This window comes from Mobula birostris, chromosome 2 (genome assembly GCF_030028105.1).
Source record: "Mobula birostris isolate sMobBir1 chromosome 2, sMobBir1.hap1, whole genome shotgun sequence".
NCBI classification, from domain to species: domain Eukaryota; kingdom Metazoa; phylum Chordata; class Chondrichthyes; order Myliobatiformes; family Myliobatidae; genus Mobula; species Mobula birostris.
The window spans coordinates 128,977,816-129,266,173 of record NC_092371.1 but is presented as its reverse complement, the minus strand read 5'-3'; the positions used below and the strand labels follow the sequence as shown (position 1 = coordinate 129,266,173).

Sequence of the window (288,358 nt, the reverse complement as noted above, 5' to 3'; positions counted from 1 at the left end):
GTGATGGTGGGGAGGAGGTTTGAGAGGTGATGGTGGGGAGGAGGTTTGAGAGGTGATGGTGGGGGGGAGGTTCGAGAGGTGATGATGGGGAGGAGGTTTGAGAGGAGACGGGGGGAGGTTTGAGAGGTGACGGGGACCAGGAGAGGTTTCAGAGGTGACTGGGGGGGGGGTAGTTTTGAGAGGAGACGGGGACCAGAAGAGGTTTCAGAGGTGACTGGGGGGGGGGTGGGAGGTTTGAGAGGTGATGGTGGGGGGGATGTTTGAGAGGTGATGGTGGGGAGGAGGTTTGAGAGGTGATGGTGGGGAGGAGGTTTGAGAGGAGACGGGGACCAGGAGAGGTTTGAGAGGTGATGGTGGGGAGGAGGTTTGAGAGGAGACGGGGACCAGGGGAGGTTTCAGAGGTGACTGGGGGGGGGAGGTTTGAGAGGTGACAGTGGGTGGGGGGGGGGAGAGGTTTCAGAGGTTTTGGACACACAGAGGTTTCAGCTCGTGATTCCAGTCTCAGATCTGTCACTGATGCCTCATGGCACATCAAATTGTGTTTATTACCATGTGCATATTTGCAGTGAAGATCTTGCAGCAACGTCCGAGGCAGAGAACATCAGCTACACAACATTCAAAAGGACATTATACAACATAATTAAAGCAAGGTTGACTGCAGTGTGAAATGCTTTGTGTGACTGTACTGAAGTAGTGTTGTAGTGGCTCCCCCACGGTGTCGCTGTGCCCGTCCCCCGTGGGGTCACCGTATCTAGCCGACAAGGCCCTGTATCCCTGCACAGTTGAAGAAAGCCTCCTGTTGAATTTATTGTGTCAGACCAGCACCCAGATTCCCCAGTCCTGTGAGTTTCAACCAATGAGAAGAGTGACTTGAAATTAAACCACCATTTTCTCTATCAATCTGTGAACCCGACGTTCACAGTGAGGTGCTGGAGGTGAATGTTTTGTAGCGGGAGGGGTTGTTGGACTGGGTCCTTACCTCCGTGTACTTGTGATTCCCTGCAGGATTAGGGCAGGCCGCAGCCGGGCGTACTACAGCAGGATGCTGCAGAACTCTGGCGAGAGCATCTCCATCAACCCCAAGCCCTGTGGACACTTTTGCTGCTGCAGCTTCCCAGGATGTGAGCAGGTGTGGAGGAAGCTGCGGAGTTGGAGGTGTGAGAGTGGTTGGGTTGAGGGTGATCCAGTTATGACTGAACAGACCCAAGCAGCAGCTATTCCTGTGTTGGCGAGGGGAGTGGGGTCTGCAAACCCACTTGTCCAGGTAGACCCTTTGTCTCAGCTTCTCCCGCCCCACTGAACTCATATCAGCTTACCTCAACCCTGTTTTAAACCCCCTCGTTCAGTCCCTAACTACCTACATCCATGATACCTCACATGCTCTGGATTTTTGCAATGATTTCTAGTTCCCTGGCCCCCATCATCTTATTTTCACCTCCATCCCCACCAGGAAGGCCTCAAAGCCTCTGTTTCTTTCTGGACACCAGACCCATCCAGTTCCCCTCCACCACCACTCTCCTCTGCTTAGCAGAACTTGTCCACACTCTTAATAATTTTTCCTTTGGCTTCTCCCAAATTCCTTCAAACAAAAGGTGTAGCCACGGGCACTCGCATGGGCCCCAGCTGTGCCTGCCTTTTTGTTGGCTAGTGGAACGGTCTATGTTCCAAGCCTACACTGGTGTCTGTCCCGTACTTTTCCTGCGCTACATCGACGACTGCATTGGTGCTGCTTCCTGCACCCATGCAGAGCTCATTGACTTCACCAACTTCCACTCTGCCCTCAAATTTACCTGATCCATTTCCGACACCTCCCTCCCCTTTCTCGATCTCTGTATCTCTATCTCTGAAGACAGCTTATCTATTGATGTCTACTATAAGCCCATGGACTCTCACAGCTACCTGGACTATACCTCTTCCCACCCTAGTAAAAACACCATCCCCTTCTCTCAATTCCTCCATTTCTGCCACACCTGCTCCCAGGATAAGGCTTTTCATTCTAGAATGAAGGAGGTGTCCTCCTTTTTCAAAGAAAGGGGCTTCCCTTCCTCCACCATCAATGCTGTCCTCAGCCACATCTCTTCCATTCACGTAAGTCTGTTTTTACCCCATCCTCTTGACACCCTACCAAGGATAGGGTTCTCTTGTTCTCACCTACCACCCCACCAGCCTCTGTGTCCAGCACATAATTCTTTGAAACTTCCGCCACCTCCAACATCTTTCCCTCCCCCAACTTCCTGCTTTCCACAGACTCCCTTATCCATTCATCCCTCCCCACTGATCTCCCTCCTGGCACTTATCCTTGCAAGTGGAACAAGTGATACACCTGCCCCTACACCTCCTCCCTCACTACCATTCATGGCCCCAAACAGTCCTTCCAGGTGAGGTGACACTTCACCTGTGAGTCTGTTGGGGTTATATACTATGTTCGGTGCTCCCAGTGTGGCCTCCTGTATATTGGTCAGACTCGATGTAGATTTGGAGACTGTTTCACTGAGCAACTACACTCTGTCTACCAGAAGAAGGAAGATCTCCCAGTGGTAACCCATTTTAATTCCACTTCCCATTCCCATTCCGTTATGTCAATCCATGGCCTCCTCTATTGTCCTGATGAGGAACAACACCTTATATTCCATCTGGGTAACCTCCAACCTGATGGCATGAACATTGACTTCTCTAACTTCCGGTAATGGTTCTCCCCCCCACCCGCCCCCCCCGACCCCCTCACCATTCCCCAGCCCCTTTTCCCTCTCTCACCTTATCTCCTTGCCTGCCCATCGCTTCCCTCTGGAGCTCCTCCCCCTTTTCTTTCTTCCACGGCCTTCTGTTTTCTCCTATCAAACTCCCCCTTCTCCAGCCCTGTGTCTCTTTCACCAATCAACTTCCCAGCTCTGTACTTCATCACTCCCCCTCCTAGTTTCATCTTTCACCTTGTGTTTCTCTCCCCTCCCTCCACCTTTAAAATCTGCTCCTCATCTTTTTTCTCCAGTCCTGCCGAAGGGTCTCGTCCTGAAAAGTCAGTTGTACTTTTTCTATTGATGTTGCCTGGCCTGCTGAGTTCCTCCAGGACATTGTGTGTGTATGTTGCTTGGATTTCCAGCATCTGCAGATTTTCTCTTGTTTGGAAGTCCAGTCAAGTTGAGTTTATTGTCATATGGACAAGTACACCTTCAGGACTTGTACAGCTGTGGTTCAGTGACATCTCGAGTATTGTATTCATTTCCGGGCGCCCCATTACCGGAAGAATGTGAAGGCTTTGGAGAGAGAGGGTGCTGACTGTATTACAGTATATTTTATAAAGTATGGACAAATTTGGACATGACCCACTCCTGCTGTTGTTACCTGTTCCTTTGTATTACCTCAATGTCCTGATGTTTTGAAATGATTTGTAAGGATGATATGCAAAACAAAGTTTTTCACTCTGTATAATCTCAGTGGGTATTATCCTCTCCGTGTGATGTCTCTGAGAGAACTGTGGCCATTGTTGGCTTTGCATGTGGGTGGAAGCTCAGTGGCCTGGAGCTAAATTTCACTGAGCAGTCACCAACTTTGCATCATGGTGATCAGTTTTAACTGATTTACACAAGGAAGCCATTCCTTTGTGAATGTTTTTTCCTTGTGTAATTTTTTTTTTTACAACAATTATAACCATATAACCATGTAACAATTACAGCACGGAAACAGGCCATCTCGGCCCTTCTAGTCCGTGCCAAACTCTTACTCTCACCTAGTCCCACCAACCTGCACTCAGCCCATAACCCTCCATTCCTTTCCTGTCCATATAGCTGTCCAATTTAACTTTAAATCACAACATCCTCAATCATTTCTGCTGGAAGCTCATTCCACACAGCTACCACTCTCTGAGTAAAGAAGTTCCCCCTCATGTTACCCCTAAACTTTTGCCCTAATTGGGTAACTTTCATGCACTGAGGTTCAGTGACAAACTTTGTTTTGCACGAATTCCATACCGATCAATTCAAACCATCAACTAATCGAGGTAGTGAAAAGGGAAAGGCAGTAACAGAATGCAGAATGGAGTGTTACACAAGAACACAGGGAACGGGAGCAGGCTGCTTGGCCCCTCAATCCTATCCCACCATTTAATTTGATCATGCTATTGGAGAATTGGAGGATAGCTAATGTTGTTCTGCTGTTTAAGAAAGGCTCTAAAAATAAACCAAGAAATTATATACTGGTGAGCTGACAACAGTAGCGGAAAAGTTATTGGAAGGTACTTTAAGAGACTTGTTATATGAGTATTTGGATAGACATGGACTGATTAGGGATAGTCAACATGGCTTTGCGATGTCCAAACCAATTTTATAGAGTTTTATTGAGGAAGTTACCAGGAAAGTTGATGAAGGGAAGGCAGTGGATGTTGTCTACATAGACTTCAGTAAGGCATTTGACAAGGTCCTGCATAGGAGGTTGGTCAAGAAGGTTCAGTTGCTCGGCATTCAAAATTTGAAGTACATTTATGAGATAGTAAATTGGATTAGACATTGGCTTTGTGGGAGAAGCCAGAGAGAGGTAGTAGATGTTGCCTCTCTGAGTGGAGGCCTGAGGCTAGTGGTGTGCCACAGGGATCAGTACTGGCTGCTTAGTTGTTTGTCATCTATATCAATGATCTGGATGATAATGTGGTAACTGGAATATCCTTTTATTCCTCAACCCGAAAAGTATTTAACAACTCCGCATTTTAAATGCTGCTAACAATCCAGCTTCCACTACTGCCTTGGCAGCAAATCTGGGAGATACGCCACCAGCTGCCAGAGGAAATTTCTACCTAACTTGGTTTTAAATGACTGGCCACTTCTCTCCTCTTTAAAATTCATCCAGCAATGTGGGCTTTGCTGGCTGAACCAGCACTCTGTTGCCCATCTCTTGTTGGCCTTGAGAAGGTGGAGATGAGTTGCCTTCTCCATCCGCTGCATTCCTTGTGTTGAAGGTGCTTGCACGTTGTTGTGTGGAGGGAATTCCAAGATTTTGACCCAGAGAAGGTGAAGGAACAGCAGTAGATTTCCGGGTGTGGATGGTGTGGGGCTCGGAAGGCAAATTCCAGGGCTGACGTTCCATGCGTTTGCTGTCTAATTGATAAAGGTTGTGGGTTTGGAAGGTTCTCTCTAAGGGGTCTTGCGGAGTTGGTGCAGTGTATCATGTAGGTGGTACTGAAGTGCTGCTACTGTGAGCTGCTGGTGGAGACAGTGGTTGGTTTTGGAGGGGTACCTAGCAAGTGGGCTGCTATGTGCTGTATGGTGTTGAGCGGCTCGCGTGTCGTTGAAGCTGTACTCCTCCAGGCAAGTAGAATGTGTTTCATGATACTCCTGACTCGTGCCATGTAGGTGGTGAGGGACATTAGGGAATTAAGAGGTGGATTACCACAGGATTCCCAGCCGGCTCTTAAAAAGCATTGTATATGTGCTACTCCAGTTCTGTTTCTCGTAGTCATGCCTCCCCTTGTTGAGACTTTCCCATTAGTTGTTGTTATTTTGTATGGCATGGCCTGGGAGGGACAGGCGTGAATCTGCCCTGTTCAAGAGCCGGGGTTGGATTGATCTTTGGCATCTCGTCCGCAGCTGTTCTAACATGGATGGCCCTGAGTTGGCATTGCCCGATGGAGTCCTTGTAGCATGCAAGTCTTCACGTGACATCAATGTATCGATCAGGTCGTGGAGGCCTCCCACTAGTGAAAGCATCTCAATGTTTACCCTGTCAAGCCCTTTTAGTATCTTACATATTTAAATGAAATCATTCTTCTAATCACCAAGGGATACAGACTAAACTGGTTTCTTTTGGTAGGGCAACACTCTCATCCCATAGAACACAGAACAGTACAGCTCAGGAATAGTCTCGTAGGACCATCGTGTTGTGCCAAACTAACACAACCTGGTAATTAAATGCCTGACTAAACTTATCCCTTCTACCCAGACATTTGGCCATTCTCTGCATGTTGATTGCCTGTTTAAGAAACTCTTAAACGCCTTTATAATACCTGCCTTCACTGCCACCGTGGTTTTCCAGTCACCCACCACTCTGTGCAAGTAAACAGTGCCCAATACATTCCCTTTGAACTTAACCCCTCTCACCCCAAGTGCATGCTCTCTAGTATTAGATATTTCAACCCTGGGAAATAATACTGGTTGAATACTCTCTCTTTGCCTCTCATAGTTTTATAAATCTCTATCAGGTACCCCTTCAGCCTCCGCTGGTCCAGCGATAATGATCCAAGTTTGTCCAACCTCTTCGTATAGCACATACCCTCTAATGCATGCAGCATCCTTATAAACCTCACAATGCGCTGGAGGAACTCAGCAGGTCAGTCAGCATCAGTTGAAAAGATTAGTCGATGTTTCGGGCCGAAACCCTTCGTCAGGACGGAAGGAAGAACTTTGGGGAGGGTTTGAAGAATGCTGGTAGTTGAAAAAAACAGTAATTTTAAAGACAAAGGGGTGGGGGGGGGAGCAGGGAGGTGATTGGCAGGAGAACAATGCGAAGTAGTAGAAGGAGGCGGAACTATGAGGGAGGTGATGTAAAATAGGGATAGAGGAAGGGAGGGGGAGGGAATTACCGGAAGTTGGAGAATTCTATGTACATACCAAGGGGCTGGAGACTACTATACGGTATATGAGGTGGAGGAGCAACACCTCACTGAACAGTTCACTGAACCCCGTTCTTAACCAGCTGCTGAGGTGTATAAAGCTTGTAAGAGTGTATACAATCATGAGCGGCAGAGAAGGTGAATACAAACAGTATTTTTTTCTCCAGGGAAGAGGAATGAAAAACTAGAGGGTTAAGGTGAGAGGGCAGGGATTTAAAAGGGGACCCAAGAAGCAGCTTTTTCACGAAGAGGGTGGTCCTTGTCTAGAACAAACTGCTAAAGGAAGTGGCTAGGGCAGCTACATTAACAACTTTTAAAAAACATTGGGACAGGCACTTGGATAAGAAAGGTTTAGAGGGATATGGATGATTGGGCAGCATTGTGATGGGAGTGGATGAGTTAGGCTGAAGGTCCTGTTTCTGTGTATTGCTGAGTGAATCTGTGATCAGTTCAACACAATCAGGGGTCTGTTCATTTGTACAAGTTGGTACTCACCTGAGCTATTACTCAGTGCTTATCAGGTCGGGAATGTTTATTGACTCTCCTTGCCCTTTTGACAGATAGACGCAGTGGAGTATTACACAAAACTGGAGAGAGAATTACATGACAAATTCATCCAGGAGAGAGATGAGGTGGGAAGAAAACCGCTCGGACTGGCCTTTGTCACCTTCCAGGATGAAACCATGGCAACGCTGTGAGTCTGGGACCGAAACTGAGGGATCTAGTAAACAGCTGGCTGATGTATTGGGAGCTAATTTGTTAATTATTTTCTGAAACTGCCTTACTGAACAGAAAGGGGCAGTGAGAATCTCTGTGTTGGGTTTAGCACAAACATCTGGACTGGCAGTCCAGAGATGGACAGAGCACGCTGCCCTCTCAGAGGTCCTGCCTTTCAGACGGGACCTTGGCTGCCCTCTCGCACTTGGAGTATCGTGTACAGGTCTGGTTGCCCCGTTACAGTAGGGATGTGGAGGCTTTGGACAGGAAGCAGAACAGGTTCACCAGGATGCTGCCTGGAATAGAGAGTATACACCACCTGGAGAAGCAGGACAAACTTGGGGAGACCTCACAGGAGTTTATACAATTATGAGAGGCATAGATAGGGTTGTCAGTTACAAGTATTAAATACTGCAGGATATGTGTTTAGGTGAGGATGGAAATGTTTAGTACAAGCATTTTACACAGGGAGTTGTGGGTGTCTGGAACAGGCTGCTGGGATGGTGATGGAATTAGATATGATAGTGGCATTTAAGAGGCTTTTAGACACATTTAAAATGCAGAGAATTGAAGGTATAGATGATGTGTAGGCAGAAGAGATTTAGTTTAATTTGGCACTGATGTGGGCTGAAGGACCTGTCCCTGTACTGTACTGTGAGGTGGTTCATTTTGGTAGGTCAAATGTGATGGCAGAATATAGTATTAATGGTAAGAATCTTGGCAGTGTGGAGGATCAGAGGGATCTTGGGGTCCGAGTCCATAGGACACTCAAAGCTGCTGCGCAGGTTGACTCTGTGGTTAAGAAAACATATGGTGCATTGGCCTTCATCAACCATGGGATTGAGTTTAAGAGCCGAGAGGTAATGTTGCAGCTATATAGGACCCTGGTCAGACCCCACTTGGAGTACTGTGCTCAGTTCTGGTCACCTCACTACAGGAAAGATGTGGAAGCTATAGAAAGGGTGCAGAGGAGATTTACAAGGATGTTGCCTGGATTGGGGAGCATGCCTTAGGAGAATAGGTTGAGTGAACTCCGCCTTTTTTTCTTGGAGCGACGGAGGATGAGAGGTGACCTGATAGAGGTGTATAAGATGATGAGAGGCATTGATCATGTGGATAGTTAAGAGGTTTTTTCCCCAGGGCTGAAATGTCTAGCACGAGAGGGCACAGTTGTAAGGTGCTTGGAAGTATGTACAGAGGAGATATCAGGGGTAAGCTTTTTACGCAGAGTGGTGAGTGCGTCGAATGGGCTGCCGGCGATAGTGGTAGAGGTGGATGCGATAGGGTCTTTTAAGAGACTCCTGGATAGGTACATGGAGCTTAGAAAAATAGAGGGCTCTGGGTAACCCTAGGTAATTTCTCAGGTAAGGACATGTTCGGCACAGCTTTGTGGGCTGAGGGGCCTGTATTGTGCTGTAGGTTTTATTTGCTTCACATTCTGTGTATGTGAATGTCCCACCGCAGAGAGAGTTGAGGCAGCACAGGCTGGTTGGGCTGAGTGGCTTGTTTGGGCGTACAAGACACTACTCCTTTCTCTCTCTGCAGAGTCCTGAGGGACTTCAACAACTTCCGGTGTCATGGCTGCAGCTGCTGGGCAGAGAGCCAGCCATCGCTTTACAGTAGAACCCTTGCAGTTTCCGAGTGGAACGTCACCTACGCACCAGCTCCCCAGAACATCTACTGGTAAGGATGTGGAGGGTGCGGAAACGATTCACAAGGATGTTACCGGGAATGGACTCCCTGTGTGATGGGGAGTATCTGGATAGTTTGGGGCTATTTTCACTGGAGCGAAGGAGGCTGAGCGGGTGACCTTGTGGAATTTCAAAAAATCATGAGGGGTGTAAATAAGATGACTGGTCCCAGGGTAGGGTATAAAACTAGAGAGTATGGATTTGAGGTGAAAGGGGAAAGAGTTAAAAAGGGAGCTAAGGGGCAAGAGGGTGGTGGGTGTATGGTAGAGGCTGCCGAAGTGGCTGAGCTAGGTACAATACAGTTAAAAGGCATTTGGACACGGATAGGACAGGTTTTGGAGGTTAGGTGGGATCTTGTTTGTCGTAGGATGGCTGGGCTGAAGGAGCTTTTCCTGCACTGCGTGAACGTATGACTCTGTGGTAAATGCCTTCAGAACCTTTCACAAAGATATGCCGTCTGACATCTCAAGGAATGAGCGCAGAAAAAGGTTGTGTTTACTTATGCATTTCCTTTACCTGTAAGTTCCATGGGAGAAGGGAAACTCTGATTTTAAACCTCCGCTGCCTTGCAGCCATACCCACCCAAGGGAAAGGCTTTGGGAGTAAACCCCAAGGAAAAAATCCGGAGCCGGGGTCCCTAAGGCAGTTTAATGTTGTTTACAACTCCGCTCTGCAAACCTCTGTGACGACACTGGTACCAACTGTATCAGTGCTTGCCCTTCCCTTGGGCTACATCAGTGACGTGGAGAGGGGGAACCCATGACATGGCCACCAGCCGGTTCTTCAAAACTTCCCACCCAGGCTTGTGCCCTGGAGAGGACACAGTCCACCAGAGGCGCAAACCCAAGATCCCCTGGGATCGACAGCTGCCTACTTCTACTAAATTCCATGAGAGACAATATTTTAAATATTTGGAGAGCAATTCGTGAATTCCGTGAGGGTGAATTTCTGTGACCTGAATGGACGTAAAACAGGCTCACCTACATTATTATTTTGTTACACCATTGATTTCATGAACATGAAGTAGAATTTGCTCTCAGGGATCCTGTATGGATAGTGGTTTACAGAGAGGATACCATTGATGCGGGGAGGTGGGCTGTTAATGGAGGAGGGTGATCTCCCATTCAATATCACGCTCTTGGCTCTCCAAGTCTCCTGCATTCTGTGGTCACCATTGACCGGAGAAGAGACTGGATCAACCAGTGTGAATGGGAAGGGGCAGGTGGCATTTACTTGGATGGGATGCTTGACCAAGGGTATTGGTATTGGCATTCTCCTGTTGCACGTACTGAAATACCATCAAAATATTATTTGCATGCCACCCGGACAGACCATTCCATACATAAGTGCACTGAGGTAGCAAAGGTAAAACGGAATGCAGAATCTAGTGTCCCAGTTACAGAGAAAGTCAGTGCAAGTAGACAAATAAAGTGCAAGGGTGGTGTCAAGGTAGATTGGGAGATGAAGAGTTGATTCTTGAGTGGGTGTGAGGTCCACTCGGGAGTCTGATTACAGCATCTCTGAGCCCGTGGTCCATGCTCTCAGGTTCTTGTATCGTCTGATTGGGGTGGGAGAGATGACCATATTGGCTGCTTTCCTGAGAGAGTGGGGAAGTGCTCACAGACTCAATGGAGGCGAGGCTGGAGGCCAAGTCACTGGGGCTACTTAAAGCAGAGGTGAATATCTTCTTGATTAGTAAGGGGGTTAAGGGTTATGGAGAGAAGGTGGTAGAATGGTGTTGAGAGAAAAAAAGACAGTTGTGGTTTAATGACAGAGCAGTCTCCATGAGCCTAATTCCTGTACTCCTATATCATGGCCTTATTGATGTCCCTTGTTTCCAACAGGGAAAACCTCTCTGTCCAGGGTATTCACTGGTGGCTCCGTTACTTCTTCATCAACTTCCTGGTCTTCATCTTGCTCTTCTTTCTCACCACTCCATCCATTATGCTCTCTACCATAGACCAGTTCAACATCACCCGGCCCCTCTATTACCTCAATGTAAGTAAATCTGATTCCGCCGGTTGCTGTTCCTGCACCCCTCTGCAATTTATCCTGCTGTACAGTCACCAGTCTGCGTTCAGTTATCAGCAGAATGATCGGTGTAATGGGGCGGACCTTCCCCGTTGGGTGCGATTGGGACCTTCCCCGTCGGGTGTGATCAGGCAGACCATCCCTATTGGGTGTGATCGGGCGGACCTTCCCTGTTGGGTGTGATTGGGACCTTCCCCGTCGGGTGTGATCGGGTGGACCATCCCCGTCGGGTGTGATCGGGTGGACCATCCCCGGCAGGGGTGATCGGGTGGACCATCCCCGGCGGGGGTGATCGGGACCATCCCCGTCGGGTGTGATCGGGACCTTCCCTGTTTGTGTAATCGGGCGGACCATCCCCGTCGGGTGTGATCGGGACCTTCCCCGTTTGTGTAATCGGGCGGACCTTCCCCAGTGGGGGTGATCGGGACCTTCCCCGTTGGGGGATGATTGGGTGGACCATCCCCGTTGGGTGCGACCGGGCGGACCGTCCCCATCGGGTGTGATTGGGACCTTCCCCGTCGGGTGTGATCGGGCGGACCATCCCCGTTGGGTGTGATTGGGACCTTCCCCGTCGGGTGTGATCGGGCGGACCATCCCCGTCGGGTGTGATCGGGCGGACCATCCCCGTCGGGTGTGATCGGGTGGACCATCCCCGTCGGGTGTGATCGGGTGGACCATCCCCGTTGGGTGTGATCGGGACCTTCCCTGTTTGTGTAATCGGGCGGACCATCCCCGTCGGGTGTGATCGGGACCGTTCCCGTTTGTGTAATAGGGCGGACCTTCCCCAGTGGGGGTGATCGGGACCGTCCCCGTCGGGTGCGACCGGGCGGACCGTCCCCATCGGGTGCGACCGGGCGGACCGTCCCCGGCGGGTGCGACCGGGCGGACCGTCCCCGGCGGGTGCGACCGGGCGGACCGTCCCCGGCGGGTGCGACCGGGCGGACCGTCCCCGGCGGGTGCGACCGGGCGGACCGTCCCCGGCGGGTGCGACCGGGACCTGCCCCGTCGGGTGCGATCGGGCGGACCATCCGCGTCGGGTGTGATCGGGGGGACCTTCCCTGTCGGGTGTGATCGGGACCTTCCCCGTCGGGTGTAATCGGGGGGACCTTCCCCTTCGGGTGTGATTGGGACCTTCCCCGTCGGGTGTGACCGGGCGGACCTTCCCCGTCGGTGTGATCGGGCGGACCTTCCCCGTCGGTGTGATCGGGCGGACCTTCCCCGTCGGGTGTGATCGGGCGGACCATCCCCGTCGGGTGTGATCGGGACCTTCCCCGTCGGGTGTGATCGGGCGGACCTTCCCCGTCGGGTGTGATCGGGCGGACCTTCCCCGTCGGGTGTGATCGGGCGTACCTTCCCCAGCGGGGGTGATCGGGACCTTCCCCGTCGGGTGTGATCGGGCAGACCTTCCCCACGAATACCCTGCCCATTGATGCCCAGTTTCAGTTTCACCAGGACTTCTTTGCTCCAGACCTCATCAGACTCTTGACCAAAGATCTGAACTCCAGAGGTGATGTGGGAGTGGCTGCCCCTGACATTGAGACAGACTTTGACCAAGTGTGGCATCAAGGAGTCCTGGTAAAACCAAAGTCAATGGGAAAACACTCCAGCATAATCAAAGACCTCACCTGCTTTGAACATTCTGTCTTCTCCCCCAACCGATTGGGCAGATGATATAAAAGCCTGGAAGTACATACCGCCAGGCTCAAGGACAGCAATTATCTCACAGTTATACGAGTATTCAACAGTCCCCTAGTTCTCTTCACCTATAAGATGGACTCCTTAAAGCAAAGAAGGGTAACTTTACTTGTCACGTCTACATAGAAACATTGAAACATACAGTGAAGTGCATTTTTTTTTTGCATCAAAGACCAACACAGCCCAAGGGGGTAGCCTGTAAGTGTCACCATGCTCTCAGCATCAACATTACACATTACATGCCCACAAACTTACTAACCCTAACCTGTCCATCTGTGGAACGAGGAGACCGGATACACGAAGAATATACAAACTCCCTGCTCCTGGGGCAGGAGTTGAACCCCTAATCACTGGCACTTGTGCTATGTTTCAGATTTATTTATTCACTCATTCATGTATTTATCTTTATAACCGCTATGCCACCATTGAGGCCACACCAAGCTGTGATGCATCCAGATCGGTTACTTTTGATGGTGCATCGATAAGGATTGGTGAGGGTCAACGGGGACGTGCTAGATTTCTTTAGCTTCCTGAGGCAGTAGAGGCTTTGATGCACTTTCTTGGCAGTGGGTCAGTTGTGGTTGTTGGAGGTTCGTCACCCCTCTCCCAGGAGTTCACAGGAGAAGTTCCTCAGGACAGTGTCCTAGACCCAACCATCTTCAGCTGCTTCATCAATGTCTCTCCTTCCAATGTAGGGCCAGAAGTGAGGACATTCACTCATGATTTCACAATGCTCAATTCTGTTTGCAAATGGAGAAGCCCATCTCTCTGTGGAGCAAGTCCTGGACAACATTCATCCAAGGGCTGGTTAAATGACAAATAATATTAGTGCCAGCAAAGTGCCAGACAATGACCATCTCCAACTAACAACAGTATACCGCCTACCCTTGATATATAATAATATTACCATTGACCACAGCCTCAATCAAACCAGACACACACATACTGTGTCCACAACAGCACGTCAAGCTGATAACCCATGGTGAGTGACATGTTCTGGCAACCCAAAGCCTTTCCACCATCGATTAGTAAGGAAAGGGGTGGATAATGCTCCACCTGCTGTTTAACTGGTACCTCGTCCCCGCCCGAAACGCTTATTCCCTCCACACACGGTGACTGCAATGAACCGTCGACAACACACTGCCTCTTGCTCAGGCCAATCCGACAGCAGCCGCCAAGCCCACCACCTCCAGGCTGCACACCATCGTCACGTGGAAACCTATCACTCTTCCTTCACTGTTGCTGGGTCGTAATCCTGGAACTTCTTCCCCAACAGACACCTCAGGAAATGGTCACTCCTTCACAAGGCTTGTCAGGGTTGCGAAGGGAATGTAGGTTGTGTCAGTAACTCATCCTGATGAGTGAATAGTAAACTGGTACTGCCTCCTGGAGTGTGCCGGTGACTCTCTGGAGATTTCAATGGCGCTCTGGACAGCCCTTGGTGTGATGGAGATGGAAGCAATCGTGGGAAACTCTAGTGATCTTGACTTTATTGTAACCTTGATGACTATGTGGAGATTTAACCCAGGTCGCTGGATCTGTGCAACAGTGGCACGACCTATTGTACCATCCTGTTGCCTGATGTTACCTCCTTGGCCCCTTGCTGAATCTCTCCGACTCTTACCCGTCCAGGGACTGACCCTGAGAACTAACTGTTCCAAAGGGTCAAAGAGTATTCCCTTCCCCTCTTCTGTGGGCCCTCACATTTACCCCTTCACCTGACCCTTCACTCCCCTTCCCTCTCCCATCCTGTCTCTTCACTTTCCTCACCACTTTCTACTTCTCCTTTCATTCTCTGTTCTCTCCTTTCCCTTCTCTGCCTCTCCCCTTCCTTCCCTTCAACTACTCTCTTAAACAACTCTCTCCATTCTCCCCCCTTTAACCCTCCAGTGCTCCCTGCCCACCCCACAAGTTCTGACACATTCTCACTTGCCTCCTCTCACTTCAATCCCCAACCCTCACCCCCTCCATTCCCCTCCTTGCCTCACTCTCCCCTCCCTCTGACGGATTAGGCCTGCACCTTTATCTCTCTCTCAGACATTCATAGCTTTCTGTAGTCAACACAAACATCAGTGCTTTTCAAACAACCTGACTCAGCCAACTTCCACACAGAAGGTGGGGTCTCTGTTCCTGGAATGGGCTGCCGGAAGAAGCGGTAGAGGCAGGTACATTAACAACATTTAGAAGACATTTGGATTGGAATTGTTCAGAAGGGTATGGGCCAGATGTGAGCGAATGGGACGAGTGGAGAAGGATATGTCAGTGAGTATGGATGAGTTGTGTTGAAATGTAATCATGAACCTGTTAATGGATTGCTACTGTGCTCTGTTTAACAGATTTATGAATTAGTTGTTGAGTTATAAATTATTTATTTTGGGATGGCGTAGTGATTAGTGCAATGCTTTACAGCATGCCTGCTGTAAAATCTGGGTTCAATTCCTGTCACTGTCTGTAAGGAGTTTGTCTGTTCTGTCTCTGACCATGTGAGTTTCCTATGGGTGCTCCAGTCTTCTTTCACATTCCAAAGGCGTACATGTTGGAATCAGTGGAGTGGGCCATGTTCCAAAGACGTACACATTGGGGTCAGTGGGTTGTGGGCATGCTATGTTGGTACGGATTCATAACGGCTCTTGCAAACTACCCCCGTCACATCCTTGATGCAAACAATGCATTTCGGTGTATGTTTTGATGTACGTGTGATAAATTTAATCTTTGATACCGGCTCTAATCCTCTCTCACCCACTACCTTTAAACACAGGACCCTGTCATCAACAAGTTCCTCCCCACCCTGCTGCTCTGGACCTTCTCGGCTCTGCTGCCCATCATTGTCCATTACTCGTCCATTTTTGGGGGCCACTGGACAAGGTAAGGGGAATAGCTCCCTCCTTCAATTCAACTCTCCTGCACGTTGATTTTAGAGACTTGCCTCATTCCTCACTGCCTGGTTCCCCCAGGAATGGCGATATATTTTTTTGGGTTAGCCTTCTACGAGTACCACCTGACCCGTTGGGTATGTCCTACAGCCCGGTTGTCAGCAACACATAATACAATCAGTGAAAGGCAGTCTTAGAATCTGGTTTTGAAGGTTATGGATCAGGTGAGTGGGTATATATGAAGGCCTACATAAGGAAATGGCATTAGTGCAAGGCATTGGCTGAAGTCATGTTAGTCAGAAAGCACTGGGAAGTGGAGGAAGTGAATGAGCGCAACAAAGTTGGATCAGAGAGAGGAAAGTTGACACACACGATCATTTTAATGTGGGAAAAGATAGCTCTCGCGTAAATAGGTGAGCATGAGGATTTTACCTATCTAAGTGAAAATAGAATTGATATAGGAACTGTCTGGCTTACTTTGTGAACACAGTGGGGAATAAAATTGGTTTCCCAGGGAATATACTGTGGTGGCAATAACGGAAGCTTCACTCACAATGGGGCATGACTGGCCCTTAACCATCTCCCAATGAAATTAATAACTTAATCAATTCATTTATTTCACAATGCAGTGTGCAGCAGGCCCTCCTGGTCTTTCGAGCCATGTTACCCCAGCAACCCTGACAAAGCTGATTAACATTAACCTAATCACAGGACAATTTACAATGACCGATTAACCGACCTGGTACGCCTTTGGACTGTGGGAGGAAACCGGAGCACCCGGGGAAAACCCTTGCATTCCACTGGGAGGGTGTACAGACCCTCCTTGCAGATGGTGCCGGAATGAACTCTTGACACCCTGAGCTTCAAAGGCATCATGCTAATCGCTACGCTGCCGTGGCACCCATGGCATTCAGCAAGGGTAGGGAAGAGAATGAAGTATTATTACTTAAGGAAAATATTACATTGATAAAAACATAGAAGTCATATGGATCATATATCTGGTTACAGGTATGGGTCAGAGAAAACAGACCCATAACAGAACTGGTCGTGTTCTATGAGTTACTAATGAGTGAGGGATATAGAGGAGTTGATGACAATGAGGGATCTTTAATTATTCAATTATAAAGTGACATAGTTGTAAGGGCAGAGTGGGTGAATTATTTTGTAAATAGTCCAGATAATTTTCTTGAGCAGTGTGTTTCTGGTTGGAGGAAGAAGGCATTGGTGGACCCGTCTCTGATCAATGAGGTGGGTGAAGGACACCAAGAATTAGGAGATCACAATGTGATTAGATTTAGGTTAACTTTGGAAAAACAAAAGGAGCAAACCCAACTAAAGATGACTAGGAAAGGGAAGTCTGATTTCAATAAAAGTAATAGTGAATTCAGAAGTGAGAAAGAACAATGGGCAGGTCGAAAGGAAGAGATGGTTCAGGTACAGTTGAGGCACATTTCTGTAAGGGACAAATCTAGAGCTCCCTAGATTAGTGGTTCCCAATCTGGGGTTCACGGACCCTTTGGTTAATGGTAACGCTCCATGCATAAAAACGGTTGTGAACTAGTGTCCTAGTTGATGAAAATGGTGGACAGAGTGATAATTCTAAAAATGCAGACATCCCACCTCTCCTGGAAGTTCTGGGAGTCTCCTGCAAATTAATAGTGGCTCCCTGATGCCCGCAAATTATATACAATGTCCCTGATAATTCTAAAAATGCAGACATCCCACCTCTCCTGGAAGTTCTGGGAGTCTCCTGCAAATTAATAGTGGCTCCCTGATGCCCGCAAATTATATACAATGTCCCTGATTTTTTTGAGAGCGAGCCTGACAGAATGCGCGAGAGAGAGTGAGAAAGCAAGTGCAACAGCAAGAAAGCAAGCGTGAGAGAGAGTGAGAGTGAGAGCAAGCGTGAGAGAGAGAGAGAGCAAGAGCGAGAAAGCAAGCGCGAGAGAGCGAGCGCGAGTGAGAGCGACCATGAGCGAGAGAGCGCGTGTGATAGAGAAAGAGCAAGAGAGTTCCAAAAAAAGTCAGAGTGACAGAGTGTTCCAAAAGAAAATATAAAACGTATGTCACCCCAGACTACACTAAAGTGTACCCCTGCCTAATAGGGGTCAAAATAATGACAGTGTTGCTCGCTGCGCTGTTTGCAACAGTGACTTTTCTATTGCCCACGGTGCGTTAAGACTGTAAAAGACGTGTTGAGGTGGGTTTAACAGGTGTCATTCGTTCATTAGCGTAGCTAACGTTATTTAAACTAGCTGGCTGGCTGCTAAGGAGCTACTCTATTGCAGACATCCCACCTCTCCCGGGAGTCTCCCGCAAATTGATGGTGTTACTTCCCTGAAATGAGTTTTTGCAGGGTGGGATGTCTGAAAGTGGCTGTGGACAATGAGAGTTGGGTTTCAACTATTAGAAAGAGCTAGGGTCATTACAAAAGAACATCATGTAAATTGTACCAAACAGGCCATAATCTCTTCTTGCTGCTGCCATTAGGAAGAAAGTACAGGAGCCTTGAGTTCCACACCACCAGGTTCAGGAACAGTTATTACCCTTCAACCATCAGGCTCCTGAACCATGGGGGATAACTTCACTTGCCTCAATGTTGAACTATTCCACAAATGATGGACTCACTTTCAAGGACTCTACAGCTCATTACTTATTTATCATTATTATTGTTATTATTAGTTATTTTTGTAATTGCACAATGTTTGCACATTGCTTGTTTGTCCATGTTTTTTGTTTGTAGTTTTCATTGTTTCTATTGTGTTTCTTTGTATCTACTGTGAATGCTCACAAGAAAATGAATCTCAGGGTAGTATATGGTAAGATAAAAATATTTAACAGTAGATTTACTTTGAATGAGAGAGGTAAAGAGAGTGTATGAGGAACGATGAGCTATCAGCATGAAATGAATCCAAGGGTGTACTATGACTATAAAAATAATGAAGGTTGTAGGTGGGAGAGTGGTGTCTGTTCAGGACAAAACAAGGGAACTCGCAGATGGATGCTCACAGACTGTTTGGGGACTCGTGAGCATCATCAGGGAGAGAGAGGCATATTCTATAACCTTGCCATTAACTCATTACATAGACATAGACATAGAATAGTACAGCACAGTACAGGCCCTTCGGCCCACAATGTTGTGCCGACCCTCAAACCCTGCCTCCCATATAAGCCCCCAACTTAAATTCCTCCATATACCTGTCCAGTAGTCTCTTAAACTTCACTAGTGTATCTGCCTCCACCACTGACTCAGGCATTGCATTCCACGCACCAACCACTCTCTGAGTAAAAAACCTTCCTCTAGTATCCCCCTTGAACTTCCCACCCTTACCTTAAAGCCATGTCCTTTTGTATTGAGCAGTGGTGCCCTGGGGAAGAGGTGCTGGCTATCCACTCTATCTATTCCTCTTATTATCTTGTACACCTCTATCATGTCTCCTCTCATCCTCCTCCTCTCCAAAGAGTAAAGCCCTAGCTCCCTTAATCTCTGATCATAATCCGTACCTCTAAACCAGGCAGCATCCTGGTAAATCTCCTCTGTACCCTTTCCAGTTCTTCCACATCCTTCCTATAGTGAAGTGACCAGAACTGAACACAGTACTCCAAGTGTGGCCTAACCAGAGTTTTACAGAGCTGCATCATTACATCACGACTCTTAAACTCTATCCCTCGACTTATGAAAACTAACACCCCATAAGCTTTCTTAACTACCCTATCCACCTGTGAGGCAACTGTCAGGGATCTGTGGACATGTACCCCGAGATCCCTCTGCTCCTCCACACTACCAAGTATCCTGCCATTTACTTTGTACTCTGCCTTGGAGTTTGTCCTTCCAAAGTGTACCACCTCACACTTCTCCGGGTTGAACTCCATCTGCCACTTCTCAGCCCACTTCTGCATCCTATCAATGTCTCTCTGCAATCTTCGACAATCCTCTACACTATCTACAACACCACCAACCTTTGTGTCGTCTGCAAACTTGCCAACCCACCCTTCTACCCCCACATCCAGGTCGTTAATAAAAATCATGAAAAGTAGAGGTCTCAGAACAGATCCTAAGGAGATACGCATACTAAGGAGATTAATGTGCTGGAAATTACCTCCATTAAACCATTTTGATTTACCCTATCACAGACATTCTCTTCATTCGACACATCCCTCCCACACCTTCACTCCTACTAAAAACTCTCTAGGATTTCTTTCTTTCCCAGTTCTAATGAAGGATCTTGGATCTAAAATGGTGACAATATCAGCATCCATGGATATTGCCTGCATTTTCTATTTCTATTTCAGATTTCCAGAACCTGCAGTTTAAAAAAATTCATTCTTGGGCAAATGACCAACAGTTGCAAGGATAGATGAGGTAGACTGAAACAGTTTTCTTTGCATTAGAGAATACTGAGGAGGACATTTGATAACATTTATAAAATATTGAGAGTTGTAGACTCAAGTGGAGAGTGGTGGAGGGATTGAGGACTAGAAGACACAGATCTAATGTAAAAGGAAGAAGAATCAATAGTGACAGAATGATAATTTATGCAGAGTTTGGTTGGAGTCTGGAATGCATTGGCTGTACATATGGTAGAGACAGGTTCCATTAAGGCCTCTTAGTAGGTAAATGTATGGTGGAGAAAAGTCTGGTGGGAGAAACTAATGAATTGCTTCATTAGAGAGGCAACACTGATACTTTGGACCAATTACCTCCTCTTGTGATGTGACCATTCTATAATTCTATTCTTGGAGAAAATGCCATACAAGAAGTTAAAGGATATCTGTCCTGCCATAGTACAAATTGTAGTATGGCACAATCCTTCATTTAATCTTAAGGGAAAAGGCTATTAAGCTCCTTGGGTCCGTGATAGCTCCCAGGGGAGTAATCGAATTAACACTATTCCCTGCTCCTTATTTCCACTTCTTCTCCCACCTGATTTGGTGGTGGGAGCAGTAAGATTGCTTCATGTTTTAGTAACAAAGGTTTGTTTATACTCTCTGTCTCTCTCTCTCCCACTGTCTCTCTGCCTAATTAACTAACTTCTCTCTTTATCTGTGATGAAGCCCAATTCCTTTTTCTGGGCGGATAATTGAAAGCTGGCTGGAAAGTAACAAAGCATTGGGGGGAATTAAGCTGTTGTTTTTGTATCTACTTATTTGGTATAGATTTTGAGGTTCTTTTGATTTCTGGATTTGTATACAGTATTTAAAATGAGATCATCTCAGCTCACAGACCAATGGGAAGACTAAGCCCACAAATGCTATGTTGAGGGAAGCAGAAGGTTGAGCAGAAACTTTTCAGTTCAGTGCAGAACTTGCACTCAAATGTCTGTGCCTAGGTTCGTGAAAGCAGTTAGTCAAGCCATCCGGTTTATTGGCGTGTGCACAAGTACAGCGAAATACAATGAAAAACCTGGCTTGCAGAAGGGTCACAGGCAGGTAGGTCACTCTGTGTGTTGTCCGTACTTGTCTGCTTGCCCTGTACTGCTAATTAAATTGGTAATCGTATGTTGTTTGGGCTCTTATTTTGAAATATCGCCCTGCCAACTTCGATTCTGATTGCGCTACCGACTTTAAATTTGAAATTCAGTGGGACCATGTGAGGACTGCAGCCATTTTGTTTCAGTGGGTTTTTTCAGTCAGACTGAAGCACATTTACACTAGACTGTTGTCTTCCTTTTGTTTGCACCATTGTAAATCATCATCTTTTTACTCTAACTCGATTGTATGTGTGTATGCTGCACAAATAAAGCACCAGGAGTTTGGATGCCATATCCTGACTCCCACATTCAGATGAGTGGGTTTGGTGGCTGCTTCACACACAAAGAAAGCAGTACACGAGGTTCAGTGAAAATTTTTGTTCCATGCACCATCCATACAGATAATTTCATCACAGTTATTTGTGTTTCTTTGTACCTACTGATGAAGGGTCTTGGGCCAAAATGTTGACTCCCTATTCCTCTCCAAGGATGTTGCCTGACCTGCTGTGTTTCTCCAGCATTTTGTGTGTGTGTGTGTGTGTGTTTGTGTGTCTTACTTAACACAAATCCTATTTAATCAGTAAATGAAAACTAAAAAAAAATGCTGATGTTGGAAATCTAAAATAAAAATGCAAGATCAGCATTTTCTATTTTCATTTCAGCTTTAACTATTTCAATAGGAGTTTTTGCTGAGGTAGTGGAGAGAGTTAACTAGGGTAAAGCAGTTGATGTGTTGTACATGAACTCCCAGCAGACTTTTGATAGGTGCATCATACCTGGCTTATCAGTGAAGTTGAAGCATATAACGTACAAGGCATGTTGATAGCATAGAACATTAGAAAGTTTTTGACAAGAACAGGCCATTTGACCCAATAAAGCTTGTCAAATTCATATTTACATAGTGTGTTGAAATAGCATTCGAGTTTAAATTTTAAAGTCCCTAAAGTACTATTTTCGACTACACGACTAGGTAGTTTGTTCCATGTGTCCACAACTCACTGTGTAAAGAAATGCTTCCTGATGTTTGTCTGAAATCTCCCCTTAACCAGTCTCCACCTAAGGCCCTGTGTCCTCATTGATGGATTAATTCTAAAGTAGCAGCTGCCATCCACTTTACTTATACCCTTAATGATTTTGAACACTTCTATCATGTCTCCTCTCATTCTTAGTCTACTTAGGCTAAAAAAACTTAATTCTTTCAACCTTTCTTCATGGCTCATTCCCTGAAGACCTGGAATGAGTCTAGTTGCCCTTCTCTGTATTCTCCCCAGTGTCTTCACATCCCTCACACGATATGGGGACCGGAATTGTACACAGTACTCAAGGTGTGGTCTCACAGTGCATTATACAGCTTAAGGAGAATGTCTCCAGGCTTGCACTCCACTGAGCACATTGTATAGCCCAACATTCTATTAGCCTTCCTAATCGCTTCTCTACATTGTCTAGTGATGATTCCACCAGGAAGCCCAAGTCCTTCTCATACAGTGCAGAGCCCTACTGTATATATACAGTATTTCCAAATTCACATATGTAATATTTTACATTTGCTTACATTAAATTTCACCTGCCATTTATCTCCCCACATCTGGATTTTGTTAAGATCTAACTGTATTGATTCTGCTGCCTGAATGTTATCAGCTCGTTCCCCTAATTTTGTGTTATTGGCAAACTTGACTAGTTTCCTTCAACTACTGCACAGAGTCTTGCCATCTTTAGAAGTTTTCTGATGACTCTGCCATAGTTGGATGCATCAGCAAGGGAGATGAGGCTGAGTACAGGGCTACGGTAGGAAACTTTGTCACATGGTGTGAGCAGAATTATCTGCAGCTTAATGTGAAAAAGACTAAGGAGCTGGTGGTAGACCTGAGGAGAGCTAAGGCACCGGTGACCCTTGTTTCCATCCAGGGGGTCAGTGTGGACATGGTGGATGATTACAGATACCTGGGGATACGAATTGACAATAAACTGGACTGGTCAAAGAACACTGAGGCTGTCTACAAGAAGGGTCAGAGCCGTCTCTATTTCCTGAGGAGACTGAGGTCCTTTAACAACTGCCGGACGATGCTGAGGATGTTCTACGAGTTTGTGGTGGCCAGTGCGATCATGTTTGCTGTTGTGTGCTGGGGCAGCAGGCTGAGAGTAGCAGGCACCAACAGAATCAACAAACTCATTCGTAAGGCCAGTGATGTTGTGGGGATGGAACTGGACTCTCTGACGGTGGTGTCTGAAAAGAGGATGCTGTCTAAGTTGCATGCCATCTTGGACAATGTCTCCCATCCACTACATAATGTACTGATTGGGCACAGGAGCACATTCAGCCAGAGACTCATTCCACCGAGATGCAACACAGAGCGTCATAGGAAGTCATTCCTGCCTGTGGCTATCAAACTTTACAACTCCTCCCTTGGAGGGTCAGATACCCTGAGCCAATAGGCTGGTCCCGGACTTATTTCATAATTTACTGGCATAATTTACATATTACTATTTAACTATTTATGGTTCTATTACTATTTATTATTTATGGTGCAACTGTAATGAAAACCAATTTCCCCCGGGATCAATAAAGTATGACTATGACTATGACTTACTACCTGTCGGCGATCTGACAGGAAGTCCGGGATCCAGCTACACAAGGCAGGGTGAAGCCTGAGGTTTCTGAGCTTCTTGTCAAGCCTGGAGGAAATTATGGTGTTGAATGCTGAGCTGTTGTCCAAGAACAGCATTCTCACATAAGCATCCTTCTTCTCCAGGTGTGTAAGGACAGTGTGAAGAGCTGTGGCTATTGTGTCATCTGTCGATCGCTTGTGTTGGTAGACGAATTGTAGGGGGTCCATTGTGGGTGGTAGCAAGCTGCAGATGTAATCCTTGACCAGCCTCTCAAAGCATTTGCTTATTATTGAGGTGACAGCGACAGGACGCCAGTCGTTCAGACATGTTACCTTGGCCTTTTTTAGCTACAGGGACAATGGTGGATGTTTTGAAGCAGGAGGGCACTCTACACTGGGACAGGGAGAGATTAAAAATGTCAACACTGCCACGCTTTCTTTATTTTGGCACTTGTGTACTGGGCCCAGGACAGATCCTCTGAAATGACAACACCTGGGAATTTAAAGTTGCTGACCCTCTCCACTTCTGATTCCCTGATGAGGACTGGCTTGTGGACCTCTGGTTTCCTCCTCCTGAGGTCAATCATCAATTTCTGCTTCCAAGGTCAATAATCAACCCAGATACGTGTGAGGTGGTTCATTTTGGTAGGTCAGATATAATGACAGAATATAGTATTAATGGTAAGACTCTTGGCAGTGTGGAGGGTCAGAGGGATCTTGGGGTCTGAGTCCATAGGACATGCAAAGCTGCTGCGCAGGTTGACTCTGTGGTTAAGAAAGCATACGGTGCATTGGCCTTCATCAACTGTGGGATTGAGTTTAAAGCCGAGAGGTAATGTTGCAGCTATATAGGACCCTGGTCAGACCCCACTTGGACTACTGTTCTCAGTTCTGGTCACCTCACTACAGGAAGGATGTGAAAACCATAGAAACGGTGCGGAGGAGATTTACAAGGAAGTTGCCTGGATTGGGGAACGTGCCTTATGAGAATAGGTTGAGTGAACTTGGCCTTTTCTCCTTGGAGCGATGGAGGATGAGAGGTGATCTGATAGAGGTGTACAAGATAATGAGAGGCATTGATAGTGTGGATAGTCTGAGGCTTTTTCCCGGGGCTGAAATGGCTAGCACGAGAGGGCATAGTTTTAAGGTGCTTGGAAGTAGGTACAGAGGAGATGTCAAGGGTAAGTTTTTTATACAGAGAGTGGTGAGTGCATGGAATGGGCTGCCAGCGACGGTGGTGGAGGCAGATATGATAGGGTCTTTTAAGAGACTCCTGGATAGGTACATGAAGCTTAGAAAAATAGAGGGCTATGGGTAAGCCTAGGTAATTTCTAAGGTAAGGACATGTTCGGCACAGCTTTGTGGGCTGAAGGGCCTGTATTGTGCTGTAGGTTTTCTATGTTTCTAATCGATTCCTGCTCCTGAGGTCAATAATCAACTCCTCCACCCGAGGTCACCGATCAGCTCCTCCACTTGAGGTCAATAATATTTAGAGGGGATTTGAGTGAAGAGTACCAGGAACACATTTGCCAACAAGAGTGCCGTAAGTAGTCACTGACAGTATTTAGTAAGTGTGTAAACAAACACTTAAATTACCTAGTCACGGGAGGCTGTGAACCAAATGCTGAGAGATGGAATTAATGTAGGTCCTGAGGCATGGTTTTGGCCCAAAGTATCAACAATGCCTTTCCTGTCACAGATGCTGCTCAGCCCACTGAGTTCCTCTGAATCTGATAGAACTCCGTACGTTTCTCTAAGACCTGTTGAACTATTCCAGTCTCTCCTTGTACATCACTCCTGCCATCTCAGGAATAAACCTTCACTGCATACGCTCCATTGCCAAGGTCATCTTTCATTGTATATCAATCCTGCCATCTCAGGAATAAACCTTCACTGCATACATTCCATGCCAAGGTCATCTTTCATTACAAGATGGTGATAATTGGACTTGGTCTATTATTACTACGTGCACAAAGATACACTGAAAAATATTTCATTTCCTTTGCATCCAGGCAGATCATACCATACAGAAGTATACTGAGGTAGGAAAAAAGATGACAATGGAGAATATAGCGTAACAGATATGGAGAAAGTATAGATAAACAAATAAAGTTCAAGGGCTCTGATTAAGAAGATTGTGAGATTAATAATTCATCTTCAGTGTATGCAAGGACCATTCAAGAGTTTGATAACAGTGAGATAGAAGCTCTCCTTGAATTTGGTGCTTGTTGCTCTCAGGCCTCTGTCCCATGACCTGACAACTGCAGTAAGACATGCATGCTCCTGTGTTCACGTTTTCTCGAGGTGAGATACAACATTGCATCAACTTCCCAGAGCTTGATGAATTCTGTTGCTTGCTGTCAGTGATTAGTGTACAAGAACGTTGCATCCTAAGACCAAACCTCACATGCAACAATGTAACTTCAGTGACACCATTCCCACAAGCACCATCAGTGATGTTATTTTGAATTAGAGTAGATTTACTTCTGGTTTTGTTTAAACTCGACTTTCATTCTCCTGTCCCATCAGAATCCTTCTTCTTTAGCACCTTATCTCTTCCACCTATCACCCCAAACTTTTCATTTCTTATCCTCCCCTAGCCACTGACTTTCCCCCTCATCTGGTTTCATCTATCACTTCCCATCATGTACTGTTCTTTTTCCCCTTATTCCACCTTTTTATTCTGGCTTCTTCCTCCTTCCTTTCCAGCCTTGAAGACAGGTCTCAGCTACAAAAGTCAGCAGTTTATTCCTCTCTATAGATACTGCCTGATCTGCTGAATTCCTCCAGCATTTTGTGTTTGTTGCTTTGTTTAAATCATTCTGTTACTGGCTCTTCCTCATTTGCACTTTTCCTGATAATTGCTTTCCTTCTGCTTTTTTTTAAGATGCTAATGAGTGAACCATTTTTTGCTCTTTTCAGTTGAAATGGTGCAGTTTCAGTGCTTTCTGAATTTCTTTCATTTCCCATTTTTGAGTTTTGCTGATTCCTGTTAAATATTACAACAGTTTGTGCCAGGAGGGCCCTGAATATTTATTACTGAAAATAAGAACACAGGGAGAGAGCTCTGATATCCAAGTGACAGCACGGACAGTGAGATGCTTTGAGGTGCTGGCACTGACGTAACATGGGAAATGCGGCAGCCTGTCTGTGCACACAGCTTCCCCACAAACTGCATAACCTAGAATCAGAGGGATGTTGCTGCGGACCAGGTCATTCAGCCTCTTGCTTGTGCTCTCATGTCCAGTGACTTGTGGATTATCTCCATCTGTACATCTGGTTTGTTGCCTTAGCCGTGTAGATGGTGATAATCATCTGTGATAATTCATTGTTGGAGTGGGGTTGTGTTAGAATGGGGCGACTTTTGGCTTTGGTGCAACAGGCGTGGATGAGGTAAGTATCTGGTAAGCTTTTTCTTGCCCATTTTTCATCTGTAAGGGCAGTAAGATTGGCTCCAGAGGCTGTGTTTTGTTCTTTGTGTGAGGTGTAGGAATTCTGGGAGACCTTTAGCTTCTGCACTGAGCTGCAGCTCCTCAGAGAATGTGTTAAAGAAATGGAGCTGCAACTTGTTGAGCTTTGGCTCATATGGGAAACTGAGGAGGTGATAGATAGGAGCTACAGGGAGACAGTCACCCCTAGGTTGCAGGAGGCAGGTGCATGGGCGACTGTCAGGAAAGGGAAGGGAAATAGGCAGCCGGTACAGAGTAACCCTGTGGCCATTTCCCTCAATAACAAATATACAGTTTGGATACTGTTGGGGTGGGGTCGACATACCAGGGGGAGCCACAGCGACTGGGTCTTTGGCGCTTTGGCCTAGAAGAGAAGGGGGCAAAGAAGAAATGCAGTGTTAATAGGATATTCCGTTGTTGGAAGAGTGGAGGTCCTAAAGAGAGAATTTAGAGAGCTAGGTTGAAATGCAGGACATGTGTGAAGTGTTGCATTTTGACTTGGTACAGTTAATCACAGGACTCGTAGCAGTCAGGGCCATATAGGTCCAAGACCCATAGCTCCCTGAAAGTGATCGATGGGATGATAAAAATGGCATACAACATATTTGCCTTTATTATTTGTATTGAGTTCAAGATCAAGAAATTATGTTGCAGTTGTACAAAACTCTCACAGGGCTGTATCTGAAGTATTACATTTAATTTTGATTACTCCATAATAGGAAGGATGTGGAGGCTGTGCAGAGGCTGCAGAAGGAGTTAATCAGGATGCTGTCATTATTAGAGGCATGAGCTACAAAGGAGAGGTTGGACAAATGTGGGGCAGGGGCTGAGGAGAGACCTGATTCTATGAGCCATAGTGAGACTGGACAGCTGGTATCTTCTCCCCACTGTGGAAATGTCTAATATTAGAGGGCATGCATTTAGGGTGAGAGGGGGAGATGTCCAGGACAATTTTTTTTAGGCAGAGATTGGTGGGTGACTAAAATGGACTGGCATGGTAAACTTTTCTCAAGGACAAGTATAGGCTTTAACTGCCCCACTGAATGCCCTCTTGCTAAACTGAGAAGAGTGGGATAATCATTGCTTTTTCAGGGATTTAGACTACTGTCTGAAATTTACTCCTCACATGTCTAAATTCATCACCCCAACAGGTCTGCTGAAAACCGGCTCACTATGCACAAACTCTACGCCTTCCTCATTATAATGGTGCTGATATTGCCATCACTGGGTCTAACAAGGTAAGGCCTCCATTAACAGCAAGTAGCTCCTAACACCAAGGATTTTAAATTTTAATCTGGGCATGTGGTCAGTGCAAAGCCCAGATCATCCATTCCTAGTTGAAGTGTGAGGTTCCCTTCGACCATTCAGTTCTTGAACCTGCAGTCGTAATTGCTGCCCATCGCCAACCATCACTATGACCATGTCACACTGCAATGGACTTTTTAAAAGTTCTAATTTGTGCTTATGTTTCCTCTTGTGAATGCTGCTTATAATGTGCTATGTACCTGTGATGCTGCTGCAAGTTAAGTTTTTTTATTGTACAGTACCTGTTCACATGTCAGTAAACATCACTTTGAGGTTACCAGATGGCAGTATTTGTCTTTATTGAAGAAAGGGGCACAGGTAGGTTAGACTCCTCCATTAATGAAACAGCTGCTTTTATGAAGAATTTGACAGATTTGTGGAGGAGTTTTAAATGCACAGTTTTGGAAACTCAATTCCTCTGTCTGTCTCCCTGATAATTAAGTAGTTCATGAGTCATAAACAGCATGAAAGCAGGTTTTTTGATCCACTAACTGCATTGCAACCATCAACCACCCATTTACACCAATCCCATGCTAAATCCCATTTTAACCTCTTAGCTGCTGTTAACCTACAAACCTGCATGCTTTTTGGCATCTGGGACTTAACTGGAGCACAGGGGTCACAGGGAGAATATGCAAACTCCACACCTGAGGTCAGCATCAAACTGGGGTCTCTGAGGTTGTGAGGCAGTGGTTTCACCCACTGTGCTAAAGTATAAATTAAGAGCTTAACTAAATTATTCACAATTTCTCTCATTCAATTCTATAACCATTCAGACATCAGACATCAGGCATATTGCCACATTAGGGATGGAATATTTGGGTGAGTGGTGGAGTTGATGGGAACTTGGGGAGAATACAATACAATGAGTGCTTGATGGTAAGCATAAACTCAGTGGGCTGAAGGGCCTGCTTTGGTGCTGTAACTTTACCCAGTTACACCAAAGAGCACATCATACCAGTTCACTTACTGCTGCAGCAGTTCACTACATTTCCCATAATCCAGCAGTGGCTGCAATCCCAACCTTTCTTCTTTGCAGTGTGAACTGTGTGGAACATATTGAGGTCATGAAAAGCATTGCAGAAAGGTGATTTTTTTTCCTCTCAGGATTTCAACTCTTTTTGGTCATCTGCGGACAGCCAGCATTTATTGCCAATCGCTAACTGCCTTTGAGAATATGGGCTGGGTGGGTTGGGTGGGGTGGGTTAGTGCTGCACTCTTTCTGGTGGAGGTGCTCCAAACAGTGCTGTGGTGGAGGGAGGTCTAGGATTTAGACTCAGCAATGGCGAAAGATCGACAATATATTTCCAAGGAAGGATGGTTTGTGAATTGGAAGGAACCTGTAGAGGCAGTGTTCCTATCTTGGTGGTAGAAGTTGCTGGTGTGGTTGGCAGAAAAGGCTTGAAGGACCTTTGACCTTTCCCCATTCCATGTGTGATATCAAGAAATGGTCAAGAAGAGTGGATCCAGTAAACTATTCTCTGGCTGAAACAGATCTTCCTCCATTCCCCCTAAATCTCCCCTGTAATCTAAACCTATCTGGACTACCCTATGATAATATTAACCATCATTCAAAGTTCCTCCCTACCCCCTCCAAGCTTCCTACCTTCCAGGCAAAAGAAACGCAGCCAGTCTGTTTTCCCCTCCATAATTTAAATGCTCCAGTCTAAGTAATATCCTGGTGAACCTCCTCTGCAGCCTCTTCAGTACGATCTGATCCTTCCTATCGTTTGCTGACTGGGTACAGTAACAATTCTGGTACCATCAGGTAGTTCCCTGACAATTCAGGGGAACCTCAGAGTCCACACCCACCTAGAACCAGCTCTGAAGATCTATGTGGAACATATGGAACATAACTCCACCCCCCCTCCCCCACCAAACCCTTCAACCAATTTGACTTCAGGAAACAATCTGCTGGAGGCATTTAGCAGGTTGGGCAGCATCTGCAGGGGGGAGGAATTATCATTGGGGGTCAAAACCTGGATTAGGAAGTGTCAGCCCAAAATATCAACAATTCCTTTCCCACCGCAAATGTTACATTGAGTTCCTTCAGCAGATTGTTGTTTCAGATTCCAGCATCTGCTGTCTTTCTCCAACTACTTCGACCTGTTCCTTTTCTCTGTAATATGATGTCTTATTGCAATGACCTGATTTTTCTGGAATGAAACAATTCATTATTTTCTGACCTTCAGCAGGACTCATTGGCCTGTGCTGACTGATCCATTTAAAAATATTTCTCTCTTTATTCGATCTTCTTGATGCTTACCATAACACAAGGTAACTAACTCACGGTCTTTTTTTTGTTGCAGTCTGGACGTCTTCTTTCGCTGGCTATTTGACAAACATTTTCTGGAGGAAGGCAAGATCAGATTTGAGTGAGTAACCAGTCTGCAAGTTCAAGTTTATTTGTCATTTGATAAACAACAGCATTACTTGGGGATCAAGGTACAAAACACAATACCAACAGTCACACACAGTACAAGGCATATAAGGTAGCAAGCACATTTGAGATATCAGTAAAATATATTCACACAGAAAATATAGTCCAAGACCCTGAGTGGATGAAAGTTGCGGCAGTCTGTCTGCCATAGAAGACAATATGGCCTGTCTTCTACTGAGTGAACACTGGGGAGCTGCATCACCTCCACCTTGGACACCATCCCTGGCACACTGACTCCAACGCCTCTCCCCTGGGCAGCTGTAAACATGGCATGAGGCCTTATCCTCACTACGACCAAACCTGCTGTCCGCCCATAAATCAGTGAATGGGACTTGCAGCATTCCACACTAACAATGTCCAACGGGGTCTTGCGATCACAAGAAAAGTTACGATGGTGATCACTTGCTGTTAGACTGCACACCACCTTCACACACTGACTCCTCTGACACCTCCCTGTCACAGGCGGCTGCACAGTCCGCACCAAGTTCAGCTCCTTCAGGTTGCCTGCCAACGAGCAACTTGATCATGGGGTAGACCCTCAGTACTTTCAGTTCTTAATGCCCAGCATGGTCTTGTGATGATGAAAATACATTTAAAAAAAGACAATAACAACTTTTGTTGATCCCGTAGAAGCCACTATGGCCAATCGTGCTGCTGTCTTACTGGAATTAAGGATGACATCCACCAGTTGTAGGATTTGGAGCCTACATTGAAGAGAATACATTCAGGGGTCATGCTTGTGTTTAATGGGATGGAGTAGGACAGAGTGTACTTGAGGGCTGGGTAATTAGGTAAGAGTCATTGAGTTACACAGTGGGGAGTCATAGAGTTACCCAACTCATCCATGCTGACCAAGTTGTCTACTTGAGCTAGTCCCATTGCCCAAATGTGGGCCATCTCCCTCCAACCTTTCCCGTCCATATACCTGCCCAAATGTCTTTTAAATATTGTGGGACAAAATGTTTTTTTTCCCCAGACCATCAGAGACTGACAGGAAAACTAATGGAACTTTTAAAAATTATTAGAGAGATAAATAGGGTAAACAGTCAGAATCTTTTTCTCAGGTAGAAATGCTAAATACTATAGGGCATAACTTTAAGTTGGGGGGGGGGGCGGATTTAAAGGAGATATGCCTGCAGTGCACTTGTTTTGAAACGTAGTGGTGGATGTCAGGAACATGCTGCTAAGAATGGTGGTGGAGTCAGATACAACAGAGGCATTCAAGAGGCTTTGACAGACACATGTATTTAGATAGACACATGAATATGCAGAGAATGGAGGGATATGGATCATGTGCAAGTAGATAGGATTTAGTTTAATTTGGCGTTGTGTTCAACACAGACATGATGGACTGAAGGGCCTGTTCTTATGCTGTACTGTTCTAGTTTCTACACAAACCAACCCATTCATGGAACAGTCCAGCACACGAAGAGGCCTTTCAGCCGGCAATGTCAGTGTTGATTATGCTGTCAATTTATGTGTGCTCTATCTATCCCCCTCCATTCCCTGCTTTCCCTGTCTTAAAATGGAGGTGTGTGTAAAATAGAGCTTGCAAGATGGGTTGCTGGCGGAACATACACATGGATTTATGATGGAGGAATGGAGTAAGAGGTGTTCCGTTGCTGCTGTAGGGTTATGGTTGTGCAGGTCGGTTCAAGAACCTGATGGCTGTAGGAAGGCAGCTGTTCCTGAACCTGGTGATGTGGGACTCGGGCTTCTGTACGTCCCGCAGAGAAAAGATAGCAGAGCAGGATGCTGGACATCCTTGCTGATAGATGCTGCCTTCTTGAGCTGGTGACTCCCTCACATCCTGTCCAACCCCATAAAATGCAGCAGTGGAATTACACCATTCGGGCCATCAAGTCTATTGTGCCATTCAGTCATGGCTGAATTTTCTATTCAGGCTCATTCTCCAACCGCCTCCCCAAAACCTTTAATTGCCTTATCAATCAATCTCTGCCTTAAATACACTGACTGACTTGTCCTCCGCAGCCCTCTGTGGCAATTCATTCCACAGTTTCACCATCCACTGGCTGAAGGACTTCCCTCTCACCTTGTTCTAAAGGGGGCTCCCTTTCTGCCAAGGCTGTGACAGAGTAGGGCTGAATCCTGAGGTGCCTGACGCTGGGTTTGAGCAGAGTACATCTACCAGAGCTGTTTCCCCTGTGATGATGGGGAGGGCGCCACATGAAAACAGGAGCAGGTGTGGACTACTCAGGCCCTCTGACCTGCTCCCCTCTTGGCTGATTTCTGACTTCTCTTCTGTGGCAGTTCCCCATTGCCCTCAGTTCTCTGTGGAACCACTGTTGGGTGTGGAGCTTGGACGCAGGGTTGCTGATGCAAGCACTTTCCTTGTTCCCAGGTGTGTATTCCTCCCTGATCAGGGTGCCTTCTTTGTGAACTATGTCATCGCGGCAGCCTTCATTGGGAACTCAATGGAACTCCTGCGCCTGCCCGGGCTCCTCCTCTACACCTTCAGGATGCTGATGGCCAAATCAGCAGCTGACAGGAAAGTTGTTAAACAGGTCAGTACTGGTTCTGTGTTTGCCTCAGGTTTTTGATCAAGCTGCTGAGGGAAAGGAGAGGTGGGAAAGCATTCAGAGCCCCTGGTTTTGTAAAACGGGAACACCGGGGCTGGTGTTCATCTCCCACAAGGGGTACAGCTGATGCTGAATGGAGCCCACCAGCAACATGACACCTGTGGAATCAGGAGCCAATGCACTTGATCACTGCTGGACTGCGATCAAGTCCACACTTTCACGAGACCAATCACTTAGCTGTACTTCTACTCCTGGTATTTAGGGAGAGACTAAGAACTGCACTACCAGTGGTGAGGTACAGGAGCGCTTACAGGACTGCTTTGAATCAGTGGTCTGATCCATATTCAGGGGGATTGATCTGAATGAATACACCACAATTGTCACAGATTTTTATCAAGACCTGTGTGGAGGAGTGTGTGCCTTCAAAAACATACTGAGTGTACCCAAAACAGAACTTGTGGGCGAACAGGAGATTCACAGACTGCTGATGGCTAGGTCCATGGCATTTGAGATCAGTGATCCAGAGTCGTACAAGAAGAAGGTACAATCTACAGAAGGCCATCATGAGAGGCAATTCCATGTACAGTCAGAGACAAAAACAGATGCAAGACTGTTGTGGCAGGGTTTGCAGGCCATTACTTCAAACCCAGTCAGAGAAAAGTACAACACAGAAACAGGACCTTCGGCCCTTCTAGTCCATGTTGAAACCATTTAAACTACCTACTCCCATTGACTGGCACTGGGCCCATAGCCCTCCATACCCTTAACATCCATATACCTATCCAAACTTTGCTTAAATGTTGAAATCGAGCTCGAATGCGCCATTTGTGCTGGCACCTGGATCATGAGAGTTCCACACTCTCATGATCCTCTGGTGAAGAAGCTTCCCCTCATGTTCCCCTTAACCTTTACACCTTTCCCCATGACCTCTGGTTGTAGTCCCACCCATCCTCAGTGGAAAAAGCCTGCTTGCATTTACCCTATCTATACCCCTCATAATTTTGTATACCTCTATCAAATCTCCCCTTAATCTTCTTCATTCTAAGTAATAAAGTACCTGAAGTAGTAGTTATCTGTATTATATGTCCTTAAATTACCTTGCTGCATGGAATTGCAGGCACAAAGTCATTACAAGAGTTAATATTATTAAAGTGTATAGGCTTCATTATTGCCAAGAATTGTATCTTTTTGTTTTAAAGTATAAGGCAAAGCCTAACAGCATAAATAGCAATGATGCTTCTCTCCCCGATGAGCTTAATACTTTTTATGCATGCTTTGAAAGGGAGAATAAAACTACAGGGTCGTTCGTCACTGTGAATCCTCACAGCAACTAACGACTCTGTGATCTGTCTTGGAGACTGATTTCAGAACATCTTTCAAGAGGGTGAATCCTTGCAATGCCTCAAATGGTTGGGTACTGAAAAGCTGGGCCAACTAGTTGGCTGGAGTGTTCGCGGAGATTTTCAGTCTCTCACCGCTGCAGTTGAAATTCCCACCTGTTTCAAAAGGGCATCAGCTATACTAGTGCCCAAGAAGAGCGTTGTGAGCTTCCTCAGTGATTATCACCTGGTGGCACTCACATTTACTGTGATGAAGTGCTTTGAGAGGTTGTTGGGCAGAATTAACTTTTTCCTCAGCTAGGAACTGGACCCACTGCAATTTGTCTACTGTCACACCAGATCTATAGCAGACACAATCTCACAAGCTCTCCACTGGGCTTTGGAACACCTGGACAACAGTGGTATCTCCCTCCTGTTTATCAGTTACAGTTTTCACTGTCAACCCCTCAGTGTTAGTCAACAAATCTCAAAACCTGGCCCTCTTTACCTCCCTCTGCAACTAGGTCCTTGACTTCCTCATCAGAAGTCTACAGTCACTATGGTTTGGTGATAATAACTCCTCCTTGCTGACAGTCAACACAGGCGCATTTCAAAGATGTGTGCTTGGCCCACTGCTTATTCTCTCTACATTCATGACTGTGGCTAGGCACAGCTCAGACATCATTTATAAATTAGTCTATGACACCACTATTGTTGGCAGAATCTCAGATGGTGATGAGGCATCAAACAAGAGTGAAATGTCTCAGCTGGTCAAGGTGTCACAGCAACAACCTTGCACTCAATGTCGGCAAAACAAGAGAATTGATTGTGGACTTCAGGAAGGGGAAGTCGGGAGAACACACACAATGTTGGTTGTGGAAAGGGTAAGCAGTTTCAAGATCTGGGTGTCAACATCTCTGATCTATCCTGGGCATATTGAAGAAAATACGAAGAAGGCATGGCAGCAGCTATATTTCATTAGGAATTTGAGGGGATTCTGTATGTCATCAAAGACTCTCACAAATTTATACAGATGTACTACGAAGGCAGAGGAGGATGACAGGGCTGGAGAATCTCAGTTACGAGGAGAGCCTGGGTTTGTCTACCTTGTAGTGGAGAAGGTAGAGGGCTGACCTGGCCAGTATATATAAAATAAGGACTGGTACAAATAGGGTAGATAGTTTCTCCATAAACAAAGTTGTCAGAAACTAGAGAACACGGGTTTAGGGTAAGGAGGAGAGTTATTAGGGAACTGAGGAAGATCTCAGATGGTGTTTGGAATCCATAGTGAGTCAGTAGTGGAGACAGAAGCAACATGACAGAAGTAGTTGCATCGCCAAGACACAGATGATCATGGACCAAGCTCTGGTAAATAGAATTAGTGCAGATGGGTACTTGAGTATTGGACATGGAGTTCAAGTTTGTAGGTATTAAATGCTTTCAGGACTTGTTTGTAGAGGAAGGTCTTTTTTCGTTGGAACAATTGTCAACTAAATATAGTTTACCCAAAACTCATTTTTTTCGATATCTACAAATGAGATTTTTTTACGGTCTCAAATAAGTACATTTCCTAAAAGTCCTGATAAGAATCTACTAGATGTAATCTTTAATCTGAAACCTTTTTATAATGGATCTATATGTAATATTTATAATATGCTGTTGGGAATGAGAAGTGTTCCTTTAGATAAAATTAAAAATCTTTGGGAACAAGACTTACAGACTTCAATTTCTGAGGAAACTTGGAATCAGATTTTTAAATTGGTCGACACTTTATCGTTACGTGCCTGTCATTCTCTCCTTCAATTTAAAGTGGTCCTTGGGGCCCATATGACTAGGGATAAGTTGTCTCGTTTTTATTTAGATATATCTCTGTATTGTGATAAATATAATGAGAAGCTTCACTCATTCATATGTTTTGGACATGTCCGAGTCTTGGAAAATATTGGAAATAAGTATTTCAAACCTTCTCGATAGTTTTTAAAGTAAACTTCAAGCCTAATCCTTTGACTGCTTTATTTGGTATTTGTGGAGGAAAGGATATTATTTTGGAGCCATCTGATTTGCACATTTTGGTTTTTATGTCTGTTATGGCCAGAAGGACACTTTTGCTTAAATGGAAAGATGTGGCCCCTCCTATTCACACCCAATGGTTACGTGATGTGATGTCATGTTTAAATTGAGAAGATTCGATGTTCAATCTTTGAATCTAATCAAGACTTTCTAACATTGTGGGGACCCTTTCTGAATTATTTTCAAAACCTTTGATTTGCTATTAAAGCACAGATGATGACTAACAATTTTTTTTCTATTAATCAGCTTCGGTCTTGGTAGTGGGTTAGATTTTTTTTATATGTAAGGGATTTCTTCTTTTATGTTACTGCATAGGCTAATTAAAATGGTTTCTTTGTAATGTGAAATGCTGAGAAAGTTCTCTCGCTCACAGCTTGTTTGGGTTATATTGTTGATAAGAGAGCAAATGAACCAATGGGTGTCCATGTTATTCTTTCTAGTGTGTCTGTAAGTTATTGTGATGCGCAGGTTTTTGGGCAGAAGGCGCGATGGACAGAGAGAGAATGGACAAGGTGCTGTGAGCTGGCTAATGGGGTCGGACCCCGAACGGGAGTCCGAGGTCCAGGGTCTTCGGTGGGGAAAGTGGAGACAGAGACAGATTCGTGTGGAGCGTCTGGTCGACCACCGTGGTTGGTCCCAGGCGGCAGGTCGAGATGGTCAGAGGGGATCTAATGGTGAAGAGAGGATCGTTACTAGAGCTCCAATTGTTGTGCACGAAGAGATTGAACTTTGTTAAGTGTGGCGCCTTTTACTTTTCTTTTATATTTTATCTCTATTAAAGTTGAGTGACCCTGAGGCTTGCCGGGGGGGGGGGGGGGGCTACATTTCCCAGACGAGCCTCCAAATGTAGCCCCCCTGGCAAGCCTCAGAGTCGCTCAACTCGCTGTTGTCTAGGGAAACAGCCCTCGGCCCCGCCAAACTGGGTAATTAGTTTGTGTGGATGCTGTGTGATGTACCCCACCCCGCCCAAATAACAGACAATACACCATATGCAATTAAATGAATTACAGTTTATAGATATTACTGGAACTATATAATTAATGGAGATAAAATATAAAAGGAAAATAAAAGGGACCACACTTATCAAAGTTCAATCTCTTCGTGCACAACAATTGGAGCTCTAGAAACGATCCTCTCTTCACCATTCGATCCCCTCTGACCACCTTGACCTGCTGCCTGGGACCAAACATGGTGGTCGACCAGACGCTCCACACGAATCTGTCTCTGTCTCCTCTCCTTGCCGAAGACCCTGGACCTTGGACTCCTGCTCGGGGTCCGACCCCGTTAGCCAGCTCACAGCACCTTGCCATTCTCTCTCTGTCCATCGCGCCTTCTGCCCAAAAACCTGCGCATCACAATAACTTACAGACACACTAGAAAGAATAACATGGACACCCATTGGTTCATTTGCTCTCTTATCAACAATATAACCCAAACAAGCTGTGAGCGAGAGAACTTTCTCAGCATTTCACATTACAAAGAAACCATTTTAATTCGCCTACGCAGTAACATAAAAGAAGAAACCCCATATATATATATATATATAAAATTATTATGTTTCAATGTTACGAACTAATTGATTTGTACAAATATAGAGTAAGGATCTTTATATGCGATTTAGTTTAACATATTGACATTTTTTTCCTGTACTCTATTCTTATATATAAATTAATAAAAATATTGGAAAAGAAAAGTTTGTCATGGGCATATATACTCAAGTATAAATGCCATGGAAGTTAGCCTTCTGCAGTAGCAACACAACACATTATAAACATGATAAACAATCTTAAATCTGCATAAATATAAGTATGTCTATGCTGGGCTGAAAGGTGACTATGATGGTGACTGCAGTTTTTTCTAATCTTTGATCTATATTTCATTATCCCGTAGCACCAGGCGTGTCCGTTTGAGTTTGGACTGAACTATGCGTGGATACTGTGCATCTTCACGGTGGTGACTGCATACAGCATTACCTGCCCTATCATCGTTCCTTTTGGTAAGGACACAATGCTACCTCTGCTTGTCTTGGACTCTCTGATAGAAAATTCAGACTTGCATTGGTTCACAGTTTCGGCACACCCTGGAGTGTGTTACAGCCAGTGATGCACTCTTGGGGCATTGTTGCTGCTGTGGTATGAGAGGCCTTACTGCTTTTCCTTGAAGCTGTTTCCAGTCCCCAGTCAGAGCTCATGAAGCCCCCCTTGAAGGATATCCACATTACTGTTGCTCTCTTCCTTCAAGGGATCGAGTGTCAGGTCAAGGAACTGGAGCTGGATGTACTCAGGACCATCAGAGTGGCTGAAATCCTCAAAGATGAGACTTTTACTGAGGTGATCACACCCAGCGTGCAGGCTTCAGATAGTCGATGGGCGACCACTAGGAGGAGTAAGGGGAATAAGGGTTTCCCTGTGGCCATTCTTCTCAGCAACAAGTATACCACTTTGGATACTGCTGAGGGAGATGACCTGTCAGCGCATGGCAGCAGCAGTCAAGTCATTGGCTCTGTGGCTCAGCAGGGGAAGGTAAAGACAGGTAGATCGATAATGATAGGAGACTTGATAGGGGGGCAAACAGGAAATTCTGCAGCTGTGAAAGAGATGTCAGGGTGGTGTGTTGCCTCCCAAGGTCAAGGATGTCTCAGAGTGGCTGCAGAATATTCTCAAGTGGGAAGGTGAGCAGCCAGAAGTCTTGGTGCACATTGACACCAATGGCATTGGTAGAAAAGGGGGAAGAGGTCCTGAGCAGAGAGAATAGGGAGTTAGGGAAGAGGCTGAAGAGCAGGATCACCAAGGTAGTAAATATCTGGATCATTCCCAGTACCAAATGCTAGACAGGACAGGAGTAGGCTGATAGTACAAATGAATAAGTGGCTGAAGGATTGGTACATGGGGAACAGTGTTTCAGATTTCTGGATCATTGGGATCTCTTCTGGGGAAAGTATGACCTGTACGAAAAGGACCTTGCGGGTAGGTTTGCGAGAGCTGTTGTGGAGGGTTTAATTTGGCAGGGGATGGGAACCGGAGTGATAGGGCTGAGGATGGGGCAAATGATATACAAGTAGATGCAGTGTGTAGTGAGACTGTGAGGAAGGACAGGCAGATGAGAGGGCAAAAGTGCAGTCAGTGGGTTCAGTTGAAGTGTAACATGGGAGCAGAATCAAAAGTGATGAATACAGGACTGAAGGTGTTATATTTGAATGCACACAATATAAGGAATAAGGGAAATGATCTTGTAGCACTGTTAGAGATTGGCAGGTATGACGTTGGGGGTGTTACTGAATCATGGCTGAAAGAATATCATAGTTGGGAGCTTAACATCCAAGGATACACATTGTTTCAAAAGGACAGGCAGGTTGGCAGAGGGGACGGGGTGGCTATGTTAGTAAAAAAAAAAAATGAAATCAAATCCTTAGAAAGGGGCAATATAGGATTGGAAGATGTAGAATCCTTGTAGGTAGAGTTAAGAAACTGCAAGAGTAAAAAGACCTTGATGGGAGTTGTGTACAGGCCTCAGACCAATGGCCAGGATGCGAGATATAAATTACTACAGGAGATAGAAAAAGCATGTTAAAAAGGCAATGTTAAGACAGTCATGGGGGAATTCAATATGCAGGTAGATTGGGAAAGTCAGGTTGGTGCTGGATCCCAAGAGATGGAATTTGTAGAATGCCTATGAGATGCTTTTTAGAACAGCTCGTGGTTGAGCCCATTAGGTGAAAAGTCAACTCTGGATTCAGTGTTGTGTAATGACCCTGATTTGATTAGAGAGTTTAAGGTAAAGTAACCCATCAGAGGCAGTGATCATAATATGGTAGAATTCACCCTGCAATTTGAGAGGGAGAAATTAGATGTATCAATATTACAGTGGAATAAGGGGAATTCCAGAGGCACGAGAGAGGATTTGGCAAAAGTTGATTGGAAGGGGATACTATCAGGGATAACAGCAGAACAGCAAATGGCTGGAGTTCCTGTGGGCAATTCAGTAGGCACAGGATAGATACATCCCGAAGAATTTGTAGCATCCGAAAGGGAGGATGAGACAACTGTGACTGACAAGGGAAATCAAAGGTAGTGTCAAAGGAAAAGAGAGGACATATAATATAGCAAAAAATAGAGGGAAATTGGAGGATTTTAAAACCAAAGGTTTTAAAACCAAAGAGAGAAAATAAGAAATATGAAGGTAAGCTAACCATTGATATAAAAGAAGTTTTTTCAGATGTATAAAATGTGTAAGAGAGGTGACATTGTATATCAGACTGCTGGAAAATGACACTGGAAAGGTAGTAGAAAGGAGTCCTTATACAGACTCCTGTGAACACCACTAGCACTGGCAGCCAACCAGAAAAGGCCCCCTTTATTCCCACTCTTTGCTTCCTGCTAGTCAGCTAATCTTCTATCCATGTCATATCTTTCCTGTAGGACCATGGGCCACGGTCAGCAATCTTGGTAAGCAATCTCATGTGCGGCAACTTGCCAAAGAAATGGCAGAAGGACTTGAGTGTTCTGTGTCAGTCTTCACTGGAAGATATTGGCAGTATACCAGAAACTTGAGAGTTGGGGGCAGAAGTGAGCATAGTTGCTCTTACTAAGGAGAAAGTGCTTGGGAAGCTGAATGGTCTGAGGGTAGATGAGTCACATGGACTAGATGGATCACACCCCAAGGTTCTGAAAGAGACATCTGAAGAGATTTTGGAGGCATTAGTCATTCATTATCTGCTGTGTCATAGGATGTGGGTGATCATGGTCTTCTCTTCCATCTGTCCTTAATCTGAGAAGTTCTAATAGCTCTTCAAAACTGTTGCCTGTCCATTTCTTGATGTATCTCATGAATGTCATGTACTGTTGACCACGACAGTGAAGATTTTTAAAGAATGACTAGATTCTGGAATGGTTCATAGGACTGGAAAATTGCAAATGCACTCTTGAAGAAGGAGAGAGGCAGAGGAAGGGAAATTATAGGCTAGTTAGCCTGACTTCAGTGGTTTGGAAGATGTCGGAGTCCATCATAAGGATGAGATTTTGGGGTGTTTGGAGGCACATAATAAAGTAGGCCAAAGTTAGCATGGTTTCTTTAAGGGGAAAATCTTGCCTGACAAATCTGTTGGAATTCTTTGAGGAAAATAACAGGCATGATAGACACAGGAGAGTTAGTGGATGTTGTTTACTTGGATTTCCTTCAGGCCTTTGGCAAGTTGCTGCACATGAGATTGCTTACCAAAATAAGAACCCATGGTATTACAGGAAAGATACTGTCTGGCAGGAAGCAAAGAGTGGGAATAAAGGGGTCCTTTTCTGGTTGGCTGCCAGTGCTAGTGGTGTTCACAGGAGTCGGTATTAGGACTCCTTTTTGTTACATATCAATGATTTGGATGATGGGATTTATGGCCTAGTGGCCGAGTTTGCAGATGATACCAAGATGGGTGAAGGGGCAAGAATTGTTGAGGAAGCAGGGAGTTTGCAGAAGGCTAGACAGATTGGGACAACGGGTGAATAAGTGGCTGATGGAATATATTGTACAGAAGTGTATATTCATGCACTTTGGTAGAAGAAATGAAGGTGTAGACTATTTTCTAAGTGGGGAGAAAATTCATAAATCAGAGGTGTAAAGATACTTGGGAGTCCTTATGCAGGATTCCCTAAAGGTTAACTTGCAAGTTGAGTTGGTGGTAAAGAAGTCAAATGCAATGTTAGCATTCATTTCTAGAGGACTAGAATACAAAAACAAGGACTTAATGCTGAGGCTTTTTAAGGTATTGGTCAGACAGTACTTGGAATATTGTGAGCAGTTCTGAGCCCCTGATCGAAGGAAAAATGTGCTGGTATTGGAGAGAGGCCAGAGGAGGTTCCTGAGAATGATTCCAGGAATGAAAGGGTTAACTTACAAGGAGAGTTTGACGACTCTGGGCCTGTACTCACTGCAGTTTAGGAGAATGAGAGGGGATCTCATTGAAACCTATTGAATATTGAAAGGCCTAGATAGAGTGGATGTGGAGATGATGTTTCCTATAGTAGGTGAGTCTGGGACTCAAGGGCACAACCTCAGAATAGAGGGATGTCCTTTTTGAACAGAGATGAGGAGGAATTTCTTTAGCCAGAGGGTTGCGAATTGTATGGAATTCATTGCCACAGATGGCTGTGGAGGCCAAGTCATTGAATATATTTAAAGTGAAAGTTGATAGGTTCTTGATTAGTCAGGGCTCAAAAGGTTACATGGAGAAGGAAGAAAATATTGTTGACAGGGATAGTAAATCTCCATGATGGCATGGTGGAGTAGACTCAATGGGCCAAATGGCCTAATTCTATTCGTATGCCTTATGGTCAGTGTCAGACTGAGACTCAGTATGACGTGCCCAAGCCCACAGCCAAGTGAGTACTTCTACCTTTTCACGTAGGCAGGAGGTGGAAGAATCTGCACTTTTCCCTAGTGGTCACTCATGGGAAAGTAGAAGCAAGTGGGGGAGTGATTTTCTGACATGTTATACATGGGTCTACAGTGAAGAAACCCAGCTCTCCTTGACCCTATCACCCACATTGCTGTGTGCTGATCACAGGATGAACCCCAGTGCACAGCTACAGAACTCCTGGAGCTCAAATGAGCTGGATTAGGGGATGGTGGGAATGGAAATGCATGTGCTCTTGCTTACAGTAATCCCTTGGGACAGTGTGTGCACATCTGTCTCTTTATGCTTAAAAGAGAATGAGTGGTGACCTTGTTCAAACATACAAATTCCTGCGAGAGCCTGAGAGGGCAGATGTTGAAATGTTTTTACTCATGGGAGAATCTTGAACAAGGGGACATGGATATAATATCAGGAACCATTCCCTTCTGAGGTGTGCAAAATTTGTTCACCTAGAGGGTGGTGAATCCCTGGAATTCTCTTCCGTTGATGCTGGTGAAGGTCATATCATTAGATATATTTAAGGTGAAGGTAATCAATATTTAGAAAATTGAGGAATTGGGGAACTGACACAGAAAAGACCAACATGGATCAGCCATGATCATATTGTATGGGCGGGGGTGGCACAGGGGGGTAGGTTTGAGGGGCTGAGAGGCCCACTCCAGCAACTTCCTTTTGAGGTGTGTGGCATGAATTTGTGCATGTATGAAGAGAGAGTGTGGTGTATACACAAGTGTACCACACAAGCAGTGTGTGGATTGGGATGGGGATATTCCAAAATAGTTTTGGATGCCAATGCTGCTGTCATGCGTTTGAACCTCACTAGGATTGATCTACATAATGCTGCGGTATCTGGTGGACAGGTACAACCTCTACTACACATACCTGCCTGCCAAGCTCAGCCAGAGACTGCACACCGCTGTGGTGAAACAGGCTGCTACGGCCCCCATCATCTGCCTCTTCTGGCTTTTCTTCTTCTCCATTCTCCGAGGTGGTAAGTCCATTTCTGCCTGGTTGTGCTTCACCAGTAATTACAGTAAACTGCCTGGAGCAGAGACTTTCACAACACTTGGACAGTGTTAAGGGAGTGACAGAAAAGTTGGTAAGAGTTACTGCCTCATAGCTCCAGCGACCCAGGTTTGATCCTGACCTGCGGTGCTGTTTGGAGTTTGCACCTTCTCCCCATGACTGTGCAGACCCCTTTGGATGCTCTGGTTTCCACTCAACATGTAGGTTGGTAGGTTAATCGTCCCCAGTGTGTAGGCGAGTGGTAGATTCGGTGGAGGTGGAGAGGTGCGAAAGAGGAGAACAGGTTTAGTATAAATGAGTGTTTGATGCTTGATGTGGACAATCTGGGCAAAAGAGATTTTCTTCTGTGCAGTGTAAAGAATGCTGAAAAGGGGGATTAATATGGACAAGAACACTGGTAGAGGAGATTTAGGAGGATGTTGCTAGATCTCAAGGGACTGGGCAGGTTGGAAGTGTTTTCACTGTTGCACTGGAGAATGTGGAGTGATCTTAATAGAATTGTATAAAATCATGAGGGGTGTAGATACAGGAATGCACATAATCTTTTTTATCTCATGGTTGGGGAATCAAGAACTAGAGCAGTGATTCCCAAACCACATCCCCAGTAACCCCTCTCCTTTTCTGGCCATTACATAAAAACTATAAAGAATTTTGATTTATGATGCAAATAGGAACTGCAAATTCAAATCAGTGGCAAAATATTCAAATCTATTTAAAGCTACATATAAAATTATTTTTTAATTACAGTAAAACAATTTTCATCAACAATTTTAGAGCATACATCAGTAGTTCAACTATTCACTACACCGCCTTTTTGTAAGATGGATGGGCTTAGTGTAGTGATATATCAGCTTCTCACCATCAGGCTGAATGCCACTCAGGAGTGTCAGATCCGCCCCGCACGCCCCCCCCCCATTCAGTAATTTGCAGTGTATTTCATTGCTTTGAAAGAAGGTGGGTGACTGCATTGAAACTGCTCCACTAAATAAGATACAGAGTGCAGGATGGCATTGAGAGATTCCTTTCTGCAACCAAAAGTCTTGATATGATTTTTTTGAACTTCAGCTTTAGCTCAAAGTCTTTTTGTAGTGAGATCAGTTTCTCCTCCATCCTTCCTGTTAATAACTCCTTACAGTGTTCAGGAATGGATTTATTACCCACTCTTGAACTTGGATTGACAGAAGATTTCTTCAGTTCAGATTTCACATGATATGCTAAATACAGAAATGTATATTGCTTTTCGATAAATATAATGCACTTCAGGCAAAATCGAAGAGAATGGAGGATTAGCAAGAGATGAGGTGATGTTGTGACCGTTGTAATCAATTGAGGTACTGAAGATCAAATGCTTATAATTTCTTAAATTAAGCCTGTAATCCCTCAGCTGCCCCCTTGCAACTGAGCAGCCCCACCTCCCCCTTTATCTTGTATTGCCCGCCCCACAGAAACTCCCACTGGCCCCGGGGTTGGTGGAACATTATTACCCATTTTGAGAATCACTTAACTAGGGGGCACGATTTAAGGTGAAAGGGGAGAGATCCAATAGAAACTGGAGAGGTAATATCTTCCACCCAGAGGGTGATCAGTATATTGATTGAGCTGCCAACGGATGTCATTGAGTCAGTTACATTAACAGTATTTAAAAGGTACTTGTATAGGTACATGGATAGGAAAGGTTTAGAGGGATATGGGTAAATACAAGCAAATAGGACTAGCTTATATGTGAATTATGGTTGGCAAGGACCAGTTGGTCTGTAGGACCTGCTTCCATGCTCTATGCTTGCTCTCTCTCAGAGCTGATGATCATTTTTATGTCACTCCACCAACCTGGATCAAGACCAGATACAATGAGACCACAAGGTGGAAGGTGCAGAATTAGATGAGTTAGTGCATCATTACTGTTTTTTTTAAAAATTTCAACCCCATCCTCCCACCTTCTCCCTGAAACCTTTCACCCCTCAAGAATCTATCAATCTCTGCCTTCAGTACACCCAATGACTTTATCTCCACAGCCCTCTTCTGTGTAATGAATTCCACAGCTTTACCACCTTCTGGCTAAAGAAATTCCTCCTTAGTTCTGAAAGGGATGTCCCTTTAATCTGAGGCTGTGCCCTCAGATCCTGGACTCTCCCACTACTGGATATTTCTCTACATAATAGGCATCCATTAGTCTCGTGAGACCATGGATTTGCGCCTTGGAAGGTTTCCAGGGCGCAGGCCTGGGCAGGGTTGTATGGAAGACTGGCAGTTGCCTATGCTGCAAGTCTCCCCTCTCCACGCCACCGATGTTGTCCAAGGGAAGGGAACTAGGGTGAATATAGCTTGGCACTGGTGTCATCACAGAGCAATGTGTGGTTAAGTGTCTTGCTTAAGGACACAACATGCTGCCTCAGCTGAGGCTCGAACTAGCAACCTTCAGATCACTAGACCAACGCCTTAACCACTTGGCCACGTGCCAACACTTCTCTACATATACTCAATCCAATCCTTTCAGTATCTGGTAGGTTTCAATAGGACCACTCGTCATCCTTCTGAACTCCAACAAGTATAGGTCCAAAGACTTCCAACACCCCTCAATTTAAGCCTTTCATTCCTGGGATCATTCTCAAATATCTCCTCTGTACCCTCTTTAGTGCCAGCACTTCCCTTAGATATGGGCCCAAAAATTGTTAAGAATATTCCAAAACTGGTCTGACCAATGCCTTACAATAGCAAAGCAGTATGTGCTTGCTTTTGTGTTCCAGTCCTCTCAAAATGAGGGGACACTCCTTGAGGAAGGAAGGCTGTGTTGATCCAACAACCTGCCCTCCAAACAATGGGATCAGATCTGCCCCTCACAGGGTGGTTGAGGGAAATTTCCTATCCACACCCTTGGATTGGAGCCTGCATTGAATTGAACAGGTTAACTCCCACCACCTCTGTTTGTATATCATTTTAAACTAGAAAGAGTCCAGATATTGCAAGGAGTAGAGGGCCTAAGGTTTAGGGGAGGATGACCAGGTTTGGTCTTTATTTCTTGAAACACACAAGATTGAGGGGCAGTTTTTTTTAAAAAAGTGTTTAAAACTATGAGAGCATAGATAAAGTGGATGATGGCATCTTTTTCCCAAGGTAGGAGAGCCCATAACTGGGGGGAATACTATAGGTTTAGGACAAAAGATTTAAAAGGGACCTAAGGGGCAACTTTTTCACTAGTATCTAAAGTGAGTATATGGAATGAGCTGTCAGAAGAAGTGATTGAATCAGGTACAATAGTATCATTTAAGAAGCATTTGGATAGGTACATGGAGGGGTGGGACTTAGAGGGATATGGACCAATGCAGGAAACTGGGATTAACTGGATGGACACAATGGTTGGTGTGGACTGGTTATGGCAAAGGGCCTATATCTGTGATGTGTTGTTCTATGACTACCTTCACAGACTTGAATGGTTGGTGTGACTGGTCAAAAAATGTTATTTCTATGGAACTTCAGTCCCTGACTAAGCCCCCTCTCTCTTGCTCCCCCAGGACTGACTGCACCAACATCTATCTTCACCTTCACCGTGGTGCTCCTCACCATTGCTATCTGCATCATTCTGAGCTGCACAGACTACTTTAAGTACTTCACCATTAACGTGATGGTAAGCTGATGGGTCTCTGGGTGAGAAGGCAGCAGAGGTGCTGTGCTCCATGGGGCACTCTGACTATGGTGGTGGGGGTAGGGTCAACTATCTTGGTCAGACACACACATAACAGGATATTTAACCTCACACATAAAAGTCGCTGGTGAATGCAGCAGGCCAGGCAGCAACTCCAGGAAGAGGTACAGTCGACGTTTCGGGCCGAGACCCTTCGTCAGGACTAACTGAAAGAAGAGCTAGTAAGAGATTTGAAAGTGGGCCCCTCCCTCTTCCACTTTCAAATCTCTTACTAACTCTTCTTTCAGTTAGTCCTGACGAAGGGTCTCGGCCCGAAACGTCCACTGTACCTCTTCCTGGAGATGCTGCCTGGCCTGCTGCATTCACCAGCAACTTTGATGCGTGTTGCTTGAAATTCCAGCATCTGCAGATTTCCTCGTGTTTGCGAGGATATTTAACATATTTCTTTCTCAGTCAGCCTGGACGTATTGAGCTAAAAAGGCCCCATCACGTAAACACTACAGAAACTCATCAAATACTATTGCTAATTTGATACGATCAAAGTCACCTAAAATTACAGGTGCACCATAAAGCCTCTCTAATTTCCTGTTTATTTCAACACTTAAATCACTGGGACTTTTTGGGGTCCTGAAGACAAGTCCAAGGCTTGTAGGCCATGGAGTTGGAGACTAATACAGAGCGAATACAAGCCCTTATCTTCCCCTCTGACCAGCATCTAGCTAGTCTTGTCACAAACAAGGGAAAATCTGCAGGTGCTGGAATACTGGATTAATTACTACCTTTGAAGTCCTACCTTTTGATCTCCCTCCTCATATTTCAGTTTGCAGATCTCAATTACTTTTTCTTTTCACAGGTACTACAACCATAAACTGTTCACCTGTTTCCACCAGAAAGTCTAGCAGCTGCACTGAGACATCCTTGACTCTAGCGTCAGGGAGGCAACATGCCACTCAAGAGACCTTTGTGGCAGCACAAAACCCTATCTCTTCTCTCTCTCGATTCCTTTTCTTTCCTGTACAGCAAAACCATCCCTGCACTACACACATGCCTACTACTACCTTTTCCTGAGAAGCTATCTTTCCCTCAGTATCCAGAGGCGAATGATCACAGTGGATTCCTGCACTACCTGCCTTTTCAACTGTGTCTACCTCTTTCTGCCAAGACAGACTATCTACAGTTTGACCACCTCACTGAAAAAATATCCATGGAAATCTCAGCCTTGGATGTTCACCAGTGAATCTGTCCATAATTCCAGTTGTGATATGGTTAACCAGCTGCTTGCACTTCCAGTGTCCATTGTGTAACATATGGACACTGGGAGAAGCATCACTGGGAAAGGAAAGTGGGGTGGACAGAGTCGTGGGACCTGAAAACAGTCCCACTCTCATTAGGGTGTTGTTGCAGGATGCTCATAACCAGCATGTCCTTTTCCAGGCAATGAAGCTGCTGACTGAGGAGACGGAAACAGAAGGAACAGCACGTGCCTGGCAATCTAGAGTAAGTAACAGGTCAGCGATAGAGAGCAGGCAGGTGACCAATGGGCACTAACAGACTACTGAGATCCTTTGTAATAACCTGGGAGGAGTTTCACCATTTTGATGAAAAATGGTTAGTACAATTGACAAATGCAAGGTGTGTGTCATTAAGAAGATATTGGTGAAGATAATCATGGCTATAAACAGCAACACTGAGTTGGGCCAACATTCAAGTATTGAAGTGGTGATTGGAAAGTACCCAACTGTGATACTGACAGGGTTTACTGAACTTCACGACTTTGATTTTTGGCACAGCTATTTGTGTGTCTTCTTGCCCTTCAATACACCTAGAACAAAATTGCGAGAGTTAGTCTACTGGGAGAGAATTTGGAACCAATTATAACATACTGCAAAAAGCTAAAAAGCCTGTGGACCAAGAGATGCATTCATGTTGAATGGCCTCCCACACTATAAGCACCAATGATTCTATGACATTAAAATACTTAACTGGGTATAGGATGGTCCATTTAATTAGTGCAAAAAAAAACAAAACCATTCTCAATATCAAGCAGCAGTGCATAAAGGTAATAACTAGACTAAGCACTGGTGACCAAGTTCTACTAAACTGTTGTCAAACTCTGGTTGAAATAGAACTCAGAACAGTATAGCACAGGAACAGGTCTTTCTGCCCTGATTGTGCCGACACAATACCAAATTAAACAATCTGTGATCTATATCCCTTCATATTCAAAGCAAAAAGGAATTGGAGAATGTCCAAAAAATATCAGGGATGATCACAAAATCTGGAAGGCACTTTTATGTGGAAGTGCAAGCTGGTTTTCTTTCTGTTTAAGCATGGTCTAATGGCGTGTTTAAGATTATGAAAGTTTTCATGAGACCGAATGCTTCCATTTGTGAGACCATCAATACAAGGCAGTTAGCAAAAAATCCAATAGTGAATTCAGGAAGAACTTCTCCACAGGGCACATTGAAAGGTTGGAACTCAGTGGCGTGAAAAACAGCTGAGGTGACCAGTGTTAGGAGCTTTTTTTTGAAAATGGAGAAGCTAGATGAAAATAGAAGATTGTGCTGACTGATTGAGCTCAGGATGAGAGAATGCTCACACAGAGCATAAATAATGTTTCTTTGATTCATGAGACTGCACGTTAGCATCTGGTGCAACAATATGCAGGAGCTGCTCAGTGGATCGAGAATCTTTTGTTTGGGGTGTGGGGGAAGGACTGATGCAAGGCTTCGATCTGCAACATTGATAATTCTGCCCCCACAACCCCACACACACAGATGCTGCTTGACCCAAGTTACTCTAGAAGATGGATTATTAATCTCTTTCTATGCGCTACATTGCAAAGCTTAACAGGATTTTGGAATGGGGTTTCTGTAATGTTCCCAGTCAAGAACTAGATTAGTTACAATTGTGAACTCTTCTCCAAATCAATACTCCAGCCTCCAGTTGCTAGTCAAGTCACCATCAATGCCAGAATAGCTCCTTTACAGGGAATGTGCAAGATGTAGTCTACTTGGTGTACTTACAGAGGACGAATGCGGTATTGGTTGAGTTGGTTTATGTGTGGACAGAAGTTTGGAAAATGGGCAAATGGATGGGGCGAGATAGAGATTAACAATCCAAATCATTTATAAGGGCCATTAAATATGTTGCTTGAAGGCACCGGCACCTTTGAAGATGGTGCTAAAATTTAACAACATTGTTTCTGTTCTGATCACTTCTATGGCAAACCAATCCAAAGATAAAAAGCAGAGAACTCCTTTTATCATCAATAACAGAACTCTTAGCCACGTTCCCTTATTGCCCACTCATACTAAGGATAGACTTTCTGTCATCTCACCTTCAACTCCAACAGACTCCAAAGTCAGTTACACAGCATGGGGGGGAAGAAAAGGTCCTTAAGGACATTCACATTCGTGCTGACCAAGATGTATATTCCAGCTAATGTATTTCTGAGAACTTGACCCATATCCCTCTAAACTCGTCATCAGTATACCTGTCCACATAATTAAATGTTCTAATTTTCCCACCTCAACCATTTCCTCTACACGTAGTTCCATATATTTACCACCTGCCGTATATATAAAAAAAAAGTGCCCCCTAGGTTCTTATCAAGCCTTTCGTCTCCAATCTTAATAACTCTATGCTGTAGTTTGCGATTCCCCTACACTGGAAAAAGGCTGCTTACTCTTTCTGTGCCCCTTACAAGTTTATCTACTTCTGAAATTGCCCCTCAGTCTGTCATGCTCCAAGGAGTAAATACCCAATCTATCTAAACTCTCCCTATAACTCAGTCCCTCAAGTCCCAGCAAAATCTTTGCAAACTGATATTCAAAGTTACCTGATTATCCTTAATTCTTAACTGGATTCAGACATTCTTCCCCAACCACCTTCTAGAAGGTCAAAGGGGCACACAATATAGCAGTAGTTCAGGCCACCACCTCAAAGCTGTCATGGTCCGGGTTCAATCCTGACTTCTGGTGCTGTTAGGAGTTTGGACATTCTCCCTGGGTTTGCAACCAGTTGCTTCCATTTCCTCCCACATTTGCTGGGAGGTTAACAGCCCACTGTAAATTGCCTCTAGTCCAGATGTGCAGAAGGAGAGTCTAGCAGTTAAGACAGAATATTTCACAGGGAACTAATTGGGGCATAGGTTTGATAGGTGTGCAGTGACTCTATGGGCCTGTGTTGTAAATAAATATATACGTGCACGTATTTCCACTGCAACTCTCTCATTACTCTTCCATCTCTAACAACCAGTCCTCTTCTCTCTGCACATTCCCATGGAATTACAACTTCTCACAGACTGATATAACATGGAAACAGGCTCTTCAAACTAACTTGTCTATTTCAATATGTATTTATTTTGGGGGTGGCATGGTGGTGAAATAGTTAGCATAATACCATTACAGCACCAGCGAGTTCAATCCTGCCACTGTCCATAACAAATTTGTATGCTTGCCCTGTGACTGTCTGGGTTTCCTCCCACACTCCAGACTTGTGTTCATAGGATAATTGGTCACACAGATGAAATTGGGCAGAAGGGCCTGATAATGTACTGTATCTCTAAAATTGTCCTTTTGATCGAGGTCCCTACCTCAGAAGTCCCATCTGCCTGTATTTGCCCTAGGTCTCTTTCTACCCATGTAATTATCCAAATGTTTTCCTTAAATGTTATACCTACCTCAAACACTAGCCCTGGCAGCTCATTCAAAAAGTATGTGGAATTACCTTGTCAATGCCCTTCATGACTTTATACACCTCTGTAAGGTCACTTCTTAGTATTTTACATCCCAAGAGATAAAGTCCTGGTCTATTCAACCTCTCCCTGTAACTCATCCTCACATTCTGTCAACATTCACCTAAATCTCTTCTGCACTCTGCCCAACGTAATGACACCTTTCTACTTTTCCCTTCCCTTCACAACCAGCCAGGGATGGCTGCCTTTGCCCAGTCTCCATCAGCTGTGGTTGACTGTCCTGCCCTGTTCCTGTGGGCTTCTCTTGGAGTTTGTGAAGTAATGTGAACTTCTGCAGGCCTCCCAGCCAGGAAATCTGCCTAGGCTGGGTTAAATCTGATGCATGCTTGTCAACCCACATGCAAAGACAGGGAGACATTGGCTCCCAGGATAATTTATCCCCATATCCTGGAACATGGGCGTCACTTGACAAGGCCAGTATTTATTGCTTGCCCTAGAAGTCAGCCTCTGCAGTCGTTATATTGACGGAGCTCCCACAGTGTTACCCAAAACAGTAACTATGTAACCACTATAAGTTCAATTACTTTATATACTGACAATCTACAATACATATTTAAAGCTATAAGCCAAAGATGGAAAATTGCTGGAGTAGACCTTACAACTTTCAAGCCTGTTCCCACTTTAAATAATAAGATCATCTAAATTCAGTCCTGGTTACAGCATTCTCTCCCTTTCCCATGATCCCTCCAAGCCCGAAGGGGGAAGGATTTAAAAAGGAACCCGTGGGGCAACTTTTTACTCCACCCCCTGCACACCCCAAGGGTGATGGTAATATGGAATGAGCCGCCAGGAGAAAGTGGTAGAGGCAGATACAATCATGATATTTAAAATACATTTAGACAAGTACAGTACATGGATGGCAAAGGCTTAGAGAGACATGGGCCAAATGCAGGGAAATGCAACTAGCTCAAGGAGACTTGATCACCTTGGACGAATTGGGCTGAAGGACCTGTTTCTGTGTTCAACTTTATGACTCCATGAACAGTAAGTATTTTCAAGACACTTAAATAATAACTTGGCTTCAGTTGCTTTGCTGTATAATTGTGAATGTCACAGATGTTCACAAGCATTCAGTGGCTACCCTCACACTGACAACTGTGACTGCCCAGATCAAGCAAAGGGCCTCATTGGATGCCAAAGCCATTCGAAGACAGCCCTTGTGTTGGAGCCATAGCAGGATCAGGCTGGAACAAATGCCAGATCAATTACAGGACTGTGGATGACCCAGCTCACTGACTCAATAATAGCATTTACTCCTTGCTTTGCCTCTTGCTCAGTGGATCATCTGGGGGTGGGGGTCATTGGCAGCCCAAAGCATCCCAGTGCTGATCACAGGAGAAGCAGAAATGAAGGGGTTTTGTTGATCTTATACACTTAGGAGGTGTTGGAATTTGTCTACATTCTACAGAGGCTAAAGGACAAGACTGGGTGCATTTATCATGAGCAACACTTGCAGCTGGAGAAAGGGCAATGCACTTTGTAATGACCAACATTTAAGCTTTGATCTTCTTTCTCCCCATTCTGTTCCATGACAGGCCTACGTCCCAAAAGTCCTGCGAGCAACCAAGACAGAGCAGAGCCACCTCAACCCAGAAATCCATCCAACATATGGTACCATTGGGGATGGCGGTCAGGAAGAGGCCCAACCCCCATCTCCAGATGACGTTACTCCTTTGGACAGTGTTGATAATGATCAAATATATCTAGTAGATAGTGGAAATAGAGAAAGATAAAAAATACAGCTCTGTTTTGGAAATGGACTAAATCCAACTTCAACTGCCCACCTACAATACTGTTCTTTTGGTTTTGGCACAAGAGGTACTGATGTATTAGACTGCTCATTTACTTGAACAACAATACCACAAGCAGCCAATGCCAATGGAGATTTTGTTGCTATGTTTTTCTCAACATACACATAATTTCCATGTTATTTAAAAAAAGGTAATTCAACTCTTATTTCATGGCTGCCTTGAGGATTAGCATTAATGACTGTTAATGTATGCAGTTAATCCATTTGGGAAGGATCCTTAAGGTGGTTTCAGAATTTTGCACATTTTCTGATTGTTGTGCAATGTATGTGAGTCAAGGATGGCAACTAAATGCATGGGCAAATGGTGCGCCTCTCAGCTTGCAGAGTCAAGTTAAAATTGTATTGTTAAGGCGGGATTGTGATGTCAGCCCTGGTGTGTTCCCCTTAAAGTTAATGTAAAACCCCAAATATGTTCAATTTTGGGCACTAACTTTGAAAATAAAAGAGCGTAATCCTGGGGAACCTGTGGTAGAAGACAAGTGCTGCTTGAGTTCATTTAGTGCTGAGTGCAAGGGAGAGGGGAGAATCAACAGTAGCATAACAATTTTTGTCACTGATCATGAGTGGTTAACATAAAGGTTGGACTGTTTAAATCTTGTCTTCCAAAGGAGTAGTCAAAATATGAGAGTAAATTTTATTCTGATGATGTTGATATTTATCTGGGACAATTTTGGTTTGATGCCCACTTACCTGTTATTCCCTGGGTTACGTTCAGCTGTCCACTAGTTGTGTAACGTGTCATAATTCCAGGCCATTGCTGACTGACACTGCGGCAGAAACAAATGCAGGTTAGTAGAGATCCACGAATGAAGCCTTCATGGAGTTCTGGAAATTGAACTGTTTGCTATATCCAACAAGTTAACAAAAATGTTCATAGTACAACAAACCATATCTGAAGTGTGGTTTGCTTCATGGCACTGAAGTAAATACTCCCATTTGTTTTTGTATGGAGTAACTAAATATATCTTTTGGTATCCAACTGAGTTTCATTCAACAGGAATCTTAACACATGGAAGACCGGAGGGGCAAATTTTTCCACACAGATGGTGGTGGGTATATGGAACAAGTTGCCAGAGGTGTGTACAATAACAACTTTTAAAAGATCTGTGGATAGGAAATATTCAGAGATATGGGCCAAATAGAGGTAAGTGGGACTAGCTGGAGGAGGCACCATGCTCTGCATGAATGAATGAGGAAACTGGAGCATATGGGGAAATTCCCTGGATGGGTCACAGGGATAAAGTATAAACTTCCCCCAGACAGTGCCGCGTCACTGAAGCTGTGAGGCAGCAATTCTGCCTCTGTGATACCAAGTGGTTTGGAGGGCCTACAAAAGACGTTGACACCACTAAATTGTGAACATTAGTAATAGCAAAAGTGCAAAATGGCTTTGAATTCTCTTATGCATACTCACCATTAAAGGAGTGGACATCATCATTGGATTTCGATGGACAACTGAAGAAGAAGATACTCCTGGGTGCTAACTGCAATTAAAGCACTGAGATCACATGGTCATTGCAGTGGTATTAGTACAGGAGAGTTGTGTTCATAACATTTGTGCCCAGGTGAGCTCAGATGCACAAAAGGCAGCTCCTTCAATACTTAGTGAATGAGAACTCTTTGGGGCTGGCAGAAATCAGGAGGGCAGATTATTAAATTTAGCTTTGATACCCATCTGTCAGGTTCTACATGTTTTTATTAAGATTATTCTTTTGCAGAGAACTGGGTAGCTGTATATGCTCATATCACATCAATTTTGTGACACAAAGTGACTGCAACCAATTACCTTGATATTTAACATTGCCCTACTTGGTCACATCCCTCAGCTCAGAACCACAGCAATGAAAATGGTTCCCTCTCAGCCATGACTTCAGATTTGGAGGGAGGTGGTCTTTTACCATTCTCCAGTATTTGACAGGCAACTGAGTGGAGATCATGGCGCAGAAGCTAAATCAATCTCTCACTGTTGTACAGAAGGGAGTTTATAATCTCATCACACAGTTAAAATCAGACCTCATTCTAATTGGCATGGCAATTCTTCATTGCAACTTGGGTGCATGGTTAGCAATAGAGGCTCTGACAATCAATTAAGGAGAGTAGAATAGGACAGGATTTCTTTTGTTTTCCCTGGAATGTAGGAGGCTGAGGGGTGACTTTATAGATGGTGGTGCATATATGGAACGTTGTCAGAGGAAATGGCAGAGGTGTGATGTTTAAAAGACATTGAGACGGATAAGTGGATAGGAAAGGCTTAGAGGAAAACGTGACAAATGGAACTACACCACTTTGGCAATTTGGTTGACATGGAAGATTTGAACTGAGTAGCCTGCTTCTGTGCTGTATAACTCCTATAATTCAAGATTAAGGATTGCTGACCTACCTTAAAAATCAGTCATGATCTGTGGGCAGACCCAGGCATAGAAATCAAATGTTTAGTCCATGATTGTACAATGTTGTTTATTGAACATCTTTAAACATTTTGCAAATTCCACAGATGATTAAGCAGCAGTGAGCCAGTGCCAAAATTGGAAATCTGATACACCAGAAAAAATTTGATCAATGTAGAGGCTAAGTTTAACTGTCCCCTGATTGTAATTCTTTGAAATTCATACTTTAATTCTTTTGCAGTGCATATCTGTTATATATGGAGAAAGGTCCAACACATCTGTTATACTCCATGTGCAAGTTGATAAAAATCATAAACACTGGTCCTAATCTGATAAGCTGAATTTACAAGCTGGTACAAATCTCAAATTTTCAAGTAGCTAAAAACTGCAAGGAATTTATTATAATTGGCAACTCTTTCAAGAAGACAGAGCAAGTCAGTAGCTTATCATCAAAACTGCCATCCTAAAATTATCCTTGAGGAACAACATATGAAAATTCTAAAACTAGTAAATTTGAGAGAAGTGGAAAATGTAACAGTATAACACTACAAGAACTGATTGGTACACATTGCTCAATATACTAAATTATGTTATAAACATTAAGCTATAGACTATTGCTCTAGTATAGTTACAGCTTGAATTGTAAATGCAAAGAGCTGACTGTTGTGGACTGTTAGAATGAATATTATTTGACAATGGCAATAGGCAAACAAAAGATGCTCTTTACCACTAACTTACATTGCTAGCAGTTTAGACTGCAACCAATATTCATTCCATTTGGTGTGTCTCGGCCACAGACCAAGCCAACTGATTTATCAATAATTCAGTTATTGTAACACACAAGGAGTTGGAAGGATGTTCATTTTTTTTCACCTTGACAATGCACCCCAATGGTAGGATTTAGTTACTTCCTCTTGTGGTCCTCTCTGCAATACTGAATTCCAATCATCCTGTGATAACAGTCTGCAGCTCATACAACAGTGTGATATATACAGTGAGAAATAGTTTCTGGGGGCACAGAAAAATCAGTGGATGATCATTAGTCATCTGTCAACCAGCCCTGAACCAAATGCAGAGATATTGCACATCATCTACCCTGGAGTTGGTAGCCCATCCAACACACAAAGAACTTACAAGCCTTGGAGAAGAGGCACAATGACAGGTAGGCCAAGCAAACAGATAACATACCTCAAACTAGCAATGCAAAGCAAGTGCACATGCAACACAAGGGGAAAGCTTGCAGATCCATGGGTCAGTACACATACACAATTTGGGAATATTGATGGAGACCTTGGAATAGGCATGATGGTATACTTTTCCTCTTGTGCCTGGAGACCACCCAAGGAATCTCCTTGGCATAGCTCATAATGAATATGAGCAGGTGTATCAACCACACATCTTATATTTGCCGCTATGGTACAGTGAGTGTAAATGCAAGCAGGCTTTTTCCACTTTGGTTGGGTGAGACTACAACTAGAGTCATGGGGTAAGGTTGAAAGGTGAAATATTTATGGGGAGTACGAGGGGAAACTGCTTCACTTAGAGGGTGGTGAGAGTCTGAAATAAGCCACCAGTGCAAGCAGTGGATGCAGGCTTGATTTCAACATTTAGGAGGAATTTAGATAGATAAGTGGATGGGAGGGGTACGGAGGACTATGGTCCAGATGCAGGTCAATGGAACTAGGTAGATTAATGGTTCGGCAGACTAGACGGGCTGGAGGGCCTGTTTGTGTGCTGAGCTAGGATAGTCTAGCCCGATGAACTAGTTGTTTTCCCAATGAGTCCTTGTGCAAGTGGAAATAACAAACCACACCTCCTTCCACAACTCTCTCCAACATCCAACTCTACAGACTGGTTGTAGTTGGTAACTGTGAGCAACAATCTGCTAATCTGCAAATATTTATAAAGCCACACGAATGTAACCCAGTATTACAACATTGAGATGACAGCACGAAAAAAGCGATGCTACTCAGCTAAAGCACAAGGAGTCAGCAATCATTAGATCTGTAAAGTGACACAACCAAATCTAAAGACACTGCATTACGCAATGAAAGCACAACTGTGTCTGCTATAGTTCAGATTTACTGCATCAGATTCTCCAAAACCCTGGTTAAAAAGAACAGGTAATATATATTGACAACTGCTAGTAGGATATGTACACACTTACACATACATCCACATTATAAAGAATACAGCAGGGATAGAAGGGGAATATCAAATTCATATTTTCTCTCTTCCATGTTTCAGGAAGACATGCAACAAGATACAGAGTTAGTCCTTTTATTAGAAACCATCTCTGGCAAATAATTTACATGCAATTACAGAAAATATTATGTAAACTTGCCTTAACAGTGACTCTGATAGGAAATGCTGATGATTTACTTTCATCTTTACATAACAGTAATTCAAAGGGAGTTGGTCAAAAATTGGTATGTTTTGCATTCTAAACCATCTGAATATCAAGATTTCACAATCAGTGGTATCTTGGATAAAGATTTAACGTGCAAATTTTCACTGCTTCTTGAGAAAAATGCAATTTAATCACATTAGCCACATTTTATACACTTGATCATACTAATTTCCTACACAATCACTGGTTTCTGTCACTTGATTTCACATTGCTGTTGCAAGATTCCATATTAATATATTTTGTTACTGTCTTTTCCTACCTGACAGCAACCTCCTTCAAAATAATCAACTAATCAAAGAGTAACTTGACAGGGATGAGTGGGAAGGAAATGCTTGAACTAATGAGATCAGAGTTGGGAGTTCCTTAGTCCATTAGGACGTCCATCTCCAAAATGGACATTCAGCTGTTTGAGGTTGTATCTCCAATGGGTACGAGGCAACAAAAATACAACAATCAAATCTACTAATATGATACATACATAATAAATTACAAGTTAAATGCTATTCATCAGCCTTTCGGAATTCTAGCCATAATGGCTGGTCGCTAATGATTTATTTGTAACCAACACCTTAAAGCTATGGTTTTAAAGAGGAGGCTGATACACAACTACTTCCTTGTCTTGACTACAACTGGAGCCTTGATATGACAACTAGTCACTTGGTGCTAACTGCAGCAAGTGTAGTCATTCAGGAACAGCCCCCCCCCCTCAAATCCAGCCACTATTCATAGATCAAATAGTTTAGAATGATGACCAGCTATTTTTTGAAATAATCTAATTAGTACATTATATGGGCTGGCTTTGTTCTTTGTTCAAGAGACTTGAAACATTGCCTTGTTACCAGCCCAAGTTGGATTCACCAGATAGATGAAAAACACATGGCAAGTGTGAAATTGCCCCATGGTGCTCTAAGTGACTGTAACTGGATAACCCTTGCTACAACATTTCCACTATTCTGCCCTAATACTCAATTTCTGCACTGCTTAAGATTTCTTTTAAGTATCCAATTTAATCTCAGTGCCTAAAATTATTTACCTAGATTTTATTAACAGCACAGGGAGAGATACTGGTAAACAATGAGAGAGAGAGGGGGTGGGGTAGAGAGACAGAGAGACAAGCATGGCGGGACAGTTTAGGTAACAAACAAATGGCCTTTAATCACTGACACTTTGTCCCATTAACTACTATATGAACAGCACCAGCTTAACATATTCTGGATTTGGCTGCCTGGAGGATCTCTTTTGACAGGTTATCAAAGCTGAGCTTGAAAGCTGGTGTTGTCTCACTTTGAGTATTGTGAACAGTTTTGGATCCCTTGAACCAAAGGAAGGACGTGCTGACATTGGACAAGCCTCAGAGGAGGTTCACGAGAATGATTCTGGGAATGAGAGGGTTACCATATGAGGACCGATTGATGGATATGGGCCTCTACTCACTGGAATTCAGAAGAATGAGAGGTGACCTCATTGAAACCTATTGAATGTTGAAAGGCCTCGATAGAGCGGATGTGGAGAGGATGCTTCCTACAGTGGGAGAACTTAAGACCAGAGGACACAGCCTCAGTAGAAGGGTATCCTTTTAGAATGAAAATGAGGAAGAATTTCTTTAGCTGGAGAGCGGTGAGTGTATGGACTTCATTGCCACAGTTGGCTATAGGGGACAAGTTATTGGGTACATTAAGGCAGAGGCTGATAGATTCCTGATTAGTCAGGCCATGAAGGGGTATGGGGAGAAGGCAGGAGATTGGGGCTGACCAGGAAATGGATCAGCATGATGAAATGCCAGAGAATCTTGATCAGCCAAATCGCCTAATTCTGCTCCTATGTCTTATGGTCAATGCACCTTTGCTCTGAAGCAGTTGCAGAAGAGAGGAGCAGGCTGGGACGAGGGAATGGAACTGGGTAAGAAAATTAACAGCAAATAGTAAAATCAAACATCAAAGCAAAAGTTATCAAATTTATCAACAACTGATGAGTTGAAATAGAGATCCACATCGGCACGGTAGTGTAGTGGTTAGCACAATGCTTTACAGTAAAGGCAACCCGGTTTCAATTCCGGCCACTGCCTTTAAGGAATTTGTACGTTCTCCTTGTGATCATGTGGACTTCGTCTGGGTGCTCTGGTTTCCCCGTACAGTCCAGAGATGTACCGATTGGTAGGTTCATTGGTCATTTTAAATTGTAACGTGATGAGGCTAGGGTTAAATCGGGTGGGGGGGGGAATTGCTGGTAGCGCGGTTTGAAGGGCTGGAAGACCTACTCCACATCTGTAGCTCAATAAATAAATAACTGGACAGTCTCTTCACATCATTTCACAGCAAGTCTTTGAATGAGAATGCTCTGACTTGAGAGAATAGTTACACTTTCTAAAGATTCATTAGAAAGAGTGCGTTAGTAACGAAATATAAAATGGGGGTAAGAGAACGGACTACAAATAAGAATTGACACTACAGGTAAATTGTGTCTTACTTGATGAACAAGGGAAATTTCCTAGTATTTCACGTGAGCTTGATAAAATATGACCTTCAGCTCACCCCAGAAACACAAAATTACAGGGTGCAGCAACTCCCAAACAACACTTTTCATATCAATCAGAATAATTCCAAGGAATTTTACTGGGGTAATATGAGTATATTGGTGTATTTTCAATAGAAGCTTTTATGAATTCCAAACTCCCAGTGAGTGCCCACTGAATCACATGATATCTGTTTGACCCCAGACTATTCTAAAAGCTTCCTTGGCTGTATAACAAGTGTTCAATAAGTATTCCCCTAGTATTTTAAATGTTGAATTATTATAATCATGTTTATGCATTGGAATGAAAACACTGTAAACTAAATGGGATTTGTGATGTAGTCAAGAACAGATCACAATAAAGGAATCAATTACAGCCATTCTTTTTGTGCTTTACAATCAGCATTAACTTCATTCACTAAGGACAAGAGGCATTCAGTTCAGTTCCCTAGACATGAAAGGGCAACACCGTCTACAGAAAAGTCAAAATGAAATACCAGTTCCTTACATTGAAAATAACATACTATGTGATAATTTGAAATGGAAATCAAACAACAATAAATTTCCAGTATGCTGTAATTGTTTATACACTTTTAAGGTTGTGGATGATTGTTTTGTACCCAGATTAAGCATTTCAAGTCAGGCATTATATGGATTAATTAAAAGGTCCATCAAGCTCATTTTAATTACCTGAATCTCACAGTGACATCGTTCCCAATATTAGCATCAGCCAGGTTTCTTGAGTACACATCAACACCATTCCTTGCCCACTTCATTTCCAGCCTAGCTCAGTTGTTCCAAGCCAATTCTATCTACCTAATGGGAACTGATTGGAGATTTAGGTTTAAATTCTGTCTCTTTGAGAGTTCAATGCCCAAGGAACAATGCATGTAGAAGGCAGATGCTCTTAGACGAATTTCCACTTTTTTATGCAGATGACTATTGATAGAGAGCTTCAAACAATAATATCTATTAATAATTTATGACTACTACATCACCACATACTACAGGACAGATGTGAAGTAATTTGCTGATCTATATTGATTATATATACACAATATTTGCACTTTAGTACATTCAGCTATATACATGTAACCCCATCCAAGCACGATTCAAACACACAGTAAAGAACTCATGTTGCACTCTTATTTATCAACAAGTGTGAAACCTCACAAGTATCAGAAGTTAATAGCATTTATATTAATTTCTATATTAATTTTATATTAATAAAAGTTAACAGCAGTAATGTTGTTCCCATCAATGATTTTCAGATGCTAATCCCAAATGATACCGAATCCAAAACTCAAGAGTAATAATTTTTGGGGGAAGAAAAGGTACGCTGGTCAGTGTTAAAGTTGCTCGATAAATTCAGTGGGTAGAACTCTGGTTAGACACCTACACAAGGCTGTAATGGAGCAAACCCTTCCCTAATAATTCCCATTATATTGAACTTATTGTGTGCTGTGCTATATTTGAAAGAACATTGCTTTGCTGTAATAAGTAGAATGCCAATTTCCCCTAGAATCAGTTACATCGATGGCAAAATAGCCTTTGACAGTCCAATAGTTCCCAGTCATTGTTACTTAGTGCCATTTTCTTATCTAGGGTGCACAGACGTCCTAAAGTGTGAGGTGCCTTGGCAAAATGGGTTCTGTATTTAATTAGGATTCCACTAAAACAATGCAACACACCATTCAAGTTATCCACACAGCTACTGCATTTTGGTCATCAATAAAGAGGCAGCAAGTCTGAAACTAACACCAAACATTGCATAGCACACAGTTTCTTCAGCTTTCTGAAAGCAAACGACCAATCTTTGACTCCAAGCAGACTGAAAACTGTACAAGTGCAATGGAGGAACGAGTTTAATTTTCTACTCACAAATCTAAGACCCTGTGTGCCAAAGACTAATTATACATTCAAGAATGCAAACTTAGTCCAACAATATCTACTTCCTTCAAGTCCAAATTGCAAATGAAGTTTTAAAAGAAAAGTAGAATAATTGTGAATAAAGGAATGCTTCATTTTCCAATGTGATAAATCACAGCCAGACATACTAAATATGTTTTTACTTTCTCTCCCTCCCCACCATCTGTTGAAGGAAAGAAAATTCTTAATAGTGTCAGCAAATTAAGACTTCAATAAAACATTACCATATCAAAATGGGTGATACAATTCCTGGCTAGTTGATGTGTAGGAAGATACTAAAAATCACTGCATTTAGGGTCTTTTTATTGCATTTACAATGCAATCATTAAGGAGAGAAAAGGAAGTCAGACATTCTATATCAATTCTGACTGCTCTTCAGCTGCAACTTATACCATCACTATTAATAATTGTGATTCCAACTTAGTAATCCTTTCACTATTAGTAAGGGTGTCTTCTATCACCCTTCCCAAGACCAGCTACAGCTGAACCTTAACATGCAGTGATTCAATCCAGGTGGTGCTGCTGGTTATATTTTTAATAAACTGAAGTCTAACAGCGTCTTTAAGGATTTTTGGATGATGTGACCACTTTTTACATCCAATATGGAAGAAAGGTGTGGGCGGGGAAACAAAAAAAAAAGACATACTGGGCCTTCACCTTGTCCTTGTGTAATACATCTGCAAGTTCCACAAGTTTAATGCATGATTATTTCAATTAATTATCCAGCTACCTCTTTCCAAAAGCAATGATTATAAAATGTGGCAGGTACAGATTTGCTACATCTTCTCTTTTTAAGAATCTTTCGGGTTGTTCAATTGTTTTACCATTTGAACATCAAGGTAAGTAAGAATATTTAACTATCCTATTCTGTCCCCAAAGATCATCTGCCTCTTGAATATGTAAGGTATTCATGATAAATGTGTTCAACTCTTAACCAACAGTACTCACTGCACATGGGCAAAACCTCCAGAGAAGAGGGGAAATATTGAGGTATAGCCCTGTGATCCTCTGGGCAATTTCCAGCTCAGCCCAGCTGGTTGACTAAATGGAACTAATGCTGGTCATTTTCTTTCCAGCCTGTGGTACTCTCTTTTTCGTGCTTATCCAACTTTACAATTGTTTTCAGATGTATGATAATTGAATTTGTCTGTGATTGCATTCTTAAGTATAGGAAACACCAAGCACAGTCAGAACCATGAACTTGCTGTATTTCCACTCTTCTATGTAGCTAAGAAACAATCACACCGGCACTGAAAACTTTTAAATTTGCTGGGGAAACAGCAACAAAAAACACTGGACCACTTTTCTTTAAACTCTAAGTTTAAACACATACTTACAAATATCTGTACAATGTTAACATACTTATTACTTCATGATTTGAATGAATAGGAAAGGTGTGCTAATTTTTCTCCTCCCAGGAATTTTTGAATAATGATTCTTTTTCATCATGAAGGATTAAAAAAACATACAATGTCCACCTTTCTCTTTCTTGATCTCTCTCTCACACACACACACACACACACACACATCCCTACCCAGCAGCAATACATGTGCTTATGTAACCAGGCTCGATTGCTCACTTCCCATTCTGGTGGCAGCATTGTTTTCTTGGACTAATGTTAAAGATGCAACTAATATAAATGGACATGGCGGCATACATTTGGTCAAACAGGTAAAATGATTAGCTATTTTCTCTCCTTCCAGCTTCACCCATTTACATTCCAGTTCTGTAGTGTTCCTCCCATCAGCAGAACAAATACAAGTTTAGCAATTTGTATTGTATTGGTATAGGCTACACAGTACCCAGGACGATTAATTTCAGTCTGGAGTTTCACTGAACCTGTGGTGCCCTGGTTTCTGGTCCTATACTGTGCACTTATGTTTGTTTTTTTAAAAAAGGCTCCTCTTGATTTTCCGCTAATGATGAACTTCATTTTCAATAAGACTGTCTTCACAGGACTGGAACTCTCCTTCATTAATCACTTCCTTGGTGTCCTTCTGTTCGTCATCATCTCCCGTGGCCTCTGACTGAGGATCCTGCAATACCTGGGCAATGTATCTCTGCAGACAGAAGAATTAGCCAGTTAGCACTGAAGCACTTCACAGAATGCCACAACAAACTGCTTCTTGGACTGCCTGCAAGTTTACCTTGCCATTTTTCTGTCTAACTGACCAGACCATCCAAGTCTTCCAGCAGTCTAATGTTCTGCTCTAAATTGTCACAGCACAGTTGACTTTTCCATTGACTTGGATCCAAATCACATTCTTAAAAAAAATAATTTTTGCCACCTTGGCAATTGTGGGAAGTCCAGCATTTATTTCCCATCTCTAACAGGTCAAGGTGATGGTGGTTGCGAGCTGCTTTCTTGAAACACTTAAGTCTTTCAGGTGAAAGTGTTCCCACATCACTGCAGGGGCAGGGGCAAGGGACCCAGGATTTAGACCTAGTGACAATGAAGGACTGGCAATATGTTTCTAATTTAACATGGCACCTAATGGAAGGTGATACTGCTGACCTGAATATGATGTACTGGTGTTTCTTGATGCTAGAAGTCATGGGTTTTGGGAGGTATTGTCAGAATAGCCTTGGTGTAGTGCAATTTCTAGATGGTGCACACAATCACTGTGGGCTGGTGGTGGAGGGAGTGAATGTTTAAGGAGATAGACAAGGAGTCCAACAAATGTACTGCTGTGTCCTGGATGGTGTTGAGTTACTTCAGTAGTTGGTAAGGCCAAATTTGGAGTATCGTGTACAGTTTTGGTCACCAAATTATAGGAAATATGTCAACAAAATTGAGAGAGTACAGGAAGATTTACTAGAATGCTACCTGGGTTTCATCTCCTAAGTTACAGAGAAAGGTTGAACAAGTTGGGTCTTTATTCTTTGGAGCATATAAAGTTGAGGGGGGACTTGATAGAGGTATTTAAAATTATGAGGGGGATAGATAGAGTTGATGTGGATAGGCTTTTTCCATTGAGAGTGGGGGAGATTCAAACAAGAGGACATTAGTTGAGAGTTAAAGGGCAAAAGTTTAGGGGGTAACATGAGGGGGAACTTCTTTACTCAGAGAGTGGTAGCTGTGTGGAACGAGCTTCCAGCAGAAGTGGTTGAGGCAGGTTCGATGTTGTCATTTAAAGTTAAATTGGATAGCAATATGGACAAGAAAGGAGTGGAGGATTATGGGCTGAGTGCAGGTTGGTGGGACTAGGTGAGAGTAAGAGTTCGGCATGGACTAGAAGGGCCGAGATGGCCTGTTTCCGTGCTGTAATTGTTATATGGTTATAGTTGGCATGACACTCATCCAGACAAGTGGAGAGTATTCAATCATACTAGTGCCATGTGGTGTAGCTGGTGGAAATGCTTTGGACCATTAGGAGAGCTAGTTGCTGCAGGATACAGAGTTTTTGACTTGCTTATGCGACCACAGTGTTTGGTCCAGTTCAGCTTTTGATCAATAGATGCATTTCAAAAAAAGGGCAAGAGCAATTCAAACTGAGCCCACATAGCAAATGTGTTAAAAAAAACTTGATAGCCAAAGAGAATAAGAAAAGAGTTATTGTTTGAAGAACCATAACTGATAAAATAATACACATTATGAGCAGGAGAATGATAGAAATTAGACTGGACACAAAGAAACAATGAAAGAAGAACATTTAATTCTGATGCATGTTAAAAGAACAGCTTGAAAAGTAGTGTCACAGATTTGGTACAATTTTTGCACAATGCTTTAAAGTTATCAGTCATTTTAAACTAGTGCGGTAATATTGTGCTACCACATGTTAGCCTATTCCTGGGGTTCTGACTAAACTCCCAAAGAAACACCAAATTACACAAACACTACGATAACATTAGGAGCATAAATCCATATCACAATTCAAAAGTGAGGACCCACAAATGAACTTGACTAAGCAGGTAAAACTGGATTTCTTGTAGAGCAATGCAATGACGCTGTCGGTGATGAAAGACAACTTACTGTAACCTTTGGTGAGGATGAAGTGCCGTCCCGTTGCCCGTTTGCTTCAGCAGTCCCATCCACTTCACTACGATCAATCTGAAAGTGAGACCAACACCATCTTAATGCACGTCTCTGATCAAACCCAGGCACTGCTGTAAGTGCCTACATCCCTTTCGCACACTCATGCTTTGTTTGCTGATCTATAAATATTCAATTGAATGTTCCTTGATCCCTAAGAGAAAATTCAACCATTATATCTATAGATCCTTTCATGCCCCTTCTCACCTCTGTTATTTCAGAGTGAGCTCAGGTAAATATTCTCTGTGGATTATGATTTGGTAAAAAAAAGAAATTATTTCAAGCGTTCAGAGTTGTGCATAATTAATGATCAAATATATTCATGACAGATCAATAACAGCAATAAAGGAATCAAGTGATAAGGAAATGCCTCATGCAACAACAGATTCAAGGGGCTGCATGAACTGCTGATTCTTTTTTGGACGTACGATCTAGGGGAAGTACTCCAACAACTTCCATCGGATGAAAGTGTCAAAGAACACCACTGGAGATCAGCAATCTGCTTTCATAGTTAGGGCAAAGTTTCAACAACAGGGTTGGGTTACATTTATTTTCAATCCCCTTTTGCTTCCTGAAGCTTTGTGGTCCTTGTGCTCTGACAATGGTGCTAGATAAAGAATGCCAGGGTATTAGGGGGCAGGGGGTCATGACTGTGCAGCAATTAGCGTGGATGTGTCAGCTCCAGGTAACCCAGGTTTGACCGTGGGTGGTGGTGGGAGAATATGCTGTCAATGGGAATGGTCCTCACTTTTCTCTCATATAAAATATTTAAAATCATGATGAGAAAGTTTAACCAGAGGAGGACATTTGTCCCATATACATGCTGGCCCAAAAATGGAACAACTTAATCCCATTTCTCAGCAATGGCAGTGCAGAAAATACCTGGAGTTACAGCATCCTGACAGTCTGATAGGATAAAGGTATCTGATGAAGACAGCTGGAAGAAGATTTCTCTGGAGAACATAACCACCTCCTTCCGACCAACAATCAATATCATTTCATTCAGGAATGACTCCAACCATTTTTTTTCTTTGAAAGGCATTAAAGATAGTTGTTTACTTTTTTGCTACATTTCAGTCCAACTAATTTATCTCTGGTTCCACATTCAACCCATGTCCATGTCTCAGTGAGGCTTGTGATGAACTCTGGGACATCATTCTTAACCAAGCCTATGCTGGACAGGTACTGACAAGTAACTGGTGCTTGACTACTGAAATTATTTTAGAAGAGCAATGTGTTGGGATCTAAATTCGCACTATATTTGCTATTGGACCAATGAAAAGTGATTATGGAATAGTATTAACAAGATCGGCTATGACTGTAATTAATGGTGGAGCAGGACTGAAGGGCCAAAATGGCTGTCTCTTGTTCTTTTTTTCATATACAAGTAGGAAATAAGTGCGCCCAAATTTCGTAAACAGAAATACCAGCGCTTGTATGCTGCATACAGCTCCTTTAATCTGCACAGCTCAACTAAATGTAGGTTAGTTTGTTTCTGGGAAGTCCTGCCAGCATAATAGAGAGCAAATTGAAAGAAACTTTTCCTATAAGAATTCCCCATGTGAAATGGAATGACAGGAAAAAGACCCAACATGCAAAAATCAAGTCAAGGTTTCAAGTTTGATTGTTATATATCATCATGAGCTGCAAGAATGACTTGGTAGAATTAGTCAGAGTTAATTCCCAAACACTGTGGTGAGAATTACCAGTGTCCTGTAACAGGATTCATCCTCGGTACTTATTGCATCTCCTCGAGTGGAGGTTTGCTGAAAATCAATACGGAATATTAAATTATCTGTAATTGGAAAAAAGTTCTAAGGGTCATTTTAAAGTTAGTACTAAGAAACTTACTTCCCTCCTCTATTAAAAAGTGACTTCAATCCTGGCTCGCTTACTAGAATCTACATCAGTACAGTACAGTACAGGACCAGGACCTACAACCAACCACATCTGACATCAATACAAACTAATCCCATCTGCTGGAATGTAGCTTATATCCTTCCACTCCCTGCCTGCTCATATGCCTGTCTAAATGCTGCTGAACTTAACCTCAGTTGTGTTCTGGGAAAAAGATAAAAACGTGCCAGTGTTTCCACTCAGGCACCCTCATGCTTTGAGATCAGAGTCAGTGAGCATTGGGGTGGTGTCCCAGATGGCAGATAGATGGATCAAAAAGTGCACAATATGCAATTCTTTCAGAGGGAGGTAAATATTGGGGCAGAAGTTTCAATTACTTGAAACCAAGGAGAGAAACAATCAAAATAATATACATGTTAGGAGTGTATAAGAATACTTGAGGAGTGGATGAATCTCTACGGTAGAGTGCCCCTGATCTACATAGAAACATAGAAAACCTACAGCACAATACAGGCCCTTAGGCCCACAAAGCTGTGCTGAACATGTCCCTAACTTAGAAATTACCTAGCGTTATCTGTAGCCCTCTATATTTCTGAGCTCCATGTACTTGTCCAGGAGTCTCTTAAAAGACCCTATTGTATCCTCCTCCACCACCATTGCTGGCAGCCCATTCTACACACTCACCACTCTCTGTGTAAAAAAAAACTTACACCTGATATCTCCTCTGTACCTACTTCCAAGCACCTTAAAACTGTGCCCACTCGTGCTAGCCATTTCAGCTCTGCGAAAAAGCCTCTGACTATCCACACGATCAATGCCTCTCATCATCTTGTACACATCTATCAGGTCACCTCTCATCCTCCATCACTCCAAGGAGAAAAGGCCAAGTTCACCCAACCTATTCTCATAGGGAATGCTCCCCAATCCAGGCAACATCCTTGTAAATCTCCTCTGTACCCTTTCTATGGTTTCCACATCCTTCCTGTAGTGAGGCGACCAGAACTAAGCACAGTACTCCAAGTGAGGTCTGACCAGGGTCCTATATAGCTGCAACATTACCTCTCGGCTCCTAAACTCAGTCCTACAGTTGATGAAGGCCAATGCACCGTAGCTTTCTTTACGAGAGAGTCAACCTGCGTAGCAGCTTTGAGTGTCCTATGGACTCAGATCCCAAGATCCCTCTGATCTTCCACACTGCCAAGAGTCTTACCATTAATACTATATTCTGTCATCATATTTGACCTACCAAAATGAATCACCTCACACTTAATTGGGTTGAACTCCATCTGCCACTTCTCAGCCCAGTTTTGCATCCTATCAATGTCCCGCTGTAACCTCTGACAGCCCTCCAGACAATCCATAACACCTCCAACCTTTGTGTCATCACATATATTGCAGACTTGAACTTTATGACTTAAACAAGTTGCACTGGAGAACAAGTAGGTTCAAGTGGCCTCAACATATCTAGGGTAGAGCAGCTCGAACAGCTCCTCCGATGATTGACATGGCAAATTGTTCAGGGGTTCTCACTGACTCATGTGAAACAAAGGAAGGCAAGGTTACCTGCAGAATTCTAGCCCAACCCAGAATCATTTTATGAAAATGATTAGGAGAAAGAAATGATCCCAACAAATGGAAGGAGATACAACTTCCCTTGACCATCTCCTGCAGACCCTCTAAAGATGTGGAGGTCAATGCTAGCTAAACTGTCGACTGGGCACTAATACCAGATGAGAAGGGGAAAATCAAAATCTCCATTGGCTAACTTCAACAGCATTTCAGTGTACATTATGTACTGAATGATGCATTATTCTGTTATTGAGGCAAGTCTGCCTTTAAGGTGGTTTACATGCTACTGGAGTAAACATGCACATTTGTGCATATAACACGGAGGATGTTTGTTTGGCTCATCATCAAACACTAACTAACTTGTACAGATGTCGAAGGCATCCTGACTGGTTGCATCAGGGTCAGGTACGGCTATTCAAATATGCAGGAATGTGAAAAGCTGAAGAGAGTAGTGGACTCTGCCCATGTACTACTGGCACATCTCTCCACACCACTGGTAGTACCTACATGAGGCACTGTCTCAAGAAGGCACCAGCCAACAAAGATCCACACTATCTGGGCCATGCCATCTTTGTGCAGCTACCATTGGCCAGATGGTACAGAGAAGCCTGAGGTCCCACACCACCAGGTTCAAGAAAAGCAACTTCCAGAAGACCACGTGACATGGGAGCAGAATTAGGCCATTCAGCCCATTAACCCTGCTCTGCCATTTCATTATGGCTGATCCAGTTCCCTCTCAACCTCATTTTCCTGCCTTCTCATAACTTTTCATGTCCTGACTAATCAAGAACCTATCGATCTTTGGCCTTAAATGTACCCAGTATTTTGGCCTCCACAGGCACCCGTGGCAATAAACTCCACAGATTCACCAACCCCTGGCTAAATAAATTCCCCATCTCTATTCTAAATGGATGGTCCTCTATTTTAAGATTGCGCCCTCTATTCCATCTGCCACCTCTTTGCCTAATCTCCTAATCTGTTTATGATCTGCTGCAACTTCTCTGCTTCCTCAACACTACCTGCCTTTCCATCCATCTTCCCTTCAACCATTTGGTTCTTGAACCAAATGGCAAAAACCCTGATCACCACAATTTAGCAACACAATGAACACTGAAATACTTTGTGTTCTAGTTGTGTTTTCTTACAAAAAAATTGTGCATAATTTATGTTGTTTTTCTTGTGAATGCTGCTTATATGATGCTATGTGCCTGTGATGCTTCTGAAATTATGTTTTTCATTGTACCTGTTCATACATGTACTTGTGCGCATGACAATAAACAGCACTTCAACTTTGAACTCCAGAGGAGCAAGGATGTTGTCAACTTTAATTAGCATAGTTTTCCTGTTTAGCCTACTTAATGAGTGTGAAGGGTACGGGTACGGGTAAGGGTTAGGATGCGAGTATGCGGGCAGTGGGCAAAATATCTCCCTAGTGTTTGTGGATCTTGTACTGGAGATGCAGTATCACTTTACGCTGCCACTTTGTTTACGTTGTCATCATCTCAGTCCCCAACTTTCCTTTACTGGGATCTTCCTCCTCTTTAACCTCCATTCTGGAGTTTAAGTTAGAATGGTGGAGTTATTGCCTATGGATAGTGTTTTGGATTTGGGGTCTTTTTTATAGGGACTGTGTGCTGTGATCCGGGGGTTGTGCGGTAGCTAATTGAGGGGTGTTGTGGAGAGGTACACGCATGAGGGTAGAGTTAGGTAATGGGGGTTGATGATTCACGGCGAAGGGAGGTGGGTTGGGGTGGCAAATGGCATTGCAGGGTGGGGTTTGCACCTGCAGCAGGGGGGAGGGCTGAAATAGGAGCCTAACTGCTGGTGATAGTGGGTGAATTTGGCCCTTTGATGGGGTGAGGGCTTGGGTTTATGGGGGTGTGTAGCAGGGTTGGAGATGTTACGTTTAGGGGTAGGGTAAAGGACTGTTACATTAGCCCTTTTGTGTGGTGTGGTTTGGGTTACTTGGGTGCTGTCCAGTTTAGTTGGGGTGTGCGGTCCATTGGAAGTTATGGTTAGGGTGAATGGTAGGGTTGGGGATGTTTGTGGGGTGGAGGGTAAAGGGCTGTTACATAAGCCCTTCTGTGTGGTGTTATTTGGGGTGCTGTCCGGTTTAGTTGGGGTGCGCGGTCCATTGGAAGTTATGGTTATGGTGAATGCTAGGATTGGGGATGTCTGTGGGGGTGGTACGGTGCTGGTGATGTGGGTGAACCTGGCTCTCGGGTGGGGAGAGGACTAGGGTTTATGGGGGTGTGCTGAAGGGTTGGAGGTGTTAGGTTGAGGTGTATCGCTGGGTAGTGGGGTCACGGGACCTTGCGGTGGTGGGAGGGTTAGGGTTAGGGTTAGAGCACCCAAACCAATGGTGTAGTGGAGTGAACTTGGCCCCCCAGTGGAGAGAGGGCTCAGGTTTATGGGGGTGCATAGGATGGGTGAAGTCGTTATGTTTAGGGATATGGCCGAGGAATGTGCACTCAGGCCATGGAGGGTGGGAAGAAAAGGAGCATGGGGTCCAGCACTAAGTAGGCCCCTTTGTGGGGGTGTGGCCAGGGTTCACTTGGGCACTGTCTGGTTTAGTTGGGATTGGGGTTAGGGTTAGCCAGATCAGTAAATGAACATCATTATCAAGGTTGCCAACCATACAAACCAGATGAAAAGTCGCTTACCTTATAGTTATGAGCACTGAGATATTTGAAATGGCCAAAACAGACATGAGAGAGGCAGATAACGATAGTGACCACCAGCACAACAAATGTAAACATGGACGTAGCAGCCAAGAATCCTGAAAATAATGATAAATTATTTAAGGTTATTATAGCGACATAGTGTATCTTCAACAGTGGCACCCTCAACAACAAAGTACTCCAAGTGAAGTCACTGCTGCAACAGGGGGAAGCAAATACTTGTAGGGATTTTAAGACAAGAATTCAAATTTTTAAAACTTCAAAGCAATCAGTGATTAGCCAGTTAGGTCAGTGACCATGGGAAAGATGAGAAAACAGATACAAGTGCACTTGGTTATGCTGGAAGCAGATGTCAAACTGCAGTCTTAGTTGAGGAAATAATTTGAACAATTAACAAATTGTTAGCCAGTGCACTTCAGTCTAACAAATTGATTTGTTAGACTTAATTGCACTGTACTTGATATCTGTGGCAGTGATCAGCTATCGCTAGTTAGCTCTGAGATGTGTGAACAAGCACTCCAAGCTGCATGCCAAAATGGACAGAAGCCAAGCACAGAACCACTACTCAGACTTAGCATTACAAGTGCAGGAACAAGAATGAAAGTGACAAGGTACACTAAACTACATTATGTACGATGTAGAAGAATGGAAAAGATAGAGTGCATTCTTAACACAATGGATTTTTAGCCACAATCTATTAATTGCATGGACACTCTTACTGATGTCGTTCACATATGTGAATGCAACCCTCATTCAAATTTGCAGAAGTCCAGACTTCTGAATACATCCATCCACTCAGAAAGATGAAGTCAAACATGGAAACAGGCCCTTCAGCCCAACTCATCCATGCTAACCAAGATACCCATCTATGCTAGTCCTATTTACCGGAGTTTGGCCCACATCTCTTTAAACCTATATTTTACCTGTCCAATTGTCCATTAAATGGTGTTCTATCCTCCTTAACTAATTCCTCCGGCAGCTCATTCCATTTACTCACTACCCTGTGTGTGGAGAAAGTGCTCCTCAGGTCCATTTTAAATCTCTCCCCTCTCATCTTAAAGCTTTGCTCTCAAGTTTTTAATTCCCTTTTACTGGGAATGAGACTGCATTCTCACCTTCAATCTCATGTTTATTTGACCTGGAATTAATTGTGCTTTGCGGAAGAGGGCTGCAAATGTTTGCTAACATTCATTTGGCAAGATACTGCTTACTTCATGCCTAAAAGGGCAGGCTTCAATCTGTAAACTTTGCCCCAGGTCCTCAACTTCTTAAACTGCAGAAATTGTGTTGCTATCTCTTCTATCAATTCCTTTTGGCATCTGGAAAGCATTAATATCAAACTTCTGAATTCTAGACAACATAAAATGGCAGGTTTCTGGGAAATGGAATAATAAGTGGCTGACTGAAGACTGTAGTGGCTTATCATCCAGTCATTGAGGCAGGAGACGGGGTTTAAATAAAAGGAAGGAAGGAAGAGTTTAAGTTTCTGCTGAGTTTTGAATGTGGACCTGTTTCTGGTATCAATCCAATTAGACTAACCAAGGATTTGGGGGGAAAAAAGCATTAGGAGATATTGTGGGTGCAAAACTTTTGAGATGGTCACTCTTATTATTTTGTAAGACAGTCAGCAATCTGAGAAACCTTGGGGGTTAGAAACTGCGGGAGGAAGGAAAGTAATACCAATATAGACAATTCTTAGAAAAATAGAGGGCTATGGGTAACCCTAGGTAATTTCTAAGGTAAGGACATGCTTGGCACAGCTTTGTGGGCTGAAGGGCCTAAATTGTGCTGTAGGTTTTCTATGTTTCTGTAATTCCTTCTTTCCCCCCATAACCTCTGGTAAATGTACATTGTACTCCCTCTAAAGCCATCCAGTCAGTCTCCATGTCACAATTCTTTTGTTGCTTCTTACTTCTTAACATCCATGTTTCTCTCTGGCTCCCCATCTGAGCAGGGTGGAAATTGATTTGGCATAAAATTACATACTTCTTTGAGCACCTCCTATGGCTTTACATTATTTAAAGAGATTTGTCCAGTTTACCACACACTGCCAGTCTCATCCCATAAAACGTTGCCTAATAGTTCTATAATTTGACTATATTTTATTGGCCCTTTTGAAACTATGACTTTAAGAGATTTCTACCCCTAGCACAGATTTCAATGAGTGGCAGAGCAATTAGCATTACTGTCTCATGGCTCCAGAGATCTGCATTAGATCGTGACCTCTGATGCTGTCTGTGTGGGGTTTGCACACTCTGTGACTACCAGATTTTCCTGGTTGTCTCTGTTATCCTCCCATACTCCAAAGTAGTGCTGATAGATTAATTAACTATTGTAAGTGACCCTCAGTGAAGGAAAAGATTCAAAAAAAATTTAAAGGACACACAAGATTAAGTACATGGCAAGGGTACAGAGAAAAGATGAGGCACAGTTTTTCCTCGGGGTTCCTAGGCTGGAGCCAACATAATTCCAATGGCTTGTTTATGTAAAGAAGTATGTTTTATTTTAAACTAAACTTGGTTCAATATTCATTACTAAACCTCAAATGAACTGTTTTATTATTAACTCTGCGCTAGCTTCTTTGAAGAGCAACCCAATTATTTACATAACTGTAAAGCCACAGTCCCTAGAATAATTTTACTTAAAATTTAAACATTTATAAACAAGGTGATCATTTTAACACGTGCACTAATTACAGTGCCTGTCATGTTGCAGGTTAACATGTCTTAGCCATTAGTACAATAGACAGACTCTAAAGTGAAGAATTCATAATAACCACTATGCTTTTTGTTTAAGGGTGTAAATACAATCACAGGTCTGCCCAGGTTACTATGTACAGTTTGTGCATTCAAATGAGAACTTGGGAAGATGGATGGGATGGGTTTGCTGGCTGCTGCAGGGCTGCAGGTATCTTTTGCCACGTGGGAAACCAGCTTAAGAACAGTTCACAGGAATGGAACTCTTCTGTAGCCTGGTCAGGACATGTATCAAGAACACAAACTTAACTATATAAGTCACTTCTTTGTCAGTTATAACAACACCTAGCTATTTCTGAAAAAAAAACAGGGGTGGCACAGTGGTTAGTCCTGCTCCAGTGAGCAGGGTTTGACCCTGATCTCCAATGCTGCATGGAGTTTGCATTTTGTCCCTGTGATCACGTGGGTTTTCTCTAGGTGTTCTAGCTCCCAAAAGTGTATGGATTGGTAAGTTAACTGGCCTCTGGAGTAAGTGAGTGGTAGAACATGGAGGGTGCTGATGAATACCGGACAATACAAGAGACTGGTGCAACGTGATGATTGGTGTGGACTTCATTAGCCAAGGGGTGCTTTGTGCCTTTGACTTCAGGATTTCATATTTTGATACACTGGATGACCAGTATGAAAGGAAGTTCATGTCTTTCAAGCTAGGAAACAGAGATTATCAGCAATTTGTCAGAGACAAGATGGCAGTGATAAGTGCAACTCTTTGAATGCAGTTCAGATGGGAATCATCAAATATTCCCATTTAGGACTACTACAGATGAAATCCAGTCACAGCCATGGGAGCTTCAGTAAGCAGCATCATTTTAATATGTTTGAAAAATCTATCGACACTCAAAAATCAGCAGATCCCCAACTGCTGACTCGGGTCACGAGTACAGCTCCCCTTTAGGGAAAAGGAAGTGGGATTTAGATTAGATTAGATTCAACTTTATTGTCATTGTGCCGAGTACAGATACAAAGCCAATGAAATGCAGTTAGCATCTGACCAGAAATGCAAAGAATAGTATTATTTACAAAATAACTGTGAATAAAAAGTAAGTGCCACAGCACACAAATATAAAAGTACTGAGACAGTACAATATGGGTGCAATACTGCTTAGCACTGTGATGGGAGGTTCAGCAGTGTCACAGCCTCAGGGAAGAAGCTCTTCCTGTGCCTGCTGGTGTGGGAGTGGAGGCTCCTGTAGCGCCTACTGGATGGGAAGAGAGAAAAGGAAGTGTGGAAGATGCAATTGAAATGCAGATACCTTAGACCCCTAAATCCTGACTATCCTGCTGGTGAATGTACAGTCTCTGGAAATCAAAATTGAAGACCTCAGGAGCGATTTTGTAGTATGACAGAGACTGCTGTGTATTTTACTTCATGGAAGCTTGCTGAACTAGAATGCAGTTGTGCTTGGAAGTGAGAACGAGGCACAGTGTAAGTGGGTGCAAGCAGCAGCTTTGGTATTTGTAAGAAAGGTAGGACCTGTACTTATATTTGCACCTTAGCATTGAAAGCATAGTGGTCAAATGTGCTTGTTATTGTAGATACTTTTGTTTCCGGCTGGTGATGCATGACAATCATCTCACCTGTTCTTACGGTGGAGAAGAAAAGTAGACATAGCAGGCAGAGAATGGGAGCCGCCACCACCTGATTCACTGCACCGGAGTGGATCTTCTTATCCAGCTTAGCAGGCAGGTAAGCATAGTACAGATTGTAACGATCCACCAAATGTTTCAAAAGCATGTACATTAAACCTGATGGTAAAAAAAACCACCTTTGAACATACTATAAAATGACAAATATATAGTCGGTACAACATTACCTTGGTTCTGTGTTCTTCTTGCATGCAAACCTTTAGTACATAGATACACAGAAAACTACAGCACATACTATAAAATGACAAATATATAGTCGGTACAACATTACCTTGTGTTCTTCTTGCATACAAATCTTTAGTACATAGAAACAGCACAATACAGGCCCTTCGGCCACAAAGCTGTTCCGAACATGTCCTCACCTTAGAAATTACCTAGGGTTACCCACAGCCCTCTATTTTTCTGAGCTCCATGTACCTGACCAGGAGTCTCTTAGAAGACCCTAATGTATCCGTCTCCACCACCGTCACTGGCAGCCCATTCCACGCACTCACCACTCTCTGCGTAAAAAAAACTTACCCCTGATATCTCCTCTGTACCTACTTCTAAGCATCTTAAAACTGTGCCCTCTAGTGATAACCATTCCATCCCTGAGAAAAGCCTCTGACTATCCACATGATCAATGCCTCTCATCACCTAGCAATGAGGGAATACCTTTTAACAATGAGGGAATATTGAAAGCAGGGAGGCTGGGCAAAGTCTTAGGTATTGGGAGAGCTTAGCAGAGATAGGGGGAAAGATTTTTAGACTTTTAGCAAATGAAAGACTGAGACAGATACAGGTGGGAAAAGAGAGGACTGAGAAAACAGACATAGTGAAGACATGGCGATGAAGTGCTCTGTAGGCAAACACAGCAGTGAAATATAACATCAGGAAAAGACCACCATTTGGCACTTTGAGCTTGCTTTGCCATTTCAGTAAGTCCATGGCTGACCATCCAACTTAACAGCTTTTTCCTTTCAAGCTTCCAGGTCCCATAATTGCTCCAAAGTCCAAATTGATCTCAGTTTTAGATGAACAGCTGCTGGGTTGGAAAACTCCAAAGATACAGTACCAGAGTGAAGAAATTTTTCCCCATCTCTGCCTTGTAGGGCCTATCCCATTATCTGTGACCCTGGCTCTGGCACTGCATACAAGGTAAACATCCTCCCCATATTTATCCTACTGAGTACTGTAGATTTTTAAAAAAAAACTCCAGTGGCAGCCTGGCTATCTTGATCTCTGCTTAGATGACAGGCCTGCTGTCCTAGGAGCCAATCTGGCTGAATGTTCACTGCACTCATGCTAAGCACGTTTAATTTTGTTTCAGTAAAACCATAAATAATACACCAGGTTTACTATTACAAAGTCCTCTGTAATTGAACTAAGGCATCCTTAGTCTCATATCTAATTTCTCCAGCAAAATTACAGCATATCATGCCTTTCTGAATGCCATACCTATTGGCATTTAGTGACCTGTGTACAAGGACACCAAGCTCTTTGAACCTTAAAACTTCCCAGTATCTGATATTTAAAAAAAAAATCTGTATGTTCAGAATTCAAGATTAAAAAGCCAGGATGGGACTGAACTTGGAGGTGAAGTTGTTGGAGTCCTCACTATCTTTTAGGTAGCAGATATACTGTGTCTGCCAAGATAGCTGGGTGCTTCCTGCACTAGAGGAATGCTCCAGTCCACCCTTGCAATAGCAGCAGCTTATTAATGTTAAGCTGAGTGGAGATTTGTTGGAAGTTTATAAAATTATAGGAGGCATAGGTAGAGTAGACAGCCAGTATCTATTTCCTAGAATTGACGTGTAGTACCAGAGGTGAGAGGAGTAAAGTACAAGGGAGAAGGTTGAGGCAAGTTCTTTTTTTAAACAACAGAGTGGCAGAGGCCTGAAATACACTTCCAAAGGTGGTGGTAGGCCACATAGCACACAAGACTCTTAGATAGGCACATGAAAATGTAGAAAAGGGAGAGATATTTATTTATTTATTAAGATACAGTGCCGAGTAGGCCCTCTGAGCCACACCAGTCAGAAATCCCCCAACTTAATGCTAGCCTAATCACGAGACAATTTACAGTGACAAATCAACCTATCAACTGGCACATCTTTGGACTGCAGGAAGAAACGGGAGCACCCAAAGGAAACCCATGCGGTCATGGTGAGAGCATTCAAACTCCTTGCAAGCAGCAGCGGGAATTGAACCCAGGTCACCTGTATTGTGAAGCATTGTGCTAACCTCTACGTTACCATGCTGTCCTACGGTCAATGGTCAATGTGAAGGGAGTACAATGGAAAAGGGAGACCTTGAAGTTCAAGTGCACAATTCGCTGAAAACAGTGTCACAAGTAGACAGAGTGGCCTTACGCTTTGAAGACTAAATAATAATTCTGTCTCACCCACAGTGGTCAGAGTTCTGAGTATAGGAGTTGTGACATTATGTTGCTATTGTACGAGTTGCTGATGAGTGCGGAAAGAGGGATTAGATTAATTAGAAGTCACCTACTGAATTAGTTTGGCACAACAACAAAGACTTAAAGGTCTGCCAGGTGCTGTACTGCTCTAGGTTTTACGTTACCTGACAAGTGGTAGAATAAATGTGAACCTGAGGTACTGATCATGTGTAGACTAAAAGAATAACACTGCAGGCAGAAGAGGTTGGCTTCTATTTCTATGACTTAAAAGCCACTTAAATTAAGGCAGGCTACTCTCATTTCATTAGATCAACTTTATTGGGTCTCCCAAAAGAGATCTAGAAGATTATAAGGCCAGCAGGAAGGAGCTTAAGAATGAAATTAGGAGAGCCAGAAAGGGCCACGAGAAGGCCTCGATGGGCAGGATTAACGAAAACCCCAAGGCATTCTACAAGTATGTGAAGATCAAGAGGATAAAATGTGAGAGAATAGGACCAATCAAGTGTGACAGTGGAAAAATCTGCATGGAATCAGAGGAATTAGCAGAGGTACTTAATGAATACTTTGCTTCAGTATTCACTACGGAAAAGGATCTTGGCGATTGTGAGGTTGACTTACAGTGGACTGAGAAGCTTGAGCATGTAGATATTAAAGAAGAGGATGTGCTGGAGCTTTGGGAAAGCATCAAGTTGGATAAGTCACCGGGACCAGATGAGATGTACCCCACGCTACTGTGAGAGGCAAGGGAGGAGATTGCTGAGCCTCTGGCGATGATTTTTGCATCATCAATGGGGATGAGAGGGGTTCTGGAGGATTGGACGGTTGCGGATGTTGTCCCTTATTCAAGAAAGGGAGTCGAAATAGCTCAGGAAATTACAGACCAGTGAGTTTTACTTCAGTGGTTGGTAAGCTGATGGAGAAGATCCTGAGAGGCAGGATTTATGAACATTTGGAGATGCATAATATGATTAGGAATAGTCAGCATGGCTTTGTCAAAGGCAGGTCGTACCTCACGAGCTTGATTGAATTTTTTGAGGATAAACACGTTGATGAAGGTAGAGCAGTAGATGTAGTGTACAGTGGCATGCAAAAGTTTGGGCACCCCGGTCAAAATTTCTGTTACTGTGAATAGCTAAGCGAGTAAAAGTTGAACTGATTTCCAAAATGCATAAAGTTAAAGATTGCAGCCAAAAGTTCTATTTTAACTTCATCAGTCCACAGGACTTGTTTTCAACATGCATCAGGCTCGTTTAGATTTTCCTTTGAACCTTCTGAAGAGAACTTTTTGGCTGCAATGAGCAGAGGTATGTTTGGAGAAAAAAGGGTGCAGAATTTCATGAAAAGAACCCCTCTCCAACTGTTAAGCACAGGGGTGGATCGATCATGCTTTGGGCTTGTGTTGCAGCCAGTGGAACGGGGAACATTTACTGGTAGAGGGAAGAATGAATTCAATTAAATACCAGCAAATTCTGGAAGCAAACATCACACCGTCTGTAAAAAAAGTCGAAGGTGAAAAGAGGATGGCTTCTACAACAGGATAATGAACCTAAACACACCTCAAAATCCATAATGGACTACCTCAAGAGGTGCAAACTGAAGGTTTTGCCATGGCCCTCACAGTCCCCTGTCCTAAGCATCATCGCGAATCTGTGGTTAGACCTCAAAAGAGCAGTGCATGCAAGACAGCCCAAGAATCTCACAGAACTAGAAGCCTTTTGCAAGGAAGAATGGGCAAAAATCCCCCAAACAAGAATTGAAAGACTCTTAGCTGGCTACAGGAAGTTTTTACAAGCTGTGATACTTGCCAAATGGGGTGTTACTAAGTACCGCCATGCAGGGTGCCTAAACTTTTGCTTCCGGCCCTTTTCCTTTTTTGTTATTTTAAAACTGTAAAAGATGGAATTAAAGAAGTTTTCTTGCTTAAAATATTAAAGAGATGTGTCATCTTTAACTTTATGCCTTTTGGAAATCAGTTCATCTTTTACTCGCTCAGCTATTCACAGTAACAGAAATTTTGACCGGGGTGCCCAAACTTTTGCATGCCACCATATATGGATTTCAGCAAGGCATTTAATAAGGTACTGCATGCAAGGCTTATTGAGAAAGTAAGGAGGCATGGGATCCAAGGGAACATTGCTTTGTGGATCCAGAACTGGCTTGTCCACAGGAGGCAAAGAGTGGTGGAAGACGGGTCATATTCTGCATGGAGGTCAGTGACCAGTGGTGAGCCTCAGGTATCTGTTCTGGGACCTCTACTTTTCGTGATTTTTATAAATGACCTGGATGAGGAAGTGGAGGGATGGGTTAGTAAATTTGCTGATGACACAAAGGTTGGGGGTGTTGTGGATAACGTGGAGGGCTGTCAGAGGTTACAGTGGAACATCAATAGGATGCAAGAATTGGCATATGGAGTTAAACCCGAGTGAGGTTGTTCATTTTGGTAAGTCAAATATGATGGCAGAATATTGTATTAATGGTAAGACTCTTGGCAGCGTGGAGGATCAGAGGGATCTTGGGGCCCGAGTTCATAGGACTCTCAAAACTCTGCGCAGGTTGACTGTGTGGTTACGAAGGCATACGGTGCATTGGCCTTCATCAACCGTGGGATTGAGTTCAAGAGCTGAGAGGTAATGTTACAGCTATATAGAACCCTGGTCAGTCCCCACTTGAGTACTATGCTCAGTTCTGGTCACCTCCCTACAAAAAGGATGTGGAAACCATAGAAAGGGTGCAGAGGAAATTTACAAGGATTGGTGAACATGCCTTATGAGAATAGGTTGAGTGAACTCAGCCTTTTCTCCTTGGAGCGACAAAGGATGAGAGGTGACCTGATAGATATGTATAAGATGATAAGAGGCATTGATGGTGTGGATAGTCAGAGGCTTTATCCCCAGGGCTGAAATGACTAGCATGAGAGGGCAGTTTTAAGGTGCTTGGAAGTAGGTACAGAGGAGATGTCAAGGGTAAGTTTTATACAGAGAGTGGTGAGTGCGTGGAATGGGCTGCCAGCGACGGTGATGGAGGCCGATACGATAGGGTACATGGAGCTTAGAAAAATAGAGGACTATGGGTAACCCTAGGTAATTTCTAAGGAAAGGACATGTTTGGTACAGCTTTGTGGGCCGAAGGGCCTGTATTGTGCTGTAGGTTTTCTATGTTTCTATGTTCCACCATACTTACTAAACAAAGCCCAAAATGCAATAAATGCATAGGGAGAAGCAGAAATGGTTTGAGATGCATTTCCATAACTTAAAGTCAAAACGGCTTCTATAGGGACTTTCTACAGGGGCACAATTGAGAGCACCCTGACTGGCTGTATCACTGCCTGGTATGGGAACTGTACTTTCCTCAATCGAAGGACTCTGCAGAGAGTGGTGCGGACAGCACAGTGCATCTGTAGATGTGAACTTCCTACTATTCAGGACATTTACGAAGACTGGTGTGTAAAAAGGGCTTGAAGGATCATTAGGGACCCAAGTCACCCCAACCACAAACTGTTCCAGCTGCTAACATGGTACCACGGCATAAAAGCCAGAACCAACAGACACTGGGCCAGCCTCTTCCACCAGGCCATCAGACTGCTTAATTCATGCTGACACAATTGTATTTCTATGTTATATTGACTATGCTGTTGTACATAATATTTATTATAAATTGCACATTTAGATGGAGACAAAGATTTTTACACCTCATGTATATGAAAGATGTAAGTAATAAAGTCAAGTCAATTCAATTCTGGTTATAAATGACAAGAAGATATCGTAATTGGCCTTTCTATAAACACATAATCATAGGTTACCTTTGATGGGGATTTGCTTGAAATGTCTCAATCCAATTAGAAAATGAGAGTTTTAATGAGAAATTTACCAACATGAAATGACAATTATTTTATAAACACTGAAAAATGTCTAGTTTCTTTTACAAGGCATCATTGCTAACTTATGGATTTCAAAATTCAATAGAGCCAATAAAAATTACTATTGATAATAAATGTATCAAATTGAAATATCTCCAGTGTGCATCACAGGTGTTCTTCCTGTTGTGCAGAACTTGCATTATAAACTCTTCAAAGAAGAAGAGAACTGTCACCTCCCAAGCATGTTTTTACCCTTCAGCACTCAGTTTCCTGTTTATACTTAATATCTGAACAGTTGAACATTCAAGCAACATGAGAATTAAAATCCACTAGCAATGATGCAGATGCAAAATGACCTCTCTGGTGAGCAGAATTATTGTTCAGTTTTCACATAGGAATGCTGCACATTAGGAAAATGTGGTTTCGATCTCTAATCAAGAGAATGTGGACTGTCATTTCAAATGAGATTACAGGTTGTTGAAAATATGGGAAAATTTAAAAAAAAGGGATTAATGCAGGATTAGTGTAAATGAGTGTTTGATGGTTGGCACAGACTTCGTAGGTTAAATGGCCTGCTCTGATGCTGTATGATGCTACAGTAAATACAAATTAGTGTTCAGCTTTCACCACAGGCTATTTGAACTACTTGACAATACTAGACTACATATACCGGTACCAGTGCACATTAAACCAGCTCTGGTTTAAAATGGTGCTGGTGAGGCACAGCGACGACTTGCTGGAAGCAAACAAAACTTTTAGCTACCTTATTAATCACACACTTTCTTAAAAACAATCACTACAATCAATAGCTTGTAACTTCCCTTTTGGACTTGAGCTTTTGGACTGCCTGTAGAGCCTGGCACTTTAGCAGTGTGAACTGAGGTCTCAATGGTGTGGGACAGTTGCAGTGTGGCGTGTACAGGTCGAATCGAGGTGGCGCAGCCCGTGTCTGAGAGTAGGGAATGAGCCAATGTTTGGAGTAGGCTTGGAGGTGATTTGAAGCAGCAGAACCAAGGCAGAGAGTTGAGACAGCAGGGCCCAGGCCCAAGAGTGAGGAACAGGCCGTTGTTTGACCGATTTAAGTGCAGGGACAGAATGGAAAGGTCAGCATGGGCCAAATTGAGGCAGGAAGTCCCAGGTGTGAGAGCATATCAAAGTAGCAGTATTCCTTTAATTAGTACAGTAACACAGCAGAAGAGCATCAAAAAGCACTTTGTACAACAATTTCTAAAGGCCTGGAGAAGATTATAAAGGTGCAGAGGGACAAAACGACAAAGGGAGTAGAAACTGAATTGAAAAGTTATAATATTTAACCAGGAGGATTGCATGCCTATGTACATGGGGCTGACAGGTGAATGGAATTGTGAGAGTCGGGACATGTAGCTGCTCTGTACACTTTAATTATTGAGCCTTGCCCACTGAAGAGATCACGCTGCCCTATAACCCTCTTTGAAAGCTGTCCAGTTACTAGGCTCCTTTCTGCCAGAAGGGATCTGCAAGAATTTCAAACTTAACACACTTACTCATAAACTTCAATCCCAATGAAATACTTACAGCATTAGTGAAAATGCTGATAGGCACTAAGGGACAAGTTCGCAAGTAAAACAGTGACTCTCACATGGAGGGGTGAAAAATTTCAATGCTTTTATCGTGAGGGTTATTAAGTTGAGGGAGGGTTTGACATTCAATCATCCAGTGGTGTTTTTCTGCCTCCTAGAGTCTTCCCAGCACCTGCCACGAGGTGCTGACACCTGGATAATATTCTGGTACAGCTCTACAAGCGAACAAGTGTCACCAAGCCAACTAATCAATGAGTGCATTATAACTGGGCAGGATCTTTTGTTCGTCTTATTTCCCAGAAGATCCTTTGGGAGCCCTGGCCAATTCTTTGCTTGCTCACACAAAAGTATAGTAGCCATTTTAATCTGGGTTGAGGTCAGTTTCTTTAGCAGTGCGGCATTCGCAGTTTCCATGCTCAGTAACAGACCACGTTGTAGGAAGCTTGCAAATATAAAAAATGAAGTGGAGGATACTATTATGTCAATGCAACCTCCATTGCCTGCACCACAAAGTACCTTTAATTAAATGGGGCCACTAATGCTCTGTAACTAATACACTTTATTGTGGCTCACATGCATTCCCTTGAGAGACATTTTGATTAGCTGTAAACTAATAACTGAAAAATTATTTCATTTATAGTTACAATATCGGGAAGCCAATCACGCTCATTACAAGAACCATGTCCTCATTGCATTGACAGTAATATTCCAGGAGAGGTCACTGTGAACCATATGAAAGCATCAAGTGGGAATTGACACTGAAATATTGGTTTATTCCTGGCACAAGTATCGAGGTATGACAGTCTCCAACCTGACTGCATCGACTTCGATTACTGTAACTTCCAGTAATTTCCCTCCCCACCCCCCCTCCGTTTTACATTCACCATGCTACCTTCCCATTTACCTCTTCTCTTCTCCTCACCTATCACCTCTCGTCCTCCTTCCCTTTCTCCCATGGTCCACTGTCCTCTCCTATGAGATTCCTTCTTTTTCAGCCTTCTACCTTTTCCACCTAACACCTCCCAGCTTCTTACTTCATCCCCCTTCCCTCAGCTTCATCTGTCAATGGCCATCTTGTATTCCTTCCACTACCTCCACCTTCTTAGTCTGGCTCACCCCACTTCTTTTCAAGTCGTGATGAAAGGTTTCACCTAACATTGTAAATCAGCGAGTTGTTTGTTATGTTTCCCCTCTCAGTGTGAAACGGAGACACCTCTTTTTCCTTTATTGGGGGAGGGGGGGGGAAGTAGAGAACGAACGAGAATGCCCCTGTGGTATGTCAAATACCGGGCGAACGGGTAGTCTTTGGGGTACTGCAAGTTGTGTCTTTACTGATGCTTTGCTGCATGCTTGAGTGCTCGGTGGGGGGTGCCAATGCGCTTTTTTTTACTGGTGGGGGAGGGAGAGGGGTTGTTGCTTTGCTGCTGCTTATGCATGGGAGGGGGGAGCTGGGGGGGCTTTGGGGTTCTAACATTTAACTGTCATTCATTCTTTGGGGCACTCCTCTATTTTCATGGATGGTTGCGAAGAAAAAGTATTTCAGGATGTATATTGTATACATTTCTCTGACATTAAATATACCTTTGAAACCTTTGATATGGTGATGGTTAGTCCTTTACATAGATGCTACCCAGACCTGCTGAGTTCTTCCAGCATTTTGGATTTCCAGCATCGGCAGAATTTCTGAGATATAGTGAAAAGCTTTTGTGTTGTCATCCAGACAGCGCCTGACATTATTATTTTTGAGGCAGTGAAAAGAAAACAGGATGTAGAATAGAATGCAGCAGGTAGAGAACAGAAATAAAGGACAAGGGCCACAACAAGGTACTTTGGGAGATCAAGAGCTCATTCTGCTCTAGAGTCTGATAAGTGGGATAGAAGCTGTGCTTGAGCCTGGTGGTTCATGCTCTTAGGCTTCTATATCTTCTGCCTGTCAGGAGGGGGAGGAGAGGGAATGACCAGGGCGGGAGAGGTCCTTGATTATGTTGCCTACTTTTCTGAAATAGTGACAAGTGTAGACAGAGTGGAGGCTGGTATGTGTAATGGACTGGGGTGTACTCACAACTTAACAATTCCTTGTGGCCTTAGGCAGACATTAGCTTTTCTGTTATCCTGCTCTGTGCAGTACACAGACTAACACAGACCTTTCCTCCCTTTTTTAAAAAGCAAAGGCAATTGCATCTCGGATAACCCACCCCCTATATGTGTGACATTGGGGGCAATCCAGTGTTCAAAGGATGCATCAGGGAAACCCATCGTCCGGATCAGACAAAGTCCCCAAATACTGGAAAACCACATAAGAAGCTCACAAACTCAGATGGTGATTCGACATTGAGGTTGCCCAAACCAAAAGTCACATCTGAAATAAAACACTGAGCAGTTCTAGCACAATCCCAGCATCCAGTATAATGCATAGATGAATGTCAGGCACTGAATCGAGAAGAAAGACTATTATTATTCTGTATTTATTATTAGTTAAGCACACTGTTAAGTATGTTTTTAAATCTTGCTGCTGTAATGAAAGAACTTCCCACTCATGATCAATAAAGTATTATTATTTACGGAAGGGGCTGCACTTCTGGGATCATCCAACCTTGTCCATAAAGCACTCACCAAACGGAACGATAATGGGACACGTGATGCTGTAGGTCATAACAACAGTGAAGACACACATCATCCACCCATAAGCTGCTCCAAACTGGAACTCGTATGCTTGATGCTAGAAGAACAAACAATGTACAGTATCACAAACAGCAAAGAAGGGGTAGGCAATGGGTAAACTTTTCCCCCACAGTCGAGGTGCCTTTAACCAGACAGTACAGGTTCAAACTAGGCAGCATTTCTAGGAAGAGGTACAGTCGACATTTCAGGCCGAGACCCTTCGTCCTGACGAAGGGTCTCAGCCTGAAACGTCGACTGTACTTCTTCCTAGAGATGCTGCCTGGCCCGCTGCGTTCACCAGCAACTTTGATGTGTGTTGCTTGAATTTTCAGCATCTGCAGAATTCCTGTTGAGTACAGGTTCAAAGCCCGGAATAAGAAGCTTAAGTAGGATAAAAAGAAAGGATTTTTTCATGCAGAGGGTGGTTTGATTTTGGAACATACTGCTGAAACAGTGGTGGAGGGAGACTCACAATATTAGTTATCTAATTAAGCACATGAATCACAAGGAACAAAAGGTAGTAAACTAGCTGGTGATCAATTGGATTCGTATATATTGATGCTCGATGGTTGCATGGACAGGGTGGGATGAAGAGCCTGGTTTTAGTTATATACCTCTATGGCTTTAAGAATCCCGCAGACAGACACATCAAACCAAACTTCAAAGCTCAGCAGTAATGCCTGCTAATCTTAAACTCTACAGACCAGCTGGATAGAAAGCAGTTAAAGAAGCAAAGGCATTAAAGAGAGGCTTCTGTAAGCAACTTGAGCTTAGCTCACATTATTGAGTTCAAGTCAGTTCACTAACAGAACAAATATTGGCCTGAGTTTAAAAAAAAGCAGTCATAGTTACACAGACTGGAAACAGGATCTTCTGCCCAACTCAACCACACTGACCAAGGTGCTTTCCTCAGCTAGTCCCATTTCCCACCAAAATCTTTCCTATCCATGTACCTGTCCAATGGTCTTTTAATCATAATTGTACCAATCTCTACCAATTCCTCTGGCAGCTTGCTCCATATACTTACTAATCTCTGTGTGAAAACCCACCTCTTAGGCCTTCTTTGGAACTTTCTCTTCTCACCTTAAACCCTTGCCCTCTACCCTGGAAAAAAACAGTGACCATCCACTTCATCTATGCCTCTTGTGCTCTTATAAACCTCCATAAGGTCACTCCTTAATCCCTTCCCTCCAGCGTTAACAGTCCCAGACTACCCAGTCTCTCCAAATAACTCAAGTTTCTGAGTATCCTAGAGAATCTCTAGGATGCACCATCTCTAGTTCATCTTATATTTTCTATAGTATGGCAACCAGAATGGCACACAATATTCCAGGTGTGGTTTTACCAATATTTCTATAGGCAGCTGTTAGTCTCGTGAGACCATGGATTTGCGCCTTATAAGGTTTCCAGGGCGCAGACCTGGGCAAGGTTGTATGGAAGACTGGCAGTTGCCCATGCTGCAAGTCCCCCCTCTTCACGCCACCGATGTTGTCCAAGGGAAGGGAACTAGGGCCGATACAGCTTGGCACTGGTGTCATCGCAGAGCAATGTGTGCTTAAGTGCCTTGCTCAAGGACACAACATGCTGACTCAGCTGAGGCTCGAACTAGTGACCTTCAGATCACTAGACTGACGTCTTAACCACCTGGCCACGCGCCAACACTTACCAATATTTAGTGTAGCTGTAACATGATATCTCAACTCTTCTCAAGATCCTGTACAACGAAAACAAGGGTGCCATATGCCTTCTTCACTACTTTGTCTACAAGTGTCACCACTTTCAGGGATCAATATACCCAGCCCTGGATCATTGCTCTACTATACTTCCCAAGGCACAGTCATTTACTGAACATACCCTGCATTTGTCAGAGTTAAGTTCTGTCAGCAGTTCTGTAGCTCATTTTCTCAGCTGATCTAGATCTTGTTGCAACCTCAGATAACCTTAGCGCTTTCCTTCACACAACCAATTTTCGTGTCACTCTCAAATTTAATCAGGCCACCTACATTATCATCCAAATGGTTAATATAAATGACAAGTAACAGGGAACCCAGCATAGATCCCTGTGCTGTAACAGGAGGTGACACAAACTTGGGTGGTTTTCTCAGAGTGGTGGAGGCTGAGGGGAGATCTGGTAGAGGCATAGATAAAATAGACAGACAATATCTTTTTCCAGGGGTTGAAATATCTAATACCAGAGGGCATACATTTAAGGTGAGAGGTGAGAGCGGTAATTTCAAAGGAGATGTGAGGGGCAAGTTTAAAAAAAAAGTGTTGGGTACCTGGAGTGTGCTACGTGGGGAGGTGGTAGAGGCAGAGACTTTTAAGAGGCATTTAGTTAGACAAATGAATGTGAGGAACATGTAAGGATATGGACATTGTGTAGGCAGACAGATTAGTATAGTTTACTAACTTGATTACTAATTTAATTGGTTTGGTACAACACTGCGGACCAAAAGGCCTGTTTCTCTGCTGTAGTGTTGTATGCACCACTGGGCACAGGCCATCAGTCTGAAAAACAACCATCCTCTAGCCCATGACTTCCATGTCAAGCCAATTTGCGATGCAGTTGATAGCTCACCATGGATCCATGACATCTCATCTTCTAGACCAGTCTACCATGTGCAATTTTGTCAGGTCTTACTAAAGTCCATGGAGACCATGTCAACTGTCCTACTCATCAATTCTTTTGGTCACCTCTTCAAAAAAGAAAAATCAAAGTTTGTGCATGGTGAATTCCCACAGACAAAATTATGATGTCTATTCCTAGTCAGTCCTTGCCTTACCAAATGCAGATAGATTCCATCTCTATGAGTCTCCTCCAGTAACTTGCCCACCACTAGTGTCAGAATCACTGGTCTGCAATTTCCTAGCTTGTTACTGAAGCTCTTAGATTTAGACACATTAGCCACACTTCAGTCTTCTAGTACCTTACTAGTGCTAGGGAAGATACAGAAACCTCTGACAAAGCCCTAACTTCTTACCTTACCTCACCTCCTGCAATATCCGAGGATACACTTGGTCAGATCTCAGGCATTTAATCAGCTATGTGCTGAAGATTAAACCATCTCCTCTTCCGCAATTTTGTAAAACACTGGCAGAATAGTCCATAGTGTTTTCACACCTCAGCCTAGTTGCAGCCTAATCCACTAGGTTGATATTTTCTGAGTTATTTCCACCTGTCCTTTACCCACATGGATGGTTCTTCAGCACTAATCAATTCTCTAACACAAGGCACAAGCAACATACAGATTACAAAAACATCAATAACTCGAGCAGCAGACATTTTTCTAGGGCTAAATATGCTGTACAGAGGAGAATGACAACTAGTCTACAATTTGAGGTTGTAAACTGGATTCGAAATTGGCTGTGTGGGAGAAGACAGAGAGTGGTATTGGATGATTGTTTTTCAGACTGGAGGCCTGTGACTAGTGGTGTGCCTCAGGGATCTGTGCTGGGACCATTGTTATTTGTTGTCTATATCAATGATCTAGATGATAATGTGATAAATTGGATCAGCAAGCTTGCTGATGACACTAAGATTGGAGGTGTTGTGAACAGCGAGGAAGGCTTTCAAAACTTGCAGAGGGATCTGGACCAACTGGAAAAATGGGCCAGAAAATGGCGATGGAATTTAATGCAGACAAGTGTGAGGTGTTGCATTTTGGAAGGACAAATCAAGATAGGACATACACAGTAAATGGTAGGGCACTGAGGAGTGTGGAGGAACAAAGAGATCTGGGAGTTCAGAAACATAATTCCCTGAAAGTGGCGTCACAAGTAAACAGGGTTGTAAAGACGGCTTTTGGCATCTTGGCATTCATAAATCAAAGTATTGAGTATAGGAGTTGGGATGTTCTGATGAGGTTGTACAAGACATTGGTGAGGCCAAATTTGGAGTATTGTGTACAGTTCTGGCCACCTAACTATAGGAAGGATATCAGTAAGATTGTAAGAGTGCAGAGAAGATTTACTAGGATGTTGCTGGGTCTTCAGGAGTTGAGTTACAGGAAAGATTGAACAGGTTAGGACTTTATTCCTTGCAGCGTAGAAGAATGAGGGCGATTCGATAGAGGTTTACAAAATTATGAGGCATATAAACAGTAGACAGAGTAAATGTGAACAGGCACCTTGCACTTAGATTAGGAGAGATAAATACGAGAGGACATGGCTTTAAGGTGAAAGGGGAAAGGTTTAAGGGGAACATTAGGGGGAACTTCTTCACTCAGAGAGTGGTGGGAGTGTGGAACGAGCTGCCATCTGACGTGGTAAATGCGGACTCACTCTTAAGTTTTAAGATTACGTTGGATAGATACATGGATGGGAGAGGTCTGGATTGGTCAATGGGACTAGCGGAATAATGTTTCAGCACAGACTAGAAGGGCCGAATGGCCTGTTTTCTGTGCTGTAGTGTTCTATGGTTCTAATTTGTGATTCGTTTTGTTTGACGCTAAAACTGTCTCTTTGAAGTGGAAACATCTTGCCGATACCAGAATCCCACAAAAGGAAAAAAAAAAGCAAACAGAAAATATTAAACTGCACTTCACTGGTGCTTTTCAATTGATTTCAGTAAAATGGATTCAAAAACTATTTATTCATTGTTTGGTTATCCCGGGGCCAGTGCTTCTCTTATGTAGCTGCAGAAGCCAAAGTAGTTCTTTCATAGAAACACAGAAAACCTAATACAGGCCCTTCAGCCCACAATGCTGTGCTGAACATGTACTTACTTCAGAAATTACCTAGGGTTACCCACAACCCTCCATTTAAAAGACCCTATCGTATCGGCCTCCATCACCGGTTGCCAGCAGCCTATTCCACGCACTCACCACTCTCTGCGTAAAAAACTTACCCCTGACATCTCTGCTGTACCTACTTCCAAGCACCTTAAAACTGTGCCTTTCGTGTTAGCCATTTCAGCCCTGGGAAAGCCTCTAACTATCCACACGATCAATGCCTCTCATCATCTTGTACACCTCTATCAGGTCACCTCTCAACCTCTACTGCTCCAAGGAGAAAAGGCCGAGTTCACTTACCCTATTCTCATAAGGCATGCTCCCCAATCCAGGCAACATCTCTGTAAATCTCCTCTGCACCCTTTCTATAGTTTCCACATCTTTCCTGTGAGGTGACCAGAACTGAGCACAGTACTCCAAATGGCGTCTGACTAGGGTCCTATATAGCTGCAATTTTACCTCTCGGCTCCTAAACTCCATCCCACGGTTGATGAAGGGCAATGCACCGTATGCCTTCTTAACCATAGAGTCAACCTGCGCAGCAGCTTTGAGTGTCCTATGGACTTCGACCCCAAAATCCCTCTGATCCTCCGCACTGCTGAGAGTCTTACCGTTAATACTATATTCTGCCATCATATTTAATCTACCAAAATGAACCACCTTACACTTCCCTTGCAACCCACAGAAAACTCTGGAGCAACTCAGCGGGCACCTATGGAAAAGAGTATAGTCGAAGCTTCAGGCTGAGACCCTTCATAAGACCTTTTGTCTTGATGAAGGGTCTCGACTTGAAGCATTGACTCAACTCTTTACCATAGATGCTGCTTGACCTGCTGAGTTCCTCCAACATTTTGTGCGTGTTGCTTGTATTTCCAGCATCTGCAGATGCACTTTTGTTAGTTCTTCCTTGAGCTGTTGGGGATTGGGGGGAGAGGGGGGAAGGAGAAAGCTGGAGGTTTGGGAAAAGTTCCATCAGACTGGGGATCCTGAATTCCGAGAAATCACGAGGCACACTAAGAGGAATTCAAAGGCATAGCTCAGAAGATCAGATTTCCATGGTGTATGTGTGTGTGTGTGTGTGTGTGTGTGTGTGTGTGTGTGTGTGTGTGTATGTGTGTGTATATATATATATATATATGTATGTATGTATGTATGTATGTATGTATGTGTATTTATTTATTTATTTCAGGTAATCCCATCAGAAAAAAATGGACTTAAAGCTTTTTGTACTGTTGGCAGTGGCGAAATCAGAATTTTACCTTGTATTTGGCACATGTGACAACCAAGTCCTGTATATTGAATGCTGATACTGGATCCAAAGATGGGACGTATTTCACTCTTGGCACTTATACCCAGCTTCATATTTGAAACAAGACTCCATCATACAATACTTCAAAAACTCAGATGTGCTGCTCCTTCTCACTCTCAATTGCTGTGGGTACACCAGTCTTGAGAAGAGATTTGCATACTAATTCCATTTATGCACAGGTTATTTAAAGTGAGCTTGTAAACAATTGTGTAACATAACTAACACAGTTTGCATCTAATGCTTTAGCCGTCTTTGCCTTTTATTTATTGAGCTTTTAATCATCTATTTTTCCCTTTACTGTACATCTTACTCCACTTCTACTTATCTGTTCTTGCTTTCCTCCCGTTTCATTTTTCATTTAAACTTTCTCCTGTTGGCTGCTTTTCGTTTCCTTTCTCACTTCCTAGGGATTTCGAGTAACGAACAGGCTGCGGTATTGCGGACTACTGTTTGGATGGCTGGGCGCTCTGCTGGTGCGAAGTTGCACTATAAACAAGTATCATGCAGTGGTGAATCTATTCTTCTATCCACTTGTGATCAATTTTCATCATATACACAATAATCTGAGAGGGAAAAAACTTAACTAAACAAAAATATCACAACTGCAAATCTCTCAAATTTAGAAAATAGCTGGATGATATGTATATTTATTAATATTGATCATTATTGGTTTCTCAAGATCAAATGTGTTTAAACTTGTGCCTGGTCTTCCTTCAAGTTCCATCTTAATCCTGAATATGACACTGTTTCCCAGTCTTACTCCATGTTTAATGGCCATTTTTCAAAGTTTCAATGACTATACAAATACTTCTGCTGCATGATAACACTATCTTCTGTTGGACATTAGGTGCAAACAAGTGTACAAGTTAGAAGGAAAATGCTTTGTCATTGAGAAAATGGTGGGAAAAGAAGTGAAGAAGTTTGGACTGCTGGAAGGAAAGAGGGAGAAAGAGAAATGCTGGCTTAAACCTGAGGTGAGAAGACATGTTGAAGAACTTTTTCTTTTTTATTCCTTCAGGCAGTAGAGTAGAGGCCTGCTTCCTGAACTCTTGGACATCAGCAGGTTAGCCTAGCCTTCAGACTTGCACCTCAGCTCGATGCATGTGGTGGAATGATGTTTTGGGCTTCCTGTGGTTGAGGGAAGCTAGCTCTGAGGCCACACTGAACTAAAGGATGTGTATAATCTGTAGTTGAAGAACCAATGGTTGAGACCATTGTTCTGTTCTACAAGGTACAAGTGCTTCTCATCTTGCAGATAACTCATCCCCATCTCAGATATCAATTGCATTTAGTTGGGTTCTCAATGGAGACAGACATTGGTTAACCATCCAATAGAACAGAGATCAAAACTAACCCAAGCTAAACTTTACTCTGCTTACCAAGACTGTTACAAGTGTTGGCGTGATCATCTCCCAAGGGTCCCGCTGGGGCAATTGATATAACCAAGACTGGTCTATTTAGCCTAATCCAGGTGATTGAAATGGTGAACATCTAGTATGCAACTCTCAGCAATAGCTTGGCTTATCAAATAGGTTTTAAATGAAGACCTGAAATCATTATTGCTACCAAATAACTTGTGAATATAAGGTTTAAAACTGCTTGATGCACTTTGGGATACTTCCAGGTCTCAGATGCATGAAAACATGAAAAGATTTAATACATCTGAACTGTGTTTAAGCCTAAACCTTGCATTTACTCCATGTTAAGGGAAAGAGAAGCTCAAATATATGGAAATATCAGACACAAACCCATGTCAAATACTTTAAGGTCCAAGGATCAGACAGGAAGTAGTTGAGTATATTTGAGAGGAATGTCTTAAATCATGAAGGCATTACAGAGAGTGAAAAAAAACTATCTCCAAAGGCTGAAGCCAAGATAACCAGAGGGGACAGAAGTAAATAGATAAATAGTTGAAAAAATGCAAGGATTTGGAAAAAGATGGAGAAGGAAGTATTGGTACAGACATGATGGCCAAAATAGACTCTTGTACCAGTTTAAAAATTCTACAACATAAAGTGCAAACACTACCATATCATGCTGTGCCTTTGAAATCAGTAGAATTGCAGTTGCATATGAAAATGTGTATTCATATACAGTCTGCACTGGCAGCAGCTCCCAATACAAGGAAGATGGCTCACAACAGCTAGTTAAATAGTAAACACTTCATGAATTATGTCTGGAATATCAGCACTTGATTAAAGAGAAGTTCCTTTCTCCAGTTCTTTTGAAATAGTCACTCTTCAAATTCAAATTTTAATACGAGTTATCAGATAATTCTATCATTATGCCATAATAGCTACATCAAAGCACTGCTAGGTTCCAAACCGGAGGGTTGGAGATGAAGGCAGAAATGTTTTAGTCACTAAATCTGAGAGGGCTTTCCCCTTTCTGAACTGTGACATCCCCTCTATCATAATATATGGTGCCCTTGCCTGCTCCCATCCATTTCCTGAACCTCAGCACCAGCATATGTAGGTAGGCCAAGTGCATAAACATCTGGCAAACAGAATATAATGTGAAAAACTTCTGATTTTGGCAGGAAAAGTAAGAATGGAGTGAAGTTGCAGAGCTGAGATGCAGGCATGTTCACAATAGCTAGTACACAGACACAAATATTTATTGTAAGGGTATTGTTCTCCTTATTCAAGGAGGATGGTAACATGTGGATCAGAGGAGGATTATTTGACAATACGTGGAATGGACAGGTTGTCATTTGAGAAAGGGCTGGCCAGGTTAGGATCATCGCACATCCAATGGAGCTTGGAATAATGAGTCATCTGAAACATACACATTCATAAGTGGGTTTGATAGAGAGGATGCCTACTTGTGGGAGAATCTAGAGCTATGGTCACTTATTCAAAAAAAAAAGGGACTATGCCCTATTTAAGACCAATGAGAAAAAAATTCACTGGGGATTGAGAATGTTCTTCCTCAAAGGACAGTGGAAGCAGAGTCACTGAATAATGTCAAGACAGCAGTAGATAGATTTTTTGTAAACAAGAAACTGAAAGGTTACCATGGGCAGGCAGCAATACAGAAGTGAAGTTGCAATCGGATCAGCTAGGATTTCATTGAATTGTAATGTACGCTTGGAAGACTGAGGATTTACAATGTGCCTAATTTTGGGGTAAAATATCATTGAGGTATGGATGGGGGAAAATGAACCCAAAACAAAAATATATGAAATAAGACAGCAAATATTCCCCATGGCCTACTGTGGCTCAGTACTATATTGGAACCTTTCCAAACCAAGTACAAACAGAACAGCATCTTGCCTGTAAATCCCTAAAAGTACAGAAATTAGAGAAAATCCAAAGTGCAAAAACGACGGTTTACAATCTAAAATAATGCAGCTCATAAGTGAGGTTGCCCACCTAGTATCTGACTTTTGAGATTATCTGTACATATACAAGAGGAATTCCAATTAGTGGGGATAGACTTGCTGATCTACAGACGAATAATAAGGGCTGCCTTCATGGGAGAGGCCACTTCCATTGTGGGTAGCAGCATAGGATTGGTAACCAGGAGAAAAAGATAAGTCAATGAGACCTACACGTTTGACATTTTTCCTCTCTGCTGCCGATTTGGCCAAAGAGAGGCGGATCATGTACATCAGCAGGCCTGGGATGCGTAGCAGGTCCATGGCGTTTCCAATGAAGGCTGAAGCAATCACATAGTTCACAAAAAAAGCACCGTTATCAGGGAGAAAGACACACCTAAAACAGAAAACAAATGAACACAGTAAGAACTAGTAGCTCATTAAAGGTCACCACTTTATATAATATGCAAACTCATTCCAAGGTACATATGCAAAGGTGGGTTGATGAATGCGGATTATTGAGGTAATGATGGTTATAGGGAATTGACACAAAAAAGGCTGGTACAAATCACCAAGATCGTATTGAATGATGGGCAGATTTCCGAAGAGGCTGGTGGCTTAATCTGGCTCTTGTGATCTGGCATTAAATAAACCGGAGAGATAATTTCCCTAGAATAAATTTTCACTTACATTGAGGGTCAATGTTGCATGCAGAGCATAGCACAGCACACATCTAGACAAGCATTCCCGTCAACAGTTACTTCTGCTTTTTATTGCATTCATTTATAGTAGACTAACTCTGATGAAAACAAACATTTACCATTGTTTCCAGTGACATAGGATGGTACTTCATCCCATTGAATCTGTGCCAGCTCACAGATATCACCTCCACCCCCAATTTTCCTGTCAACTCCTCCAGATTCTGCCACCTACCTATCCATTAGAGGGAAATTTATATTGGACAATTAACCTAGAAACTCGCACATCTTTGGGATGTGGGAGGAAACTAATGTGCCCAGAAGAAACCCAGTCACACAGTGAACATGCAAACTCCACCCATGCAATGAGGAAGCAGATCCACTGGCTGGATCACTCTGCAAAAGTATAAAGCAACATTCTTGCTAAATCATTCATCTGTTTCTCTCATTCCATTACTCATTTAGTGAAACACTGTAATTGTAGGTTTCACTCTGAGCTGTTTGTAGACACAGATGCACCAAACCAATTATGCTAATTCGTCCCAATAATTACTGCATATTAAAATATGGAGAACATTCAAATATTCCAGAACTTAATTGCTGGCTATATATGGTAACAATGTTATAACCAGCCAAAGAGGAGATGATAGGGTAATTTCCTTGTCAATCCAGTTTGATGTCCAAATTTATTCATTATTTATTGATTGAGATACAGCATGGAGTAGGCCCTTCTGGCCCTTTGGGCCGCACCGCCCAGCAATCCCCGATAATCCTAGCCTAATCACAGGACAATTTAAAATTACCAATTAGTCTATCATCCGGTACATCTGTGGACTGTGGGAAGAAACCAGAGCACCCAGAGGTCACAGGGAGAACATACCAACTCTTTACAGGCAGCAGTGGGAATTGAACCTGGGTCGATAGTATTGTAAAGTGTGTGCTGACCACTACACAACCGTGACTTGTTGCAAGTGACTTTAGATGTGCAAGTACTTTACATGCAACTATCCTTCAACTCAGTACATTTTCGCAAGAAATTCCCCTGATGTTACAGAGTAGTGTAGTAGTTGATTTCCTTCACACTTCAAACAAACCAAGTCTTTACTGACTAATTGTATATGCTGCACAATGCATTCTTTGTTACCATCTGTACCTGCCCACCCACCTCAATGTTACTGACAGAGGTAGCATTTGGCAATAAAAATAACATGACCTTTTTAACTCACTGTTGTTATACCACTGCTCACACCAAGAATGTTTGATCGGGCACATATAATTCCATTGGGGGAAGTGGTTTAGTAGCAGATTTACAACCTTGACTCTAAGGATTTGGTGTTAAAGAACCTGACTCCTGATTTCTATTGGATTGTCCTCAGCTGGCTGTTAGTGTGTGGGTTTGCCAGATAAAAGTGTAACAATGAAACTTCTATAAAGAATGGTTATTTGGTGTGATAAGACCTACAACTCTTTAACCTGAGAATTGTTAGAGAGGACAGGGCAAGAAAAGCTGAAGAAATGAGAAATTCAGTATAGAAAAGGAAAGGGTACATGAATAGCATGAAACAGGTCCAAATCCAGTGCTCAAGATCAAAGCACTTTCTCAGGTATGAAATGTTTCAGGATGCACAGCTGTCATGAAAGTGGTGATGGAAATGCATTGTTTTCTTTGTTCACACCTGGGAATTTACTTAAAACATCCAACTAAATAAAAACATCTCTTCCTCTTTTAAAAGTACATCGATTAAAATTGAGTTGGATTCTGAGGGACTGTCAGTTCATATCCTCAAAAGTTCCTGCTCATACAAGTTAAACTACAGAATTTGACTTGGTTTCACCCTCCCTTGCATTTCACTTTGCCTCCTCTATACTACCTCCAGCTGACAGAATCATGTTGGCAATGAAACTGTTACATCATTAAGAGCACAGTTGACCTCTTAATTCCAGATACAGTTAGTGTTAATTTTTCTCCTGATTTACTGTGTGCAAAGGTCACAAACAGGTGCATTCAATACCCCAACAAAAGCAATACTGGAAATACTCAGCTGGTCAGGCAGCATCCATGGAGACAGGAACAGTAAACCTTCAGTGTGAAGAGATCTATTTAAGTAATTGAATGCAGTACTAATTTACCAAGAACTTAAATGTCATCTTCCTTACTTCTTTCCACATCAAATGGAGGAGTGGTGGGAGGAGGCAGAAGAGACTGCTGAGAGGAAAGCATTCTGGATACGTATCAGTGCCTAACCTGAAGCACTCACTTCAAGCCTGTCAACTTCCAACTTTTCCAATGGCCAAAGGATAGGGGGCAAGTATCCAATTTGCTTGCTCTTGATCATTTAAACTATTTTAGTGGCTCTCCTTACCTCTGCTTTCACATCTGCAACAGCCAGGTTTTAAAAAGATCTCAGAAAACCTGGCAGGTAAAATGCATGAATGGTTGAACCCATCAGATAAATTCTAGAAGACCAGATTACCTGTTAACACCCACCCCAATCACCATTGGAACCCAGCCAACAAAACAACCCCACCCCCTCTTCTATCTATCAACAGACCACACCTCTGAGAATAAACTCCCAATAACTCCCCACTGCCAGACCAACCACAGGACATTCAAGGAAGTTTGGAAAAAGTCATATCTGGAAAAATTCCACAAGTATTCATCAGTAAAGGAGCTTTGTAGTCAGATACTCACTCAAATCGTACAGTGGCTTCTTCCAGGAACTTTTTGTCAAACAGCCAACGGAAAAACAGATCCAGACTAGAATTGAAATAAGCAGAGTCTTAGAGATTTGTGTAGTTTACATTCTGGTTTGCTGCAAATCCATTTGAACTGTTGAGTAACTACGCCACTATAGCAACTTCACCCTTAATGTGCTTCTTTATCCATTTTCTTCCACACCACCTTCAGACAACTGGTTTCAAAAAGGGCTCCTTTAGGAGCCCTTGCTGGATCATGGTGCCTATGTTTTGGGAAGCAATCAATTCTCGGTCTCAGTCTATTACATAACTTCTGAAATGCACAACAGAAGCTTCATCAGGATTTCGTCATGGCAAGCTTCACATTTGGATTTAGATTCTAACCTCAATACTCCAGGTGGGCTGTCAAAAAAAATCTCCAAAACTAACAACTGTGGAGCTTTTTGCAGCTTAAAAAAAATCACAGGCATTCCAGGGAAGATCAATGCCACAACAAATCCACAACTTGGAAATATAGTGAATACCATCTTCACAAACCAATTCATGGCAGCAATCTATTACTTTACCATTGGGTCCAATGGGTTGGGGAAACACTCAAGGTTACAGAGAATTACAAAGTACGTGGACAGCAGAGGTTTCTGATCCATTGGATACTGTAGTAAACATAGAAACACAGAAACTTACAGCATATTGCAGGCCCTTTGGCCCAGAATTTTGTGCTGACCATGTAACGTACTCTAGAAACTGCCTAGAATTACCCTACCACACAACCCTCTATTTTTCTAAGTTCCATGTACCAATCTTAAGAGGCTCTTAAAGACCCTATTGTATTTGCCTCTACCACCTTCGCTGGCAGTGCATTCCACGTACCCACTACTCTCTGTGTGGAAGAACTTACCTCTGACAATCCCCTTGTACCTACTTTCAACCCCCTAGCACCTTAAAACTATGCCCCCTCACATTAGCCATTTCAGTCCTCGGAAAAAGCCTATGACTATCCACACGATCAATGCTTCTCATGACCTTATACACCTCTATCAGGTCATCCTCTGTCACTCCAAGGAGAAAAGGCCAAGTTCACTTAACCTATTCTCATAAGAACACTATCAAACTATACAAACATGAGGGGGGACCGGGAAAGAAAGTATTTGAACAGTTGGTGTATTATGCACAGCCTGATATCTTCTGCAATGTACAATCTGAAAGTCCTATGCTGGGTGTCACTAATGCTTTTTACTTTACAAATCAATACACTGCACTAATTAGCACTGATCTTCAGTGGCATAGGACACATGCTTGTAGATTGAATTATCTATGTCCTTAAGGTTAACCAACTCACCTGCTGAGACCCAGTGACGGCAGAATTAAGACCATAAAGGTAAGGAAAGTGTAGCATTTGTGCATTGTTGTTCGATTTTCCCCTGACCTGTAAGAGATGGAACAGGGATTACACTTCGAACCACAAACGGAACTTGTAGACCCTCAAAACTCTAAATGTCAAGGCTCCAAGTGATTCTTGTAGAAACCTATAACCAGGGCTGAAAAAAATGAAGAGAGCAGAGTGTGTTTTTTTTTGAACAAGATACTCTCTAAGCCAAAAGATGGCATTGACAATATTTAAGAAGAATTTTGCAGATACTACTAATCTAAAACAAAAACAGAAAACAGAGGTATTGTTTTAGGTTGATGATCTATTAAAAGCTCCTTGACTTGAAACATTAACGCTAGTTGTCTCCTGGCAGGTGCAGCCTGACTAGATACGTATTTCAGCATTTTCAGTTTTTCCAGAAAGTGCCATTGATCGGCTCAACACAAAAAGTAGAGAAACAAGTAGTGTACATATCCTTGAACCAAGATGACCCTGAACTAATACAATTTGAAAAGATTAATCTTATTACTATTTCTCAAGCTTGTTATTCATAAATTGCCTACCATTCCACAGCGATGACAGCTTGAAATAATGTGACCTTCATTGGTGCTATCACATTCAAATAATTAACAGGTTTAGCATTTATATGGTTTTATTCCCGGTGGTAGTGGGGCGGGGGTGGAAAAGAGGAAATACCTCAAGTACATTCACCCCTATATCCTCACTCTTTTACTTGGTTAGCCTAGTCAACATGTACATTTCTATGAGGGACTCAAATCCCATATAACTTTGTTGTGTTAGTTATGATTGTATCAAGCCAAGGGTTGGGGAGATGTCCATGAAAAACTTAGTGGCTGCAATGAATGGGAGAGGAGAGATGGTGAACGTAGGAGGCTTTGGATGGGTTAGATGAAGATGTAGTGAACATAGCTGATATGCTTAGAAAGTATGCAAAATGTTACTTTTGTTGATAGTGAAATGGCTCATCTTTGGCTACAGATGACACTGATGAGTTGGTAAGGTGGACAGAGAAAAGACAGGAAGTATACAAAATTGAGGGTAATGGGTTGGTTAGATCATGACAAATATTGCCACTGCAGCAAAAGGTATCTTTTTATAACATTATTTAAATCCCTCTTGCTGAATTAGTGACTCAACACAAATAGAAATGTAAGAAAGTTGGAAAGGTGGGCATGGATTTGGAAGGCAAATTGAAGAGAAGGATGCTGGAGATAGGATGATAGTTTATAGAGAAAGATGTGGGATTATATTTTTTGTAACAGGATGTGATTAAGGTGAAAGGAATTAATACAGAAGGACAAAATCCCAATTGCAGTAGCACCTAGCATGGAGAGGGGGAGAGGGGAGAGAAAGAGTAAAGGATTGAAAGAGGTCAATTCAGTATTTTGGAAACAGTGAGGTTCTGTTTAATGGGCAAAATGAAGAGCGAAGTTTCAACAGAGCTGAATGGATAGCTTTAATTTCTGTGCAGAAGCAACACTCTTACAATAAAATGAATGCACTTGTTTAAGGTGAAAGAAAAAAAATTTAATCAGTAAAGAGGAGATTCTCCACAGGGAGCACTGAAGAACAGAGAACCAGAATACAAGGCTATAGATAACTGAAGTTTGCAACTCAGGTAGACAATATAGTGAGGAAGGCACGCAGGATACTGGCCTTCATTAGTCGGGGTCTGAATGCAGAAGTAGGGAGGATATGCTCTGAAAATCTTGGTCAGATCTCAGCAGAAGAACCGTGTGTAATTTGGGTGAGCAAGATACAGGAAGGATGTGATAGTGCTGAGGGCACAAAGGAGATTCATCAGGATGTTACCTGAGATGGAGCAATTCAAATACAAGGAGACTGGAAAGACGAGGATTATTTGCCTTGGAGTGAGAAGGTTACGGAAAATGATTGAAGGATACAAAATTATGAAAGGTACAGACATCCAGAATATTTTCCCCAGGACAGAAATATCAAATACTACATTTAAGGTGAGAAAAGGTGAGATTAAAGGAGATGCGCAGGGGAAGTACACAGAAACAGAAACGAGCTGACAGTGGTACTGGTGGAAGTAGACATAATAATGTGTTTAAGAGGGTGTTTGGTAAACAAAAGAATATGCAGGGAATGGAGGGCTATGAATCACATACAGCAACTTTTAATTTAATTATTTAATTCAGCACAAGGACAAGGGCCTGCTCCTATGCTATACTTTTCTATTTTCTTTAATACTCCAAATGTGACTTAATCAAAGTCTGCACTAAGATTTCCCAACCTTTATTCTCAACAGTCTAACCAATGAAGGCAACGATGTCATACACCACTTTTTCTACTTGTGTTGCCACTTTCAAGGAGCTATGAACTTGAACTCCAAGATGTCGTTAACATCAACACTCCCAAGGATTCTTTGATTTACTGAATACTTTTCTCTTAAATATGACTTTCTAGTGTGCAACACCTCACACTATCTGGATTAAATTCCAACTATCATTTCTCTGCCCACAAATCCTATGGGTCTATATCCTGCAGTATACTTTGTCAACAGCTGGGTAAGCAAAATTACACACTAACTAGTGACACACAAAGCAACCTATGAATGCAACAAGTTACAGAAAGACCATTAACACACCACTTCTGCATCATCCTCCTCCTCCAGCTCTCTTTCAGTGCCAACTGTGTTAATTCATTTCAGAATCAATCTTACTCAATGGGGCAAATAATGACAACCTGATGATAAGAGATCTGAAAGAGATCAGCGAACCAGAAACCTAAAGTGAACTTCCTACAAGACCGATAGTGGGGAGTTTTATTCTGGATCTTGCACACTATTTGCATTCTGACATATCTAGAAGCTTAGTACATCAAGTCTTCTCTGCATTACTTTATATACAACTTCCCTGTGCTCTACATTTGAATGTTATGAAGTGTACTATCTTTTCAGAAGCACTCATTCTGTGCTTAGCAAGATCACATAAAGAGTACTTGGATGAATGGCCTGCTCTTTTGTTGATAATTCAGTACATCTTGCTGTAGGGTTGGTTAGGACACTGACAGGCACACACTGTGTATTTTATAGAATTACGCCGACAATCTAAATTGTTAGAAACTTAAATTATAAACCTAGAGAACATTTTGTACCCTGACACAAAATTTGTGACGGCAAAGCACTGTTCTACACTCAAATTGGTCATTGTTAAATCCATGTTCAAAGAGTTAGCCAGCAAGTATTCAAATCCAGCAAGACTTAATGTACAATATAAATAAACAGTACTTGTAAAGAAAATCAACAAACTTCAAAACAGATATATACACACAAAAATACCTTGTCCAATGTGCTTCAAAAAATCCTGAGTAGTAAACTATGGTTGGGAGAAGAGCTGAGAAACACCACAGCAGGAGTGTTGGGAAAAACTGTGTTATAATGGGGTTCTGGAAAGAAAAGAATGGAAAAGAAAATTAGATTTTTTGCTTGGCATTAAAGAAGTTGAAACACCACAATCTGGCACTGTCAAGTAGCAAATAAGGGAAGTGTAAATCCTGATGCCAATTACAAACCCCAAAGCATGATTCCTGTAGGAAGACGAACCAAAGAGGAACATTTGCTTCAACTGCACTTAGATAATCCTTTCCTGTGTCACCCGATTAGGGATTGGGGTTCATTTGATTAATAGTTACTTGCTACTGTAGTTGTCTTGGGAATTGCAGTTGGAAGGCATTAAGGTATTAAAGAACTTCATTTCAATACACACAATTGGCTGAACAGCCTTAAAGTATTATGCAACTTCTAGTTTGCTTGAGTATCTTGATCCTCCTGTTTGAACAGGGGAGATTTTAAAAGGTTGATAGTCGAAAAACATTATGCTTAACATACAAAATGGACTTAATCTCATAGGACAATTTGCTTTGAACATTTGCAGATTCCATGGACATGTGAATGAAGTATAATGAAAATTTGCACTTCTGTGCTCATGCAACAGTGAAAACCTTAAGTGGACAAATCAGAAAGATGTTGACCAAATGAACTACATCACAGGGTTCCGAAAGAGGTAGCCGAAGAGATTGTGGAGGCAGTAGTAGTGATCTTTCAAGACAAGGTCATATGACAAGTTTTTTTTTGTAGTTCTTGCTAGCTTCTGATAAGCACTTGTACACTTATGGGCATTCATAAAATGGGACTGGCAAATGTTCTATTCTTGTTCTTTCCGAATAGTTGACTGACAGCCAACTTTGCAGACTCCAGTAGGATTAACTTCACCTGCCATAGGTGAGAAGTTTCTTCATCCTATCTAAGAGTAGTGTGGAAACACAGTTGCTGTGCACTTTCTTTTTTTTTAAATTTTATTTTTATTTGGATAAGGAATTCACAAATATCATGTACTTTTTTCACACATATAACCTTTTCCATTTTTTATATGTATAAAACTACAATTATTTATACATTCTTAAGTACACATTGAGATGATATAAAAGGAAAATAAACATTTAAATAGATAATTATGTACTGTGGTAAATCTAACCTATTAGGCTAAGTAATGGAATTAGTTGTTAAGAAAAATGGTAATAATAGTTTCCATATAACCCTTCTGGACCATTTCCACTGGTCCAAAATGTTGTATATAAGCCTATGTATCAACCATTGTAGGTGTTTATATCCTAATTTGTTCATGCTTGCTCCTGCCCGCAGACATAATTATCCAATCCCTATGTACTTATTTACTTAATTTTTTCATTTTTTTATCCCTTTCCCAAATCTTTCCCTTTACTTGTGTTAATTCTCTATTTTCCAAAAGAAAACAAAAAAAAACAAACATTTAGACTAGGGGTGCTTACGTTAGCAATATTACTGTGTTGATGAGAAGAGCAGTATAAATCATTAGGAGAGTCATCTAAAGTCTGCTCGCATTGGGGTTATATATTCAATCCATTTATTCCAGATTTGATAAAATTTTTCTTTTTGAGTTCTCAGGGAGTAAGTCAACTTCTCCATTTTAAATATTTCCAAGATAATTTCGTACCAATCTTCTAATGTAGGTGGTATTGGATTTAGCCATTTTCTAGTGATTGATTTCTTACTTGCCGCTAAGAGGGCCTGCAGCAACTTTATATCTTCCTTCTGTTCAAGAAACAATACATGCCCCAAATAGAGCGTCTCAAAGTTCAGAGGTATCTGGGACCTAAGTACCTTAACTAATGTTCTATGAATACCTTCCCAAAATAGACTTAATTTAGGGCAATCCCAAAAAATATGACAATGATTTGCCTCCTTGGAGCCGCACCTTCTCCAACACATCACATTTGTATCTTTATATTTTTCTTGATATGGGGTCTTGAAGTATCTTATAATGTTTTTCCAACAATGTTCTCTCCAAGTCAAAGAATTAGTCGAGGACCATTGAAAGCTGCAGATTTTCTCCCAAGCCTCCTCTGAAAGTACCAACCCCGCTTCTTTCTCCCACTTCTCTTTAATATACAGTGTATTTACATTTTTAGCATGGGAGAGTGCATTATATAATCGAGAAACTGATTTACTAGGTATTGAACTGCAAGCCAAATTCAGAATCTATATAGGGCTCACTGGGGGCCCGGGGTTGGGAGTACAGCTCTCGATAATATGTTTCAAAACTCTCTTGAATTTTCCCTATTGTACTCTCCACAAGCTTTGTCTTTGGATTCTTTATTTTATGAATTGTATTGTCTGCTTGTTGTTTTCGTAATTTATATGCTAATAATCTAGCTGATTTACCTCCTATTTCATAATTCTTTTGTCTCAGGTAAAGAAAATTTCTTTGAGTTTCCAACGTATAAATATCGTCAATTTCACTTTGCAATTTCCTAATTTCCTGTTTTCGATTTGAATTACTTTTGTTGCTATCTACAACTTGAAGTTGTTTTAATTTTCCTTGAAGGTCTGCTAATTTTTGTGCATTGATTTTTTTTCATGTGAGTGGTAATGGAAATAATTTTCCCTCTCAGTACAGCTTTCAATGTATCCCATAAGATCACTGGTGATGTTTCTCCCGTGTCATTAAGGTCTAGATATTCTTTGATTTCTCCCCTTAATCTCTCCATTACTTTCGGGTTATTGAGTATATGTGAGTTTAGCCTCCATAGTGTTTTCCTCATTTTCCTTTCCAGGATTAGAGACATAGAGACTGGGCTATGATCCGACAGATCAATTGTTGCAATATTACAGTTTTTTATCCTGAGTCTATCTGTATTAGAGATAAAGAAATAGTCTATCCTTGAATAGGCTGAATGAGGGAAAGGATAATATGTATAATCTTTACTAGTAGGGTGTAATTCCCTCCAGACATCTATAATTCCCAACTCCTCCATCAATGAATTCACTTTCTGAGTCAGAGGTTTATTCTGAGTAACTATTCTTGAAGAATCTAATATAGGATTTAATCTAATATTAAAATCCCCTCCACAAATTACTACCCCTTGAGAACTGACCATTAGGTCAAAAATGTGTCTATAAAATGACCATTCACAACCTGGAGGAGCATAAACATTCAGCAATGTTATTTCTGTACCTTCTATTCTTCCTGTGATTTTTACGAACCGTCCTTCTTTGTCTCTAGTCTCTGAAATATGTTCATAATTAAGAGTACTTGATATTAAAGTAGCTACCCCTCTTTTGTGACTCAATTTATATGATGAATAAAATACATGCTTAAAGCCCATTCTTTTTAATTTTCCATGTTCAGATTGGCTCATATGTGTTTCCTGGAGGAAAGCTATTTGTGCCCTCTCTTTTTTCAATTTAGACATAATCTTATTTCTTTTAATTGGATTTAAAACCCCATTAACATTATAGGAAATTATTTTTACCAATTCAGTTTGCATTTTTCTCTAGTAGAAAAAAAAACACTCTCCTTTTCTAACCAAACAGTAAGCAATCCCTTCTCAACAGTAAACCAAGACATATAACCACACCCTAGACATTTTTGAACGTGCAACATTTGAAAATTTTTCCCGACTTCCCACAGTGAGGCCTGAGCACCAACCCGCCTCAGTTCAGAGGGATAACCTCTATCTTCACCCTGTGTTAGAGGGCACTCAGCAGTTTGAATAATCATAGAGAATTTTCTCCTATTTATGTCTCGACCATATTGCTATCATTCAAGTTATTCCGTCTAGTTTATTTTCAGTTACCAGTTTTCATTTTACCTTTAAGTCCGATTTACTCTTTTCGTCATTTCTCTTACTTAATCTGTGTTCTCTGTACATTCGCGTCTGAATATTTGCAGCTTTTCCTTGTAGTTTGACACTCTGGTTCGTGTGGAGCGTCCTCGCCGCACTAACTGCCATGACTTCTACCGAATCCTCTCCAGTAGCGACTCCGGTTGGGTGATAACTTTAATAGGTAGTCCCCGGTCCGCCAGGTCCAACGTTGCCTCCTCCACCGTAGCGTAAGTTCTTGTCCCTTCGTCGTAAAAGACTCTCAGCCGAGCTGGATACAGGGTCTGGAATCTGATGTTGTTTTCCTTCAGGACTCTCCGTGTTTCCGTATATTCCTTCCGTCTGGCAAGAATCCCCAGTGCGTAGTTGTGGTCTAAACTGATTTTACAGTTGTTCCACATGAAACCTTTCTTTTGCCATGCCCTTTTAAGCACCTCTTCCTTCGTTCTGTAACTGAGAAATCTGACCAGAATCGATCTGGGCTGGGCGCCTGCTGGAGGCTGTGGTGCCAACGTGCGGTGAGCTCTTTCTATCTGTAGGTCTTTTGCGGCCGGTATATCAAGGTTCTCTCTAAGCAGCTTCTCCACAAAGGGAATCATCAATCCGGGTTTACCTTCAGTTCCTTTGAGAACTCCGTAAATCCTCACATTTTCCCTTCTCGAGCGACCTTCTTGATCTATTAGTTTCCACTGGAGCTGGTCTTGCAGCTTCAGCATTTCTGCTATCACCTCCTCTGCGTTTTGTAGCTTCTCTTCAATTCCAACAATCCTCGCTTCGGTTTCATCTATCCGCGAGTTAGTTTTTACTATTTCTCCTTTAATATCTTCCAGCTGTTTGCTGTTATCTTGTCGGAACTCACGAATCTCTCCGAGAATCAAGGACAGAGTCACCGATTCCCCCTCATTATCTCCGTCCTGGCTTGCCGTGGGGGAGCTAGGCCCGTCGCCTTGCTGCGTCTCTTTATGTTTATCAGCCTTCGGAGCGGACTTTTTAATCTTGTTCTTAGACATCATCCTTGCCCCTTTTATTAATATAGTTATGCAATATTAAGTATTTGTCTAAATTCGATTATGGGGCAGTTTACCTTCTTTTTTGTCGAGAGACCTTTTCCTTAGGTCGCCATTCCCTTGATGACCCGGAAGTCGGAAGTCGCTGCGCACTTTCATGAGAAAATGATAGATTTTGGGATACTTTTATTGGAACAAATATATGGGGGTAAATCGAAGAAAATGGTGCTGGGATAAAATGTCAGCCATGACCTTAGCAAATGAGAGCACACAATGGCCTTCTCCTTATATTCTTATTAATTAAATTACATTCTTATTAATTTTCTCTCATTGGCAAGGGGATGGTGAAGCAAAATAAAAATGATGTTTCTTCTAAAGAATTGAAATAGCACCACTCACGTTTAAATATTCAACAGGTTTTGTAACATTGAACTTGTCCATCGTTGTGATGATAATGGCCGGGGTGGTCAAGAAGAAGAGTAGAATGAAAAGGACACAGTTGATGATGAAGCAGCGTAGCCACCATGAAATTCCCCTCAATGACAAGTGTTCCCTGTGCAAATAATAAAGTTCCATTTATCATAATGATTCTTTAATACTCAACTACCAAGTCCAGTAAATGCCCAGGTAAAGAAGGAATGCTGGACGAGATTCATCCACATTATATCCCAGTACACTAAGTGATCAGCAGCATATTAGATTCTAGCAACAAGCCCAACCCAACTGTGGCAAAAGGAACTGTGTCAATTTGAATATCACCATTTCTGTCAGATTTCTGGTACTTGCTCTATCTGCTTGGTTGGATCCCACTTCTTTCTATCCTCTACCTGCTAAAGATGCTCTAAATTTCTCACATGGAAGGTGTCAACAGTACTGTGTCTCAGTCAACTGGGATTGGACACATCTCTATTGAAGCAAAATAATAATCTAATCTCCAGTATCAACGTTTGTTTTTCAACAACTGGAAACTGTTTTACAGGGCATAGCGGCTTTCATTTTCATTGTAATTTTGTTTGTCAAGCTGTGGTGCTGCTCTTGGATGAATACACATCATCTTGCTTCCAAGATATTCAAAATAATTCAGAGAAAATGTTGTATTAAAACACAGGGGTAACAAAAGATTGAAAAACACACAGATGCTGTTGAGTTTTATTTCGCACTCATCTATTTATCTTTAAGTGACTGACTGGATGTGAGTTTGCACCTGTACCTAGTACATGCCTGAGGTTCAGCTGTGGCAGAACAGGGTTCTTCAAAGCATCAGCAATACAGCAACTTTGAGTCAGAGTCATAGAAAAATACAAAAAAAAACAGGCACTCAGAAATAGGCACTTTGGCCCATCTAGTCTGTGCCAAACCATTTAAACTGCCTATTTCCATCAGGCCGGCTGGTGGCACAGTTACATCAGCGCCGGACTCCGGAGCGAAGGTTCCCGAGTTCGAACCCTGTCAAGCCACACCCGGGCAGGCTTTCCATCCGTGCCAGGTTGAGTGTTGAGCTCGCAACTCGGCCTTGTAAAAAAATAAGACTGTGCAGTGAGAAGGGAGTGGGGAACCACTCACAGAATCTTTCCTCCAAAACAACCACTTGAAAAAGTGGTCGCCAAGGCTCTGGCAGAGTATGGCACACAAAATAAAAAAAATTCCCATCGACTGGGATCATAGCCCTCCATACCCCTACCATCTGTGTACCTATCCAAACTTCACTTAGATATTGAAATTGAGCTCGCTTGCATCATTTGCACTGGCAGCTCATTCTACACTATCACAACTGTCCGAGTGAAGAAGCTTCCCCTTATGTTCCCCTTAAATTTTTCACCTTCCACCGTCAACCCATGACCTCTAGCTATAGCCTCGCCCAATCCCAGTGGGAAAAGCCTGCTTGCATTTACCCCCTCTATATCTCTCATAATTTTGTATACCTCTACCTTAATCTTCTACATTCCAAAGAATAAAGTCCTAACCAATTGAATCTTTCCTTATAACTCAGGTCTTGCAATCCTGGTGACATCCTTGTAAAATTTCTCTGTACTCTTTCAACTTTATTTACATCTTTCCTGTAGGTAGGTGGCCAAAACTGCACACAATACGCCAAACTAGCCTGTAGCAACGTCTTGCACAACTTCAATATAACATCCCATCTCCTGTACTCAATACAACCAACACGCACAAAATGCTGGAGGATCTCAGCAGGCCAGGCAGCATCTATGGAAAAAAGTACAGTTGACACTTCAGGGCCGAAAACATCGAATGCACTCTTTTCCATACACGCTGTCTGGCCTGCTGAGTTCCTCCAGCATTTTGTTTGCGTTGGTTGGATTTCCAGCATCTGCAGATTTTCTCTTGTTTATGATCCTGTACTTAAAACTTTGATTTATGAAGGCCAATGTGCCAAAAGTTTCCCTTATGACCCTATCTACCTGTGATGCCACTTTCAATGAATTGTGTATCTGTATTCCCAGATTCCTTTGTTCTTCCGCACTCCTCAGTGTTCTACTGTTCACTGTGTAAGATCTACCCTGGTTGGTCCTACCGAAGTGCAAACCCTCACACTTGTCTGTGTTAAATTCCATCTGCCATTTTTCAGCCCATTTTTCCATCTGGTCCAGATCCTGCTGCAAGCCAAGAAAGTCTCCCTTGCTTTCCACTACACACCACACCCCCTCCTAGTCTTGGTGTCATCTGAAAATTTGCTGTTCCAGATATCCAAATTATTATGCAGATCATTTTTGTAGATGACAAGCAACAAAGGATCCAGCACCAATTCCTGTGGCACTCAGTCATAGGCCCCCAGGCAGACGCAACTATCAACTAACCCATTCTGGTTTCTCCCACAAAGCCAGTCTAATCCAATATACTACCTCATCCTGAATGCCGTGCAACCGAATCTTCTTGACAACCTCCCATGTGGAACTTTGCAAATGCCTTGCTAAAGCCCATGTAGATAACATCCACTGCCTTGCCTTCAATGTTCCTGGTAAGTTTCTCAAAAAAATTATACAAGGTTGGTTAGACACAACCTACCACGCACAAAACCGTACTGACTATCCCTAATCTGTCCATTTCTATCCAAATACTCATATATCCAGTCCCTTAGAATACCTTCCAATAACTTTCCCACTGCTGATATCAGGCTCACCGGCCTATAATTTCCTGGTTTATTTTTAGAACCTTTCTTGAACAGTGAAAGAACATTGACTATGCTCCAGTACCTCACCTGTTGCAAAGGATGATTTAAATATCTCTTTCAGGGCCCTGGCAATTTCTGCACTTGCCTCTTACCAGGTCCGATGAAACTCCTTGTTAGGCCTTGGGGATTTATCCATCCTAATTTCCCTCAAGACATCAAATACCCCCTCCTCTTTAATCTGTACAGGGCCATGAAATTCATGCTGCTTTGCCTCACTTCTATAAGCTCTGTGTCCACCTCCTGATTAAATACAGATGCAAAAAATTCATTTAAGATCTCCCCTGTCTCTTTTGGCTCCCTGCATGGATGATCATTTTGATCTTCCAGAGGACAATTTTGTCCTTTGCAATCCTTTTGCTCTTAACATATCTGTAGTATCCCTTAGGAGACTCCTTCACCTTGTCTGCTAGAGCAATTTCATGCCTTCTTTTAGCCCTCCTGATTTCTTTCTTAAGTATTCTCTTGCATTTCATATACTCCATAAGCAACTCATTTGTTCCTACCCATCTGCCCTGTCTTAGTGCCTAATAGACATAAGACCATAAGACATAGGAGCAGAATTAGGCCCTTTCCTCCTCCTTAACCTCATTTCCCGGCCTTCTCCCCATAATCTTCGATGCCATGTCCAATCAAGAACCTATGAATCTCTGCCTTAAGTACACCCAACAACCTGGCCTCCACAGATGCACATAGCAACAAATTCCACAAATTCACCACCCTCTGGCAAAAGAAATTCCTCCGCATCTCTGTTTTAAATGGACACCCCTCTATCCTGAGGCTGTGCCCTCTTGTCCTAGACTCTCCCACCACGGGAAACATCCTTTCCACATCTACTCTGTCCAGGCCTTTCAACGAGAAATTCACTCAATCTAGACCTTTCAGTATTCAATAAGTTTCTGTGAGATTACTCCCACCCGTTCAACCTTTTAAATTCCAGTGAGTACAGACCCCGAGCCATCAAACATTCCTTGTATGATAACCCTTTCATTCCTGGAATCATCCTTGTGAACCTCCTCTGGATCCTCTCCAATGTCAGCACAGCTCTTCTAAGATAAGGAGCCCAAAACAGTTCACAATACTCAAGGTGAGGCCTCACCAGTGCCTTATAAAGCCTCAACATCACATCCCTGCTCTTGTATTCCAGACCTCTTGAAATGAATGCTAACATTGCATTTGCCTTTCTCACCACTGACTCAACCTGCAAGTTAACCTTTAGGGTGTTCTGCACAAGGACTCCCAAGTCCGTTTGTATCTCAGATTTTTGGATTTTCTCCCTGTATAGAAAATAGTCCACACATTTATTTCTACTACCAAAGTGCCTGATCATGCATTTTCCAACATTATATTTTATTTGCCAGTTTCTTGCCCATTCCTAATCTGTCTAAGTCTTTCTGCATCCCACCTATTTCCTCAACACCACCCACCCCTCCAACAATCTTTGTAGATCAAATATTGCACACCATCTCATTGGGACTTCTATGTAGTAATGAAGGAAAATTTCCTGAACACATTTGGCAAACTCTGTCCCATCTAGTCCTTTTACAGTATGTGCGTCCCAGTCAACATTTGGAAAGTTAAAATTACCTACTATAACAATATTATTTTTCTTGCAATAGTCTGTGATCTCTCTACAAATTTGTGCCTTTAAATCCCCAGACTGTTGCGTGGTCTGTAATATAGCTCCACTAATGTGGTCATACTTTTCTTATTCCTCAGTTCCACCCATAACACCTCACTAGAAGAGTTCTCCAGTCTGCCCTGACTGAGCACTGCCATGGCAGTTTCCCTGACTAGTAATGCCACCCCTCCTCCTTTGATCCCTCCCACCATCAGATCTGAAACAATGGAATCCCGGAATATTGAGCTGCCAATCCTGCTCCTCCTGAAACCAAGTCCATTAATGGCTACAATATCATAATTCCATGTGTTGAGGCTGGAGCAGATGCAGCAGTCAAACTGGTGACTCCAAGTCATTAGTCCTAGTCTTACTAAGAAACTGTGGAGGTCAATAAAATCTTGCAATTTTGATCCTTACTATCAGAAAACTCACCATGGAAAGTTAACTACTGAAGACCATTGAAGAAAAGGAATCTACCATCCTTGCCCAGTCTAATCAACACTTAATAACAACTCAAAAGATGTAATTGATTCTTCATACCCTTCAAGATGTCTTAAAAAGACACTAAACCAGCCAGAACAGAACAGAAGAAAAATACATGATGGATGTTCTGTTAATGGCTCAGGCATTTGAATAATACTTGGTTCTTCTGGCTCACTTCATCCCTATAAATCCTTAACTGAAAAACTGAAGTATGGTTAACAATTTGCCAATTGGAATCCCAGCTCTATGTTATTAATTTGTAGCAATAAGGATGAAAGCAACAATATCATGTAAACATCAGCTTCAATTTTCCCTGCTTGTCACAAAATAGTTATGAATGGTATGTCAAGTGTTGTACAGTCACTTATCTAATGAAAATGCTACGTTATCTGCTGGTTCTGAACCATTTGTTAAAGTTTTCTTAGCACAAAATCAATATAGCCTTGCCAACACTGAATGCACGTGATTGATCACCCAGTGGTGATTTCTGATGAAGGATCTTTGACCTGTTTCTCTTTGCATGGATGTGGTCTGACCACCTGAGTATATCAGGCATTTTTAGGTTTTTACCCTGTGGTGGGTTTGGTTTACAATTCAGGATTATAAATAGGTCCATTAGATAATGAACAGAACAGAGCAGCAGCTTACCAGTAAATGTTGTGGGGATCAGGGGCATAGCTCACAGTCCAGTTTGAAACATGAAGAAACTCACTGTTTGAAGACTGTTGTGGCTCTCCCCTGAATAAGCAGCCCTGACACTTACAGGCATTGAAGTCTCTGAGAACTCTGTGGGAACAAAATTTACAATCATTCTTGTAAAAAATCTGTTTTAAAAAAAAGTGTATACGGTGAATTCCAGTTAATTGAGGCATCTGTTAATCAGGGCAGCTACTTATTTGAGACAACTCTTAAAGAAGAAAAACTAATTGAAAAAATAATCAGGATTCCCTTTGTTTACTTGGGACACTACGCCACTAAATTGGAACAGAGGACTTGGACATTACACTGTGTTTAGAACAAAGTTTTAAAATAATATCAGTTGCCTCTGTTTGTGTTCAAAAAGCAGTAATTATTGTCATCATAGTTGGCGATAAATTAGCAGAAAGACAATTCAGAATCGTTTTGGTTACCGCAGTTTCAAGTATTCAGGCTTGGAGATGCCAGAAACGACCAAGAGTGAAAATAAAACTATTTCACTACTTCAACAAATTAAAAATTATGAAGAATTTGAAGGTAATGACAAAACATCTTGAATGTTACAATAAAAATGAAAATTCAGAGGATCCAATCATCAAAAGTATAGCACGAAGGCAGTAAGTGCACTTATCTGCACTCAGTGCCTGCACCAGTTTTGTTCATTAACAGTCAATCAAAAGAACAAGGCAGCATATACTGGATGAATTCCTCCATCGACAACTCTTAGGAACTAATACAGGTTTATAGTACTTTTGTTTTATTACTAGTATTCTAATTTGTTTTACCTTTCATTTAATTACATTACTTGTTAGTCAGTTTGTCAATTTTATACCTTTTTCACTATTTCCATGAAATTTCAGCTAATTGGGGCAGCTGCTTCATTGGCCCCAGTGTGTCCCAGTTAACCAACCCCACTGTAATTTATTTTTCTTGTAAAAATTTATTTTTCATGCTTATTAAATTGGCTTACTATTATTTCATATGTACTGGGGTACAGTGAAAAACTACTGTATGCCATTTATACAGACCATTTCATTACAACAGTGCTTTGAGGTCATACAAGGGAAGAGGATAACAGAATGGAGAATAAAGTGTTAAGTCACAGAGAAAGTGCAGTGCAGGCAGACTCTAAGGTGGAAAGCCATTGATAGATCCTAAAGAAGATTTAAGAGAACATTATAAGTAATCCTGAATTGTAAAATTTAGATGTAAAAGAGCATAATGATTATAATAGAAGTAATGTGTAAAGCTTGCAATGAGTTGCCACGCTTTGAAGTCATCTTGCAAATATGCATCTGTGATGCTGCTGTATGTTTTTCATTGAACCTGTGAATACATGTAGTTTTGCACATGACAATAAACTCAAAATTGATAAACTTTGACTTTGTTAAACATGAAGTTAAATCTCCCCAACAGGAGCAGCCAAAGAAATTAGACCTACAGTATATTCTTTGGAGTTTAGAAGAACAAGGGCTAATCACTTGGAAAAATAAGATCCTGAAGTGGCATAACTGTATAAACATCAAGATATTTCCATTAGTGGAAGCACTGCAAATGAGAGGAACTTCTCACAGAAGTTAGTGAGCCTCCAGTCATTGGAGATGTTTGTAGTAGGGGATACGTTTTTGAAAGATCTGTGTATTCAGAGTAATGGGCTAATGGCAGATCAGCTATGATCATACTCAAGAGCTGAGCTGGGTTGAGGAGCTTGAGTGGCTTACTGTTGCTATTTTCATATGTTCCTTCATCTAGCCTACTCCAGTTTACAACTGCAAAATTAAAAAAAAATGATTCACCTCAGTTTCTTAGACTTGTGTGCTTGGATTTCCAACCCTTTAGCCATTAGATAAACCTTCTCATTAGATACTCTATAATTTTGAAGGCCTTTATTAAATATTCATAATCTTCAAAGCTTGAGATACTTGCTGTTCATGAAAATGAATACCCTGACTCCTGGAACAATTCAGTAAGTCTCCTTTGCACCCACTCCAACGCTCTGGCGTCCTTTCTTATTGAGGCACACATAATTTGGTGTACTATTACAGCTGTTTTATAAAGTTTTAGCAGAAATTTCTTGCTTTTGCAATTTGTATCCATTTATAAAGCTGGTCTGAAACTATCAATGTATTATCACTTTCAAAAGCTGTGTTCCTGTACATAAGGGAGGCTGTGGTCTTGGAGTTCCTTTGAAGTTAAATTTACTTTATATTACTGCTCATCATTTAAAATATATGACTTAACTCTTCGTGGCTAAACTAGACAGAATTAGTATCATTTATCACAGAAACAAGCCCTTTGGTCCACCTAGTCCACTACGACCATCAAGAAAGCATTTACACTGATCTCATTTTATTCTCTCTAAATTCCCATCAACTCTCCCAGATTCTAAAATCTACTTACACAGTAGGGACAATTTACACTAACCAATAAACCCACTATTCTGCACCCTCTTAAACATGTGAGGAGTATCCAAAGGAAACCCAGGTATGCATAGGGAGAATGTAAACGTCACACAGACAGCACCAGAGGTCAGGTTTGAACCTGAGTCACTGGTGCTGTGAAGCACCAATTTTAGTAGTTGTGTTGTCTCATATGAGTATATTCCATCAGACTCTGTCTTCCTGAAAGGTGCAGTTGTTCTCTGCACAGGCTTATAAACTTCCTAATGTCATATTATCTGTAAGCTTCAAAAGTATCGCCTGGAAACTCAAGCCCAAATCACAAAAGTACATGTAACTTGGACTTGAGTATTCAGGGCATAATTTCAAACTGTTTGTTGGCATGAGACAAATGGAAAAATAAATCTAGTTTAAAAAAATTATCCTTATCAACTTGGCTTACTTCTGTTAAAATAATTTTACTATATTCAACCAACTCCATCGTTCTCCACTGCTTGCTAGTTGCATCTCTGTAATCCATCCTACTAGTCTCAGGGCTATTTCTACAGATGTTGAATTATGCAGTTGTAGACTGCATCAAATGTGGCGATGAATCAGCATATAGAAGAAAGATCGAAAATCTGGCTGAGTGGTGCCACAACACAACCTCCTACTCATCAGCAAGACAAGGAAGCCGATTACTGAGGTCCATGAACTAGCCCTCATCAGAGGATCAGCAGTAGAGCGTGTCAACAACTTTAAATTTTTTGCTGTTATCATTTCGGAGGACCTGTTCGGGTGCAGCACGCAAGAGCAATAACGAAGAAAGCATGACAGCGCCTATACTTCTTCAGGAATTTGTGAAGATTTGGCTTGACATCTAAAACTCTGACAAAATTTTATAGATGTACAAAGGAGCATATATTGACTGGCTGCATCACAGCTTGGTATGGAAACACCAATGCCCTTGAACAGAAAATTCTACAAAAAGTAGTGGATACGGCCCAGTCCATCACGGGTAAAGCTTTCCCCACCACTGAATACATCTACATAAAATGTTGTTGACAAGGTTCCACACGGTAGGCTTATTCAGAAAGTCAGAAGGCATGGGATCCAGGGAAGTTTAGCCAGGTGGATTCAGAATTGGCTTGCCTGCAGAAGGCAGAGGGTCATGGTGGAGGGAGTACATTCAGATTGGAGGATTGTGACTAGTGGTGTCCCACAAGGATCTGTTCTGGGACCTCTACTTTTTGTGATTTTTATTAACGACCTGGATGTGGGGGTAGAAGGGTGAGTTGGCAAGTTTGCAGACGACACAAAGGTTGGTGGTGTTGTAGATAGTGTCAAGGATTGTCGAAGATATTGATAGGATGCAGAAGTGGGCTGAGAAGTGGCGGATGGAGTTCAACCCGGAGAAGTGTGAGGTGGTACACTTTGGAAGGACAAACTCCGAGGCAGAGTACAAAGTAAATGGCAGGATACTTGGTAGAGTGGAGGAGCAGAGGGATCTTGGGGTACATGTCCACAGATCCCTGAAAGTTGCCTCACAGGTGGATAGGGTAGTTAAGAAAGCTTATGGGGTGTTAGGTTTCATAAGTCAAGGGATAGAGTTTAAGAGTCATGATGTAATGATGTAGCTCTATAAAACTCTGGTTAGGCCATACTTGGAGTACTGTGTCCAGTTCTGGTTGCCTCACTATAGGAAGGATGTGGAAGCATTGGAAAGGGTACAGAGGAGATTTACCAGGATGCTGCCTGGTTTAGAGAGTATGTATTATGATCAGAGATTAAGGGAGCTAGGGCTTTACTCTTTGGAGAGGAGGAGGATGAGAGGAGACACGATAGAGGTGTACAAGATAATAAGAGGAATAGATAGAGTGGATAGCCAGCGCCTCTTCCCCAGGGCACCACTGCTCAATTCAAGAGGACATGGCTTTACGGTAAGGGGTGGGAAGTTCACGGGGGATATTAGAGGAAGGTTTTTTACTCAGAGAGTGGTTGGTGTGTGGAATGCACTGCCTGAGTCAGTGGTGGAGGCAGATACACTAGTGAAATTTAAGAGACTACTAGACAGGTATATGCAGGAATTTAAGGTGGGGGGGTTATACGGGAGGCAGGGTTTGAGGGTCGGCATGATATTGTGGGCCAAAGGGCCTGTACTGTGCTGTACTATTCTATGTTGCAGGAAAGCAGCACCCATAATCATGGACCCCCACCACCCAGGACATGCTCTCTTCTTGCTGCTGCCATTAGGAAGATGATACAGGAACCTCAGGGCCCACACCACCAGGTTCAGGAACAGTTATTACTCCTCAACCATCAATCTCTTGAACCAAAGGGGACAACTTCACTCAATTTCACTTGCCCCATCACTGAAATGTTCCCACAACTTATGGACATACTTTCAAGGACTTGTCATCTCATGTTCCTGATATTTATTGGTGGTTTACTTATTATTATTATTTCTTTCTTTTTGCATTTGCAGAGTTCATCGTCTTTTGCGCCCTGGATGAATGCCCAAGTTGGTGCTGTCTTTCATTGATTCTGTTATGGTTATTATTCTATTATGGATTTATTGAATATATCTGCAAGAAAAAGAATCTCAGGGTTGTACAAGGTGACAAATATGTACTTTGAAAATAAATTTAAGTTGAACTTTGATCATAATATGATAGCATTCACCCTACAGTTGAGAGGAAGTCAGATGTATCAATATTACTGTGGTGTAAAGGGAATTAGAAGCATGAGAGAGGAGCTGGCCAAAGTTGATTGGAAGGGGATGCTAGCAGGGATGACAGCAGAACAGCAATGACTGGAGTTTCTAGGAGCAATTCGGTAAGCACAGGACAGATACATCCTAAAGAAGTATTCTAAAGGGAGGATGACACAACTGTGGTTGACAAGGGATGTCAAAGACAGCAGAAAAGCTAAAAAAGAGGGCATATAGAACAGCAAAATTAGTGGGAAGCTTTTCAAAACCAACAGAAGGCAACTAAAAAAAGTCCAAAGGAGAGAAAAGATTACATATGAAGGTAAGCTAGCCAATAATATAAAAGTAGGTACCAAATATTTTTTCAGGTACATAATGAGTAAAAAAGAGTCAAGACTGGATATTGGACCACTGGAAAATGATGCTGGAGAGGTAGTAACAGTGGATAAAGTCATGCCATAAGAATTTAATAAGTAATTTGTGTAGGTCTTCACTATGGAAGACACTAGGAGTGTGCCAGAAATTTGAGTATGTCAAGGGGCAGAAGTAAGTGTAGTTGCTATCACTAAGGAGAAGGTGCTTGGGAAGCTGAATGATCTGAAGGTACACAAGTCACCTGGACCAAATGGATGACACTCCAGCGATCTGAAAGAGGTAGCTGAAGGGATTGTGCAGGCATTAGAAATGATCTTTCCAGAATAGTTAGCTTCTGGAATAGTTCTGGAGGACTGGAAAATACATATGTCACTTCATTGGTTGGGAAGATGTTGCAGTCCATTATTAAGGATGAGGTTTCCGGGTACTTGATAAAATAGGCCAAAGTCAGCATGGCTTCCTTATAGGGAAATCTTGCCTGACATATCTGTTGGAATTCTTTGAAGAAATACAGACAAGATAAACAAAAAAAGTCAGTGGATGTTTGCTTGGATTTTCAGAAGGCCTTTGACGAGGTACCACACATGAAGCTACTTAACAAGACAAGAGTCCGTGATATTACAGGAAGGATACTAGCATTGAGCTTTTACTGGTTGGCTGCCGTTGACTACTGGTGTTCTACAGAGGTCAGCACTCCTTTTTATGTTATATGTTAATGATTTTGATGATGTTATTGATCGCTTTGTGGCCAAATTTGTGGCAGATATGAAGATAGGTGGAGGGGCAGGTAGTGTTGAGGAAGCAGGGAGTCTGCAGACAGCCTTAGACAGATTGGGAGAATGAGCAAAAAAAAGTGACAGATAGAATATAGTGTAGGAAATTGTATGGTCATATACTTTGCTAGAAGGAATAAAGGTGTAGACTATTTCCTAAGTGGTCTGTGTCCCTTATCTAAGAAAAGATGTGCTGGCATTGGAGAGGATCCAGAGGTTGTTCACGAGAATGATTCCAGGAATAAATGCGTTAACTTATAAAGGGAGTTTGATGGCTGTGGGCCTGTACTCACTGAACTTTAGAAGGGGTGGGGGGTGGAGAAAGGATCTCACGGAAACTTATTGAATACTGAAAGGTCTAGATTGAGTGAATGTGTAGAGGACGCTTCTTATAGTGGAGGAGTCTATGACCTGAGGCCACAGCTTCAGAATAGTGGGACATCTATTTAGAATAGAGATGAGAAGGAATTTCTTTAGCTAGAAGGTGGTGAATCTGTGGAAGTCATTGCCACATATGGTTGTGGAGTCCAAGTCACTGGGTACATTTAAAGTGCAGGTTGATAGGTTCTTGACTTGCAAGCGTGTTGAAGGTTATGGAGTCCAACTTCCGGTCAAGATGGCAATCGTTTAGTCACGAAAAGCTATCGCTTCTATTTCTTATCTCCCCACTCCTTCTCTCCCTTTCTTTTACTCCAAACTGTTAAACATTTTATTCTCCCTCCTGCCTGCGAATACGCCTGTTTTACAATGGCTTCAAAGACTACCAAATCAGGGAAAAAGAAAGTTCCAGTGGCCAGCTTCTCCGGCGAAAACATGATCTTGATATTAGAATATCACCGACAGGAGATAATTAATGAATCTAAGTCTTCTTTCAGTTTGTTGGAATCGAAATTGGATCAAATTAAGTCCAAAGTGGAGGATCATGCCCAACGTTTATCATATCTCAAGTTTGCCACAGATGATTTAGACTGCCGTTTTAAAGAGTTAGAAAACGTTTGTTCCAGCTTGAGAGATCATAACAGCAAGCTAGTATCCAAAGTTACCGACCTAGAAAGTCGGAGAAGACATCAAAATCTACGTATTCTCCGCTTGCCAGAGGCTATCGAAAGTGGATCCCCTGCCGAATTTTTCTCCCCTTTGCTATGTGAGATTTTTGGGAACGACATACTTTCGACCCTGCCTGAGATAGACAGAGCTCATCATACCTTAGCACCTAAGCCGGAGCACAAGCCACGTCCTGTAATTATTCGCTTTCATCACTACCAGATTAAAGATCTCTTGATTAAAGAAGCCAGTTGGAGAGGGAAGTTGGAATACAAGGGTCAATCAATTCGTGTTGTCGAGGATTATGCTCCCCAAGTTCTGAGTCTGTGAGCTGAGTATAAAGGAGTCATGAAAGAACTATATAATCGCGGATTCAGGCCTTCCCTTCGATTTCCAGCTCACCTCCAAATATCTCTTACTAGTGGAGGCAAAAAGTGGTTTAACTCGGCTACAGAAGCTCAGAAATTTATCGACAACCTCCCTGTTACTTTGAGTCCCTCAGATTCAGTTTGATTACTTACACTGGTGGAGAAGTACATTTTTTTCTCTCCTCTCTTTTTCCCGATCTTTCTTTCGTAAGTCAGTAAATTTTTTTCCATAGTTTCTCGTGGGTAGGTCGCTGGGTAAAGTCTGTTTATTTGTTTTTATATTTTTTCTTAAATACTAGTTCATATCTGTTTTTTGGATTATTACCTTGAGTTAAGCTTAACAAATTGTGGTCGAATTGTTTTTCTTTTCACTATGTATAACTTTAGTTTGTAGTGCTAAAAGTTTTCTGTTTTTTAAATTGATAATAAGATGGAGCTAATGACAATGTTAAAAGACAGGAAACAACAGGAATTCTGCAGATGCTGGAAATTCAAGCAACACACATCAAAGTTGCTGGTGAACGCAGCAGGCCAGGCAGCATCTCTAGGAAGAGATACAGTCGACGTTTCAGGCCGAGACCCTTCATCAGGACTAACTGAAGGAAGAGTGAGTAAGGGATTTGAAAGTTGGAGGGGGAGGGGGAGATCCAAAATGATAGGAGAAGACAGGAGGGGGAGGGATGGAGCCAAGAGCTGGACAGGTGATTGACAAAAGGGATATGAGAGGATCACGGGACAGGAGGTCCGGGAAGAAAGACAAGGGGGGGGGGGACCCAGAGGATGGGCAAGAGGTATAGTCAGAGGGACAGAGGGAGAAAAAGGAGAGTGAGAGAAAGAATGTGTGTATAAAAATAAGTAACAGATGGGGTACGAGGGGGAGGTGGGGCATTAGCGGAAGTTAGAGAAGTCAATGTTCATGCCATCAGGTTGGAGGCTACCCAGACGGAATATAAGGTGTTGTTCCTCCAACCTGAATGTGGTTTCATCTTTACAGTAGAGGAGGCCGTGGATAGACATGTCAGAATGGGAATGGGATGTGGAATTAAAATGTGTGGCCACTGGGAGATCCTACTTTCTCTGGCGGACAGAGCGTAGATGTTCAGCAAAGCGGTCTCCCAGTCTGCGTCGGGTCTCGCCAATATATAAAAGGCCACATCACGAGCACCGGACGCAGTATATCACCCCAGCCGACTCACAGGTGAAGTGTTACCTCACCTGGAAGGACTGTTTGGGGCCCTGAATGGTGGTAAGGGAGGAAGTGTAAGGGCATGTGTAGCACTTGTTCCACTTACACAGATAAGTGGATAAGTGCCAGGAGGGAGATCAGTGAGGAGGGATGGGGGGTACGAATGGACAAGGGAGTTGCGTAGGGAGCGATCCCTGCGGAATGCAGAGAGAGGGGGGGAGGGAAAGATGTGCTTAGTGGTGGGATCCCGTTGGAGGCGGCGGAAGTTACAGAGGATAATATGTCGGACCCGGAGGCTGGTGGGGTGGTAGGTGAGGACCAGGGGAACCCTATTCCTAGTGGGGTGGCGAGAGGATGGAGTGAGAGCAGATGTACGTGAAATGGGGGAGATGCGTTTAAGAGCAGAGTTGATAGTGGAGGAAGGGAAGCCCCTTTCTTTAAAAAAGGAAGACATCTCCCTCGTCCTAGAATGAAAAGCTTCATCCTGAGTGCAGATGCGGCGGAGACGGAGGAATTGCGAGAAGGGGATGGCGTTTTTGCAAGAGACAGGGTGAGAAGAGGAATAGTCCAGATAGCTGTGAGAGTCAGTAGGCTTATAGTAGACATCAGTGGATAAGCTGTCTCCAGAGACAGAGACAGAAAGACAGGAAGTTGGGTTATGGGGTAACTTTTTTTTGAAGAGCTTGCTGCTGCTCTTCGGTAGCTCTCTTGCCGTGGGGTGCGGGGGTGGGCAGGGAACTCTAACGCCAATATTATTTATAGAACCTTTAGATATTTGTACTATTCAGGATATATTTCTGTCCTGTTTTTCTAGTCTTATACTTTTGCCCCAGAGCTGTTACACGAATTTCTGATAATGCTTTTGCCTACTATCCTCTATCTTTTTTTTTAAGGACAATGGTTAGTCTGTTAAATTTTGTAAGCTGGAACGTTGAGGGATTGAACCATCCTCTTAAAAGAAGGAAGGTGTTTTCACACCTTAAACAGCTTAACACAGCAACTGCTTTTTTGCAAGAAACATACTCGCAGTTCTGATAACTCTCGTCTCATGTCAAGATGGGTGGGGCAGCACTTCCATTCTACTTTTCACACTAATGCCGGGGGGGGGGGGGGGTCTCAATTCTTATAAATCAAAATATTCCCTTTGAGCTTCATAACAAAGTATCTCATACAAATGGTCATTTTATTATTGTCTCGGGGAAATTATATAACACATTGGTAGTCTTGACTAATTTATATGCTCCCAATTCGGATGATGTGGAGCTTTTTGATCGTTTTTTTCTCTTTATTGCCTGAGCTGAGTCCATATTCTCTCATATTGGGTGGCGATTTTAATTGTTGGTTAGATCCAGTTTTGGATCGATTATCCTGTTCCTAGACTACCAAGTAAATCTGCTTTATCAATTCAGTCTTTCCTTTCCATTTATGGTATCTCTGATGTATGGCATTTTCTCCATCCAAATGAGAGAGACTACTCTTTTTTTTTTCCACATGTCCATCTCACTTTCACTAGAATTGATTATTTTTTAATTGATAATCAGCTGATTCCATCTGTTCGCTCGTGACTATCAGAGTATATTGATTTCAGATCACGCCCCAGTCACCCTGTCTATAATTCATCCTGGTTTCCCCCAAATGAATAAGCATTGGCGTTTTAATCCAACCCTGTTGTCAGATAATGATTTTGTAAAATTTATGAAGGACCAGATAACTTTTTTAAAAAAAATACTAACATGTCATCTGAAACCTCAAGTCAGGTTGTTTGGGATGCTATGAAAGCATATCTAAGGGGTGAAATAATTTCATGTACTGTGAATTTGAAAAGAAAGACCCATAAAGAGCGATTAGATCTGGTCAATCAAATTAAAACAACAGACCAACTATATGCTCAGACCAAAAATCCAGAGTTGTATAAGAAATGAGTGGAACTTCAAACTAAGTTTAACCTTATTTCTACTCACCCAATTAAATACCAATCTTTGGAAAGTAAGAGCCAATTTTATACCCATGGTGATAAATCTGGTAAATTTTTAGTTAACCAACTAAGACGCTCTAGAGCTAAACAACATATTACAAACATTCGAATGGGAAACTGGAATATACCTTTTCTGAATCCTTTTTAATAACTTTTTGTTTGTGTATAGAGGAGCGGAGTTAATGACAAACAATGATCTTAACCGATGAAATATGGCAACCTAGTCTTTGTTTTGTTTTGTTTTTTTTTAGTGTAAGGGGTAAAAACTTTATTTTGAATCTTTTTCATGTTCAGTTATTAAGAGATTGGGAGGTTTAAATTAAATATGTTACTTGGAGTCTGTGTCTGTATATAGTCATACTTTATTGATCCCAGGGGAAATTGGTTTTCGTTACAGTTGCCACCATAAATAATAAATAGTAATAGAACCATAAATAGTTAAATAGTAATATGTAAATTATGCCAGTAAATTATGAAATAAATTCAGGACCAGCCTATCGGCACAGGGTGTCTGACCCTCCAAGGGAGGAGTTGTAAAGTTTGATGGCCACAGGCAGGAATGACTTCCTATGATGCTCTGTGTTGCATCTTGCAGCAATGAGTCTCTGGCTGAATATACTCCTGTGCCCACCCAGTACATTATGTAGTGGATGGGAGACATTGACCAAGATGGCATGCAACTTAGACAGCATCCTCTTTTCAGACACCGCTGTGAGAGAGTCCAGTTCCATCCCCACAACATCACTGGCCTTACGCATAAGTTTGTTGATTCTGTTGGCGTCTGCTACCCTCAGCCTGCTGCCCCAGCACACAACAGCAAACATGATGGCACTGGCCACCACAGACTCGTAGAACATCCTCAGCATCATCCGGCAGATGTTAAAGGACCTCAGTCTCCTCAGGAAATAGAGACGGCTCTGACCCTTCTTGCAGACAGCCTCAGTTAACTGTTATTAATGTAATCTCGATCTCTTTGTATCATTATCGTTGTTATGCTTATCAATTTGAAACTCAATTTAAAAAATTGAAAAAGAAGGGGAAATGGGAATATTACCTTGAATCATTCTGAAATTAATGACACATTCAAGAATTACTATCCTCGACTCTACACCTGAATCTTTAAATGATAATATTTCTGTCGAGCATTTTTAAAATAGTTTAAATATTCCTATGCTTTCTCCTGATCTCAAAGCAAAACTGAATGAGCTATTATCATTAGAGTAAATATCCTCAGCTATTTCTGTATTGCAGTCTGGTAAATCTCCTGACCTGATGGGTTCTCTGTAGAATCCTATAAATCATTTTCCTCACTGCTTTCGCCTGAACTAATTTTAGTTTTATCCGACTCGTTTAACCAAGTTACCAGATTCATTTAATGAGGCATGTATCATTCTTTTAGCGAAAAACGGCAAAGATCCATCAGTGTGTTCTTTGCATAGGCCGATTTCCTTGCTAAATGTTGATGTTAAAATTTTGGCTAAAGTTTTGGCCCGCAGATTGGAGAACATTCTACCCTTAATTATTTCTGTAGACCAAACTGGTTTTATTAAAAATAGTCTCCTCTTTTTTAATATACGTTGTTTATTTAATATCTTATACTTACCTTCAGCTGGGATTCCTGAATGTGTCATTTCTCTAGACGCGGAGAAAGCGTTTGATCGTGTGGAGTGGTATTATCTTTTCTCGGTTTCAGAAAAATTTGATTTTGGACAAAGTTTTATTACATAGATTAAATTGTTATATTCGCACCTCACTGTTTCTGACTTGACCAACTCTCAGCAATCCCAACCTTTCAATCTTAAACGTGGCACCCGGCAAGGGTGTCCTTTAAGTCCCTTACTTTTTGATCTGGCTATAGAGCCATTGGCGATTGCGTTTCGTAGCTGTGCTGAATTGGGGGGGGTGGGTGTTGAGCACGAAGTCTCTCTTTATGCTGATGATTTTTTGCTTTTTATATCAAATCTGACTACCTTCTTATCCCCAATGTTTTCACTTCTTAACAAATTTAGCCAGCTTTCTGGATACAAACTTAATTTACATAAGAGTGAACTCTTTCCAATAAACAGAGAAGCACAAATATTAGAATTTCATAACCTCCCTTTTAAAGAAGTAAATAATCAATTTACTTACCTTGGCATTACAGTAACAAGGAACTATAAGTGTCTTTTTGGAGAAAATTTATCTAATCTTTTAAATCATACAAAACAGAGTCCGTCTATGTCTCTGATAGGTTGAATTAATGTTGTTAAAATGTACATCCTTCCTAAATTTTTATACTTATTTCAATCTTTACCGATTTTTATTTCTAAAGCTTTTTTTGACTTGTTAGATTCAATTATTTTGTCCTATCTATGGAAGGGCAAACGTCCTAGACTAAATAAAACTCACCTTCAAAAACCTAAAAGGGTAGGTGGTATGGCCTTGTCCAATTTTCGTTTATGTTACTGCGCAGCCAACATACGTTGTCTTATCTTTTGGTCTTACTTTTATAATCAGTCTAACTGCCCAGCATGGGTGGCAATGGAGTTGAACTCTTATAAGAATCTCTCCATTCCCACACTTCTTGGATCCGCACTTCCTTGCCATCTGCCTAAATCAATTTTTAATCCTGTCATCAGACAAACTTGAGAATATGGGCTCAGTTTTGAAAATATAATGGTCTTCACGGTTTCTCTCTCTCTAGTCCTATTCTACATAATCATCCTTTTCAGCCTTCTATGCAGGAATTCACATTTCAAGACCGCCACAGAAACGGCATTAGGTGCTTTGAAGATCTTTTCATAGACAATCGCTTTGCAGCTTTTGAATAACTGTCTGTAAAGTTCAACCTACCCAACACTCATTTCTTCAGATATCTCCAAATTAGACATTTTATCAACCCTTTAATACCAAACTTTTCTGAGGTACCTAATAAAAATGTTGTGGACTTGTTTCTTCGTATGAACCCATCAGGTAAAGGTTTAATATCTATTTGAGATATGTTAGTGATTTTGAAGCGAGCCCCCTTTGACAAAATTAAAATTGCTTGGAAGCATGATTTAAATTTTCCTCAGTCCGACGAAGTTTGGGATTCAATTCTCAAGTCAGTTAATTCAACTTCTTTATGTGCTCGCCACTGGCTTTTACAGTTCAAGGTTGTACCCAGGGCTCATATGTCTAAAACTGAATTATCGCGGTTCTATCCTGATATTAGTCCCTGTTGTGACAAGTGTAAAGGGGGCAAGGCTTCCCTTATTCATATGTACTGGGCTTGTCCTAGCTTGGAGAAATTCTGGAGAGATGTCTTTTTAACTTTATCCCATATACTTAATTGCTATTTGGAACCTAACCCCGATTGCTCTTTTTGGCACCTCAGGAGAAGTTGACACGCATCTGAGTCTGACTAAACATCGTATATTGTCTTTTGCCTCTCTTTTGGCCAGATGTGCAGTCCTTCTTAAGTGGAGAGATGTTGCCCCACCCACTCATGCTCAATGGCTCAGAGACATTACGCCCTGCTTAGACCTTGAAAAGATTCATTATTCACTTCTTAATTCAGACAAAGTTCCAAAGGGTGTGGGGACCTTTTCTTGAATATTTTCATAATTCCTGTTTAGATTAAGGGTTTATCCCTCCTTTTGTTTCCCTTTTGCATTTAAATTCCTTACTTCCAGCTTCTTTCAGTTAAGACATGGTCTTTTGTTGATGTGTAAACATATTATAGCTCAGGTAGTAGGCAATATACTTTCTTTTTATAAATACAGCTCTGTGGTGATAAAAGTTCTGATTAACTTTTCTATATATCGTAAGGCTGGCTTGGAGTTGGGTAGTGGGAGGGTGGGGTGGTAACTAACTTCATACAATTCTACTATGGGAGCTTTTCCTTAACTGTTAAGAGCTGTACATTTGATATGGTTGTTTTGCACTGTATAAACCTCTTTTTTAACTGTTTTTTTGTTGTTGCATTGTAAAATAAAAAAGGTTATGGGGTGAAGGCAGGAGAATGGGGATGAGAGGAATAATAAATCAGCTATGTTGGAATAGCAGAGCAGACTCACTGGGCCAAATTTTGCTAATTTGCGAAAATGAGCTAATTTTGCTCCTGTGTGTTATGGTTTAATTATTCTTGCCACGCGCTATCATTTGTTTCCATCAGACATCTACATTTGAACAGCTCAGATTTGCAAAATATCCAGAATGTCCCTACAGATGCAAAGATAGGCTGTGCACATTCATGAAGTTCAGGATTTATAAGACTGACTCACCGAGCTGCTGCTGCTTCATCATGGAATGTTACAAAAGCCATGCCAAGTGGCTTCTCATACACTTTTCCCCTCTCTTTTGTGTATTCCTCATTAAGTTTCTGTTCCAATTTGGTGTAATATTCCACTGCATTTTCCTGTAGAAAGAAAATGTTTGCCTTAACTATAGACAAGAAATTACTGTTGGAAACAAGTTCCTAAATACTTTGCTGAAGGTAAGCTCATTGGCTTTGCATTCACATATTGGTAATGCCATTAATTCATACTAAGAACACCAAGGTCTCCTATCTCACTAAGGTTATCGACAGTGAAAATGAGCAGCAGGGATTACACGTAATTCAGGCTACGTCCACACTAGACCAGATAAATCTGCAACCAAAACTTTTTCTCTTCGTTTTGACCCTCCGTCCACAATGAAACGGCGTTTTCCTCCCCTGAAAATGGAGATTTTCAGAAACGCTCTTCAGAGCGAATAAATCTGAAAACTCCTAATATCCGGCGTAGTGTGTACGGGGTAACCGGCTATTTTTAAAACCGCTGTCATGACGTGCCGGAACAAATGGTGGCGACAGCGCGGCATTTCATTGTTTTCTTGAACGCAACCGCCAACACCAGAACAATATCTGACAATAGATGTGTAACAGCCTAGTGTAACATTGCATGGAAATACAAGATAACACTGATGCAGACATGTTTTATACATTTAACAAGGTGCCTCATTAATGTATTGCTTGTGCAAACATTCAATAGGTGCAATTGTCACTTTTGCCCAGTAACTTGTTTCATTGCACATGTTAAATACAGCAAAATAATACACAAAGACATGGCAAAAGTAAAGGCGAACAAATGAAGTAACAGCAAATTTCACTTTTGCCCAGTAACAAGCCTTATTGCATTTAGTTGTAGCTGTTGTCCCTTTCATTGGTGAAGAGACTATGGCCGTAGGAAATGTTTCTGGACAAATGTGCACCAAGTCTTTTGTTTGGCAATTTCCTTTTAAGTTTTTCTAGTCTGTAACTGGACAAACGCGCACCAAGTATACTGCTTCCTCTTCGCTTGTTTTCTGTAGATGTGTCCTGCGCATGCCCAGTAGGAGGAGATTCACCCAAATATTCGTTTTAATGTAGATGAAGGTATTTTCAAAAACGCCTGGTGTGGACGCCTGTCATTCTTACGCAAAACTGGCATTTTCAAACTCGTACTCTCAGTCGCTTCACGCCACAGAAACCAGCATAAGCACCAGTCTGATGGGCCACAAGGCTCGGGACAGAATAACTTTTAACAATTTTTGAGAGGTATCTCAAACCTGGTTGCTTTCTCTTCCACATGGCAACAGGATCACACTCTATACTGATGCAACATGAGGCCAGTCTTTCTAGAAGAGTTTGCAGAGAAAGAATGTTTACAAGCAACAAATAATGTACTGGAGGAATTCAGAAGGTCAAGCAGCACCTGTGTGAGGAAAGGGTTAGGACAATTCCCCCCCCCCCCCCCCCACAATGCTGCTTGCCCCGCTGAGTCCTTCCAGTACATTGTTTGCTATTCCAAATTCTAGCATCTGCAGTCTTGTGTGCCCCTCTCTAGCATATTTACAAAGTAGTTATTGACTCTTGCCTAATGCCAGCACCAGCCCATTTTCTTGTAGGGTACGACTGAGATCCTTCTCAAAATACATCTGTTCAATAAGAACTGGCTTCTTGTCAAAACTAGTTCACCTACCTGCTCGCAGCCTTTGACAACACAACAGCACAGTTGTCCACAGGGCTTGGGATTAATCATGACTGGTGTTTCCTCTTTAGAATAGTACACTCTGCTACGCTCAGCTTTTCTCCTGAAGTGCAGAGTAGAACAAATAAAATGAATAAAGTGAGAGTGTACGTACAATGGCATAGTAGGACACATCACTATAACTTAGAATATTTGCAACATTAACATCAACTGCTAACCCTCGCTGTAAAATACAATGGGATCTACAATTCTTTGAATTTACTCCACAGAAGCAGAGTAAACCTTCTGAGGCATGGGACCCGCACAAAAAATAAATATGCTGGACTGGTCACCAAGGCAGAGTTCAAATTCCACCATGCAAGCTGGGAAAGTCATTATAAGAAGCAGGTGGTTGGCATTCCATTTCCAAGAAAGTGGTTATAGAGTGGTAAAAAGCCAACTATCTTTCAAGGAAAGGAAACAATCAATTCACTTTGAAGCTATTACTGCATAACAAGATCTGACAAAGCTTGCTTGGAAATGCTGGATGTCCCTGACAAAATGGCTGGCACTTCTCAATCCAAACGGCACAGTTTTAAGACTCAAGGCCCCCACATCTAACATGGCAAAATACATAATACAATTGAACCTTTGTATTAAATGGGTTCATTCACATTTGGAAATTTGATGGCATTTACAAACACTATGGTTCAGCAAGATTTTTACTTGATCGATTAGACATGTAAACTACAAGGTCTGCTACACAAGATGTTTCCTTAAACCTGGAACTATTCAGAAATGGCATTAATGACTTGCACCTAAAGCAACAGATTACATCAGATTTCTTATTCTTATTTGGTTTAAGGATGACTTGCTTCAATTCTGACCTTTTAGCTTCTCAGGTAGCTAATGAAGACAATGTGGGAATTTCCAGAGGATAGGCGGGTAAGTTTGTGAGGGGGCGTCTTCCTTCTGCCTCTTCTACATGGCTTCTGTGTTCTTTTGCATGGCCCATCATGGGCCCTGATACCACACAGAACACTGGCTTGTTACTGTGCACTTCAAGTTCAAACACATAATTACCCCCACTGTACTTTAAAAATGTGCTCCAGAAGCAATGAAAGGCTGGCCATGAGACAGTGTTAGGTGGGCTTAATCGCTTGGTAGAATGAATTCAGGCACTGCTGGGGACTAGCAGCAGCTGTTCTTTGTTGACAGACTGCCCATCCCATTGGTCTCTCCAATCTCCTCCTGTTTTATGTGACAATAGATCTTGTCTCATCCTCTGTTTTGCTTTATAGCTCTTTCTTAGGAATACTTTGCTGAAACACACTCTCAAAAGACAGTAAATATTGTTGAACATGTCACTGCAGAGGAATCTCCAGGCTGAGAAGAGCTGTGCAGCCATGTAGAGGAGTTGGCAGATACCATCACAACCAACAAGTGGTGATCAGAGACTCTGTTGGATCCGGATAGCCTATTGACAAAATAACTGGGTGCTGTCAATTCCAAAAATGGTCCACACTCAGTGCTGCCCAGGGTCCAATCTTGAGTCCTGTGTTTCTTTACCAAATGGCTGCATTGCTGACCATAATGCCTAACAGCAGCCCTAAGTAGGTAACCTCTCTCCACACAGTAACCCCCTTTAGCCCTCATGCCATTAGTGCTCCCACTCCACAGCATGCATCCTGAGTGTAAAGCAAGGTGCCAGGATACCACGGCCACCAAGTGGATGTTGTTAGATTAACTAAAATGGCTGCATGTGATCTGGCACAATACAAAGTAACAGGTATTTAAATATACCTTCAGAAACCAACAAGTTTATAGTTTGAATAAACATATCAAATAGTAATTAATATAAGAGCGAGGTAGAGAATTAACTACTGTACAATCAGAAGAGAAAGATGATAAGTCACTTACCGGTCTGCATTGAGACGCATTAGCCTTGCCACATTATAACAGAGACGGACTTCATAAACTGGACAGTTTGGGTAAGCTTCCCTGAAATATACACAGCATCAAATCATCTAAGGCAAAGATCACTGTCCAATTTATTGTTTTAAATTTCAAACCAACTATCTGCACCAACTTTTACACTCCTGATTCATGAACTAAAATAATTAGTTCAGTCTCTCATTCATTTCCATTTGATTGGGAAATCTTTTAGACTGAATCAACCTGAGAAAATGAACGGCTGCATCGAATGACTTACACCTATATCAAAGGTCACATCAAGTTTGATCAGATTATTTTTGTACGATGAGACAGAGAAGGTAGCTGTGGGCAATGCCTTTCACGTATGTATGGATTTTCATAAAACATTTCATCTATCACTTAAGCTCATCAGTAGTAACACAGCTGAAATTGTACTTACTGAAAATGTTGTTTTATTTTCTCAGGTTCAGCATATTTTGATAATCCATTTATAAATAAAGTGCGTTTTACCTACAAAGAACAGACACTTAAGATGTCAATTTTTTCAAATCAATTGGTCATTTCAAACAGCAGTTTAAAACTACATTTCTTTGTCCTCTGATTTAGATGTGGCTCATCACAAACTGTAATGGCAATTGTGAAACCATGGATCTCCTTTCTCTGGGAGAATCAGATTACTGCGTATTCTTAAAACATTTACAGCCCTCTGGAGGTGTGGGTGCCCTCCAGTTTTCAGCTGTCTAGGCTTTAGGCTCTGGAATTCCTCCCTAAATCACTTACTGTGTCTCCTAAAAAGGGGGTACTTAAATGGTCTCATGCAGCTAGCCCTTTTGCATCAGGGTCAAATATGATCACTCCATATTAAAAACACTGTAAATGATCACTGTTGGTGTTAGATGAAGGAAAAGAACAGAAGTTAGACATTTTTCATAAATGAAGAGTTCATAAGGGAGGCAGGCTGAGTAATTATTTGCAATTTTAGAACATAGAACAGTGCACCAAAAGAACAGACCTCTTGATCTACAAAACTGTGCTGAACTAACTAAACATATTCCAATGTTCCAACTAATCTCTTCTGCATACATAACATTCATATCCCTCCATTCTCTGCACATCCATGTGCTTAAGAGCCTCTTAAACACCTCTGTTATACTTGCCTCCATTATTACCTCTGGCAGAACATTCCTGGCACTCACCTCTGTGTAAAGGTCACCTTTGAACTTACGCCCTTCTCAGCTTTAATGCATACATTCTAGTGTTAGACACATTGACCTTGGGGAAAATGTTACTGGCTGTCTACTCTATGCATGCCTCTCATAATCAATACCATTGTTGATGTACGGTCCAATGGTCACACATATTAATATTTAGTTTAAATAATAAAGCTATGGTCAGGAAGAAACCAAATATTGCAGCTTCTGCTTATTATGTTCAAATGTTTGAAACAACAATAGAGCCCAAGGTTATTTCTTGAAAAGTGCTCCAATTAACTCACAGAGTCTGTAACCAACCAGTGAAGGTTCAGGACTTTATATTTCATAAATTTGAGAGGACATGCTATGGTAGCACTTCAAGGATTTGGGCTTGATTCTGATCTTAGATGCAGTGTGGAGCTGGCATGTTCTTTATGTGTAGGTTTCAAATGGTGTTCTGGTTTCCTCCCACACTCCATCAGCTGATAGGTTAAGAGGCCTCTGTGGTCTGCCTCTTAGTGTAGGTAGATGGCAAAGAGAGAGGGGAGGGATACATATATACTGTATGTTGAAGGACTAAGGGAAAAGTGATTGATGGGACACAATGGAAGAGGGCCTCCTTGTGTTGTTACAAACCTGTTATGTGTCAAGTTAGACAGCAGGATGTGCTGCTGAGCACATATTTAGACTACCCACAAGAATCTGTACCTAATGCCTGCCTGGAGGAAGCAGGTTAGTTTATAATTTCTTGTACTTTCAGCCTCTATTTTTACCAAATATTTTCAGGAAAAAAATTGTCTATTTGCAATTCTGCTGAACTTGCCTGACAGCATTTCCTCCTGGATCCTTCCCAAGCCATAAACAACACCTGCCCTTTCAATTAAATGACACGCCTTGATTTGCACTGGGTACTGTAGGAAGCAGAACAGTTGGGCAATTGACTTCAGTTGTCAAATGGAGGCTCAGTTGCAGCTATTGATTTCTTAATGTACTGGAGAAACTAATAGCGCAACGGAACTTGACCAACCAGATCTCAATCAATTGGCTAATAGCAACTGGCCCATCGCAAAAGTCCAACGGTTTCAAGAATACCTCATCACAACACTTACCAAATCATCCTCTTTGTAGTGCATTTTTGAAGTGTGTCGCCTCATGCTAAAGACAGTGAGAAGCAGATACAGAAAAGAGAAGACGGTATGGAGCCAGAGCAAATTATTCCTTTATTAAAAAACAAAATAGATTACAGGGATGAGTACAAGCAATGCCAAACAAACAGATTGAAATACCATTCAAACTCAAAACAAAATCCATAATAACCGAAAGGGTCAACGTAGCAAAGCCATTTTTAAATCCATATCCTCACCTTGACATTGTGGATGTTCACTGATTTTTTAAAAATTTTAAATAGAACTTTGATTTGTTGCTCCCAAATACCAGGCTGCCTCTTTCCCAAGCTGCTTCAGTTCATTCTGCACTTTAATTGACCCCTGATCCCAATTTTAAATCAATGCTGGGAGGTTGCACCTGAAGTAGGTGGCTGGGACAGATGTCTAATGTTTTATTGTCAAGGCTGGAACAGGTAAATGAATTGAATCAAATCAACTTTATTTCTTACATTCTTCACATATATAAGGAGTAAATATCTTTACGTTGTCTCCATCTAAATGTGGAATGTGCAATAATAGCAATTTATAATAATTTATAATAAATAGAACAGTCAATGTAATATGGAGTACAGTCAAGTCAGCCTGAGTTCATCAGTCTGATGGCCTGGTGGAAGCAGCTGTCCTGGAGCCTGTAGGTCCTGGCTTTTACGCTGCGGTACCGCTTCCCAGATGGAATAGATTATGGTTGGGATGGCTTGGGTCCCCAATGATCCTACAGGCCCTTTTTACACACCTGTCCTTGTATATGTTCTGAATCATGGGAAGTTCACAACTACAGATGCGCTGAGCTGTCCGCACCACTCTCTGCAGAGTCCTGTGATTAAGGGAGGTACAGTTCCCATACCAGGCAGTGATGCAGTCAGTCAGGGTGCTCTCAATTATGCCCCTGTAGAAAGTTCTTAAGATTTGGGGGCCCATGCCAAACTTCCTCAACCATCTGAGATGAAAGAGGCGCTGTTGTGCCTTTTTCACCACACAGCTGGTGTGTACAGACCACATGAGGTCCCTAGGAACTTGAAGCTTTTAACTCCCTCAACCCCAGATCCATTGATGTCAATAGGGGTTAGTCCATGACCATTCCTCCTGTACTCCATACCCAGCTCCTTTGTTTTTGTGACATTGAGAGAGAGGCTGTTTTCTTGACACCATTGTGTCAGAGAGATGACCTCTTCCCTGTAGGCCACCGCATTATTATTTGAGATAAGGCCCATCAATGTAGCGGTGTCAGCAAATTTAATTAGCAGATTGGAGCTGTGGGTAGCGACACAGTCATGGGTATACAGGGAGTAAAGGACGGGACTCCTGTATTGAGAGTCAGAGGGTTGGAGGTGAGGGAGCCCACTCTTATAACTTGCTGGCGATCTGCCAGGAGGCCCAGGATCCAGCTGCACAAGGCAGGGTTAAGGCCGAGGTCTCTGAGCTTCTTGTCAAGCCTGGATGGAACTATGGTGTTGAATGCTGAACTGTAGTCCAAGAACAGCATTCTCACATAAGCATCCTTCTTCTCCAGATGTGTAAGGACGCTATGTAGATCAGGTGCTATTCTGTCATCTGTCGAGCAAGTTGTGTCGGTAGGTGAATTGTAGGGGGTCCAGTTTGGGTGGTAGCAAGCTGCAGAGGTAATCCTTGACCACCCTCTCAAAGCATTTGCTTATTATTGAGGTGAGTGCGACAGGATGCCTTGGTCTTTTTTGGTACAGGGACAATGGTGGATAATTTGAAGGAGGGCATTCTACACTGGGAGATGGAGAAATTAAAAATGTCTGTAAACAACCTGCCAGTTGTGCTGCGCAGATCCTGAGTAATGACAACAGTTAACACGAGAGCAGGGCCATTACTGGATCCAACAACGTTAATAGCTCATTAAGTTATAACGTATCTCATGGGGAGGAGCTCCTCCCCACCCCCCCACCACTACAGTAACACACCTATAACCTGCTATTCAGCTGTATGGAAATGGAAATCCCAGATGATCAGCATCCAACTCACCAAGGCCCCAATCCCATGCCTCTTGGAGCTCCGTTGAGTTTAGAAAGGAGTGTGGGGAATCGGGTGGGGGGGGGGGTGCTGGTGATCTTACTTCTCCCAGATTTCTCTCATTCTACCTTTAACACACAGGGTTCACGTATTAAGACATTACAAGGTAGTTTAATAAAAAAGGATTGGTCAATTAATCAGAGTAACATCCAACAGGCATGGAAATTTGTTTGCAGGAAACTCCTGAAGATTCCAGATTTTTATTATACTGGGTGTCCCTTTCCTTGGTGTTAATAATAATGAGGAAAACGTTACTGCTTTACAGTGAGTTTTTAAAAAAAAAATGTTATGCGTGTTCTCATTCCTTCCCAAGCAAACTGCTTAAAGAAGGACGAATTGAAACCTCTTGTGCAAGTCTAGGCTTGTGAATTTGCAGGGCAGGTAATATTACAAACTCTGCTATGAATAGGAAAGGTTTAGAAGGGTTAGCTTAGATGAGCATGTTGGTCAGCACGGACCAGTGGAACTAAAGATCCGGCTTCTGTGTTGTATGACTCTATGATGATCTCTAGGCTTCGAAGAGGGAAGTAAGTGGTAGATATAATCAGCCTAGGAAATCACTCAAAAAATGGCAGTTAATTCCCTGTGGAAAGTGCACAAGTTGGCAAGGACAATGAAACTCAACAGCCCAGTTAGCACACTGTGACTCTGAACTACATATGCTCATGAAACATTAAATCTACGACGCTTACCTAGAATTCAGGTTTGCTATAGTTGTCCGGCCAAAGCTGTATGGATTATTTTCTGAAAGAAGCAGAATTTTATTGTTTACATCACGTTCCGAGAGTAAAAGTTGTCACCAGAAACATTATAAGCTTATCGTTCTTAGTTTCTATTACATGACAGTATCTCAGAGACATTTCATACTCTACCTCTACTCAATATATCATTTCAGGCACAGACTGTTTAATTCTGACAAAGTCTACACCCTCTCCTCACCCAAACTATACCAATTAGCTCCTGTATTTTCTCTCTTCTTCCCCCTCCCATTAGGCAGAAGTTACAAAAGCCTGAAAGCATGGCCACCAGGCTCAAGGACAGCTTCTATCCTACTGTTACGAGTCAAGTGAATGGTTCCCTGGTATGACAAAATGGACTTTTGACTTCAAATCGATTTTATAATGGATTTGTATCTTCTTGTCTGGCTGCACTTTCTCTAACTGTTACACTTCACTTTGCATCCCTTTTACAACCTCAATGCACTATTGTACTGAAATGATCTATATAGATGGGTGTGTTGCTCTGGATTTCCAACATCTGCAGAATCTCGTGTCTATGACAAAACTTGTGCTTTTATTTGCTCACTGAGATCACTCAAGTCTACAGCCAAATCCACTGGTACATTCTACATACACACTTGCACTATGGGGATTAGGTAAGAGGGCAATGGCAAGATGAGCCAACAGAAATGCAAGTGAAAACAAAACAATAGAGTTCATAAGCTCAAGTTTAATTGTCATTCAGCCCATACACAAATACCAATGAATACAGCCAAATGAAACAGTGCTACTCCAGCGTGCAAAAACACAATACCAACAGTCACACACAAGGCAAATATAGCACATAAGATATCAGCAAAATACAGTCACACAAAAAAACATAGTCCCAGACCCTGAGTCCATGAATGTTGCGGCCATTCTGTAGACTGCTTGTCTTCTGCTGAGCGAACACTGGGGACAGCACCAACTTCAGCATGACGCTGCACCAGACCATCTCTAGTGGAATGCACTGACTCTGACATCTCTCTCCTGGCCAGTTGTAAACAGGCAACACTGCGGCTTGAGGCCGAATCCTCTTTATGTCTGAGGCCATGCAACTCCCCCAACTGCCTGCCAATAATCAGTGAACCGGACTTGTAGCATTCCACATTAACAACGTCCGAAAGAGTCTTCCAATTACAAGAAAAGCCACTAAGACCGTCTTTTGCTATTAAGATGCACACTGCCTTCATGCAGAGACTCCTCTGATGCCTCTCTGATGCAGGTAGCACCACGATCTTTAAAAAAAACCAATAACACCTTTGGTTGACCCCATAGAAGTTACTGTGATTGAACGTGCTGCCATCTTACCAGAAGGGAATGAGTAAGCATTAGTGATAGAATGGTCAACTTGCTCGTTTTTATTTGATGCTAACTCACTAATTCAGACACAGGTCTTGGCAATCAGCCATTCTGGGTCTGCTACAAATTGCACCCTTCAAAGTCCATGGAACTATCTTTTAAATTTGAATTGTAATTGGTTTATTATTGTCACATGTACTGAGATACAGTGAAAAGCTCGTCCTTTATACTGTTCAAATCATTACACAGTGCATTGAGGTAAAACAATAACAGAATGCGAATAAAGTGCAATGCATGCAAATAATAAAATGTAAGATCATAAAGAGGTAGATTTTGAGGTCAGGAGTCCATTTTACCTAATCTTATCCGATCTCAGCATTTTTTTTGCCCAAATGTATCCTTTCTTAATTGAGGAAACCATGGGGTTGGGTCCATGTTCCTAGGTAAGCAGTCATTGTAGCCAACAACCTAGAAGAACACTGCAGTTTTACTCTCATTCATTTACATTAATTATTAGCTTACTTCTCAAGCCTCTCAAATGGGCAAAAAAAAAGCCAAAACTATAATGAATGGTCAAATGGTCAAATTTTGTTATCATAAAGATTTTAAAAAATTCTGTGATAATGTCTTTTTTGAGACATTGTAAGTGTTGTTACTTCAATGTACTCATTTTATTTTTCTGTATAACATAACAATAAAAAGATTTGAAAAGAAAGAAAGAATGGTCAATTGTAACCAAGGTTTTGAACCCAAATCAGATCTACCACCCATTATGATTTAAATACATTAAAAAATGTATAGCAAGGAATTGCTCAGATTGTATTCAACTAATAGGCTCAATTACATGAATCCAGCCCAAACTTTACTTTCTGTAACCTGGCTGCTGAATGGTGCTACTTGAGTCAGTGGTTTAAATTTGGCCCATTACACTTTCTTTGTGAGAACATACAGCCCAAGGCTTGGTTTAGTTTAGTTTCTTTCCTTGCCATTATCTCAAATCGGTATAAAGTTGAATTGACCATTTGTTCTCTTCTCTAGCTTTAGCCCAAAAATGACTGAATCTTAGCTGTTGTCCTTTATTCACATCGCTGAAAGCAACCTGCCTTCTATTTTAGCTCTTCATGGGGAGTAAGAGACCAGCTCAATGAAGCTCAAGTCAGCAAAATGAAATGAATCTATACTCCTCTGCACTGATTGATAAGATGCACTGCTTTAAAATTAGGGAGTCACTTTAACAAAACATTGGTTTAAAGTATTGTTTAAAGTATTTAAACTATGGTTGCCTGGGTTGGAGAGAATGGACAGGCTGAGTCTGGTTTCCCTTGAGAGATGAGGTTGAAGGGTGACATGACAGGAGGTATGTAAAATTCTGAGCTGCATGAGGGAGATGACCAGTGTTTATTTCCCATAGTAGGGCCGTCTAAAGTTAGAGAACACAGGTTTAAAGGAAGATAGAAGAGGATTAAAGGAGATCTGAAATCTAAATTTCTCACAAATAATAGCTGGATTCTAGAATGAGCTGCCTGAATGATCAGAGCACAGAGAGATTATAGAATTAACGCAGGCAAGCGAGATTGGTATAGAGAGCATGCTATGGGCCGAACGGCCTGTTTCTACAAATACAACTCTATGACTAAGGTATAGTATCACCAAGGTGAAGAACTTACCAAGCAGATCTCCTGAGAAGTTCACAGGCAAGATTATACCCACAGAGAGAATACCAATGACCACCAGCAGCCCAACGATGTGACGCTGAAAGGATAAATAATGGACGGCATCCTCGCCACACTTCTCTCTGATCTCTTCATCTCTGAGAAATGGAAACAAATGAAATCATGTATCATATTTTATCACTTCCTCTATTTCTTCCTCAAGTACTGTTGAAATAAAGGGACTTTAAATATTTAAAGGGCGCTAAATTAATTGGAGTAGTCATCGGAATTCATCAGTTGTAGCAGAAGTGCTTCAGGGAGGGTTATTCATCTTTTTTAAAAAAGTTAGGATTTCTCTTGTCACCTTTCAAGAAAATTTTAAATAAAAGCACAGAACCAACCCCCCCAAAAAAAAGATTTAGACAAATAAACTTTGGATAAATGTACTGATAGAGAGTTTCAGAGGGATATGGGTCAGCACAGGCAAATGAAATTGGCATGGATGAGTGGGAAAATGGCTTGGTTCCATACTGTATTTATCTCTGACTCTATAAAACCAATATATGTACTGCAAAATGAATGACAACTCTCAGAATGTATCAGTAAAGCAGACAAAAAGTGACATAGTGGCAGGGCAGTAGTACTGTGGCTACACATCTCCTGCAACTTGGATTCTATCAATGGACTGAGTGGAGTTTGTACATTCTCCTTTTGATTGTGTGGGTCTTGTTCAGTTGCTCCAGTTTCCTCACGCATACCAGAGACATGCTGGCAATTTACTACTATATATTGGGTAGCAAGAGAATTGATGGACATGAGAGGGAAAGAGATTTTCAAGGGAATGGAATTGGTGGGATTGTTCAGCACTTGACAAACTTAGCCATAGTCAGGGCAATCTTGCAGAAAGAAAATAGGCCCTTCAGCCCAACCTATTCATGCTGATCATGGTACACAGTGAGCCAGTCCCATCTGCCTGTGCTTGCCCCACAGCCCTCTAAGCCTCCCTTAAGAAAGTCTTTACATTCTCAGAGGGGAGGTTTGACCACTGAAATACCTGATCATCCATATGGATAACAGCACTCTGAGGGAGCAGTTCTGTGTTAGGGTCTCCCCCAAGATACTTGTACACAGTATTTCAGCCATATTAAGGGAGGTTGTACTGTCAGGATGAGATCTCAAAAATTAGGGCCACTGAAATGGAAACAGAACACTTAATGCACCCCCCCCAAAAAAAAAATCACATCCTATGAGATGGGAAAATATGAAATAAGAAATTATATTTCAAAACAGATTTAGGAAGCACGTTATCAAGAGAACAAAACATGAGTACAAAGTAAGTGGTGCATCTCACAAATAAACTACTTCAATGTGTGGGTATTGAAATGGAAAACATGGTCAAATGACTGCTCTCAGCAAATCAGTTTTCCACATTTATCTACTAACTGGCAACCTACTAAATGGGTTTTATGTAACAGCACAGCAATTAACTGGTACATTCCATGTTAAGGTAGGATAATGTATGGTAATAAAAGGGAATAACATCTATACAATTGCCCAAGGTCAGGAAACATTAACATTTTTAGTGGGACACTGTAGTGTCAAATCTCAGTTTGGAAATGATAAAATTATCAATGGTTCTTGGAAGCACACGCCAGTCTGCAGAGACTCTCCACACTCATTTGAAAATCATCAAGTTAGCAACATTGGGGGGTGGGGGGGTGAGGTGGCTAGTGATAGAAGGCAATGCAAACCACAACAGGGTCTGCACAATAACTTTACTATTTGTCAGTCCTGCCTGGTTGTGATTAAATACACCACCAGACATTCATCATAAATGTCATGCCACATGGCTAGGTATCAAATGAAGTATAAAATGTGATGTGGCTTTTGTCCATGCCCAAGGAATGTCAACCATTTTACATATCATGTCATGAGGATATTCTCAATTTCACTCATCATGTTAAAGATGCACTACAATTCTTATGGTAATTTCAAAAGGAACTTGGTTCATGTGACACTTTCACAACTACAGTACTTGGCTTCACCTTAAGTCTTGAATATCTATCATTCAATATAAGTTATGAATTTGCTTTTAGGATGAGAATACTCACTTTATTCTAAATATAGCAGTCAACCATGAACAGAAGCCCTGTAAACAAACATTAGGATGTTAGAATAGTATACATCAGTAAATTACCGCTGTTGTTTCCCATATCCAATTAACAAACACATTTTTTAAATGGACATCACATCAGAGAATCAGAGAGACTTCTGAAACCAACTTCAGAATCCTTTCATTATCGAGGAAATCTTCAAGAGGCAGTGCTTCAAGTAGGGGATTTTCATTGTTAAGGGTTTACAACATCCGAAATATACCCTCCTCTCATTACAACCATCAGGGAGGAAGTGCAGAAGCCTAAAGAACCAAACTCAATAATTCAGAAAAAGATTCTTCCCCTCCACCAACTGTACTGCTGTTGTAAAACAAATTTCATATCATCCCAGTTAGTGATAATAAATCTGGTTCTGAAAGCGACCTAATGGCTAGAGTACACAATTAGATCGTAAGTTAATATGGCAAAACTGAAGGGGAAATGCCAAGAGAACTAGCTTATGTGGAGGCTTGAGCTGAGGATGTATATATAAACCTGGGTAAGAAAAGAATCTAAAGATATGTTGATTGGGCAAGATGAATGAAGGCAGGAAGACTTAGGTGCAGCATTCCATGTATTAAATTTTATGCATGAACCCTTTAATACTATTCATGATTTATATTACTAAAAATACTGAGTTCCTCTTTGCATCTCAGAATGCAAGGAAAACCTAATACAGGTTCAGCACCCCTTATCCAAAATGCTAGGGTCTGGAAGTGTACACACACACACACACACACACACACACACACACACACACACATAAAGCTACCTTCTGAGTGTGTGTATATTTTTAATAATTTTGTACATGAACCATCAGAAAGGTAAGCTATCAATACCTCAGCCGCCCTGGTGGACAGTCACCGGCTGTTTGGTACCACCAACATTCCTGTCTCTGAATGTGTTACTGGTAAGCAGTCTTTATCTTACACTTGCTCATCACACACATATACTGATGCAGCCATTCAACGTTAGATTTTCATTAGTGATGATCAATTAATTTCTCTGCTGCTTCGTGATCACCACAAATTTTACAAAACATAATGCCATGCCTTTTCTTAAATTTCTGCAACCAGAATATTCACAGTTACCTTTCATTTTCAGCTCACCGTGATAGACCTTTCTTTGTTTCATGATCAGCGTACTGTTAAGCAGCATGTTCACTCTGGTGCTGACGAGTCCACTCTTTCAATTCACAATCAAGATCTTTATTTTTCACTTAATGCAGTGTTTCTCCATTTTGTATTAAGTCAATACATATGTGAAGTCATTTTTCGGAACTGCCTGTGGTGCAGAGGCCTGCGCATTACCTGGGAGCCTTCCCGGCGCCTTGCAGAATTTTTCATTTGGGATGTTTGGTCATCACTCAGAAAAAAATGGATTTCAGAGGAGTTTGGATTTTGGAATTTTGGATAAGGGGTGCTCAAGCTGTACAATATTTCTTTTCTAAAGACGTGTGGTTATAGGCTATAGACAAAATGCGAGTGCATCAATGTGAGTGTATGGACATGGAAAGACAGACAGGTGGGAGCTTAAAGAAAGTCACTGAGCCATTGACTAAAGGCAGAGATAAAAAAAAAATTAATGAAATGTGAACAAAAGCACCCAGGAAGAATAATGTTATTTAGTCAGGAACACTGTGTATAACCCTTTATTGAACAGATGGATTGTGGCCAATTTTATATGGTATGGGCAAGTGCTGATCTTGTGTGGATGGCCTATCCAAAGCCATATCTCATTTTGAGACACAGAGGCACATGACAAGATTTCACATGAAGTCCAATGACTGGTAAACAAGTAAGTGGCAATTCTTTGAAGCCATATTATGGTGAACTACTAGAGCTATCAAAAACAAAATCTTTTTTTCATTCTTCAGCTTTCTGGCATTACTCCATTGAAATTGACAGCAAGGTGTAAATTCAGTTACTGCCTTATAGGAGAAGAGTTTCACAGCTTATTGCCAGCAATCATCAGTCACCTCATGGTGGGATGCTTCAACTGTGCACTAGGAAGGCATGTTTGCAAAAAGAGGTATGGCAATGCCATCACCAAATGCCCTGACCAAATGCCCTGATGTTCACAAGGGCGAACATTTACTCTTTTGCAAATGAGGGAAGGCTTGGAAAACAAAATTCAGAAGATGAATTGGGTTTAATTCTGATGGATTTGTCACCGAGTTTGCTGTTTATCTGCCACATTGCTAATATCCTTTTAAACATTAAAACAGAATCTTGGTGATCAGTACCCTGGAAACAGCACCTTCCCCAAGGTTTCCATTACACAATAAATGCATACAACTACTAAATTTTCCAGAAAGCCCTATGTCTACTTTGTTAGTCATGTGCAACTCTGCTATATCTGTTAAGTAATCTTTAGACACAAGTTCTGGAAGTTATGTGCAAATTCACACAATTCCAGAATTGCCCAGCATTATAATGTTCTAACTACGAGTCTGCAATGCAAAATACTAATATTCTATGCTTCTCATCAAGCAATTAGAGCTTCTATTTGAATCATATGACCATGATCTGAAACGGGCAGGTATAACTACTGTGCTAAGATCCTATATCTCATTTGCTAAGATCACATGCTCCTCAGCTGTTACCCATACCAAGAGAACAAAGATCAGCTTGTGTTCACAGAAACAGAAATATGTATGTTATAGGAAGAGGCCATTTGACCCAGTGTGTTCTTGCTAGTGAGAAAGAGCTAACCAACTTAATCCCAATTTTCACAAGTCCACAGCCCTGACGGTCATGAGTCTTTGAAGGTACATTCAAGTGATGTTTTTAAAATGTAGAGAGGATATTTTGCTTCTATCAATTTTTCAGACAATGAGATTTAAACCCTTTTTACTAGTTAGAGTCAGGTTCTGCAGCTCATCATGTTCAATCCGACAACTGTACCCATCTAAACAATCACATTTGTCCACATCAGCTCCAAATCCTCCAAATTACTTTAAATACATGTCCTCGGGATAAGGTACTTCTCACAGCCTCTACATAGTTTTATACCTTACAATAAAGTCTCCATTCAAACTCCATTGTTACATTAAGGGCAACACCATCCATTCTTTCGACATTGCTACAGTGTTTTAGTCCTTATAAATCTCTGCTCCATCAATAATTCATTGGCATCATTATTCTAATGCAGTGGTTTCAAAAGAGGGTAATACCATCCCCACCCCCCAGGGTGTTTCCAAGAGCCCCAAAAAGATAAAGGAGGTGGGGGGAGGGGTGGTGGTGCTTGGTAATAAGGGGGGCAGTTGAAGGATTACAAGCTTAATTTAAGAATTGAATTACGTAATGCTGATCATGTAATCATCTCATCTCTTGCTCACTCACCATTCTCTTAGACTTTGCTCAAAGTGTGTTATCGATGTTGATACTTGAGCAATGTGACACTTCTGTATTTGGCACGTTATGAGAAATCTGGACTGAAGGAATTGTGTTATTTCCAACTCTGGCCTATGCATTATTGTCATTTACTACAGTGTTAGCCAGTACAATCCCCAAAGGCTATTCATGCAGTGATGCAATTCCTGTGAATGAGGGTTTGACATTCAATGGGGGTAATGTTCAGAATCTGCCCTTTTGGATGGACTTGACAGCACTTCCCTAACCCACAGCCTAACCAAGATATCACTGCTCCGCTTTATGTACCTTCCAACAGACAGTCAGATTTTCCCTGAGCTATGATGACATCAGAACTTTCCCCTTTATTGATCGCAGCGCTGGAGGTGGGATTTAAACATTAAGTGATTGACCTTGGTTGTTAATCCTTAGCAAAAATGGCAGAAGCAGACCAAATAAAAAAGTGTCAACAGTACAGAGTGGAGTATCTGAAAAATGGATTGATACCAGCACCAAGCAACCAGCAGCAGCCAATGTGTTTGATACGTGAAAAAGGTTTTTTCAAATGTGGCAATAAACCATTCAGGCTCCTTGAACATTTGAAGAGAATACACGAGAACTTGACTTCTTTTCAGTCACTTTACGAAAATTTTCAGAAACAGGAAACACTTCAAACATGTTTGCCAGCACTTCACAAAACTGCAATAGTATGCATATTTTGTTTGACATTTCATTGCTAATTCTGGAAATCTCCATTCAATTGGAGAACTGATTCTGCCTCCAAGTAAGGGAGCTTTTGAGTATGGCTTTCCACAAGTCACCACAGCAAATAATTAAAGTGATTCTACTCAGAGACAACCTTATTCGAAAACGAACAGGTGGAATGAGAATGTGGAAGACACATTGTGCAACATACTTCAAATAACAGAATTTGCTCTGCAGTTGGATCAGTCAACTTTGCCAGGCATCAGAGTTTTGCTTCTTGGGAATGTTTGCTTCATAAAGGATAAAAGCATGATTCCGGAGTTGTTATTTGCAAGGGGACTATAAACAGATACAAAGGGGGAGTCACTATTTCAGGTTGTTGAGCACCTTTTCCAAAGAGAAAGGTATTCTGCTCATCAATATTCCTGCTTGTGCAATATATGGGGGGAGGCATCGATGATAGAATGTCACCATGGGTTATTACTTTCTTGAAAAAAGCTGTAGCTAACGTATTTTCCATTCACTGTGCAATTCCTATTGCAAAAAAAAACCAAAGTGATCAGCTACACACACCATTAAATACTGTTACTCTGATACTCTCCCTCTAATGCCACGACCTTTAAAATTTTTGAACTAGCCTGCCAAGTGGGACCGTCAGAAGCCTTGGCAACATCAACATTGAATACACATCCAAGTTGCTGGTGAACGCAGCAGGCCAGGCAGCATCTCTAGGAAGAGGTACAGTCGACGTTTCGGGCCGAGACCCTTCGTCAGGACGAAGGGTCTCGGCCCGAAACGTCGACTGTACCTCTTCCTAGAGATGCTGCCTGGCCTGCTGCGTTCACCAGCAACTTGGATGTGTGTTGCTTGGATTTCCGGCACCTGCAGAATTCCTTGTGTTTGCGTTATTGAATACACAGGTACCTTGTTTATTATTCAGGATGCCGTTCCAGGAACAAGCGTACTGATGGAATTGGTACTAATGAGATGGTTGTGTTTTGGAACTATGCTGGTGTTTGTGTCTGATCCCTTAAATTAAAGAATCCTTAAGTATTGCTCACTTTATCCTTCTCCCTCCCTCCTGTACAGCTGAGACACTCCATGTGCTAAGTTCTAATTATAGAGCGTGAAGAGTCATGAAAAGGCCAGGTCCAGCCAGATGCTTTACACATTCAAGTGACTCCCAATGGCTGACAATGTTTGAAATTCAAAATTTTGACGTCTGACTGACTGCCAAACAAGAGATTGCCAAGGCACACAGCCTCATTAGTATAACCTTGCTATTTTGTACACAAACTGTGAGAATAAAATGAGAGGTAGCCAACCTACTCCGATGCGCATGCAGTGGCTCTGGGATTGCTCCTTTTTCCACCTCCTATAAAGACTTCAGTAGATCAAAGTGACTCACCATCACCACATTTGAGTGGAGTTGGGGAAGTAATAATAAATGCTGACCTCGCCAGAGAGGTCAAAACCTTAAGAATTAAATAAAAACAAGAATGCAGACAGCCCATCTCACTTCCATAAATCTCCAAGTTCTGAACAAAAATAGAACAATATTCTTTATATTTTGTTAATGAACATGTAGGGGAAAATACACAGTCAACCTGGGCAAACTGTTCCTTCTTGTTGAGAACCGTGTTCAAGGACATAGCCTGCCCTTAGTGCATGCAAATTCAAAACACAGCTGCAAAAACATGGCTCAGAATTTGCCGACAGAATAATTTAGCTTAATGACAACTTAATTATCAATAACTTAATTATCTATCACATTGGGGAGGAAGCGTTATACTTGGATTGTGAACCTCCACAAGCTGCTGGCTTCAGTCTTGCAGGTATGTCAGTTTCCTTTTGTTAATGGATATTTAACAAGCATTTGACTATTTTGATGAAACTATTTAAGATTTTGCAATTGCATTATCCTTCTAAAGTAAACTTATCAAAGTACATATATGTCACCATATACTACCCAGAGATTCATTTTCTTGGTGGCATTCACACTAAATACAGGAAACATAACAGAATCAATGAAAGAGCACTCCCAGCAGGATAGACAAACAATCAATGTGCACAAGACAACAAACTGTGCAGCTACGAAAAGAAGAAATAATAATAATAAATAAGCAATAAATATAAAGAACATGAAATGAAGAGTCCTTGAAAGTGAGTCCGTAGGCTATCTCTGAAATGGAGCAATTTAATTTGTGAAATCTTATTGTTACAGCCATGGTTTCAAAGGACCTTTCTAAAAATTCAAAACTTCAATTTTTTTTACACCCCCCTCTCAAATCATTTCCTCTCCATCCCTAAGTTTTGACTACAATTCACCATGATATACAAGCAAATGCTGCAAAGGTTGAAAACATAAATCTAAAAATAGAAATATGAAAATTCAGCTTTATGTCTATTGATGGAAAATTGTTATAATCAGCAGAAAGCTGCAGTAAATCTGAAATAAAAATAAATTCTGTGAACACTCAGCAGATGAAGAAGCATCTGTGGAAAGAGAATGAGGATTAACTTGTGAAGTCAAATATGAAGGGCACAATGATGAGTCTTTGACCTGAAACATTTATGCTATTTCTCTTTCCACAATTGCTGCCTGACCGGTTGCAATAAGTGTCTAATTCACCTGCTCATTGAAAGCCACTCCTCAGTGAGGTGGGGATTAGCCCGTGTAAGGAGCATTGAAACACAACATAAAAACATAGAAAACCTACAGCACAATACAGGCCCTTTGGCCCACAAAGCTGTGCTGAACATGTCCTTACCTTAGAAATTACCTAGGGTTACCCATAGTCCTCTATTTTTCTGAGCTCCAGTACCTGTTCAAGAGTCTCTTAAAATACTTTATCGTATCCACCTCCACCACAGTCACCGGCAGCCCATTCCACACACTCACCACTCCCTGCATAAAAAACTTACACCAGCATCTCCTCTGTACCTACTTCCAAGCACCTTAAAACTGTGCCCTCTCATGCTAACCATTTCAGCCCTGGGAAAAAACCTCTGACTATCCACACGATCAATGCCTCTCATCATCTTATACAGTGGTTCCTAACCTCTGGGCCGCGGACCGATACATTGCCACGAAGAATGCAGTGGTGCAGCGGTAGCCTGAATGCACCCAGCACATCTTTAAGAAAAAAAGCTGATTTTGGCTTTTTTTCTTAAAGATGTGCTGGGTGCGTTCTGACTACTGCTGCACCACTCCATTCTTTGCAGCAATGTTTCAGTCCGCAGCCCGGAGGTTGGGGACCACTGATCTTATACACTTCTATCAGGTCACCTCTCATCCTCCGTCACTCCAAGGAAAAAAGGCCGAGTTCACTCAATCTATTCTCATAAGGCATGCTCCCCAATCCAGGCAACACCCTTGTAAATCTCCTCTGCACCCTTTCTATGGTTTCCACATCCTTCCTGTAGTGAGGCGACCAGAACTGAGCACAGTACTCCAAGTGGGGTCTGAACAGGGTCCTATATAGCTGCAACATTACCTCTCGGCTCCTAAGTTCAGTTCCACGATTAATGAAGGCCAATGCACCGTATGCTTTCTTAACCACAGAGTCAACCTGCGCAACAGCTTTGAGTGTCCTAGCGACTCGGACCCCAAGATCCCTTTGATCCTCCACACTGCCAAGAGTCTTACTATTAATACTATATTCTGCCATCATATTTGACCTACCAAGATGAACCAGCTCACACTTAACTGGGTTGAACTCCATCTGCCACTTCTCAGCCCAGTTTTGCGTCCTATCAGTGTCCTGTTGTAACCCCTGACACCCCTCCACACTATCCACAACACCCCCAACCTTTGTGTCATCAGCAAATTTACTAACCCATCCCTCCACTTTCTCATCCAGATCATTTATAAAAATCACGAAGAGTAGAGGTCCCAGAACAGACACCGACCTCCATGCAGAATCTGACCCGTCTACAACCACTCTTTGCCTTCTGTGGGCAAGCCAGTTCTGGATCCACAAAGCCATGTCCCCTTGGATCCCATGCCTTCTTACTTTCTCAATAAGCCTCGCATGGGGTACCTTATCAAATGCCTTGCTGAAATCCATATACACTATATCTACTGCTTTACCTTCATCACGTGTTTAGTCACATCCTCAAAAAATTCAATCAGGCTTGTAAGGCACGACCTGCCTTTGACAAAGCCATGCTGACTATTCCTAATCATATTATACCTCTTCAAATGTTCATAAATCCTGCCTCTCAGGATCTTCTCCATCAACTTACCAACCACTGAAGTAAAACTCACTGGTCTATAATTTCCTGGGCTATCTCTACTCCCTTTCTTGAATAAGGGAACAACATCCACAGCCCTCCAATCCTCTGGAACCTCTCCTGCCCCCATTGATGATGTAAAGATCATCGCTAGAAGCTCAGCAATTTCCTCTCTCGCCTCCCACAGTAGCCTGGGGCACATCCCGTCCGGTCCAGGTGACTTATCCAACTTGATGCTTTCCAAAGGCTCCAGCACATTCTCTTCCTTAATATCTACATGTTCAAGCTTTTCAAGTCACTGTAAGTCATCCCTATAATCGCCAAGATCCTCTACTGTAGTGAATACTGAAGCAAAGTACTCATTCAGTACCTCTGCTATCTCCTCTGGTTCCATACACACTTTTCCACTGTCACACTTGATTGGTCCTATTCTCTCACTTCTTATCCTTTTGCTGTTCACATATTTGTAGAATGCCTTGGGGTTTTCCTTAATCCTTTCCCCCAAGGCCTTCTCATGGCCCCTTTAGCTCTCCTAATTTCATTCTTAAGCTCTTTCCTGCTAGCCTTATAATTTTCTAGATCTCTATCATTACCTAGTTTTTTGAACCTTTCATAAGCTCTTCTTTTCTTCTTGACTAGATTTACAACAGCCTTTGTACGCCACAGTTCCCGTATCCCATCATCCTTTCCATTTCATTGGACATACCTATGCAGAACTCTAAGCAAATATCCCCTGAATGTTTGTCACATCTTTTTCATACATTTCCCTGTGAATATCTGTTTCCAATTTATGCTTCCAAGTTCCTGCCTGATAGCCTCATATTTCCCCTTACTCCAATTAGTCGTTTTCCTAACTTGTCTGTTTCTATCCGTCTCCAATATTATGGTAAAGGAGATAGAATTGTGATCACTATCTCCAAAATGCTCTCCCACTGAGAGACCTGACACCTGACCAGGTTCATTTCCCAACACCAGATCAAGTACAGCCTCTCCTCTTGTAGGCTTATCTACATATTATGTCAAGAAACCTTCCTGAACACACCTAACAAACTCCATCCCATCTAAACCCCTCGCTCCAGGAACATGCCAATTGACATTTGGGAAATTAAAATCTCCCACAACAACCCTGTTATTATTACCTTTCCAGAATCTGCTGCTTGATATCCCTGTTACTACTGGGTGGTCCATAATAAACACCCAGTCGAGTTATTGACCCCTTCCTGTTCCTAACTTCCATCCACAGAGACTCCATAGACAATCCCTCCTTTTCTGCAGCCGTGACATTATCTCTAATCAACAGTGCCATGCGCCCACCTCTTTTGCCTTCCTCCCTGTCTTTTCTGAAACATATAATGCCTGGCACTCTAAGTAACCATTCCCGCCTCTGAGCCATCCAAGTCTCTGTAATGGCCACAACATCATAACTCCAAGTACTGATCCACGCTCTAAGCTCATCTGCTTTGTTCATACTACTCCTTGAGTTAAAATAGACACATCTCAAACCATCGGTCTGAGTGTGTCCCTTCTCTATCACCTGCCTATCCTCCCTCTCGCACTGTCTCCAAGCTTTCTCTATTTGTGAGCCAACTGCCTCTTCCTCCGTCTCTTCAGTTTGGTTCCCACGCCCCCAGCAATCCTAGTTTAAACCCTCCCCAATAGTCTTAGCAAACCTCCCCGCAAGGATATTGGTTCTTCTGGGATTCAAGTGCAACCCGTCCTTTTTGTACAGGTCACTCCTGCCCCAAAAAGAGGTCCCAATGATCCAGAAATCTGAATCCCTGCCCCCACTCCAATCCCTCAGCCACGCATTTATCCTCCACTTCACTCTATTCCTATACTCACTGTCACGTGGCACAGGCAGCAATCCCGAGATGACTACCTTTGTGGTCCTGTTTCTCAATTTCCTTCCTAGCTCCCTGTAGTCCCCTACCTGCATTGCAACCTCTCCCACTACCTGCCAGTTAGCTGACAACATCATGGTGCTGGTAGAGTTTAAATCTAGCATGTGGAAACCAGAAGATTTCTTTTTGTTTTCCAAGTTGTCACAGACAGATGGTACTGTGGAAACAGTAAACAGTGATGAGCTGCAGTAAAAACGGCCCGGGTACATATTCTAGATAAGTATTTGCCACAGTGTGCACATTTAGTATCTGTTTTGTCCTGCCACTTCAGGCACAGTTTAGATAAGTATTTGTAACTGAATGTAACTCAGCGGGGTTTACTAAATGTTTAGTGTCTGTAAATAAAGTTAACCTGCTCATCAATAGAGTATCTTCTGTCCCCACTCATGGAACCTGCGAACCAGATTTCACACATCAATTGGAGCTGAGAACAGGGTTCAGTGATTGAACAGAAGATGAATGTCATTAGAAGGAAAAAATAAGAGAAACACCCTGTGGAAGAGTGGTGAGTCCCGGGGTGGACTGACAACAGTGCAGGATCTAGTAGTCTTGCCAACCTACTGACAGGCTACGGGACACCCATAGACTGGTCAGACAAACTGAACTCTCACAGGGTGGAAATGGGTGGGTACATACTTAATAAGGTAGGGTTCCCCAAGAGGAAGTGAACCAGAGAGATGCCTTCCAGCTACCGGCAGCCATAGTAAAGCAACAGTATGAGACAATCGCACAAAAGAAATGAAGTAGAAGTTCTAAATCAGCGATATGTTATCATTGGGGAGGCTGCCTTGTCAGCACAGACTCAGGTTAGAGAGATAGAGGGTGACAGTATAGAGACGGTCTGTTGGCTAATAAAGGTTTAGTAGTTAGAGGCTGCCTGCAGGGCAAGCTGGTGGCTGGACCCCATTAAGATCCGAGCCCTGATGTTGACAGGAGGCGGCCCCGAACACATGGATGTGGGATGAAGACATGTGGTTAGACGGTGAAGATAGGGAAGAGAGGCTAGAAGAGAATGTCAGGACTCCCTTCCCCCTTCTCAGCTGCACTGGTACAGACCATACAAGTGGTCATGCAGCCCAGACCCAGCAAGTGGACAGCCGGTCCAAAGCCCCTCCAGCCTCTACGGAACAGGATGAGGAAAAGCAGCTGGTAGGGGAAAGAGGAATAGCGTGAGGGAAAGGGATCTGGGTAGGATAACACAGCGTGTCACACCGAGACAACTAACATCAGAGAGTTCTCTGCTAAGGAACTGGTGGAGTTGGGATACAGGTACAGGCAGAAGTCAGGGGAGCCTCTGCCCACAGAGTTGCTAAGTATTTGGGATACGGAGAGTGCTAGAATGAGTTTGTTCAATAGGGAGAGGGGTGAACTTGAGGGTGGGTGTCCATCACGGGATTAACAATGCTCTAACGCTCTGAGATGGCCACCTGCTTCTGACGGGGATGATGAAACTATGGGGCAGAGTGATAGCATCAGTTAAGATAAGGTATACTTCACCCTTCAAGTGGGATTTATAGTCTTGGGAAGGGTGGCGCACAGTGGAGGAAGGGACCAAAGCCCTTCACCAGAGGGCCTTGGACATAGGTGCATACGATGGTGGTGGTGATTTATCAGAGGGTCATACGTTAACCCTGACGTAGTGGGTATGTCTGCAGAGGTTATACTAGCCTGCGGACTGAACACCACAGTCTTGTGTCTTTCGAGGGGTGAAATGCAGACGGAAGTGTCAAACTTAACCGCTCATCAAAAGACTCTTTCCCCATTGTAAGAAGCATTACAGACCCTCCCACCAGTTGTCATGTAGCCGGCAGTTTAAATCTAGCACGCGGAAACCACTTGCCCTCATTTTGCGCACTGGGTTCCCATGGGCAGCTGGTGCCGTGGGAACAGCAAAGAGTGGAGGTGTGCTGCAGTAAAGAGGGTCTGGGCAACCACTTTAGATAGTATTTTCTACTGTGTGTAGGCTTAGTGTCTGTTTTGAGTTGCCTCTTTGGGTGCTCAGCTTGGACAAGTTTGCAACCAAGCGTAACTTAGAGGGTTTACTGAATGATTAGTGTCTGTCTTGTCCTGTAAATAAATAGCAAACTTACATATTGGTAGTGATGCTTTCTGTCCCTACTCATTGAACCTGATTTCACTCAGCAGTACTCACGCATTTTCTGTTTCTATTTAGAAAGACATATTCTGATCAGTGTCAGAATGGCTTCATGAAGGGGATGATAAATTTTACAGCACTCCAAAGCATTTACTGTGTCTATTTCCTCCTGTCCCCACTCACTTTGCTTTTATATTTGATTCACCATTTTCTACTCTCATTGCTTCTCCATTCCTCTCTCTTATGGCTGATTCCATGATTCCCCAAGTTTGCAGGTGCTCTTGCACTCACCCTAGCTGCAGAGAAGTATATTTAAACTCAGAGGTTTTTTGTGGCTGTTACTGTTGAGCTTCTGTTCAATGGTGACCTTAATTGTTTCTTTCAGGATCACAATGAGCCCCTGTTAAAAAGTCATAGAGCACCACAACACAGAAATAGGCCCTTCAGCCCATCTAGTCTATGCCGAACTCTTGTTTTGCCTAGTCCCATCGACTTGCACTTGGACTCTATCCTTCCATACCCACCAACCCATGAACCTGAAACCACTTCTGCTGGCACACTCTCACCATCCTCTGGTGAAGTTGTCCCCACCAGATTTCCCTTAAACATTTTACCTTTCACCCTTAACCTATGAACCCTAGTTCTAGTCTCACCCAAACTCAGTGGAAAACCTGCTTGCATTTATCCTATGTATTCCCTTCATAATTTTGTATACCTCCGTCAAATATCTGCTCATTCTCTTACACTTCAGGGAATAAAGTCCTATCTTATTCAACCTTTGCATAAAACTCAGGTCCTCAAGTCCTAGCAACATCTTTGCAAATTTTCTCTGTATGCTTTCAATTTATTGATATTCCTGTATGTATGTAACCGGAACTGCACACAATACACTAAATATGGCCTCACCAACATCTTATACAACTTCAACATAACATCCCAATTCCTTTTACTTATAAAGGACAACGTGCCAAAAACTCTCTTTACGACCTTACTTACCTGTGACACCACTTCCAAGGAATTATGGAAGCGTATTTCCAGATCCCTCTGTTTTAATCATTACCCTACCATTCATTGTGCAAGTCCTATCTTGTGCAATACCCAACACTTAAATTCTATCTACCATTTTTCAGCCGATTTTTCCAGCTGGTCCAGATCCCGCTGCAAGCTTTGATAGCCTTCCTTGCGGTCCACTATGCCCCCAATCTTGATGTGTCTGCAAATCTGCTGATGCAGTTTATCACATTGTTATCCAAGTCAATAACATAGATAACAAACAACAACATGCAGCACTGATCCCTGCGGCACACCATAGTCACAGGCCTCCAGTCAGTGAGGCAACCATTTAATACCACTCTCTGGTTTCTTCTGCGTAGCCAATGTTGAATCCAATTTACTACTTCATCCTGAATGTCAAGTGATTGAACTCTCTGGACCAGTCTCTCATGCAGGACTTTCTCAAAGGATCCTTGGTTCAGTGATTGATGAATGGTATTTATTCTAAGCACCCAGGAATCAACAAATTGCCTGCTATATTCCATTACTTCAGAAGGCAAATTTGAAAAAAAAAATCAAAATTAGTGGAAAATGAAAGTAACTGTAAAGGCCTCTGTCACAGGACATCAGTACGACTTTACAATAACAATTTAATATGGGTTTTTCGTATTTCTTGAGGATACGCTCCCAGCTTTTGCTCTGTAGTTGCCAACATGGAGTGCACTGTCAGTAAATTGTAGTAAAGAAGGTTGATTGGCTAGCAGACATTTCAGAATCCTCACCAGTGATGTTAATATAAAGGGATCAAATATAAACTGGTTAGGTTCCCAGGAATAATGAACATGATAGCTTCTTTCCTTTAATGATCGCTTCTCTTAAAACTACTAACTTTCAAAAAAAGGAAGTGAACATGCACTTCGAAAGATTACAGGCCTATGGGGAAGAACTTCTGGAGGAAAATAGGCACAATATAGCTCAACTGTAGGTAGAGCACTTTAGCCTTAAAAGGTGAACGAGAAACAACACTGGGGGAGTTAATCAAATGACCATTAACAACAGCAAATGTACACTAACATTACATGGCAAGTTAAATCAATTGTTCTGTGATTAGGCTAGGGTTAAACAGATTGATTGTTGGGCTTGTTCGGGTGCAAGGGCCTGTTTTGGGCTGTATCCCTAAGTAAACAATGTTGCACTATTTCATAAGATCATGAGAGGTAGGAGCAGAGTTAGGCCATTCGGCACATCAAGTCTGCTCTGCCATTCCATCATGAATGATTTATTATATCTCTCAACCCCATTCGTCTGCCTTCTCCCTGTAATTTTTCATACCATTACTAATCAAGAACCTATTAAGCACCACTTTAAATATACCCAATTACATGGCCTCCATACACTTCTTTACACCATATTCCATTGCCACTTCTTTATCCATTCTACCAATCTGTCCAAGTCCTCCTGCAGACTCTCCGCTTCCTCATCACTACCTGCCCCTCCACCTATTTTTGTATCGTCTCCAAATTTGGCCACAAAACCATCAATTCTGTCATCCAGATTACTGACACATAACATGAAAAGAAGCAATCCCAACACCGACCCCTGTAGAACACCATTAATCATCAGCAGCCAACCAGAAAAGGCCCGCTTTATTCTGATTCTTTGCCTCCTGCCAGTCAGCCAATCTTCTGCCCATACTAATATATTTCCTCTAATACCAAGGGCTTTTATAAGACCACAAGACACAAGATATAGGAGCAGAATTAGGCCATTTGGACCATCGAGTCTGCTCCACCATTTCATCATGGCTGATCCAATTTTCCTCTCAGCCCCAATCTCCTGCCTTCTCTATGTATCCCATCATAGTCTGACCAATCAAGAATCTAACAACCTCTGCCTTAATTATACATAATGACTTGGCCTCCACAGCCACCTGTGGCAAAGAATTTCACAGATTCACCACTCTCTGGCAGAAGAATTTCCTCCTCGTCTACATGCTATAAGGACACCCGTCTATTCTGAGGCTGTGTCCTCTGGTCTTGGACTCTCCTACCACAGAAAACATCCTCTCCGCATCCACTCTATCAAGGCTTCTCACTATTCGATAGGTTTCAATGAGGTCACCCCTCATTCTTGTGAATTCCAGTGAATACGGGCCCAGACCCATCAAATGCTCTTCATATGACAAGCCATTCAATCCTGGAATCATTTTCCTGAACCTCCTTTGAACACTGTCCAGTTTCAGCACATCCTTTCTAAGATAAGTGACCCAAACCTGCTCACAACACTCCAAGTGAGGCCTTACCAGTGCTTTAAAAAGTCTCAACATTACGTCCTTGCTTTTATATTCTAATCCTTTTGAAATTAATGCTAACACTGAACTTGCCTTCCTCACCACAGACTCAATCTGCAAATTAACCTTTAGGGAATCCTACACAAGGACTTACAAGTCCCTTTGTGCCTCAGTTATTTTGTATTTTCTCTCCATTTAGAAAGTAATCAACCTCTTTCCTTCTACCAAAGGACATGACCATACACTTCCCGACACTGTATTCCAACTGCCATTTCTTTGCCCATTCTCCTAATTTGTCCATACACTTCCCGACACTGTATTCCATCTGCCATTTCTTTGCCCATTCTCCTAATTTGTTCAAGTTCTTCTGTAGCCTCGCTACTTCCTCAAAGCTACCTGTTCCTCCACTTATCATCGTACTGTCTGCAAACTTTGCAACAAAGCCATCAATTCCATCATCCAAGTCATTGACGTAAATGTAAAAAGAAGCAGCCCCAACACAGACCCCTGTGGAATACCACTAGACACAAGCAGTCAACCAGTAAAGCTCTTTAGTCTCACTTTTTGCCCCTGCAAATAAGCCATTGCTTTATCCATGGTCGTATTTTTCCAGTTAAACCATGGACTCGTAGCTTGTTCAGCAGTCTAATGTGTGGCATCTTGTCAAAGGGCTTCTGAAAATCCAAGTACACAACATCAACCATCTCCTTTGTCTATCTTGCTTGTTACTTCTTCAAAGAATTCAAACAGATTTGTCAGGCAAGCATTTCCCTTGAGGAAACCATGTTGACTTTGGTCTATTTTATCACTTGCCTCCAAGTATCCTGAGACCTGATCCTTAACAATTGACTCCAACATCTTCCCAACCACTGAGATCAGACTAAATGGCCTATAGTTTCCTTTCTTCTGCCTCTCTCCCTTCTTGGAGTGAGATTTGCAATTTTCCTGTCTTCTGAAATCATTCTAGAATCTGCTGATTCTTGAAAGATCATTATTAATGCTTCCACAATCTCTTCAGCCACCTCATTCAGACCCTTGGTTGTACATCATCTGGTCCAGGTGATTTATCTACCTTCAGATCTTTCAGTTTCCCAAGAATCTCTTCTCTAGTTATGGTAATTTCACACTTATCTTGTTAAGCAGCCCAAGGTGTGGCACCTTGATAAAGGCCTTCTGAAAATGCAAGTAAAAACATCCATATTTCAAAACTTGAAAGGACAGAATAAATAGCAAAAATCTTTGTAATCATTCAAAATATAGTTACATTATACAAGCAGGATGAAAACTACTCATTATTTGGATGGGCAAGCCAAGAGGGCTTAGGAGAATCCTTCATGTGCTTCTACCCTGCAAAGTGAATGATTAATCATAGCCACAGTTCCAATCAACAAGATCCAAAACCTGGGCTTCTAATTCCCTCTGCAACTGGATCCTGATTTCCTCACTGGAAGATCACAGCCTGTGCAGATCAGAATTATCAACTCCTCCTCACTGACAATCATCACTAATGAAATTCAAAATGTGTCCTTAGCCTGCTGCTTTGTTCTCTTTACATCCACAGTCATGGGGCTAGGCACAGCTGAAGCGCAGTCTATAAACTTGCCGACAATACGACCACAGTTGGCAGAATTTCAGATCATGACAAGGTAGTGTACTGGGGCAAGATACATCAGCTAGTTGAGCAGTGTCGCAGAAACAACCTTGCACTTAACTTGATTAAGACCGAGGAATTGATTGTGGACTTCTGGAAGGGGAAGTCGAGGGAACATGCACCAGTCGTTATCGACGGATCAGAATTAGAAAAGGTGAGCAGTTTCAAGTTCCTGGGTGTCAACATCTGAGGATCTAGCTTGGGCCCAACATATTGATGCAATTACAAAGAAGGCATAACAGTGGCTATATTTCATTAGGAGCTTGAGGAGAATTGGTTTGTTACCAAAGACACTTGCAAATTTCTACATATGTACTGTGGTGAGCATTCTAGTGATTGTATCATTGTCTGATATGGAGGCCACTGCACAGAATTAGAAAAAGTTGCAAAAAGTTGTAAGCTCAGCCAGCTCCATCATCGGCACTAGCCTCCCCAACATCCAGGACACCATCAGAAGGCAGCATCTATCATTAGTGACCCGCATCATCAGGACATACCCTCTTATCATTATTACCATCAAGAAGTGGTATAGGAGCTTGAAGACTCAACATTTCAGGAACAAAATCTTCCCCTCCACTAACAAATTTCTGTATGGACAATGAACCCATGAAGATTACCACAGTATCTTTTCCCCCCTCTCTTTTTACACTACTTCTATAACTTTTCAAAATCTATAATTATTGTAATTTAGCTTTAATTATTATGTATTACAATGTATTGCTGCCACTAAACAACAAATTTCACGACATGCCAGTGATATTAAATCCGATTCTGAACTACTAAATGACTTTCAAATGCTTGCCAATGTAGTCTAGTGGAGACACACTCATACTGCCCAGGATTAATGTGTTAGATGTTAAGATAAGACATAGTTATCATGACTCATACCATTTAACAGCTATCCAAATGGTATTGGACATTTGATGACTGGGTGCACGTAGAGTCTGTAATGAGGGTGTGACTCTCCAGTGATCTTTAATCTACATTGTCGGGCTACATTTAAAGCACAGAGCTTTCAAACAGATAATGTAGGAGAATCACTCATGATACAGGAAGATTACAACAAAACAGATTTACAAATAGCAGACAGTATTTGTAGAATCAAATCTGTTAATGGGCAGCAGGCCTTTTTGCCAATACCACTTCCAAGTAGTCTCTTTCCCCCCTCTTGCTTCCCATTTGTCAAAATACTTCAAATTTTTAATCCAACTGAAAACTGTGCTTTCCATTATCCTGATAGGCAGCAATTTCAAACCCTAACTATTAACACTATAACTGAACTATAACCCTAACATACAGCACACTGGCCTTCATCAGTCAGGGCATTGGGTATAGGAGTCAGAATTGTAAAATTTATAGGTTAGGTCACACTTGGAGAAGTCTGTGCAGCTTTGGTCATGTTTTTATAGTTAAAGGGCAAATAAAATTGAGGATGCCATCAGGACTAGAGGGCCTGAATTGTAGTGAAGAGGGCATCAAAGCGTATGGGGTGAAAGCAGAAGAGCGAGGATGACTGGAAGAATTGGATTAGCCTATGATTGAATGGTGGAGCAGACTTGATGGGCTGAATGGCCTGCTTCTGCTCCTATATCTTATGGTCTAGGTTGGCCAAGCTAGGTCTTTATTCCTTGGAACGTAGGAGAATGAGGGGCGAACTTACAGGAATTTGGGAGGCATATATAAGGTTGATGGTAACAGTATTTTCTCCAACCCGAGTAGGCAGGGGCATAGGTTAAGTGTACGGCAAAAGGTTTATAAGGGACCTGAAGGTAATGTTTTCCATGCTGAGGGTGGTGAGCATATGGAATGATCTGCCAAAGGAAGTGGTTGAGGCAAGTACAATAGTACCATTTAGGTATTATTTGGATTGATGCATGGAGGAGAGGGTTTGCTAAACGATTTAAATGGGTGTTCACTTCTATTTAAACCAACAGTGTCCTTGTACACTTCTACCAAGTCTATTACTGCCACATAAATGGAACAGCAGAAACTGGTACTCGCACTGTTAATCCCCATAAGGTCATTAGTGTTTGGATGGTTAGATGCCAAGGAATTAAAACTTTAAGGGAGAAAGGGGTTGGGATGGGAAGAGATTAAAATTCCCACAAAAGTACTGAAGATATTGTTCAATATAAAAACGTAAAAAAAGGACTTTACAGAATAGGAGGATGTCACTTAGCTCTGCCCTGGATTTCATGGCTGATCTGCCCTATACATTTCTTGTGTTCTGGTTCCCCTCAATTCTCCGATCTTTCAGATGTATTATTTCCTCTTTAAATACTCCCAAAACCCAATCATTTCCATTACTGAACAATGTAAATTTAAAGAAAAATATCCTGATTCCTTTAATGTTCTCTCCAAGAAGCATTCTACCCAATACTTAAGATTGATTAATAATACCTACATGATACTTAGATTAATCTTTGTACTCTTGGAAAACAAAATGTGATTGCAGATGGTGCATGTGATGACCTATGTTGATCTATAAAAGGAATCTAGACTTTTCATCAAGTAGCTATCATGCATTTGAGCCAAATAATGGAGTTCAATGACCCAGTAACACACCTCTATTATGGTTTGAAAAGAAAATTGTAACTAATGTTTTAGAATTACTGTGTTATTAAAATAGCTGACAGCATTTAGTCTTGTATCGAGGTCATTTCATGGAACAGGAGGCCGGGGAGGGCAGAATACTAATAGGTTATAAAGTCAGCGTCATGCAACACAGAAATAGGCCATTCAGCCCACCATGCTTACCACCAACTACCTACACTAACCCCATTTACCAACTTTCTATGCCTCGACAATTCAAGTGTGCGTCCAAACGCTTTGAATGTTGTGAGATTCCCTGCTTCCACCACTACATCAGTGCGCTTCCAGATCTGAACACCCTCCAACTGAAAAATAAAATTTTCCTCAGATCCCCTCTAAATCTCCTACACCTTACCATAAACCTACGTTTTGCAATTTTAGAAAACTTAGCTATGGGCAGAAGTTTCCTACTATCTACTTTATGTTTTGTGCACATCAGGTCCCTCTTCAAGGGAACAGACCTCAACCTATCTAATCTTTCCATCCAAGTGAATCTTCTGTGCACCTTCTCCAATGGATTCAAGAATAGAGGAGCGAATTTGCACTTGGAGTCAGTATGGGGGTGATACAAGTATTTTGCATCAGTATTCACTGAGGATATAGAGATTAGTGAGAACAGTGTGGGGCATGCTAATTTGCTAGGGCATTTTGAGATCAGGGAGGTGCAGGGTGTCTTGAAGAGGATTAAAGTGGTTTCGTCCCTAGGGCCTGATGGTATATATCCCAGGTTATCAAAAGGGGCAAGACAGAAGACTGCTCGGGCCTTGATCAAGATCTTTGTACCTTTATTAGCAACTGACAAGTCTCTGGGGAATGGAGAATATCCAATGTTGTTCCTCTGCTTGAGTAAAATAGGAATAAGCCATGAAACTATAGGTGAGTGAGCCTCATCAGAATGGTAGGGAAGCTATTAAAGAGAATTCTTAGGGAATGTGCACATTTGGAAAGGCATGGTCTGATTAGGGGCAGTCAACATGACTTGCAGGTCATGTCATAAAAAACTTGATCAAAAATTTTGAGGATGTGACAAAGCTGATGAGGGTAGGGCACCAAGATGTCAAATGGATGGACTTTTAAGACATTTGACAAGGTTCCTTTTGGTCACCTGATTCAGAAGATTAAAACACATTGCAACTTCAGGATTAACAATTGGTTTATCCATGGAAGACAGTAGTGGTAGAAGGGTGTGATTCTATCTGGAGGTCTGTGACCAATGGAGTTTCAAAGAGATTAGTACCAGCACCTCTGTTGTTTGCAATTATATACACATTACTATATGAAAATGTAGATTGTTGGGTCAGAACTTTTGCAGATGACAAAGAAGGAGAAGTTGTGGATAGTGAAGGTTTTAAAATGATATAGCAGAATACAAATCAGTTCCATACAAGGGTGGTAAAATAGCAGATGGAATTTAATTTGGGGAAGTGTCACATGTTGCACTTTGGGAAGTCAAATGTAAGATGAAAGCATAGAGTTAATGGCAGGACTATAAGAGCAGTGATGTAGAGGCATCTTGTGGCCCAAGTTCATAGAAAGAAAGAAAAAATGATTGGCTTTATTTGTCACAAGTACATTGAAACATACAGTGGAATGTGTCATTTGCGTCAAATCAAATTGAAGATTGTGCTGGACATCCTGTAAGTGTCACTGCACTTCTTGTGTCAACAAAGTATGTACACAATTTACTAACTCTAACCATACATCTTTGAAATGTGGGAGGAAGCTGAAACACCTGGAGGAAACCCACAGTCAAGGGGAGAAAATATAAACTCCTAACAACTGCAACGAGAACTAAATCCTGATATTACCACTGGCACTGTAATAACATTATACTAAATGCTATGCTACAGCGCCAATCTTTCAGCTCCCTGAAAGTGGTCACACAAGTAGATGGGGTGGTAAAGATTTTTGGCATACTTGTCTTCATTGGATGGGGCATCAGGTCTAAGAGCACAAGAGTGTACAAAGTAAGGAAGTCATGTTACAGCTGCTTTGAAATCTAATACTGTCATCCTGCAACATAATATCCTTAATTTGATTTTCAGCAGATCTCTATCCAATCTTGTCATTACTCCTCACTTTGTAAAGACAAACAGAAAATGAAAATTAAGGTATCCATGTGAGTACATTGTATACACCTTTCCTTAAATCATGCTCGCATAACATACAAGATTATCTCAGTAGAGTCTACTGAAATACTGGCCATCCCAACCTATTACTATAATATGCTATGTGCATTCAGAGAGTACAACAAAGGAACAAAGGTACGGAATGGAGACAGATAAGGTGAAAGAGCTTAAAGCAGAAGAGGCTTTGGAAAATGAGCTGCCATATGAATATCAGTGCCATTTCATGTAAAGCAGCCTCCTAACTTTTCCCTTCAGCACATTTGGCTTTACTTTAGAATTCCAGGCTAGTGATTAGACGTTTGGGAAATGCTGATCACGACATCAAAAATTCACTGCCTTTTCATTTTCTACTTCATCTGTGAGTCAGCGTTATTATACCATTTGAAAAAGTTAATGATTTTCAATGAATCGTTCTATAAATAATCTTAAAAGCAGAAGAAGATCTATTCTCTTTTCAATCAGCAGTATGCTAAATGCATTCATCAATTTTACTCAAATAACTTTCTAAACAAAGAGCAGTTGGAACCACTTGGTTCCAAACACATCACAAATACAACCTGGATGTAAGCAAACCAAACTCATTTTGGTCTTCTTCAAACATTTGATTAGTTAAGGCACTAACAAGGATCCTCAGTAAGACTATGGCCAATACAGCAAACCCCTTTGCTTTGTTAAAAACATGATAAACTGGCTGGAACAATGAACATCTTTGCAATAAAAGGAAAAATCCTTTGTTAAACTTCTCCAGACATTCAGGCAAAGTGACTCACATTGTCCCTCTGATCATAGTCAACCGAGCTCGACACTGAGGTCAGACGTTCGTATCTGTCATGGTTCTCCGAATGCAGAGCCGAGGCCACACTGAACGACAAAACAAAAGAGTACAGGCTATATCAGCACACAATCACTCTACTAATCCCAAGTAATCTAGTATCAGTGGCATTAAATCAGTGCAGAAGGCCTCACTGAAATGTCTGTATTTAACCACTATTTGCTTCAGTGCCATTTGTTAAATTTCAATGAGCGGAATTCAACAGCTTTGTCTATTTGCAAACAGTAATTTGCACTTTGTTCAGTAAACACACCTTAGAAATATATAATGGTGTATTTTCTGTTTTGGTATTGAAGTACATTTTGATTATGTAGTTTTAAAGATTTACTTGTTTTATCACCTCATTAGAAAGTGATGAACTACATCAAGAAATTCAGCAGTGTATTCTCTTCATTGGCCTAATTCATATATTAAACAAGTAAGGCCCACGGACACTTGAGATACTGCCACTTCAGCACAAAATTACTTTCCCAATCACCACCACCAACTCCAGTAGTTCATCTGCCAGCAGCATATACAACTTGTAAAAGAAGAGAAAGGTTAGATAGTGGTTAAGATTCCGATAGTCATGATTCTTTGCAAATAGTCAGAGTGAATGGAAAGAAAAGGTGATGTTCAGCTGGTCCTTCCTAACAAGATAAACAAGACACTCTGCATCTCAAGGCTTGGTAATATTGGAAGAATTGGCTACCATGTCTAGTAATTGAGAAATTCTTGATAACAGTCGTGTCTAAAAATACTAGGACGACTGTTAGATCATATTTAATTCCAGCAGATAATTTCCATTCCTTAAGCAGAGATTCCAATGTCTTATTGACCAAGGTGGCCATTAATATTTAATTGTTATATCCTGGGTCTGTGGTGGTACGCCCACCATTAAAATCAGTAGGATTGTTTTATGCCTTTCCAGGTCCTGGTATGCAATTCTTCATTGCAGTACCAAAGGACTGTTGCGACAGAGGTACTCTCTATCAGAGGATTCATTAAACTGTCAGCTTTTATGCAGTAGGACATAAACGTGGCTGGAAACAGGGTGGCCAATTATCTTTAACTCTGCTGTTGTGGAATCTTTTCCTTCATTGCCCTGCATTAAAAACAGTGGCTACATTTTCAATGTATTTAATTGGCTGTGAGGTGATTTAGGATGTCATCAGGACAATGATAAGATCTCACAAATGAGGACACTTCCTTTAATAATTTTCATGCTCATTGCAACCGGAACCAGGTCCTTTCCTCCCCAGGGAGAAACCAATGTTAATGGACTGATTTTGATGGAACAGCTGTGTCGTGTGATGCACCTGCCAAAAGTCAGGGTACCACAGAAAATCCTAAGGATAAACAATGGAACCCACCTATCTATATTTGAAGTGCAGCTATTTGTAAAGTCAGATGTTCATTCAGAACATAAAAAGGTATCTGAAGGATGGCTAATGTCCCACAACAGAATCTCAGTTAACCTATGAGATTTATAGTTTACAGTCAGTGACTGGAGGCCAACTGTTATGCACACAAAGCTTCTCAGTCTGATATGGAAATGATAGAACTGAGTTCCTCTCAAGCTGAATAGGAGCAGAAGTAAAACTGCCATTGTTCTGTTTTGGAGTAATGTTTACATGTATGGGGTATGGGCCTAGTTTGGATTGAAAAGGACTTGCATTTACATGTAATCTCAGTTTCAGGATTTCTGATGCAATCTGTAACAAAATTAATTTTCCCTCCAAAATTAAACAATAGAACAGAACTACAATTTGTACACAGCAACATGCCACAAACAGCACCAGAAACTGAGGTTTTGTTTGATGTTAGCTGAGGGCAAGTATCAAGCAGGGTGCTGGGCAAGTTTTTGGGTTCTTGTTTGAAAGTGGCATGTGACATCCATGGAAGGAGGATGGGCAGGGCCTGTTTCTTTTGAGAGATGGCACCTCCCCCCACCCCCCAGCAGTCTGCACTGAACTGCGAGGCCAGACAAGACATTGTGCTGAAGACTCTAGACTTGAATCCAGCACACAATCCAACTAAAGACGTGATAATGCCACCATTCAAACCAGATACAAAGTTTTAAGTATTGAACTAGGGCAACAGTGGGCTGGGATTTATATTCATCATGTGGGCATATTTTACTGCCGGAATATTGTACCCAGAAGACAAATGATTCTAATTTCTTAGCTGAGGCGGCTGCATAGAGCTAATTCAACCAATTCATGTTCAATAATTACATCTAGCCTTACTGTTAAATTGCAGGAAGTCCAAGTGAACATCATTGACTAAGATCATTTAACATGTTTCAATACCAGAAGGCCATGCAATGTTTGCACCATGTGAGAAACTTGAATTTAGCACACAAATCCAGGATTATTTAGTAAATTGAAAAACAAGCAGCGACTGAATAGATATTTCCAGTGGCAATGCTTGTATGGTCTAATAACAGCACAAAATCTGTTGTGCCGCTTTTATTGTCCTCCTTTCCCTCACTATTATTGGCCAGTCACAGCTTTGCTTCTCTTCCACCCACTGTATTTCTGATCTCTTCCACTATTTCCCTTAAGCTCAGCTTTTCTGCAAGACTTACCTCTTCTATTTATGGACAAAATAACCTTTCATCCCTCCTTCCAAAGCCTATTCTTAATCCACCCATCTTCTCTTGAATTGCATTCTACTCTATGCCCTTTAATTAGTCTGATTCCTGTGTCCCATCTATTTAACCAAATAATCAAGTGCTTCTGCCATCTTCTCTACAGCAATAAGTGTCAAAGAACTTCTCAATCATAAACCCAATCTTAATGCTCTCTTCTAAAGTGTCATCAGTGCGACATTTTCCCAAGCAGATCTTTTTCATAGCAAGCCTTGCTCACTACTCTTAACTTGAGTAACACAGTCCCATCTTGATACTAAATTTAAAAACCACACTTTTGTCTTTTAAGCAGGATTTAACTCACTTTTGTCTGACAACTCCCATATGTAACTTCTGAGCAGCATGTTCTTCTAGCAGGGTGTCTTTTGTACACTCAAATCTCTACAAACAGTGCCAGTAGAATAAGCTTCAGTTCTGCCTGGCATGGCTCTCTTCTAAAATCACTGCTTCTCTCGTCTTTGAAAATTTTCTCAAAAATTTATCAATTCCACTAGCTGTTTTCCTTAATTAATTCTTTCTTTGCCAGGCACATAAAATATTCCAATAGAAGCTGCATTTAGATTTGGACAATGGAGAAGCTTCTCACATGGGCAGCAGACAGCAAGCAGTGACAGAACATCAGCTATATTACAGAATCTATACAGTGTTCTTGCCAAAGAAATATTACACACAGGCAGCGCCTTTACTGAAGAAACATTAGTATCAATTCAACCCAGAGGGCATGTGAATGAAGGAAGTTGTTAATGCTACCATAAATCATGGGAGAGAGATCTAAAATGGTAAAATAAACATACTATTCCTGCTCTTCTGCTCGATGTTTTCCATGTCTCTTTCTAAAAATGCAAAAGAAAAACCTTAAAATACAAATTTAGAAATCCAACTTTACCTCAAATGAAAGCAGACAGTGGTGGCTTCTCTTGCCTTGTTATGCTCAAGACTGCTTGCAGAGACTTCAATTAATATCAATGAAAACCAGGAAAGCTGAGAAAATTGTAATAGGCCACAGAAAAACTGCTCCACAATAAAGATTGTGTGCCCAGCATATTATTCAGATCATCTGTTATATCAGGTTCATAGAATGAAGTAATACAACACAGGATTCTGCCCATCAAGAGTATACTAGTTTTTTTGGAAAGCCAACTACCGCCATAACTAAATGCTGATACTTTATAGCTATTGTTTCATGAACTGAAGTACTGGAAAACTGAGCAATTATCTGCTCAAATATGTTGCACATGGTTCTGAGCAATGCAGTTAGAAATTCAAATCAAAATACAAAATCTTTTCACCCACTGGAACTCCACACAAGTAAACCCAAATCACCAAATTAAATGCTGCAGTTACATAAATATTTTTGTTTGAAGAATCAAATGTTCAACTTTTTGACAACCTTAAATCAAACTGTCTTTTCCCTTGGGAATTCAACAGGTCATGTGGCTGAGGGGTGAAAATTGCAGGTAGGACAGCATGACTGACAAAGTTAACGGAGGAATCTGAAAGCTGCAAAGAGATAAGATATTTGACAATATAATGCTAATATGATCAGGCATCTTTTTGCAGTATTAAATCCAGCTGGTTGTTTACAAGTGTTGGAATTATTTGCTTTGATTGAACAAACTTAATGTTGGCGCATTAGTGCAAAGAGCAGAAATTTTTAAATAGGTGGGAGTGATGACTGTCTGGGACTGAAGAGTAGTCTGGTCTTTCAACATGGCCACATTACCTAGAAACTCCAAACTCCATTTTACTTGAAATGTTCCCATGACTTTAACTAAAACAGTAAAATTAAGCTATAATCTGCGCTCAAATTAAGCAGTATCTGGGCTCAGTCTAGTTTTGTTTCGGTTCTTATTACTTCAAAGTGTTAGTACAGGCGAATTATGAAAGAATGAATGCTATTTTATCTCAGCCATAAGGTGACAGGGCAAAGAGGTGAGCAGGGAGAGAAATATAACTTGATGCAATGTAGCTCAAAGAAATGGAATAATGTACCAATACACTGAAGGGTCACACAGACTGCAGAGAGTGTGAACTTGAATTATTACCACCCAGCAGATTTTTTTTAAAAATTCAAAAGTGGAAACAGGAAGAAAAGCCAATAGAATACAGTATTCATTGAAAAAACATTTCACCGGGAATTGAATTCCTTAGGTGTGCTGGTATAGCAGTTTGTGAGGATTGCTATAATATATGATTTATAAAGTATATCAATTCACATCAATTTTCACATAATTCTCATCACATTTTCTGTTACAACTATCACTTAGAAATAATAAAGTGGATCTGGTGGTAATTAAAAGAGCAATTTAAAATCGAGTACATCAATTTCATTTTACCTGTAAAATGCAATATGTAATCATTACTTTCACTCTGCTAGATGTGAAGAGTGAGATAATAATTTTTTTTATTCAGCTATCAGTTCTTTAGTTACTTGTACATCCATCTTTTACCAACAACGATGAAGAAACTTGTATAATTCTCTTGGTGAATAAACAAAGATTTACAACAACCCATTAAAACCCATTGCTATTGTAGAAAGGTAGAAAAAAAGCATTGAGCCCCAGAGCACAAAACAAAAGTATAAAATTGCAGACAGAATGCGAGAAATACACAGCAGACCATATTACACCTCTAGTCTTCTACTAACCTACCAGTTCTACAGTTAGGTGGCTATACTATCTCCCTGTGAGGATGCCATCCCTTTTTCTTTCTCCTCCCACCCCCCACAATTTTTCCTCCAGCATCTGTTTTCAAGATGAAATTTCTGCTTCAGGGCTCCTTAAATGTTCTCTTTCCAATAATGTTACTTCTCTGCCATTGTTGACAGAGTGCTCACATGCATTTCCTCTACGTCCTGTACAGCTGCTCTTCTCCAGTCTCACCTCCCTCCTCACCACCCCCACAATCTACCTCCAGACAGAACAGCAAGAGTTCCTCTTGTTTTCACCTCTACCCTCCATAATTTCTGCCAGCTCCATTGTGAGTGGTGTCGCAACAACAACCTTGCACTCAACAACAGTAAGACCAAGGAACTGATTGTGGACTTCAGGAAGAGGAAGTCGAGGGAACATACATCACTGAGGGATCAGCAGCGAAAATAGTGAACACTTATAAGTTTCTGGGTAGCAACATCTCTGAAGATTTATCCTGGGCCCAACAGACTGATGCAATTACAAAGAGGGCTGAGACCCTCCAAAACGTCGACTGTGCTTCTTCCTATGGATGCTGTCTGGCTTGCTGCTTTCCACCAGTAATTTGGGTGTGTTGCTTGAATTTCTAGCATCTGCAGATTTCCTCGTGTTTGCATTTTTATATTATTAGTACAATGGTTAGAGTTAATACAACCAAAGTGACATTATATTTTTACACATTATACTCCATCTTTCATACCTTTGCCTATTCTCAGAACATTTCTTCTAACCTTCCACCTAATCACCTCAACACCCCCCTCAGAGACCACAACAAACTTGGATATATTACACACAAGCCCCTCAACTCAATCAGTATCAGTTGTGAACAGATGGGACCCAGAACCAATACCTGATATTCCATGATCAGAGCCTCCCAATTCAAAACTGATTCTTTAAATCATCTTGCTTTCATCCATCCCTCAACCAATTCTTACACCATTACTATATTACCCCTAATTCCATGAAATAGCTGTTTTCAATATCCTCGTGTTTGACATGGTGAGCAACAAAGTAGTAGAATTGGTACCTCACAGGTGAAGTGACTTGGTTTACTTCACATTCTCCCTGTGACCATGTGGGTTTCCCCTTGGTGCTCCAGTTTCCTACCACATCCCTAAAACATGTGGGTCGGTAGGTTAATTAGCCACAGAATTGCCCCAATTATGTAGCAGAAGAGTTTAGGGTCGAATTTGATAGGAATGTGAGAATAAAAATGGGTCAGGGCAAGATTAGTATAAAAAAAATAGGTGCTGGGATACTAGCATGAATGGCCTTTTTTGTGCTGTATCTTTATGACCGAATTTATCGAAGGAAAGCCTTAAAGCATCAAATGATCCATCTTTATCCGCTCTGGTAGTTACAAACGTAAAAAAATTCCAACTGATTTGCCAAACAATAATGAGTATGAGGATGATGAGGATGAGGAGGACGAGGAGGACGAGGAGGAGGAGGAGGAGGAGGATGAGGAGCAGGAAGCCCTTAACTCTGAGTGGAGTCATCAGGACACTGTCATGATGGTGTTTTTTCTTTTAGCAGGCTTTCTTATTTTTATGAGGTCGAGTTGCTAGCTCGACGCTCAACCCAGCATGGATGGAAAGTGTGCAAGGGAGCCGGCTGGATTCAAACTCGGGAGCCTTCGCTCCGAAGGCCGGGCTCTGATGCCACTACGCCACCAGCTGGCTGTTGACCATGTATAATCCCGTTATTATTTCCCAAGTGTCCTGGTATAATTCCTTAATAATACGTTTGCAACACCACTGATGCAAATCTGACGTCAAAGCTCTAGCTTTCTCCTCCATCTCCTTCCTTAAATAGTAGGGTTGCAATCGTTATGATCAAATCTATATAAATTATTCCACAAACTACAGAATTTTGTTAGATAACATCTCCACAGCCATTTCTTTCAAAACTCAGGGATGCGAGTTACCAAATTCTTGGGATTACTTTGCAGTTGATCTAGTTTCTCCAATTCTATTTTTGTGTTAATTTGCATGAACTCACCATTTACCTTAAACCTATAATCCTCCATTATTTCAAGAGTTTGAGCATCATGTTTATCTAGATAGCTCCTAATTTATCCAATAAGTTTCCTACTTTCAGTGTGTAGAGTCCCACATAAGCCTTTATTTTCACCTTCCTATTTCTATTTAAATGTTACAATTATAAATTATGCATATTGTAACACTATATAGAAATATTCAATCAGGGCATGGGATCAGCTTTAGCCAAAAACTGACTCAGATACCATGGGCTGCGTAGGCTCGGTTGTGAATTTCAGTATATGGCAAAAGTATAGTTCTGATCACGCTCTACCATTTGTTTGAAACTTATCCCACGATAGCACAATAAGTGGGATTCCTATACAGCTTAATTGTTTTCCAATATGGACACAATAGGCCAAATGTGACAAACCTCTATCATTCAAGACATCCCCCCACCAATTGTGACTCACCTTAGTACAAGACAGTCACACTTTTGACAACCAAGTTTACAGCATTCAGCCAGGGGACTACAAAAATCCCACATACTCGAAACTTAGGACAAGAGGCAAGTAAATAAACCTTTATGGTTTTTGCCTTGGACCAGAATTAATTAATTAATTGTTGGGCAAGTCAATAATAGCCACATTGAATAGGTGCACATGGGAGGAGATCATTCAGCTATTGTGTTTGAATTAAATTTCATCTCTCATATATCATCTCATTTACCAGGTAGTTTATATTCTCCCGATGCAAATTATCCATCACTGCATAGCATCGCTTGTTTTGTATTAACTGCAAAATTTGAAATCCTGCATAACCCATTCTGAAAGAACATCCGTTTGCCACTATTCATTACTGCTGCCTCCATAAGGAGCTTTTTGGTCAGAATGCCACTGTCCCATTAATCACACAAAGAAAAAAAAAGCCAATTAACCATAGAAACCATAGAAACTACAGCACAGAAACAGGCCTTTTGGCCCTTCTTGGCTGTGCCGAACCATTTTCTGCCTAGTCCCACTGACCTGCACACGGACCATATCCCTCCATACACCTCCCATCCATGTATCTGTCCAATTTATTTTTAAATGTTAAATAAGAACCCGCATTTACCACCTCGTCTGGCAGCTCATTCCATACTCCCAACCACTCCCTGTGTGAAGAAGCCCCACCTAATGTTCCCTTTAAACTTTTCCCCTCTCACCCTTAACCCATGTCCTCTGGTTTTTTTCTCCCCTTGCCTCAGTGGAAAAAGCCTGCTTGCATTCACTCTATCTATACCCATCATAATTTTATATACCTCTATCAAATCTCCCCTCATTCTTCTATGCTCCAGGGAATAAAGTCCTAACCTATTCAACCTTTCTCAGTAACTGAGTTTCTCAAGTCCCGGCAACATCCTTGTAAACCTTCTCTGCACTCTTTCAACCTTATTTATATCCTTCCTATAATTTGGTGACCAAAACTGACCACAATACTCCAGATTCGGCCTCACCAATGCCTTATACAACCTCATCATAACATTCCAGCTCTTATACTCAATACTTCGATTAATAAAGGCCAATGTACCAAAAGCTCTCTTTATGACCCTATCTACCTGTGACGCCACTTTTAGGGAATTTTGTATCTGTATTCCCAGATCCCTCTGTTCCAGTGCACTCAGTGCCTTACCATTAACCCTGTATGTTCTACCTTGGTTTGTCCTTCCAACGTGCAATACCTCACACTTGTCTGTATTAAACTCCATCTGCCATTTTTCAGCCCATTTTTCCAGCTGGTCCAAGTCCCTCTGCAGGCTCTGAAAACCTTCCTCACTGTCTACTACACCTCCAATCTTTGTATCATCAGCAAACTTGCTGATCCAATTTATCACATTATCATCCAGATCATTGATATAGATGACAAATAACAATGGACCCAGCACTGATATCTGTGGCACACCACTAGTCACAGGCCTCCACTCCGAGAAGCAATTCTCTACTACCACTCTTTGGCTTCTTCCATTGAGTCAATGTCTAATCCAATTTACCACCTCTCCATGTATACCTAGCGACTGAATTTTCCTAACTAACCTCCCATGCGGGACCTTGTCAAAGGCCTTTACTCAAGTCCATGTAGACAATATCCACTGCCTTCCCTTCATCCACTTTCCTGGTAACCTCCTCGAAAAACTCCAATAGATTGGTCAAACATGACCTACCACGCACAAAGCCATGTTGACTCTCCCTAATAAGTCCCTGTCTATCCAAATGCTTGTAGATTCTGTCTCTTAGTACTCCCTCCAATAACTTATCTACTACCGACATTAAATTTACCGGCCTATAATTTCCCGGATTACTTTTCGATCCTTTTTTAAACAACGGAACAAACATGAGCCACTCTTCAATCCTCCGGCACCTCACCTGTAGACAGCGACATTTTAAATATTTCTGCCAGGGCCCCTGCAATTTCAACACTAGTCTCCTTCAAGGTCCGAGGGAACACCCTGTCAGGTCCCGGGGATTTATCCACTTTAATTTTCCTCAAGACAGCAAGGACCTCCTCCTTTTCGATCTGTACAGTTTCCATGATCTCACTACTTGTTTCCCTTAATTCCACAGACTTCATGCCTGTTTCCTTAGCAAATACAGACGCAAAAAACCTATTTAAGATCTCCCCCATTTCCTTTGGTTCCGCACATAGCCGACCACTCTGATCTTCAAAAGGACCAATTTTATCCCTTACAATCCTCTTGCTCTTAATATACCTGTAAAAGCCCTTTGGATTATCCTTCACTTTGACTGCCAAGGCAACCTCGTGTCTTCTTTTAGCCCTCCTGATTTCATTCTTAAGTATTTTCTTGCACTTCTTATACTCCTCAAGCACCTTATTTACTCCCTGCTTCCTATACTCCCTCTTCTTCTTTATCAGAGTTGCAATATCCCTTGAGAACCAAGGTTCCTTATTCCTATTCACTTTGCCTTTAATCCTGACAGGAACATACAAATTCTGCACTCTCAAAATTTCTCCTTTGAAGGCTTCCCACCTACCGATCACATCCTTGCCAGAGAACAACCTATCCCAATCCATGCTTTTTAGATCCTTTCTCATTTCTTCAAATTTGGCCTTCTTCCAGTTAAGAACCTCAACCCTAGGACCAGATCTATCCTTGTCCATGATCAAGTTGAAACTAATAGTGTTATGATCACTGGAACCAAAGTGCTCCCCTACACAGATTTCCGTCACTTGTCCTAACTCATTTCCTAACAGGAGATCCAATATTGCATCCCCTCTAGTTGGTCCCTCTATATATTGATTTAGAAAACTTTCCTGAACACATTTTACAAACTCTAAACCATCTAGACCCCTAACAGTATGGGAGTCCCAATCAATATTTGGAAAATTAAAATCCCCTACCACCACAACTTTATGTTTCCTGCAGTTGCCTGCTATCTCTCTGCAGATATGCTCTTCCAATTCTCGTTGACTATTGGGTGGTCTGTAATACAATCCCACTAATGTGCCCATACCTTTCCTGTTTCTCAGCTCCACCCATAAGGACTCAGTAGACAAGCCCTCTAATCTGTCCTGCCTGAGCACTGCTGTAATATTTTCTCTAACAAGCAATGCTACTCCCCCACCTTTCATTCCTCTGCCTTGATCACATCTGAAACATCGGAACCCTGGAATATTAAGCTGCCAGTCCTGCCCCTCCTGTAGCCAAGTTTCACTAATTGCTATAACGTCATAATTCCACATGTCAATCCATGCCCTCAACTCATCCGCCTTCCCCGCAATACTCCTAGCATTGAAATATATACACCTCAGAAGATTTTTACCACCACTCACAACCTTTCTATTAGCGGATTTGCTTGAACTTTTAAAATCATTTATTTTCACCCCAGCCACACTGTCAGCTCTGGCACTCTGGTTCCCATCCCCCTGCAAATCTAGTTTAAAGCCTCCCCAATAGCACTAACAAACCTCCCTGCAAGGATATTGGTCCCCCTGTAGTTCAAGTGTAACCCGTCTCTCTTGTACAGGTCCCACCTGCCCTAGAAGAGGTCCCAATTATCCTGAAATCTGAAACCCTGCCCCCTACACCAGTTCCTCAGCCACTTGTTCATCCCCCAGAGCATCCTATTCCTACCCTCACTGGCATGTAGCACAGGTAGCAATCCTGAGATTACCACCCTCGAGGTCCTGCTTTTCAACTTCCTACCAAGCTCTCTATACTCACTCTCCAGGACCTCCTCACTCTTCCTTGCTATGTCATTAGTACCGATGTGCACCACGACATCTGGCTGGTCACCCTCCCACTTCAGAATGTCATGCAATCGATCAGAAACATCCTTGACCCTGGCACCCAGGAGGCAACAAACCATCCTGGATTCTCTATCACAAAAACAGAACCTCCCATCTGTACCTCTAACTATCGAGTCCCCTATCACTACCGCTCTCCTCTTTCCCCCCCTCCCTTCTGCACTGCAGACCCAGACTCAGTGCCAGAGATCTGGCTACTGCAGCTTGTCCCAGGTAAGTCATCCCCCCCCAACAGTATCCAATGCGGTATACTTGTTGTTGAGGGGAATGGCCACAGGGAAACCCTGCTCTGCCTGCCTTTTCCTCTTCCCTCGCCTGACAGTGACCCAATTTCCTGTGCTCTGCTCCTTTGGCGTAACTACCTCCCTGTAGCTACGATCTATAATCTCCTCATTCTCCCGAATGATCCGCAGGTCATCCAGCTCCTGCTCCAGTTCCCTAACGCGGTTTGTCAGGAGCTGCAGCTGGATGCACTTCTTGCAGGTGTCGCTGTCAGGGGCACTGGAGGGCTCCCTGACTTCCCACATCCTGCAAGAGGAGCATTCCAACATCCTGCCTGGTATTCTCTCTGCTCTAAAACAATCTGAACAAAAAAAAACTTACCGGAACCTACCCTGGCCTCTGCCTGTTCTCGCCGAAGCCTGTTTGAGGCAAAGCCGTCCCACTCTGACTCAGTCCACTCCGACGATGGCTGCTGTTATATGGCGGTCTGCTTTTAAACCTTGGCACGCTACGTCACGCGCCTGCGCAGTGCAGACCCTTCTCCCCGAGCAGTGTTTAAAAAAAAACAACTTTTTCTACCAGAGTTCTTCACTCCCTTCTCAGCTGCTTGCTTCGACTGAAATTATTTCTCTCATTTTTTAAAAAAAGTTATCCAAGATACCGATATACAAAGACAAATATTAAACTTAAAGTATAATTAATGCCCAAACCATTAGGTGGTCCAGGAAAGGCAATGATCACTAATTCATGTCCTTAATAAAAAAATGTTAAAATATAGTGAGCACTAAGTTACAATCACATGTAGGTTAAGCCAAGAGTCAGTCTTCTAACCAAGAAAGGGATTGTGAATGGGAGAAGCATGTTTGAAATAGGAAATAAATTTTAGTTCGTCTGATTTTGGTAATGGTCTTCACAAAGATTTTGTTTCTTGCTGTGTGCAAATTTTAATAATATTTCAGTTATATTTTAGTTTCTTGGCAAAGAAGTTCACTTCTGTTCCATGGAGACACAAGATACTGCAGACATTAAAAAAAAACAAAATGCTGAAGAAACTCAGCAGACAGGCAGCATCTGTGGAGGGAAGCAGACAATCGGTCTTTTGAGTCAAATCTCTTCATCAGTCCAGATTTTGTTGCTTCATTATTAATCCAATCTAGTGAGGAATTATACAAAATTTGTGTCAAAAATTAGTTGGTTCACTCTTAAACAACCAGTAAAGCCACAAGAAACAGGAAAATTAAATAAGTAGACAGCTCCAATGATAAAACAAATCTAATTGTTTTTTTTGGCATGTGCATGCGTTCATGTGCGTCTGCGTGTCCGTGTGTGTGCGATGTTGGCGGGACGATGTCTTTTTCATGCCTTTACAAGGCGCAGAGCGAGAGAGAGACTGTGTGGCGCGCCACTCCTCACACAGACATTTCGCAGTATTTTTCCCCTTTATTTTACAAGGTCGAGTTGCAATCTTGACATTCAATCCGGCACGGATGAAAAGCATACTTGGGAACAGACCCGACTGGGTTCGAACCCGGGAACCTCCGTTCCAGAGTCCGGCGCTGATGTCATTGCGCCACCAGCCAGTCCAGAACAAATCTAATTTCATTGTAGAGAAAATGATGGATGCCAAAGAAAAGAGGAAATGTGCGACGATGTTTTGGACCACACACAAATTACCAGCAAAACGTGACCTGAAAGCATATTAAGATCAATAAATCCCTAGAGTGTATCCTCAGACCTTATTGGAAACTAGGGAAGAAATTGTGGAGGCCCATTTGCTTCATCTTTAGCCACAGGTGAAGCTTTGAAGACTAATGTACCATTATTTAAGGTCAACAAAGAAAAGCTAGGGAACTACAGGTCAGTGCATCTATCATCAGTTGTGGCAAGTTACTGCAAGGGATTCTGAGGGACGGGATTTATCAACTTTCGGGCAGGCAAGATTTCATGAGGAATACTCAGTGTAGCTTTGTATGTGAGGAATTGTATGAGACTAATCTCAGTTTTCAAAGAGGCAACCAAAAGAACTGATGAGGGTAGAGTAGTGGATGTACTTTTCAAGGACTTTAGCAAGGCATTTGACTAGGACCTACATGGCAGACTGGTCTTAAAGCTTATATCCAGGGAGATATAGCTAAATTAATTCATAATTGGCTCAACAGTAGGAAGCAAGGGTAATGGCTCCAGACAGTCCTTGCACTGGAGGCCTGTGACTAGCGGTGTGCCACAGAGATTGGTGCTGGAAGCCTAATGTGCCACATGCCTTCACCAATCTGACACACCTTTCAGCCAAGGCACTTGTTATCCTTGGTCCGTCTGTGTTACAACACTCCCCCAGGGCCTAAGAATCCACTGTACAAGTTCTACCTTGGTTTGACTTCCCCAGATGCAGCACTTCACACGTAACTGAACTGAACATCACTTGGCCCACTTTCATAGCTGATTCCCCATACCTAGAGGTCTCCTGTGATTTTCTTCATTGTCAACGATGCCACCTGTTTTAATGGGTAGCAGTGTAGTGTAGCAGTTAGCAGACCACCTTCCAGTGCAAGTGATCATCAAGCTCTGGTTCACTTCCTGCCACTATCTGTAAAGAATCTCGATGTTCTGCCCGTGACCATATGGGTTTCCCCGGGGTGCTCTGGTTTCCTCCCACATTCTAAAGATGTATAGGTTAGGATGAGTAAATTGTGGGTTTATTATATTGGTGCTGGAAGCATGGCAACAGTTGTGGGCTGCCCCAGCATATTCTCTGACTGTTGGCTATTGATGCAAAAGCCACATTTCGAGGTACACTTGACAAATAAAGCTAATCTTTCTTTTTCTTTGTTGTTCATTATTTATATAAACAATTTGGATGTGAATGTATAAGGCATGGTTAGCAAGTTTGTGGATATTAAAGTACATGGCATTTTTGACAATGAAGAAAATTACAAGTGGATCTTAGGTACAGGGGCAATCAGATGTAAGATGGTCTGATGACTAGCAAATGTCTTTCAATTCAGAAAAGTGTGAAGTGTTGCATATAGGAAAGTCAAATCAAGGTAGGACTTGTCAAGTGGATGCTTGCGTCCTGGGGAGTATCGTGGAACAGCGGGACCAAGGATAACAAGTACCTAGTTTGCTGAAAGTGGCATCACATATAGACGGGATGGTAAAGGCATTTGGCAGATTGGCCTTTATCAGTCATGCCAATGAGTCTATGAATGTTATGCTGCAGATGCACAAGACATTGGTGAGAATGCACTTGTATTGTGTACTGTTTAGGTTGGCCTGCTATAGGAAGGGCATCATTCAAATGGAAAGAGGAATGCAGAGAAGAATTTTACAAAGATATTGCCAGGATTAGAGGACAAGAGTTATAGGGAGAGAGTAGGCAGGTTTGAACTTTATTCTTTGGAATGTAGGAGAGTGAGAGATGGCCTTATAAAAGTATACCATGAGGGGTTTAGATTTGGTGATTGCCAGTATTTTTCCCTCAGGGAAGAGGAGTTTAAAAACTTAAGATTTAAGGTGAGAAATGAAAGATTTGAAAAGGGACTAGGGGGCAGTTTCACACAGGGGATGGTGTATATATGAGGGAGCTGCCAGACAATGAGGTTGAGGTGGGTACTGTAACCACATTTATAAGGCATTTAAATAAGAAAATAGATAGGAGGGTTTTAGAGGGATATGGGTTAAATGCAGGTAAATGGGACTGGGATGGGGAGCATCATGGTTAGCATTGACAAATTGGGCCAAATGGCTTGGGTCCATGCTGTATTACATTATGACTTTATAACATCAGTATCAAAATACTTCAAATCTGAATTTACCCAAAGATATATTCTTGTACTATTCAATGTTGTATATGGAATAATGATTCACCAGCCATTTTTAATGATTATAGAGCAGACAAATAGAAAAACTGAAAAATATGGAACATACTATGGACTAGTATTTGTAGGGTCATCATCAGTAAATGATCTGTCACACCTTAGCCATGCAATACTATTACAATCAAAACAAAACTGGAATCAAATGATTGTAAGACAGATTTAAATGACACATAGCCCATGATGATAAGAATGAGCTTTTTAGAACCAGTTACATCAGTGGGCCATCTCACACAGATTTCTGATTAGCATATATGAATTAAATATGGTTTAAAATTTGAACTAATTCATATTAATATAAAAACATTACATTAAAACATACTTTTATTAAAAATAAGATGACAACATAATAATTTGGAACAGTGGTGATGGGATACAGGTGAAGTGTGATGTAATGTTATGTGAAACTTCTTTGACAAGACTAAAATCCAGAGGTCAAATGTTATAGAAGCTGATAAAATACTTATTCCTTCATCCAACACTTTTAGCATCCTTATATTGATGCTTTTAGTAACCAAAAATTGATTTGCTGAAAAGCAATTTACAAAATAGCTCAAACACGAGGAAATCTGCAGATGCTGGAATTTCAAGCAATTTCAGTCCTGACAAAGGGTCTCCGCCCGAAACGTCGACTGTACTTCTTCCTAGAGATGCTGCCTGGCCTGCTGCGTTCACCAGCAACTTTTATGTGTGTTGTTTACAAAATAGCTGCTTGGATTTCTGGCATACTCCTTTTTAATCAATTTAGAATTATTGACCAATGATAGACCCTTGAATGATTAGCTCAGTTTATTGCTAATCATAACAACAACAGGATGATAATTTGAACCACTAAATAAAGTAAACGAAGTTTTAAAAAATTAACAATTTATTCTAGAAAGATTATCTAAATTAGGGAGATCAGGAGGTGAGGCAGAAAAGTGAGTCAGTGCTTATTTTAGAAACAAAAGTCATAAATTAGGAATCATTTCAACTATATGCAGAGGTACTGTTACAGCATGAATTGCAAACTACAATTAGTCTCAATGATGCATAGAAATGGATTTCAGTACCCTGAACTGAGGAGCTGCTTAAAGCATCCTGGCCTATGAGAAATAAACTCACAGGCGTCCTACGTTAATTCCCACCTATCATGTGTTTTGACTTCAACTTCCCCAACCCAGTCCCTTCCCGTTCCACCCCCACCAGCAAAAAATACTTCAAAATTTCATATTTAAAATTTAAACCAAATTTAAATCAACAGAACATCTTACAGGATCTCAGGTGCTAACCAAAGATAGTTAGTTTTAATGAAGGGTAACTTACACATTTATTTGGGTGACATTATACGAGGGGTGATTGATAAGTTTGTGGCCTAAGGTAGAAGAAGTCAATTTTAGAAAACCTAGCACAATTTATTTTTCCTACATTTACACACTTAGTCTAGTGATTGTGGAGCATACGGATCCTTTCTTTGTAGAAGTCAGTGTCTTGGACCTCCAGAAGTGGTCCACAGCAGGGGTGATTGTTAAGCTCGTGGCCTAAGGTAGAAGGAGATGAGTTAACTTCAAACTTTCTGCATTTTCAGTCAAAGAGTTGAACTGCATGTGCACGTAACGAGAGCTGTATAATTCATCTCCTCCTACCCTAGGTCAATCACCCCTACTGTGGACCACCTGGAGGTCCAAGACGCTCTCGTTACATGCACATGCAGTTCAACTCTGAGTGATTATGCAGAAAGTTTGAAGTTAATAACTCAATTCCTCTTACCTTAGGCCACAAACTTATCAATCACCCCTGCTGTGGACCACTTCTACAAAGAAGGGATCCGTATGCTCCACGACCGCTGGACTAAGTGTGTACATGTAGGAGGGGACTATGTCGAAAAATAACTGGGCAAGGTTTTCTAAAATTGACTCCTTCTACTTTAGGCTACAAACTTATCAATCACCCCGCGTATATGGAAATGGACTAGGTTACAAGCTGGCAGATGTAAATTGCATTAGCGATATTGATAAATTCAGTGATAAGTAAACAGAGTCAGAATCAGGCTCATTATGACATTCTTGAAAGATGCAAAATTTGTTTTGTGCAGCAGTACTGTGCAAAGACATTAAATGATAAATTACAAGCTACATAAATAGCAATGCAAAAAGGAATGATGAGATAGTGTTCGTGGACCAGAAACCTAATGATGGTAGGGAAGAAGCTGCTTCTGAATTGTTAAATGTGGGTCTTCATCAGGACCGGTAAAGAAGGGGGCAGAAGGCAGAATAAGAAGGTGGAAGAGAGTGCTAAATGAGGACAAATTGGCAGGTGATAGGTGAGACCAGGTGATGAGAAAGGTAGGAAAGTGGAGGAGAGGGGATGAAGTAAGAAGTTGGGAGTTGTAAGAGGTAAAGGGATGAAGAAGAACTCTAACAGGAGAAGATAGTGGACCATGGAAGAAAGGGAATGATAAGGGAACCAGAGGGAGGTGATGAGCAGGTGAGAAGAGAGAAGTGAAAGGGTAACCAGAATGGGGAATAACAAAAGCGAGGTGAGGAGGTGTAGTAATTATCAGAAGTTAGAGAAATCAATGTTCGTGGCATCAAGTTGGAGGCTATCCAGACAAAAGATGAGATGTTGCTCCTCCAACCCATCGTGGTCTCATCGTGGCAGTAGAGGAGGCCATGGACACAATGAGCACGGGAGTTCAAATTGAACGGAGTAAACATGCTCAATGAAGCAGTACTTCAATCTGCACTGAGCCATTGGCATGCCACCTGCACTGCATTAATTCTAGAGTAATACAACATTTAACTGCACTGCATGCAATTCAGTGTGGTATTACTCCAGGATTCCGATGGAACACTGACCTGTATGACACGTACCAATATGAGAATACAAAGGTGATGTAGGTCTAAATCCTATCTGCACACTACTGAATTGAATTGACTTTATTTCTTACACCTTTCGTATATATGAGGAGTAAAAATCTTTATGTTATGTGTCTAAATGTGCAATTTATAGTAATTTATAATAAATAGTATGTACAGCAGGGCAGTCAATGTAACATAGAAATACAATTGTATCAGCATGAATTAATCAGTCTGATGGCCTGGTGGAAGAAGCTGTTCTGGACCCTGTTTCCCGGATGGTAGCAGCTGAAACAGTTTGTGTTTGGGGTGACTTGGGTCCCCAATGACACACTAGAAAGGATACGATGATTTTGAGGGAGTCCTAAATTCACTAATGACCCAGGACTTAAAGGATAGGTCACAGAAACAGTTATTCATTTGAATTACTTTATAACAGCGAAGGTAGTATCTACTATTTAAAGTTAACAGATTTCCATTGGATGCTGAGAACCTGTTACTGCGTGGGATAGACAGAAGAGGCTATAAAATCTTAGTCAGCTTATTCTGAAATTAAATCAGAGACTTCACTCAAACATGCAGAATCTGAAGATCAGTCTAACAAAAAAATTGTTATAGGTTAGGAAGTATTGTGGTCCTTCAATACTACCTAATAGCAACAGAAATATTAACAAAGAAGACTACTTCATGCTGTTTACCTGTCAGCATCCGAAACCAGTGCAAGACGCCCATAATCCCAGGCCAGTTTCCGTAGAACAGAGAACGCAAACAAGAGTGCCTAAAATAAAAGCGAAAGAGATGAAAACATAGCTAATATACAACAAATCTGTACTGTGCATTCCAAGTTCAACAATAGCAATGGTCTTAATTGACTTATTCTGTGTACCTGACCTTGGACTTGCATATCCCAGCAGAGTTGAGTAAAGGCTGGTTTATACTTTTGCAAAGCCCTACGCCGTAGCCAGCATACATAGTTGTCTGTGTTGCTCTACAATTCACCACGAAAACGCTAGTTGGCGGTGGGGTTTCTATGTCACTGTGTTGAGTTTCTTTGTGAGAGACATGGACGAGGAAATGCATTTCAAATATTTTCGGATGTCGGCAGGTAGATTTGACAAGGTTTATTGTCTCCAACCATTTATTTCGCATCAGTGTACAGCCATGGCGGAGAAAAGCAACCGGAAATATGTAGGAGGAAATGCGATGCTACCAAGTGGACCAATCACAGTCGTTGCAGTCTGCGTCACCGTGACGCGTGAGTTACATTTTTGGGGAGGTGCACATCACCCTACGGCCTACATTTGACGCAGAAGTATAAATTGGGCTTAACCCAAGTTATATCGGCATAACATATTTATCACCTTCATTTACTTGCAGCTGCCCGGAACGCCAAGATAAGGCAATATCATGAAGGAAGTTGGCAAGCAACACACCAAAATGCTGGAGGAACTCAGCAGGCCAGGCAGCACCTATGGAAAAAAGTACTGTCGATGTTTTGGGCCAAGACCCTTCAGCAGGACTGGAGAGAAAAGCTGAGGAGTAGATTTTAAAGATAGGGGAAGGGGTGAGGGAAACACAAGGTGATAGGTGAAACCTGAAGGGGGGTGGGGAATGAAGTAAAGAGTCGAACTGTACTCTTTTCCAGAGATGCAGCCTGGCCTGCTGAGTTCCTCCAGCATTTTGTGTGGGTTGTCTGGATTTCCAGCGTCTGTAAATTTTCTTTTGTTTGTGAAGGGATTTGGCAAGATCACTTTCATCATGCATTTCCCATATTTCTGTTCTCATTCTTTCCCCTCCAGGGGAAAACTCTCCCCACTTCACATTCTACCCCACCAGCTCCTTTTCATTTCTCCCGCACCACCCCTGGGGTGGAGAAAGTGTCTATTCTAACCTGCTGCATGTCTTCAACTCCTACATTATTTTGTCTGTGTTCTCACTCTAACTGCTTCCATTCATTTATTAATTAGATAATCCTGTTTACAGTTCATCTCTGTGGTCACCCTGGTTTTACACTATTAGAACTGTTCCACTGCCTTTCTATTGATGCAACTCAACCTGCTGAGTACTTCCGGCATCTGTTTTTGAGTGCTTCCCTTTGGTCAATGTTCTGTACATTTCCAAATTACATGGATGTATTAGTAATCGTTCAAAGGAAGATGAGGAAAATTATTGATTTGAATTTGGTAAATTCAAATCATTTAGCCCTTAGATCAGCTTTATTTTTACAATGAGTCAATACAATACCTTGCATTATTTATTATTATTCTTTGGTTGCAATATGTCATACATACAAGAATTGACAATCTGCATAAACTGAAAGGTGGGCCTCAAAGTTTAATGCATTTGGATTTATTTTTTGTTGTGTACGCAGCCAAGTTTGGAAACCTGGAACACAAAAAAAAAATCACAGGAGCAGAAGGCCACTCATCTCTTCAAACTTAGAGAGATGGAATTGTTATTTTCCACACAATAACTGTGCTGGACTACGCAGATCAATATTCATGACCTTCTACAGATGCTCAGTAGAGAGGATCATAACGTGCATAACATGACCACTGCATGGTACAGAAACTGCCCTGCAGTGGACAGGAAGGCTCTACAACAGGTAGTCAAAACGGTCCAATGCATCACCAGCACCAGTCCATCTGCCATCATATATACGGAAAGGTGCCAGAAAAAGGCCAACAATATAATGAAAGATACCACCCACCCTGCTCATGAACTGTTGGTCCCACTCCCATCAGGGAGGAGGCTACGCAGTATTCTAGCCATGACTTTTTATAGGCATCATTAGTCTCCTGAGACCATGGATTTGCGTCTTGGAAGGTTTCCAGGGCGCAGACCTGGGCAAGGTTGTATGGAAGACCAGCAGTTGCCCATGCTGCAAGTCTCCCCTCTCCATGCCACCAATGTTGTCCAAGGGAAGGGCATGAGGACCCATACAGCTTGGCACCAGTGTCATTGCAGACCAATGTGTGGTTAAGTGCCTTGCTCAAGGACACAACATGCTGCCTCAGCCAAGGCTCGAACTAGCGACCTTCAAATCACTAGACAAATGCCTTAACCACTTGGTCATACACCAACACCAAGCCAGGACTACCAGACTCAAAAACAGTTACTTTCCCTAAGCAGCAAGGATGATCAACATCTCCACTCAGCACAACGACCTGATTTCATATCAGAGTCACCATATGTAGTTGTTTTATGCACAATGTCTATAAGCTATTTATTTTTTTTTGTTGTGTTCCTTATCTTAGTGTCTTTTTGTGCTCCATTGGATCCAGAGTAACAATTATTGCAATTCTCCTTTACACTTGTGTACTGGGAATGACATTAAACCATTGTGAATCACTTTGTGATTTCTGTTTGTTTTAATATTCATATCAGTGCTGCTGAGCTTTTGTAAGAGATTCCCAAGTTTTTCTTTACTGTGTACCCACTTCCAGATTTTTAAATATATTTTAATCCCTTACTATCTGCCCAAGTTCCAACCAATCAATTGATTGACTCTGCAACATTACTGCATTTAAACGTGTTAAACCTACACTACACTCCTGGATACTTGAAATTTCTGAAGCTTTTCTAGCTTTGAGAACATAAGGTTAGGCATAAATACTTCTAAAGCCATAAAGTTGGGATGTATGAAGTCTAACAGCTTTGTTCATTAAAATAAATGAATTTGCACACTAAGCTTATTTCATTTGTCAGGCATTTGAACTTTCTAAGGTCCTGAAGTTACACAAGAAAGTATGAACTTTAAAAAGGCAATGAATGGAAGAGGCAAATGCTAGATTTGGTCAGGATTATTTTTCTTCCTTCCCCTAAATCACAGCTGTTCCTTTTAAAAACTGCATGTGTCTCTTTGACATGAATTCTCGCAGGCAAAGTGTCTAGCATTTTTGGGGAGAGACAGAAAAAAATAATGAAACATGTAGTTCAAGACGAAGTGGACAGCAAAAAAGCCAAGAATGGGGGAAGGAGTCACTAAGGGGGGACTGATGGGCTGGGCTCCAACCTCCCAGATCTATATAATTTTTTTTTGATATACCTTATAGAGATATAAAAAAATCCATGAGGGACATAGATGAGGTGATGGTCAATGTTCCTCTCCCCCACCAGAATAGGGGACTCTGTGTAAGAGGGCATAGGTTTAAGGTTGGGGAGGGGAGGGGGGAAGGAGTTTTAAAGGGACCCAAGAGACAACTTTGTCTACACTGAGAGTTTGGATATGTAGAACAAGCTGCCAGAGGAAGTGGCAGAACAATGTTTAAAGGCATTTGGACTTTTATGGATATGAAGGGTCCAGTGGGATATGGTCCAACTGCATCTAAATGGGACTAGCTCAAGTAGATTATGTGGCTGGCATGGACAAAGACAGGCTGAAGGACCTGGTTCCATGCTGTATTACTATGAACAACTTTCAGAATTTTACCAAAGCCCCCTCAAGATTAGTTACATTGCTCTAGATAATAATTATCAGGTGAGGAACTACATCTGTATGTGAAGGGGAGGTGTAGGAATAGTGGTGGGAGGAGTCAGTTATTTTGCCACTTGTATATTACCAGAACATATCAACTTGAAACATGGGCTTGTGATCCAATGCAAGGAAGCAGGAGGATATCAGGCTGCTGTCTAACTACTAATATATTCATTGCCAAGACACTCAACTGCTCAAACATTCTGTTAGCTAGATAATAATGGATACATTCCCTACCACTTAGTCTTTCTAGACATTGTGCATTTTTTGCATTGCAAAAGCTGACGACACCCAAACTGATTAAATGCCATTTGGAGATTGACAAACTGAATTCACTTTTCTGCCCAACTGATTAAATCTTCCTGCAGTCTTAAGAATTTTCCTCACTATCAACCACAGTTGTGTATAATTTGTAAATTTCTGCAGAGTGCTTCAAAGATGTATTTAAATGCTACAGAAAGACATTGGACTTTGAGTAATACATCTTCCAATGACAACATTTTTGAACCCACCACTTTATCATCAGCTCGAGTACCTAATTAAAACCCAATGCAACTCAAGCTGTGTCTGTGGCCAATTTTATCTACAAATTTATAGATAGATAGACAGACATACTTTATCGATCCCAGGGGAAATTGGGTTTTGTTACAGTTGCACCAAGAATACAGTATAAATATAACAATATAAAACCATAAATAATTAAATAATATGTAAATTAGGCCAGATGGAAATAAGTCCAGGACCAGCCTATTGGCTCAGGGCGTCTGACCCTCCAAGGGAGGAGTTGTAAAGTTTGATGGCCACAGGCAGGAATGACTTCCTATGACGCTCTGTGTTGCATCTCCGTGGAATGAGTCTCTGGCTGAATGTACTCCTGTGCCCAACCAGTATATTATGTAATGGATAGGAGACATTGTCCAAGATGACATACAACTTGGACAACATCCTCTTTTCAGACACCACCGTCAGAGAGTCCAGTTCCATCCCCACAACATCACTGGCCTTACGAATCAGTTTGTTGATTCTGTTGGTGTCTGCTACCCTCAGCCTGCTGCCCCAGCACACAACAGCAAACATGATCGCACTGGCCACCACAGACTCGTAGAATATCCTCAGCATCGTCCGACAGAAGTTAAAGGACCTCAGTCTCCTCAGGAAATAGAGACGGCTCTGACCCTTCTTGTAGACAGCCTCAGTGTTCTTTGACCAGTCCAATTTATTGTCAATTCGTATCCCCAGGTATTATTATTCAGGGGATATTGTAACCATTGGTAAGGTCAGCACCAATTGTCAACTCTTAATTGTCCTTGAGGTAGTGGTACTGACATTAACCTGCTGCAGGCTTTATGCTGCTTAGTAAGGAATTAAAGGATTGTATACATGTCAATAAGAGATACTGGCATAGTTGGACAAGGAAGACACTTGTGAGCTTAGACTAATGTCTTTAAAAAGCACTTAGCCTGGAATGATTAAGGCTTTATTTTCACTGGTGCACTTATAACCCCTAGCAGTTACCTCTGAAGGCTACATTGATAATACAATTCCCTATTGCTTTCAACATATCAGTTGCTAGAGGAAAAGTGTGTGTAAAGATCAAAACTCATTGTCTACCAGCAGCAGAGATCTCTAGCATTTGACATGTGTTACCTACTGCAGGCCTTGGAAAGAGACTAAAGACATCGCCACAAAATGCCCCACACCAGATTGCTAAAATCTGAGCTAGTCATGGAAGAGATTGCTGGATGGATGGAGGAAAAGGAGTATTGAGTACTCTCAAAGCCTCCTCTGAAAATTGAACATTCCTACTAATGCCTAAAAATTACAGGCTCAAACGTGGAGGAACAGCAACTGCACACAGTATTGAGACCCCAGCCTAATTAGAAGAAAAGCACCACATCAAACTACCCACTGACTCCGTCAGGCATTCCTGACTCACTGGTGGAAGAGTCAGAAGTTCTAACAATGGACTCCCAAGTATCTCAGAACCAGGAGGGAAGCAAGTCCTCCTCAATCCCCAGGGAATACTCAAGACCATACAGAGTTAGTAACTGGCCTCTGCCTGAAGTATTTGGTACCATTTGTGGTATCATCCTCATGGCTGTCTTGACAGTAAATTCCACATATAACCCATAAACACAAGCAAGATTAGCAGTAGCTTTTGAATTTAAAAAAAATAATAGTTGACAAAAACATGGAAATAGTAACATGCTGAATATACAAATCCAAAAATACACACATACCAAAAAGCACATAAAATCTAGTGCAAGCACAGTAGGAACACCTCCAAAGGGCAAGCCTTGCAGCACAGTACTTGTTATCCGAGCACTGTAGCAGTACTCCTTGGTTGAATTGGAATTCACTGTCACACTGGGGCTGGTGGTTGACTCTGAATTAAATGCCATCTTTATTTCTTCATTATCTTATCTGTAAAGAAAAGAAAGAAACCACTAAATATTTATTACAGCTTGTACATGCGTAATGACAAACAAATTCAACAAGTCCATCTCTTTTTGGTTACAAATCTACATTTCCATCAGATGCAAAGTAACATACAAAATGGTTGGGGTTGGAGGAAGGTATTAACAGTTTTTAATCTGTGAATGAAATCACTTGCAAAAGTGAAATGATACAATACTTTTTATTCACCCCTTCCCCCAGATGTTTTATTGTTTTACAACACTGAATCACAGCAGATTTAATTTAGCTTCTTTTTTTGACACCTATCAAAAAATTCAGTTAATTTAACCAAATACTTTCTGCCTTCTACAAATCCCAATTCAAGTATTTGTTTTCTTCCTCCAGTTATTGTTTCTAAGACCGTGTTTATCATCAACATTACACTCACCAGATGCAATTTAATGTGGATAAATGTGAGGTTATCCACTTTGGTGGCAAGAACAAGAAAACAGATTATTATCTGAATGGTGGCCGATTAGGAAAAGGGGAGGTACAATGAGACCTGGGTGTCATTGTACACCAGTCATTGAAAGTGGGCATGCAGGTACAGCAGGCGGTGAAAAAAGCGAATGGTATGCTGGCATTTATAGCAAGAGGATTCGAGGAGAGGAGCAGGGAGGCACTACTGCAGTTGTACAAGGCCTCGGTGAGACCACACCTAGAGTATTGTATGCAGCTTTGGTCCCCTAATCTGAGGAAAGACATTCTTGCCATAGAGGGGGTACAAAGAAGGTTCATCAGATTGATAAACGCAAACAACAGGAATTCTGCAGATGCTGGAAATTCAAGCAACACACAAAGTTGCTGGTGAACGCAGCAGGCCAGGCAGCATCTCTAGGAAGAGGTACAGTAGACGTTTCAGGCCGAGTCCCTTCGTCAGGAAGGGTCTCGGCCTGAAACGTCGACTGTACCTCTTCCTAGAGATGCTGCCTGGCCTGCTGTGTTCACCAGCAACTTTGATGTGTGTCACCAGATTGATTCCTGGGATGGCAGGACTTTCATATGATGAAAGACTGGATCGATTAAGCTTATACTCTCTGGAATTTAGAAGATTGCGGGGGGGATCTTATTGAAACGTATAAAATTCTAAAGGGATTGGACAGGCTAGATGCAGGAAGATTGTTCCCGATGTTGGGGAAGTCCAGAACGAGGGGTCACAGTTTGAGGATAAAGCAGAAGCCTTTTAGGACCGAGATGAGGAAATACTTCTTCACACAGAGAGTGGTGAATCTGTGGAATTCCTTGCCACAGGAAACAGTTGAGGCCAGTTCATTGGCTATATTTAAGAGGGAGTTAGATATGGCCCTTGTGGCTAAAGGGGTATGGAGAGAAGGCAGGTATAGGGTTCTGAGTTGGATGATCAGCCATGATCGTACTGAATGGCGGTGCAGGCTCGAAGGGCCGAATGGCCTACCCCTGCACCTATTTTCTATGTTTCTATGTAACTAATGAGAATGTCCTTTTGAACAATTTTGAGTTCCACTTTACAAACCTGTCATATTTTTTTCCGCTAAGGGAGGGAAACTGCAACCATCCATTCTGAGCATTGATAGCGGCATTACTGATCAATTAACCTCACCCATGACCCCTGCCATTTCTGTTTTTGTTGATAATTTTCCATCAATAGTTCAATAAATACTGCTATTTAGAACTAATTATTCTATTCTTAACTTGCATCAATTGTTGTCTAATATTCTATTCTTAGTATCCACAAATGAATTGCAATCCAGAAATTAGTTTCTTGGTTTCCTTCCATGTTAACCATCATTGTCTCATCATATTTTGCCTCTCCCACATTCTCTCTTACTGAGTCTGGTTAACCTGGCTTTCTCAAAGAGTTCACGTGGCACTCATCCCACTGTCAGAACAGTTTAAGCCCTCACAAACAACATCAGTGAATATCCCTAGTTGAGGTGCAACCCATTCATGTTAAAATTTTTACTTCTAGTGAAGGGTCGCATTGTTCAAGGTCAGGGCATGTGGCCAAGAGCAAAAGATGCAAATTGTTAGGATCATGAAATATTAAAAATCCCTTGTTTGAGCAGCCACAAGCAAGAAATCTTAGCACTTAAAATTGTGCGGACAATAATCACTAAACCGAATATTCCATCTGTTACTGTATTGTAGCTTTATGTACTTTCAAATGATAGTATATGCACAGAATCTTTCTGCTGAAGACAGATGGATGATTCTAAAATAGCTGAAGATAGCACGATTCCAAAATAGTGTCTTTCGCCATCAGACTGCATTTTAGCTCTGTTAGAAATGATTCAGCAATTAAGTCATCAGTGTGACTCAGCAGTGGGCAGCAGGATTTAATATTGGGCAACAACAAACATACTATAATGTTATTACAGGCAAAATGTTATCAAAACAGGGCTGGAGCTAGAGGTACAGGATGATGACAGCATATGTGCAGAAAAGGAATGGGTGGGATAGCTGGGGATGGGCTTCAGTGCTCCTTTTAACGAAGATTTATTAAGAAGTGGTTCTGCTCCCATAAGGAATGGTTCCGAAGGACTGAAAAATTGCACATGTCACTCCACTCTAAGAAGAGAGGGATGCAGAAGAAAATAATTATATGTCAGGTAGCCTGACTCCAGTGATTGTAAAGATCTGAATCCATTATCAAGAATGCGATTTAGGGGCACATGACAAAATAAGCTGAAGTCTGCATGGTTTCCTCAAGGGGAAATCTTGCCCGACAAATCTGTTGAAATTCTTTGATCAGGGCAGACAAAAGAGAGTCAGTAGATATTGTTTAATTGGATTTTCAGAAGGCCTTTGACAAGGTGCCATACATGAGGCTGCTTATTAGGAGTCCATGGTATTACAGGAAAGATAAAAGATTGGCTGACAGGTAGGAAGCAAAGGGGCCTTCTCTGCTTGGCTGCTGGTGACTAGTGGTGTTCTGCAGGGATTGGTACTGGGAATGCTTCTTTTCCCATTACATGTCAATGATGTGGACGAAGGAACTGATGGCTTCATCAGCAAGCTTGCGGATGATACAAAGATAGGTGGAGAGGCAGGTAATGTTAAGAAAGCAGAGTATCTGTAGAGGACTTAGACAGATTGGGAGAATGGGCAAAAAAGTGGCAGATAGAATATAGTATAGGGAAATGCATGGTCATGCACTTTGGTAGAAGGAATGAAGGCATAGACTATTTTCTAAATGGAGAGAAAATTCAAAAATCAGAGGTGCAAAGAGTCTTGGGAGGTCCTGAAAGGTTAACTTGCAGGTTGAGTTGGTGGTTAGGAAGGCAAATACAATGTCAGCATTCATTTCAAGGACTCAAATGCAAAAAAAGCAAGAATATAATGTGGAGGCTTTGTAAGGCAATGGTCAGACCGCACTTGGAGAATTTGTGGACAGTTTTGGGCCCCTTATTTAAAAAAATGTGCTGTCATTGGAGAGGGGCCAGAGGAGGCTCATGAGAATGAACAGGGAAGAGATGCAGAAGCATTAAGACTAGTACTTCTGCACCGGGTAACAGCTTCTTCCCTCAGGCTGTCTATTGTTTAACTGTGCTGCACACTACATGCTTTTGAACTATAATTTGTTAACTAATCATTGTAATATTTTGTTTTTTGTGCTGTGTGTGATATGTTTTGTGCATACACAGTGGTCCAGAGGAACATGGTTTTGTTTGGTCAGATGCCAATAACCATGAATTTGAACATTACTGTATCATTCCCATTGTAATGAATACATTTGGAAAAGAGATGATTAAAACCAGGAAAAATCCTAGTCTTTCCAAAGTATTTGAGTTGCTTTCTGGTAAAGTTGGTAGATGTAGCTAGTGAACTATAGCCATAGTGGTAGTTGGCCAGCAGTTTCTATTGGATCAACTTAGGCTTACTTTAACTATGGCTGAGAAGATGCTATTTATAGCAGCTTTAATTAACAGCTTCCTCTCCCTCATTATCAGTAATGAAAGCCTCGCTTCTCATTTCATGAGCCAAAACATAATTATTTAAAGAACAAGACTGAAATCTCAGCATGTTCCATACGGAAACTTTGCTTAGTGGTCAGTAGTGCATGGAAATCAAATATCTTTAATTGGTTTTAAAGTGATTATTTAATAAAACAATTCAACATTAAACAGGTAGGATGCAGCCTGCAACAATAGAGAATATTTCACAAATGACAAATCAAAAGTTCATTTCTTCTTTACACCTGTAAAGAATGTGTCTGGAGAAGAGATGACTGAGAATCAGGAAAGATCGAAGTTTTTCAAAATAATGCCTTTGAATGCACATAATCAATTTGCTTTTTGTTGGCTTTCGTTCATTCAGCTGTTCACCCTTCACACAGATTTTCTGGATGCAGCACTAATGTTGATTTCTCTTGTAAATAGGAATACATTTCAGAGCAATCTAAACAAGGACCTTTAATTTTCATTGGGCTTTAAAGTAGAAGGACTCATTGATACATAACACAAGTTTGGAGTTTAAAAGATTAGTGATGATCTTATTGACAACCAACATCCTGACAAAGTGAAACATTCAGTCCTGAGAGTACATTTACTTGAAGAATTTAGAACTGATAGATAGTTTTCAGAATAAAGGGTTCACCATTTCACCACCCTGGACATTCGCTTCTCCCCTCTCCCACTGGGCAGAACACACAAAAGCCTGAAAGCACATACCATCAGGCTCAAGGACAGCTTTTATCCTGCTGATCGAAGATTATTAAACAGTCTCCTAGTATGACAAGATGGACTCAACCTCATTAAGGCCTTGCACCTCATCACCTGCCTGCACTGCACTTTGCAGTAACTATATGCAGCATTTTATTATTACTTTTCCCATGTACGATGTGAAATCCATATTAATCTATATGGATGCCATGTAAAACAAAGCTTTTCACTGTACCTTGGTACATATGACAGAAAATAAATAAACCAATAAACTTGAGTGGAGCTTTGAAGAAATGAAAGATTTTTGTCTTGTGTATATGAAATACAAAATGTGAAATGTCTTAATTCATTCATAGGGTAGGGATATCATAGGCAAGGTTAACATCTACCGACCATTTTCAATTGCATTAAGGCAGTGAGCCAACTCCTTCTATGACAGAAGTCTTATGGTAAAACACTGGCAGGTGAGGAGATCCAGATTTTCACCCAGTATTGAAATTTCTATGCCAGGAACGCCTGAAAAATCTCTGATAGTGCTCTTGATTGCCTCTGTTTTTTTCTCCCCCAATCATCCATTCACCATTTCTAGATTCAATTTGTAACCATCTTACTACCAATTATCACTAGACCCTCTGGAGAGTTGTATCTGATTCACATTCAATACAATTTTACTGGGATTCTCCAATGTAACATTTGATCTAACAACACACACACACAAAGTGGTGGAGGAACTCAGCAGGCCAGGCAGCATCACTGGAAAACAGTACAGTTGACGTTTCAGGCCAAGACCCTCAGCAGGACTGGAGGGAAAAAAAAGTAGATTTAAAAGGTAGCTTTATTTGGTATTGTTGGAGGAAAGCATATTATTTTGGAGAAATCTGATTTGCACATTTTGGCTTTTATTTCTGTTATGGCTAGGAGGGCGCTCTTGCTTAAATGAAAAGATGCGGTCCCGCCTACTCACGTTCAATGGCTGCGTGATGTCATGTCATGTTTAACTTTAGAGAAGATTCAGTGTTCAATTTCTGAATCTAATCAAGACTTTCAAATATTGTGGGGACCTTTTTTGAACTATTTTCAAAACCTCTGATTTGCCGTCAAAGCACAGGTGATGGCTAATAATACTTTTTTTCTTTTTTCTTCTTTACTAATGAGCTTCGGTCTTGGTAGTGGGTCAGATTTTTTTCCATATAATAAATTACTATATTTCAATATTATGAATAAATCAATTTGTATGAATATAGAGTAAGGAGTTTGTATGTGTGATTCAGTATAATGTATTTGATATATTTCTTTTTTCTTGAACTCTGTATTCTCCTATGTAGAAAGTTAATTAAAAAATATTGAAAAAGATTTAAAAGGCGGAGAGAGGAGGGAGAGACATCAGGTGGTAGGTGAAACTGGGAGAAGGGGTGAAGTAAAGAGCTGGGAAGTTGATTGGTGAAAGAGATACAGGGCTGGAGAAGGGGGAATCTAATAAGAGAGGACAGAAGTCCATGGAAGAAAGAAAAGTGGGGAGGAGAACCAGCAGGAGGTGATGAGCAGGCAAGGAAATAAGGTGAAAGATGGAAAAGGGGATGCGGAATGGTGAAGGAGTTGGGGGAAGGGTATTACTGGAAGTTTGAGAAATTGATGTTCATGCCATCAGGTTGGAGGCTACCCAGATAGAATACAAGTTATTGCTCCTCCAACCTGAGTGTGGCCTCATCATGACAGTAGAGGCGGACATGGATTGACATATCGGAATAGGAATGGGAAGTGGAATTAAAATAGGTGGCCACTTTCTTGCTTTGTCTGGCAGATGGAGTGTAGGTGCTCGGAGAAAAGGTCTTCCAATCTACGTTGGGTCTCACTGATATACAGGAAGCCACAATAGGAGCACTGGACACAGTATATGACCCCAACAGACTCACAGGTGAAGTGTCGCCTCACTTGGAAGGACTGTTTAGAGCCTTGAATGGTAGTGAGGGAGGTAGTGTAGGGACAGGTGTAGCATTTGTTCCACTTGCAAGATCAATCATTGCTTGGATAGCAAGCCTTTGCTTTGATAAGACTTGACTTCACATTACTCTGGTTACTATTCCAGTGATTCAGAATAGGTAGTTGCAGCAATAACTGGCTGCATTTGATGTCTGGATTTTTGTTGACAGGATAGATCTAGGGAACTATTTCCTTACAGGTGAATGTCAGTGTGTTGGAGTGACCTAGTGGTAAGAGCAACAAGTTCTAGAGTACAGAGACTGAACACCAGTCAAGATACTGTCGGAGCCCATTGTCTTTTCTCAAATGGATTTAGTATGGCAGGGTGATAAGTAAAGCAAATCAAATTGGCTGAAAGCATACAAGATTCCTGTGGTGGTAGGAACCTTGTATCCATTCAGTATTTCTGCCTTAAGGATGTTACAGTGCTTTAGCGTTCACTTTGGCACTGAAATACAATGATGCTCATTGTGCTCCTGTTGTAATTGTTCACCATCACTCATGGTAGGGCGTACCAGGACTGTGCAGTTTTGATACGATTCACTTATTGTGGAATTACTCAAGTCTATAGAATACCTGTTAGCACATATGAAAACCTTGCACAGATTCACCACCTCATTTAGGTTCTCATTTCTCTTTCTCTACACTGTCGCTGTATTCTGGATTTCTTGACAGAGACCACTGTCAGTCCGTGTTGGCAGGAACATCTCTGACTCCATCACACTGAGCACTGGATCCCCACAAGGCTGTGTGCTTAGCCCATTGCTGTTTACATTGCAAACACATGACTGTGCAGCCAGATTCAAGGAGAACCTGATCATTAAATTTGCTGATGATACCACAGTGGTGGGGCTCATCAGCAAAGATGATGAAACAATGTACAGGGAGGTCAAACACCTAGAGAGCTGGTGCAGTGATAACAACTTGATGCTTAATGTCACCAAAACCAAGGAGATGATCGTTGATTTCAGACGGTTTCAGCCTGAGCACACACCCCTCAACATCAGCGGCTCCACAGTGGAGAGAGTGGAAAACATCAAGTTCCTTGGGGTGCAGATCTCGGACAATCTCACCTGGTCCAGGAACACCACTGGGCTTGTGAAACTGGCCCAGCAGAGATTGCACTTTCTGAGGAAGCTTAAACAAGAATCACTCCCCGCTAACATCTTAACTACATTCTACAGAGGCGTGGTTGAGAGTGTGCTGACCTTTTGCATCACAATCTGGTAATCCAGCTGCAGTGCTGTCGACAAAAAAGCCTTGCAGAGGGTGGTTAGGGGAGCAGAGAAGGTTACTGGGGTCTCCCTACCTTCTGTCCAAGACCTCTTTCAGAGTCGATGCCTCCAGAAGACATGGTACATCATTAAAGACCCCTCACACCCTCTCCATGAACTGTTTGCTCTTCTGCCATCAGGGAAACGTTACAGGAGCATCAAAACTAAAACCACAAGGCTACTAAACAAACAACAGGAATTCTGCAGATGCTGGAAATTCAAGCAACACACATCAAAGTTGCTGGTGAACGCAGCAGGCCAGGCAGCATCTCTAGGAAGAGGTACAGTCGACGTTTCAGGCCGAGACCCTTCGTCAGGACTAACTGAAGGAAGAGCTAGTAAGAGATCTGAAAGTGGGAGGGGGAGATTCAAAATGATAGGAGAAGACAGGAGGGGGAGGGATGGAGCCAAGAGCTGGACAGGTGATTGGCAAAAGGGATATGAGAGGATCATGGGACAGGAGGTCCGGGGAGAAAGACAAGGTGGGGGGGAGCCCAGAGGATGGGTAAGGGGTATAGTCAGAGGGACATAGGGAGAAAAAGGAGAGAGAGAGAAAGAATGTGTGTATATTGTTACGTACCCCGTAACTGGGTTGCCAAACCAGCAGGAATGGACCACTTAGTTGGAACTCGTTTCTGCATACCTCGACACGGTTTTACCACTCCTTGTTCAATCCCTTCCGACCTATGTTCGTGACACTTCTCACACTCTTAAACTTTTCGATGATTTTAAGTTCCCTGGCCCCCACCGCTTTATTTTCACCATGGATGTCCAGTCCTTGTATACTTCCATCTCCCATCAGGAAGGTCTCAAAGCTCTACGCTTCTTTTTGGATTCCAGACCTAATCAGTTCCCCTCTACCACCACTCTGCTCCGTCTAGCGGAATTAGTCCTTACTCTTAATAATTTCTCCTTTGGCTCCTCCCACTTCCTCCAAACTAAAGGTGTAGCTATGGGCACCCGTATGGGTCCTAGCTATGCCTGCCTCTTTGTTGGGTTTGTGGAACAATCTATGTTCCGTGCCTATTCTGGTATCCGTCCCCCACTTTTCCATCGCTACATCGACGACTGCATTGGCGCTGCTTCCTGCACACATGCAGAACTCGTTGACTTTATTAACTTTGCCTCCAACTTTCACCCTGTCCTGGTCCATTTCCGACACCTCCCTCCCCTTTCTAGATCTTTCTGTCTGTCTCTGGAGACAGCTTATCCACTGATGTCTACTATAAGCCTACTGACTCTCACAGCTATCTGGACTATTCCTCTTCTCACCCTGTCTCTTGCAAAAATGCCATCCCCTTCTCGCAATTCCTCCGTCTCCGCTGCATCTGCTCTCAGGATGAGGCTTTTCATTCTAGGACGAGGGAGATGTCTTCCTTTTTTAAAGAAAGGGGCTTCCCTTCCTCCACTATCAACTCTGCTCTTAAACGCATCTCCCCCATTTCACGTACATCTGCTCTCACTCCATCCTCCCGCCACCCCACTAGGTATAGGGTTCCCCTGGTCCTCACCTACCACCCCACCAGCCTCCGGGTCCAACATATTATTCTCCTTAACTTCCGCCACCTCCAACGGGATCCCACCACTAAGCACATCTTTCCCTCCCCCCCCTCTCTGCATTCCGCAGGGATCGCTCCCTACGCAACTCCCTTGTCCATTCGTCCCCCCCATCCATCCCCACTGATCTCCCTCCTGGCACTTATCCGTGTAAGCAGAACATGTGCTACAGATGCCCTTACACTTCCTCCCTTACCACCATTCAGGGCCCCAAACAGTCCTTCCAGGTGAGGCAACACTTCACCTGTGAGTCGAGTGGGGTGATATACTGCGTCCGCTGCTCCCGATGTGGCCTTTTATATATTGGCGAGACCCGACGCAGACTGGGAGACCGCTTTGCTGAACATCTACGCTCTGTCCGCCAGAGAAAGCAGGATCTCCCAGTGGCCACACATTTTAATTCCACATCCCATTCCCATTCTGACATGTCTATCCACTGCCTCCTCTACTGTAAAGATGAAGCCACACTCAGGTTGGAGGAACAACACCTTATATTCCGTCTGGGTAGCCTCCAACCTGATGGCATGAACATCGACTTCTCTAACTTTCGCTAAGGCCCCACCTCCCCCTCGTACCCCATCTGTTACTTATTTTTATGCACCCATTCTTTCTCTCACTCTCCTTTTTCTCCCTCTGTCCCTCTGAATATACCTCTTGCCCATCCTCTGGGTCCCCCCCACCCCCCCGCTCCTGGTCTTTCTTCCCGGACCTCCTGTCCCATGATCCTCTCGTATCCCCTTTTGCCTATCACCTGTCCAGCTCTTGGCTCTATCCCTCCTGTCTTCTCCTATCATTTTGGATCTCCCCCTCCCCCTCCAACTTTCAAATCCCTTACTCACTCTTCCTTCAGTTAGTCCTGACGAAGGGTCTCGGCCTGAAAAGTCGACTGCACCTCTTCCTACAGATGCTGCCTGGCCTGCTGCGTTCACCAGCAACTTTGATGTGTGTTGCTTGAATTTCCAGCATCTGCAGAATTCCTGTTGTTTCCACTTAGTTGGAGTCTGGTTTAACAGAAACTAATAAAATTTTATTAAAGAAACAAGTAACACAGTACTCCAATTGCAAGGATATAAATGCAACAGGTTAGCAATGATAAAACACACACGTAAACAGAACTAGGGTAATAGGAATCAACCAAGCTCTATCACAGTCTAGGAGTAAAATGATCAGTCTCAAGTGACGCAGAGTTCAGTTCAGCTTAGTGCAGTTCGCAGTAATCGCTGTTGTGCCATTGGAGAGAGAGAGGGAATGCAAATTTTGATTCAAGCAGACCTTTGATGTTCTTCGCAGTTAGCTTTCGGGCAAACCCTTTTATGTCTTCTGTGGTCACCGACTGTGACTCCCCCCCGTTCCGGATACGACCGTTCTTCCGCGGTGAACCCAGCACCCAGGCAAGGGCGAACACACACATCAGGTTCCCGCCGATCGTACCTTTTCACCCTGTGTGTCTATGGTCGGTTCCCGCGACCAGACCTCCCAACTCCCACCAACTTATGGGGGCACACTGCTCTTTCAGGGTCTCGTCATCTCATGATCTCGTGGTGTGTCATGCCTTAGCGAACCTGTTTTTTTTATCCCCCTGCTGGGATATCGCCTGTCCATCAAACTTCAAACAGTTCAGGTTCAAAGCAACCGGTCTGTCAATATTCTGAAATGTGTTTCTTTCTCGTTAATCTCTCTCTTCTCTCTTATTAGCATTTTGAATGTTTCTCCATTGTCTCACTTATCTCTCTCATCAGCATCAATCTTCTGATGACTTGGTTTGTCATCACAATATAAATAAATAACGGATGGGGTACGAGGGGGAGGTGGGGCATTAGCGGAAGTTAGAGAAGTCAATGTTCATGCCATCAGGTTGGAGGCTACCCAGACGGAATACAAGGTGTTGTTCCTCCAACCTGAGTGTGGCTTCATCTTTACAGTAGAGGAGGCCGTGGATGGACATGTCAGAATGGGAATGGGATGTGGAATTAAAATATGCGGCCACTGGGAGATCCTGCTTTCTCTGGCGGACAGAGCGTAGGTGTTCAGTAAAGCGGTCTCCCAGTCTGCGTCGGGTCTCGCCAATATACAGAAGGCCACATCGGGAGCACCGGACGCAGTATATCTCTCACTAACTCTTCCTTCAGTTAGTCCTGACGAAGGGTCTCGGCCTGAAACGTCGACTGTACCTCTTCCTAGAGATGCTGCCTGGCCTGCTGCGTTCACCAGCAACTTTGATGTGTGAGGCTACTAAACAGCTTCCTCCCACAGGCAGTCAGACTGCTAAATAGCTGCTCTACCTGACCCTGCTTTGGACACTTTTAACTTACATTGGACACTCATAACTTGATTTTAACTGACATGTGGCTGTTGTGTTTTACTATTTATTGTTACGTTTATTATTTAGTGTTGCGTTTGTTATGTTACCATTGCACTGCTCCTGGGAAACGCTGTCTCATTCTGCCCTGCAGAGCTGATGTACGGTTAGAATGACAATAAAATTTATTGAATCTTTGAATCTTGAATAAACCAGAACTGGATTCCTTAACCTCATGGCAATGCGAGTACTGACTAACCCAACACAAGACCAAAGTGGAATACTACACCTGGATAAGGAAAGAGGTGCATTGGAGGTAGTATGAAGAAGATGCGCTGTTAATTCCAGTAATGAATGGGGTGATTGATGAAGGTTAAGCAGGTTAGGCCTAAATCCACTGCCTGCTCTTCTTGTTAACCTCCAATCTTATTGAATCATCTAAGAGTTTGAGGGGTACTGACAGGATTGTTAAGAGCATTTTCCCTTAGCTGGATGAATCTAGAACTGCAGAGGTGGCAAGATCTCAGAATTAGGAGTTGTTTATTTAAGAGAGATGAGAAGGAATTTCTCCTCTCACAAAGTTCTGCATAGTTCCGTAGATCTTACTAGATAACTTCAGGAGTCATTGAATATATCCAATGCATAAAATTAACAAATGCTACCAGGGAATCAAGGTGTATAGGGAGGAGAAAAGTGGTTGAAGCCGAGAATGGATCAGCTATGATCTTACTGAATGGCAGAGCAGAATCAGAGGCCAAATAGATTACAGCTGCTCCTATTATATAATACAAGAACACAAGTAAAAGCCCCTCTCCACAGTATACATCACCTGCAGCACACTAGTCATAGACTCCAGCACAGAAACAAGTCCTTCCGCCCATCTAGGCCAATGCTGACCTGTTTATTTGACTAGACCCATTTACCCACAACCCTCTCATCCATGTAATTCTTTCTTGAAGTAGTAAAATAATTCCATTTTCAATCCGTGTTTCTGACAACTCCAAGCCTGAATGCTTGAAAGCAGAATGAGCAAAACAATTTGAAATTTCAAATACACACACACGTGTGTGTGTGTGTGTGTGTGTGTGTGTGTATATTTGAAATTTCAAATTGTTTATATATATACACACACATATATATATATATATACACACACACACACATATATACACATACATTATACATACATATATGCATACATACGTATACACACATATATATACATACATACACATACACACAACACACACACTGCGTATAAAACGTATTCACCCTTCTTGGACGTTTACACGTTTTATTGTCTTACATTATATCACAGTAGATTTAATTTGGCTTCTTTTAACACCATCAACAGAAAAAGACTCGTCAAAGTGAAAACAGATCTCTACAAAGTGATCCAATTTAATTAAAAGTATAAAACAATAATTAATTGCATAAGTATACACCCCCTTTAATATGACACACCAAATGGTGTAGCAAATAGGTTTTAGATGTCACACAATTAGTAAAATGGAGATCACCATATGAGGTCAAGGAGGTTCAATTGATTGTAGTAAAAATACACCTGTATCTGGAAGGTTCAACTGTTGACGAGTCAGTATCCTGGCATTAACTACACCATGAAGACAAAAGAACATTCCAAGCAATTCCATGAAAAGGTTATTGAAAATTACAAGTCAGGAAAAGGATATAAGAAAATTTCCAAGTTACCAAATATCCCTTGGAGTACAGTTAAGTCAAACATCAAGAAATGGAAAGGTCAAGGTAGCCAAGGTAAGATCATTCTTGATACTTCGAGACTCAAAAGACCCTGTCATCAAGAACACCCAGCTGGATGTGACATCAGGCAGGAAGTGGTCAGCCAACGTAGCAGTTGATGAGGTACAGTCTAGATTGAAGCACAAGGAGATGGTTGGGGCTACCCAGCTAGGCTGCCAGGGACTTGGATGGACAACCCACAAGTGGTGGTCATCTTCTACAGGTAAGGAGTGCTGTGAGCTTGTAACACAAAAAATACGAGAGGTAGAAGAGGAGAAGAGATTAGCTAAAACAGGTGGCCTGGTCAAACAAGGGGCTTGGACCTGGTGGGAAAGTGCTGAACAACAACATCTATCTTGGAATGTTCTGTGGCAGATGGGACCGCTCCACATTTCTTTTCTATGCAGAGCAGCATACGATCTGCTCCCAACACCTGCCAACCTCAGCACCTGGTATGAAGATAAGAGACAGGTGTGCTGCTTGTGGTAAGAAGGGAACACTTCAACATATTTTGAATGCATGCAGAGTCAATCTTTCCAATGGCATGTACACTTGAAGGCATAACAATGTTCTTAAAATTGTAACAGAAGTGGTTGAGCAGAGAGTACTGCAAAACAACTTCTCATGCCCCATGCTGCACAGAACATCGCATATCATTTGTGAAAGAAGGCTCCAAGTCAAGGGTGTACAGCGCAGGCCCACGATCAAGCATACTTTCTTCAGCCAACGATTGGTGTGCCAAGGCTGACCTGGATGGGAAGGGCAGTTTCCCGGAGCAAACAGCTTTCACCACATTGCGTCCAGATATAATCGTATGGTCTGACACCAGCAGAGAAGTGGTTATTGGTGAACTCACAGTCCCCTGGGATGACAACATCGATGAAGCCCATGAGCGCAAGTTAACCAAGTATGCAGAATTAAGATCAGAGTGCAGATACAGAGGGTGGAAGGTCTCATGCTATTCATTTGAAGTAGGCTGCTGTGGCTTTATTGTATTCACTTTCCAGAAATGGCTGTGTGACCTTGGCTTCAGTAGGAGAGATCAAGTCAACCAGCAGGGCTGTAGCTCAGGCAGCAGAGACAGGATCATCATGGGTGTGGACCAAGTACATCCAGAGGGGCAGATAGTTGGACAGTGCATCCATCTTTTGCAAACCCTTCAGTAGTTGCATAGACATCTGAAGAGTAGACTATCTGTTGGATGGAAGCAACTGACAACTCCGATAGACGCCAAGTTTTTAAGCTCACCAGTGGGAGGTGGTGCTTTAGCACTGCTGGCCCACCACCTTGAGGGAGTCTTGGTTATAAGTGGGCCAAAACTCCTGAAGACAGGTGGCAGATCAACTGATGATCCCACTGGTGATAGCACAGGACAGTTAACATCTTAGTCCAAGTGTATTTTAAATTCTTTGGCACAGCTGTAAATCTGCATACAGCAGGTCATCCTCAAAAACTGACTGACCATGCAAGAAGGGGACTAGTGAGGGAGGCCACCAAGACATCAATGACAACTCTGGAGGAGTAACAACTTCAGTGGCTGAGATGGGAGAGACTGTGCATACAACTGTTGCCCGGGTGCTTCACCAGTCACAGCTTTACAGGAAAGTGGCAAAGAGAAAGCCAGTGTTGGAAAAGAAAAACTCACATGAAATGTTGGCTAGAGTTTGCTAGAAGGCATACGGGAGACTCTGAAGTCAGTGGAAGAAGGTTCGATGGTCTGATGAAACCAAAATTGGGCCATCAGACTAAACGCTATGTTTGGTGTAAGCTATCCACTGCACATCATCCCTAGCATGAAAGGGGGTTTGGGGTGGCGGCTGTGTGTGTGCGCGTGCACACACACACAACATATACTTATAGTAGTTCCATTCTTAACAGGTTTAAAAACACAATGACATATTTACCAAACAATGTTTAACCACTGAATAAATCATTGGTCCTTGTGCTATCATTGGTCCCACCCCAACACCCTTCTATACCAATGTTTGAAGGTTACACGCTGCAGCAAAAGAATGATTTATTCAAAACCAGAGGTTCCCTTTGAATTAGTATCCATGGTAACTTTTTCCACACAGTTAAAGAAAATTGGATTCACCTGGTTTGAACTGTATCACACAAGTCAACTGGCAAAACAAAAATCAACTACAGTCGGCCCTCCTTATCTGCGAGGTCCGCATGCGCGAATTCAACCAACCGCAAATTGAGAAAACCCAGAAGTGCTCTTCCAGCACTTGTTGTTCGAGCATGTACAGACTTTTTTCTTGTTATTATTCCCTAAACAATGCAGTATAACAACTATTTTACATAGCATTTACATTATATTAGGTATTATAAGTAATCTAGAGATGATTTAAAGTATATGGGAGGATGTGCGTAGGTTATCGTGGATCGGGATTCAAAAAAAAACGGAAGTTCTCTTACTATTAAGTCGGAACAGATACATCCGATATTATTTAGCGTCAGTTAGTCGAACATTTGTCTTAGTATATAGTATATATTTTACCTTTCTATGCATATAAAACACTTAAGAAACGTATGTTTCAGCGCTGGGTCCTGAATTCGATCCAGTGACAGACTACTCCTGAGTGTGCTGTCCAACCCTGCCGGGTTGATGTGGAGGATCAAAAACCCAAAACCCAATAACTAAACCACTGCGTTGCTTAGTAATAATTGTAGCTTTCATCGGGGCAGAGCCCTTTCTCACTTTATCCTTTAAAATTGTTCCGATTGTTGACCGACTGTAGCCTAACACTTTTCCAATGACCGATGGTGTTTCACCTCTTTCTGATCACTTTATTATTTCCACTTTATTTTCAGTCATGATTGTGATTATTTTCAAGAACAGAAACACTGTGGATTCAGAGCTCCTCTGCCAGGTCTTAATGTCCACCGCACTGAACCAGGTTAAATAAGGTCCGGGGTTCCACTGGGTCCTAAGATCCACCGTATTATGACAGGTTGAATAAGGGACTTGAGCATCCGCGTTTTTTGGTATTTGCGAGGGGTCCCGGAACCAATCCCTCGCGGATAAGGAGGGCCGACTGTAATTTTTATTGAAACAGTGAAAGGGAAAGTGACCACTACTGATCATATATAACTTTCTGATATATATAAAAAAAAACTATGTCTGAATTTTTTTTCCCAGTTTTGTATCTTTCTCCATTTAAAGCAGGGGTTACTAATCTTTTTTATGCCATAGACCTGTACCATTAACTGAGGGGTCCGTGGACCCCAGGTTGGGAACCCCTGATTTAAAGTTACTACACATTGCTTCCAGTTGGGTATTTTAAATCTGAATAACTATTTGAGAAATAGTGTCTCAAATTTTTGGGTGTCATCATAATTTAACAGCCTCTATTGGATAATAGTGGAAGCAGTTATAATGAGCAACCCTTCACTCCCCCACCCCCAAATGAATGTTTCCGGCATTTTGTTTTTATATCAGATTTCTGGCAGATCATGTATTCCCCACTTTCTCCTGCACTATAATCTTGAGCCATCAATTCCTCTGCAACAATCTACACTTATGTGCAAGTTACAGTTTCTAAATATTTGGATGACATAACTTTCTAGTATTGTGAATTGCAAAGCAGTTCGTAATGCCGCAGGATATAAACAGCCTGGTAGAATGGGTGGTTCAAATTTAATGCACAGAAATGCTAGTGGATAGATTTTGGTAGAAAGAATGAGGAGCAACAACAAACTTTGATATTTTCAATCCAACTACTGAGAAATCCTGATGGTTTAGCACCTGACTCACTAGATAGCATTTGCCACACGCTACTCACCAGCATCCAATTTCCATACTCTTTAAACTTTTCTGGTTAACTGGAAAACCTGTTATAATTCATAGCAATTTTAAAAATTGTATGGTGTGCTAATCAAAATAACATTCAAATGTACGGAAAATCTGGCAATGTGGCATCAAAATTCTCAGTCAACTGTAGTTTAACTATAGAATAAAAGGAGGTGCAATGTCAGGGGTCCTGGAGTTTTGTGTGCAGTCACTGGAAGTGGCAAGGCAGATTTGGAAAGCATACAAAATTCTAGGCTTTATGAAGAGGCATGGAACATTAAACCAGGGAAGTCACACTGATTCCTTGAAAGTCCAGGTTTTGCTCAAGTTCAATTCTTCTTGGCGCGTCCTAGGAATATTGAGACATGGAGGTTGCACAGGTGATTTATGAGAATGGTGTTTAGGATAAGGGGCCACAGTTATAAGGAGACTCCAAGAGGACCACAACCTTGTTGTGGTTTGGAGGCTTGCATGCCTTAATGACTCAGAGAGCTATATTGGTTGGAGTAAATGCTTTGGCTCTTCATAAGGTCACCCATACCAAACAGGTCAAAGGGTAAGGGCCACACTAAGAGCAAAATAGAAAAGGCTGATGAATACAGAACTGAAGCCTAGAGAGAAAGTTCTTGGGAAGCTGAAAAGTTTGAGGTAGATAAGTCACCTGGACTAGATGGTCTACACCCCAGGGTTCTGAAAGAGGTGGCTGAAGAGACAGTGGAGGCATTAGTACTGATCTTTCAATAATCACTATTCTGGAATGGTTCCTGAAGACTGAAAAATTACAAATGTTACTCCACTCTTCAAGAAGGAAGAGAGGCAGAAGAAAGGAAATTACAGGCCAGTTAGTCTGACTTTAGTGGTTGGATAGATGGTTAAGGGTGTGGTTTTAGGGTACTTGGAGGCACATGATAAAATAGGCCAAGTTCAGCATGGTTTCCTCAAAGGAAAATCTTGCCTGACAAAATTGTTGGAATTCTATGAAGAACTGGCAAGCAGGATAGACAAAGGCGAATCAGTTGATGTTGTACTTGGATTTTCAGAAGGCCTTTGACAAGTACCACACATGGGACTGCTTAACAAGCTATGAGCCCATGGTATTACAGGAAAGATTCTAGCATAGATAAAGCAGTGGCTGATTGGCAGGAGGCAAAGAGTGGGAATAAAGGGAGCCTATTCTGTTGGCTACCAGTGACTAGTGGTGTTCCACAAGGGTCTGCGTGGGAACCGATTCTTTTTACTTTATATGTCAATGACTTAGATGGTGGAATTGATGGTTTTGTTGCAAAGTTTGCAGATGGTATTGAAGATAGGTAGAGGGGCAGGTAGTTTTGAGAAAATAAAGAGGATACAGGAGGACTTAGACAGATGAGGAGAATGGACAAAGAAATACTAGATGGAATACAGTGTTGGCAAGTGTATGGTCATGCACTTTGGTGGAGGAAATGAAAGGGTTAACTATTTTCTAAATGGAGAGAAATTACAAAAATCTGAGGTGCAAAGGGATTTGGGAGTCCTTGTGCATTATTCCCTGAAGGTTTATTTGCAGATTGAGTCTGTAGTGAGGAAGGTAAATGCAATGTTAGCATTGATATCAAGAGGACTGGAATATAAAAGCAAGAATGTAAATGTTGAGACTTTATAAAGCACTGGTGAGGCCTTACTTAGAGTATTGTGAGCAGTTTGGGCACCTTATCTTAAAAAGGATGTGCTGAAACTGGAGAAGGATCAAAGGCAGTTCATTTCATGAAAATGATTCCGGGATTAAACTGATTGTCATATGAAGATTGTTTGATGGCTCTGGGCCTGTATTCACTGGAATTCAGAAGAATGAATGGTGACCTAATTAAACCCATCAAATGGTGCAAGACCTTGATAGAGTGGATGTGGAGAGGATATTTCCTATGGTGGGACGGCCTGAGACCAGACAACACATCCACAGAACAAGGGCATCCTTTTAGAACGGAGATAAGGAGGATTTTCTTTAGCCAGAGAGTAGGAAAATCTGGAATTCACTGCTGCAGGCATTTGTGGAGGCCAGGTCTTTATGTTTATTTAAGGCAGAGGTTGATAGATTCTTGATTAGTTAGGCCATGACAAGATATGGGGAGAAGGGGCTGAGAGGGAAAATGGATCAGCCATGATGAAATGGCAGAGCAGACTTGATGGGCCAAATGGCCTAAATCTGCTCCTATATCTTATCTTAAGATATAGGTAGATGATCTTGTTGCACAGTTACAGATTGACAGGTATGACGTTGTGGGCATCACTGAGTCATAGCTGAAAGAAGATCATAGTTGGGAGCTTAACATCCAAGGATACACATCGTATTGAGGGGTCATGCAGGTAGGTAGAGGGGTTGGTGTGGCTCTGTTGGTAAAAAAAAATAAAATTAAACCCTTAAGATGTGATACAAGATCAGAAGATAGAATCCTTGTGGGTAGAGTTAAAAAACTGAAAGGGTAAAAACACCCTGATGGGAGCTTTATACAGGCCTCTGAACAATAACCAGGATACAAATTACAACAGAAGATAGAAATGGCATGTAAAAAGGACAATGTTACGATAGTCAAGGGGGACTTCAATATGCAGGTAGAGTGCGAAAATAAGGTTGGCACTGGATCCCAAGAAAGGGGATTTGTAGCATGCCAACAAGACAGCTTTTTAAGAGCAGCTTGTGGTTCAGCCCACTATGGGAAAGGCAACTCTGGATTTGGTGTTGTGTAATAAATCAGATTTGATGAGGGAGCTTAACGTAAAGGAACCTTTGGAAACAGTGATCATAATATGATAAAATTCACCCTGAAGATCCGGAGGCAGAAGTCAAATGTATCAGTATTACAGTGGAGTAAAGGGAATTAGAGGGATGAGAGAAGAGCAGGCCCAAATAAATTGGAAGGGGATACTAGATGACAGCAGAACAGCAATGGCTGGAGTTTCTGGAGAGAATTCTGAAGGTGCAGAATCCTACAGATGAAGAAATATTCTAAAGGGGCATGACCTTGGTTGACATGGGAAGTCAGACAATATAAAGATATATGGGAGGGACAAGTAGTGTTGAGGAAGCAGAGAGTCTGCAGAAGGACTCAGATTGAGAGAATGGGCAAAGAGGCAGATGGAATATAGTGTAGGTGAATGCATGGTCATGCATTTTGGTAGGAGGAATAAAGGCATAGACTATTTTCTAATCTGGGAGAAAATTCAAAAATCAGAGGTGCAAGGGGACTTGGGGGTCCTTGTGCAGGATTCCTAAAAGGTTACCTTACAAGTTGAGTCAGTGGTAAGGAAGGCAAATGCTATATTAGCATTAATTTTGAGAGAACTAATACAAGAGCAAAGATATAATGCTGAGGCTTTGTAAGGCATTGGTCAGACTGCACTTGGAGTATTGAGAGCAATTTTGGACTCCTAATCTAAAAGATATGCTGGCATTGCAGAGGGTCCAGAGGACATTCATGAGCATAATCACAGGAATGAAGGGGTTAATATACGAGAAGTGTTTGATGTTTTTGGGCCCGTACTTGCTGGAGGTTAGAAGAATAAGGAGTCAGCTCATTGAAACCTATCAACTGAAAAGCCTAGATAGAGGGGTTGTGGAGAGGATGTTTCCTATAGTGGGTGTGTCTAGGACTCAAGGGCACAACTTTAGAATAGAGGGATGTCCACTTAGAACAGATGAGGAGGAATTTTTTTAGCCAGAAGGTGGTGAATCTGTGGACGGCTGTGAAGGCCAAGTTATTGAGTTCAGTATATTTAAAGCAGAGATTGACAGGTTCTTGATTTGTCAGGGTGTCAAAGGTTACATGGACAAGGCAGGAGAAAGGAATTGAAAGGGATAATGAATCAACCATAATGGAAGGGTTTGACAGGCTGAATGGCCTAATTCTGCTCCTCTGTCTTATTGCCTTATGGCAGTAGATGGAGTGCATTCTGCCTGAAAGTTGGTGAATAGTGGTATTCTGCAGAGGTGTATTCTGGCACCCTTTGTCCTTTGCTTTTTTTTCTAAATCACTTTAAAAAGTGTAGCAATAGGTTTGCAGATGACAAGAAGGTTGGAGGTGTTGTAGATAGTGCAGAAAGTTGTTGCAGGTTACAGCAAGATATAGACAGGGTGCAGAGTTGAACAGAGAGGTGACAGATGGAGTTCAAACTGGTAAAGTATGAAGTGATACACTTTAAGATCAAACTTGAATACCAAGTTCAAGGTTAGTGGCAGGATTCTTAGTGATGTGGAGGTACAGAGGGATCTTAGGATCTTACGTAACTTGATAGGGTGTTTAAGAAGGTGTTCATTTGTCAAGGGACTGAGTTCAAGAGCAGTGAGGTAAGGTTGCAAATCCATAAAACTTTGGTTAGACCCCACTTGGAGTATTGCATTCAGTTCTGGTCGCCTCATTATAGGAAGCATATGGAAGTTATAGAAATGGTGCAGAGGAGATTTAGATGAGGCACAGATTTGGTGTACAGAATGCAGGGCTTTCTGCAGAAGAGAGCGTTGGTGCAGTCTCCTGATGAGACTGACGACTTGCAGCCCACTACTATTCAATATGATCATGGCTTAAAAGATTACTCAAATATATTTGGTGTTCAAAAATGGGGAAGCAGTTTGGATGAAACAGAAGTCTTTAATGTAATAGATGTTCCTTCTCACATTCTCAATAGTCCTTGCACATCTGTGCAATTACAAAGATATCTCTACAATATGCAACCCTTTAATATCAAGAGTACAACAACGCTTGCATTCATTCATTTATTTATTCACACTGTTTTCATTACAGATATAAATTAGGAGTAAACAACTTCTGACGTACTTGATGGCACAAGATGCAAATGCTCAATAACTAGCAAGGGAAAATCTACAGATGTTGGAAATCTGAGCAACACACACAAGATGCTGGAGGAACTCAGCAGACCAGGCAGCATCTGTGGAAAAAAGTACAGTTGACATTTCGGGCCAAAATGCTTCGACAGGACTGGAGAAAAAATGCTGAGAAGTAAATTTGAAAGGTGGGGAGTGAAGCGGGAGACAGAAATGCCAGGTGGGAGGTGAAAATTTAGCGGGGGGGGGGTGGAGCGATGAAGCAAAGAGCTAGGAAGTTGATTAGCGAAGACAGAAGGCCATGGAAGAAAGAAAATAAAGGGGTGGGGGGGGTGGAGGAGCACCAGAGGGAGGCAATTGGCGGGCGAGATAACACGAGAGAGGGACAAGAGGATGGAAAATAGCGAGGGGGGAGGAATTACTGGAAGTTTGAGAAATCAATGTTCATGCCATCAGGTTGGAGGCTACCCAAATGGAATACAAGGCACTGTTCCTCCAACCTAAGAGTGGCCTTATTCAGACAGTGGAGGAGGCCATGGATGGACATATGGGAATAGGAAGTGGAATTAAAATAGGCAGCCACTGGGAGATCCCACATTCTGGTGGACGGGACATAAATGCTTGGTGAAGCGGTCTCATAATCTATATTGGGTCTCACCGATATACAACAGGCCACACTGGGAGCACTGAACATAGTATACGACTCCAACAGACTCACAGGGGAAGTGTCGCCTCACCTGGAAGGACTGTTTAGGGCCCTGGGTGGTACTGAGGGAGGAAGTGCAGAGGCAGGTGTTGCTCTTGTTCCGCTTGCAAGGATAAGTGCCAGGAGGGAGACAGTGGGGAGGAACGAATGGACAAGGGAGTCGTGTAGGGAGCTATCCCTGCGGAAAGCAGAAAGCCGGGGGGGGGGGGGGGAGGAAAAGCTGTGTCTGGTGGTGGGATTCAGTTGGAGGTGGCAGAAGTTTTGGAGAATCACATGCTGGACCCAAAGGCTGGTGGGGTGGTAAGTGAGGACAAGAGGAACCCTATCCCTGGTAGTGTGGCGCGAGGAAGGAATTATGAGCAGACGTGCGTGAAACGTTCAATTACTCCTGTGCTTAGCCATTTCTTTGGGTATACAAGAAAGTGTAGTTGTTGAAAAGACAGATCTTACCACCTCAGGAGCCACCTAAGCACCTTAGAGCAATTCAACTGGTATTACAAATGTAGGAAATTTGGATATTGACTACACAGAGCAAACTTCCACAAAGCACAATAAAACACTTATACTTGCCTTAAGCAATAATGTTTGAAGGATGGCATCTCTTTCAACAAAGCACTCTTTGATACTACAATCCATCCATTCAAATCTCTGGAGTGGACAGAACCACAATTTTTGAGACAAATAGGGACCACTGAAGCTGGTTATTAGTTGTGTTCATTTGGCTTAAATATCACCACGATTCCCTAACAAATTACCTTCTCAAAAGATTAAAAAGAAGCCAATAAGATGATCTTGATCACTTTTCAAACAGAATTGCTGGAGATGCTTTGTTTGGGTGTCAGTTCAACATAGCTATGTTCAGAGAAACTCTCCCAATTCAGTCCAAAATGCTGAAAGCCTTCAGATAAACAGCATCAAAGCAGAAAGTAAAAAAAAAACAGTCAAATGTTTCAGATTCAAGACACACTATCGGAATTGTGAAAGTAAGAAAACGAGCATGTTTCAAGTCAAGGAAGATGGAGGTTCAAAAGAGCAGTGGAGATGGAAGAGCAAACGGGGGAAACCATAGAGAGCTCACAGGTAAACTGTCACCTCACCTGGAAGAGGCCCAGAATGGTAGTGTGGGAGGTGGCAGAATGCTGAATAGGCATGGAACAATGCTAGAAGTTATGTAAATCATGAAAGCTGTCTGTACAATATGGTGGGTTTGAAGTTAAGAATAAAAGGGGAAACCTACCCTTGTACTGGCTTTAAAGGGTGACAGCATCTCCTCTAACCTGGACTTTTAACTTCAAATTCCTCTAAAGAAGCTAGAAATTTAAATTGAAACTATAGTTGTAAGAAAAAGTTTGCAAAACCTTTGCAATTACTATTTTTCTGCATTAATTACTCAAAATGTGGAATGATCTTCATCTAAGTCACAATAATATACAAATTTACACACACACACACACACACACACACACACACACAGTGGTATGCAAAAGTTTGGGCACCCCGGTCAAAATTTCTGTTACTGTAAGTAGCTAAGCGAGTAAAAGATGAACCAATTTCCAAAAGGCATAAAGTTAAAGATGACACATTTCTTTAATATTTTAAGAAAACATTTCCATCTTTTACAGTTTCAAAATAGCAAAAAAGGAAAAGGGCCCGAAGCAAAAGATTGGGCACCCTGCATGGCAGTACTTAGTAACACACCCTTTGGCAAGTATCACAGCTTCTAAATGCTTTTTGTAGCCAGCCAAGGGTCTTTCAATTCTTGTTTGGGGGATTTTCGCCCATTCTTCTTTGCCAAAGGCTTCTAGTTCTGTGAAATTCTTGGGCCGTCTTGCATGCACTGCTCTTTTGAGGTCTATTCACAGATTTTCGATGATGTTTAGGTCAGGGGACTGTGAGGCCCATGGCAAAACCTTCAGCTTGTGCCTCTTGAGGTAGTCCATTATGGATTTTGAGGTGTGTTTAGGTTCATTATCCTGTTGTAGAAGCCATCCTCTTTTCATCTTCAGTTTTTTTCTTTTTTTTTTTTTAATATACAGACAATGTGATGTTTGCTTCCAGAATTTGCCTGAGCTTAACAGTTGGACAGTAAAGGTATGTTTGGAGAAAAAAGGGTGCAGAATTTCAATGAGCTCATTGCAGCCAAAAAGTTCTATTCAAATGGTTCAAAGGAACATCTAAACAAGCCTGATGCTTTTAGGAAACAAGTCCTGTGGACTGATGAAGCTAAAATAGAACTTTTTGGCCACAATGAGCAAAGGTATATTTGGATGAAAAAAGGGTGCAGAATTTCATAAAAAGAACCCCTCTCCAACTGTTAAGCACAGGGGTGGATCGATCATGCTTTGGGCTTGTGTTGCAGCCAGTGGCACGGGGAACATTTACTGGTAGAGGGAAGAATGAATTCAATTAAATACCAGCAAATTCTGGAAGCAAACATAACACCGTCTGTAAAAAAGCTGAAGATGAAAAGAGGATGGCTTCTATAATAGGATAATGATCCTAAACACACCTCAAAATCCACAATGGACTACCTTAAGAGGCGCAAGCTGAAGGTTTTGCCATGGGCCTCACAACTCCCTGACCTAAACATCATCAAGAATTTGTGGATAAACCTCAAGAGAGCAGTGCATGCAAGATGGCCCAAGAATCTTACAGAACTAGAAGACTTTTGCAAGGAAGAATGGGCAAAAATCCCCCAAGAATTGAAAGACTCTTAGCTGGCTACAAAAAGCATTTACAAGCTGTGATACTTGCTAAAGGGGGTGTTACTAAGCACTGCCATGCAGAGTGCCGAAACTTTTGCTTCCAGCCCTTTTCCTTTTTTGTTATTTTGAAACTGTAAAAGATGGAAATAAAAAACTTTTCCTGCATAAAATATTAAAGAAATGTGTCATCTTTAACCTTATACCTTTTGGAAATATACACACACATACACTAATTATACTAAATCATATATACATAAACTTTATATAAACAGACTTGCACAATGGTGAGGAGGAAGTATAGACCATTCCTCCAGTCAAAACTATTTCAGTTCATTAATATTTCTGGGATACCTCGCATGAACCCTCTTCAAGTCATGCCACAGCATCTCAATTGGGTTACAGTCTGGACTCTGACTTAACCATTCCAAAACATGGATTTTCTTCTTTTTAAACCATTCTGTTGTTGATTTACTCTTGTATTTTGATCATCCAACTTCTATTAAACTTTGGGTGACAGACCGCTACCCTGACATTATCCTGTAAAATATCTTGACACAATTTTGAATTCATTGTCCCTTCAACAATTGCAAGCTATCCAGGCCCTGAGGCAGCAAAGCAGCCCCAAACCATGATGCTCCTTCCACCATGCTTCACAATTGGGTAAACACCAGGAATTCTGCAGATGCTGGAAATTCAAGCAACACACATCAAAGTTGCTGGTGAACGCAGCAGGCCAGGCAGCATTTCTAGGAAGAGGTACAGTCGACGTTTAGGGCCGAGACCCTTCGCCAGTCCTGACATTTCATCTTCATTGTGTGCACTGCTCCAGATTCCAGTATCTGTAATCTCGTGTCTTTATCCAACACACACAGACACAAAAACAATGCTGGAGGATTTCAGCAAGCCAGACACTATCTATGGAAAAGAGTAAACAGTTGACATTTTGGGCTGAGACCTTTCATGAGTCTTGATGAAGGGCCTCAACCTGAAACATTTACTGTTTACTCTTTTGCATAGGTCCTTCTGGCAGCTCCTGCAGTCAAGCTGGTGCCAAAAGTATTACTTCATAAGCTTTCCTTTGGACTACACTGCCGAGTCCAAAAGGGGGATCTTGATGACTGGGCATCTCAGGATCTCCATACCACAAAACACAGGACAAACCAAGACTGAAAAAACTGACAAAACCACATAATTATAACATATAGTTACAAACGGTGTAACAGTACCATAACTTGATGAAGAAGTCCGTGAGCACAATAAAGTTCAAAGTTTCTCAAATGTCCCACATCTCACGCAGACAGGAGAACAAAGAAAAACTCTCCCTGCCATGTCGACCACAATCCGACTCTGAGTTATCTGAAAACTTCGAGCTCTGATCAGCTCTCCGACACAGAGTACTGAGCGCCATCTCTGTCCGAACGATTCGGCCTCCTTCTCGGTCGCCAAAAGCAGGCAAGGCCGGGGATTTTGAGGCCTACCCTCCGAAAGATTCCCGACCACACAGTAACGACAGCAGCGAACGGGCGTTTCAGAAATTTCTCCAGATGTTCCTCTGTGCTTTCACGTCCATTCTCCATCAAATCAGAATTGTCTACGGCCCCTATTTAACAGACACGATATCATTTTCACTGGAGAGCTGCGCACATGTGGGAATGGAAAGTGGAGTTAAAAGAATGCCACTGGGAGGTCCCACTTGTTCTGGCAGACAGAGCATAGGTGCTCAGCAAAACGATCTCTCAATCTACATCGTGTCTCACCAATATACAAGAGTCCATACTGGAAGCACTGGACACAGTATATCCTGACTGTGGTGTTCAATATGTGTACTCTAGAACTTGCTGCTCTTACCACCAAGTTGCTCCAACACACTGGCATTCACTTGCAAGGAAATAGTTCCCTCGATATCATCATCAGCAGGTGTCATGCCCAGTTTGAGCTTTGACTGCCATGGCCCACACACTCCTGTTTCAGGTCAAGTGGATCAATTCATTGGTATTCATTTCCAAATCTCTGGCTGCTGTCTCCATCATCATTTAACTGTATATCCCCAGATATACCGTCAACAAAAATCCAGACATCAAATGTGGCCAATTATTGCTGCAATGACCTATTCTGAATCACTGGAATAGTAACCAGAGTAATGTGAAGTCAAGTCTTATCAAAGAAAAAGCTTGCTATCCAAGCAATGTTTGATCTTGCAAGCAGAACAAGTGCTGCAACTGCCCCTACACCTCCTCCCTCACTACCATTCAAGGCTCCAAACAGTCCTTGCAGGTGAGGCAATACTTCATCTGGGAGTCTGTTGGGGTTATATACTGTGTCCGGGGCATCCGGTACGGCCTCCTGTATATTGGTGAGATTCGATGTAGATTGGGAGACCGCTTTGCTGAGCAGCTACGCTCCATCCACCAGAACAAGCAGGATCTCCCAGTAGCAATCCACTTTAATTCCACTTTCCATTCTCATATGTCAGTCCTGGCCTCTTCTACTGTTACGATGAGGCCATACTCAGTAGGAGGAACAGTACCTTTTGTTCTGTCTGGGTAGCCTCCAACCTGAAGGCATGAACATCAATTCTCAAACTTCCAGTAATGGCACCCCTCACCCCGCCCCCCCCACACCACTTGCTCTCTCCTTCACTAGTCCCCATCCACTTTTCTCACTTTATCTCCTTACCTGTCCATCACCTCCCTCTGGTGCTCCTCCCCACTTCTTTCTTCCATGGCCTTCTATCCCCAACTATCAGACTCCCCCTTCTCTAGCCCTGTATATCTTTCATCAATCAACTTCCCAGTTCTTTACTTCACCCCTCCCCCTCTCGGTTTCACCTATGACCTCGTGTTTCTCTCTCCCCTCCTCACCTTTTAAATCTGCTCATTTTTTTTTCCAGTCCTGTCAAAGGGTTTCAGCCTGATTTGTGGGGGTGTGGCCAGGGTTAATCGGGATGTGCCTTGGGTCTGTGGGGGTGTGTGTGTCCCCTTGGACCTCAGGATTAGGTTTGGTTGTTGGGCTGGTGGATATATATGTGCGGCTGGGAGAGGCAAGGCTGCAGAGTTTTGAGTGGTGAGGTATGAGGTGCTATGTTGGATAGGCTTGTGTGGTGAAGCCAGGTTAATCTGGACCATACCTTTCACTATCGTGGTCTAACCGCACTTGGTTCGAGGGTGAGGGTGAGGGTGAGGGTTCGGGTTCTCTTCTTTGAGACAGTTATGGGATCAAGTACATTAGATCATGAAGGCAAAAAGTAACATTGAAGTCATAGTACTGCACTTTACAATTTCGATGCTAATGATGTTCTGAGAGGTACTCACTGGAGAGTTTTAGTGGATCACAATCGATATCTCAGAATCCCACAAAGTTACACATGAGTTGACTCAACACAGAACTCAAGTCATTTAGATAATGGACCAAATAACTTCTTCAGAGGACACACTGATTCAAGCACATCTTTATTTATACCAAAAATCTGGAATTCCCAACTTCTCTATGAGTCAATCACGCAAAGAAATGTTTTCACCAAGTTTTACTTCAGGGCGTGTTAGAAGTGGAAAATTATCCCCACCTTAAGCACATGAAGATACTTAATTCTTCCTAATGCTATATACCCTCACATAGCCCTTAGCTTAGCTGCAACAGCTTAAGAAATCTGTTATACCTCTGCTATTGTTTCTAAAGTAGGCTTGCTTGGCTCATTAGTTTGCCCCTCCTCAAGCCAAAGACACCTACTCAAAGACAGCTACTCATCTGTTTAGTTTTGTTGTATCCTGCCACTCCACAGGTTCAAGTACTTACAGGCTCCCCACCTATAATTCATAGCAAACTGAAGCCTGTGACAAAAAAAAAATCAAGATTCACTATAATTACAAATACGACTGCCATGTCCTAATCAACTATGGATTGAATCAACAAACATTGACTCCAAAGCATTTTGGAATTTTTATAAGAATTGGCTCACTTACATTTAAAAAAAACAATAAATTTTATAAAAAATGTGGTCTATGCAAATCAAATTTGTAAATCTAACATCCACACCCTTCCATGAGATCATATACTCTTCCAGTATAGCCACTCAGAATAATGCAGATTACTGGATAGAATGACAGGTCATGTGGATGGAATCCCCTGCTGTGGTGCCCATTTGAAGTGAGGTCATCCTTTCCCCACTCACAAAAAACATTAACTGGTTCAGTCAAAGCCACTTGCAGACTTGTGATCATCTGTCTGCAAAGGACTAGTAACCTCACAATAAAAGGTATTATATCCCTTGAAAGACACTTTATAAAAAGTGAAGGATTGCTCAGGAAATGATTAAAGCACACAGCATCTGTCTCACCAATCCAAAATTTGTTTCAAAAGTTAAATGTCTAATAAGTTTAAGGCTAGTAGCACCAGAAAAATCGCTAAAGTTACAAGTACTGTGTAATATAATCAGCCAAGTTTATTGTCTCATACACAAGAATGTATGCACACCTGCAAAGAAAAGCTTAATTTAACAGATTCACAGCACATAGTATCACATAAACAGCATTTACAACAAAAACAAATAACGATACATAATTCTTACAAGAACTATTAGCATCATAACAAAAGTCCACTTTAGTGCAAAGTGGTAAAATTGGTTAAAGTGCTGCTGAACTGTAGTGATTAGGATTTTGCCAGTTGGTTCAGAGTTCAGATTAAATTTATTATCAGAGTACATACACGTCACCACATATAACCCTGAGATTCTTTTTCTGCAGACATACTGAGCAGTAACTGTAATGGTTGAAGAGAAGTAGCTGTTCTTGACCCTAGTGCTGTGGGACTTTAGGCTTTTCTAACTCTTGCCCAAAGGGAGCTATGAGAAGATGGCATATCCTGGTGGGGTCTTTTGATGTTATAAAACAAGATCTTTTAGCCGATTGGATCCAGGCCAGTTCCCAGGGTAAATTTATCCTCTCACATATGCCCATAATATCCTCTGATATTAATTTTGTTTCTTTTACTTAAAGCAGATATTTTAATATTTGTGTCTCTTCCCTAATGTTCAGCAAGCAAAAATCAGCATCATCCAGAGACCTGGCGTATCGATGTAGATGCACTCACAGCGCAGAACACCTAGGGAACTTAAGTTCAACAATCAAATATGAAGCAAAATGTTGGTATCAATAACTATACCATTGAATAATTAAACTAAAAATGCAGCTAGTTAATTACTTTCCTTCAATGCAGGAAACCTACTACTTTTGCTTAGCCTATCCCAAAGTAATTGGCTCTTGACTACCCTATAAAAAGGCCTAAATCCAAGTTCAAGGGTAATAGGATGGACAACACATGGAGGCCTTAAGCACAAGCCATACTACAAGAATAAGAGCAGTAATTTCATAGCCTCACAAAAGTCACACATCTTGCTATTCTGTTAGCACTGCAAACACTTTGAAAAGTAATGTTTAAATACTTGGCTTCTTAGAGTCTGTGCTGTACAGTTTACTTTATTAATGACTTGGGAAACAACTCAACACAAAAGCAATGTTTAATTTAGATCTAGCTGAGGACTGGAGATAAATTAAATGTATTTCCATCTGATTCAGTCAATTATATTCTGCTCCAAACAGAACCTTTAAAAACAAGTGATTATTTGAAAAACTATCTCCTTTTAGTAATACACCAGATAATCTGAACCATAATCAAAAGTAGGACAATTTACCACCTCCATACTTTTCATGGAGTGGTTCTCAACCTTGCCAAAAAGGATTATTTCCACAGATGCTCATGGTCCGTTATAATCTCTTGGTTACACGGGAATGATGTTAATCTTGAATCATTAAAGTATTAGTTCTTGAACAAACAGCTTGCTTATATCCAAACTTTGCTGCTTCAGTTTCATCCACCGCCAAATCAAATGTGGGACCTTAAAGTAAGTGAACCAGGTAAAATGGGTACCACAGGCATAGAAAACTGATGATTCTTAAATTTTACAAAAACTTCAAGTAAAATGAATGTGTAATTGTATCAGCTGGGACTGAAGAAACCCAGTTAGACATGTTCAATTCTAGGAACAAGGAAGCAACAACAGCTATGTGCGCATACTGATAAAAATGGTATTATTCTCTTTAAAGCAAATGAGATTGCGATTTGATAGGTATTCATAAGCAGAAGCAAGTTACAAAGAGAAACTGTTTCCAGAGGTAAAATGTGCTTTAGAAAAGTATCAAAGGTAATCAGAACACTTTGTATTGCCTTCTCCCCAAGCAAGTTTAAGTGGAAGCTTTAAAAGAATCCAAACTCCTGAAAGAAAAAAGATGCAAAGTACAAGGGAATGAAAGTATTTGATAGTTCTTACAAAGAGTTCTTACAAACTCTTAAAACAGCTGTAGATGAGTGTGTCCCCACCAAATCGTTCATAGTCTTCCCCAGTCAGAAGCCCTGGGTGAACCATGAATTTCCATATAACAGCCATTCAAGTCTGGAGGTCAAGAATGTTGCAAGAGGTGCAGGTATGATCTCCAGAAGCCATCTCACAGGTTAAGTGGAGATTCCGGACTAAACTGGGATACTCGACAACTGTGGCAGGGTTTGAATGCTATAACCTCCTAAAAAGTTAAAGCAAGCAACATGGGGGACAGCAGGGCTTTGTTTCAAGATGAGCTCAACATCTTCTATGCTCGTTTTGCCATAAGAACATGGAGGAACCATTGTGCAGCTCCACAACTCCTGATGATCCCTTCACATCAGTATCTGAGACGATGTGCGGGATGGCTTCAGGAGGGTGAATCTGAGTTAAGCATCCGGTCTGGACTGGGCATCTGCTGAGTACCGAAGACCTGTACTGACCAACTAACTGGTGTGTTCATGGATATCTTCAACCTTTTGCTTCGGCAGTGTGTGGTACTCACCTACCTTTAAGCCAGCTGCAATCATACTCGTGCCCAAGGAGAGCATGGTAACCTGCCTCAATGACTATTGTCCAGTTGCACTTACATCCGTAGTGATTAAGTGCTTTGAGAGGCCGGTGTTGAAGCATGTGAGCTTCTGTCTGAGTTGCGACTTGGATCCACTCCAGTGTGCCTACAAAAGCAACAGGTCCATAGCAGATGCCGCCTTACTGGGTCTTCACACAACCCTGGAACATCTGGATAGCAAAGGTGCATATATCAGGATGCTCATTATCGATTACAGCTCAGCATTTAAAACCTTCATCCCCTCAAAACTAATCAGTATACTCGAAGACCTGGGCCTCAATAATTCCTTTTGCAATTGGATCCTGGATTTCCTCACTGCAGACCCGAGTCAGCTTAGGTTGACAAAAATGTCTCCTCCATAATCTTTATCAGAATAGGTGCACCACGCAGCTGTGTGCTTAGCCCCTGCTTTACTCACTTTACACTTATGTGGTTAAGTACAGCTCCAACATCATATTCAAGTTTGCTGATGACATCACTGTTGTGGGTCATATCAAAAGTGGTGATGAATCAGTATACAGGAGGGAGATAGAAAACTCCCTCCTTTATACCGATTCCTCAACCCCTCACTCAATGTCAATAAGACCAAGGAACTAATTGTAGACTTCAGGAGAGGGGAACCACAGATCCACAAGCCAGTCCTCATTGGAGGATCAGAGGTGGAATTTAAGTAGCCTTAAATTCCTGTGTCACTATCTCAGAGCACCTGTCCTGGACTCATTAGATAAATGTAATTGCAAACAAAACATGTTAGCATCTCTCCTTCTGTAGGAGTACACAGAGATCCGGCATGACATCAAACTTCAACAAACTTCTGTAGATGTATTGTGGAGAGCATATCGACTAGCTGCATCATGGCCTAGTATGAGAACACCAATGCCTTTGAAAGGAAAATCCCACAACAGGTAGTGGATTTGGCCCAGTACATGTTGGGTAAAGCCCTCCCAACTATTAAGCACATTTACATGAAACGCTGTCATAGGAAAGCAGCATCCATTATCAAAGATCCTCATCACCCAGGCCATGCTCTCCTCTCACTGCTGCTATCAGATGGAATGGACAAGTGCACTACCAGGTTCAAGAACAGTCAATACCCCTCAATCATCAGGCTCTTGAACAAAAGAGGATAACTACAATCATCTATCAAGATGTTTCCACAGCCAATGATCTCACTTCCATGCTCTTATTTACTGCTATTTATATATGGATTTGCAGTTTGTTGTCCTCTATGCTCCATTTTATCTTTCACTGATCCTATTCTATAGACTTGCTGAGTATGTCCACAGGGGAGAGAATATCAGGTTTGTATGTGGTGCCATACATGTACTCTGATTATAAAATTTACTTTGAACTTTGAGAGATAGCACATGTATAATAGCTCCACTAGCCTTTTCCCTGTACCATTCCACGCTTCTAACAAAAGAACTTGCCGCACAATGTTAAACAAAACTCAATAGCAGTTGACAGAATGGTGGCCAGCACCGATATTACCTGGTCAGAAGTAGCTCACAGGAACACTAGCAGACATGATGTCACCACTATGTCTGCTTGCCTTGGCATGCAGGTGTTGATTCAACGGACCTGCAATCATGTGAACAGTAGAAACCATTGTACCCAATCTCAGCAGCTGGTGGGGGTGGGGGGGGGCTGCCAAAGTGAAGCAGGGATGAATAAAACTTGGTGGAAACTAGGTAGTTAGCAGGAGAAAGTGTTATGACCAGCATGTTGCACACATTTCAGCTAACATTATTAAATAGGCTTCTTTAAATTCTGTGGCACCACTGTGACACTAGTTGAGCAATACTCTAATAGTCAACATCCCTCACTAATACTTAGTACAGCACCAGTACATCCCTATGGAAGGACCAAACAGAATTGAGGCAAGTTTCCTATAGCAACCATTAGCTTCCCCTGAGACCCATGAAAATCCAGTACACTGATCAGCATGGGAATAGAGAATACAAATAACAGCATAATAATACACAAAAACTCTGAAGGTTTTTTTAAAATTCAACTCTTCGGTACTGATGATTCTCTTCAATGTTGAAGTTGCAAATCACGCAAAGTGACATGCGTAAGCACCAGATGTCGAAGCAATAGGGGGAAAGACTCATGAAAATGAGAAACAAAGAACAAATGAACAGGCCACCAATGACATCATACTCAATGATGTCATTTTGAGTCGGAAACTGCGATGTTAGCATGCACTTCAAGAGGATTAGAATACAAAAGAATGTGATGCTAAGGCCTTAAGGTATCAGTCAGATTGCACTTGGAGTATTGTCAGCAGTTTTGGGCCCCATATACTGGCATTGGAGAGGGTCCACAGAAGGTTCACAAGAATGATTCTGGGAATTAAAGAGTTAACATATGAGTAGTATTTGATGACCTTGGGCCTGTACTCACTGGAGTTTAGACGAATGAGGGGAGGGGATCTCACTGCAACCTATTGAATATTGAAAAGCCGCGAGTAGATGTGGAGAGGATGTTTCTTATAATGGAGAAGTCCAGGATCAGAGGGTACAGCCTTAGATGAGAGGAATATCCATTTAGAACAGATTTGAGGAGGAATTTCTATAGCTAGAGGGCAGTGAATCTGTGGAATGCATTGCCGCAGATGGATGTGGAATCCAAATCATTAGGTATACTTGAAACAGAGGTTGATATATTATTGATTAGTCAGGGCATCAAAGGTTACAGGGAGCAGGCAGAAGAATGGGGCTGAGAGGGATAATAAATCAGTCACGATGGAATGGCAGAGCAGACCCAATGGGCTGAGTAGCCTAATTATGCTTTGTCTTCTAGTCTTATGGTTTTAATACATCCTAAGATCACAGTTCACAAATGATTGTCTACATTGGTAAATACAGCAGTTAATGTGGAAGTTTAAACAGCTTGATGTCCAAATAAAAAATACAGACATTAAATGATGACCTAACACTGCCAAGTAACAAAAACTGATCAAACTGCTAGGAGAGCTCCTGGATTTTTCAGTGTGGAATCATTAATATGCACCTTTGACTTTCCACCTGAACGTGACCTTGAGCTCTAATCTGTCGGTCTATGTTCTTGGGTGAGGCTTAATTGCATAGACTGTCTTCTGGTGTTGGCTGGTTACTTCCAGGGTACCTAGGCGTGACTAGAGTAGCAGCAGTACTCTGAATGGATATGATTAAATATTCCCCTTTCAGCCCAATATAGCTAAAAAGCACAACTACTTCCAAGATCAGTACAGTCAAACATGTCTTAATGCTTTTAAACAAATGATCGTTGCTTAAAACTGATGGAAACAACACTGATTGGGGTTGGAAGCACTCAAGTAGGATACCTTGGAGGAAGAGCAGGTGTAGAGCGGGGTTACAAGTGCACTTAAGGAAACGGGGTTTTAAAGTCCCTATACCGACAATCTTGCTGGCAAATGTGCAGCCTCTGGTGGATAAAATCGATGATCTCAGAGCTAGAGTGCTGAATCAGAGGGACATTTGGACCCTGTGTCCTTTGTTTCACAGAACCCTGGTTAACTCCTTCTGTATTGGATGCAGCGCTTCAAATAGACAGGTTTATTATACACTGTCAGAATAGATTGATAGAGTCTCTCAAAAGCAGAGGTGGAGGAGTATGCCTCATGATCAACTCTATTTGGTGCATGAGTATATCAGTGCTGTCCCAATTCTGCTCACCACACCTGGATTATCTAGCAGTTAAGTGCTCTCCTTTTCACCTACCACGGGAGTTCTCTGGGATCATTTTGGCAGCAGTATACATTCCACCTCAGGCCAATGTCAAACAGGTTTTAGATGATTTGAACAATGGGATCCACATACATGAAACAGCGCACCCTAATGCCTTCACCATTGTTTTGGGAGATTTTAACCCGGCAGTCTGAAAAAAATCACTAAGCAATTACCATCAACAGATCACTTGCAATACCAGAGGAAACAACACACTGAACCATTGCTACACCCTCAAGAATGCCAGCTGTGCTATTCCATGCCCTCACTTCGGGAAGTCTGATCATCTAAGCTGTACTTCTACTCCCTGAGTATAGGCAGAGACTGAAGACTGCAGCACCAGTAGTGAGGACCAAGGAGGTTTGGACAAGGGAAGCACAGGAGCACCTACAGGCCTGCTTTGAGTCGGTGGACTGGACTGTATTCAGGGATTCATTTTCAAACCTAGTTGAGTATGCTGCAGTTGTTACCAACTTCACTAAAACCTGTGTGGATGAGTGTATGCCTACAAAGACTTACTGTACATTCCCAAACCAAATGTCATGGATGAACCAGGAGGTATGTCGTCTGCTGAAGGCTAGATCTGTGGCATTCAGGACTGTACCAGAAAATCAGGTATGATTTGCAGAGGGCTATTTCAAGGGTGAAGAGACAATTTCGAACGAGGTTGGAGGCAACATCGGATGCATGGCAACTCTGCCAGGGTTTGCAAGGCATTACTTCCTACAAAGTGAAACCCAACAGCATAAGTGGCAGCAACGTTTCACTACCAGATGAACGCAACGCCTTCTATGCCCGCTTTGAAAGGGAGAACACAACTACAGCTGTGAAGATCCCTGCTGCACCTTATGACTCTGTGATCTCTGTCTCAGGGGCTGTTGCTAGACTGTCTTCACAGAGAGTGAACCCTCACAAGGCGGAAGGCAAGACTCTGAAAACCTGTGTAAACCAACTAGTGGGAGTATTCAAGGACATTTTCAACCTCTCACTGCTATGGGCAGAAGTTCCCACTTGCTTCAAAAAGGCAACAATTATACCAGTACCAAAGAATAATGTGAGCTGCCTTAATGATTATCGCCCAGTAGCACTCACATCGACAGAGATGAAATCCTTTTGAGAGGTTAGTCATAACTAGACTGAACTCCTGCCTCAGCAAGGACCTGGACCCATTGCAATTGCCTATTGCTACAATAGGTCAACAGCAGGCTCAATCTCAAAGACTCTTCACAAGGCTTTAGACCAGCTGGACAATACAAACACCTATGTCAAGATGCTGTTCATCGACTATCGCCCACCATTTAATACCATCATTCCACACAATCCTGATTGAGAAGTTGCAGAACCTGGGCCTCTGTACCTCCCACTGCAATTGGATCTTCGACTTCCTAACCAGAAGACCACAATCTGTGCGGATTGGTGATAACATATCCTCCTTGCTGACGATCAACACTGGCGCACCTCAGGGACGTATACTTAGCCCACTGCTCTACTCTCTATATACACGATTGTGTGGCTAGGCATAGCACAAATAGCATCTATAAATTTGCTGACAATACAACCATTGTTGGTAGAATCTCAGGTGGTGACGAGAGGGTATACAGGAGTGAGATATGCCAACTAGTGGAGTGGTGCCACAGCAACAACCTGGCAAACACGGTCAGTAAGGCGAATGAGCTGATTGTGGACTTCAGGAAGGATAAGACAAAGGAACACATACCAATCTTCATAGAAGGATCAGAAGTGGAGAGAGAGAGAGCAATTTCAGGTTCCTGGGTGTCAAGATCTCTGAGGATCTAATCTGGTCCCAACATATCGATGTAGTTATAAAGAAGGCAAGACAGCGGCTAGACTTCATTAGGAGTTTGAAGAGATTTGGTATGTCAACAAATACACTCAAAAACTTCTATAGATATACCACGGAGAGCATTCTGATAGGCTGCCTCACTATCTGATATGTGGGGGGGGGGGGGGTACTGCACAGGACCGAAAGAAGCTGCAGAGGGTTGTAAATCTAATCAGCTCTATCTTGGGTACTAGCCTACAAAGTACCAGGACATCTTCAGCGAGTGGTGTCTCAGAAAGGCAGTGCCCATTATTAAGGCCCTCCAGCACCCAGGGCATGCCCTTTTCACACTGTTACCATTAGGTAGGAGGTACAATAGCCTGAAGGCACACACTCAGTGATTCAGGAACAGCTTCTTCCCTCCTGCCAACCAATTCCTAAATTGACATTGAATCCTTGGACACTAGCTCACTTTAAAATATACAGCATTTCTGCTTTCTGCACTTTTTAAAATCATATATATATACATACACACACTGTAATTGATTTACTTATTTATTATTATTTTTATTTCATTTATTTTTTTCTATTATGTATTACATTGAATTGCTGTTAAGTTAACAAATTTCACGTCACATTCCGGTGATAATAAACCTGATTCTGATTCTAATTCTAATCTGGGCAGAACTCCTTGACTGCATTCCATCATCGATGGCCAAGATTTCATGAGTATGGATATTTCAAAAGATTCTATTCACAACTCCTCAGCAAATGAAGTACACAGTAAGACCAAGACAACAGTCAGGCATGGGATGAAAAACAATAAAACAGACAATACAAAAAGGGTTACAGAAAGATTTCCAACATAAATCTAACCATGTACACTTGACAGTCAACTACATTACTATCAAAATTCTATTAATTACTACTGGCCTAAAACTCAACTGTATCAGTTACATAAATATCATGCCTACAATAGATTGGGTATCCTGTGGCAAATGACAATTCTCCTGAAACTTCAAAAACCTTTCTGTCAACGCCAACACACAGATCTCAGATCTGTTATTATCACATACACCAGGATGCTGTACTGCTGGCATACAGGAAGGACTAGTGACCATAGCACCAGTGTGAGGACCATGGAAGAGCACTTAGAGGATTGCTTTGAATTGATAGTCTTGATCATATTCAAGGATTCAAGAACATAACAGTCATCCCCAACTTCATCAAGCCCTACTGTATGTGGATGAGTGTGTGCCTTCAAGAACATACTGAACATAGTCAAACAAGAAACCATGGATGAACCAGAAGATTTACAGTTTGCTGAGGGCTAGGTCTGTAGTGATTAAGACCGGTGATCTAGAATCCTACAAGTCCAGGTACAACTAATAGAAGGCTATCATAAGAGTGAAAATGCAATTCCATGTGAAGTTAGACACAATCAGCTACATGCCAGTTCTGGCAGGGTTTGCAGGCCATTACCTCCTACAAGGCGAAACCTACCAGCATAAATGGTTGTATGTTTCACTCAATGAGCTCAACACCTTTTATGCACACTTTGAAAACGACATCTGTTTGAATCCCCACAGCATCTGGCGACCCTATGATCTCTACCTTGAACCCACACAAGGCATCAGGCCCCAATATTATACTTCATAGGACACTGAAAACCTGTGTTAACCAATTCACTGGAGTGTTCAAGGATATTATCAACGTTTCAGTGCTGCAGTCGAAAGTTCCCAACTACTACAAAAGAGCATCAATCATGGTACCCAACTCAGGCAGGGTGATAACACTCACATCTACTGTGATGAAGTGCTTTGTGAAGTTAGTCACAGCTACAATAAACTCCTGCCTCAGCAAGAACCTGGACGTACTGTAATTCTCCTACCACAACAGGTTTATGGCAGACGCAATTTCATCGGCTCTCCACTAGACCTTGGATCACATGGTCAATAGTAATACCTATGTTTATTGATTACATCTCAGTTTTCAACACCATAATCCTCTCAGTACTTATCAGCAAGCTTCAAAACCTCCCTCTGCAATTGGACCTTTGACTTCCTCGTCAGAAGACCATTGCCAGTGTGGATTAGTCCTCACTGACAAACAACAATAGCACACCAAGGATGTGTGCTTAACCCACTGTTCTAGTCTATATACATTAATGACTCCGTGGCTAGGCAGAGCTCAAACAGCATCTATAAATTCATTGATGACACCACAGCTGATGATAGAAACTCAGATGGCAATGAAGCAGTGTACAAGCATAAGATGGATTGTCTAGTTAAGAGGTGTTGCAATAAAAACCTTGGACTCATCATCAGTAAGACCAAGTAATTAATTGTGGATTTCAGGAAGGGGATGTTGGAAGAACACACATTAGTCCTCACTGAGGGATCAGTAATAGAAAGAGTGAGCAGCTTCAAGTTCCTGGATGTCAAAATATCAAAGGATCTATCCTGAGCCAACATATTGGTGCAATTACAAAGAGGCACACTAGCAGCTATACGAATTTAGGAGTTGAGGAAGTTTGGTATGTCATCAAAGACTCTAGTAAATTTCTACAGATGTACTGTGGAGAGCATTCTAACTGATTGTATGGCCACCTGGTATGCACCGCCAATGTACAAGGGCACAAGAGGCTGCAAAAGGGTTGTAGACTTAGCCAACTCCACAGGCACAGCCCTCCCCTCTATCAAGGGCATCTTCAAGAGGTGATGCCTCAAGAAAGTGGCCTCCACCACTAAGGACATTTACCATCTGGGACATGTTCTCTTCTCATTACTATCATCAGGGAGGCGGCACAGGAGCCTGAAGACTTAGTAACAGGTTTCTCCTCTCCATCATCAGCTTTCTGAAAGGTCCATAAGTATTATATCACACTTACTCTCTTGCACTGTTCTTTCAACACAAGTTATAGTACTGCTGCCATAAAAGAACAAATTTCCTGACTTATGCCAGTGATAATAATCCTGATTCTGATGTCCTTGCTTGCATAAAGCAGAGTAAACAGATGTCAGTTGGTAACAAATTCAATAATGCTAAACAGAACGGTACAAAGATTGCAATACAAGAAGAAGTGCTAAAGCAATAATGGAAAGCTGTTCTTGAGTCAGTAATGTGATGGAATAACTCCTCACTGGTCAATCTCCCCAAACACTGGTGCACCTTAGGGATGTATGCTTAGCCCACTGCTCTGCTCTCTTTATACCCATGACTGTGTGGCTCAAATATCATCTATAAATTTCGTGATGATACACCATTGTTGGCAGAATCTCAGATGGAGACGAGAAGGCGTACAGGAGAAGATATACTCGCTAGTTCAGTGCTGTCACAGCAACTATCTTGCACTCAACAGCAGCAAGACTAAAGAGATGATGGTGGGTAGAATGGGTAGAATGAAGGATCACAAACCAATCCTCATGAAGGGATCAGAGTGGAGAGACTGAGCAATTTCAAATTCCTGTGTTTTAAGATCTCTGAGGATCTAACCTTGTCCCAACATATTGATGCAGCTATAAAGAAGGCAAGACAGCAGCTATATTTCATTAGGAGTTTGAAGAGATTTGGTTTGTCATCTAAGATACTTGAAAACTTCAACAGATGTACCATGGAGAGCATTCTGACAGGGTGCATCACTGTCTGGTATGAGGGACAGAGGGCTACTGCACAGAACCGAAAGCTACAGAAAACTGTAAAATTAGTCAGCTCCATCTTGGGTACTAGTCTCCATAGTGTCCAAAATATTTTCAAGGAGCGATGTCTCAGAAAGGCAGTGTCCATCATTAAGGACTCTCATCACCCTCTTCTCATTGTTACCGTCAGGAAGTAGGCACACATTCAGCGATTCAGGAACAGCTTCTTCCACTCTGTCATCCAATTCCTAAATGGACATTGAACCTATGAACACTACCTCACTTTTTAAAAAATTTCTAATTTTGCACTGTTTTTAATTTAAATATTTAATACCGATAGACACTTACTGTAATTGATTTACTTTAAAATATATATCATGTATTGCATTGTACTGCTGCCACTAAGTTAACAAATTTCACAACACGTGCCAGTGATAGTAAACCTGATTCTGATTCCAACAGAATAGCCAAGAGAAGAAGAATTAAGAGTCTGAGATTGTAGATGCACCTTTGGGAAGACTATACAAAAAAAAACTTATTAGTTTGCAAGTCTACTAGCAGTATGGAAAAGCTGTTCCAAGTCAGTAACGTGATGGAATATAACCAGATGAGTAGCAGTGCCAATAAAGTTCAAGCAGCACATCATCCAGGACAAAACACCCCACTTGATTGGCAAGAGAATATACTGCAAATATTCTTGCCAGAAGGTACTTCTGGACATGCTGGGCTTGTGGGAAGTGCTATAAGCTGTTTATTGATCTTTTGAAAAGCAATGCAGAAAAATACAGACCCTACAAAAAGCATTCACCCCTTTTGGAAGTTTTCCTGTTTTATTGTTTTACAACACTGAATCACAGTGGATTTAAAATTTGACTCTTTGACACTGATCAACAGAAAAAAAAACTCTCATGTCAACATGAAAACAGATCTCTATAAAGTGATCTAAATTACAAATATAAATTACAAAATAATCGTACTCGCTCCCTTCGTCAGTATTTAGCGGATAAACCATAGGCATCAATTACAGTGTGGACAGGTCTTCAACAGCTTTGTACATCTAGACAGTGCAATTTTTCACCATCTTCTTTACAAAACTACAAGCTCTATCAGATTGCATGGGGATTGTGAGTAAACAGCCCTTTTCAAGTCCCGTCACAAATTCTCAATTAGATTGAGGTCTGGACTCTGACTTGTCTACTCCAGGACATTAACTTTGTCCTTTTTAAGCCATTCTTGTGTAGGAATGCTTGGGGTCATTGTCTTACTAGAAAACAAATCTCCTCCCAAGTCGCAGTTAGTTTGCCGACTACATCAGGTTTTCCTCCAGGATTTCCCTGTATTTTGCTGCATTCATTTTACTCTCTACCTTCACAAGCCTTCCAGGGCCTGCTGCAGTGAAGCATTCCCACTGCATGATGCAACCACCATCATGATTCACAGTAAGGATGGTGTGTTTTTGATGATGCGCAGTGCTTGGCTTACGTTTGCCAATGCTTAGCCCAACAGTAAACCTCAATTTTGGTTTCACCAGACCATCGAACCTTCTTCCAGTTGACTTCAATCTCCCACATGCCTTCGAGCAAACTCTAGTTGAGATTTTATGTGAGCTTCCCCCCAACAATGGTTTTCTCTTTGCCACTTTCCCATAAAGCTGCAACTGGTGAAGCACCCAGGCAGCAGCTGTTGTATACAGTCTCTCCCATCTCAGCTTTCGACATTTGTAACTCCTCCAGAATTGTCATAGGTCTTTTGGTGGTCTCCCTCACTAGTCCCCTTCTTGCATAGTCACTCAGTTTTTGAGGACAGTCTGCTCGAGGCAGATTTACAGCTGTGCCATATTCTTTCCATTTCTTGATAATTGACTTAACTGTACTCCAAGGGATATTCAGTGACTTGCAAATTTTCTTGTCTCCATTTCCTGACTTGTGCTTTTGAAAACCCTTTTTGCAGAGTTGATTGGTGTGTTCTTTTGGCTTTACGGTGTAGTTTTTGCAAGGAGGCTGGCTCACCAGCAGTTGAACCTTCCAAATACAGGTATATTTTTACAACAATAAATTGAAACACCTCAACTGCACACAGATGATCTCCATTTAACTAATTATGTGACTTCTAAAACCAATTGGCTGCAGCAATGATTAAAGGGTGGTGAGGATACTAATGTAATCAATTATTTTGTTTTATATTTGTAATTCATTTAGATCACTTTGTAGAGCAACACACACAAAATATAGGAGGAACTTAGCAGGCCAAGAAGCATCCATGGATAAGAGTACAGTCAACATTTTGGGCTGAAAGTCCTGCTGAAGGGTTTTGGCTTAAAATGTCGACTGTACTTTTTTTCCACAGGAGCTGCCTGGCCTGCCGAATTCCCCCAGCACTTTGTATGTGTGTTGCTTGGATTTCCAGCATCTGCAGATTTTCTCTTGTTAGCACTTTGGAGAGATATGTTTTCATTTTGACTTGAGTTTTTTTTCTGTTGATCAGTATCAAAAAAGCCAAATTAAATCCACAGTGATTCAATGTGGTAAAACAATAAGACATGAAAACTTCTAAGGGGGTGAATACTTTTTATAAATTGCATCAATCAGCATCAATGGGAAAATAAGACAATGCTTTTTACCTTTTGTTTCAGCATCTCCAGGCAAGAACTGAGCTTGGGTGGTGTGTGGGAGAATGTGTTTTACATAAACCACTAAGCGGTGGAACTTTATATTGTCTTAGTTTCCTATCAGAAGGCGAATCATAGAAGTATATATGAAACATAAAAATCAAGGACAAACATGGAAAATAAATTTGAGAAGGAATGGAATGAGATAGTGGTAGGTATAATTAAATAAATCCTTTACACAAGGAAATCTGCAGATGCTGGAATTTCAAGCAACACACATAAAAGTTGCTGGTGAACGCTGCAGGCCAGGCAGCATCTATAGGAAGAGGTACAGTCGACGTTTCCGGCCGAGACCTTTCGTCAGGACTCTGGTCCTGGCCCGAAATTTTTATGCGTTGTTAAATAAATCCTTTGTTTAGTCAGAGGCTTATTACCATCCAACCAGAACCTCCTGTCACCAAGATGTTCGTCTCCTTTCTAATCTGAAAGGAAGGTCCAACTGCTGGTGAGTCAGTATCCTGGCAAAAACTACAATATGAAGATCATTTTTATTCAGAAATTAGTTTATATTTCTAGTACTGGAGGAAAATAGTAGTATGTGCAATATTTAATAGGGCCTGGTTCGCTAAGTAAAACAGGTAGTATTACTGAGACTGAAATTATGTCAGTGATAAGACTGTAACCACATTTGGCTGATTTCCCACAGGGACACTCTGAATAAAGAATGCAACAATTAGATTTGTAATGAAAAGTTAAAGCTTTGCCTTCTTAGACAGTGATACAAGAACTCTGGAGATGTCTGAGGACCGGAAAATTGCAAATGTCACTCCACTCTGTAAGAAAGGAGGAAGACAGCAGAAAGGCAATTATAGACCAGTTAGCCTGACCTCAGTGGCTAGGAAGAAATGCTTTCAAAGGACTTGGATTACTATGGCACTTTGTTGAAGAAACTGGCTCCCCCACTATTAATGCTGTTGTCTGCAGAACCAGAACTCCAATATGTTGCCCTCTAGAATATGAACCTCATTATATAGAAAAGGTCTGAGATTCTTAAGCATGACACGAATGTTTTCTTTGTAAAATACAATGATCCAGTATTAATGAAACTGGATATTAAGGTTCGATTGGCTTTTCAAGCCAACACTGCATGGGTTTGGACAGAATTGGAGTATGCCACTGAAGTAGGTGTTGACTTTGTATAAAAAGCTGTGCATGCAATTGGACGATGTGCAATTGAAGTTGAGCAAACAGCAAAACACTGCGTGAGTACACTACTTGACCTCATTCAGACAAAAGTAAACTACATTGTCCAAGAAGCTATTGCAGTAATAAAGGACATTTTCCGTAAATACCCAAACAAATATGAAAGGGTTATTGCAACACTTTGTGAAAATCTGGACTCACTGGATGAACTAGAAGCAGCGATGATATGGATAGTTGGAGAGTATGCAGAAAGAATTGACAATGCCGATGAGCTATTAGAGAGCATCCTGAAAGGATTCCATGATAAGATCACATGGGTTCAACTACAACTTTTGTCTGCTATTGTGAAACTGTTCTTAAAAAAAAGACTGAGACACAAGAGCTAGTGCAGCAAGTTCTAAGCTTGGCGACACAGGATTCCGACAACCCTTACTTGAAAGACCGTGGATATATATACTGGCGTCTATGTTCTACAGATCCAGTGGCAGCAAAAGAAGTTGAATTGGCAGAAAAAACTAATTTCAGAAGAAACTGATCTTATTGAGCCAACGGTCCTTGATGAATTAATCTGCCATATTGGAACACTGGCCCCTGTGTACCATAAGCCACCCAGTGCATTTGTGGAGGGGCAATCTTGGAGGATACATCGAACAGACTGCAAATGTGTTACTGAAGGAACTGAGTAGAAGGACTCTCTTGGACTAAAGGAAAATGTATTGGTTGATAGTGGTGTTTTGCATTTCAGAAGTTTGATCATACTGATTTTGATTATTGTCTGTATCCTACGGTGCCTTTGGCCATGTTTTGTATCATCATGTAGAAGCGACAATCTGTTCTGAAAGGTTATCATGTAATGATAAAAAGGAGGGAATGATGAAGTTTAAGCGTGTTGGGGAAGTAAGAAATGATTCTCTGATTCTGGTAAATGGCGAGTTAAAATTAGGTGCCAGCTTGTGTATGCTCTGTTCTGTGAAAAGTTGGAGAGACTGTCCTTCACTGAAAAAAAAACGCTTTCAGTTTTTTTTTTAAACAACTCACAGCTGTCCCTTTGAGAACGCTCTATAGGCTGTATACACACATGCTGCATACATCATGTCTTATGAGTTCACAGATTGATCTATGTTCCTATCTTTGTCCATTCAAGTTTTACTAATAAGGCAAGAATTTGTCTGTAATTAAAACCCGTGATTTAGTGTACTCTCTTATCTTGGTCATTAAGTTTTGCTGTAACTGATTTGGTGGGAATATCCATGAAACTGACTGTTCTTTGCTTTGCCAGTTCTATAAAATGTCATGTTTCTGAGTGTTAGACAGAAAGCTCGTTTCGAGTCGCCAGAGAGACAGAAATCCTGATGCTCAGGCTCCAAGTTTTTCTCACCGGCTAAGTTCAAACAAATAAACAGGTGAAAAGCAGAAGTAAAGACCGGAGGAGGACGAGGACGAGGACGAGCAGGAGGACGAGAAGGAGAAAAAAAAGTGATTGACTAATTGAATGGTAGCGCAGACTCGATGGGCCAGATGGCCTAATTCTGCTCCTGTGTCTTATGGAAATTAACCAAAATGTTATCCATTTACATTTGCCATAAATATTCAATAAAATATTGTGCAACTGAAAGTGACTCAAGTTATTCGAATTAGTTAAAATGCATATTTCTAAATATATTATCCAACAAACTTCATAAAAATTTAAACACAATGAGTGGTTAGGATTTAGAATGCATTACCTCATTGTGCAGAATAACCTTCCTATACAATACCATGAATTTTCAACCAGCGTCCAATATATATTCATAACCTTTAAGGGGTCCATCAATTGTCTGGTTGTTATAATAACTATACATTTAACAGTTCTGTACACTGTTAATGGTTTCTACAGAAACAAATAGCAAATTATGAAAACTTCATGGATATAAATTATTCTTCTGAATTGCTAAGGTGACATTTGGGGTAGGCACTGCAGTCAGTATTCAGCTGTTTGAAAGTATTCTGGGGACTTCCAGATGTTGATTAGTACCATCAAATATGACAGTCAAGACCCAGTAAATGGCAGAACCCAGTCTTGTTAGAAATTACACAGGAGAGAACTGCCTGCAGATTGGAGTTGGTGCAGGATTGGAGACCACATTGATTTCAATGGATAATGAAGGGGTAAAATGGAAAACAAACTCCCTTTACAAATACAGTGGATTACAGTTAATTGAGGCACACCAGGACAAGCAGCTGCCCCAATTAACTGAAATTTCAAGGAATTAGTTAAAAAGGTACATTTAAAAAATGACACACAACCATTTAACTATGTAACAAATCATTTAAATGAAATACTGAACAAATTAGAAAGTGACCAATACTACTCCAGTACTATAAAACTATTATCGATGGAGGAAATTGTGCAGCATACGCTCTGCTGTGTTCTTTTGCTTGGTTGTAAATGAATAAAATCATCACTGACACCTAGTGCAGATAATGGACAGCCTTCATACAATGCTTTTGACGAATGCATCCACCAAATTTTCATTTTTATTTTAACATTCAAAACAATTGATGATACCTTCAAATTCTTCGTACTTCCTAAGTTGAAGTCGTGAGATCACTTCATTTTTACTCCGGCCGTATCTGGCCTCTCCAAGCCTGAATGCTTGAAACCATAGTGAGCAAAACAGTTTTGAGTTGTTGTACTGCTTATTTCCCGCCAACAATCAATGACAAAAATCACTGCTTTTTGAACTCAAGCACATGTAACTGAGCACATTGTACTATTCAACAGCCACACAAGTGCATGCGACTGATGCTAAGCTAATTAGAAAGTGTTTGGCAACAGTTTCCTGTCACAATTAAGTGGCACAGTGTCCAAAATAAATGAAGGAAATCATGACTATTTTCCCAATTAGTCTTTTTTCTTTAAGAGTTAACCCAAATAAACAGCCCCAATTAACCAATGATTCATTTAACTAGAATCCACTGTAATTAAAAATATTAAGTATTTTTAAATGATTATATTCATTGTTTACAAAATACTTTAATCCTAAAACAGTTATTTCAATTGTAATAGCTTTCAAATTGCAACTTCAAATATACTGTCAGCTCTTGGAGGCTATGGGTCCTCTCTGACCTACCATTGGTCATACCCTGTCATTGGAGGCTGGGATGTCTCAGGATACCAAGGTAAAGCTCTCGATTTGCATGTGGTTAGTCTGCTTGTAGGAGACTTGAAGGAGCAATTATGGTTGGGGGATTGGAGTGATATCATTATTATAGGTACATTGGAATCCAATTAATGTATTTGGGCCATTTTAGCTCAGTTGACAATATAACAATTATATTTGTTTCAGGTGCAAAGTGGGGAGTTTAAAAAAGGAAAAAGTTCCTTACCTCTGCTGAAAGCATACTCTCTCTACAGTCTTCCCTTCTCCCTGAACCGCCTCCACCCCCACCTCCCACCAGCCCTGGCAATTACAGGATGAATAGAATTAGACTGCACATATTGCAACCTCACAGACACTGGAGAGGCATATGGGAACTGACAAAATTGGTAAAATCATCATGGATCACTGCAGTTAATCAGGGGAAGCCACAAATAACAAATGCTTAAAATAGCAATGTAATCAAATACCCTCACATTAGGATGGTTCGATTTTGCTTACCTGTGAGCTTTAAAGCAGGAAACAGGAGTGTTGGTATTCTGGTTATTACTATATGTATTGGCCATGTCACCGCATTAAAAACATCCTCTAATCTAAATATATTAGCTCATTCTTAATCACAATGACCACTATTAATACACATGCAAATCACAAGTGCAATATATGCAACAGCTAAAAACATGCAATTATCAGGATCTCACCATTGCACAGTTCAGTACATTTGCACCAGATGCAACTAAGCTGCTGACAAGCCCCTTATCCTTAAGCTCAAGTAATTGTGCAAGGGAAAACGTCATACTTGTTCATCAGTATCAACTACCTGTTATACAATGGCGTCAAGTTCTGATAGGCTTACCCAAGTGGCTTGGACAGGGCATCATCATAGATGGGAAATACACTACTACTGTTATTGATATTCAGTTTTGAGTGTTCCAAATAGATTAAAGATGCTCCCTGCAAGTCACACAGTGGCTTCTTGACATATCCATAGCTTTTGATAGAAATAACTTGGCTGTTAACCTTAAAGACTTGCTGATGCATTACCAATACTGATCATGTAACAACAGAATCGTTTAACCATCCTTCCCTTTCCAGATGAGGGAGGTCTGATTATCACTTTGCATCTAAAGTTCTTCTTTATTAATATTCAAGAATTCTGTAGGAATATTATTTGATTCCTTGGCTTTGTCCATTTTCAGCCAACGTCAATATTTCATCTGATATGGCGATAAGCCTGGACCAGTGTATTAGGAGACGAACCACAGAGTATGGGCACCAATCAACAACCAATAGCTTTTTTTCCCCCACTGTTCATGGCTCTCAGCGAGCTGAACCTCAGATTTTGGGCAACAGATAGTTTTGATAGAGCAACACACAGAAAATGCTGGAGGAACTCAGCATGTTAAGCAGCATCAATGGACATGAATAAACAGTTGACATTTCGGGCCAAGACTCTTCATCAGGACTGGAAAGGAAGGGGGAAGATGCCAGAATAAAAAGGTTGAGGGATGGGAAGGAGGACCAGCAATGTGGTGATAGGTGAAGCCTGATGGGTGGGAAAAGTAAAGGGCTGGAGACGAAGGAATCTGATAGAAGAGGAGAGTGGACCATACGAGAAAGGGAAGAATGGGTGACACTAGGAGGAGGTGTGAGGCCAGAGTGGGGACTGGGAGAAAGAAGGGGAAGGTGAAAAAAATTAACTATAGGAGAAATTAATGTTCATGGTATCAGGTTGGAGGCTTCCTAGATGGAATATGAAATGCTGCTCCCCCACCCTCAGCGTGGTCTCATCATGGCAAAAAAGGAGGCTATGCACTGTCATGTCCGAACAGGAATTAAAATGGTTGGCCGCCAGGAAATTCTGCTTTTGGCAGATTGAGCGGAGGTACTCGACAAAGTAGTTCCCCAATTTACATCATGTCTCACCAATTTAAGCCGCATTGGATGTAATAGACAACTCGCAGGTGAAATATTGCCTCACCTGGAAGGACTGTTTAGAGCCCCAAATGAAGGTGAGGGAGGAGGTAAATGGGTAAGTATAGTATATCTGTTGCTACATTTGTGTCAGGAGGGAGATTAGTGGGGAGGGACAAATGGACAAGGAAATCACAGAGGGAGTGATCCCTGCAAAAGGCAGAGAATGGGAGAAGGGAGGTAAAGATGTATTTGGTGATAGGATCCTGTTGAAGATGATGGAAGTTGCAGAGAATGATGCATTGGATGCAGAGACTCATGGTAGGTGAGGACAAGAGGAACTTTAGTCTTGTTAAAGAAGATGGAGTGAACACAGATGTCCAGGAAATGTGGGTGAGGGCAGCATCAATGGTGGAGGAAGGAAAACCTTGTTTTTTTTGAAGTACATCTCTGATGTCCTGGTAAAGAAAGCCTCATCCTGGAAACAAATATGGCAGAGATGAAGGAAATGAGAAACTTCAATAGCATTTTTACAGGAAGAGCTATAGTCATAATAACCATGGGAATCAGTACGTTTACACAGATGTTGGCTGCTAGTTTGTCTCCAGAGAGGGAGACAGAGATTGAGAAAGGTGAAGGAGGTGTCAAAAATGGACCAAGTGAATTTAATGGCAGGGTGGAAGTTGGAGGCAAAGTTGGTGAAATTGACGAGCTCATCATGGGTGCACGAAGCAGTAACAATGCAGTCTTCGATGTAGCTCAGGAAGTGTAGTTTTGATAACACTGAAGAATTTGCACATGTTGCATTGTTGAAACTGTTCTTCCCACCCACCATTTAACGTCGAAATTTTGGTGGACCAGGGTAAGTTGGGAGTCTGAAGAGCCATTTACCTATAGCACCACCTCATCTAACCCAAGTCACGATGCAGTTTCTAATCGAACCGTACTTTGCATCTGAGATTAGTTAGTCCGTGGATCTCCAGTTCATCCATGTACACTAGTCCTGGTGGCTTTTTATAAGGAAGTCAAGAGCTTCTGCACAGGAGTTACTTAGATACCCAACAGCTCCTGTTGAGAGACACGAGCTTTGATGTGGGTCCTTAATGGTCCTCTGTACCCAGAATGGATATCCTATAGTTAAAAATCAGGTAAGTATCTTTTGTCCACTAGAATCTACACTGAAAGCATCTAACCTCCTCACATGTCAGATCTTTATAATTAGATACCCAACTTCCACGACTCCATTATCAAGTTTCCTAATGGAAACACATCTTCATCTCAATGTCAGCAAAACAAAAGAACTGGTCATTGACATTAGGAAGGGGAGGGGCAGTGCACGTGCACATGCACATAGAAAACATCCTATTCCGATACATCACACTTGGAACGGCAACTACTCTGCCTATGACCGTAAGAAACCGCAGTTATGTACACAGAAACCAGCACTGCCCCATGGACTCCATCTATACTTCTCATTGCCTCAGTAAAGCAGACAGCATAATTAAAGATCTCTTCCATCCCAGATACTCTCTTCTCCCCCTCCCATCGGGTACAAGATAAAAAAGCACGAAGGTTTCCGGCCCGAAACGTCGACTGATTGTTTCCACAGATGCTGCCCAACCTGCTGAGTTCCTCCAGCATGTTGTGAGTGTTGCTTTGACCCCAGCATCTGCAGATTATTTTGTGTTTAAAATAAAAAAACATGAAAGCACGTACCTCCAGCCTCAAGGACAGCTCCTATCCAATTGTTAGATTACGTACAGTTTCTTAGAATGATAAAATGGAATCTTGACTTCAGTCAACCTCAATACAACCATGCACCTTACTGTCTACCTGCACTTCACTGTGACCATAACACTTTATTCTGCACACTTACTGTTTTACCTTGTACTACCCCAATGTACTGGCATTGGTTTATCATCACATGTACCAATGTACAGTGAAAAGCTTGTCTTGCATACAGATCAAATCATTTCACAGTGCATTGAGCTAGAATAAGTTAAAACAATAATGCAGAATAAAGTGTAAAAGCTGCCAAAGTGTAGTGCAGTTAAACAATAAAATGCAAGATCATAATGAGGTTGATTGTAAGGTCAAGAATCCATCTTATCGTAAAAGTAATCCATTTAAGAGTCTGCTATCAGTGGTTTAGAAGCTGTCCTTGAGCCTTGTGGTATTTGCTTTCAGGCTTTTGTAATGTCTGCATGATCAGAAAGGGGCAAAGACAGAATGTCCAAGGTGGGTAGGGACTTTGGTTGGATGGCTGTATTACCAAGAGAGCTAGAAGTACAGACAAGAGTCCTTAGAGGGGAGGTTGGCTCTCGTGATGTGTTGAGCTGTGTCCTTAACTCTGCAGTTGGTTGCAGTCACGTGAAGAGCAGATGTCATACCAATCTGTCATGTATCCAGGTAGAATGTGTTCTATGGCACATCAATAAAAATTGGAAAGGATCGACAGGGATGTGCCAAATTTCTTTAGCTCTTAAAAAAGCGCTGGTCAGATTTCTTGGCTGTGATATTAACATTCTTCATTACTGTTGTAATGAATTGATTCCATATAAACAGCAAGTTTTCACTGTACTTCAGTACACATAAGGATAATAAACCAACTTATCAAGTTTCCTTACAGAACTACAAATAAAGCCACTGTCCCACACATTTTAATTCCACGTCTCATTCTCATTCTGATATGTCCATCCATGGCCTCCTCTACTGTCAAGATGAAGCTACACTCAGGTTAGAGGAACACTACCTTCTACCTTATATTCTGTCTGGGTAACCTCCAACCTGATGGCACAACCATTGACTTCTCTAACTTCCGTTAATCCCCCTCCTCCCCTTCTTACCCCATCCCTTATTTATTTTTTTTCCCCTTTCTCTTTTTTCTTCCTGTCCCTCTCACTATATCATCCTCTGATGCTTCCCTCCCCCTTTTTCTCCCTAGGCCTCCCGTCCCATGATCCTCTCCCTTCTCCAGCCTTGTATCCCTTTTGCCAATCAATTTTCCAGCTCTTAGCTCCACATCCCTCCCCCTCCCATCTTCTCCTATTATTTCGGATCTCCCCCTCCCCCTCTCAAATCTTCTTTCAGTTAGTCCTGATGAAGGGTCTTGGCCCGAAACATCGACTGTGCCTCTTCCTGTGGATGCTGCTTGGCCTGCTGCGTTCCACCAGTATTTTGTGTGTGGTCCTTATTAATCTATCACAAACCTATTGATTTAGTTGAAGGAACAGGCTAAACAGTGTAAGGAAGAACCAAAACAGCCACTCACCACACACTCATGTATTAACATTCAAACACTTTCACAATCAGTTGACAAATTGGCTTGTAATCAAAAACATACAACACTCTGACACTTGACTTAACTAGGTAACTAGGTAATTAACGGTTATAATGGAGTATCTGGTTAAATACTAAACTGTACAAATGCACAGCTCATCGATTGGGAAGAAGAAACACACAGGGTATACTGTAAATATAACTTCAAATTTTTCCAAATAAGTAACTGCACAGATTTTTCTGCACCACACAGCAACTATAAGAGAAAACTAGTTATGAAGCAACAATTATAAAACCCTTTCGGCCTCACAGAAATTAAGGTGGGATAAAAGAATTACTGAAGTGCCAAAGAGAGCTAGAGAGTAACTTCAGGTAGATTCATAGTCTGGCCTCTGGGAAAAGAGGATCTCAACTGCTACTATAGTGACAAAGAAAGCAAGCAAGTTCAATTCTGATGGTAATAGAAGCATCTCCCTGCCATTTGTTGGAATCTTCTCAAACTCTCCGCCCAATAACCTTAAGAACTGCTTTATGAAAGTGAGATTTAGAAGATTAACACTCCAACAATTCCAAGAAAATTGCAGACAGCACTATTAACCACTATACAACATCTTTCTCAATCTTACAGAAACCTCTAATCTGTTATCTGATGACATGAAAGTTGGGATCATTTTCACTGAAACTGACGTTCCAAGAGGACTTCCTAAAAGTAAGTTGGAAAAAGCTTATCTGTCGTGTACAAAATTGTTTAGTCATAGAGCACTACAGTACAGCCACAGGGCTTTGTCCCATCTAGTCTGTGCTGAACTATCAATCTGCCTAGTTCCATTGACCTCCACCCAGATCACAGCCCTCCACACCTATCCAATGTTCTCTTGAATGTTGAAAACCAAACCAGATCTGTTACTTCTGCTGGCAGCTCGTTCCACACTTTCATGACCCTCTGAGTGAAGTTCTCCTCATGTTTCCCTTAAGTACTTCACCTTGTACGCATAACCCATGACGTCTAGTTCTAGTCTCACGCAACCTCAGTGAAAAAAGTTTGTTTGCATTTACTCTATCTGTAACTGCATAATTTTCTATACCTCTATAAAATCTTCCCTCATTCTTCTACACTCTATAACCTTTTATTCACCTTTTCCCTATAACTCCAGTCCTCAAGTCCTGGCAACATCTTTGTAAATTCTCTCTGCATTCTTTCAATTGTATTTATATCTTTCCTGTATGTAGGTGATCAAAACTGCTGATGTCCAGGCATAGATGATTAGTCTGATCTTCCAAAGGACCAATTTTGTCTATTGTTATCCTTTTGCTTTTAATATATCTGTAGAAACATAGAAAATAGGTGGAGTAGGCCATTCGGCCCTTCGAGCCTGCACTGCCATTCAGTATGATTACGGCTGATCATCCAACTCAGAACCCTGTACCTGCTTTCTCTCCATACCCCCGATCCCTTTAGTCACAAGGACCATATCTAACTCCCTCTTAAATATAGCCAATGAACTGGCCTCAACTGTTTCCTGTGGCAGAGAATTCCACAGATTCACCACTCTCTGTGTGAAGAAGTTTTTCCTCATCTCGGTCCTAAAAGGCTTCCCCTTTATCCTTAAACTGTGACTCCTCGTTCTGGACTTCCCCAACATCGGGAACAACCTTCCTGCATCTAGCCTGTCCAATCCCTTTAGAATTTTATACATTTCAATAAGATTCCCCCCCCACAATCTTCTAAATTCCAGCGATTATAATCCTAGTCGATCCAGTCTTTCATCATATGAAAGTCCTGCCATCCCAGGAATCAATCTGGTGAACCTTCTTTGTACTCCCTGTATGGCAAGGATGTCTTTCCTCAGATTAGGGGACCAAAACTGCACACAATACTCCAGGTGTGGTCTCACCAAGGCCTTGTACAACTGCAGTAGTACCTCCCTGTTCTTGTACTCGAATCCTCTTGCTATGAATGCCAACATACCATTCTCTGTTTTCATCGCCTGCTGTACCTGCATGCCCACTTTCATTGACTGGTGTATAATAACACCCAGTTCTCGTTGCACCTCCCCTTTTCCTAATCGGCCACTATTCAGATTGTGATTTGTTTTCCTGTTTTTGCCACCAAAGTGGATGGCAGACCACAGTACGTGTGCTTGCAACACTGTGTCCGACAGAGTGATCAGCAGCACTGGGGCTCCACAGGGGATTGTCTTGTCTCCCTTTCTCTTCACCATTTACACCTCGGACTTCAACTACTGCAGAGTCTTGCCATCTTCAGAAGTTTTCGGATGACTCTGCCATAGTTGGATGCATCAGCAAGGGAGATGAGGCTGAGTACAGGGCTACGGTAGGAAACTTTGTCACATGGTGTGAGCAGAATTATCTGCAGCTTAATGTGAAAAAGACCAAGGAGCTGGTGGTAGACCTGAACAGGGCTAAGGCACGGGTGACCCCTGTTTCAGTGTGGACATGGTGAAGGATTACAAATACCTGGGGATACGAATTGACAATAAACTGGACTGGTCAAAGAACACTGAGGCTGTCTACAAGAAGGGTCAGAGCCACCTCTACTTCCTGAGGAGACTGAGGTCCTTTAACATCTGTCGGACGATGCTGAGGATGTTCTACGAGTCTGTGGTGGCCAGTGCCATCATGTTTGCTGTTGTGTGCTGGGGCAGCAGGCTGAGGGTAGCAGACACCAACAGAATCAACAAACTCATTTGTAAGGCCAGTGATGTTGTGGGGATGGAACTGGACTCTCTGACGGTGGTGTCTGAAAAGAGGATGCTGTCCAAGTTGCATGCCATCTTGGACAATGTCTCCCATCCACTACATAATGGACTGGTTGGGCACAGGAGTACAATCAGCCAGAGACTCATTCCACCGAGATGCAACACTGCGTGTCATAGGAAGTCATTCCTGCCTGTGGTCATCAAACTTTACAACTCCTCCCTTGGAGGGTCAGACACCCTGAGCCAATAGGCTGGTCCTGGACTTATTTCCTGGCATAATTTATATATTACTATTTAATTATTTATGGTTTTATTACTATTTAATTATTTATGGTGCAACCGTAATGAATACCAATTTTCCTCAGGATCAATAAAGTATGACTATGATACTATGACTAAACCTCACATTTAGAAGCTTTGGGGATTCTCCTAGACCTTGTCTGCTAGAGCAACCTCATGCCTTTTTTTAGTCCTCCTAATTTGCTTCTCAAGTGTTCTCTAGCATTTCTTATACTCAAGTACCTAATTTGCTTCTTCCTGCATATACCTACTACAATCTCAATTTTTCTTAGCCAGGACCTTAATTATCTCTTGAAAACCAAGATTCCCTAAAGCTGTTATCCTTGTCTTTGCTTTTTATTCTGACAGGAACATACAAAGTCTGTGCTCTAAAAATTTAAGCTTTGCAGGCCTCCCATTTACCAAGTACATCTTTGCCATAAAACAATATGTCCCAATCCACACTTGGTAGATCCTTTGATACCATTAAAATTGATTTTTTTCCAATTTAGAATCTCAACCCAAGGACTAGACCTATCCTCCTCCATAATTATCTTGAAACTAATGGCATTATGATCACTTAATGTAAAGTTTTCATACAGAAACTTCTGACACCTGCCATCTCTTTCCCTCATCGGGGGATCTAGTATCACATTCTCTATAGTTGGAACATCTATATATTGATTAAGGAAACATTCCTGAACACATGACAAACTCTATCTCATCCAGCCCTTTTACTGTATGGAGTCTCAGTCAATACATGGAAAGTTAAAATCACCAATGTTATAACCTTATGTTTCTTGCAACAGTCTGCTCCCTCTCTACAAATTTGCTCTTCTAAATCCCATGGACTGTTGGGCAGTCTATAATATAATCCCATTAACGTGTCGTGCCTTTCTTATTCCTCAGTTCTGCCATATAGCCTCAGAAGAGCTCTCCAGTCCCCGACTTGTAATGCCACCCCTCTCCCTTTAATCTCTCCCATTAGATCATGTCTGAAACGATGGAAGCCCAGAACACTAAACTGCCATCCTGCTTCTCCTGCAACCAAGTCTCACTAGTGCCTACAATGAAATATATGCAACTCAGGACATTTGACCATACCCACTATCTCTCCTCAGCTATGACAACCTTAAGGAACTGGCAAATATTTAATATTTTGATTCCTGAATTTGTATGTAGGCTTAAAAGCACCTTTCTCTACAACTCCTCCGCTATCCATTCTGATGCTCTGACTCCCATCCCCCTGCAACTCTAGTTTAACCCCCCCCCCCCCCCCCAAGCAGCACTAGCAAACCTTTCCGCAAGGATATTAGTCTCCCTCCAGGTCAGTTACAGATCATCCCTTCTGTACAGGTCCAAACTTCCCTGGAAGAGAGCCGCATGATCCAAAAATCTGATGCCCTCCCTCCTGAACCATCTCCTGAGCCACATGTTAAACTGTATGATCATCTTATTTCTGACCTCACTCGCACATGGTCATGGTGAGTAATCCTGAATCAGAACCCTGGAGGTCCAGTCCTTTAACTTAGCATCTAACTCCCTAAATTCTCTTTCCAGGACCTTCTCACCCTTCCTACCCAGGTCATTGGTAATGACATAGACGACAACCTCTGGCTGCTCACCCTCCCATTTAGGCACCATTTCATTGTGCAGAGTTTAAAATCTCACCTATTACTTATTTTATCTCTTCCACATTTCTAACATTTATGCAGTCTGGAAAGCACAGTTGATAAATCCTGCTCTGTATAGAAATTTGGATTGCTTTTCATCTGGTAGAATGAGAAATTCTAAACAAAGCTGTCAGAGTTGATGTTTGCTCACTTCCAGCACTCTCATTCCAATGAATGATCTGCTCAAGAATGACAACAAGGTTTCATGGCTCTCACCTTCCTCTCAACCAGGTTACAATGTTTGAAGCTCATCCACCATCTCCAGCAATGGGTCAAACACATCTCATCTTGCCTTTTCAGTTTTTTTCGAAAAGGAACTGTAGACCACCTTCCCAGTATCCAGTTAAACAGTTAATTGGTTGCACTTTTAATTTAGTATGTTGTATTCACCAGTTCCTTCGGGTTGACATAACCAGGGAAAGGTAGTGGGGATAAGCTCTCACTATCTATTAAATACTCCCAGTGCTGTGTGTCTCAAATAGCCTCTGACAACTCCAGTTCCTGGCCTTCAAATGTGGCTTATCTACTAAGCCCAGCGGAACTGCTTTTACTGAAAAGAGAAGGGGCAAAGATGGGTTACTGCTGCCTTCAAACTTCTGCTACCTTGTGGCTACACACACTCATGTAGCTGTGGGAATAAACTCCAAGAAAAAAATCTAGAGCTAGAGTCCAAAGGCAGTCCCATGTTGAGTTCAATGCTGAATGGCAACTCCTGCAATGCTGCTGGTGCTAAACTGTACCAGTCTCTGCCATTCCTTTGGATTCATCAGCTGTGTAGAGTGGGGGTGGGGTGCGGGGAACTGCTGCATCGGCAACACCTTGCTCTCCATATCGTAGTGCCCTGGCTTGTATATCACGTAGACAATTAGGACGCAATAGCCATGGTCAACCCTGACCAATGGAGGGCCTCATTGTATTTGCTGCTATTGTTACAAGCCCTTAGTCGTCTGGGAATCCAAATGCAGATTGGCAACTGTTTTGCGAGACAACATGCTCTGTCTGCAAGCATGGGCTTGAACTTTAGCTTGCTCATTTCTTTAGTTCACATTAACACTTCCAGTCCCTTTGACCCAAATTGCTCATACCAATCAACTGTCTAACTAAACTTAACAGTTTTTGATACTGATGAAGCACTGAAATTCAGAGACCAAGGATGATGGTGGAAATCCTCTGCATATTTAACAAGAGTATCTGGATAAAATAAAGTGCTGCAAGTTGCAAGAACCATGCACTTGGAAAGCGCAAACAAGTTGACTCCCTAAAAACACATGGAATGATTGAACAGAAAGCTCATTGTTTATACTCAAGAACAGGGGGAGGCAGCCAAGTTGACCCTCAAGCCAATGCCCCTATCCAGTGAAATTATGGCTGAATTTCAACAAAAACCACACTACTCCCTCAATTCTTTTCCAAGTTCTATCACTGTCAATCTTAAAAATAGACATTAATTGAGCAACTACAGAGCTCAGGACAAAAATTCCAAAGACCCATCCATCCAACAAAATAGATTACTCATCTCAGTCATAAATGCCTAAGCTTTCATCTGGAATTGTCCCTGTTTAGAGGCTCTCCTGATTAAGTGGACACTCAGTAACCATCCGTCTATCCCTACATCAACACATGGTCTGAAATACCTGGCCTGTTGTTAGTCAGCTCAGCAAAAAATGACTGCAATACCTCAGAGAATCAACCCACAGTTTGAGAGTCACTCCCTCCAGCATGCCCAGGTCTACACTGGTCTCACTGGCTTCTACTGGCAGTCACAAGTCCAGCCTAATGTAAGCTCTGATTAAAACACTGTTCCCATCCTAAAATATCTGTTTTTCCATCTTATCCAAAGAGTGACTGCAGTTGCTATAAATGACTTAGATATGTACTCCGGTGATCAATAATGAAGCACTGTTGGCCCTTCATATCCAAGAGGAAAACATTTTAATCAATTCTCTTTTTTTTTTTTTTTTTTTTTTTTTTTTACAAACTATTAGTTTCAAACCAGTTTTACTCAATCACTCTCCATTCTCCTTATGTTCTAATAAAAATATTTAGCCAAATACTACTGGGAAAAGGTAAAATTAGTATTACAAGCTGAAAACACATTCAAGTTGAATTCTAGTTTTGGGAGTTATTTGCTTGCTCTAGATTATAAGCCAAATTACTATTAGGCCAGTCATAGTGATGCATTTAGTTTGGAAGACAACAGAGTATTAGCCAATAATTAAGCACTCGCGGACTACTTACCAAAGAATAAAAGCATTTAATGCAAGTTATTCGTAAATTTTTGGCAACCCTGTTCATCTTCTGAAAATGGGTCTCTCCCTCTGGAGAGTCTGCATTAGTCTCACTGGTATGCAGAGGTCAAGTGATGCTTGCATGTGATGATGATACCAACATTAAAGGAAGAACCCCAGATCCAATTGTTAGGCCTTTTTTTAAAAAATTGAGGAATAGAGGAACAAAAATTCAGGGTTGTGCAAAGAAAATTTTAAATCTTGAAAAATTTATGCCAAAAACAATACAAGCCAAAGCGACTAACAAAGTTATAAATGTACACTTTCAGAGTCAAGTTAAAATAAAGGCAACTGTATCTGTACTTAAGTTATTAAATGCACCCAAATGCTTCGACGGAATAAGACAAAAATATGACTTCAGTATAATGACCTCTTACCATTAGCGCTTTGAAACTAACTGGACATTGTTATGGTAATGGCAGAGAAATGGTTAGTACTGATGCCTATAATACCCAGATCAAACGTGTGGAGCTACTGATCATTGTCAAAAGGAGATGGATAAATCCCTTTGCATATTGAAAGAATATCAAATTTTAGCCCATTTTATAATGGAATCTAGAATTTTACCAATCACTGAGGGTAAGATTAGCTTCCTATTAGTTTTCTCCCCGTCCAATATTGTATGCTCCATCTTCTGTTTTTATGTTCTTCAACTTCCTTTGTGAGCCATGCTTGCCTCATCCTCCATTCAAAATGCTGCTTCTTCATAGGGGTGAAGTGATCCTGCATGTTCTGAATTACTCCCAGAATCTCCTGCCATTGCTGCTTCTACCACCATACCTACTAAGGTTCCCTTCCAATCAACTCTGGTTAGCTCCCGTCTCATGCCTCTGTAGTCACCTTGACTCAGCCGTAAAAATGACTTTTCCTTCTCCTAGTTGTTTTATATCATTCAGATAAATTGGTACTTAATTGAAATATTATAACCTGTGGGATTTATCAGTAAATATTTAACTACAATAAAAAAAATCTGTTTTAAGTTATTTCGAGTAGATAATTAAACAAAAGGTTTGGTGGCTAATGTCATCTTACTGTACAAGCAGAAGGTGAATTCATGGACACATTGCCCTCCTGTCACCCTGGCTCTTTGCAAGGTCTCACTCCACAGACCGTAAGACATGGGAACAATGGGCCCATCAAGCCTGCTCTGCCAAAGACTCAACCAAAGGTTTCTAACCACACAAACAAATTTTGGAGAAGACTAATTCCCTTTTGATGGAAAAGCCAAGAAATTCTTTGGTATTGAGAGTACAGGTGGAAAGTTGTATCCATGAGCAGCAGTTTCTGATGTGAATATGCAAATGTTGATACTAATACTGCAACTTTTTATGTTCTGGCCCAATTTATTTCCCCCAAAGTGAATTTGCTTCTCATTCCTGCTCAACCCACTGAGTTTTATTTATTCCCATTCTGACATGTCTATCCACGGCCTCCTCTACTGTAAAGATGAAGCCACACTCAGGTTGGAGGAACAACACCTTATATTCCGTCTGGGTAGCCTCCAACCTGATGGCATGAACATTGACTTTTCTAACTTCCGCTAATGCCCCACCTCCCCCTCATACCCCATCCGTTATTTATTTACATACACACATTCTTTCTCTCACTCTCCTTTTTCTCCCTCTGTCCCTCTGACTATACCCCTTGCCCATCCTCTGGTTATCCCCCCCCCCCCCGTCTTTCTCCCCGGACCTCCTGTCCCATGATCCTCTCGTATCCCCTTTGCCAATCACCTGTCCAGCTCTTGGCTCCATCCCTCCCCCTCCTGTCTTCTCCTATCATTTTGAATCTCCCCCTCCCACTTTCAAATCTCTTACTAACTCTTCCTTCAGTGAGTCCTGACTAAGGGTCTCGGCCTGAAACGTCGACTGTACCTCTTCCTAGAGATGCTGCCTGGCCTGCTGCGTTCACCAGCAACTTTGATGTGTGCTGCTTAAATTTCCAGCATCTGCAGTATTCCTGTTTTTGGCATAAAAGTTGTTGCTCATGATGGCTTATTAAGTGCTAAGAGAACAAAGAAAAGATATCAAGAGCCCCAATGCTCTCCTCTTCTTATTCAAAGTTGTAGATAAGAGTGAAGTGTAGATAAGTGCTGAACACCTACTCTCTGTCCGCCAGAGAAAGCAGGGTCTCCCAGTGGCCACACATTTTAATTCCACATTCCATTCTGACATGTCTATCCACGGCCTCCTCTACTGTAAAGATGAAGCCGCACTCAGGTTGGAGGAACAACACCTTATACTTCGTCTGGGTAGCCTCCAACCTGATGGCATGAACATCGACTTCTCTAACTTCCGCTAATGCCCCACCTCCCCCTCGTACCCCATCCATTATTTATTTCTATACACACATTCTTTCTCTCTCTCTCCTTTTTCTCCTTCTGTCCCTCTCACTATACCCCTTGCCCATCCTCTGAGTTTTTCCCCCCCCCTCCCCGTTTTCCTTCTCCCTGGGCCTCCTGTCCCATGATCCTCTCATATCCCTTTTGCCAATCAACTGTCCAGCTCTTGGCTCCATCCCTCCCCCTCCTGTCTTCTCCTATCATTTTGGATCTCCTCCTCCCACTTTCAGATTTCTTATTAGCTCTTCCTTCAGTTAGTCCTGACGAAGGGCCTCGGCCCGAAACGTCGACTGTATCTCTTCCTAGAGATGCTGCCCCAACATATTAGGACCTGGTTCATCCCCACCACCATCAGATTTCTGAACTGACAAAGAACCCAAGTATACTACCTCAATATTTTCCCCTTTTCTTGCTCTACTAATTTAATACATTGTAACTTTGTAATTTATATTGTAACTTTGATGTGGAGAGTATTGGAAACAAAAATTTTCGCCACATATTCCAATGATATTAAAGCTGATGCTGACTCAACGGTCTTGCAATTCATATCATCAAAAAGCACACAAGACTAAGAAATAAAGAAAAAAAAAAGCAGGGCAGGTTGGTTGGTTGGTTGGTTGGTTGGTGTGGAGAGGGAAGAGACTGCTTGTAGGGATGAGCATACAGATTTTTGAATTGAACATTATGGGAAGTCACTCATTTATCGGGGCATCCATGAGTTGGGTGCTCGTATCTTTGATATGATCTTCTGACTGTGATTCAAGGAGCAACAGATGAGCCACAACCCAGCCAGCAAACCAATAGTAAAGCAAATTGTCAAAAATCAAAGATATCACAGTTTAAGTCTGTGAAAATGTGACATTCGTTGCCTGAGACTACAGTAATGGCAGCAGATAATTTAAAAACAGATAGAAAAAAGCAGAGAATTCTATTATATTGCAAACCTTGAAGGATAAAACTTTGCTATAGATCCCTTTATTTCACCAATTCATTTTTAAGTGCTCATTACATTTTAAGGATCAAATAGCCCAACACGAGTGAGGTGACAGATGCATTTATGTCATAGATACACAGACAGTAATGAAACTGGTGCTACTCCTCCCACAATCAATAATCACTTATTTAGCAGATCATTTGCAATTCCCACATTCTGATGTTTGTCCAGTTTCATTTCCACTGGACAACATTGTAAATTTTATCCAACTAGTACTCACTGTTTGAGCACAAGCGGCAAATGCTCACTCTATACACCCATTACGGAAAAGAACAATATCTCTACCATATACAAGCACGGACAGCAGGCTGGAAAGAACTGACAACAGACATTTGTTGCTCCTCAGTACATCACAGAAACTTTCTCTTTATGAATAATGAGCAAAGCCACACAAGGAAGTACCTACAGCAGAAACGACGATAGCTGCTGCACTGACTCAGACCACAGGTTGGTGATTTGGTTTATTTAATTATAGAGGTACCGTGTGGAGCAAGCCCTGCTGGGCTTTTGAGCTGTGCTGCCCACCAAGCCCCACTTTAACCCTAGCCTAATCACGAGACAATTTAAAATGACCAACCAACCTACCAACTGCCACGCCTTTGGATTGTGGGTGTTAGTTTGTGGCATGCCTCCCTCCGTTCAAAAGCAGCATCAAATCCATACCACAGGGTATTGAAGTTGAAATTCTGCTGCAGTTCCAGGATCGGGTGACGGGTGAGAGAAGTTTTTGAATTTTTAATCCTTGTTCAGTTAATTGTACATCACTAAAAAAGTTTACCAGAAGACTACCAAAATTCTCAATACCATCAAAAAACTACAACTTTTCCTTCCATGTCAACAAAATTGAAAAAATATGGATGCTACATTTGTTCATATATTCCTGTCTTCAAACAATAGGAAAATACTTGGGAGAAAATTTGCTACATAAAAGCAAGTAATTCCTTATGACACTGTTGCTGCTCTTTGATGTTAATGGCAAAGATTGCATTGTAATGCAAATCCACAGACATTGTTCAATGAGCAGCATCTGCATATTTTACATCAAATCCCATGTCACATAACTAGCTCAAGTTATCTATCGGACTTCCATTCTTCCTCCCCTATTGCAAGATTTCTATTCCCTACACAAGCCTCATTTGAATGTAACTTTTGTCTTATTTAAAAGAAGGTTGCTTATGTGCTAACTCTTCAGATGAGGTCTGGAGAGATAATCATACAAGATTGGATAGAGTCTGGAAGAGTGAGGGAGCTTGACAGAAACTAAGGATTGCAAAAGTTCTTGACAGGGTGGACATGGAGAAGATGAGGAGTGACAAACACCTGGAATTAGTATCTAATGTTTAAAAAGAATAGATGTAAGAATTTTTCTCTTGCAGAGAGTGGTTAGACTCAGGAATTCTCTTTTTCATAGTCATATTTTATTGATCCAGGGGGATATTGGTTTTTGTTACAGTTGCACCATAAATAATTAAATAGTAATAAAACCATAAATAGTTAAATAGCAATATGTAAATTATGCCAGGAAATAAGTCCAGGACCAGCCTATTGGCTCAGAGTGTAAAGTTTGATGGCCACAGGCAGGAATGACTTCCTATGACGCTCTGTGTTGCATCTCCGTGGAATGAGTCTCTGGCTGAATGTACTCCTGTGCCCAACCAGTTTATGTAGTGGATGGGAGACATTGTTCAAGATGGCATGCAACTTGGATAGCATCCTCTTTTCAGACACCACCGTCAGACAGTCCAGTTCCATCCCCACAACATCACTGGCCTTACGAATCAGTTTGTTGATTCTGCTGGTGTCTGCTACCCTCAGCCTGCTGCCCCAGCACACAACAGCAAACATGATCGCACTGGCCTCCATAGACTTGTAGAATATCCTCAGCATCATCTGACAGATGTTAAAGGACCTCAGTCTCCTCAGGAAATAGAGACGGCTCTGACCCTTCTTGTAGACAGCCTCAGTGTTCTTTGACCAGTCCAGTTTATTGTCATTTCATATCCCCAGGTATAGGGAAGTCTTTGAAAATTATTAAGGTAGATAGATACCGAATAAGGAAAGGGATAGACAGGAACATGCAGTTGAGGTTATAATCCAGTCAAGCCATAACTTTATTGCCAAGTTGGATATGTTTTGGTAATAGGACTACTACTATTCACAACATATACAGCAAATTTCAATACATCTCAAGGCATGTGTACTTAATTTCCAATTAAAATCCCCTTCCTGTCCAAATAAAGTGACAAAATATTCTGCTGGAACATGGTAAATATTAAAATCCTACATCTCTCCACTATGCATTGGAGAACCCATTTTGTAAACTGTTTCCCATTCTTCTTGGACCTCCTCCTAATTTGACAACATACTTAATGATGACCCCAAAGGGAAAGAGCATACAAGATGTCGCCTTGAACAGCACAGAAGGGAAAAAAGGTCCTAAATTTAGATGCTGGACGACAGCACTACTAGTCATGGCCATACATCCTCCACACACAAACTCTGGGTCTAACAAGAGAAAGGAGTCAGATTTGACAGTTTCAATCCGTACCACATGTTACTCTGTTACAATTTCATCATATAAACAGTCTATGTATCTTCATACAGTGTGAGTTAAAGAACAGGTTGAGAGCTAATCAAAACTATAATCTTACAAGGATTACATGTTAATCCCTATGGACATAATCAAAAACCAGTAAACGAAAAAACGATCCAAGCATCTCAGGGATTTTTTATCTGAGTTTTTTTTCTCCTCAGCATATATCGCAAGCTTTCTATTCCTTACACAGCCTCATTTTGATTCAAATATTCATGTTTCTCCCTTTGCCGCCTCATATTTAATTCTGCAGTTAGCTAAAGAGAAACCGTCAAGATAATAAAATGCTCAACAGTAAAGCACTTTATCCTGGAGAACATTACATTAACATGCTCATTTCAGCTGACTGCGACATGAATTATTGAAAAATACGACGGGTTGATTCAGCCAGCAAATCTAATGGTGCATAAAATATTTCACGTTTCGCCGCCTTAAAATATTACTCATCACCAATAGCTCAAAATGGAAATTACATAAATTAAGAGGATTAAATGCTGCTAATGCACACACGGTATTAAGAATTCTAGTTTACTAGTAAAACCGTTTCCCTCTTCGTATTGAAAGCAATTAATAAAAACTCACAAGCTTGAGTGCGTAAAATGGTATGATTCTTTATCCTTTCCAACCTTCACACACAGCGTTCAAGAACAAAACTGGCAGTTTTGCAAATAGAAAATCTATCGAAATCATTCACAGCAGGCGGCAACTCTCCTTTCTAATGCCTGGGTATTTAACGCCAAAACACGAAGGCCAGATTACATATATTTTAAAAACAAATGCTCGTTTCTTTTTACCAACCCTACAATATAGAGAATTAGAAAACTGAAGAAAAAAAATAAGCAGTGGCTCCTTTTAATCACTGCATTTTAAAAAAAACGAAATTCCTTTTGCATTGGGGGAATGTAATATAGGTGTACCCTCTGCAAAGTAGCGAGAGCCCGGCCTTTCCAGAGCGACAGAGTCCCAGGTACCCTGACAGCGACAGCGGCACCGGCGAGCCGGGCGCTCGTTTACCTGCACACACATAGTCACCACAGGAGGGCCATAGCAACCACCTCGCCGTCGACCCCAGGCTCCATTAAAGCTCAGTCAGGCAACAAATATCGGCCGCAAAATCCACGCACAAAAGTCCGTTCAGATTCCAAATTCCAACGCAAACAAACGCACCTCTCCGGCAGCTGGGAGGGATCAAAATAAACACATGCCCCAGACCGCAGAGCCAGAAGGCGGAGCACCCGCCCCTCGGCTCCTTGCGTCATGACGTCACCGGCGGGACGTCCCTCGCCCCGCTCCGGCTTCTGCCCTTTCCTTCCCAGTCCCGACCCGACGCCGCTCGACCCGCCGAGTTCTTCCAGCGTTTTGTGTGTGTTGCTCAAGATTTCCAGTTTCTGCAGAATCCCTTGTTTACATCCCTCCTCGCTCCGCCCACAGAGGGATGACATTCCCGCCCACTCCGGCTTCCCCGGGATACTTAGAACGTCATGGCGTTACCTCCCTCAGGAGCAGTTTAAAAAAAATAAAACCGTATGCTCTGTTTACGAAGGTATTACATTGGAGGCCGTATGGAAAGACGTGGGTTGCACTGAAAGCAAATTTAAAACGGGCAGGGCAGAGCGGCGTTGCCATGGTTTCCTTGCAGCGTATTGCGTCAGCGCGTTGGGGTGGGTTGCGTGCAGGAGCTGTGGGGCGGCTGCGTGGCTTCTGCTGCTGAATCGACACCCTTGTTCCCGTGCTATCAGGTGATCTGGGCCCTTATCGACGGGATACGGCGTACCGTGCGCGGTGGAGGGCGAGGAGAGGAAGCTGGGCCAGTAATTTGTGCGCCGGGCATAGGCAGTAGTCCGCGTGGATACTTAGAGGCCGCTCTACCTGTCTGTACAACGTGATTTCGGCCCCTTCAATGTCACCGCTCGTTGAAAGTGTCCTGGGTACTTTGGTAGGCTAGTACCCAAGATGGAGCCGACTAAATTTACGACCCTCTGCAGCTTCTTTCGGTCTTGTGCAGTAGCCCCTCTTCTCCCCCCCGCCCCCATACCAGACAGTGATGCAGTCTGTCAGAATGCTCTCCATGGTACATATAAGTAGTGGGTGGGTAACAATATGATATAGATACAAGGTGCAGCAGACACGGAAATCTAGAGCAACATGCAAAAAGGGAGTTCAGAAGTTCAGGCAGCATCTATGGAGGGAAATGGACAGTAAATCCAGGCCATTCCCAGTTGAGGGGACTTGATCCAAAATGTCGACTGTCACTTCGCTCCATAGATGTTGAGTTTTTATGGCTTCTTATGACTACATGATGAGGGTATGGATTAGTTCTTGCATTGGCTGAGGCTAATTTCCCTCAAGGGCAGATGCAATTTTTCTGATGGAACATGGAAGCAATTGGAAAGTTTGTACAATGTTTGAGGAAAATGGGGTTTACCTTGTAATACAGTTTAAAAATCATTGCTCTCAATATTCTGTGATACTAATGAAGCAGAGTAAATCCCTGATGCAAAAATACATTTCATGGAAAGGCATTAACAAACTTTGGGGAAAATTAGGTTCTCTGTATGCCAGTGCATAAATTGGAAAAGCTACAAGAGCAGTACCTGAATATCCAAGGAGGTTGTTTAGGATCTGTCACTGAGTACATTCAAGACAGACAAGAGTAGATTTTTACATATGAAGGGAATTAAAGGATATAGGATTAACACAGGAAAGTGGCACTTGGGTGAAGAATCAGCCATGATTTTGCTGGACAGTGAACAGGCAGGTGAGGCCATATGGCCTACTCATTTTTAAAAGGTAATTAGCATGAAAAGAGTATTAGGATGCATTCATATGATATTTGTGAGGCAGGGCATACAGTTAGTTTGAGTACTAGAGAAGTCTCATATTTGTCCTTGTCTAGTCCAGGACAGGTGTTGTAACAGTAATTGATTGCCTGAAGCTGCTTAATTGCCTGTATCAGTAGGATGCTAAGATCTCTTTGAATCATCACCATGGAAGACAAATATGGAAAGTGGGACTTGCACAGCAAATGACAGGGCCCCAGGGGGGGTGTTGTAGAATGAAGTGACTTTGGAGTACAAGTACATGATTCCCTAAAAGTGGTGTTACAGGTAGACAGGGTAGTTTGTTTTTAATAAGAGCTTTTGACATAGCGGTCTTCGTCAGTCAAGGCTCTGAGTATAAAAGTTGGGATGTTATGTTGCAGCTGTACAAGATGTTACCGAGGCCACACTTGGAACCAGTTTTGCGGTCAATTTTGGTCACCCCGCTGGAAAGAATGTAGGACAGATTTGCAAGGGTGTTGCGGGAACTCAGGACTGAGTTATGGAGAGATGGAGAGCTTTTAAGCAGGTTGAGACTTTTTTCACTGGAGCACAGGAGAACAAGCAGAAGTGTATAAAATTGAGGGACTTCTCATTCACATTCAGATTTATTTAGCATATGTATATTGAAACATACAGTGAAAGACATCACCTGCGTTAAACACCCAACACATAAGGATGTGATGGACCCCTCAAATGTGGACACACATTCTAACAGCAACGTAGCATGCCCACAATGATCAACAGAACAACAAGCAACAAACCAGTAACAGTGGAGCAGCCCTTTTCCTCCCTCCCACTCACCCACACGCACAGGCAGTCCCCTAACTCCAGGACAGGGCTCCAGGTTTTGGTCAGCTGGCATCGATGTAAACAGCATGAACGTGCACAGTCTATTTCCCCCGATTGGGATTCTAGGACTTGGACAGTGTGAACGTGCACAGTGTTTTCCCTCTGATTGGGATTCTAGGACTTGGACAGTGTGAACGTGCACCGTGTTTTCCCTCTGATTGGGATTCTAGGACTTGGACAGTGTGAACGTGCACAGTGTTTTCCCCCGATTGGGATTCTAGGACTTGGACAGTGTGAACGTGCACAGTGTTTTCCCCTGGTTGTGGATTCTAGGACTTGGACAGTGTGAACGTGCACAGTGTTTTCCCCAGATTGGGATTCTAGGACTTGGACAGTGTGAACATGCACAGTGCTTTCCCTCTGATTGGGATTCTAGGACTTGGACAGTGTGAACGTGCACAGTGTTTTCCCCTGGTTGTGGATTCTAGGACTTGGACAGTGTGAACATGCACAGTGTTTTCCCCTGGTTGTGGATTCTAGGACTTGGACAGTGTGAACATGCACAGTGTTTTCCCCTGGTTGTGGATTCTAGGACTTGGACAGTGTGAACGTGCACAGTGTTTTCCCTCTGATTGGGATTCTAGGACTTGGACAGTGTGAACGTGCACAGTGTTTTCCCCTGGTTGTGGATTCTAGGACTTGGACAGTGTGAACGTGCACAGTGTTTTCCCCAGATTGGGATTCTAGGACTTGGACAGTGTGAACGTGCACAGTGTTTTCCCCTGGTTGTGGATTCTAGGACTTGGACAGTGTGAACATGCACAGTGTTTTCCCCTGATTGTGGATTCTAGGACTTGGACAGTGTGAACGTGCACAGTGTTTTCCCCCGATTGGGATTCTAGGACTTGGACAGTGTGAACATGCACAGTGTTTTCCCCTGGTTGTGGATTCTAGGACTTGGACAGTGTGAACGTGCACAGTGTTTTCCCCCGATTGGGATTCTAGGACTTGGACAGTGTGAACGTGCACAGTGTTTTCCCCCGATTGGGATTCTAGGACTTGGACAGTGTGAACGTGCACAGTGTTTTCCCCTGGTTGTGGATTCTAGGACTTGGACAGTGTGAACATGCACAGTGTTTTCCCCTGGTTGTGGATTCTAGGACTTGGACAGTGTGAACGTGCACAGTGTTTTCCCCCGATTGGGATTCTAGGACTTGGACAGTGTGAACGTGCACAGTGTTTTCCCCTGGTTGTGGATTCTAGGACTTGGACAGTGTGAACGTGCACAGTGTTTTCCCCCGATTGGGATTCTAGGACTTGGACAGTGTGAACGTGCACAGTGTTTTCCCCTGGTTGTGGATTCTAGGACTTGGACAGTGTGAACGTGCACAGTGTTTTCCCCAGATTGGGATTCTAGGACTTGGACAGTGTGTACATGCACAGTGCTTTCCCCTGGTTGTGGATTCTAGGACTTGGACAGTGTGAACATGCACAGTGTTTTCCCTCTGATTGGGATGCTAGGACTTGGACAGTGTGAACGTGCACAGTGTTTTCCCCCGATTGGGATTCTAGGACTTGGACAGTGTGAACGTGCACAGTGTTTTCCCCCGATTGGGATTCTAGGACTTGGACAGTGTGAACGCGCACAGTGTTTTCCCCCGATTGGGATTCTAGGACTTGGACAGTGTGAACGTGCACAGTGTTTTCCCCTGGTTGTGGATTCTAGGACTTGGACAGTGTGAACGTGCACAGTGTTTTCCCCTGGTTGTGGATTCTAGGACTTGGACAGTGTGAACGTGCACAGTGTTTTCCCCTGGTTGTGGATTCTAGGATTTGGACAGTGTGAACGTGCACAGTGTTTTCCCCTGGTTGTGGATTCTAGGACTTGGACAGTGTGAATGTGCACAGTGGACTAGTTGAGATGTACACCTGTTTCTGTGCTATATAACTAAGATCATTAATGGAGCACCAGGGTGTGAGATCGAGGAATTATCGGGTAGTCTGAATCTGGTAGCAATTTGTCTGGAGTAAGCAATAATAGAGCTGTTTAGTCAGATTGCTAGACTGAACAATTTTCTGTAATCTTTTTTTATAGATAAATAAACATATATAAAAACTGATGAATTGTCGTTAAACTAAAAGACTGATTTGTGTTTCTCTCAGCAGATGCTGCCTGACTTAGGCATTCCTTGTACTTTCTGTTTTTAATGTGGATTTCGAACGTCTGCAAGATCTTCCTGTTGTAATTATTGTTGTCTTTAATTTCCTAATGGCACTGTTCACAAAGGGCTTTGTTTCTTTGATTCATACAACTGAAGCGATGACCCGAATGTTCAGGTACTGTATCATTTGCCTAAGAGCTCAAAAATTCCAGTTTGTACACTGTTCTTTAACATGGCACTTACATAATTATTTCACTCCTCTGCCTTCTCTCCATAACCTTCGCCCTCACTAATCAAGAACCCATCAATCTCTTTTAAATATACCCAGCAACTTGCTATCCATAGTAGTCTGTGGCAACGAGGTCCATAGATCTACCACCCTCTGGCTAAAGAAATTCCTCTTTATCTCTATTCTAAAGGGACATCCCTCTATTCAGAGGTTGTGCCCTCTGGACATACAACATAGAATCAGGTCTTTTAGCCCCCAATGTCCATGCTGATCATCAAAGACCCAGTTTTTTTATACTGCTCCTACTGGAATCCATGCTACTCTCTCTACATTCCCATCACCTCATACTGGGGTCAATTTAGAATGGTCTCTTAACCTACTAACTCATAGCTCTTTAATAAGTGTGAGGTGTGATTCTCAACTGAGTAAATGTAAGCAGGAGTAGAGAAAGCTGTGAAGAAGTGGGTGATAGAGGGAGGGTTTCACCCCTGATTGTGCATTTTTATTTAGTGTTTAAAGCCATTCTTCACTTTTGCCCTTCACTTTAGTACCTCGACAGTCTGTGGAGCTATACAGAAGATGACCAGGGTGCGGGTTGTGGACAACAGTTCCCTCGGCAACACCCCGTATCATAGGCCGCCCAAGTGCATTCATGTGTATACCAAAAATGGCATCGGCAAAGTAGGAGACAAAGTCTTGTTGGCAATCAAAGGACAGAAGAAGAAGGCGTTGATTGTCGGTCACAAGATGCCTGGACCTCGGATGACACCCAGGTTTGACTCCAACAACGTGGTGCTCATTGAAGATAATGGCAACCCAACAGGGACGCGTATCAAGGTGCCTATCCCCAAAGCTCTGCGGAAGATGGGTGGTGAATATTCCAAAATACTAGCCATTGCTCAGAAATTTGTCTGATTGGGTATCACCAACCTTGTGTTGTAAGCATCAGTCACTTCCTGCAGCTTAAACATCTGTTTTTCTTGCTACTTCATTCCAAGATTTGAAGATTGTTCAATTATATCAGATGTTCATTTAAATATTAAAAATTTTATGTCCTTGGTGCTTATGAACTTCTTTCTGTCACTGTGATATTTGGTCATGCTTTTCTCATTTCAGACTATTATATCACTATTTCCATTTTAGTGTATTCCTAACATTGTGTTGTAGTTTCTGGTTGGAACGTCTGTTTGTAATCAATTGTTGAGCCATGCAGCCCAGAAACAGGCCCTTCGGCCCTCCGTGGCATGTTGGCAATAAATTACCCAGCAATATTAATTCAGTCCTATACATTGGTGATTCACGTGCTAGTCATAGAGTAGCACAATAAGGAATCAGACCCTTTGGCCGAATTTGTACATGCCGACCATTGTGCCCGCCAAGCTAGTCCCATTTGCCTGTGTTTGGCCCATATTCCACTAGACCCTTTTATCCATGTACTTATCCAAATGTCTTTTTAATGTTAGTGTACCTGCCTCAGGTACTTTTTCCTGGAAGCTCTCTGCTCTTTTGATTTTACTTACCCCTGCCTGGGGGCAAAAGTCTGTGCATTCACTCTATCTATGCCTATCATGGATTTATACACCTATGTGCCAAGGAATTAAGCCCTAGTATGGACAACCTCTTCTGAATTCAGGCCCCTGAGTCCTGGCAGCATTCTTGGAAATCTTTATACTAATTTCAGTTTAATAATTCATTTTCTGTTTCTAAATATGGTCTTACCAACATCTTGTACATCTACAACATAATGTCCCTACTCCTATACTTAAGGCCAGCTTGCCAGACACCTCCTTCACCACCCTGTCTACCTTTAACATTGCTTTCAACCTTTTATCTTTAAGTAATTTCCTGTTTTATTCTTCAATCCTGTGAGGGTACCTGCCTCCACCATCCCTCTTTGTAAACAATTGTGAATCTGGCTCAAGAGCATGCATTGGTCATGATCTTTCAAGAATCACTTGATTTGTTCATCATCCTAGAGAATTGGAAGATTGTAAATGTCACTCCACTCTTTAACAAGGGAGAAAGGCAAAAGAAAGGAAATTATAGGTCAGTTAGCCTAACCTCAGTGGTTGGGAAAGTGTTGGAGTCTATTATCAAGGATGAGGTTTTTGGTTACTTGGAGATTAATAAAATGTCCAAGTCAGCGTGGTTTCTGTAAAGGGAAATCTTGCCTGACAAATTGTTTAGAGTTCTTCAAGGAAGTAACACGCAGGGTGGACAAAGAAGAGGCAGTGGATGTTACTTACTTTGATTTTCAGAAAGAATTTGATAAGGTGCTACATATGAGACTGTTTGACGAGATAAAATCTGATGGCGTTACCGGAAAGATACGGGCATGATAGAGGATTGTTTGACAGGCAGGAAGCAGTGAATGGGAAAAAATGGGGCTTGTCTGGTTGGCTGCCAGTGACTAGTGGTGTTCCTCAGGGGTCAGTTTTGGGACCACTATTTTTCACTTTGTTTTCAGATAATACGAAGATAGTAGGTAGTGCTGAGGAAGCAATGTGATTGCAGCAGGACTTAGACAAATTGGAAGAATGGGCAAAAAAGTGGCAGATAGAAAACAGTTTTGGAAAATGTATAATGCATTTTGGTAAAAGGAACAATAGTGTGGACTATTGTCTAAATGGGAAGAAGGTTCAAACATCAGAGGTGCAGAGAGACTTAGGAGTCCTTGTGCAAGAGTCCCAGAAGGTTAATTTACAGGTTGAGTCTGTGATAAAGAAGGCAAATGCAATGTTGGCATTTATTTCAAGGGGAATAGAATATAAAAGCAAGGAGATAATGCTGAGCTTTTATAAGACACTAGTATTTATAAGCCATACAGAGTATGATCAACAGTTTTGGGCCCCATATCTCAGAAAGGATGTGCTCTCATTGGAGAGTCCAGAGGAGGTTCATGAGGATGATCCTGGGAATTAAGGTGTTAACATATGAGGAGCGTTTGTCAGCTTTGGGCCTGTACTCACTGGAGTTTGGAAGAATGCATGGGGACCTCATTGAAACCTACTGAATGTTGAACGGACTAGATAGCGTGGATGTGGAGAAGATGTTTCCTGTGGTGGGGGTATCCAGAACTAGAGGACACAGCCTCAAAATTGAGAGGCGACCCTTTAGGACAGGTGTGAGGAGGAAATTTTAGCCAGAGATAGTGAATCTGTGGAACGTTCTGCCACAGATTGCAGTGGAAGTCAAGTCCGTGGGTATATTTAAGGGGGAAGTTGATTGTTTCCTGATTGGTAAGGGCATCAAAGGATATGGCGAGAAGGGGTTGAGGGGTATCTGGGATCAGCCATGGTGGAATGATGGAGTAGACTCAATGAGCTGAATGACCTAGTTCTTATCCTATGTCTTATGGTCTAAGAGACTGTTTTTCTTATTGGAGAGGAATGTTAATGAATGACAAATTTGATAAATTGGGTTATTGTAATGTACCGAGGTACAGTAAAAACATGAATGTATGCCATTTGTACAGATGATTTTATTGCAGAAATGCATCGAGAAATAATGTGAAGTCTTTGCTGGGAGAAAAAGCAAATGCAATTTGGGGTAGGCGAATCAAAACTGGACAAAGATTGAAGTTGTGACCAAAGCATTAATAATGTTTGAAGTTTATGAAAGCCCTTGATTTCGCATAGCAAAGGGAACTAGAGAGAATTCTAGTTTTCAAACAATCCCAAAGGGCCTGTTTCCAAGCCGTATTAGTCCATGTGCAATTGTAATTGTGGTTTTGCAGATAAACACAGGAAGTGTTAAAGTTTCTCATACTGTGTATATGAAGGCCATACACCAGTCATGTGACATCTACTTTCCATGTTTGACATTACAATGCCATTGTATAACTTGGCCTGCATCATTCTACTGAGGCAGAACCATGTTTATGGATAGAACAATCCAATGTTTTCTTATCACTGCCCAACCTGTTAAAGGAAATAGACCCTTTTCTATTTACTCCATACAGGCCTCTCTTAATTTTATTCTTCTCAAATAAATCTCCACTTGATGTTAGTGCCAAAAAAAATGGCCACTGCTGCAGCATCTTCTCATTAACAATAACTTTCTAGTCCTAGTCTTTGGGATTTTCTCTACACTTCACTAAATGCGATCATGTTGTTCTAATGTCATGGTAAATTATACTATAGCAGTCTGACTAATGTTGTACTGTTCTAGTGAGACCATGTTCTTGTATTTTATGCTTTGAGTAATAAAGGTAAATATCCCATATGCCTTAACCACCTAGAGATCTCTAAATAGTACACTCCCCCTATTCCTTTGTACTCTTGTTTGTTATTCCTGTCCGCATCTTGTGTCATAATGGGTGGCAACCTTGCAGTTCCTTTTGCAATTTTTTTCTTACGAGGCTGAGTTGCTGGCTCGATGCTCAACTCAGCACAGATGGAAAGCATTCAAGGAGCCAGCCAGATTTCAACTCAGGACCACTCTCCTCGAAGTCCAGTGCTGATGCCACTATGCCACCAGCTGGCTGATACCTCTGTACTCAGTATCGTTAATTTGGACTTGTTTTGACATGACTGTAAAATATGTAGAATCTGCTGGATCTGTCACACTTGGGACAGGGGAAGTATGAAGGGGCAAGTGGGAGGTATGCTTGGGAGCTTCTTAGCTCTTTTTGCTTTGGAGTACAGCACAGAAGGTCATGCAGCCAATCATCCACTTTGCCTTTTTGAAAGAGTAATCCAGTTAGTCCTGACTTGTGCTCTTTCCCTGTGGTCTCTGATTATGTCTTTGGTTCACTTATAAGGCTATTTCTAAATTTTATTGAATCATATCCCAAATCCTACCCAATTACTGCAATTCCTTTTTAGTTTTTTTGTCACATTGTGACCTCTGATCTGTCAGCTGTGATAAGATTTTTCTGTCTTTCATCTTGATAATGCAGTTTATAGCTCATAGCTTTTTGTTTTCCTTGAAGAACACACTCATCCTTCTCAATCTGTCTGTAACTCCTTCATTCTTGGAATTATATTCCTGTACCCAGTATAAAGCCATAATGTTGCATTGTGACCTGAACTGGACTACCTTCGTATATTAAAGTATTGAGTACAGGAGATGGGATGTTATGTTGAAGTTGTATAAGACATTGGTGAGGCCTAATTTTGAGTATTGTGTGCAGTTTTGGACACCTACTGTACCTATAGGAAAGGTGTAGATAAAGTTGAAAGAGTATAGACAAACCATAACGATGTTGCTGGATCTGAAAGACCTGAGTTATAAGGAAAGATTGAATCAGGACTTAATTCCTTTGTATGTAGAAGACTGAGAGGAGATTTGATAGAGATATACAAAATTATGAGGGGTATAGATAGGGTAAATGCAAGCAGGCTTTTCCCACTGAGAATGGGTGGGACTACAACTAGAAGTCATGGGTTAAGGGTGAAAAGGTGAAAAACTCTAAGGGGAAAATGAAGGGAAACTCCTTCACTCAGAGGTCATAGGAGTAGTGGAACAAGCTGTTGGTGCATGTGGTACTTGTGAGCTCCATTTCAATGTTTAAGAGAAGTTTGGATAGGTACATGGATGGTAAGGGTATGGAGGGCTATAGACCTGGTGCTGGTCGATGGGAGTAGGCAATTTAAATTGTTCAGCACAGACTAGATGGTCCAAAGGGCTTGTTTCTGTGCTGTATTTTTCTATGACTTCAGCTGTGGTCAAATGTGTTAGTATATCTCCTGGTCCCAGCACGTCATCTCTGCTTAGAAAGCCCAGGATCCCATGCTTTTAACCTGACGTTATTCATGCAACATTTGTGAAACTTCCCTCTTTTTTGCAATGCTTTTAAAATGGTACTTAACACATATAGCCTCTGCGTAATCTTCCAATCAGTGTCTTTAAATCAAGAAGACAAGCAGGAAGAGGTTAACCTCGGTGTGGTATAATAACGATACTATTTGAGGGGCTTTTTTGTTGGATGGGAAATGCCTCTGGGACGGTAGCTCAGGTTTCCAGCAGACATTTGAATCCCAATTGCTTGGTTGCCTCTTGCAGTAGAAAGGCAGTGGAGAGGGAGGAGAGGGGTTGGTGCTGAGGGTGGAGACATGGAGAGTGGAGTGCATGACACTGAAGCTGTTTTCCAGAGCAGATGCATTGCTGTCTGTATTCGCTGTTATTCCACAGACACTCACGGTATGGCAGGAAGCCCCGGAGGAGTGCTTACAGACCGTCTGTGTGGCAGGTGTGATGGTGCTGACTGGTGTATTAATAACCTTGATCTCAGGCAACGTATGTTCTGGCAAACATTTTGACAGTGATTAACTGCTCTGTCTCTGGACAAGCCATAGGGGTTTACAGTTCTCTGCAAGCGTCTTAGGCATATAAATACAGCTAACACACCCAAGACGTTTGCACAGTACTGTAGTAATTTTATGTATTGTACTGTACTGTTGCTGTTGCAAAACCAAATTTCAAGACGTGAGTGATGATAAACCTGTTTCTGATATGGGTCTCTTGTGAACTTAGTGGGACAGGGCCGGAGAGAGGGGAATCATGGTTAGGAAAAGGGGAAGGGAGAGGGGAGAGAGCAGGAAGCACCAGAAAGACATTCTGTAATGATCAATAAACCAATTGTTTGGAATCAAATTACCTCATACTATCTAACACCAAGCTCTTAGTTCCCGGTTCCATACTGCTTGCTTCTACCTTCTACCCAAGATCTGTACACCTGAATATCCAGTTAGACCCATTGTCTATCTGTTCCTGCCACATTGAACTCATGTCCTCACACCTCGACTCCTTTCTATCCCCCTTGGTTAAGTCCGTTCCCACCTACATCCATGACACTTCTCATGCTCTCGATCTCCTCACTAACTTTTGATTACCGGATCCTGACCTCCTCATTTTCACAGTAGATGTCCAATCCCTATACACATCTGTCTTCCATCAAGAAGGCCGTAAAACTGTCCGCTTCTTTCTCAATAAAAGAACCAACATCATCACCCTTCTGCATCTGACAGAACTGGTCCTCAGCCTGCTGTAGGAGTTCGCCCTGAAAAGTCGACTGTACTTTTTTCCATAGATGCTGCTTGGCCTGCTGAGTTCCTCCAGCATTGTGTGTGTGTTGCTTGGATTTCCAGCATCTGCAGATTTTCTCTTGTTTGGTCCTGACCCTCAACAGTTTCTCCTTCAGCTCCTCCCACTTTCTACAGACTTGAGGGTTAGTCATGGGCACCCACATGGTCCCAAGCTATTCTTTCCTTTTTGTTGGCTATCTAGAACACTCTATATTCCAAACCTTCCCTGGTAATGCTCCCCAACTCTTCGTCTGCTACCATTGACGACTGCATTGGGTGCTGAGCTCATCAACTTTACCTCTAACCTCCACCCTGCCCTTAAATTCACTTGGTCAATTTATGGCTCCTCTCTTCCTTTTCTTGATCTCTCTGTCTCCATCTCTAGAGACAAACTGTCGACTGACATCTTTTATAAACCACCTGATTCCCACTATTGTCTTGACTATACCTCTTCCCACCCTGACTCCTGTAAAAAGGCTATTCCCTTTTCTCAGTTCTTTCATCTCCGCCATATCTGTTCCCAGGATGAGGGTTTCATTTCCAGGTTCAAAGGATGGGGATTCCCTTCCTCCACTATTGATGCTGTTCTCACCTGCATTTCCTCCAGTTCCTGGACATCCACACTCACCCCAATTTTCCACTACCTTAACAGGGCTAGAGTTTCTCTTTAATGCTTACCCACCAGCCCATGAGCCTCCTCATCCAACAAGTAATCCTCTGCAATGTCTGCCATCTCCAAAGGGATCCTAGCACCAAACACATCTTTACCTCGCCAGCCCCTACTCTATGCTTTCCATTTGTTCCTCCCAGCACTTATCCCTGCAAGTGGCCTAAGTGCTACACCTACCTGGTCTCCTCCTCCCTCACCTCCATTCAGGGCCCCAAACTGTCCTTCCAGGTGAGGCATCATTTCGCCTGCAAGTCTGCTAAGGTTGTCTATTGTATTCAGTGCTCCTGATGCAGCCTCTTCTACATTGGTGAGATACTTCATAAATTAGGGGACTGCTTCGTCGGGCACCTCCATTCCCATTCCTGTTCCAACATGTAGGTCCATGGCTGCCTCTTGTGCCACGATGAGGTCATCCTCAGGGTGGAGGAGCCCTTGTACTACGATTGTGTAATGGTGACGGTCATTGGCAACACGGTAGCATAGTGGTTACCACAACGCTTTACAGTACCAGTGACTCGGGTTCGATTCCCGCCGCTGTCTGTATGGGGTTTGTACATTCTCTCTGTGACTGTGTGGGTTTCCTCCCACAGTCCAAAGGTGTCCGGGTTGGTAGGTTAATTGGTCGTTGTAAATTGTCCAGTGATTAGGCTAGGGTTAAATCGGGGGTTGCTGTGTGGTACGGCGCAAAGGGCTGGAAGGGCTTGCTCGGCACTCTCTCAATAAATAAATGAATAAAACAAGCTAAATTCAAAGTACATGTGTGTTTTATTGGGGTGTATTGAGTGAGGTGTGGAGAATGCAGTTGTGGTGGGCAAGAGCATATTTATTGTTCGTCCTGATAAGCACCGCATAGCTTTATTCATCAGCGTAAGGAGTATGACAGGGGAACAGGCCCTTCACCCCTGTCTGTGCAATCAATCAACAATCAACCTCACATTAACGCCAATCCTATTTTATTCTCCCCACATTCCTATCAACTCCCCAAGATTCTACCTCTCACCTACACACAACGGGCAACTTACAGTAGCCAACTAACCTACCAGCCCACACAGTCACAGGGAGAAGTACAAACTCTACAAAGATGGTACCTGGTTTTAAGATTGAATCTTGATTGCTGGAGTTGTTAGCTGCACCACTGTGACTTGGAGAGAATCACTGGGATTTTTTTTTTTGCTTCCTTGAATAGGTCAGGAACATCCAAGTGTAGTACTAGTGTATGATATCAAGGTCCATATATTGCAAGCTGAAATCTGCTGACTACTGATCAGGTAAAGGTCTGGCATTTCTGGCTGCAGTAGCTTGGTCGACACCAATATAGTGATGCTTAATGTATACCTGTGTAATGCCACTCTAACTGATTGGCAATAATGATTTCATGAGCAGTAGGTACTTAAATGTATCTGGACATCCTCTCTTCTCCACCCCCCACCCCTATCAGGCAGAAGATACAAGAGCTAGAAAGCACATACTATCATGCTGGAGGATAGCTTCTATCTTGCAGTTAAATGACTATTGAAATTATTCCCTAATATGATAAGGTAGATTCTTGGTCTGGCAATCTACCTGCACTGCACTTTCTCTGTAATGGTAACGCTCTAATCAATATCCTGTCAATGCTTTTCCCTTGTACTACCTCAATGTCTGGATTAGATGAAATGATCTGTATGGACGGCTTGCAAAACAAAATTTTGGAATACGTGACAATAAATAAACCAATTATAGGCATCAATGTTGTTGGATAACAAGTTCACTTTGATTCCTATTGTTTGTAAAATAGATAAACTCAGTGTGTGCTGAATTTCTAATAAATCAGAAGTAAAGTCATTGGTACTTGATGTCAGAAAATGTCTGGTGGCCACATTCTAGGGTTAAGGAATATACCTGTCCTACTGTGGAACAGAAATGAATGATAGAGATAAACATTAAAAGTAGCTTCTGACGAAAGTCCTGGAGCTCATAATGTTACACTATCCAGAGAGGGAATGTGCAAGTCAAAGTGTTATGAAGTATATATTCCAAATTCTAGAATGTAGTGTGGACATAGACTCTGTCCACTGTGGGCGATAGCCACCTTATGAGTGCATGAGAAACTACAGGAGAAGTTATCCGTTCTTCACTACAGTCTTCACATCTGGTCAAGGTTGGTCTTTTATCTTAGCACACCTTTCTATATGTCTTTGTTCCCGGAATGTATAAAAATCTGTGCAATTTCCATCTCGTACTGGTAAATGAGACCCAATATGCTAGAACTTCGAGCAGTAGTCTGCTGGAGGAACTCAGTGGGTTGAGCAGCATGTGTGGGGAGGAAGGAATTGAAACCCTGCATCAGATCAGGACTCAGCCCTGGTGCAGGGACTTGACCCGAAATGTTGACAATTTATCTCTCCTCTCCCCTCCCCTCCCACACACACAGTTGCGATTTAATCCACCAAGTTTCTCCAGCAGATTGTGTTACTGGCAATTGATTCATTATTGTTATGCATACAGAGAAACAATGACAAGATTTTGCTTTCGTGCCATCCAGCCAGATCATGCCATACGCAAGTACATTCAGGTCGTACAAAGGGAGAGAACAAACAGAATTCAGGACAGTCACAGAGAAGGTGCAGCTTTGGTAGACAATAAGGTACAAGGGCCATGATGAGGTAACTGAGAGTCCAAGAGTTCTTAATGACTCAATATACTCAGTGACTGAGCCTCCAAGGTAAAGAATTTCAAGCATTCATTTCTTTTTAATCTTAAATGATCTTTGTTTTAAGACTGATCTTTCACATCACCTACCTTATCAGATTCCAGGATCTGCCTTTACCTCACTTGTCAGCCTTTGTTTCTATGTCCACTCTCCCCTCCACCTGTGCATCACCCCCTCCTCAGCCTAATAAAATATAGGCACATTGCTCCTCGGGATATGTATCTTGAAGAGGGATGTGTATTAGTAGTACCTACAGTGTATTAGCACCAACAGGAGGAACTGCATCAAGAAGTCAACACCTAACATCAGTGATCCCCACCATCTAGGTCATACCATCTTCTCACAGTTACCATTGGGGTGGTGAAGTCCCTTACTATCAGCTTCAGGAACAGCTACTTTTCATCAACCATTCAGTTCTTGAACCAACCTGTACAACCCTATTCACTACAGTTTAGGAACACTATGACAATTTTGATCACTTTGCCCTAAAATAGACTTTGTTTTGTTCTAATTCTGTTCTGTATGTTAACTTTTTGTTGCTGTTTTTGATGCTATGTGCCTATGATGATGCTGCAAGTTTTTGTATTGCACCTGCGCATACATGTACTGTGCATGTGACAATAAACTTGACTGTAACCTAATTCCACCTATTGTCTCTGTTGGAACCTGATGTTTTTGATCCTAGGTTCTTTCAGAAGTCAAGAAGGAGGCATAAAAGTTACACACATCAAAGTTGCTGGTGAATGCAGCAGGCCAGGCAGCATCTCTAGGAAGAGGTACAGTCGACGTTTCAGGCCGAGACCCTTCGTCAGGACTAACTGAAGGAAGAGTTAGTAAGAGATTTGAAAGGGGGAGGGGGAGATCCAAAATGATAGGAGAAGACAGGAGGGGGAGGGATGGATCCCTCCTGTCTTCTCCTATCATTTTGGATCTCCCCCTCCCCCTCCCACTTTCAAATCCCTTACTAACTCTTCCTTCAGTTAGTCTTGATGAAGGGTCTCGGCCTGAAACGTTGACTGTACCTCTTCCTAGAGATGCTGCCTGGCCTGCTGCATTCACCAGCAACTTTGATGTGTGTTGCTTAAATTTCCAGCATCTGCAGTATTCCTGTTGTTGGCCTAAAAGTTGTTGCTCATGATGGCTTATTAAGTGCTAAGAGAACAAAGAAAAGATATCAAGAGCCCCAATGCTCTCCTCTTCTTATTCAAAGTTGTAGATAAGAGTGATCTATTCAGACAGCCCCTTTTCAAATGATATCCAAGAAGCTTCCAGAATACCAAAGAACTGCAGCCACTAGGAAACACACTGAACAATTGCATATACATAAGTAATTAAATAAAAACACAATAAATATACAAAAATTAAACTGTATAGAAAATGACAATTACACAGTCTAATCTAACATCTCCCAGCCCATGCCTCACCCCTCCCTCTTGCCTCTTTATATTGGCTATCTCCATTTTACACTCTCAGTCCTGATGCATAGTCTTGATCTGAAATGTTGGCTTTTGCTGTGCCTCCAGAGATGTCTGACCCACTGAGTCCCTCCAGCAGTTTATTTCCACATCAGTATCTGCATTCTCTTGGATTTCCATTGATTACTTTGACTCCTGGTTCTAGTCATCTCAGCAAGGTGAAACATGCATCTCCCTATGTCAGGCTCTGGAATAATTTGGTGTGTTTCAATGAAATTTTATTCTCCTACACCTCAAGGCATATAGACGCAAGTTATTGAAAGTAAACCACGAAAGATGTAGTTTTAGCTGTGTATTTACAATATCAGAGAAAGTCGAGGTAATTTGTGTTGGAAGCCATCTTCTATTGAGGTCTTTAGGCCTTCTGTCCCAAGCCTCTGTTTTGTTTTCATTTCCTCAGTCCTGCCTTTTGCTTTTCATTATCTGGGTTAGATGTAAAAGCAAAAATTAGGATGCTGGTTGTTGTAAGAAAATAAAAATAGGAAGGTAGACTTGAAACTGAATGTCAGCTTTCATGGACCAAGGGGAAGAAGAATGATTGGAGTTCTGTGTGCAATTTTGGCCATAAAGATATTAAACTGGAAAGAATGCAGAAGAAGTTGACAAGGATGTTCCCAGGACTTGAGGGACTGAGTTATAGGGAGAGAATGAATAGGCTAGGACTTTATTTCTTGGAGCATAGGGGGATTGGGAAGTGGTGTTAAAGATGTGTACAACATCTTGAGGGGCATAGATAAGGTAAATGCAGATAATCTTTTTCCCAGGTTTGGGAATCAAGATCTAGAGGGAATAGAATTAAGATGAGAGGGGATAAATTTAATAGGAGTTTGAGGTGCAACTTTTCTACACAGAGGGTGGTGTGTATGCAGAATGAATTGCCAGAGGAAGTTGTTAGGACAGATACATGAATGGAAATATGGAAAGGAAAAGTTCAGAATTGTATGGGCCAAATGCTGCCACAGAGAACTAGCTTTAATTGGCATTTTGGTCAGCATGGATCAGTTGGGCTGAATGGCCTATTTCCATGCTGTATGACTCTGTATAATACCAGCGGTCCCCAACCACTGGGCCGCGGACTGGTATCGGGCCGCGAGGAAACGATATGATTTGGCGATGGGAGTCAGCTGCACCTTTCCTCATTCCCTGTCATGGACGGCACCTTTCCTCATTCCCTGCCAGGCCGCAGGGAAACGATATGATTTGGCGATGGGAGTCAGCTGCACCTTTCCTCATTCCCTGCCACACCCACTGTTGAGCTTGAACGCACGCAAGGTCATTACGCGCACATCATCCATGTCAGCGCGGGAAGGAGATCAACTCCTCGAGCTTGCAAACGATGGCGGCCTGAAAAGCATGTTTGACATAACATCTCTGCCGGCATTCCGGATGAAAGTCAAGGCTCAATATCCTGAGAAAGCCATGGAAGCACCGAAAACGTTGCTTCCATTTCCAACATATCTCTGCAATGAATGTAACAAAAACTAAATTGCGGAATAGACTGGACATAAGGAACCCCGTTCGAGTATCGCTTTCTCCCATCACCCCTCGATAGGACCGTCTTGAGCCCAGGGCTCCCACTGATGCAGCGATATTGGTGCGTTGCAATGATTTTATATGTTCATACGGGGAAAATATGTGCTGTGTGTTTAATATCCAAACGTTACTTAAAATGTTATGATGCTAATGACTTATATAACCATATAACAATTACAGCACGGAAACAGGCCATCTCTGCCCTTCTAGTCCGTGTTGAACGCTACTCTCACCTAGTCCCACCGACCTGCACTCAGCCCACAACCCTCCATTCCTTTCCTGCCCATATACCTATCCAATTTAACTTTAAATGATAATATCGAACCTGCTTCTGCCACTTCTACTGGAAGTTCATTCAACACTTACTTCAAGCTTCCCTGTCCTCCCCTGATAATTGACTTATCGCTATATTCATGCGAGGAAAATATGCGCTGTGTGTTTAATATTAAATTCGTTAGATAAATCCTTTTAGAAATGAAATTGAGTGTATTAGCCACTTATCACCGATATTCCGGTCCTGATTAACACCCCCCCCCCCCGAACAGATTCGCCAAAAACGATTTGTAGAGAAATAATAGGCACGCGTACGCATGCGCATGGCACACATGCGCACTGGTGCCCGTGCAAGGCTTCATGGTCATTGTAGTCTTCCTTGGGGTAAACCCAACGTATGGGACTGCTACTCTTGTCCGTTGGCAACCGGTCCGCAGTGCAAAAAAGGTTGGGGACCTCTGTATAACACAATAGAAATAAATGTTTTCAGTAATTTTGGAATTAATCTCAGTAGAAGTGATAATGAAATTATTAGATTGTCATTTGCAATACATCTGTTGTTCTTTGGGGGAGGAAATGTACTATCTATGCCCAGTCTGGCTTGTGTGAGTCACCAGATCCATTAATGCAGTTAGTTCTTCAATACCTCCAGTTCAGGAGTTAGAGATGGCAATAAATGGCAATGCTGAAGGCAGAGTCTACACTCTGTGAATAAGCAAAAACAAAGTTGAGGGTTGAGAACAAGCTAAGGTTTAGGGCAGAGCCAAGAAGACCTCTGTAGTTTAGATAGCTGGTTAGAAGAAAGGGAGATTAAATATTTGATAGGCTACACCTGGAGTATTATGTGCAGTTTAAGATGCCACATTATAAGAAGGCTAATAATACATGAGAGAAGTTGCAAAGATTCACACTGTGTGAGGGGTAACTTCTTTACTCAGAGAGTGGTAGCTGTGTGGAATGAGCTTCCAGCAGAAGTGGTTGAGGCAGGTTCTATGTTGTCGTTTAAAGTTAAATTGGATAGATATGGACAGGAAAGGAATGGAAGGTTATGGGCTGAGTGCAGTTCGGTGAGACTAGGATAGGGTAAGAGTTCGGCATGGACTAGAAGGGCCGAGATGGCCTGTTTCCATGCTGTAATTGTTATATGGTTATCTGGATCTGGATCAGAGCATTCAGTTATTGGATAGTTTAGGTTTTCTTATCCAGGAGTGTCAGAGGCTGAGATACCTGATAGAAATATACTAAGTTAAGAGAAGATAGGGAGCCTTTTTTTTCCTGCGAAGGCGTAAGTATAAAGTAAACTAAAGAGAGCGTAGGTATAAAGTAAAAGGCAGGCGATTTGGAGGGGATCTGAAGGGGCGGTTTCTTCACAGAGTGGTTCGAGTCTGAAATGTGCTGACTGAGGGTGTGGTGGGGACAGGTACTATCACGGAATTTGAAAGGCATCTGAATCAGAATCAAATTTATTATCACTTTCTTATATGAGCAGTGCAGAGCAAAGATATAAAATTACAATAAATTATATAACTAATATAATGCGAAAAAAGCAATAACAAGGCAGTGTTTATGGACCTTTCCTAAATCTTATGGTGGAGGGGAAGAAGTCCTCTGAAAGCCATCTCAGGTGCAAAATTACAATTCTGGATCAAACTTGAATCACGGAAGGGATGTCAAGCAACTGTGGGAGGGCTTGTATACTATCAGCTACAAAGTGAAACCAAGCGACAATGTGACGACAAGGTCTCACTCCCAGATGAGCTCAGTGCCTTTTATGCTTGCTTGGACCAACTGAACAAGGAGGCACCTTCATGAACTCCCGCAGCTCCTGACAACCCTGTGATTTCAGCCTCTGTGGCCAAAGTGAGAGCACCCTTCAGGAGGGTGAACCATGGAAAGCATCTGACCCAGACAGTGTACCTGTCCTCCAAGTACTGAAGACCTGTGCTAATTGACTGCTGGAGTGTTTACTATACTTTTATTCTCTCACTTTGGCAGTCTGAGGTACCTGCCTGCTTCAGTCAGTGTTCAATCATACTGGCACCCAATGAATCAGAATCAGAATCAGGTTTATTATCACCGGCTTGTGACATGAAATTTGTTAACTTAGCAGCAGCAGTACAATGCATTACATAATACATGACTAAATATTGCATGACTATCATCCAGTAGCACTTTCATCCAGCAGATGCCATTTCATTGGCTCTTCATTCAGCCCTGAAGCATCTGGACAACAAAGGTGCATACATCAGGATGCTCTTCATTGACTACAACTCCGCATTCAAAACCATTATTCCCTTAAAACTAATCAATCAGCTCCAAGATCTTGATTTCAACACCTCCTTGTGCATTTGGATCCTCAATTTCCTCACTTGCAGACCCCAGTCAGTTCAGATTGATAAAGACATCTCCATCAGCACAGCTGCAGCATAAGGCTATGTGCTTAGCCCCTGCTCTGCTCCCTTTACACTACGACTGTGTGGTTGAGCACGGCTCCAATGCTATATTCAAGTTTGCTGACAACACCACTATTGTTGGTCAAATCAAAGGTGGTGACAGATCATTGAAAATCTTGTTGAATAATCCTGCAACAACAACCTCTCACTCAACGTCAGCAAAACCAAAGAGCTGATTATTGACTACAGGAGGAGGAAACCAGAGGTCCATTAGCCGGTCCTCATCAGGGATCAAAGGTGGAGACGATCAATAACATTAAATTCCTTGGTGTTGCCATTTCAAAGGATCTGTCCTGGGTCCAGCACATTCGTGCCATTACAAAGAAGACGTGTCAGCACCTCTACTTTCTGAGAAGTTTGCGAAGATTTGCAACATTATCCAAAACTCTGACAAACTTTTATAGATACACAATGGAAAGTATACTGACTCATTACATCATGGTCTGTTATGGAAACATAAATTCCCTTGAATGAAAAGGCCTGAAAAGATAGTGGACATGGCCCAGTCCATCACAGGTAAATCCCTCCCTACCATTGAGCACATCTACAAGGAACGCTGTTGCAGGAAAGCAGCATTCATCATCAAGGACCATCACCATCTAAGCCATGCTGTCTTCTCCCTGTTGTCATCAGAAAGGAAGCACAGGAGCTTTAGGCCACACATCACCAGGTCCGGAACAGTAAATGCCCCTCAAACATCAGGCTCTCTGAAGTTATCCAGAGTAGGTAACTTCACTCATCCCAACACATAGACATCTGCAGCACATTACAGGCCCTTCGGCCCACAATGTTGTGCTGACCATGTAACCTCCTCTAGAAACCGCCTAGAATTACCATACTGCATAGTCCTTGACTTTTCTAAGCTCCATGTACAGTACCTATCTAAGAGCCTCTTAAAAGACCCTATTTCATCTGCTTCTGCGGCCTTTGCTGGCAGTGTATTCCACACACCCACCACCCTCTGTGTGAAAGACCTCTGACATCGCCCTTGAACCTACTATGCCCCCTTGTGTTAGCCATTTCAGCCCTGGGAAAAAGGCACTGTCTATCCAAACAATCAGTGCCCCTCATCACCTTGTACACCTCTATCACGTCACCTCTCATCCTTCATCACTCCAAGGAGAAAAGGCCAAGTTTACTCAACTTATTATCACAAGACATGCTCTCCAATCCAGGCAACATCCTTATAAGACCATAAGACATAGTAGCAGAATTAGGCCATCTGGCCCATCGAGTCTGCTCCACTATTCAATCATGGCTGATCCTTTTTTTAACCTCCTCCTCAACCCCAGGTCCTGGCCTTCTCCCCGTAACCTTTGATGCCATGTCTAATCAAGAACCTATCAATCTCTGCCTTAAATACACCCAATGGCTTGGCCTCCACAGCTATATGTGACAACAAATTCCACAAATTCACCATCCTTTGGGATGTAAATCTCTCCTGCACTCTCTCTGTAGTATCCACATCCTTCCTGTAATGAAGTAACCAGAAATGAACACAGTACTCCAAGTGGGGTCTAACTTATGTCTTATATAGGTGTAACATTACCTCAGGGCTCTTGAACTCGGTCCCATGGTTGATGAAGGCCATCGCACCATACGCCTTCTTAGCACTGTTACTGAGCTGATTTCACAATCTGTGGACCCACTTTCATGGACTCTTCAACTCCTCTTCTCTATTATTTACTACTTATTGTTTTTCTTTTGTATTTGCACAACTTGATAGCTTATGTACATTGGTTGTTTCTCCATCTTTATGTGTAAATTTTCATTGATACTATTGTGTTTCTTTGTATTTATTGTGAATGCCTGCAAGAAAATAAAACAGGCTGGTATAGTATATGGTGGCATATAGAGTATGCACTTCGACAATAAATTTACTTTGAACTTTGAAGTTGTTTCTGAAATGCTGATTGTGGACACTCAGGCTCCTGTACCTCCTTGCCATACCAAGCTGTGATGCACCATTCAGAATGTTCTCCGCTGTACATCTTATGAAATTTGTAATAGTGTTTGGTGACACATAAAATCTCCTCAAATTCTTAATGAAGTAGAGCCACTGGCATGCCTTCTTTGTGATTGCAACAGTATGTTGTGCCCAGGATAGACCATCCAAAATGTTGATGCCCATGAATTTGAAGCACTTGAATTGCCAAGGCATAGAAGGCTATGGACCAAGTGCTGGTAAATGGGACTAGTACAGTTATGATGGGCTGAAAGGCTATTATTGTGCTGTACACCTCTATGACTGTATGAAATAAAGAGGATAACTGATACAGACTGACCCCGTTTCTTTGGAGAGTTGTACTGCCCAACTACTCTCAGGTCATCTGCTAACTATAAGCACAAGTGATTCTGCAGATATGGGATACCGATGTCCTCTGCTGGTCCAATAGCATCATTACACTGAAGATCTCCCTCAATTTTATTCCACTTTTTACCAGACATTCTGCCATATTAGAAGACATAACTTATGTAGACAATATTCAAAACTTCTGCTTAATATTAAGAACATCTGAAGTTATTTTAGCTTTCACTAATTAGTAGTTCGGAATATACAGGAATTTTAGCCTGTGACTTTCATCCTACCCTCACAGATATTAAATATATGATAATTATAAGTTTGTGCTGGAAGCTGGGTCAGTGCAAAAGGCCAAATCATTCCTATATATTTAAGTTTTGGTCACACAGATTGCTCCACAGAATCCAGTTCTGTGACCCAAAACATCGACAGTTTCTTTCTTCCCTCAGTTGCTACTCAACCCATTGAGTTCCTCCTGCACTTTGTTTTTGTTCCATATTTCAGCACCTGCACTCTCTTGAGTTCCCAGTATAACACTGTCCATCTGGCAGGGCTGGTGATTAAGTTTCTGCTCCTCTAGCAGGATCTGCTGTAGTTGGAACAGTTTCATAACCCATGTCAGTCGAGGACTGAGTGTCCTCATAATCTAATCAGTCGCACATTCATCAGGGACCAAGAACAATGGAAGCTGCTTACAGTCTGGCACTACTGCTTTCCGAAAAATAAGACTCATGCACACAGGATCAGCTGCTGACCTTAACATCGCAGGAGCAGAACCATGCCCCGGGTTTACCTTTTACCTGTTCTGTCATGTCAATGTAAACTAGCTCACAGTTCAGTGAAATACTGAGGCAATGTTGAAGGTGCTGGCTTTTGAACGAAGCATTAAGCCAAGGTCCAGCTTGTATGAAATCCATTGCACTACTATGAAGATACAGCCTCGTATTCAACAGGAAAAAAAACTGCAGCAAAATGCAAGTTGGCATTAGTAAATTTGTAGAGCATGTAGATACAATGAATTTTACTTTAGTTAAGTCTGAAATATTATACTGTGGTAGGAAGAATTAATCATACAACATAAAAACAGGTACTTCTCTCTGTCAAGTTCATGCTGACCAAGTACCTAATGTTATTTACCAATAGATGTCCTGTAGCCTTTTGTGTCTGTGTGGATGGCTCTCATTGAAGCCTACTGGATAATGAAAGGCTTGGATAGAGTGGAAGTAGGGAGGTGTTTCCTTTAGCAGAAGGGTCTAAGATCTGAGGGCACAGCCTCAGAATAACGAGACATCCTTTGGAGCTAAAATGAGAAGAGATTTCTTCAGCCTGATGGCGAATTTGTTGTTACAGAGGGCTTGGAGGCCAATTCATTGGGTATATTGATTGGTAAGGGGGTTAAGGGTTATGAGGAGAATGTGGCACAATAGAGTTGAAAAGGTCAGCTATGTTTGATAAGCAGATGGGCTGAATATCCTAATTCTGCTCCTATGTCTTAATGTCTTATGGTCTTTTGTACACCTGTTGTGAGAATCTCTGCTTCTCCCTCGTTTATAAAATTAGAGGACATAGTTAAGTTGCAATTTTTCCGGGCTAGGTGAGCCCTAAAACTATAGGGCATGGGTTTAAGGTGAGAGAGGATGAATTTAATGGAAATCTGAGGGGCAGGTTTTCACACAGAGGGATGTGAGTATATGGAATGAGCTGCTGGGCTAGAGGAAGTTGTAGAGGTGGGTAAGTATAATGTTTTCAAAGGCATTTGGACACGTTCATGGATAGGAAAGGTTAGAGAAATATGGGGAAAATGGTACTAGTTCAGGAAGGCACTTTGGTTTGCATGGATGAGTTGGGCCGAAGGCTTGTTTCTGTGCTGTATAACTCTGATTCCTTGTGTATTACACCATCCCTTCAGGCAGTGCGTTCCAGATTCCAACACCTGGCTGAAAAACTCTTCCTCTAAACCATCCTTACTTTTTTAGATATCTACAAATTAGAAACTTTTTAATTACTGTTTCTCCTAATTTTCCACACTCATATCCAATGGATACTTTGGAAAAAATTTTAGATCTAAATCTCTTTCAGAAAAGTGTTGTAGCAATTATTTATAATATAATTATGAATTTATGTCCTGATGTTTCCAATAAAATTAAAGCTGATCAGCAAAGAGAACTTAAGATTATTATACCGATTGAAAAATGGGAAAAAATTCTTCAATTGGTTAATTCATTCTCTATATGTGCTAAACATGTGTTGATACAGTTTAAAGTAGTGCACAGGGCTCATATGTCCAAAGATAAACTATCTTGTTATTATTCTTATATTAATCCTATATGTGATAGATGTCATTTCGAGATAGCCTCTTTAACTCATGTTTTGGTCATGTCCTTTGTTGGAAAAATATTGGAAAGATATTTTTGATATTATTTCAACGGTTTTGAATACAGACTTACAACCTCATCCAATTACTGCTATTTTTGGATTACCAATGATAGACTCAAATTATTTAATCTCTTCAGCACGCCGGATGATTGCATTTCTTACTTTAATGGCTAGAAGATCCATTTTGCTGAATTGGAAAGAGATTAACCCTCCTACTGTATTTCACTGGTTTTCACAAACTATGTTGTGTTTGAATTTGGAAAAAATTAGAAGTGTGGTTTATGACCCTTCCATTAAATTTGAAAAAACTTGGAGGCCATTCATTCAGCATTTTCATATGATGTAATTTGACCATTTCCAAACTTATTTTATTTTTCTGTACTGTTGGTTGAGAGGAATGGAGTCGTTGACACTAAGGTTTTCTTCTCTTCCATTTTTACGTTGTTAGAATTGCCCAAGTCTTTTAGTTTAGTTGACTAATTCTGTTTAATTTAGTTTTTTTTTGGGGTGGGGTTTGTTTTTTTTCTATTTTTTTTCTTTTTCATGATTTTTCTCTAGTTTTTTTTGTTCTGTATTATTCATTGTTATCCTACACGATTGGGAGTTTTGTCAATTTATACTATTTGGTCTTATAATTACTCATTTTAAGTACAACAACGTATCTCCAACTATTAGTATTATGGCTACCTTATGTTTATATTTTA

The 288,358-nt window shown here is 42.0% G+C and overlaps 3 protein-coding genes across 8 annotated transcripts in view; 2 read left to right on the top strand and 1 right to left on the bottom strand.

Annotated features, from left to right (window-relative positions):
• Positions 1–54,899, top strand: part of LOC140190988 (CSC1-like protein 1) — a 67,023-nt gene extending 12,124 nt beyond the window's left edge. Inside the window, 13 exon segments of the mRNA XM_072248024.1 lie at positions 1,006–1,129; positions 7,156–7,289; positions 8,858–8,995; positions 10,848–11,001; positions 15,488–15,594; positions 28,280–28,366; positions 30,743–30,808; positions 33,236–33,398; positions 38,693–38,798; positions 44,026–44,193; positions 47,738–47,850; positions 49,303–49,365; positions 54,163–54,899. Coding sequence (XP_072104125.1) covers positions 1,006–1,129; positions 7,156–7,289; positions 8,858–8,995; positions 10,848–11,001; positions 15,488–15,594; positions 28,280–28,366; positions 30,743–30,808; positions 33,236–33,398; positions 38,693–38,798; positions 44,026–44,193; positions 47,738–47,850; positions 49,303–49,365; positions 54,163–54,360 — 1,621 coding nt within the window. The 3' untranslated portion in view covers positions 54,361–54,899.
• A 1,981-nt stretch (positions 54,900–56,880) lies between these two features.
• Positions 56,881–262,081, bottom strand: LOC140190969 (CSC1-like protein 2). Of its 4 annotated transcripts, none has more exons than XM_072247993.1 (25): positions 262,018–262,081; positions 193,978–194,161; positions 187,959–188,038; positions 172,153–172,212; positions 168,665–168,755; positions 145,908–145,945; positions 143,812–143,954; positions 140,777–140,828; positions 137,991–138,099; positions 136,128–136,198; positions 135,674–135,754; positions 133,766–133,877; positions 132,050–132,183; positions 116,949–117,086; positions 111,409–111,562; positions 106,140–106,246; positions 102,785–102,871; positions 101,441–101,506; positions 98,285–98,447; positions 88,645–88,750; positions 78,150–78,317; positions 73,798–73,913; positions 69,415–69,474; positions 67,649–67,726; positions 56,881–65,735 (listed from the first exon to the last, which is right to left on the bottom strand). In XM_072247993.1, the coding sequence occupies exons 2-25, from the start codon at positions 194,137–194,139 to the stop codon at positions 65,592–65,594; spliced, it is 2,520 nt and encodes an 839-aa protein (XP_072104094.1). In that variant the 5' UTR covers positions 194,140–194,161; positions 262,018–262,081; the 3' UTR covers positions 56,881–65,591. The 4 variants fall into 4 exon arrangements, with proteins under 4 accessions (XP_072104094.1, XP_072104087.1, XP_072104103.1 ...); XM_072247986.1 differs by having other exon boundaries at positions 261,865–262,073; XM_072248002.1 differs by having other exon boundaries at positions 172,153–172,191; positions 261,865–262,073.
• A 105-nt stretch (positions 262,082–262,186) lies between these two features.
• mrpl14 (mitochondrial ribosomal protein L14) lies at positions 262,187–275,296 on the top strand. Of its 3 annotated transcripts, none has more exons than XM_072247973.1 (3): positions 262,187–262,393; positions 266,628–266,798; positions 267,401–275,296. In XM_072247973.1, exons 2-3 carry the CDS (start codon positions 266,731–266,733, stop codon positions 267,765–267,767), a joined length of 435 nt encoding a protein of 144 aa, XP_072104074.1. In that variant the 5' UTR covers positions 262,187–262,393; positions 266,628–266,730; the 3' UTR covers positions 267,768–275,296. The 3 variants fall into 3 exon arrangements, with proteins under 3 accessions (XP_072104074.1, XP_072104067.1, XP_072104058.1); XM_072247966.1 differs by lacking the exon at positions 262,187–262,393 and adding an exon at positions 262,506–262,589 and having other exon boundaries at positions 266,625–266,798; XM_072247957.1 differs by lacking the exon at positions 262,187–262,393 and adding an exon at positions 262,508–262,589.
• Positions 275,297–288,358: the final 13,062 nt, after the last annotated feature.

Bases quoted from the DNA above. Each gene is read 5' to 3' on its own strand.
- LOC140190969 (XM_072247993.1), bottom strand. From the start codon at position 194,139: ATGGCATTTAATTCAGAGTCAACCACCAGCCCCAGTGTGACAGTGAAT. The intron at 138,100-140,776 runs GTAAGCGTCGTA...TTTTTAATAAAG, and splicing joins ATAGCAAACCTGAATTCTAG to GAATAATTTGCTCTGGCTCC. The intron at 106,247-111,408 runs GTGAGTGGTGCT...TTTTCTTTCCAG, and splicing joins AACCTGTTGAATATTTAAAC to AACCCCATTATAACACAGTT.
- mrpl14 (XM_072247973.1), top strand. From the start codon at position 266,731: ATGGCACTGTTCACAAAGGGCTTTGTTTCTTTGATTCATACAACTGAA. The intron at 266,799-267,400 runs GTACTGTATCAT...CCTTCACTTTAG, and splicing joins GCGATGACCCGAATGTTCAG to TACCTCGACAGTCTGTGGAG.